The sequence below is a fragment of the Bos grunniens genome, chromosome 1 (assembly GCF_055505025.1).
Source record: "Bos grunniens cultivar Pamir isolate PY7600 chromosome 1, Bosgru_T2T1.0, whole genome shotgun sequence".
Taxonomy (NCBI): Eukaryota; Metazoa; Chordata; class Mammalia; order Artiodactyla; family Bovidae; genus Bos; species Bos grunniens.
Window position 1 is genome coordinate 45,018,668 of NC_141165.1, and position 214,251 is coordinate 45,232,918.

The window sequence follows — 214,251 nt, forward strand, 5'->3', positions numbered from 1 at the left end:
TTACTTGAGTAATATTTTACAGAAGGGGTCCAAAATCCTTATTTTTCCTAGTGAAACATGAAAATGGAATATCCAAAATACAAGTGTTGGTTTTCCTACCTCTTGAAAAATGCCTGTTTACATTTTTTAATGGTATTGAAATACATATACCAAAATTTCATAAAGCATAAGCATACAACTCAGTGAACTTTCTTCAGCTGAGCACGTCCTATAGCCTAGGACTCTGAGAAACTCAACATTACCAGTGCCTGAGAAGCCCCTCCTCCCAACTGTCAACTGGATCTTTTTATCTCTAGAAATAGAAGACTACCAGATAGACCAAAGTCAGAATACCAACGCCTCCCCACCCTGACACATGTGGACATCATCCATTGTACGCGGCACTGTGTTGAGTTGTATGGGATGATATGGTCTCTCTTAACCATGCCCAATCACTTGGTATTATCCCATCAGATAAAAGCTATCTATAATGATCTCACACATAAGTCTAACCATGCTTGAATCCTGGTCAAGAAAAGAGTTCCTAAGCTGAGACACTAAGGGTTGGGGGCTGATGTTACTCATGAATGAAAATAGGAAAAAGTTCTTGGCAACAACTTTGGTGAGGTGCCTGCTCTGTGCTGCACTGTCTACATAAATTCTAGAAGCAAAGTGGAAAGGATGCTATCCTGGGAGAGGAGTCCTTTGTTATCAGGTTCCAGTCTCAAAAATATATAGTGAAAACACATATATTTCATACTATTGCTCTTATTTCTAGTCTCTGTTCCAGCCTCCCCACCACCCCTCAGGTAAACCCTCACAGCATTTATGCCTGGAAAAACATTAAGGCCAAACGGAGCATTTGTCACTGTAATCTTATACTTCCTGCTAGCTTCAAATTGAATCTTTTAAAAGTGAATGACAGATGTTTTTGACTTGTATTTTCTTGTTTTCACCACACCTATCTTGCAAAGATACCATAGTTTTTTGATCTGATTTGTTTTCAGAAGTTAAGAAAAAAGATTGCCAAATGCTATAGAGAATTACAGGTATAATCAGATGACTTAGGCAGGAACCAAAGTGTTTTTGTGCAATGTACCAGGACTGAGACTTGACTTTTGGTTGATCAGGTGACGAGAGAAGCCACATGTGACTGGTGTCCAAGTGGCACGTGTTTATTTCATTCTAGTCTTTAACAACGCTGTCTTAATTTCAACTCCTTTGTTTGTTTGTTTAGAGGAGGGGGATTGTTTGTTTTTGCATTTCCTCTAAAACAGTGAGAAATACTACTAGCATTTTCAACCTCATGGCCAAACTGCTTCTATTTTGTTTGACAAAGCAGATCCTCTAGGTTGTACAAGCAAAGTCTAGCAGAAGAATGGGCATTGGCTTTTGCTGGAAACAAGGATGGACTCCGCTTGGGGAATGAAGAAAGATGACATCTAGCCGTTATGACTAATTTTTATACTTCTTGCCAAAACTAACAATCATTTTTTCAGGTCATATCTGATTCAACTTTGGTAAATGCACTTGCTGTCATTTCTGACCTGATCATCTCAAATTCTAATGCATCCTGAAGATCTACTCTACATCCGAGAAGATAAAAATGGATTATTGATTTTGTCACGTACCTGGATTATGGATTGAAAGTGAAGTCACTCAGTCTTGTCTGACTCTTTGAGACCCCGTGGGCTGCCAGGCTCCTCAGTCCGTGGGATCTTTCAGGCAAGAATATTGATTACCTTGGTGTTAATCCTTCAACACATATGCTCACCAAGCTCTCTGTTCCCTACAATATGTTGTCAAAGATGCAATGAATGCTAAAATGGTCACCACATCTTTATCCATGATACCGAAGGAAAAAATAAACAGCAGAAAATGTTTAGATTTGTTCAAAGAAAATATGAAAAGGACACAGTGCTGAGTATGCATTATGATTTCAATCATGTTTAAATAGAGTTGCATGGAAAAGAGTTGGAAGAATATATGCCAGAAATTAGTAGGGAATGTCTCCAGTTGATGATATTGCAGGTGGTTCTTATTTCCATTTTTTCTTGCATTTTAATATTTCTATAATGTGAAAATGGTACATTTTACCATTTGGAAGAAAGGAGGAAGTATGGGAGCAAGGATGGAAGGGAAAGAATGATGGGGCGGGGTGGGGGAAATGATTCAAAAAGAGAAATATAATTCCCCTGGATTTAAGCTATGTTGATTTATTTAAGAAGCTCGTCAGTTTGGTATCTCAGTCTACTTAGATCCAAGTGCAAAAAAATCTGGGTCAGGAGCTTCCTTCGCTCATCTTCACCTGCCTTGCCACACAAGCACACACAAAACAGGCTAATTCTCAGATTTACGAAGTGGCTTCTACACACGCTGCCTAACATAAGGCAGGAGACTTTGATGGACTTCCCCCTGACTACTTGAAGTGGTTCTGTAAGAACAGAGATGTGCTCTAGGAAGGTCTGCTTGGGTTTCTTTTTTCCCCTGAAAATGCTAAAGGACTGATCTAGCCACGCTCTTCCACTGGTCTCCCTCCATACAAAAGGCTATCATTTGCCAAACACCGACCAAAGTTAAGGATGCAGTCTAGGACTGAAACAGAAGGCAGTGAACTACACAGTAAGCGAACTTAAGTGCTTTACCAGGGGGTCAGATGCTAATGTGTAGAGACTGAGCAGGAGGAAACACCAGGATACAGCTAACTCTAGGTGAGCCACTGCTTATATTTGACTTTAGTTATAAATGTGAAATCAAACTCTAGTTTAGCCAAAACTGGAGATTGTGTTGATCCCATAATCAAATTTGGGATAGTAGGAGTACCAGGTGACTCTGTGTTAAAGAATCTGCCTGTCAATACAGGAGATGTGGGTTTGATCCCTGGGTTGGGAAGATGCCCTGGAGTAGGAAATGGCAACCCACTCCAGTATTATTACCTGGGAAATGCCATTGACGGAGGAGCCCAGTAGGCTACCGTGAATGGGGTCGCAAAAGAGTTGGACATGACTAAGCAACTAAATAACGAGTAACTGGGGCTTCTTTCCATGTGGTTTACTTTATGATTGCCAGTCAGCTTTGCCAAAGGAAACCTTGCTGGTCAACCATGACAGGCTCAAAGAGTCTCTGCTTTCTTCCCAGGGGAAGTACCGCCTCTAGCTACAATACACTTGACAAATCCTGGAGAAAACCAATTGGCCTGTTTTGGAAACATGCCTATCCATGTGAATAGGTCATGGGGAAGTGAGGAGGTTATAGAAATTATGATCACTGATTCCCTACAGAATAGGAGAGGGGCAGTTTCCCAAAAAAAGAAAAGCACTGTCCCTAGAAGAGAAAGGAAGACACAGATGTCCCAAATGCCAGTTATACTAGATATTTCTTTTAAACTGCAAAACGCCTCAGTTTGGATTATACTGTGCATATTAAATTCTGAATGTGTCAAATGAAGACATGCATTTTACCTAGATACAATATTTAAGATATACATTTTCAATAAGAGGATGGGAAGGAAGATAATATATTTTATTGTGAGTAAGGCCCATGATTTAGGTTGTTTGTATGAAGTTTCCATTTACTGTAACTTCCTTGTGAGTTAATGTTAATACTCCTATTTTATAGATGGTGAATTTGAATTTGAGAGTTTAACTAATTTTCCCAAATTCACAAAGATAGTAAATGACAAGGCCAGGGACCAAATCAAGATATGTTGAAGTCCAAAATCTATATAAATTTACTATCAGTTTTCTATGTCACTATAAAATGGATTTTAGCCTAGCTATATCAACTCACTTATAGCTAAATTCCCAAAACATATCTTTTTTTAAAAAAAAAAGCTTAAGTAATTTTATTCATTAGTTTTCCTCAGAATTCTATCTTTTGCCATGTCTTGGCAAAACAATTATCTTTTATAGGAAACAATATAGTTTCCAATTTATTACTTTATATAAGCCTTTGTTATTTTTAAAAGAATACTTAGTGCTTTAAACAATTATAGCAGTAAACACTTATTGAGCATATGCTATATTCAAGGTACTCTATTAGAAACAAAATAAAAATTTTAAAAAAGCAAGATAAAGTGATACTCTTTGGTGAGCACTGCAGTTGTCCATTACACACATTCACTTACTCATTGACCAAATGTTGACCACCTTTTATGTGTGATGCAGTATATTGCATATAAAAGAGTCCTCAAAAGATTACCCTCTAGTAGGATCATTAGAAGATAAAAATGAATGAAAACAGCTGGACTTTTAGTACAGACATTAAAATGTACACAAATACTTACACAGCTGAATATGTGATGTGCCAAGAAATACAGAGAAAACACAACTTGAGAATTCAAGGGATTTTCCTAGTATGGCAAAGACATTCTGTTAGAAGTAATACGTTGTATTTGACAGGATGGATGGGGTTTTGACAGTTGGAAAATGAGACAAAGAATATTGCTATGTGACCCTGGAGTAGGAAATGTCAACCCACTTAAGTATTCTTGCCTGGAATTCCATGGACAGAGGAGCCTAGTGGGCTACAGTCCATGGGGTCACAAAGAGTTTGACACGACTGAGCAACTCCGCACGCACACACCTCATACAAAATTAGGCAACTAAAGTACGTAAGAACCCAGTGACTCTAGGTAGCAATGCTCATTCTAGAGGGACACAGTCAAGGGGAGTATGCACTCTAACACAATTGTTCATTATTCACAGCTCTTGACATGTCTTATATCAAGAAAAGGGCTTTCCCCCCCCAAGTATCTTTAACTATTCTCAAAGTTTATTCACTATCATTTTACTTTGAAAGTTCTGTGCATTTCTTGAATTTGCCGGAATTTGTGTGATAAAGATAACATTTGTTTCCATTACTGGGAATTTAGAATACTACTCATTCCAGTTCTGTTGCTAAATCACTGCATTAAGCAAATAATTTCTCTGCATTTCTATCATCTCAGAATTAAAATCAGTAAAGATCAAGACCTTTTCTAAACCAGAAGTCAGGCAGATTGAATGTTTTGCAAATCGAACCTTTTGGAGATGGCTCAAGATATTACAGTGCAGAAGAACTAGGTCACAGTGTTGTGGAAAAATTGGAATCCAGAGTGCTCCATATAGACCCAGGGACACGCAGGGCAAGGACTAGCCAAATGCTGACACAGCAAGCATTTGGCTCCTTTAAGCTTCAGTTTATTCTTCAAAATGGTCACAATTACACATACCTCTATGGAAAGGTTACTGTACCAGTTGCCAGCAAATTGTGTTTTCAACTATATTGAAATTTAATATCTTGATTAAACCTGTAGGTCTTTAAAAACATAAGGGCTTTTGGCTTAAAGACTAGATTTTTATTTTTACCATATTGTTTGTTCTGTTGCTCTAGGTGAGTCGCTTACTTAATCCCTGTCAAATCATTTTTCTCTCTAGACTCCCTTGAAACAAGGCAAAAAATGTGCATCCTTTAAATAGCAAAAGATTTCTTCAAAAGTAAAAAAAAAAAAAAGCAAAGCAGCACACTCAAAACAAAATTGAAGTTTTGAGTGAAATGATGATCTGGGGGAAAACAGTTATGCAAGTACCTTTGCTTTGCTTGGAAAATGGCCTTGGCACAGAAATCCTAGGAAAGCTATTTAACTCCTTTGAAGCTTAGTTTGCTCAGAAGTAAAGTGTAAAAATGTAAATGTATTTTTGTCCTGTGATTCTGTAGTAGGCAGAATAATACCCCTCTCCCCACTTAAAGAGATCCACATCCTAATTTCCAGAACCTGTAAAGATGTGAGAGCATCGGGTAAAGGTGAATTAAAGTTTGCAGATGGAATTAACTTTGCTGATCAGCTCATCTTAAGGTGAGAGTAACCTGGATTACAGGTAGGTCCAGTGTAATCACCTGGGTTCTTAAAAGGGATGCTAGAGGTAGAACCCGGAGCCAGGCAATATGAGAAAATGACCAGCTGTAGATGATTGAAGATAAACAAAGAGGGTCATTGAGGTAAGGGGTGACCCTTACCCTTTTCTGCTGCTGCTGCTGCTAAGTCACTTCAGTCATGTCCGACTCTGTGCGACCCCATAGACGGCAGCCCACCAGGCTCCCCCGACCCTGGGATTCTCCAGGCAAGAACACTGGAGTGGGTTGCCATTTCCTTCTCCAATGCATGAAAGTGAAAAGTGAAAGTGAAGTCACTCAGTTGTGTCCAACTCTTAGCCACCCCATGGACTGCAGCGTACCAGGCTCCTCCAGCCATGGGATTTTCCAGGCAAGAGTACTGGAGTGGGGGTGCCATTGCCTTCTCCCTACCCTTTTCTAGAAGCTGGAAAAGGTGAGGGAGTGGATTCTTCCCTAGCACCTCCGGGAGGGACCGGACAAGCAGGGACCATTTTGGCCCAGGGAGACCACTCTCTGATTTCTGATCTACAGAACTAATGTAACAAATTTATGTTGTTTTAAGTCATAACTTTGTGTTAATTTGTTACATCAGCTACAGAAAATGCACGATATAAATATTCACTATTATCTTCTAACGGCAAAATATATACAACTATAAAAGGTTGGTCAAAGGATATTTATTATTCTTGGCTTATCTGTTACTAGATAGTGAAGTATATGGATACAACACCAGTTTGAGATAACTAGATATAAGTTGCCATTATTCTCAACTAATGTGCGTAGTCATAATTGATTCACTCATGCAAAGAATCCAACATTGACCTTTATAAAATAAACATAATCTATCTTATAGAAGTTAGGTGTTTGACACTTAACGAGCCTTGCATATCACCCACCTCTCATCTCAGCATGCAAACTAATTAACCATGAAGAGGACCTTCCTTGTAAAAGCGCTAATATGTCAGGAAAATATTTATAGCTTTATCCACTAAAGTAGCTAAAATGTAAATTGTTTAGGCAAAGCTTTGAGAAAATAGAAACCCAGGACTGAGGAAATACTAATCATAAGACAGCCTTGAAATTTTACTGCAGTTGGCACATTGTGTTTTCCTGAAAGGTTATTTATAGGTATTATTTTTACCTTAGGCAAGCTAATGAATTGCTATGTTCTCAGGAACTTCTGTACTTCAGCCTCAGAAGTGTGTCATAAAAAAGAAATATTACCCCAGTGCTCAAATATTAAAGAGATAGTTACACCGGCAAATGCTGTTGTCCTTGTTAGCAATGCCAAGCATATTCTTGATTTTTTTCAGGTACAATACCTGTAAGTTTCATATTTGCGTTGCTTAGGGCTTCTTCATTTCTATTTTTTTTTCCTGAGGCTACTTAAGTGCTGGCTGATGACAGACAGCTCTAGGAAGGTAGGCACCATCTGCTTTTTTGGCAGATGTACTCTCAGCCAGTTGCATTTAGGTACTCATTCAGTGACAGTCAAATGCAATTTAAGAACTTCTACAATACTAGTCAAAGGTTTTGTTTTGTTTTTTCAACTGTGGTAAAATGTATATAACATAAAATTTACCATCTTAACCATTTTTAAATGTCGCAGTTTTGTGGTGTTAGGGACATTCACATTGTCATCACCACCCACCTCCATAACCTTTTTATTTTACCCAACTGAAACTACAAAACCATTAAACAATAACTCTCTGTTCTTCCCTTCCCTCAGCTCCTGGCAACCTCCATCCTATTTTCTGTCTGTATGGATGTGACTTTTCTAGGTACCTCATACAAATGAAATATGTTTGTTCTAGTTTTCTGGCTGATTTCACATAGTATAATGTCCTTAAGGTTCATCCATGTTGCAGCATGCATTAGAATTTCCTTTCTAAGATTGAGTAATTCATTCTTTCAATTTCTCTCTCTCTATATATATATATGCCACATTTTATTAATACCTTTACATATCAATGAAAACCTAAGTTGATTCTGCTTTGGCTGTTGTATAATACTGCTAATGAACACAAGTGTGCAAGTATCTCTTTGAGACCTTGCTTTCAATTCTTTTGGGTTTATACCTAGTAGTGAAATTGCAGGATCTGTAATTCTGTTTAATTTTCTGATGAACTGCCATACTGTTTTCCCTAGCGGTTACACCATTTATATTTCCCCCAGCTGCACAAGGGTTCCAATTTCTCCACATCCTTGCCAACACTTGTTACTTGCTTCTGTTTTATTTTGGTTTTCACAGTTGCCATCCTTATGGGTGTGACATAGTATCTCATTGTGGTTTGCATTTGCATTTTAGAAAAATTATTACTGATGTTGAGCATCCTTTCATTTACTTAATGGTTATTTGTATATCTTCTTTGGTGAAATGTCTATTCAAATCTTTTGCGCATTTTTTAATCAGGCTGATTTCTTATTGAGTAGTAGACCCTGTATCTGATACATGGTTTGTAAATATTTTCTCCCATTCCATGAGTTGTCTTTTCACTTTGTTGACACTGTAATTTTTGATGCACAAAAGTTTTTAATTTTTATATGGCTTATTTTATATATTTTCTTTCATTGCCTGTGCTTTTTGGTGTTAAAGAAATTGTTGTCAAATTCAACGTCATTGAAGCATTTCCCAAATGTGTTTTTCTGAGAGTTTTTTTTATATATATTTTTTGTTGGGGTATAGTTGCTTTACAGTGTTGTGTTGGTTTCTGTGTACAACAAAATGAATCAGCTGTATATATATACAGCTGTATATATATAGATATCTGAATATATATAGATATCTCCTCCCTCTTGGACCTCCTCATACACACCCTCATCCCACTCCTCTAGGTCATCACGCACCAAGCTGTACTCCCTGTGCTATATAGCAGCTTCCCACTGGCTATCTATTTTACACATGGGAGAGTATATATTAATATGTCCAAATTATGTCTCTATTCCTACCCTGCAAATAGGTTTATCAGTACCATTTTTCTAGATTCCACATATATGGCTAATATATGATATTTGATTCATTTTCTCTGTTAGGATTACTTCACTCTGTATGACAGACTCTAGGTCAATCCGTGTCTCCACAAATGACCCAATTTCATTCTTGACTAATATTCCATTGTATACATATACCACCTCTTCTTTATCCATTCATCTGTTGATGGACATTTAGGTTGCTCCTGTGTGCTGTCTATTGTAAATAGTGCTGCACTGAACATTGGCGTGCATGCGTCTTTTTAAAAAAAATCATTTTCTTGGGATATAGGCCCAGAAGTGGGACCACTAGGTCAATATTAATTGAGTTCTGTAGATATCAAAAATTAATTCAAAGCCAAGCCCATTATGTGCTGGAGTCAGCACTGTCTCATGAGAGCCAATTTTTAAATTTTCACTGATTTCGCAAGCCAGTTGATGTCATCTTGGTAATTTGATATCAGCTACAATCACGATGGTGTGATCACTGACCTAGAGCCAGACATCCTGGAATGTGAAGTCAAGTGGGCCTTAGAAAGCATCACTACGAACAAAGCTAGTGGAGGTGATGGAATTCCAGTTGAGCTATTCCAAATCCTGAAAGATGATGTTGTGAAAGTGCTGCACTCAATATGCCAGCAAATTTGGAAAACTCAGCAGTGGCCACAGGACTGCAAAAGGTCAGTTTCATTCCAATCCCAAAGACAGGCAATGCCAAAGAATGCTCAAACTACTGCACAATTGCACTCATCTCACAGGCTAGTAAAGTAATGCTCAAAATTCTCCAAGCCAGGCTTCAGCAATATGTGAACCGTAAACTTCCTGGTGTTCAAGCTGGTTTTAGAAAAGGCAGAGGAACCAGAGATCAAATTGCCAACATCCACTGGATCATGGAAAAAGCAAGAGAGTTCCAGAAAAGCATCTACTTCTGCTTTATTGACTATGCCAAAGCCTTTGACTGTGTGGATCACAATCAACTGGAAAATTCTGAAAGAAATGGGAATACCAGACCACCTGATCTGCCTCTTGAGAAATTTGTATGCAGGTCAGGAAGCAACAGTTAGAACTGGACATGGAACAACAGACTGGTTCCAAATAGGAAAAGGAGTTCGTCAAGGCTGTATATTGTCACCCTGTTTATTTAACTTCTATTCAGAGTACATCATGAGAAACGCTGGGCTGGAAGAAACACAAGCTGGAATCAAGATTGCTGGGAGAAATATCAATAACCTCAGATGACACCAATCATGGCAGAAAGTGAAGAGGAACTCAAAAACCTCTTGATGAAAGTGAAAGTGGAGAGTGAAAAAGTTGGCTTAAAGCTCAACATTCAGAAAACGAAGATCATGGCATCCGGTCCCACCACTTCATGGGAAATAGATGGGGAAACAGTGTCAGATTTTATTTTTCTGGGCTCCAAAATCACTACAGATGGTGACTGCAGCCATGAAATTAAAAGACGCTTATTCCTTGGAAGGAAAGTTATGACCAACCTAGATAGCATATTCAAAAGCAGAGACATTACCTTGCCAACAAAGGTTCGTCTAGTCAAGGCTATGGTTTTTCCTGTGGTCATGTATGAATGTGAGAGTTGGACTGTGAAGAAGGCTGAGCGCCGAAGAATTGATGCTTTTGAAGTGTGGTGTTGGAGAAGACTCTTGAGAGTCCCTTGGACTGCAAGGAGATCCAACCAGTCCATTCTGAAGGAGATCAGCCCTGGAATTTCTTTGGAAGGAATGATGCTAAAGCTGAAACTCCAGTACTTTGGCCACCTCATGCAAAGAGTTGACTCATTAGAAAAGACTCTGATGCTGGGAGGGATTGGGGGCAGGAGGAGAAGGGGACAACAGAGGATGAGATGGCTGGATGGCATCACTGACTCGATGGACATGAGTTTGGGTGAACTCCGGGAGTTGGTGATGGACAGGGAGGCCTGGCGTGCTACCATTCATGGGGTCGCTAAGAGTCGGATACAACTGAGCGACTGAACTGAACTGAACACTATACATCAGGATTGGCTGGTTGTTTCATTGGTTGATTTTCCCAGGGAGCCAGGTATTCAGAATTTACTAGCACACCACTGACCATGAACAATGACAAATCACAACCTAGTAAGTAAAACCTGGGTGACCAGCTAAAGGCCAGCAGAATCTAGGGGACTTCTTATATATCTTAGATACAGTAGATTTGTATGGTTGTAACTTTTTTCACTGTATAATCATAAGGGATTTGATTTAGGTCATACGTGAATGGTCTAGAAAGTAAGGTCTAATTTTCCTTACTTTCTTCAATTTCAGTCTGAATTTGGCAATAAGGAGTTCATGATCTGAGCCACAGTCAGTTCCCGGTCTTGTTTTTGCTGACTGTATAGAGCTTCTCCATCTTTGGCTGCAAAGAATATAATCAATCTGATTTCAGTGTTGACCATCTGGTGATGTCCATGTGTAGAGTCTTTTCTTGTGTTGTTGGAAGAGGGTGTTTGCTACGACCAGTGCTTTCTCTTTGCAAAACTCTATTAGCCTTTGCCCTGCTTCATTCAGTATTCCAAGGCCAAATTTGCCTGTTACTCCAGGTGTTTCCTGACTTCCTACTTTTGCATTCCGGTCCCCTATAGTGAAAAGGACATCTTTTTTGGGTGTTAGTTCTAAAAGGTCTTGTAGGTCTTCATAGAACCGTTCAACTTCAGCTTCTTCAGCATTACTGGTTGGGGCATAGACTTGGATTACTGTGATATTGAATGGTTTGCCTTGGAAACGAACAGAGATCATTCTGTCGTTTTTGAGATTGCATCCAAGTACTGCATTTCAGACTCTTTTGTTGACCATAATGGCTACTCCATTTCTTCTGAGGGATTCCTCCCCGCAGTAGTAAATATAATGGTCATCTGAGTTAAATTCACCCGTTCTAGTCCATTTCAGTTCGCTGATTCCTAGAATGTCGACATTCACTCTTGCCATCTCCTGTTTGACCACTTCGAATTTGCCTTGATTCATGGACCTAACATTCCAGGTTCCTATGCAATATTGCTCTTTACAGCATCGGACCTTGCTTCTATCACCAGTCACATCCACAGCTGGGTATTGTTTTTGCTTTGGCTCCATCCCTTCATTCTTTCTGCAGAGACATTACTTTGCCAACAAAGGTCTGTCTAGTCAAGGCTACGGTTTTTCCACTGGTAATGTATGGATGTGAGAGTTGGAGTGTGAAGAAAGCTGAGCACTGAAGAATTGATGCTTTTGAACTGTGGTGTTGCAGAAGACTCTTGAGAGTCCCTTGGACTGCAAGGAGAACCAACCAGTCCATTCTAAAGGAGATCAGTCTTGGGTGTTCTTTGGAAGGAATGATGTTAAAGCTGAAACTCCAGTACTTTGGCCACCTCATGCAAAGAGTTGACTCATTGGAAAAGACTCTGATTCTGGGAGGGATTGGGGGCAGGAGGAAAAGGAGACAACAGAGGATGAGATGGCTAGATGGCATCACCGACATGATGGACGTGGGTTTAGGTGAACTCCGGGAGTTGATGATGGACAGGGAGGCCTGGCGTGTTGCAATTCATGGGGTCACAAAGAGTCAGATACGACTGAGTGACTGAACTGAACTGAACTTTTTTCACAGATGACTGTAATTACTTTATTGTATCATATTACAACAATTTTCCAATAGATGAAAGTAAAGAATCTTGAAGAAGAAGTACTTTTTTCTAATTCGCCCAATTGCAATGTGTAGACTAATTGTAATTTAAGCAAGTTAAGTCAGAATAACTGTGATGTTGGATTTAACCATGATACAAATGAGATTACATCTATTTGCAAAGGTTTTAGGAAGATGCATCATTGAACTAGATTTTAAAGATAGAGAGACTTGCTTCAGGACAAGTAGCAGGCCAGGAATTCCAAGAGAAGAGAACAACCTGGGACCAGGTTGGTAATTGTGACAGTTCTTCAAAGAGTCAATTGGATTGTCTCAAACTAACCAGAAGAAAATTCACTTCTCAAGATATTTTGTGGCCTAATTGTTGGGATCTAGAATTCCAAACTAAGAAGTTTAAATTTTAGAAGTCCATTTGAATTTTTAAAGCCTGATTTTTCTGCCCCAAATGGAATTATTCTAACATGAAACAAGAGACCTAGGGAACAATGTGAAAATTCACGTCTGTTTTATTCACCATTGTACCTTCAGGGCTTGGCATAGCACCCAGTTCATCACAGCACTCTTTTTTTTTTTTTCCTATTTAGGGATCATGAGCTGAGTTTATGCCATTGTCCTTAATCTTTCTACCATGAAATGCATTTGTTAAAACATTTTTAATACATCACAATTAAGCCAATCTCAAATCATTTCATAAGCCAGTTTATTAAGTGACTTTTACATTCTTCCCTCTGGTGAGATATTTTGCCAAATAAAATTAAAAGGTTAAAGTTAAGAGACAAGACTAATGATAGGCAGACATCACTAGAATAGAAAATTCTATTCTACAAAGATTAGAAGAAAGGAAATTTCTTAATAGTGTGGTTTCCATTTTGTCATTAGAGCCTTGAATCAGAAGCACCAAATGCTCAAAGAGTGGCCAAGGTAACAGAAGAAACAATGAAATTAAATGAAATGGGTGATACTTTAGTAAAGAGGATCATTAATTTCAGCCTCAGTATGCTTATTCCTTGAATGAGAATTGTGCCAGGCTGGATCCCTTCCCTCCTCTGAGAGACTAGGCAAATCAGTGACAAAGGCCAAGGGGGACAGGCAGCAAGGCTTGGAGCTTTACCAGATAAGGCCTCAAGTCCTAGATCAAATAGGTCAAGGACACTAGCTGTGAGTCCCTATTAATAAAGCAGGGAGAGAGGGTAGAGAAAGTGTCACAGTAAATGTCACTAAACAGCCTCTCCCCATCTTCACTCCCATCCATCGTGTAGGAACAAATTCCTGATTTTCTCAACTTCCTCTCAGACATTTCTGAGAGTCCAATGGGAACCACACACACATTCCATATCAAACCACCTTCAGGATTCTTGACCACTCAAGAATTCCCTCCTCTCTCACTCCACTTTTCTGCAACATCTTCTGTTAATGCCAGTTCCTTATGCAGCAGCTCTGCTCCTGTGCACACTGGGTCTACTACTACTAACCCCCACCAAAGGCACAACCACATCCCCATTGCTACAGATGCCAGACACTGAGGGCATTGTCATCTGATTGAACGGCTCTGTCTCTTGATACTGCCAAAGATCCCAGCATGGAATCTTTCCATTGCATCACTACCATGTTACTGACATCTTTGTTCCCACAGCCTATAAATACTTTTATTTTTATTGGGAAGGAGGGAAATATATATATATGTATGTATGTGTACACACACACACACACACATATATTATTTGCCCTGTTATTACAGACCTGTTTATTTAGGACTTAAAATCTGAACTCATGGCAACATTCTGAGTGACAGTCTCCCTTCTTCCAAGCCAAACTTTTGAATTTCTGCTTTCACTTTCCTGAGAATAAATTATTTCCACGAGACCCTTCATTTCACTCTAAACAAACTCCTGTTGAGTTTTCCCCACCCTAAACAGGACTGACACTCAGCTGGTAGGTGCTTGTACGGGCGTCCCATCTGTTTACCCCTGGCACCCATTCTGATTGATCAATGATAAGTCTTTTGACTAGTCTCCTGCCTTCAGAACTTCCTAAATCCAAGAGAAAATACATGAAGGCTCATAGAGTAACACGTTAAAAAAATTTTGCAGGAAAGTACATGTTCTATTCCTTCATTCCTTGAAAATTGGAAAAAATAAAAGATTGCCATATGATAATAAAGGTACTGTTAATTATTTCTGGGGATGTCAATGATTTTCATTTGCAAGGATATTCGCTGTAGAATAGTACAAAATATGACAGATTCCTTCTGATAGTCAAATGTGGCTGAAAGTCCCAACGTAGTCAGTCAGGTACACACAGCTACTGAGATTAAGACCACGTTTTCCAGCCAGGGGTGGATGTGTGACTGTTTCAGCAAATAGAGTATGAACAGAAGTGATACATTCAACTTTTGCACCATGTAGTTTAGGAAGGAGATTGCTTGCACTCCATGGTGCAGACTCAGACATACAGATGTGGTGCTGATGAGCGTGCTTCCACCTGGGTTGGAAAAGTAACAAGAATGATAGGGTCTGGGCCTGGGCAGCCTTACTGTGGGCCTATTCTGAACTAATAACAGAAAAATCAACTCCTGCTTGTTTGAATCAGTGTTTTGGGGTGAAGAAGGGGACTCTTGTCTTGTTCCTGATCTTAGAGGAAATGTTTTTAGTTTCTCACCATTGAGTATGATGTTAGCTGTGGGTTTGGCATATATGACCTTATTATGTTAAGGTAGATTCTCTCTATGTGCACTTTCTGGAGAGTTTTTTTTTTTTATCCTAAGTGGATGTTGAATTTTATCAAAAGCTTCTTCTGCATCTACTGATATGATCATGTGGTTTTTATTCTTCAATTTATTAACATGGTATATCACACTGATTGATCTGCAGATATTGAAAAATCCTTGCATCCCTGGGAGAAATACCACTTGATCATGGTATATGATTTTTTTATGTATTGTTGGATTTGGCTTGCTAAATTATTGTGTCTAATGCTCATCAGTAATACTGGTAAAAACTCTAAAAGGAGCCAGGTAACGGTCATGGGTAAGAGAAGGGTCACCAGTAAAACTGTCCCACTCTAGAGGGTTTCTTTCTTTTTTTTTTTTTTAGAGGGTTTCATGTGAAGAACTTTGTGCTCTCCAGGTTTGTGACTGTTTGTTACAATAACTTATATTAATTACCTAAACACCCCCAACTGTCTTTTAAATGTTAGTTATTAATTTGACTGTGATGGCCTGGGAATTAACATGAAGCAGTAGCTCTAGATGATATCAGACAATTTCTCTAATATATTGAATAATTATTTCATCATATCAAATGCAGACTTTCAGACTGTTGTACAGTATGTAACATAATTTATCTAAAGTTTAAGCCCACAATTTTTTTTCTCAATAGATATTATTTTCACATTGATTACACAGTACCTGAGGTTGTATCATATAATTGCTCTGGTCATTAAGATAGAGATATTTAAACCTATATGTTTTCCTTCCAGAGACGGATGACTTTATAATGACTGTTTGCATGTGATTGCACATAGACTAAACTGCTGTAATGAAGAGTCTTTGGTTCTGGTATCAAGGTGATGGTGGCCTCATAGAGTGATTTTGGAAGTGTTCCTTTCCTCTTCAATTTTTTGGAATAGTTTCAGAAAGATTGATGTTAACTCTTCTCTGAGTGTTTGATAGAATTCTCCTGTGAGGCCATCTGTCCTGGACTTTTGTTTTTAATCATAGTTTCAATTTCAGTACTTGTAATTAGTCTGCTCATATTTTCTGTTTCTTCCTGGTTCAATCTTGGGAGATTGTACCTTTCTAGGAATTTGTCCATTTCTACTAGATTGTCCATTTTATTGGCATGTAGTTATCTATAGTAGTCTCTTATGGTCCTTTGTGTTTCTGTGGAGGAGTTGCTTATAACTTCTCCTTTTTTCATTTCTAATTTTTTGATTTGGGCTCTCCCCCCCCCCCACTTTTTTTTTTTGATGAGTCTAGCTAGAGGTTTATTACTTTTGTTTATCTTTTCAAAGAACCAGCTTTTAGTTTCATTCATCTTTTCTACTGTTTTCTTAGTCTCTATTACATTTATTTCTGCTCAGATCTTTATGATTTTTTCCTTCTACTAACTTTGGGTTTTGTTTGTTCTTATTTCCCTTGTTGCTTTAAGTGTAAGGTTAGGTTGTTTGAGATTTTTCTTGTTTCCTGAGATAAGCTTGTATCATTGTAAACTTCCCCCTTAGAACTGCTTTTGCTTGATTTTGGAATATTGTGTTTTCATTTGTCTGAAGATGTTTTTTTTATTTCCTCTTTCATTTCTTCAGTGATCTATTGCTTATTTTGTTGCATGTTGTTCAGCCTCCATGTGTTTATGAGTTTTGCATTTTTTTTCCTTAAAGTTGATTTCTAATCTCATAGCACTGTGCCTAGAAAAGATGCTTGATATAACTTTAATTTTCTAAAACTTACTAAGGCTTGCTTTGTGGCCTATTATGTAATGTATTAGGCTTCTCTGATGGCTCAGCAGTAAAGAATCTGCCTGCAATGAAGGAGCTGCAGGCAGCGTGATTTCAATCCCTGGATTGGGAAGATTCCCTGGAGGAGGGCATGGCAACTCACTCCAGTATTCTTGCCCAGAGAATCCCTTGGGCAAAGGAGCCTGGCAGGCTACAGTCCATAGGTTTGCAAAGAGTCAGACACTACTGAAGCAACTTAGCACGGATACATGTATTATATCCTAGAGAATGTCCCATGTGCACTTGAAAAGAATGTATTGTACATTACAATACAAAGCACTTGTATTCTGCTGCTTTCAGACATAGATCACTAATTTTAAATTTAATGTCTGTCCTAGAAACTAAGGCATTTTAACAGCTTTCTAGACCTTGGATATTTTAACTTGTTGCTTCATTCTACTTCATACCAAACATATTGAAGTGTACTCAGATTTTACATGAAATATAAATTATATGTATCTGTACATGTGCTTCATATTTTTGAGTCAATAACTTTTTAGTTCTAAAATATTTCTTTTACCTTAATACTACAGGCATGTGGGTCCTAATGATACATAGAGCCTCCAAAGAACTATTCTTCAGATTCTTACAAAATGCATTTCAGTTTGACTTGGTGGGTCCCAGCATGAAGAGCTGCTCCAAAATGGAACATATATTAAAATACTCTATTCTTAAGAAACAATAGCCACGCAAGTCACTACATTCACTAGGAAAATCAAAGGAACTGGAATAAGTAAAGATTGGCAGAAAGGGTAACCTACCAAAGTGAAGAGACTCAGAGCTATTCAAGCAATGTGGGTCAGCAGTTTGATGGCTCTTATATGGTCTCAGAATATGACTGTGGGAAGAAGTTAGCTGTATTTTAAATGTCTAAGGTTTGAAAGGGAATTTTTGTGAAAACATTACAGGAGTCGAGGTACAAGAAAATGAGAAGTAGTCACCTTAAAAATTACAAGAGTTATCAGATTAATTGGGCTATAATCCAAAGAACTTCAGTGGGTTGAACCCTTCCTATAAAAGTTTAGGCAGTTAGCTCAATCAGTATTTTGTACAACTTCCACGAGCCCAGAGAATTATTGCTAAAGACTAGATATGCTCTTTGTCAGACACAACTTAGCGACTTCACTTTCACTTTCCACTTTCATGCATTGGAGAAGGAAATGGCAACCCACTCCAGTGTTCTTGCCTGGAGAATCCCAGGGACGGGGGAGCCTGGTGGGCTGCCGTCTATGGGGTCGCATAGAGTCAGACACGACTGAAGTGACTTAGCAGCAGCAGCAGCAGATATGCTGTTTCACCTAGAAGGGCAATACTATAAAGAGATTTTTGGAAAGAACAAGACCTTTTCAAAATGACTTTCTGCCCAGGGATCTTCAGTCCCTGAACAGAGGTCAGGAAATTGCATGGCCTATAAACCCAGATTCAGTTCAGCCAGACAAGTAACCCCTTATACTGCTCATTTACTAGGATTCCAGCTCTTCCTTGATAAAATCATCGAGTCAATGAGACAGTCTGAGCTGGTGAAGACTTTGTCAACCCAAGAAATTCTTAATAACACTGAGTCAAAATAAAACAACATTTTGATCACACAGACTTTCAAAATGTTTGTAACCACAGGTTGACCTGGTGACCAGTAAGCTTATTTGTCACTTGAGTCTGCAGAAGGAAGACAGGAAATGCTTCTTTCTTGAAACTAATAAAATTGAATATTTATGCAATAAATGTCTGCAAGATACCTACTTTAATAAGAAAGATAGAACTAACACAAACCTTTGTTGGAATGCCTGTGGCTTATGTATCATGTAGAAGAAATTAAGAATTACTTTGCATTCCTAGACTTTATCACTATGAAATAAATATTTTTAATCCAAAATTGCAAATAAAATTATGTAAAACCAGTAGTAAAAAATTAGTGAAAGATATTTTAAAACTATGGTTCATTTTGAAATCAACTAGATTTGGCAAGTATCTAACGAATTACAAATCTATTTTGTAACTTGGAATTAGGCCAAGCCATTAAGATAGACTGTTCAAAACAGGCCAGGCTAGTAAAAGTGGAACACAAAAATTAGAATGAACCCAAAATGAGCAGAGCAGCTGCCTAACACCTGACAGTTAATGAAAATCAAAGTTAAAGTGTAAGAATAGCTAATGAAATGGTTGAAATATACATAGTAATAGACCTTGTCAAGACAAGCATCTATAGAAAAAGAAGGAATACTGCAATGAGAAGGAAAGGATTCAAGTTTTCCAAGGTAATGGGTTCTATTTGAAACAATCCAAGCTCAAATCACAAAGGATCTCAGACCAACCAATAACTTAATTTTGATCAAAATAAGGAAAATATAGAAGCATGTCTCATGTAGAAGTACATAGAAATTGACAGTTATAAAATTAAAATGATCTCATTGCTGTCTCTTAACAACTCCAAAAGGAAAGAGAATAGGACTAGAACTAAGAAAATGAGGCTGTGACCTTGAGCAAGTGACTTAATCTCTGCGTGCTTAAATTTTACTTTCAAGCTGGCGCACTTAGACTAAGTGATATCTTAAGTCTGTTCCAGCTTTAGTATTGTATTTCATCAAAACACTTGTGAAGTGTTTAAACAGGGTTACATTAAGAATAAGGACATGATGGGAATCCCATGCTCTCTTCATTTCTTATCATTGAATTAGGCCCATAGTAACTAGATTCAAGGTTCTATCCTCACTTCCTTAATAAGACATTGTTTCCAGTGTTTTGAAGAAGGAAATGGCAACCCACTCAAGTATTCTTGCCTGGAGAATCTCATGGTCAGAGGAGCCTGGTAGGCTACAGTCCACGGGGTCGCAAAGAGTCAGACACGACTGAGCAACTTCACTTTCCAGTGTTTAAAAGATAACATTCATGATATCATGCAAGTAACCTATGAAGTTTTCAATGTGCTGTTTTGAAGTTTATTGTTTCTCAATTTATTTTATTTATTTTTGCCTGCCCAGAGTCTTCATTGCTGCATGTGGGCTTTCTCTTGTTTTGTTTTTTTTTGAATTAATTTTTTAATATAAATTTATTTATTTTAATTGGAGGCTAATTACTTTACAATATTGCATTGGTTTTGCCATACGTCAACATGAATCTGCCACGGGTGTACACGTGTTCCCCATCCTGAACCCCCATCCCACCTCCCTCCCCATCCCATCCCTCTGGGTCATCCCAGTGCACCAGCCCCGAGCATCCTGTATCATGCATCAAGCCTGGTCTGGTGATTCGTATCACATATGATATTATACATGTTTCAGTGCTATTCTTCCAAATCATCGCACCCTCGCTCTCTCCCACAGAGTCCAAAAGACTGTTCCATATTACTGTGTCTCTTTTGTTGTCTCGCATATAGGGTTATTGTTACCATCATTCTAAATTCCATATATACGCATTAGTATACTGTATTGGTGTTTTTCTTCCTGGCTTACTTCACTCTGTATAATAGGCTCCAGTTTCATCCACCTCATTAGAACTGATTCAAATGTATTATTTTTAATGGCTAAGTAATACTCCATTACAAATAGCTGTGAAAAGAAGAGAAGCGAAAAGCAAAGGAGAAAAGGAAAGATATAAACATCTGAATGCAGAGTTCCAAAGAATAGCAAGAAGAGATAAGAAAGCCTTCTTCAGCGATCAGTGCAAACAAATAGAGGAAAACAATAGAATGGGAAAGACTAGGGATCTCTTCAAGAAAATCAGAGATACCAAAGGAAAATTTCATGCAAAGATGAGCTCGATAAAAGACAGAAATGGTATAGACCTAACAGAAGCAGAAGACATTAAGAAAAGATGGCAAAAATACACAGAAGAACTGTACAAAAAAGATCTTCACGACCCAGATAATCACGATGGTGTGATCACTGACCTAGAGCCAGACATCCTGGAATGTGAAGTCAAGCCTTAGAAAGCATCACTATGAACAAAGCTAGGGAGGTGATGGAATTCCAGTTGAGCTATTTCAAATCCTGAAAGATGATGCTGTGAAAGTGCTGCACTCAATATGCCAGCAAATTTGGAAAACTCAGCAGTGGCCACAGGACTGCAAAAGGTCAGTTTTCATTCCAATCCCAAAGAAAGGCAATGCCAAAAAATGCTCAAACTACCACACAATTGCACTCATCTCACACGCTAGAAAAGTAATGCTCAAAATTCTCCAAGCCAGCCTTCAGCAATATGTGAACCGTAAACTTCCTGATGTTCAAGCTGGTTTTAGAAAAGGCAGAGGAACCAGAGATCAAATTGCCAACATCTGCTGGATCATAGAAAAAGCAAGAGAGTTCCAGAAAAACATCTATTTCTGCTTTATTGATTATGCCAAAGCCTTTGACTGTGTGGATCACAATCAACTGGAAAATTCTGAAAGAAATGGGAATACCAGACCACCTGATCTGCCTCTTGAGAAATTTGTATGCAGGTCAGGAAGCAACAGTTAGAACTGGACATGGAACAACAGACTGGTTCCAAATAGGAAAAGGAGCACGTCAAGGCTGTATATTGTCACCCTGTTTATTTAACTTCTATTCAGAGTACATCATGAGAAACGCTGGGCTGGAAGAAACACAAGCTGGAATCAAGATTGCCAGGAGAAATATCAATATCCTCAGATATGCAGATGACACCACCCTTATGGCAGAAAGTGAAGAGGGACTCAAAAGCCTCTTGATGAAAGTGAAAGTGGAGAGTGAAAAAGTTGGCTTAAAGCTCAACATTCAGAAAATGAAGATCATGGCATCCGGTCCCACCGCTTCATGGGAAATAGATGGGGAAACAGTGGAAACAGTGTCAGACTTTATTTTTCTGGGCTCCAAAATCACTACAGATGGTGACTGCAGCCATGAAATTAAAAGATGCTTACTCCTTGGAAGGAAAGTTTTGATCAACCTAGATAGCATATTCAAAAGCAGAGACATTACTTTGCCAACAAAGGTTCATCTAGTCAAAGCTATGGTTTTTCCTGTGGTCATGTATGGATGTGAGAGTTGGACTGTGAAGAAGGCTGAGTGCCGAAGAATTGATGCTTTTGAAGTGTGGTGTTGGAGAAGACTCTTGAGAGTCCCTTGGACTGCAAGGAGATCCAAGCAGTCCATTCTGAAGGAGATCAGCCCTGGGATTTCTTTGGAAGGAATGATGCTAAAGCTGAAACTCCAGTACTTTGGCCACCTCATGCAAAGAGTTGACTCATTGGAAAAGACTCTGATGCTAGGAGGGATTGGGGGCAGGAGGAGAAGGGGACGACAGAGGATGAGATGGCTGGATGGCATCACTGACTGGATGGACGTAAGTCTGAGTGAACTCTGGGAGTTGGTGATGGACAGGGAGGCCTGGCGTGCTGTGATTCATGGGGTCGCAAAGAGTCGGACACGACTGAGCGACTGATCTGATCTGATCTGAATACTCCATTGTGTATATGTACCACGGCTTTCTTATCCATTCATCTGCTGATGGACATCTAGGTTGCTTCCATGTCCTGGCTATTATAAACAGTGCTGCAATGAACATTGCGGTACATGTGTCTCTTTCAATTCTGGTTTCCTCCATGTGTATGCCCAGCAGTGGGATTGCTGGGTCATATGGCAGTTCTATTTCCAGTTTTTTAAGGAATCTCCACTCTGTTCTCCATACTGGTTGTACTAGTTTGCATTCCCACCAACAGTGTAAGAGGGTTCCCTTTTCTCCATACCCTCTCCAGCATTTATTTCTTGTAGACTTTTGTATAGCAGCCATTCTGACTGGCGTGAAGTGGTACCTCATTGTGGTTTTGATTTGCATTTCTCTGATAATGAGTGATGTTGAGCATCTTTTCATGTGTTTGTTAGCCATCTGTATGTCTTCTTTGGAGAAATGTCTGTTTAGTTTTTTCACCCATTTTTTTATTGGGTCGTTTATTTTTCTGGAATTGAGCTGCAGAAGTTGCTTGTATATTTTTGAGATTAATTCTTTGTTAGTTGCTTCATTTGCTATTTTCTCCCATTCTGAAGGGTGTCTTTTCACCTTGCTTATAGTTTCCTTTGTTGTGCAGAAGTTTTGAAGTTTAATTAGGTCCCATTTGTTTATTTTTGCTTTTATTTCCAATATTCTGGGAGGTGGGTCATAGAGGATCCTGCTGTGATTTATGTCAGAGAGTGTTTTGCCTATGTTCTCCTCTAGGAGTTTTATAGTTTCTGGTCTTACATTTAGATCTTTAATCCATTTTGAGTTTGTTTTTGTGTATGGTGTTAGAAAGTGTTCTAGTTTCATTCTTTTACAAGTGGTTGACCAGTTTTCCCAGCACCACTTGTTAAAGAGATTGTCTTTTCTTCATTGTATATTCTTGCCTCCTTTGTCAAAGATAAGCTGTCCATAGGTGTGTGAATTTATCTCTGGGCTTTCTATTTTGTTCCATTGATCTATATTTCTGTCTTTGTGCCAGTACCATACTGTCTTGATGACGGTGGCTTTGTAGTAGAGCCTGAAGTGAGGCAGGTTGATTCGTCCAGTTCCATTCTTCTTTCTCAAGATTGCTTTGGCTATTCGAGGTTTTTTGTATTTCCATACAAATTGTGAAATTATTTGTTCTAGCTCTGTGAAAAATACCATTGGTAGCTTGATAGGGGTTGCATTGAATCTATAGATTGCTTTGGGTAGTATACTCATTTTCACTATATTTATTCTTCTGATCCATGAACATGGTACATTTCTCCATCTATTAGTGTCCTCTTTGATTTCTTTCATCAGTGTTTTATAGTTTTCTATATATAGGTCTTTAGTTTCTTTAGGTAGATATATTCCTAAGTATTTTATTCTTTTCGTTGCAATGGTGAATGGAATTGTTTCCTTAATTTCTCTTTCTATTTTCTCATTATTAGTGTATAGGAATGCAAGGGATTGCCGTGTGTTAATTTTATATCCTGCAACTTTACTATAGTCATTGATTAGCTCTAGTAATTTTCTGGTGGAGTCTTTGGGGTTTTCTATGTAGAGGATCATGTCATCTGCAAACAGTGAGAATTTTACTTCTTCTTTTCCAATCTGGATTCCTTTTATTTCTTTTTCTGCTCTGATTGCTGTGGCCAAAACTTCCAAAACTATGTTGAATAGTAGTGATGAGAGTGGGCACCCTTGTCTTGTTCCTGACTTTAGGGGAAATGCTTTCAGTTTTTCACCATTGAGGATAATGTTTGCTGTGGGTTTGTCATATATAGCTCTTATTATGTTGAGGAATGTTCCTTCTATTCCTGCTTTCTGGAGAGTTTTTAATCATAAATGTGTGTTGAATTTTGTCAAAGGCTTTCTCTGCATCTATTGAGATAATCATATGGTTTTTATTTTTCAATTTGTTAATGTGTATTACATTGATTGATTTGCGGATATTGAAGAATCCTTGCATCCCTGGGATAAAGCCCACTTAGTCATGATGTATGATCTTTTTAATGTGTTGTTGGATTCTGATTGCTAGAATTTTGTTAAGGATTTTTGCATCTATGTTCATCAGTGATATTGGCCTGTAGTTTTCTTTTTTTGTGGGATCTTTGTCAGGTTTTGGTATTAGGGTGATGGTGGCCTCATAGAATGAGTTTGGAAGTTTACCTTCCTCTGCAGTTTTCTGGAAGAGTAGGATAGGTGTTAGCTCTTCTCTAAATTTTTGGTAGAATTCAGCTGTGAAGCCGTCTGGACCTGGGCTTTTGTTTGCTGGAAGATTTCTGATTACAGTTTCAATTTCCATGTTTGTGATGGGTCTGTTAAGATTTTCTATTTCTTCCTGGTCCAGTTTTGGAAAGTTGTACTTTTCTAAGAATTTGTCCATTTCTTCCACGTTGTCCATTTTATTGGCATATAATTGCTGATAGTAGTCTCTTAGGATCCTTTGTATTTCTGTGTTGTCTGTTGTGATCTCTCCATTTTCATTTCTAATGTTACTGATTTGATTTTTCTCCCTTTGTTTCTTGATGAGTCTGGCTAATAGTTTGTCAGTTTTGTTTATCTTCTCAAAGAACCAGCTTTTGGCTTTGTTGATTTTTGCTATGGTCTCTTTTGTGTTTTTTTGCATTTATTTCTGCCCTAATTTTTAAGATTTCTTTCCTTCAGCTAACACTGAGGTTCTTCATTTCTTCCTTTTCTAGTTGCTTTAGGTGTAGAGTTAGGTTATTTATTTGACTTATTTCTTGTTTCTTGAGGTATTCCTGTATTGCTATGAACCTTCCCCTTAGCACTGCTTTTACAGTGTCCCTCACATTTTGGGTTGTTGTGTTTTCATTTTCATTCGTTTCTATGCATATTTTGATTTTTTTTTTTTTCCTTCTGTGATTTGTTGGTTATTCAGCAGTGTGTTGTTCAGCCTCCGTATGTTGGAATTTTTAATAGTTTTTCTCCTGTAATTGAGATCTAATCTTACTGCATTGTGGTCAGAAAAGATGCTTGGAATGATTTCAATGTTTTTGAATTTACCAAGGCTAGATTTATGGCCCAGGATGTGATCTATCCTGGAGAAGGTTCCATGTGTGCTTGAGAAAAAGGTGAAATTCGATGTTTTGGGGTGAAATATCCTATAGATATCAATTAGGTAACTAGTCTATTGTACCATTTAAAGTTTGTGTTTCCTTGTTAATTTTCTGTTTAGTTGATCTATCCATAGGTATGAGTGGGGTATTAAAGTCTCCCATTATTATTGTGTTATTGTTAATTTCCCCTTTCATACTTGTTAGCATTTGTCTTACATATTGCAGTGCTCCTATGTTGGATGCATATATATTTATAATTGTTTTATCTTCTTCTTGGATTGATCCTTTGATCATTATGTAGTGTTCTTCTTTGTCTCTTTTCACAGCCTTTGTTTTAAAGTCTATTTTATCTGATATGAGTATTGCTACTCCTGCTTTCTTTTGGTCTCTATTTGCATGGAATATCTTTTTCCAGCCCTTCACTTTCAGTCTGTATGTGTCCCTTGTTTTGAGGTGGGTCTCTCATAGACAACATATATAATGGTCTTGTTTTTGTATCCATTCAGCCAGTCTTTGTCTTTTGGTTGGGGCTGTTGGGGGCCAGAGTGAGGTACTCCGCCCGTGACAAAGGTCATGAGGAAGGAGGCTCGACATACGCAAAGGCGGGATCGAGCCTCAGGAGTCCCCCTGGAACTCCTCAAGCATCTACCCCCATAACCAGAGCCTGCCTACTTTACTACTTTGTGCTCACCTACACCTCTGACTTTACGGGGGCTGTCCCCCACCACCTCTTTTGGAGAAGGAGTTAACTTAGAGCTCCAGTTTATAATAATTCCTGGGCGTGATAAGAGTGTTTTAACCTACAAACTCCTCTGAAGGTTCTCTGGCCTGCCTGACAGGCTTGTCCGGCCACATGTGATCACTCACAGCCTCCCAACCGTGAGAGGCACGAGATGCTTTAAACCCTCTAAAAACAGGTTCTTTAGAGAAGTTAGAAAACTATAAGTATAAGTATAGTGGGCTAATTAGAAATGTGTTGGTGAAGGGTTTTTCATTTGTTGAGCCAATGTTTGTTGCTAAGTCTCCACATCCCCTGCCCTTACACACATTAATGAATATATAGAATTAACCTTTGATATTAATCACGTTAGACCTTAGGCTAAGTAAATTCTTTCCTTAACTAAAACCCACTACACCCTCACCCTGTAGGAACGTAACTTTATTTGGGTGGCGTCTGTTTTGAGAATAATCAGCCCTGGAGAAATAAGTGTCCTGATTGACTGACCGCTGTCACAAGGAGAGGGTCGTAAATTGTCAGCAGGCCCCCCTGGCCAGAAGATGGTGTAACACCCCTAAGACCTCTGTATACATTTGTGTGAAGCACCTGACTTTAATAAAAGTCAGGACTGCTGTCCCCATGTGACTTTTGTATAACATCTTAGTGTATAAAAACAGACTCTGGAAAATAAAGAATTGGGATCAGTTTCTCGAAATACTGGTCTCCCCATGTCTCTCTCTCCCTCTGGCTGAGTCTCCATCTGGAGCGCGGAACCCACCATGCTTACTAATTTTGCCTGGGCTTCTAAGATCCGACCGGGGAGGCCTCAGTGTCTCCTCTCCTTCGGGAGAACGGAAGGACGCCTGCGGCCTACGTAAGTGGTGCAAGCTTCTTGTCTTGAAGTTTTATTGGTCCCCCGCGTAAACCAAGCTACTCAGCCTCTCTTCTCCACTGAATTTTCCTACTGAGCTATCCTTATTCTATTACTCTTTATATCTCTAATTAATATCTAATTGAAGCTATCGTATCCTGACCCTCGCTGACGCCGTCTCTCCTTCGAGTACCCTGGATCAGCCGGGGCTGGTCCGCGGCAGGGGCATTCAATCCATTTATATTTAAGGTAATTATTGATAAGTATGATCCCATTGCCATTTACTTTATTGTTTGGGGTTCGAGTTTATACACCATTTTTTGTTTCCTGTCTAGAGAAGATCCTTTAGCATTTGCTGGAGAGCTGGTTTGGTGGTGCTGAATTCTCTCAGCTTTTGCTTGTCTGTAAAGCTTTTGATTTCTCCTTCATATTTGAATGAGATTCTTGCTGGGTACAGTAATCTGGGCTGTAGGTTATTTTCTTTCATCACTTTAAATATGTCCTGCCATTCCTTCCTGGTCTGAAGAGTTTTATTGAAAGATCAGCTGTTATCCTTATGGGAATCCCCTTGTGTGTTATTTGTTGTTTTTCCCTTACTGCTTTTAATATTTGTTCTTTGTGTTTGATCTTTGTTAATTTGATTAATATGTGTCTAGGGGTATTTCGCCTTGGGTTTATCCTGTTTTGGACTCTCTGGGTTTCTTGGACTTCGGTGATTATTTCCTTCCCCATTTTAGGGAAGTTTTCAACTATTATCTCCCCAAGTATTTTCTCATCATTTTTCTTTTTATCTTCTTTTGGCACTCCTATGATTCGACTGTTGGGGCATTTAACATTTTCCCAGAGGTCTCTGAGATTGTCCTGATTTCTTTTAATTTGTTTTTCTTTTTTTCCTCTCTGATTCATTTATTTCTACCATTCTATCTTCTACCTCACTAATCCTATCTTCTGCCTCCATTATTATACTATTTGTTCCCTCGAGAGTGTTTTTTTATCTCATTTATTGCATTATTCGTTATATATTGACTCTTTTCTTATTTCTTCTAGGTCCTTGTTAAACCTTTCTTGCATCTTCTCAATCCTTGTCTCCAGGCTATTTTTCTGTGATTCCGTTTTGTTTTCAAGATTTTGGATCATTTTCACTATCATTATTTGGAATTCTTAATCAGGTAGATTCCCTATCTCTTCCTCTTTTGTTTGGTTTGGTGGGCATTTATCCTGTTCCTTTACCTGCTGGGTATTTCTCTGTCTCTTCCTCTGTTTATATTGCTGTGTTTGGGGTGGCCTTTCTGTATTCTGGCAGTTTGTGGAGTTCTCTTTATTGTGGAGTTTCCTCACTGTGGGTGGGGTTGTACTGGTGGCTTGTCAAGGTTTCCTGGTTAGGGAATCTTGTGTCGGTGTTTTGGTGGGTGGAGCTGGATTTCTTCTCTCTGGAGTGCAATGAAGTGTCCAGTAATAAGTTATGAGATGTCAGTGGGTTTGGAGTGACTTTGGGAAGCCTGTATATTGAAGCTCAGGGCTGTGTTCCTCTGTTGCTGGAGAATTTGCATGGTATGTCTTGCTCTGGAACTTGTTGGCCCTTAGGTGGTCCTTGGTTTCAGTGTAGGTATTGAGGCGTTTGATGAGCTCCTGTTGATTAATATTCCCTGGTGTCAGGAGTTCTCTGGTATTCTCAGGATTTGGACTTACGCCTCCTGCTTCTGGTTTTCAGTCTTATTTTTACAGTAGCCTCAAGGCTCTCCATCTATACAGCACTGTTGATAAAACATCTAGGTTAAAGGTGAAAAGTTTCTCCACAGTGAGGGACACCCAGAGAGGTTCACAGAGTTACATGGAGAAGAGAAGAGGGAGGAGGGAGATAGAGGTGGCCTGGATGAGATGAGGTGGAATCAAAAGAGAAGGGAGCAAGCTAGCCAGTAATCACTTACTTATGTGCGCTCCACAGTCTGGACCGCTCAGAGATGTTCACGGAGTTACACAGAGAAGAGAAGAGGAATGAAGGAGACAGAGGTGGCCAGGAGGATAAAGAGGGGAATCAAAAGGAGAGAGACAGATCCAGCCAGTAACCAGTTCCCTAAGTGTTCTCCCAGAGAAGGCAATGGCACCCCACTCCAGTACTCTTGCCTGGAAAATCCCATGGATGGAGGAGCCTGGTAGGCTGCAGTCCATGGGGTCGCTAAGAGTCAGACACGACTGAGCGACTTCACTTTCACTTTTCACCTTCATGCATTGGAGAAGGAAATGGCAACTCACTCCAGTGTTCTTGCCTGGAGAATCCCAGGGACGGGGGAGCCTGGTGGGCTGCCATCTGTGGGGTCGCACAGAGTCAGACACGACTGGAGTGACTTACCAGTAAGTGTTCTCCACTATCTGGAACACACAAAGAGATTCACAGAGTTAGGTAGAGAAGAGAATGGGGAAGGAGGAGATAGAGGCAACCTGGTGGAGAAAAAGGAGAGTCCAACGAGGGAGAGAGCAGTCAAGCCAGTGATCTCGCTCCCAAGTAAAAATGGGTACCGAAGATTAGGTTCTTGAAGTTACAGATTGATAACAAATACCAAAAAGCAAAGATTAAAAATCCAGAGTAGAGGTTTGGATTTTCAAAAATACAATATTAAAGAAAAAAAAGTCACAAAAATTATAATATATATATAAATGAAGTTTACTTTTTTAAAAAAGGGTCTCTTTTTTTTTGCAAAGTAATTAGTTCAGTTCAGTCACTCAGTCGTGTCCGACTCTTTGCGACCCCATGAACTGCAGCACGCCAGGCCTCCCTGTCCATCACCAACACCCGGAGTTCACTCAAATTCACATCCATCGAGTCAGTGATGCCATCCAGCCATCTCATCTTCTGTCGTCCCCTTCTCCTCCTGCCCCCAATCCCTCCCAGCATCAGAGTCTTTTCCAATGAGTCAACTCTTTGCATGAGGTGGCCAAAGTACTGGAGTTTCAGCTTTAACATCATTCCTTCCAAAGAACACCCAGGACCGACCTCCTTTAGAATGGACTGGTGAGATTGCCTTGCAGTCCAAGGGACTTTCAAGAGTCTTCTCCAAACCACAGTTCAAAGGCATCAATTCTTTGGCGCTCAGCTTTCTTCACAGTCCAACTCTCACATCCATACATGACCACTGGAAAAACCATAGCCTTGACTAGACGGACCTTTGTTGGCAAAGTAATGTCTCTGCTTTTGAATATGCTATCTAGGTTGGTCATAACTTGCCTTTTTAAGGAGTAAGTGTCTTTTCATTTCATGGCTGCAGTCACCATCTGCAGTGATTTTGGAGCCCCAAAAAATAAAGTCTGACACTGTTTCCACTGTTTCCCCATCTATTTGCCATGAAGTGATGGGACCAGACACCATGATCTTTGTTTTCTGAATGTTGAGCTTTAAGCCAACTTTTTCACTCTCCTCTTTCACTTTCCTCAAGAGGCTTTTTAGTTCCTCTTCACTTTCTGCCATAAGGGTGGTGTCATCTGCATATCTGAGGTTATGGATATTTCTCCCGGCAATCTTGATTCCAGCTTGTGCTTCTTCCAGCCCAGCGTTTCTCATAATGTACTCTGCATATGAGTTAAATAAGCAGGGTGACAATATACAGCCTTGATGTACTCCTTTTCCTATTTGGAACCTGTCTGTTGTTCCATGTCCAGTTCTGACTGTTGCTTCCTGGCTTTCAAAGTAATAGTAAGTTATAAAAATGAAAATTAAAGGACTAACAGAGGACTTAAAATTTTTTAAAAGTTCAAAAAATATAAAGAATGATAGTAAAAATAGTAAAAATATATCTAGGACTTGCTCTGGCATTGTGGGCAGTGTGGGGTTAGTTCAGTTTTGGATAGTTCCTTGATCCGGCTTATATTTCTCAAGATCTATAGGCCCCTTCCTATGTTTTGGGTACTAACCACAGGGTTTTAATCTATTGCACCTGTCACTTCCAAGGTGGTCCCCTCTATTTTAGCTTCTTCTGTTTGCAGGTCTCTTCAGTGTCTAATTTCTGCCCTGACACAATGGGGCGGTGGTGGACACTTTTTTAGGCTCACTTGTTCAGTCGTGCTATGGGGAGGGAGGGACACTGCCAACAGATAACACTGGCGTGTGCTCGCAGTGACTCGGCCACACTGGATTTGCCCCCGCTCACGGCGTGTGTGCTTTCCCTGCCTACACTGCTTAGGCTCTAGGTTGGTCTGCCGGGAACTCTATGAGGCTGGCCCTGGGTTGTGTGCACTTCCCAGGTCTAAGCCACTCAGGTTCAGGTACTCGGGTACTCCACAAAGGCGCAGACTCTGTTGGGCCTGTGTTTTGTGCCCTTTCCAGGTCCGAGCAGCTCAGGTGACCAGGTGTTTGCAAGCACGGTTGCTGCAACTTATAGACTCCCCTGTCCCTGCTGCTTGGTTTTCTGGGTGTATAACCGGCACACCTTCTCAGGCAGATGTTGACCATCCAGAATCCCAAGAAGTCTTAGTTAGCAATGAAGCCTGCTTGCAGTTTGGTAGATAATGCCTCTCTGGGGCTGCGATTGCCCCCTTCCGGCTCTGGCTGCCTGTCACCCAGGGGGATGGTCTGCAGCTGGCTAGGTCTGCTCAGTCCTTTGTTCTGTGAGTGGGTCTGACGTTGTCTCAGGCTAGGGCTTTTTGCATAGTTCTAGTCAGTCCTTTGTTCTGTGAGCAGGCCTGGCGGTGTCTTAGGTTAGGGCTTTTCGTGTGGTAGCTATCCCACAATCTGGTTTGCTAGCCCAAGTTAGTTCCCTCAGATTGCCCTTGGGGCATTCAGGCCCAGTCCTTACTCTAAGCAATGCAGCCCAAGCCTCCCTGCCCAGCGCCCACTTGGAGTGGTGGATGCAGGCGTCTGTGCTGCTTCTCTGCTGGGGGAGTTACTGTTGGGCACATAATCTGTGGGTTTTAATTATATATTTATTTTTCCTCCTGGTTATGTTGCCCTCTGTGGTTCCAAGGCTTGCCACAGACTCAGCAGTGAGAGTGTTTCCTGGTGTTTGGAAACTTCTCTCTTTTTAAAGACTCCTTTCCTGGGATGGAGTTCCATCCCTACCTCTTTTGTCTCTCTTTTTATCTTTTATATTTTTTCCTACCTCCTTATGAAGACAATGGGCTGCTTTTCTGGGTGCCTGATGTCCTCTGCCGGCGTTCAGAAGTTGTTTTATGGAACTTATTCAGCGTTCAAATGTTCTTTTGATGAATTTGTGGGGGAGAAAGTGGTCTCCCCATCCTATTCCTCCACCATCTTAGGACTGCTCTGGGATTTCTCTTATTGTGGTGCACAGGTTTCTCATTGCAGTGGTATCTCTCATTCCTGAGCATGGGTTTTAGAGCACAAGGGCTCAGTAGTTGTGGCAAAGGGGCTTAGTCACCCTGAGGCATAAGGGATTCTCCTAGACCAGGGTTAAACCTCATGTTCTCTGCATTGACAAGCAGACTCCCAACCACTGGACCACCAGGAAAGTCCCTAAAGTGTATTTTTAATAGTACAGTCATGAGAAAACTATTGAGCCTTACTTTTCCATGATAAGGAGCAGTGTCTATGGTTTTTCCTCTTCCATCAGTACTAGTTCTAAGATATAAGTGAAGTGAGTCCTTAGAGCCTTACCCTTATCACCCATAACTTTGTTGTTGTTCAGTCACTCAGTCATGTCCAACTTTTTCCAACCCCATGGACTGCAGCACACCAGGCTTCCCTATCCTTCACTATCTCTCAGAGTTTGCTTGAACTCATGTCCATTGAGTCAGTGATGCCATCCAACCATCTCATCCTTTGTCACCCCCTTCTCCTCCTATCCTCAGTCTTTCCCACGATCAGGGTCATTTCCAATGAGTCAGCTGTTTGCATCAGGTGGCCAAAGTTTTGGAGCTTCAGCTTCAGCATTAGTCCTTCCAATGAATATTCAGGGTTGATTTCCTTTAGGATTGACTGGTTTGATCTCCTTGCAGTCCGAGGGATTCTCAAGAGTTTTCTCCAGCACCAAGATCTGAAAGCATCGATTCTTCAGCACTCTGCCTTCTTTATGGTGCAGTGGTTCAGTTGGTAAAGAATCTGCCTGCAATACAGGAGACCTGGGTTCAATCCCTGGGTTGGGAAAATCCCCTGGGGAAGAAAAAGGCTAACCACTCCAATATTCTGGCCTGGAGAATTCCATGGACTGTATAATCCATGGGGGAGCAATGAGTTGGACATGACTGAGTGACTTTTCACTTTCACTTTTCACATCCATGCATGACTACTGGAAAAACCATACTTTGAGTATACTTTGAATAACTGGTGAAATAGAAGAATGTGTGCTCATCTTCTCCTGTGAGAAGTCCAAAATTACAACTCACTGCTGAAGAAGCATTGATAGGAGAATGTTGGATCCCACCAAAAAAATACACCCCACATCCAAGGGCAAAGGAGAAACCCCAGAAAGAAGGTAGGAGGGGTAAAGTCATGTTTAGATCAAATGCCATACCCACCAGAAATGCTCAGAGGACTCATACAAAACCTTGTGCATACCAGGAGACTCTACAAAGACTGAGCCAGATCTGCCTTTGAGGATTTGAGTGTCTCCTGCAGAGGTATGGGGTCAGGAGTGGCCTGCTGCAAGGGAAGGGGCTCTGGGTGCAGCAGACTGGGGTATGGTATAAGCCCTCTTGGAGGAGGTCATCTTTAACCCCACCATAGATTCACCAGAATTTACAAAGAACTGGTGAAACAGACTCTTGGAAGGCACAAACAAAACCTTGTGTGCACCAGAACCCAGGAGAAAGGAGCAATGACTCCACAAGAGACTGACCCAGACTTGCCCATGAGGGTCCAGGAGTCTCCAGTGGAGGCGTGGGTTGGTGGTGGCCTGGTGTAGCGTTCAGAGCACTGAGTGTAGCAGTGCATGCACAGGACCTTTTGAAGGAGGTCCCCATTATCTTCATTACCTCCAACATAGTTTGGCGTCAGGTTAAACAACAGGAAGGGAACACAGCCCCACCCATCAACAGAAAATTGGATAAAAGATTAACTGAGCAAGGCCGCGCCCATCAGAACAAGACCTAGCTTCCCCCTAGTCAGTCTGTCCCATCAGAAAACTTCCATAAGCCTTTTATCCCTAGTCATCAAAAGGCAGGCAGAATGAAGCCCACAATCACAGAAAACTACTCAAACTGATCACATGGACCACAGCCTTGTCTAATTCAATGAAACTATGAGCCATGCTGTGTAGAGCCACCCAAGATGGACAGGTCATTGTGGAGAGTTCTGACAAAACATGGTCCACTGGAGAAGGGAATGGCAAACCACTTCAGTATTCTTGCTTTGAGACCCCCATGAACAGTATGAAAAGGCAAAAAGAAATAGGACACTGAAAGATGAACTCCCCAGGTCAGTAGGTACCCAATATGCTACTGGAGAACAGTGGAGAAATAACTTCAGAACAAATGAAGAGATAGAGCAAAAGCAAAAACAACACCCAGTTGTGGATCTGACTGGTGATGGAAATAAAGTCCGATGTTGTAAAGAACAATGTTGCACAGGAATCTAGAATGTTAGGTCTATGAATCAAGGTAAATTAAAAGTGGTCTAATTGGAAATTGACAGGAGTGAACATGGATATTTTAGGAATCAGTCAACTAAAATGGACTGCAATGGGTGAATTTAACTCAGATGACCATTATATATACTACTGTGGTCAAGAATCCCTTAGAAGAATTGGAGTAGCCATCATAGTCAATAAAAGAGTCCTAAATGCAGTACTTGCATGCAGTCACAAAAACAACAGGATGAACTCTGTTCATTTCCAAGGCAAACCATTCAGTATCAGAGTAATCCAAGTCTACGCTCAAACCACTGGTTCGAGCTGAAAAAGCTGACGTTGAACAGTTCTATGAAGACCTACAACACCTTCTAGAACTAACAGCCAAAAAGGATGTCTGTCCTTTTCATTATAGAGGACTGGAATGCAAAAGTAGGAAGTCAAGAAATGCCTGGAGAAACAGGCAAATTTGGCCTTGGAGTACAGAAGGGAGCAGGTCAATGGCTAATAGAATTTTGCCAAGAGAATGCACTGGTCATAGAAACACCCTCTTCCAACAACACAAGAGAAGACTCCAGATGGTCAACACCAAAATCAGATTGATTATATTCTTATAGCCAAAGATGGAGAAGCTGTATACAGTAGCAAAAATAAGACTGGGAGCTGACTGGCTCAGATCATGAACTCCTAGTTGCCAAATTCAAACTTAAATTGAAGAAAGTAGGGAAAACCACTAGACCACTCAGGTATGACCTAAATTAAATCCCTTACGATTATACAGTGTAAGTGACAAATATATTCAAGGAGTTAGATCTGATAGACAGAGTGCCTGAAGATCTATGGTCAGAGGTTCATGACATTGTACAGGAGGCAGTGATTGAGACCATCCCCAAGAAAAAGAAATGCAAAAAGGCAAAATGGTTGTCTGAGGGGGCTTTACAGATAGCTGAGAAAAGAAGAGAAGCTAAATGCAAAGGAGAAAAGGAAAGATATAGCCATTTGAATGCAGAGTTCCAAGGAATAGCAAGAAGAGATAAGAAAGCCTTCCTCAGTGATCAGTGCAAAGAAATAGAGGAAAGCGATAGAATGGGAAAGACTAGAGATCAGAAAATTAGATATAGCCATTTGAATGCAGAGTTCCAAGGAATAGCAAGGAGAGATAAGAAAGCCTTCCTCAGTGATCAATGCAAAGAAATAGAGGAAAGCGATAGAATGGGAAAGACTAGAGATCAGAAAATTAGAGATACCAAGGGAACATTTCATGCAAAGATGGGCTCAATAAAGGACAGAAATGGTATGGACCTAAGAGAAGCAGAAGATATTAAGAAGAGATGGCAAGAATACACAGAAGAACTATATAAAAAAAGATCTTCCTGTCCCAGATAACCATGATGGTGTGATCACCGACCTAGAGCCAGACATCCTGGAATGCGAAGTGAAGTGGGTCTTAGGAAGCATCACTATGAACAAAGGAGTGGAGGTGGTGGAATTCCAGTTGATCTATTTCAAATCTTAAAACACGATGCTGTGAAAGTGCTTTATTCAATATACCAGTAAATTTGGAAAACTCAGCAGTGGCCACAGGACTGGAAAAGGTCAGTTTTCATTCCAATCCCAAAGAAAGGCAATGCCAAAGAATGCTCAAACTACCACACAACTGTACTCATCTCACACACTAGTAAAGTAATGCTCAAAATTCTCCAAGCCAGGCTTCAGCAATATGTGAACCGTAAACTTCCTGATGTTCAAGCTGGTTTTAGAAAAGGCAGAGGAACCAGAGATCAAATTGCCAACATCTGCTGGATCGTGGAAAAGGCAAGAAAGTTCCAGAAAAACATCTATTTCTGCTTTATTGACTATGCCAAAGCCTTTGACTGTGTGGATCACAATAAACTGGAAAATTCTGAAAGAAATGGTAATACCAGACCACCTGACCTGCCTCTTGAGAAACCTGTATGCAGGTCAGGAAGCAACAGTTAGAACCGGACATGGAACAACAGACTGGTTCCAAATAGGAAAAGGAGTACATCATGGCTGTATACTGTCACCCTTCTTATTTAACTTCTATGCAGAGTACATCATGAGAAATGCTGGGCTGGAAGAAGCACAAGCTGGTATCAAGATTGCCGGGAGAAATATCAATACCCTCAGATATGCAGATGACACCACCCTTATGGCAGAAAGTGAAGAGGAACTAAAGAGCCTCTTGATGAAAGTGAAAGAGGAGAGTGAAAAAGTTAGCTTAAAGCTCAACATTCAGAAAACAAAGATCATGGTGTCTGGTCCCATCACTTCATGGCAAATAGATGGGGAAACAGTGGAAACAGTGTCAGACTTTATTTTTTGGGGCTCCAAAATCACTGCAGATAGTGACTGCAGCCATGAAATGAAAAGACGCTTACTCCTTAAAAAGGCAAGTTATGACCAACCTAGATAGCATATTCAAAAGCAGAGACATTACTTTGCCAACAAAGGTCCATCTAGTCAAGGCTATGGTTTTTCCAGTGATCACATATGGATGTGAGATTTGGACTGTGAAGAAAGCTGAGCGCCAAAGAATTGATGCTTTTGAACTGTGGTGTTGGAGAAGACTCTTGAGAGTCCCTTGGACTGCAAGCAGATCCAACCAGTCCATTCTGAAGGAGATCAGCCCTGGTTGTTCTTTGGAAGGAATGATGCTAAAGGTGAAACTCCAGTACTTTGGCCACCTCATGTGAAGAGTTGACTCATTGGAAAAGACTCTGATGCTGGAAGGGATTGGGGGCAGGAGGAAAAGGGGATGTCAGAGGATGAGATGGCTGGATGGCATCACCGACTCGATGGACGTGAGTTTGCGTGAACTCCGAGAGTTGGTGATGGATAGGGAGGCCTGGGGTGCTGTGATTAATGGGGTCGCAAAGAGTCAGACACGACTGAACTGAACTGAGATGGGGAAGCAATGGACACAGTGAGAGACTCTATTTTTGGGGGGCTTCAAAATCACTGCAGATGGTGACTGAAACCATGAAATTAAAAGACACTTATTTCTTGGAAGAAAAGCTATGACCAACCTAAACAACATGTTAAAAAGCAGAGACATTATTTTGCTAACAAAGGTCCATTTAGTCAAAGGTATTGTTTTTCCAGTAGTCATGTATGGATGTGAGAGTTGGACTGTAAAGAAAGCTGAGTGCCGAAGAATTGATGCTTTTGAACTGTGGTGTTGAAGAAGACTCTTGAGAGTCCCTTGGACTGCAAGGAGATCCAACCAGTCAATCCTAAAGGAAATCAGTCCTGAATATTCATTGGCAGGACTGATTCTGAAGGTGAAGCTCCAGTACTTTGGTCACTGGATGCGAAGAACTGACTCACTGGAAAATACCCTGATGCTGGGAAAGATTGAAGGTAGTAGGAGACTGGGACGACAGAAGATGAGATGGTTGGATGGCATCAGCAACTTGAAGGACATGAGTTTGAGTAAGCTCTGAGCGTTGGTGATGAACAGGGAAGCCTGGCGTGCTGCAGCCCATGGATTCATAGAGTCAGACATGATTGAGTGACTGAACTGAACTGAGAATATGGCCCTTTGCCCACAAAGTGACGTCTCCGCTTTTTAGTATGCTGTCTAGATTTATCATAGCCTTTCTTCCAAAAAGCAAGCATCTTTTAATTTCAGGGCTGCAGTCACCATCTGCAGTGATTTTGGAGGCCAAGAAAATAAACTCTGTTATGTTTCCATTTTTTGTCTATCTATTTGCCATAAAGTGATGGAACCAAATATCATGTTCTTCTTTTTTTTTTTTTTTATGTTCTTCATTTTTTGAATATGAGTTTCAAGTCAGCTTTTTCACTTTCTTTTATCACCTTCATCAAGAGCCTCTTTAGTTCCTCTTCGCTTTCTGTCCCTTAGAGTGGTATCATCTACATATCTGATGTTTTTGTTGATGTTTTTCCCAGCAGTCTTGATTCCAGCTTGTGATTCATCCAGCCTGGCATTTTGCATGATGTACTCTGTATATAAGTTAAATAAGCAGGGTGACAATATACAGTCTTGTCATACTCCTTTCCCAATCTTGAACCAGTCTGTTGTTTCTTGTCCGGTTCTAACTATTGCCTCTTGAGTTGTGTACAGGTTTCTCAGAAGACAAGTAAGATGGTCTCGTATTCCCATCTCATTAAGAATTTTCCATAGTCTGTTGTGATCCACACAATCAAAAGCTTTAGCATAGTCAGTGAAGCAGAAGTAGATGTTTTTCTGGAATTCTCTTGCTTTTTCTATGAGCCAATGAATGTTGGTGATTTGATCTCTGGTTCCTCTGCCTTTTCTAAATCCAGCTTGTACATCTGGACTTTCTCAATTCACATAGTACTGAAGCCTAGCTTGAAGGATTTTGAGCATAACCTTGCTATCATGTTACTTGAGCACAACTTTAATGGCATCTTTTCCTCAGCACCCTCCCTGTGGCCTCCTTCACCCTCACAAACAGGACTGTGACTGTGCAGATACTTCTTGTCCACAGACAAATAGCCTTCCTGTGGTAGGAAAAGGTAAGCCTTGTCGAAAGCAGACACCAGCACTGATCTTAATGCCTGGCACAGAGAAGGAGCTCAGTAGATACCAGGTCAATAGCTCACAAGCATTTTAGATGTAACAAACCTGATCTCATCACATTCCCTCAAGACCCTTTTGGCTCTTCCAGTGAATAGTATCCACCCCCATATTCATCAGGAGTCTTATGTCACAGCCTAATGTGTTCATGTGACAACCACCCAAGTCAGAGGAAAACATCTTTTTTAAACAACTATTGAGACTAAATGCCTTCATGCTAATGCCTAACCCAGGAGTCGGAATGGAAGACAGAAGAATTATTCAGAATCATTGCCTTTTTACAAGATATATGCAGCCTCATCCTTCAAACACTAATTTTAAAAAGTTTCAGTAGGGTGCTATAAATTTTTCACGTATTTTAAGCCAGTAGTATGAGAAATTTCAGGCTTAAAACAAAAAGGGAAGGAGAGTGGAAAGGGATTGTGAGAGAAGGGAAGTTCTATTTTTTAGCTCTGCTAAATTACAGGTACCATTCTTGGTGCTTTACATAGTGTCTCATTTAAGCCTCAAGCTGTTAGATCTTCTGTTTACTGACAAGGAAAAAGAGGCTTGCAGAATTTGGTTTGCTTATACATGGTTACTTGACTGGGAAAATGACAGAGCTGGAACTAACATCCAGCTTTTTTTTTTTTTTTTTTTACTATTTCTTTCAATAAGACCTTTCCATTTGTGTTTGGCTCAGATGTGACATAGTAATCAAAGGAATAACAATTATTGCATTACCATGGCTTGTCAGATATTTCGTCTTTCCCCACCATCTTGTACTGTGCCCCTTCAGACCCAGCTCAACACTTGAAAGAGGTTTTTATTTCTTTTCAGCTTTGCCTTACAACAATTCTTGAAAGTAATATGCCACTGTTATGAATTGACTTGTCCCCCAACCTCCCCCAACCCTGCAAAGATGTTTAAGTCCTAACCCACAGTAGCTGTGAATATGACTTTATTTGAAATAGTCTTTGTAGATGATCAAGTTGAGTTCATTACGATGAGCCCTAATCCAACATGACTGGTGTCCTTATAAGAAGGGGAAATTTGAACACCAAGGCAGACATGGTAATGGGGAGAAGTTCATGTGAAGATAGAGCAGAGTTCAGGGTGATGTATCGACAAGACAACGGATACCAATATTTATCAGAAATCCATGAGCAGCTAGGAAAGAGGCCCAGAACAGACTTTCCTGCACAGCTCTCAGAAGGAACTATCCCTGCTGACACCTTGATTTTGGATTTCTAGCCTATAGAACCATAAGACAATAAATTTCTGTTGTTTAAGACACTCCACTCTGGTATTGTGCTATGGCAGCCCCAGAAAACTGAGAGCCACCATGCAGTGAACTCTAATACATAGGGCAATAAGAAAATAGATGCAAATTACATAACAAAAAATTATTCAGAAGACTCAAATAAAAATTCAGAAGGCAAAAGTTATCCACTATTTGATCAATGTGTATTCTACTTCAGAAAATGAGGCCATCAGATGTAACCGAGTATTTTAATTATATTAATTGCTCCCCAAAATAAAAGTTTTTAGTATGATAATTTTCATGCCTCCTAGAACTATATTCTCCAAGATTTGTGCATGTGAAATTGACAAGCATGTTTTCAATTCACATAGAAAATTGATATTGCCCCGAAACAGAAAGATATTTAACTACTGAAACCCAGTCATAGCTCTCAGCTCAGTGCAGGAAGGTTGTGATTCTGAAGATCTAGAGAATGAAGGGTGACAAGCAAGAACAGCCTTTATAGCTACCTTTCTCCAAAATATTTAGGAGTAGCTTCCAACCATTAAAATCCAACCATACTTTCCTATGCATTTTTGCTCTGCTTAAGAGTGCAATGTGAAAGGAGTCAAATAATATGAAAAATGAGATTATGTTTTAGTGGGTTCAGTTCAATTTGTTGGCCATGAGATTTTGTTTTTGTGAATCCAGTTCAATTTGTTGGCAAATATTGAAATTCATTTGTGAATTAGTTGGAAAATCACCAAACACAGAGTTAGGTAATCATGATTCCATTCTGTAGCAACTGGGGTTAGTGAACACTGAGAAAAGAAAAGAGACCATGATAACAGATTATACAGATTAACATATTCTGTATTTTTCTGTCTTACTTCTCATCGGCCACCAATCACCACATTTCTTCCGGTTCTAACTCATAAAAATGCATTATTCAACAAACTATTTACTGGGTAGCTATTTTTTTAATTAATTCAACAAATACTTGTATTTTGCTTCTTTAGTAGGCCAGGCACTATCCTGGGAAACACTGGTAAAACAGAACAGGCACAGTTTCTGCTTTCATAAAACCTATTCCTTGATCTCATTTGTAAACTTGGGTTCAGTGCAAAAGGACTACAAAGAAATATAATATTCTCACAAGAAGTTTATGGTGTATTACCATGGCCAGTCAACCCAAGATCTCTCATATAACAATACAATAGACAATGACTAACAAGTGATGGAAACAATTGCTGCTGAGTTAAGGAAAACCACTGTCACAGACACTTATTGCTAGTCTAGGAGTTCTGCCTAGAATCCCTCTCCTTCTATGAACTGACTCCATCCCCACTCCATAGCCAGGATTTCGATGAAACTGCACACATCACCTACAATCATCTATAATCTAAAATGGATTATGATAACTGGTATAATTGAGTTGAAACCCAAATAGCAGCTAAGATTTTGCTGTCACTTGAGATGTAAAGAAAATTGTCTTTAATCCCCATTTTTGTCTTGTGACTCAGAAGTATCTTCAGTCACCAAGTTCTGTTCTGCTGATTGCTTTTTCTTTCTCTCTCTGCTTGGGGAGTGTGTCTTTATTTCAACTGTTTCGAACCAAATAAACTTCTCCAAAGTAAGATAAAAAGCCTCACTTTCATAAGGGCTTTAAATGTGTGGCATACTTTACTGAAGGCTTTAGGAATATAGGTAAGAATGTACGTCATTTAAACAGAGACCCTTAAATGGAACATTGATATTCCTGACTTAATGCTTTAGACCCCTCTGCCCTGTTACTCAGCTGTTTCCTCCAACCTCCACCCACTCTGTTCAGTTCAGTTCAGTCCTTCAGTCATGTCCGACTCTTTGCGACCCCATGGACTGCAGCACACCAGGCCTCCCTGTCCATCACCAACTCCCAGAGTTTACTCAGACTCATGTCCTTCAAGTCGGTGATGTCATCCAACCATCTCATCCTCTGTCACCCCCTTCTCCTCCTGCCTTCAATCTTCCCAGCATCAGGGTCTTTTCAAAGGAGTCAGCTCTTCACACCAGGTGGCGAAAGTATTGGAGTTTCAGCTTCAGCATCAGTCCTTCCAATGTATATTCAGGACTGATTTCCTTTGATTGACTGGTTGGAAGACTCTCAAGAGTCTTCTCCAACACCCCAGTTCAAAAGCATCAATTCTTTGGCACTCAGCTTTCTTTATAGTCCAAATCTCACATCTGCACATGACTACTGGAAAAACCATAGCTTTGACTAGACGGACCTTTTTTGGTTCACCCCCTCTACTCTACTCGCTGCAAACTCCTATTCTTATGCAAAGCAGTTGGGCCACATACTATATTGCCAGATCTTTTGCTATTCAATTATGTGTTGGGGGATGATCAAGACTTTTTCCTAAACAAAGGAAAATTCTTCCCTAAAAGGTTGTGTTCCCTGTTAATGAGACTTTTTTAAAGCCCAATACAGACTAAGGCAATGGGACCCCACTCCAGTACTCTTTTGCCTGGAAAATCCCATGGATGGAGAAGCCTGGTAGGCTTCAGTCCATGGGGTCTCGAAGAGTCCGACATGACTGAGCGACTTCACTTTCACTTCTCACTTGCATGCATTGGAGAAGGAAATGGCAACCCACTCCACTGTTCTTGCCTGGAGAATCCCAGGGACCGGGGAGCCTGGTGGGCTGCCATCTATGGGGTCGCACAGAGTTGGACACGACTGAAGCGACTTAGCAGCAGCAGCAGCAACAGACTAATAACCAAGTACTTTGAGGAGACTAAATTGATACCCAAAGGGGAATTAACCATTGCTCCTATTATATCTAACATCCAGGGTAGAGCAGATGGTAAGTCAATGTTTACTTAATTAGTCACTAGGTAATTAAATATTGGATTGTCTGGTCTCTTTAGATGGCTTTGCATACTCAATCATTCAGTCGTATCTGACTCTTTGAGACTCTAGATTGTAGCCCTCCAGGCTCTTCTGTCCATGGGATTTCCCAGGCAAGAATACTGATAAGATCAGATCAGATCAGTTGCTCAGTCGTGTCCGACTCTTTGCAACCCCATGAATCGCAGCACGCCAGGCCTCTCCGTCCATCACCAACTCCCGGAGTTCACTCAGACTCACGTCCATCCAGTCAGTGATGCAATCCAGCCATCTCATCATCTGTCGTCCCCTTCTCCTCCTGCCCCCAATCCCTCCCAGCATCAGAGTCTTTTCCAATGAGTCATCTCTTCGCATGAGGTGGCCAAAGTACTGGAGTTTCACCTTTAGCATCATTCCTTACAAAGAAATCCCAGAAACTCCTTCAGAATGGACTGGTTGGATCTCCTTGCAGTCCAAGGGACTCTCAAGAGTCTTCTCCAACACCACAGTTCAAAAGCATCAATTCTTCAGCACTCAGCCTTCTTCACAGTCCAACTCTCACATTCATACATGACCACAGGAAAAACCATAGCCTTGACTAGACGAACCTTTGTTGGCAAAGTAATGTCTCTGCTTTTGAATATGCTATCTAGGTTGGTCATAACTTTCCTTCCAACGAGTAAGCATCTTTTAATTTCATGGCTGCAGTCACCATCTGTAGTGATCTTGGAGCCCAGAAAAATAAAGTCTGACACTGTTTCCACTGTTTCCCCATCTATTTCCCATGAAGTGGTGGGACCGGATGCCATGATCTTCTTTTTTCTGAATGTTGAGCTTTAAGCCAACTTTTTCACTCTCCACTTTCACTTTCATCAAGAGGCTTTGAGTTCCTCTTCACTTTCTGCCATAAGGGTGGTGTCATCTGCATATCTGAAGTTATGGATATTTTTCCCGGCAATCTTGATTCCAGCTTGTGTTTCTTCCAGTCCAGCGTTTCTCATGATGCATAGAAGTTAAATAAACAGGGTAACAATATACAGCCTTGACAAACTCCTTTTCCTATTTGGAACCAGTCTGTTGTTCCATGTCCAGTTCTAACTGTTGCTTCCTGACCTGCATACAAATTTCTCAAGAGGCAGATCAGGTGGTCTGGTATTCCCATCTTTCAGAATTTTCCACAGTTTATTGTGATCCACACAGTCAAAGGCTTTGGCATACTCAATAAAGCAGAAATAGATGTTTTTCTGGAACTCTTTTGCTTTTTCCATGATCCAGCGGATATTGGCAATTTGATCTCTGGTTCCTCTGCCTTTTCTAAAACCAGCCTGAACATCAGGAAGTTCACGGTTCACACACTGCTGAAGCCTGGCTTGGAGAATTTTGAGCATTACTTTACTAGCCTGTGAGATGAGTGCAATTGTGTGGTAGTTTGAGCATTCTTTGGCGTTGCCTTTCTTTGGGATTGGAATGAAAACTGATCTTTTCCAGTCCTGTGGCCACTGCTGAGTTTTCCAAATTTGCTGGTATATGGAGTGCAGCACTTTCACAGCATCATCTTTCAGGATTTGAAATAGCTCAACTGGAATTCCATTATCTCCACTAGCTTTGTTCGTAGTGATGCTTTCTAAGGCCCACTTGACTTCACATTCCAGGATGTCTGGCTCTAGGTCAGTGATCACACCATTGTGATTATCTGGGTCGTGAAGATCTTTTTTGTAAAGTTCTTCTGTGTATTCTTGCCATCTCTTCTTAATATCTTCTGCTTCTGTTAGGTCCATACCATTTCTGTCCTCTATCGAGCTCATCTTTGCATGAAATGTTCCTTTGGTATCTCTGATTTTCTTGAAGAGATCCCTAGTCTTTCCCATTCTATTGTTTTCCTCTATTTCTTTTCATTGATCACTGAAGAAGGCTTTCTTATCTCTTCTTGCTATTCTTTGGAACTCTGCATTCAGATGTTTATATCTTTCCTTTTCTCCTTTGCTTTTCACTTCTCTTCTTTTCACAGCTATTTGTAAGGCCTCCCCAGACAGCCATTTTGCTTTTTTGCATTTATTTTCTATGGGAATGGTCTTGATCCCTGTCTCCTGTACAATGTCATGAACCTCATTCCATAGTTCATCAGGCACTCTATCTATCAGATCTAGGCCCTTAAATCTATTTCTCACTTCCACTGTATAATCATAAGGGATTTGATTTAGGTCATACCTGAATGGTCTATTGGTTTTCCCTACTTTCTTCAATTTCAGTCTGAATTTGGCAATAAGGAGTTCATGGTCTGAGCCACAGTCAGCTCCTGGTCTTGTTTTTTGCTGACTGTATAGAGCTTCTCCATCTTTGGCTGCAAAGAATATAATCAATCTGATTTCAGTGTTGACTATCTGGTGATGTCCATGTATAGAGTCTTTTCTTGTGTTGTTGGAAGAGGGTGTTTGTTATGACCAGTGCATTTTCTTGGCAAAACTCTATTAGTCTTTGCCCTGCTTCATTCCATCTTCCAAGGCCAAATTTGCCTGTTACTCCAGGTGTCTCTTGACTTCCTACTTTTGCATTCCAGTCCCCTATAATGAAAAGGACATCTTTTTTGGGTGTTAGTTCTAAAAGGTCTTGTAGGTCTTCATAGAACCATTCAACTTCAGCTTCTTCAGCATTACTGGTTGGGGCATAAACTTGGATTACTGTGATATTGAATGGTTTGCCTTGGAAATGAACAGAGATCATTCTGTCGTTTTTGAGATTGCATCCAAGTACTGCATTTCGGACTCTTCTGTTGACCATGCTGGCCACTCCATTTCTTCTGAGGGATTCCTGCCCGCAGTAGTAGATATAATGGTCATCTGAGTTAAATTCACCCATTCCAGTCCATTTCAGTTTGCTGATTCCTAGAATGTCAACATTCACTCTTGCCATCTCTTGTTTGACCACTTCCAGTTTGCCTTGATTCATGGACCTGACATTCCAGGTTCCTATGCAATATTGCTCTTTACAGCATCAGACCTTGCTTCTATCACCAGTCACATCCACAGCTGGGTATTCGTTTTGCTTTGGCTCCATCCCTTCATTCTTTCTGGAGTTATTTCTCCACTGATCTCCAGTAGCATATTGGGCACCTACTGACCTGGGGAACTTTTAATACTGTTCATGGGGTTCTCAAGACAAGAATACTGAAGTGGCTTGCCATTCCCTTCTCCAGTGGACCACATTCTGTCAAATCTCTCCACCATGACCCGCCCGTCTTGGGTTGCCCCACGGGCATGGCTTAGTTTCATTGAGTTAGACAAGGCTGTGATCCTAGAGTGATTAGACTGACTAGTTTTCTGTGAGTACGGTTTCAGTGTGTTTGCCCTCTGATGCCCTCTTGCAACATTTACTGTCTTACTTGGGTTTCTCTTACCTTGGCCGTGGGGTATCTCGGCTGCGCGGGCGCAGGAGGGCCTAGAGGAGCTATCCCACGTTGAAGGTCAGGAAGGGCGGCGGTGAGGAGATACCCCTTGTCCAAGGTAAGGAGCAATGGCTGCACTTTGCTGGAGCAGCCGTGAAGAGATACCCCATGCCCAAGGTAAGAATACTGAAGTGGGTTGCTATTTCCTCTGCCAGGGGATCTTCCTGACCTAGGGATCAAACCCTCATTTCCTGCATTGCAGGTGGATTCTTTACCTGCTGAGCCATCAGGAAGCCCCCTTAGATGGCTCTGCTGCTGCTGCTGCTGCTAAGTCACTTCAGTCGTGTCCGACTCTGTGCAACCCCATAGACGGCAGCCCAGCAAGCTCCCCTGTCCCTGGGATTCTCTAGGCAAGAACACTGGAGTGGGTTGCCATTTCCTTCTCCAATGCATGAAAGGGAAAAGTGAAAGTGAAGTCGCTCAGTCATGTCCGACTCTTTGCAACCCCATGGACTGCAGCCAACCAGGCTCCTCCGTCCATGGGATTTTCCAGGCAAGAGTACTGGAATGGGGTGCCATTGCCTTCTCCATTAGATGGCTCTACTCTCTGATAAAAACCCTCTGACCTCAAAGGAAATCCACAATAGTTCTTATCCCTGAAAAAAGTTACAGCTCTTTTCATCCTAACTTAAGCCTTTAATATTGGTCTCTACCCAAAGCGTTTCTGTAGAAAACTCTGATTGATCTCCTTGATGTCAAGGTTTAGATCAAGACATGATCTAGCTTTTCTCTGTTCTCATGTTTTCCTTTGTCATCCCTCAGTAATTTGTCTTATCTTTTTTCCCCCTTTTTAGCTCTTATAGGGTTTTTTTTTTAATGTATATTAAGCTTAAAAATGTGCATAGTTTAAGAAGTCAAATAGTTTAAAAAAAACCTTTTTATGAGAAACAGCAGTCCTCTGGCTTCCCAACCTATTCCCCACTCTCCAGAAGGAACCATTTCCAAAATGTTTAGCTTTCTAAATAGCACACTTGTACTGTTACTTTTTGATGTTTTATTTCTAACCATTATGTCTTATTCTCCCACTGTAGGAAAAGAAGAGCAACTCTTTCACAACCAACCCACCATTGCACACCTGTACACTTTCTTTTCCTTTCCCCCTGATATTCAGTGTTTATATAAACTCTTTTTCACAGCTAAAGCTCTGATAACATTTCCTTCTTGAATAGTTTTCGTATCCATGGAATTAGTTTATTTTTTAAATTTCTTTTGTTTCCTATATTCCTATCACTAACTACACCAAAACTTTATATCAGTTGTCCAAATTTGCTTCCTATACCTTGCTATAGATATTGTTTCTATTTCATCCATTTGAAGGAATTTCTCATGGGGTTTTCTGATAGGTTGCACTCTTTTCTTGGTGTAAAACTTTTGTTCCAGAATCCCTTCTCTTTTACCATGGGGATTTCCCTTCCTGTCTCTTCTTTCATCCATATCCACTTTGGATGTACATAAAAATCATCTGAGGGAAATTTAAAAGGCCCAGGCCCCATTCAGACCAATTGCTTCAGAACTTTTGGAGATGGCCCCCCGCCCCCGCCAGTATTTCTTAAAGCATCCTGGTTGACTCCAGTGGGCAGCTGTGAACGAGAACCACTATTCTATCTGTATCTTTCTTTGTTTACTTTCTAATTTTGGTGAAGCTCTGAGAAAGAGTATTTAAAAGATAAAATTTTGAGATGTTTCTTATTGGTGATGCTTTCATTCTGCTCTCCATTTGACTTATTTGTCTAATGTAGAATTCATACTCAGAAATAATTTTTTCTCTAAATTTTTGAAGACATTGCTACGCTATCTCTCAATGTTGGTTTTGATAATTCTGAAGGTGTTCTGATTCCTACCATTTTGTATACAACCTGTATTTTTCCCTCTAGATTTCTATAGGATCTTCCCTCTGTCCCCATATTTTTAATTTTTTTAAAATAATTGCCTTGGTGTGGATCTGTCTTCATCTATTTTCTTGCATATTCCTAGAAACTTTTAATCTTGAAACTTGAGTATTATAATTCTGAGAAATTGTCTTAATTTTTTTTTTATTAAAGGCTTTATTCTTCTCTGGTTTTCCTCTGCTTTTATTCCAGAGTTCATATTTTTCAGGTGTTGGATTTTCTTGACCCATCCTCCACTATTCTTTACTCTTCTTTCCAGTTTTCTGTTTCTAAGTCTTTTTGGTCTATATAACAGGCTGAATTGCGTTCCCCCACATTCATAAGTTAAAGTCCTATCTGCCAGTACCTTAGAGTGTATTTGAAGATAAAGTCTTTACAGAAATAATCAAGTTAAAATGAGGTCATTAGGGTGGGACCTAATCCAATATGACTGGTGCCCTTATAAAAAGAGGAAGATAGAATACACACACACACACACACACACACACACAGAGAATGCCATGTGAACATGAAGGTGGCCACTAACAAGTTGAAGAGAGAGGCCTCAGAAGAAACCAAATCTGCTTATACTTTGATCTTCAACTTCTAGCCTTTAGAACTAAGAAAATAAATTTCTGTTGTTTAAGACACTGGCAACCCACCCGAGTACTCTTGCCTGGAAAATCCCATGGACGGAGGAGCCTGGTAGGCTGCAGTCCATGGGGTCACTAAGAGTCAGACACAACTGAGCCACTTTACTTTCACTTTAAGACACCCAGTCTGTGATACTTTGTTATGGCAGCCCTAACAAATTTATAGTCTGCCGTTCTCTACTTTATAATATTAATTTTATACTTTTCTTATATCTGTTATCACTTTTTTTTGTTTCTGAGTTTTTTTGTTTTTGACAGGAAAGTAGGATTTATTGGTGGACATGAGTAAGGAGGGGACAGAGCCAAGGCTCTCATGAGTGCAGGGCCCACCATTTGTGCAGGGGCCACGATTAAGGATTTATTTGACACCAGAGCCATCTGAGATGAACTGCTTTGCTCCCATCATATTTTCAAATTCATTCACATTAAACTTAGTAAATCCCCACTTCTTGGAGCTGTGGATCTTCTGGTGGCCAGAAGACTTGAACTTGGCCTTGCAGAGGTCCTTGATCACATGCTCCTTGTTCTGCAGCTTGGTACGGATGGACATGATGACTTGGCCAATGTGGACCGTGGCCACTGTACCCTAGGGCTTTCCAAAGACACATACTTGTCTGGAGCCTAGATTTGGGACAGCATGCAATCAGGCATGAATGTCCACTGGAAAGGCTTGTTCCCAAGGTCCCATAAGGAAACTGATACAGGCAATAGGCTGCATACACCACTGAGGAGGCTGCTGTTTGAGGCCATTGCATAATGGGCCCCCCCAAAGGAAAAGAGCACAGTTGGATTAGTTGGCTGCAAATATTTCTGAGGGTTTTTTTTTAATGGTCCTTTAATAATAGCATCTTGCTCACATTTCAAGGACATAATATCCTCTCTTATCTCTCTAAGAATATTAATGGTAATTTTCCTTTCTATGTTCTCACATTTATGCATAGTTTTGGTTTCCTCAAGTTGTCTATTTGTGTGTGTGTGTTTTAGCCTTTATCTTTTTTGTTAAGATTCCTCAGGTATCTAATTATCTGCTCATCTTTTAAGAAAAAGGTAAAAAAAAAAAAAAAGCAGTGAGTGATAGAAAGGTTTGTTGACTGTGGTCTTATACCTTTTGATCTTTAACCCAAGGGTTGAAAACTAATTGACTGCAGACTGAAATAAATGCAGCTGCATTTTTTTTCTCCAATTACAATTGTGCACCTTTAGCTGGGAACAAAACCTTTACATGCAAATCCCTCCTTTTTGATTTAAGCTACTTGGAAGCTTGAAATTCTTACCTAATATTTTTTCTACTAGTCACATTCTTGCTTACTGTTTAACCCAAGCTCAGATGTCTCTTTCTCTGTGATATCTTCTCTGATACCCTCAGGCTGATGTAAACTTTACCTACACTGGATTTCATCACATTTCATTTCTCCATTAAAGCCCTTGCTATGGCTCTCCTTCATGTGATAGATACTTGATGTGTAGTTGGATACTCCATGTGACTGTCCTGTGGAGGCAAGGACTCTCTTTCAGGTGTGTTAGCATTTCATATAGAAACTTTGGTAGAAACTCAGGAAAAAGTTACTTGAAAATCTTTAAGCTCAATGGGGAGGGATGGAAAGGGGGAAAGGAGAATGGGAGAGCATAATTTGATGTTCTTTCTAGATCAGATTTGATATTCATCTCTGAGTATTTGATTATTAAAACCATGAACTACAATTCACCCCAGCCCCACCCTCAAAGTAAGCAACATGCCATACCAGGCTGAAATGTGGCTTTAATATTCTTCCAGATGCTTGCACAGAGCCAATTCTGTTTCACATGATAGAACATTGCTCAAGCTGTAACAACAGAAAGAGGGAAAAAACACAAACTCCAACATATCTAAATGAAAATGAGAGTATTTCTGCCTGTGAAGAGGTAATTTATCCTCATTTGTGATCATGTGCCCTTTCAGAATTCGAATCGGATAAAGCATAAGTTTTGACATATCTTCAAAAATGCCTATGTACAATAAATCATAGTTTGTGGCAATATTTCGAAAGCAGTGTTCAGGTATCTGAGGCCTTAGCATTTTGACTGCTATTATTTCACGGTGGCCTCAGTTGTAAAGTGTCCTCAGAGTTCCTAAGGGGTATGAATTTTTGCTGTGCTTTGCATTCATTTCTACTTCAGGCTTTGGGAACACAATCTCCCCTTTCATCCTAGTCGCAACCCATCTGTAACTTAACTTGTCTTTTTCATTTCTTACTCAGCTCCTCACACTGGCCTAATTAGGCATCATTGGCTAACACTTTGTTCCTATTAATCTTTCCCTCCCAGGACAGTTTGAACATTTTAGCTTTTAAATTATTGAGAGAGCCCTGGGAGTTACCAAATACAGACTCATTCATGTGAACAGTAAAGAAAATAAGTTTGTATTCACACAAATTTATGACTCAGCAAAGACCTTGAAGCCCTGATGGGTTTTAAGAACTGTATCTCCAAGTACTCTTAAACGGGACATGGTGGTTAAGGGTAGAGTATGGTCCAGACAACCTGAGTTCCCATCAAGCCACCACTCATATTATAAAGACTGCGTGACCTCAGGAACTATTCAGCTCTCTATAAGCCCCAGTCCCCATCTGTGAAATGGGCAAAATAATTGTACCTATTTCAGAAGACATTTGTTGAGATAAAATGAAATAATGTGTTTGGCACACACTCCGTAAGTATCTGTTGCTGCGTTTTTTTTTAAATTAATGAGAACATCTCAGCTAAAATAGTGTCATACAAATAAACTACAAGAACAATTGTCCATAGTTGAGAAACTGGCTAGACCCCTATACCTGCCAAGTCCAAACTGGAATAAATTAGTTGAATGAAGTCAGACATACTCAGAGTTAAATGTTTAGACAAATTTTAATGTAACATTTGGGAACTAGAATGATAAAAGAAAGAGAAGCATATGGCTTCTAATTTTTTTAATATTATAAAGAAACCTTCAGAAAGCAACAGACTTCCAGGTTAAAACCAGTGTTTTAAGAATATTTTGCTCTTATCAGAAACCTAAATTTAAAAAAAATTTTATATAGGAGTATAGCTGATTAACATTGTTGTGATAGTTTCAGGAGGACAGCAAAGGGATTTGGTCATACATTACACGTATTCATTCTCCTCCAAATTCCCTCCCATCCAGATTGCCACCTAACATTGAGCAGAGTTCCCAGACAACTGAGTTTTATGGGCCCTACTATTCAGTTCCTTCCTCCTTCCCAACAGTGTATATTGTGGCCCATATGCAGAAACCATAACACTTTCAGGAAGGAGGGTCTATTTGGCAATGACAAAGACCATTGGCAAGCCAAACTGAACAAAAGAATAAACCATTGCCTAACAGACAATTGGACTTCCTGGTGGCTCAGTGGTAAAGAATCTGCCTGCCAATACAGGAGACATGGATGTGATCCCTGGGTTGGGAAGATCCCCTGGAGAAGGAAATGGTAACCCATTCCAGTATTCTTGCTTGGCAAATCCCATGGACAGAGGAGCCTGGCAGGCTACAGTCCATCGGGTCACAAAAGAGTTGGACACAACTTAGTGACTAAACTACAACAAATAATTAGCTTAACCACTTTTATTTGCCTTTCTGGGTCAGAAAACACAAAGCAATAGTTTTAAGGCAGGAGTTTGTTATAAAATGTATTTTTCTTTGCTTTCCATTTGTTCATTATGTTTGGTCTAAGACCGTGGTAAGTTGACATACACAATATACAATGGTTAATGTTGTTTTCCCTGAGTATTTAGATAAATCGATTGATTTAAAATTAATCTAAATTAGCCTTTCCCTAACTATCAACCACAGAACACTGTTCCTAAAATGCTAATACATATGCTAGGAGAGAAATGCACTAGCACAAAATAAGTTTGAAATAGAGGGTTTCATTACATACATTTATCAGCATGTCAAAAGCACATTAGCATAGAAAAGACTAAGTTGTTCTGTGGTGAAGAAATCTATTTTGTCCTTTAATCTATATTTTTCCAAAATTACTTGAGTTTGGAATCCAGTTTTCCCAGCTCTCTGTTAGCATCATACAGAATACAGTTTGCCAGATTCCAGTTTGGGGACACAGTAAGTACATTTTGGCAGGGTTCATCTTGCAATTAATAGAAAGGCTATCAAACTAAAAATTGTCAGTGTTTCATGTATCAATAATAATAGATACCACTTATGGAACAGTTAGTAAATCTTAGGAAATTGCTTCTTCCCCACTCCTTGAGCAGAATTTCCCCTCAATACCCCTAACTTTCTGTCTCACTCTCTGAACTCTTCTTGGAGGTGGAGAGCTATCGGTGGCTATCATAATAGCCATTGGTCAACATTTCTCAGTTAGACGAAGCTAACATGTCAAAAGTGGGAAGGAACAAAGACACTAAGCCTGTTGCCTTTCCTCTGCATCTGGACCAGGGGCAGTTAGTACCCTGGGTTCTGTCTTCTGTTCAGAGTTAGTACCCCTGCTCCCGTGAAATACAACTTCCCTCAGATAGATTCTTCCAAGGTCAAGAATGGGAAGAAGTTAGCAAGCCCATTTTGTTGGTCCAACCAAGTTGCGTCTAGCAACTTAGTCCTCATCTTTGTTAATGCTGATATCTTAGTTCTTCGTGGACTAACTTTATTATATTTTAACTAGCTCAGAACCTGGGCAGTGAAGAGAGGTGCTGTTTTGAGTCCTGCTCATAACCTCAACAGAAGGTATCATGAATTCTTCATGATATTTTACATACATGATCTCATTTAAGCTTCAACAACCTTTCAAGGTGGATACTTGTGTATCCCCATTTTACAGACTAGGAAATTGAAACAGAGAAGTTAAATAGCTTACCAAAGGTTATATAGTAAGTGACTGGATCTCAACATTTTAATGAGTGTAACAGTGCACACTATTTAATTGTACTATTGTAACTATTACTAGTGAATCTCATAAGATGGTATTTATGTTTGGATCCCTTTATTATTTATCTCTCACTCCTTTTCTATGATGGGGGAGGAAATGGGTACCCATTCCAGTAACCTTGCAGGGAAAATGCCATGGATGGAGTAGCCTGGAGGGCTACAGTCCATGGGATCACAAAGAGCTGGACATGACTGAGCAACTGGGTACACCTCTTCTATGATGCAACATGCATATTTTTATGTTTTTTTAAATGCATTTATTTTCAATTCGAAGATAATTGCTTTACGATATTGTGCAACATGCATATTGATCTATGAGAAACATATGGAAGAAACATTAAAAAAAAAAACACATAATCTTCATCAGTGAGTAAGATGCTTGGGGAAGTTGAAAGTGAGAAAGGTTTAAATCTGAAATTTCAAACTTTCAGCCAGCCCACAGACTTATTTTGTTTGACTCTCAAAATGCTAAAGAGTTGAGTTAGTTATTAGGATAAGAACATAAATTTCTGGCTTCTCTGAAACATGTGAACATCTGGGAAGCCATGAACCTGAGTTGATGCATTCTTTGGATGGAGCATGTGCGGCACAGTTCACCTTGGTCCCCACTGTGTCACTTCATTTAAATGCTTTGTCTGCATGTGCTGCTGTAAATGCTTCAGTTTGCCACCCTGGTGTGAGATAGGATGGCTCCACCCTCTCCCCATCCTCCCCTGGGAACATCACAGCCACTGCAAGAATCCTGAGGCTGACTGTCAATGTCTGTGATCAGGGCACTAAGTGGACAGTAGGTGCCTTGATGTGAAACAGTCAAGCTGGAAGCGGCAGATTTTCAGAAGGGAGACCACTTAGTGCGGATGCTTATCTCAGTCCCTCTAGAAAAAATGTGCCAGGTACACCCTAGAAAGACTTCAGAGAGTGAGGAGAGCAGCTGGAATAAGGGGCATGAGTCTACCACACATGCTCGCCAGACAGCATCTGCTTTAGGTATGGGATATCTGTGCAAATGTTATTAAAGTATCAGTTTCTTTCACCTCTAAAAACATTGTAAAATAATTTGCTGAGCCCTCTATCGTCTAATCTTCAGTACTAACCTTTCTTTCTACACCATTGTCTGTTACGTAACAGTGGCTCGATAAGTATTTTAAATGAGTAAATGAATAGACAGACTTTGTAAATTCTAAGCAGATAATTGTCCTTCCCTTAAGAAGTATGTGTTTAAATGAGTGAAGAATGCCCATCAAGGCCTCTTTCCACCTTTTTGATGTCTCTCTTCTTGAATCTCACCCTCACGCCATTACCAGGAGGACCAAGGCTTTTTCTTGTTAAGGTTAGGTATTAACTCTTCCAAAGGAATCAACATTTAACCAACTTTCTAAAGATGACGTGAGAAAGCTGTCCCTTCTAGTAGGGAGTTCAAGAGTCAGAAATCAGGTAAATATTGGGGTTGGACACCTTGTTACTCCAAAAACGGGTCTTATAGACCTGAACTTAAGATTAAATGAAATCCAGCAAACTAAATTTCAATAAATCATAGGTCATATTCAAAAATGAAAAACCATAGAATCACAGAACATTAGCTGGAACTGGAAGGAAGTGTTGCAAGAAACCATCAAACCCAAAATTCCATCATGGTAATCATGACATTAAAATGCCACCTGCACCAGATTACTATAAATTTCAATTTGCTGAATGGTTGTGCAATGTTAAGTGTTGTATATTTCTTGAAAAAGCTGGTCATCAAAGAGTGATCAACATAGAATTTTAATAGAGGAAATATTTATATTGTGCTTTAATGCATTATAGGCTTCCCTTGTGGCTCAGTGGTAAAGAATCCGCCTGCAATGCAGGAGACCTGGGTTTGATCCCTGGGTTGAGAAGATCCCCTGGAGAAGGGAGAGGCTATCCATGAGATTGCAAAGGGTTGGACACAACTGAGCAACTTTCATTTTCACTTTAGTGCATTATAAATCAGTTGGAGATAAGGGCATGTTCTGTGTGTAATGGCAGATGGACACCTTATTAAAATTGTGTTTCTCAATTAAAAGTATTCTCTTCCACTTTACAAGACTTGGCTTACTAATTATTTCATAGGACTGAAAGGTCATATGAAAATCTTTAATTGTCAAGTGATCAGAACTGCCTTACAAACTACCAAATGTACTGAAATAGTCTAAGTAATCCAAGCCAGACAGGCTTGTTAGGAGATTGCTTTTCTTTTAATATGTATTTATTTGACTGCAGTGGGTCTTAGTTGTGGCATGTGGGATCTTTAGTTACAGCATGTGGGATCTAGTTCCCTGACCCAGGATTGGACAAGGCCCCCATACATTGGGAGTGCAGAGTCTCAGCCCCCGGACCAGGGAAGTCCCAGGAGATTTCTTAAAGAATGTGTCATTTGACCATTAGAGCATTCAGTGAAGAGATTTTCTCAGGTTTGTGAAGAGCTTACTTATAACCATTTTTAAAGTTTACAATATAATAGTAACTAATATGAGCATGGGGGTTGAATACTATTCCTGTAAGGGGCACTGAAGGGAATGGCAACCCATTCCAGTATTCTTGCCTGGAGAATCCCATGGACAGAGGAGGCTGGTGGGCTACAGTGCATGGGATCACAAAGAGTCAGACATGACTGAAACAATAGCATGCATGCAGCATGAGGGGCACTACATTTTACAGAGGCACAGACAGCTAGGCAATTCCTGAAAGATAGAAAAGTCCAGGAAATTCAAAGAAATCTTTTGTTTCACCCTCTTTTTTTTTTTTTTTTTGAGAGTTTTTTTTTTAATTATTTTATTTTATTTTTAAACTTTACAATATTGTATTGGTTTTGCCAAACATCGAAATGAATCCTCCACAGGTATACATGTGTTCCCCATTCTGAACCCTCCTCCCTCCTCCCTCCCCATACCATCCCTCTGGGTTGTCCCAGTGCACCAGCCCCAAGCATCCAGTATCGTGCATCGAACCTGGACTGGAGACTCATTCCATATATGATATTATACGTGTTTCAATGCCATTCTCCCAAATCATCCCACCCTCTCCCTCTCCCACAGAGTCCAAAAGACTGTTCTATACATCAGTGTCTCTTTTGCTGTCTCGTACACAGGGTTATCATTATCATCTTTCTAAATTCCATATATATGCGTTAGTATACTGTATTGGTGTTTTTCTTTCTGGCTTTCTTCACTCTGTATAATAGGCTCCAGTTTCATCCATCTCATTAGAACTGATTCAAATGTATTCTTTTTAATGGCTGAGTAATACTCCATTGTGTATATGTACCACTGCTTTCTTATCCATTCATCTGCTGATGGACATCTAGGTTGCTTCCATGTCCTGGCTATTATAAACAGTGCTGCGATGAACATTGGGGTACATGTGTCTCTTTCAATTCTGGTTTCCTCAGTGTGTATGCCCAGCAGTGGGATTGCTGGATCATAAGGCAGTTCTATTTCCAGTTTTTTAAGGAATCTCCACACTGTTCTCCATAGTGGCTGTACTAGTTTGCATTCCCACCAACAGTGTAAGAGGGTTCCCTTTTCTCCATACCCTCTCCAGCATTTATTGCTTATAGACTTTTGGATCACAGCCATTCTGACTGGCGTGAAATGGTACCTCATAGTGGTTTTTATTTGCATTTCTCTGATAATGAGTGATGTTGAGCATCTTTTCATATGTTTGTTAGCTATCTGTATGTCTTCTTTGGAGAAATGTCTATTTAGTTCTTTGGCCCATTTTTTGATTGGGTCATTTATTTTTCTGGAATTGAGCTGTAGGAGTTGCTTGTATATTTTTGAGATTAGTTGTTTGTCAGTTGCTTCATTTGCTATTATTTTCTCCCATTCTGAAGGGTGTCTTTTCACCTTGCTTATAGTTTCCTTTGTTGTGCAGAAGTTTTTAAGTTTAATTAGGTCCCATTTGTTTATTTTTGCTTTTATTTCCAATATTCTGGGAGGTGGGTCATAGAGGATCCTGCTGTGATGTATGTCGGAGAGTGTTTTGCCTATGTTCTCCTCTAGGAGTTTTAAAGTTTCTGGTCTTACATGTAGATCTTTAATCCATTTTGAGTTTATTTTTGTGTATGGTGTTAGAAAGTGTTCTAGTTTCATTCTTTTACAAGTGGTTGACCAGTTTTCCCAGCACCACTTGTTAAAGAGATTGTCTTTTCTCCACTGTATATTCTTGCCTCCTTTGTCAAAGATAAGGTGTCCATATGTGCGTGGATTTATCTCTGGACTTTCTATTTTGTTCCATTGATCTATATTTCTGTCTTTGTGTTTCACCCTCTTCTAATGTGAGCTTTCCTGATGGCACAGTGGTAGAGAATCTACCTGCCAATGCAGGAATGCAGATTCGATACCTGAGTCAGGAAGATCCCCTAGAGAAGGGAAGGGCTACCCACTCCAGTATTCTTGCCTGGGAAATCCTATGGATAGAGGAGCCTAGTGGGCTACAGTCCAAGGGGTCACAGAGAGTCAGACACAACGCAGTGACCACCAGGTGGTCTGTCCTTCACAGTTAATTGGATGTTATTTGTTAGGTAAGCCAGCCCTCAATATCTGCTCTTCACCGTTTTTGCTCCTGCCATGAAAGCTGGCAAACTAAATACCTACTTTTCCACCCCCACCCCCTTGCATTTAGGAATGGCTGTGTGACACAGTTAAGCCAACAAGGCAAGAAAGAACTATGTCGGGGTATTTAGGCAAAGTTTTTTTTTTCCTTGTACAAACAGTGGCTGGCATTCATTGCCTCCTTTTTATCCCCCTTGAAGGGGCTTATGTTTATATCTGTTCACGTCTGGGGCTTTGGAAGCAATTTTGAGTCTTTATTGAGTCTCTGAAGCAATGTCAGAGGCCTGCTTCCTCCTGGTTATGGGACTGTGAGGCTTTTTGTTACTTGCAGCCAAAGTACACAGGTGAGGACTAGTAACATCTCTTTGTGGTTTTGAGTCTTTTTGTAATAACATTACACTGAATGAATTTCTCTCTCTCTCAGGAAAGAAAATCTTGCACCACTCATGCTTCATGTCTGGTCCACTCTCACTTTGGAAAAATATAGCTGGAGTTTCCTGTTTACTACACAATTTGCTTGGCAAGTTTTCCTCTTGTGTTTGGTGTTGGACAGTCTGTAGTTTCCTCACTTCAGTTTGAGCAAAATGTTATTTTTATTTAAAACACTAATTATCCATAGGAAATCTGCATATTCTTTCTTTTTCATAGAGGCTTTAAAATTTTATTTTATTTTTTAGATAGGTAATACAGTCATCTGTTCATAAAACAAAATTGTATACAAAGGATTACAATGAAAAGTCTATTCCATCATTAGAACCAGATTTAAAAACTAAAGACTTGGGCTTTCACTGCCATTGGCCCAAGTTGGATCCCTGATTGGGGAAATAAGGTCCCACAAGCTACGCAGCAAGGCCAAAAAAAAAAAAAAAAATTAAAAACTATTGTTAGATATCTTTCTTTCAAATAAACTGTTGGTCATATAGTGATTGCAAAACAAACAAATGAAAAACCCACCCATGCCCGAATCCAGTTTGCTCCCACATCCTCAATCATTTTATTAGTTTCTCATTTATTCCAAAGATTTTTCATTCAAATACAAGGTCATAGGGATGTGTACTTTTTTTTCCCCCCTTTCCTACAGAAAAGTGAACCTAGACACACTGCTCTGGGCCTTGCCGTCTTTGTGGAACCACATATCTTGGAGGATTTCCACTTCTGTGAATGGCATCGCATGTTTATAGTGGCAAAGTATTCCATTGTTTGAATGTACATGAGATGTTTAACTATCCTCCCTTGTTGGATGTTTGACCTGTTTCAGCACACAGTGGTGGAACCAAAAACTTCAAACATATATCATCTTGCAAGGGAAAAAATTTCTATTAAGACAAATACCCAAAGGTGGGCTTGCCAAATCAAAGGGTAAATGCAGTTGTAATTTTTTTTTTTTTTTTTTAGGATTGTCATGCATTTATCTTGTATAGAAACACTGAAAATATAGGTTCGTGGATCCTACTTCTTTGAAAATATTCACATTGGAATTTTTTAAGAACTACGGCTTCTACCCAATTAAACATCCTTCCAATTCCAAACTGCATCTACTTTTTTTTTTTTTCTTTCTTTTTTTTTTTAATATCCCATTTGATCCACTTTTTTTTTTTTTTAAAAGAAAATCCATCCTGAACCCTCCTCCCTCCTCCCTCCCCATACCATCCCTCTGGGTCATCCCAGTGCACCAGTCCCAAGCATCCAGCATCGTGCATTGAACCTGGACTGGCATCTCGTTTCATACATGACATTTCACATGTTTCAATGCCATTCTCCCAAATCTTGCCACCCTCTCCCTCTCCCACAGAGTCCATAAGCCTGTTCTATACATCAGTGTCTCTTTGATCGTTAGTGTTGAATTATTCTCCAAGGAGTTGTACCAGTTTACATTCCCACTAGCAACATACGCACGTACCTGAAGGCAAACTTAAGATTTTTATCAATCCGATAGGTGACAAATGGTATCTTAATACAGTTTTAACTTGTATTTCTTTGATTATGAGGGATTTTGAACCTCTCTTCATAAGTTTTAGGGACCATTTATATTTCTCTTTCTATAATTTTAAAAAATTAGTTATGACTTGTCATTTAAAGGAGTCCTCTCTATATTCGGGATGTTCTCATTTGTACTATGAGCTGAAGAGCTCTTTCCTTGTTTGTTGTTTTGTGTTTTCATATATTTCTGGTGAATTGTTTTTCCATGAAGAATTTTTGATTTTTACTTTAATCTTTTAGGGAGTCTGAAATTTGAATCATAGAAAAGAGCTTCCCCATTCAAATATTGTAAAGAAATTTATTATTGTGTTTTTTTTTAGTAATAGTATGATTTTGTTGTTTTACATTTAAACTTCTGGTCCATTTGAAATTTATAGCAGTGAACAGTGTGAGGTAGAGATTCAGCTTTTCCCCCTGGTGTTATTTATCCAATTGTATTAATGGTAGTTACTAAAAGTTCATGTTTCTAGTGTCCTTAAATATGAATTTTAAATGTCTGGCTAAATGTAGTAAGGTTTTGTTACTTTCAAAGCTAATATTCATAAAAGTGTCTAGAAAAGTATTCACTGAAGATGGCAGCAAAAAATGTGAATTTGTTCTTGGGAGTCTGTCTTTAGATAAACAGTAAACAGATGAACACAAATGTAGAAAGTTTTATAGGAAAAATGTTAGGTTATGTTAAGAAAGTATCACTGTGGCTTTTTATTGTTTTCCTTTGACAGATGTAAAGCAATGATTACACAGGGGACTTGGAGGAAATAGCTATTTTCATTATAAGTGAATGAATAGCCTAAAACAAAATTCGATACAAAGTAACTCAGTGAGATTTCCAGACCCCACACCCTAATCTACGGAATTAAAATATCTAGACCTGAGACCAGGGGATCTGTTCTTACAAGTTCCCAGATAGTCATAATGCAGATGGGCCTGCAAAAGTCGGTGAACTTATATCTAGGGACCTCTGATTTCTGCCAAAGTAAGGGCAGAAGCCAAGTAAGCCAAGTTTAGAACCCCAGAGCTGGAAAGAATGAGATGGCATGACTGAGCCCAGCCCATTGTCTCTATTCTAATTAAAGGATACGAAAGTGCTGGTCCCTTCAAACTCTCAGAAACCCACAAGTGCCATCAAAAGCTCAATTTCAAAGTCTCCACCCCAACAATCAAGAATTCTTGTCTTTCCACAAATGATCTGTATGGCTTTAGTTTGAATCACTTTCTTTTGGATAAACTCTACCCCCAAAAAAGAGAAAGGAACAACTATTCCTTGAGGTCTGAGAGTATGCCCAGCAGTTCACATACCTTAATGTTTTAATTTGGTCTTTCCACAAACCTCGTGAAGTAGATACTATGGTCTCATATTACAGTTAAGAAAGCCAAGGCTTGGAGAGATCATGTAACTAGTCCAAGGGCACCCAGTAAGTGCTAGAATAAGTATTTGGGACCTGATTTGTTATCTTGCCATAGAGAAGAAAATAATTGATCAGCACCTCTCCTTCAAACAATACCTGTGATCATTTGAAGATAAAGTAATAGAGAAAATTTTAGCCTTATGTATTTAATACTTGTAAATACTGTTTTAGACCGTAAAAGCCTGTTTTTAAAAAGCACCCCTCCTACCTTATCCCTCTCCATCTCTTCACCTGCTTGGAGTTTCCTCAACGTATACCTCAGTGCCTGACTGTAGTGCTCTAATCTATGGGTGTATTGCCTCCCTCTGCAGCCAAGATAGAAGTTTCTGCAGGGCATGTGCTTGGTCTGTCCTCTCCACTATATCCCCAGGGCTGGGAACACTGAAAGTGCTCAGTTGATATTTGCTGAAGGAATAACTGAAACTGAATTTTTTTTTTTAATGGTTGCACTGGGTCTTCATTGCAGTGCTTGAGGGCTTTCTCTAGTTTTGAAGAGCAGGGGTTATTCCTCATTGTGGTGTGCAGGCCTTTGATTGCGCTTCTCTTGTTGTGGAGCACACGCTCTAGGTGTGCGGGCTTCAGGAGGTGCAGCATGTGGGCTCAGTAGTTGTGGCTTGAATGCCCTAGAGCCTGCAGGCTTCAGTAGGCACAGGTTTAGTTGCTCGGTGGCATGTGGAATCTTCCAGGACCTGTGTTCCCTACATTGGCAGGTGGATTTCCATCCACTGTGTCACCAGGGAAGTCCTGGGACTGAATTCTTTACTAGTACTGACCTGCTTTCTTTACAACTGCCCAGGTTTGAGCTTTTGTTTTGTTTTCAGATCTTGGGCATATAGCTAGATGTTTGGTTTAGTAGCTGATTTATTAACCTGCTAACTGGAATCTCCTTGCTCTGCTCCACGGGAGGATGAAGATCTGCAGGAAGCAGAGTTTTGAAAATCATTTTCATATTTCAGCCTTCTTCTCTTGATGCATGACACTGATATCCCTCTGCTCTTACTTTTTTTCTGTCTATATTAGTCTCCTTTCTCTCCATTACACACAGTCTAGAACACTGTCATCCACTGCAGACTGTTCTGTCAGGGAGTATAATTTGTGTTTTATAAGGTATCTCATTAAATCATTCCCCAAATCTCAATGAAGTGCCTTATCCCAATTTTTATATAGGAACACTGAAGTTTGAAGAGATTACTATCACCTGTTCAAGCAGTTGGCACTGGGCTAGGACTCAAACCCAGAATTTATTCAACCTAAACTCCATTTAAATCCCAAGCTTTCCTCACAGCATCTATGTAGGAGAAACCTAATTGGCTATAACATCTCTATAGGTTCTTATGCTACTATTTTCCAGAGACCTGGTACTAAATGACCTCCTTTGTGGGAAAAAGTAGGGGAACGTAACATTACTTTCCTCAATCATGTTCAATATGGTTCATTCTATAACTCACTAAGGTCTGTGGGAATTATAACCTCAGATATTCTGTGGGATGTTTCAGTTAGGAAAAGCCTCCAGCTGCCCATTAACTGGGACTTAAAGTGGCTGAAAGACATATAAAAGTTACTTCATCAAGTGAGAAAAATCTGAAAGTAAGAAATCCAAATGTGGAGTCTCCACCGGGTCTTCTAATTCCCTAAAGTCTTCCCGTTTTCTGCTCTGCCATTTTTAGGGCACAAGTTTCACTCATGAAATTGTCTCAGGGTCCTGGGTGGCTTACAGGAGCTCCACTTGGTGCATTTAAATTCCAGACAGGCGGCAAGGAGAAAAGGTGAGGGGACATGTCTTGTTAAAGAACTTTTCTGAAGATTCGCTCTATCTAATTCCTCTCCTTCTGTACCAAATGTGGCCACAGAAACCTCCATGACTCCTAATCCCTGGCACTCAGTGCTCAGTTTCCCAATAACCATGCAGTATCCTTGAATATGAGGTTCTGTTACTTCTAGGATACATTGAAGAAAGTTCATTGTTGAGTTAGAACAAGATGCAAGTCTCAGCCACCATGTTACCTACCACCAATTCCTTATTCCCAGTCTTAGGCATACTACCTGTTTCACTCATCTTTTCCAGCATAACAAGTAACCCCTAAATTGAATAGCTTAAAATACCACCAGATATTTGCTCATGATTTTCAATCTGGGCAGACCTTAGTGGGAAAATCTCATCTTCCTTCCATGGGGTGTTGACTGGGAACATTCATGCAGTCAATTTCAGCTGGGAGCACTAAAGTCCAAGATGGTCTTCTCTCTTCCTTCAGGGACTCTCTGCATGGCCTCTGATCCAGTGGTCCAGTTTTGCTTCTTCCACGGTAGTTGGAACCAAAGAGGGAGGCTTCCAAGAAGGAGTAATAAGAAGCTGACAGTCCTGAAAGGAGCTGGGTCAGAAACTGACAAGATATGTGTTCCTCCATGTTCTATCCGCCAAGATAATCCATAAGGCCAGCCCAAATTCAAGGGAAGAACCTCTACCTCTTGAAGGAATGTGGCTAGTGTAATCCACCATTCTATGGCCTGCCTTGGATGTTAGACCACTCTTCTTCCTTTAAACATCAGCTTCCTTATACTGCATCCTTTCAGGAAAAACCCATGATAATCCCATAATAGACCTAAGTTCTCAAAGCAAAGATTTCTAGGCATGAAACACAAAAAATTGCTAACACAATCCACCTGCCTCCTTCTAGGCAAGGGAACTAATAACATTAGGCTTCTTATGAAAAAGAATCGTTCTTTTCTTTCTTTTTGGAAATGAAAAAATGGCAGCAAAGTGTCAAGAAATTTATTATTTCAATAACTTATTCAGTTTTGGTCACACTCATTTTTAAAAATATAATGAGCTTCTAATTCTCTGTTGTAGTTTGGTATAGATATAAGAAAACAAAGCCTAATGATATTTATAAAGATTTATTTTGACGGCTTCAACCTCAGTTTTATTCAAACGTAGTGATCATACCCCTTCAAAGGAGTAGAAAAATCAGGACAAGAGTTGGCTCTCATATCCTTCTCCTCATTGTTTAAGAAAAAATATGGGGAAGTGTTAGTATAGAAAATCAGTTCAAAGTAGCTCAAGCAAAAAGAGAACCTATTGGTTCCTAAGCCTGGGAAACTACGTGAGTCTGATTTGAAGTGTAGCTGGATAGGTGTTCAAGTATTATCATCACTGCCCTTTTTTTGCCCTGTCCTTGGCTGCAGTTCTCAGTTACTTGGCTGCTTTCCCTCCTGCTGCCAATGAACTTCCTCCATGCAATCATAAAGATAGTAGCCTGCAGCCACATGTAATTTTTGAAAGATTAGCCACTCCCTAGAAAAATAACTTCTCCTCCCAATCTGATAAGAATCCCTGGGAAGGCCTTAATTTTCCTGTTGAGGTCACATGTCCACCTTTGGCTGGATTACTTTTCCAAACGGTGGTGCATTATACAGAGAAATGACCCTGTCCACAAAGATATTCATATTCTCATGTCTTTCACCTGTGAATTCGTTACTTTACATGGCCACAGGGATGTTGCAGAAGTGGGTAATTTAAGGATCTTGTGAGAGGAGCGTAGTCAGGATTATACAGGTGGACCCAATGATGTAATCACAAGGACTCTTAGATGAGGAAAGCAGTAAGAGTCAGAGTCAGAGTGAGTGATGCTGGAAGTGGAGATCGAGTTTTGCTTTGAAAATGGCGGGAGCTGCAGGCCGTGGAATAGAAGTTGTGTATAGAAGCTGAAAAAGCCAAGGAAACAGATTCTCCTCTAGAATATCCAATGGAATCAGACCATCTTGGACTCTCACATCTAAAACTGTAAGAGTACAAGTTTAATTTTTTTTTTTAAACCACTAAGTTTCCGGTAACTTGTTATAGCAGCAGTAGAAACTATTGCAAGTGTATTTCCTGATGTGACTCCATTTGGTTAACAATTTTTGACCTGTGGTCAAGCATGAAGGTGGAAGATGCCAGGGGGTAAGGTGGGTGAGAGTACATGACTGATGGTATAATCAAGACCACATTAAATCAGGGATAATTTACCCCCAGATAAAATTCCTTTGTTACAGACCAAGTGGATAGAAAAGGAGGCTTATACAAATTAAATAGAATTAACAAGCAAACAACTCTATAAGCAATAGCTACCGTAATCTAGTACTAGCGAGAAGAATGGAGAAGGCGATGGCACCCCACTCCAGTACTCTTGCCTGGAAAATCCATGGACGGAGGAGCCTGGTAGGCTGCAGTCCATGGGGTCGCTAAAAGTCGGACACGACTGAGCAACTTCACTTTCACTTTTCACTTTCATGCATTAGAGAAGGAAATGGCAACCCACTCCAGTGTTCTTGCCTGGAGTATCCCAGGGACGGCGGAGCCTGGTGGGCTGCCGTCTATGGAGTCGCACAGAGTCGGACACGACTGAAGCGACTTAGCAGCAGCAGCGAGAAGAAAAAGTGCTGAGTCAGGCAGCAGGAGAGAACTAAGAGAGGCAAACAGCTATAGGGCTTACAGCTGGGCCTGGGTAATCAAGACTCCACAGAAGTAACAGTCATTGTTTTCCTGCTCTAATACCCTGAAAGTCAGAGAATTATAAAGAATAAAACACATGTCTGAAGATCAGTGATAACTAAACTCAAATGTGCCAATAAAAGCTGACATTATAATCTTGGTTTTCAATGGTAAAATTAGAGAGCTGGTGCTTCAGAAACTCTTCCATGTGGAATGCCCAGTATCATAGAAGAGGAAACCGAACAAGAATGCTGTAGGCCTGGGAGCCTCACCAGGGACTCTATGCAAGTAAAAATTTCCCTGAGTGTTGGTTTTATTATTTTAAATCGAGGTTATTTACTTTAATATAAAACTCATTTTTAAAGTTCTGTGAGTGATTTTCTCGTCTTAAATATTTATTGATTGATGCTCCAGGAAGGTTTACCACTTTTAATCTAGCTCCTAATACTCTCTGATTTGAATGATGTATACGGCATGGATAGTCCAACTATGAAACTAGGAACTGGTCCCTCCTAAACACTACTTCTAAGGCCATAACCGTAGCTCTGCTGTCTCCATGTCTGCCCCCTGAGACCTGAGCTAGGAGGATGGCATTGTCAGCAGTACTGAGAATTTAATTGTGATGCTGAAGAAGCTGCTGCCAAGTTCCCTTCAGAAAACACTTCACAGGTACAAAGAGAGATCTGAAGTAGTGTTTTTTTTTGTTGTTGTTTTTTTTTTATTGATGTATAGTTGATTTACAATGTTGTGTTAGTTTCAGAGGTACAGTGAAGTGATTTAGTTATACTTATATCTATATAATGGAGAAGGCAATGGCACCCCACTCCAGTACTCTTGCCTGGAAATCCCATGGACAGAGGAGCCTGGTGGGCTGCAGTCCATGGGGTCGCTAACAGTTGGACACAACTGAGCGACCTCACTTTCACACATTGGAGAAGGAAATGGCAACCCACTCCAGTGTTCTTGCCTGGAGAATCCCGGGGACGGGGGAGCCTGGTGGGCTGCCATCCATGGGGTCGCACAGAGCCGGACACGACTGAAGCGACTTAGCAGCAGCAGCAGCGTATCTATATAAAATACAGATCTTTTCAAATTCTTTTCCATTATAAGTATTAAGATATTGACTTTAGTTCCCTGAGCTATACAATAGGTCCTTGCTGTTTATCTATTTTATATATAGCAGTATGTCTGCTAATCCCAAACTCCTAATTTATCTCATACCTGCCCCTTTAACTTTTGGTAATAGTAAGTTGTTTTTGTTTTTTTTTTTAATGTGTATGAGTCTATTTCTGCTTTGTAAATAAGTTCACTTGAATGATGTTTTTTTAGATTTCACACATAAGTGATATCATATGGTATTTGTCTTTGATTTACTTCACTTAGTATACTAAACTATAGATCTATACATGTTGCTGCAAATAGCTTTATTTCATTCCTTTTTATGGCTGATGAATATTCCATTGTGTGTGTATCTATATATATATGACATTTTTTTGCTTTTGATTTATTTTTAATTGGAGGATAATTGCTTTACAATATTGTGTTGGTTTCTGCCATACAAAAACATGAATCAACCATAGGTATACATATGTCCCTTCTCTCTTGAACCTCCTTCCCCTCCCATCCCACCCCTCTAAGTTGTCACAGAACACCAGATTTGAGCTCCCTGCATCATATAGCAAATTCCCACTGGCTATATAAATGTACATATAGTAATGTATATGTTTCAATGCTAGTCTCTCAGCTACCACATTTTCTTTATAAATTTTTATTTATTTATTGGCCATGCTGGGTCTTCACTGCATGAGGGCTTTTTCTAGTTGCAGTGAGCAGGGGCTACTCTTCATTGCAGTGAGCTTCTCCTTGTGGCTTCTCTTAGGCTCTAGGCACTTAAGCTTCAGTAGTTGCGGCTCACAGGCTCTAGAGCTCTGCCTCAGTTGTTGTGGAGTGTGAGCTTAGCTGCTTTGCAGCATGTGGGATCTTACCAGACTAGGGATTGAACCTTTGTCCCCTGCATTGGCAGGTGGATTCTTAACCACTGGACTACCTGGGAAGTCCATATCATGTATTCTTTATCCATTCATCTTTCTGTTTACATTTAGGCTGCTTCCTTGTCTTAGCTATTGTAAGTAGTGTTGCTTCCAGATATGTGCCCAGGAGTGAAATTGCTAGATCATGTGGCAACTCTATTTTTAAAGAACCTCCATGCTATTCTCCATAGTGGCTGCACCAATTTACATTCCTGCCAGCAATGTAAGAAGGTTCTCTTTTCTCCAAACCCTCCCCAGCACTGGCTATTTTTTGATGATGGCCATTCTGACTGGTGTGAGGTGATACCCCATTGATTTTCATTTCTCTAACAATTAGTCACTCAGTTGTGTCCAACTCTTTGCGATTTCATGAAGTGTAGCATGCCAGGCTCCTCAGTCCATGGGAGTTCTCCAGGCAAGAATACTGGAGTGGGTTGCCATGCCCTCCTCCAGGGGATCTTCCCAACCCAGGGATTGAACTCATGTCTCCTGAATTGCAGGTGGATTCTTTACCATCTGAGCCACCAGGGAAGCCCAATAAGTAGCAATCAGTTCAGTTCAGTTCAGTTACTCAGTCGTGTCTGACTCTCTGTGACCCCATGAATCGCAGCACGCCAGGCCTCCCTGTCCATCACCAACTCCCGGAGTTCACTCAAACTCACATCCATCTAGTCAGTGATGCCATCCCACCATCTCATCCTCTGTTGTCCCCTTCTCCTCCTGCCCTTAATCCCTCCCAGCATCAGGGTCTTTTCCAATGAGTCAGCTCTTCGCATGAGGTGGCCAAAGTATTGGAGTTTCAGCTTCAGCATCAGTCCTTCCAATGAACACTCAGGACTGGTCTCCTTTAGGATGGACTGGTTGGATCTCCTTGCAGTCCAAGGGACTCTCAAGAGTCTTCTCCAACACCACAGTTCAAAAGCAATAAGTAGCAATATTGAGCATCTTTCTGCATGCCTATTGGCCATCTGTATGTATTTGAAGAAATGTCTGTTTAGAAATACTGCCCATTTTTTGATTGGTTTGTTTGTTTTTTGATATTGAGCTTTTTGAGCTGCTTTTATAACTTGGAAATTAACCCCTTGTTGGTTGCATCATTTGCAAATATTTTCTCCCATTCCAGAGGTTGTATTTTCATTTTGTTTATGGTATTCTTTGCTGGACAAAAGCTTATAAGTTTAATTAGGTCCCACTTTTTTTTTTCTTTTCCTTTTTCTTTTGCCTTGGGAGACTAACCTAAGAAAACATTGCTATCATGTATGTCAGAGAATGTTTTGCTGATGTTCTCTTCAAGGAATTTTATGGTTTCATGTCTTATATTTGAATCTTTAAGCCATTTTGAGTTTGTGTGTGTGTGTTCTAACTTCATTGACTTACCTGTGGCTGTCTAGCTTTCCCAACACCACTTGCTGAAGAGTCTCTTCTCCATTGTATATTCTTGCCTCCTCTGTTGAAGATTAACTGACCATAAATGTGTTGGGTCTATTTCTGGGCTCTCTATTCTGTTCCATTGATCCATGTGTCTGTTTTTGTATCAGTACCACACTGTTTTGCTTACTATATATTCCATTGTTGTATTGTCTGAAATCCGGGGGGCTATGCCTCTAGCTTTGTTGTTATTGTTTTTTTCCTCAAGATTGATTTGGCAATTCTGGGTCTTTGTGGCTCCATATAAATTTTAGGATTATTTCTCCTAGTTCTGTGAAAAATGTCATGGGTGATTGGATAGGGATTGCACTAAATCTATAGATTGCTTTGGGTAGTATGGCTACTTTAACTATATTAATTTGTCTTATCCAAGAACATGGGATATCCTTCCCTTTTGTTTTGAATCAGTTTCCTTTATCAATGTTTTATAGTTCTCAACATATAAGTCACCTCCTTGGTCAGGTTTATCCCTAAGTTTTTTAAAAGGAGATTGTTCTTTTTGCTTTCTCTTTCTGGTATTTCATTGTCAGCATAAAGAAATGCAACTGATTTCTCTATGTTAGTCTGTTTCCTGCTACCTTGCTGAATTTGTTGTTGATAAAAATATTATGTATACCTGTGGCAGATTCATTTTGATATATGGCAAAACCAATACAATATTGTAAAGTTAAATAAAATAAAATTTTAAAAAAATTGTGTTTTAATTGAAGGGTAATTGCTTTACAGAATTGTATTGGTTCCTGCCAATACAATTTCTTGTCAAATTTGTTTATCAGTTCTAGCAGTTTTTGTGTGGAGTCTTTACAGTTTTCTATATATGGTAACATGTCATCTGCATATAATGACAATTCTACCACTTCCCTTGTAACTCAAACACCTTTTATTTCTTTGTCTTCTGATTACTGTGTCTAGGACTTCCAATACTATGTTGAATAGAAGTGGTGAGAGTGGGCATTCTGATCTTGTTCCAGATTTTAGCAGGAATACGTTTAGCTTTTCACTGAATACTACATTGACTGTGGGCTTTTCATAAATTGATTTTATTATGCTGAGACATGTTCCCTCTATACGCACTTTGGCAAGAGTTATCATGAATGGAATGTTGAATTTTATCAAATACTTTTTCTGCCTTTATTTAGATGACTGTGTGTCTTTTGTCTTTCATTTTTTGTGGCGTTTGTCTTTCCTTTTGCTGATGTGGTGTATCACATTAATTTTGCATATGTTGAATCACTTTTTGACCCTGGGATAAATGCCATTATACACCTATGGTGTATAATTCTTTCTATGTGTTGTTGGATTTAGTTTGCTAATATTTTATTGAGAATTCTTGCATCTATATTCATCAACAATATTGGTGAATTACAGTATTACCATTGTAATTACAACGTTACAATATTGGCCTGTAATTTCCTTTTCGGTAGTGTCTTTGGTTTTGGTATCAGGATGATGGGGGCTTCATAGAGTGACTATGGGTGTGTTCCTTCCTCTTCAATCTTTTGGAAGAGTTTGAGAAGGATTGGTATAAATTCTTCTTTGTATGTTTGGTGGAATTCTCCAGTGAAGTCATCCAGTTCTGAACTTTTGTTCAGTTTTTTTTTTTTTCTTACTACAGATTCTATTTCATGTCTAGTGATTGTTCTGTTCAGATTATCTATTTCTTCTTCATTCAATTTTGGTGGACTGTACGTTTCTAGAAACCTATTTTTTTTCCTAGCTTGCCCAATTTTTTGACATATAATTGTTCATGCTATTCTCCTTTTTTTGTATTTCTGCTGTATCAGTTGTTATTTCTCTTCTTTCATTTCTTATTTTGCTGAATTTGATCCTCTCTTCTTGGTGAGCCTGGCCAGAGATTTGCATTTTTTTTTTTAATCTATTCAGCCAATCTATATCTTTTGGTTCCAGCATTTAGTGCATTTTACATTTGAGGTAATTATCAATATGTATTTCTTGTTGCTATTGTGTTAATTATTTTGGACTTTTTAAAAATCTTTTCCCCTTTTGTGTTCTCTTGTGACTTGATCACTACTGATCTTGTGACTTGACTGTCTTTCGTGTTATGTTTGAATTCCTTTTTCTTTGTGTATATATTTACTCTAGATTTTTGATTTGCATGATGCTGATCTTAGCTTCAGATACATTAAAAAAAATCTTGCATTTGTACTCTCCTCCCCTCATGATCACTGTTTTTATATTTTGCATCTGATTGCTTTGTGTATCCTTTAATTGCTTACTATGGATACAGATTTTATTACTTTTCTTTTACCCTCCGTATTAGTTTTGTATATGGATAATTTCCTACCTTTAGTCTCTTTGCCTTTACTGGTGAAATCTTTCATCTTGTAATTTTCTTGTTTCTAGTTGTGGCCTTTTTTTTTGTCTGGAGAAGTCCCTTTAACATTTGTTGTAAAACTAGTTTGGTGGTGCTGTATTCTTTTAGCTTTTGCTTATCTGTAAAACTTTTGATTTCTCCAAAAAATCCAAATGAGGGGCTTGCTGGATAGAGTATTCCCAATTACAGGTTTTTTCCTCTCATTAATTTAAATATATTATGCCACTACCTTCTGGCCTGCAGAGTTTCTGCTGAAAAATCAGCTGATGGCTTTCTAGGAGTTTCGTCGTATGTTATTTGTTGCATTTTCTTTGCTGATTTTAGTATTCTCTCTTTAACTTGAATTTTCGTAATTTTGATTATAATATGTCTTGATGTGTTCCTCTTTGGGTTCATCCTGTATGGGACTCTGTACTTCCTGGACTTCAGTGACTGTTTCTTTTCTCAGATTAGGGAAGTTTTCAGCTATTATCTCTTCCAACATTTTCTCAGGTCCTTTCTCTCTGTATTCTTTCTGGGATCCATAAAATGCAAATATTAGGGTGCTGGATATAGTCCTAGTGGTCTCTTAACAGTTCAGTCCAGTCGCTCAGTCATGTCCCACACTTTACGACCCCAAGGACCACAGCACGCTAGTCTTCCCTGTTCATCACACCCTCTGGAGCTTGCTCAAACTTATGTCCATTGAGTCGGTGATGCCACCCAACCATCTCATCCTCTGTCGTCCCCTTCTTCTCCTGTCCTCAATATTTCCCAGCATCTGGGTCTTTTCCAGTGAGTCACTTCTTCACATCAGGTGGCCAAAGTATTGAACCTTCAGCTTCAGCATCAGTTCTACCAATGAATATTCAGGACTGATTGCCTTTAGGATTGACTGGTTTGATCTGCTTGCAGTACAAGGGACTCTCAAGAGTCTTCTCCAACACCACAGTTCAAAAGCATCAATTCTTCAGCACTCTGCTTTCTTTATGGTCCAACTCTCACATCCATATATGACTACTGGAAAAACAATAGCTTTGACTATACCTACCTTTGCCGGCAAAGTAATGTCTCTGCTTTTTAATATGCTGTCTAGGTTGGTCATAGCTTTTCTTCCAAGGAGCAAGCGTTTTTTTAATATCATGGCTGCAGTCACCATCTGCAATAATTTTGAAGCTCAAGAAAATAGTCTGTCACTGTTTCCATTTTTTTCCCCATTTATTTGCCATGAAGTGATGGGACCACATGCCATGATCTTAGTTTTTTGAATGCTGAGTTTTAAACCAGCCTTTTCACTCTCCTTTTTCACTTTCATCAAGAGGCTCTTTAGTTTCTCTTCTCTTTCTGCCATAAAGGTGGTGTCATCTGGATATCTGAGGTTATTGATATTTCTCCCAGCAATCTTGATTTCAGCTTGTGCTTCATCCAGTCCAGCATTTTGCATGATATACTCTGCATATAAGTTCAATAAGCAGGATGACAATATACAGCCTTGACATACTCCTTTTCCAATTTGTAACTGGTTCATTGTTCCATGTCTTTCTAACTGTTGCTTCTTGACCTGCATACATATTTTTCAGGAAGCAGGTAAGGTGGTCTTGTATTCCCATCTCTTGAAGAATTTTCCACAGTTTGTTGTGATCCACACAAATGCTTTAGCATAGTCAATGAAGCAGAAGTAGATGTTTTTCTGGAACTCTCTTGCTTTTTCTATGATCCAACAGATGTTGGCAATTTGATCTCTGGTTCCTCTGCCTTTTCTAAATCCACCTTTACGACAGCTATAAGAAGTCTGTTATAGTGTCCCCATTTCTTTTCATTCCATTTTTTTCTGGTCAGTGGCAATGATTTCTGTTTCTCTGCCTTCCAGCTTACTGATCTTCCAGCTCTTCTGTATCATCTAGTCTACTCTTGATTCCTCCTAGTATTTTTATTTCAGTTGTTATATTCTTCATCTCTGTCTGGTTCTTTTTATTTCCTGACTCTGTTAAAAACTTCTAACTTCTTGCTCTGTGCATCCATTCTCCTCTTAAATTCTTCAATCATATTTATAATCATTACTGTGAACTCTTTCTCAGGAAGATTACCTGTCTCCTCTTCACTTAGTTTTTCTTTGGGGATTTTATCTCGTTCCTTCATCTGGAACATATTCCTCTGCTGCCTCATTTTGTTTAAGTTGCTATGTGCATTTTTACATTTGTGATAGGTTAATTGTGTTTCTCCACCTTGGAGATGCGGCCTTCTAGAGAAACATTCTATGTGTCGCAGCAGTGTACTTCTGCTCATCACCCAGGCTATACGCTATAGGGCTTCCCCCTAAGAGGGTTGCATGGTGGGCAGTCTGGTAGGCTGTTAGTCTGGTAAGTTGCCAGGTCCTACCTTGAGTGGCTGAGGCTGGCTGCTATTTATTAGGACCTGGTCAGTGGCTAGTACTGGCTCACTGGTGGGCAGAGTCAGGATCCTGAAAACACTAGGTCTGTTGCCCACCCATTGGCAGGTGAAACCAACTCCTGGGGTTAGTGCTAGACTACTGGCAGGCAGAGCTGGTTTTCTGGAATCTGGCTACAGGGCTCAGGGATTCCAGAGCTCATTTCAGATCATTTGCTGGCAGGAGCTGGTTTCTGACACAGTTGGGTATGGAGTCCAGGGTGGCCCAAAGGTTGCATTGACCTGATAGTAGGCAGTGCCAGGGCCCAGCTGGTCCCAGGGTAGGATCTGGCTTGCTGTTGGCAGACTCCTTCTATAGGCTGCAAGATCATAGTTTTCTTGCTTCTGATGCCTGCCACCTGTTGGGTGAGCCTGGTCTAGAGACTTGTTTAGGTTTCCTGGCACAAAGTGCTGGTGCCTGCCCACTGGTGGCTGGATCTGGGTCTTGGTCCTCTCATGGCCAGGGCCATACCTAGGGGCATGTCAAGGAGTGGCTGTGGGCTCAGGTCATTTTTAGGCAGCCTGTCTGCTGATAGGCGGGGTTGTGTCCCTGCCCAGTTGTTTGACCTGCAGTGTCCCAGTACTGATGCCTATAGGTTGTTGGGTGGGGCCAGGTCTTGGCACTAATGAGCCAAGCAGGCAGCCTCCAGCAGTGTGTTCATGGTGTTGAACATTCCCAAATATATCTGCCACTTGTGTCTATGTCCCTAGCTGAGCTGCAGTTAGCCACCTCCCCATTTTTCCAGGAGTCTCTCCAAAACCAGCAGTTAGGTCTGGCCCAGGCTTTTGTTAAAATACTACTTTTGCCCTGGGTCCCACTGTGCATGAGTATTTTGTATGTTCCCTTTAAGACTGAAGTCTCCATTTCACCAGTCCTGTGGTGGTCTTGCACTTAAGCCCCACTAGCCTTCAAAGGCAAATGCTCTGTAGGTTCATCTTCCAGGTGCCAGACCTCCAGACTTGGGGATCCTGATGTGGGCTCAGAACTCTCACTCTTGTGGGAGAACCTCTGCAATATGGGTCACTCACCCAGTTGGTATAGGATTTGATTATATTCTTGAGTCCACCTCTCCTACCTGTCTTGTTGTGGTTCCTTCTTTTGTCTTTAGTGGCAGAAGATCTTTTCTTTTAGGTTCCAGTCTTTTTCATCATTGGTTGTTCTGAAGATAGTAGTGATTTTGTTGAACTTGAGGTGAGCTCGGAGTTTTTCTACTCTGCCATCTTGGACATTTTCCCCTAAGTTGTAGTAGTTTTAAAAAATGTCTGCAAATTCTTTGACAGTACTCCTTTTAAGAGGTGGATACAGTGTCCTCTTCCTTTAAAACAGGGCAGGGCTTTGTGACTAAGAGAATGCAGCCGAAGTGAAACTATGGGATTTCTGAGGCTAAGTTAGAAAAGGCAATACAGCTTCTACCTTCCTGCTTGGAATTTTGACCTTAACACATTATTGACTAGGGGATTTTTGCAGAAACCAATTCCTGTGGCCAGCAAATTGTTATGTAAGTGAATATTGAAATGTCTCCAGTCAATAATGTTTGGGTAACAAAAGACAGATTAATACGTCGCTGGTCAATAATGTATTAATGCTCAGTTGCCATTGTGTGAGGAAGCCCAGGCCAAATGGAGAGGTGGAAGGTAGGCATTCTAGCTAGCAGCCTCTGCTAAGATTCCTGCCATAGTCTCATCAATTGTCAGACAGGTAAGTGAGGAAGGCTTTGAGCTGACTCCTGTCATGGTCATTGTTAAGGAAGGCTTTGAGATAACTCTAGATTCACTTACTGTCTGACTGCAACAGCAGGGAGACCTTAAACAAGAACAGCCTCAGACCACTCAGTTCAAAGAACAAAGAGAAGTAAATAATAAGGTATTGTTGTTGTTTTACATCACTAAATTTATGCAACAATAGATATTCAAATCAAGGGTAGAGTCTGTAGGACTGAATCCCTTGAAATGGAAAAGGATAGAATATGTAACTCAGCGTAATTTTTATATGTCCAGGGCCCCAGACTCAACTACTTCACCTCTAATTTCATTATTTGTGTTGGATTATAAAGTTGTCTATTTACTACTTCATCTCCCTTTTCTTAAAGATAGTGGGTACTTCATAAATATATGGGGAAAAGAGAGTGAGGGGATGCAGGAGGCTGAAAACTGAACCCAAATGATGAAAGCAACAATTCAAGACCCCTCTGAAATCTCTTGTGGGTTGAATTTGGTGAAGAGCTCCAAGCAGTACAATGCTGCCTTGCTGGTGATGCCACCAATTCCAGAACCTACCAACTGAGTGACCATGGCACTTTATATGCTAGTGTATGTTTCTCACACTGGAGGACATAAAACAACAGAATCAACAAGGTGTATCTTCCAGAAGTACCAATTGTACTCCACACATTCATTTCACAGATACGTATTGAAGAGCTGTTTTATGCTAGGCACAAAGGTAAGCAACCCAAAACAAAATTTGAAAGTGAACACAAATATATTATGGAGAAGAAATGTAAAATTAGCACATTTTTTGCCATTATCATAAAAAAGCATTTATTAAATGTCAAGCATAGATTTTTAAAGAAAAAAAGAACCTTCAAAGAACATTCACCCTTGCAGTGGCACCATCCTTTATCCCCAGAATCTCAGAAGTAGGAATTCAGAGTTTTAGAAACTCCCATGTAAGGCATCAGTGAAAATGTCTATATTGTAATGTTTCCTGTACCACAGGTCAAAAATTGGTAGCTCATAACCCAATTGATAGACATATCTTATTTGAATTACAGAGTGATTAAATTAGTGGCTGATATTTAAAAATCAGTGTGTCATTTACTAAGTTGGATTTCTGGCTTTTCTTGAAAAAAGTGGAACTGTCAACCGTGGGCCCACCTCCTCATGTGTCCTCAATTGGTTATTGCCAAGCTTCAGCTTCTTCCTCTTGTTTAGTTGAGACCGGGTCCCGGTACTCGCCATGGTCCTCACCACTTCCTGTCCATACCACACACCAGGTTCGTGGCCTGCTTCTTTTGTTCATGGTACCTGCCTGGGTCTGGGAAGTGTTTGAATGTACATCTCCAGTTCTCGGTTGAATTGTTTGGGTCATTTTTCAATATTTAATGTTGACCTTTCCAAGTTTCTAAAATTTTCAGGATACTAATCTTTTTTTTTTATGATTGTGTACTCAGGTTATCTTTTTCTTTTAGTTTTATTGAGATAAAATTGACATACAGCACTTTATAAATTTAATGTTTACAGAATTCACTTATATCATGAAATGATTACCACAGTAAGTGTAGTGAACATCCATCATTTCATAAAATGCAAAATAAAAGGAGGAAAAAACTTTCAGGATACTAGTCTTAACAGTCTGATCCAGAAATTGAACTTTATCTGCCAAGTTCCAAATCACAATTATAGAGCTGGAATGGACCCACTTTTCTGATCATGGTCATAGGATTCTGAAGGCTGCCACATAACTGCTGAGATCATAGAGTCCCAAGATAACCTGCCTTACTTTCAAGGAAAAAAACCAAACTCAAAACATTCATCTTCCCCAAACACAGAGTCCCAGGCAAATCAGGCAAAGAGGAAATAAGAGGTTAAACTAGGTTATTGTGGATTATACCCTCTTCTTAAGGGACACAGACTCCTTCCTTCAGTGTTGGGTAAAAAGGAGATGGGCTCCCCAAATGTCTTTGCATTCTGTCAAAGACAGATTGGGGTGGCCTCCTCTCTGGGATATGGATAGCTAGGTAACTGAGTCCAATTTCCTGAAGTTGAGTGTGTGTAAGTGACTGTATCCACCTTGGGGGCAGTGAATGTTCACCATGAGTCATGGTTTTGTTTTCTGTGCTCAGCAGCCTGAGGGCTGGCAGGGACTGAGGTCTGGGATTTTGCAACAGCTGTTTGTGTCACCTGGGAAGGCAATTGAATATGCACTGGGATTTTCTTTTTTTTTCCACTGGGATCATTTTATCATCTTATGAGCACAGACTTTGCCTGCCAAAAGGCCATGATTCTCAGCTAGAAAAAATAACATCCCTATTTGGAACCTGTGTGGTGTCTTAAATGTCGGTATCTAAATTCTTTTCTTATGCCACACAGTTGTAAATTGCTCACAGGCTCTCTAATTCCAATTTAAGATGATTAACTCCTAAAAACAATGGCTATAACATCTTTTCAGAAGCTATCATAAGGCAGAGAGATTCATCAGTGATGTCTCATTCTACTTCTTTAACTTATCTTAAAATGACTTTCTTATGGTTTCAGGAAATAGCCACCCTGTTCTCCATTCATGAATGTAATATACAAAGTTCTCTACTAGACAACTGTTCAGGCTGCATGATATCATCTTGTAGCCCTGGTCTTTCTATATCTCATTTTTAGCCCATCATCTGTGAAAGTCACCCTAATCCCTTGTTCTTGCATTCACCTCACCCTGAACCCTTTCAAGCCCATCCATGGAGAGAGGCATGGTGTTCTTTGGGCTGCAGCCAAAGGAGAAATGGTGATTTATGTGATGACCACAGGCACTGCCTGTCCCCTGCAAACAGCACACAGCAATGGCAGAGGGATGCCACCGGGGAATGCTGGCTCCTCTCTTGCTGGGTGAACCTCTATTAACGTGTTTGGGATAATTAAACCAGCTAGTTTGGTCAGCAGATGTAACATAAAAACTTATCAAGCATACTTCAATAACAAAGATCCATCTAGTCAAAGCTATGGTTTTTCCAGTAGTCATGTATGGATGTGAGAGTTGGACTATAAAGAAAGCTGAGCGCCGAAGAATTGATGCTTTTGAACTGTGGTGTTGGAGAAGACTCTTGAGAGTCCTTTTGGCTGCAAGGAGATCAAACCAATCAATCCTAAAGGAAATCAGTCCTAAATATTCATGGGGAGGACTGATGTTGAAGCTGAAACTCCAATACTTTGGCCACCTGATGGGAAGAACTAACTCATTGAAGAAGACCCTGATGCTGGAAAAGATAGAAAGCAGGAGGAGAAAGGGACAACAGAGGATGGAATGATTATCTGGCATCACCAACTAGATGGACATGAATTTGAGTAAGCTCCTGGAGTTGGTGATGTACAGGGAAGCCTGGCATACTGCAGTCCATGGGGTCACAAAGATTCGGACACAACTGAGCAACTGAATTGATTTGAAGCATATTTCGTGAGCAAGCCAAAGATCTGAGCCATAATTAAGTCTTGGAAGACAGTTAAAAGCCTAAAAAGTCATAACAAGTCTATGAATACCACTAATTGGGAACTTTTAAAGCTCTCTTACCTAAATACCTGCAAAATAAGATGCTTATTTTGAAGGCTGCCTGGTGTAACAAAGGGAAGTCTCAAGGCAAAAAGCATTTACATGTAATATTAGAAGAGAGTGGAAATTTTTGTTTGGGTCAGTATTTAATTATCTGCCTGCTATTTCCAGATCCAATTATAGTATTGACAGAAGACAATTCTAGATAAAATGTGTTGCCATAAATTTGCATGATTGTCACTTTGACATGCAATGATTTAATAGTAATTCTTAGTCTCATCAAATCTGGATTTCTTATTACAAAGAACTGACTCCTGCAGTAAATAATTCTTCTACTGTAACATATTTTCCCTTTGATTCTGTGGAGTTATTAAGGCTTTTGGTCTTCAGTGCTGTAAGATGCAAATAATAAGAGAGAGAGAGACAGCATACTTTTTGTTATCAGTGGGTATCTTGGAGGGGAAAAAAAATGAAGTTTTAGAAAGGATTGATTATCAGCAGAGGATATAAAGGGGATTCAGGAGAGACCTCAGAGAGAGAGAGCAGGAATAAAGAATGCTCCTGTGTGCCTGCATCTTCAAATTTAGAGGAAGTGCTAGGAGGCAATTCTAGAAAGGAACTGGAAAACCTTTCCTCCACCTCTTTCCCCACGCAACTACTTCATGATTTTGCCACAAGTTAGCCCTGCCTCTAAGGTCTCTAGTGACTTGTCTACCTTCCATCTTATTATATTTATAAATGCAGATGAAGACCTAAGATAACTGTTCTTGGCACAAACCAAAGAAGAGAAATTGAGAAGAGTAAACAAGGAAGCCAACTCTAAGTGGCTCAATGTTATATAGGGGCAAAGAATAATGGATTGGTTCCCAAAAACTGCCACACCACTCAAATGAGGCCACAAGCTGCCTGTTTCCAGGACATTCTTGGGGGTCAATTACTCCCGGGAAGGAACTCTGTTGCATGCAATCCCTTGAAAAGCCAAGCATGCCTCCCTGATGAAACAATAGGCCAGCACGCCAGCAGATTAAGATATTGTTCTGGGACAATGGGGACATATGTAGGCTATTCTGAGAAGGCTAAAATGTCCTGATTGCCCCACAGATTGGCCCAGACAATTTTATCAGCCTTGAGGGCATTGCAGAAGAAAAATTTTTATTAACATAATATTCCTTTTTCTTTAACACAAGTGGTAATTCTTTTCTAATTATCATGAGTTGATCCAACAAAGAGCAGAAGAAGAAATATTTGCTTTTGATTATATGCACTGTTGTTTTCTTGGGAAAAAAGATGAGTGGGAGTGAATATTGAAAAGAAGGAACCAGAAGGCATAAATAAGACCATATTCTTGGCTCCCACTTAGAAGGAAGCAGAATATTTGGAGCAATAGCACAGACACCTGCTGAACAGCCATGCTCCTTAGTCTACCACAAATTGGCTCTTTCCAGATTATAAGTATATATGTTTTTCCAAAAGAGGAGCATCAATACTATTGCTTATTCATACTATTTTTTTTTTGTTAAGTTTCACCAGACATACAATATTATGAGGAATCTTTTTCAAGTCTTGTCTGTTTTTCCTTCTTAGAAAAAGTTGAGGTGGTTAGTGTGAGATTCTTGTGAAACTTATTTTTGAGGCAATTTCTATAAATAAACTAAAACATTGTTTTGTGGATAATTTCTCTCTCAACTAAGACAGTTTACATCAGTTGACATTGGCAGGAAAATATCCATCTATTTCATCTTGATTGATTATTTCCATCAACTGAAAAAAAAAAAAAAAAAAAAACCTTCAAAGATAATTATGTCCCAGGAGATAGTTAAGCAAAAGGGTAAAATATACAAAAGGAATACCATCTTGTGAGCTGCACTGCTAGAATGACAATAAAACCTCACCCTAGAAAGTAATGCTATGGTGTCTAAGCAGGTGCCCTCATGTTGTAATATGAGCCACTGAGTTGTTGGCCCACATTGAGAGGACCACATCCTTTCCCTACATGGATCCAGACACTGTCTTGTCCTTGGGTCCCAAAGGGAATGACCTTGTTAACTCTGTGACCTAGAACCAGATACCCTGGAAAAGCAAATGATTTGGAGAGACTTACCAAGGATTCTAATCTATTTTGGGCAATGCCACTGGGTGTGATGTTGAGTGGTTTAGGAAGCCAAAGAAAATTGACTGCATAATGACAAAGGAAAAGCCCAAGGGATTTCAGGTGTTTGAATTCAGAAGAGAGCTTCTTGGTTTTAACAAACTTACTGCAAATCTTGGAAATATCAGCTAGGGAATACCAGCTAAAATGTATGAATTGTTTTGAGTCAAGTGGAAGAAGACGTAAACTCAGTAAGCATTTATTATTTTAAAATGCTGATTCACAGTTAAAGGAAGGGTTTAAATAAATTCAGCATATAATATACTTCCACAAAACAGAGACTTAGTTTGAGCTGCAAAAGCCTGAAATGTCATGTAGTTCATTCTTTTAATTTTACTAAGGAAGAAAATATGGTCAAGAGAGGCTAAGTGATTCAGATAAGATTACACAGCCAATTCATGACTCTCAACAGGATGCCAGACCTGAGGAGCCCAACTTTATCGAGACTATTAAAAAAATGTTGTTAGAGATATATACATATGTATATATATATATAATCGTTAGAGATTCAAAATGTGCATTATCATATAAAAAGTCCAAGTAATTATATGGTAAAGAAATCTGTTCAGCTTTACTAAACTCAACTTTTCTAAACTCACTTGACCACAAAGCCGTTTTGGACATGCAACAATTATTAAGATCCTATGGAACTAAATAATGAAAATTCTGTGTGAAAACTTCATTTGCATCCATAGTTCTATCGGTTTGCTGGCTCATTTTTTTCACCTACTTAATTCAAGCTAGAAATCTGGGCAACACATAAGAATAGATTCCTAAATAAAACCCCACACAATTTTTCACTCAGTCAGGTCATTAAAGTAACATTGAAATTCCAAGGTTACGCCTATGCAGATCTGCTGCATGGCTAGAACCAATGGTGGCTTCTGTATTTTTTTTAAACACTTGCCAGCTAACGCAGCATTGGTTCATTTTTTCAAAGGCAGATAGCCATAGCATCACACATGTACCAACTGATTTGAAGAGAATGGTCTTCAAAACTTATAGGTATTTTGTGTTATAAAGCAAAGTAGTTCAAACAACAGAGCCATGTCTGCAGACCTCTGATGTATTGTTGAGAGTATATTTAGTTTGAGCTATATCCTTATCTCTGAACTAAACAAAAAGGAGCTTAATGCCTTATACTAGAGATTTATAAAAGCTTCATTCTATTTTAAAACCTACTCATCAATTCCTGTGGCCTTGTCATTTCATCTCTGTGAAGTGAGAATATAAGGCTGTCAGATGGTATAGAAATTCTTATATTCTTAAGTGGTTGTGTGACTTTCTGGCTCAAGGAAAATAGACGTTGAGTGGTAACATTCACTGCTGCCAAATGCTGCAGAACTCTGTTAGGTACAGTAACACTGCTCATTTCATCCTTCATGGCAGAATGATTTCTAGTAGAATCATGCATAACCAGCCAGTGTTAATGTCAACTGAGTTCCCTTGAGATGAGCATACTTCACACACACATACACACAAACACACACACCAAACTCACAAATGCCTGGAAAGTACTGACATCCCCTTGGGCTTAATGCACCCAGCACTAATACTTGACTTAGGAGTTTTAGGATTGTTTGTTTAATTTTATTTTTAAACTTTAAAATATTGTATTGGTTTTGCCAAATATCAAAATGAATCTGCCACAGGTATACATGTGTTCCCCATCCTGAACCATCCTCCCTCCTCCCTCCCCATACCATCCCTCCGGGTCGTCCCAGTGCACCAGCCCCAAGCATCCAGTATCGTGCATTGAACCTGGACTGGAGACTCGTTCTATATATGATATTATATGTATTTCAATGCCATTCTTTTAGGAGTTTTAAATGCCAATCTAGTCAATATTCTTCCCAGGTGTCACCTGTAAGCAGGCTCTATTCATGTCGATTCCCTGTAGACTGCTCCTCTTGAAATAAATGCTAAATTAAATTGAAAAGTACCAAAATGCTCATATGATTATCATAGTCTAATACTGCTAAACTGAAACTTATGCAATTCAATTTAAGAGGAAATTACATTTATACCTCCAATCAATGAACCAATGTTATGACACATTTGGTACCTAGCACTTCTTTTGACTTTGCCCATCCCTACCCTTGAATGGATATTTTTAGACCGAGGTGGAAAGGAAGGTTTGTTGTAATCTTGCCCTTAATACTGCTTTGAGTATGTTTCTATACACATAATTGGCTCTATGAGAATTGGAGGGTAATAAAATTGTTAAGGAGGACTAAAACCTCTATAGTTGCATAGGAAATATAAGTTTCAAAACATTTCTAGAACTTGAAGTAATTTGAAGAGAGGTTTATTTGAAGAGTGTTTTTTCCTCTATTTGTCTCATAGAATAGTTAAAATCAACTCTGATTTCTTTGTAGGTCTGGTAAGTTGAGTAACTTAGCTGCCCTATATTTTAGTTCTTCCAAGACTGCTTGCAAGCCAAAAAGTAAAAAAAAAAAAAACAAAAACAGCAAGATGATACATGACACTAAGACCAGGTCAAGTCAGGCTCTTCTGTACTAACTCATGCTTTTTGATACTAATGGATTACAATAAATCACAGTAGAACCAGAGTTTAGCTATCTGAGTAAACCATGAATACAAGCTTTGTGATATTTTCATTCCTGTTTCTTCTAGAAGTAGTTAATAAAAGTACCAATTTCTATTGAGACCAAGAAGATACTTCATTTGATGTTGCCATTTTAAGATGGTATCCTTACATTTTTAATAGCCAATACCCAGTATTCTTCCTTCAGTTCAGTTCAGTCACTCAGTCGTGTCTTTGCGACCCCATGAATTACAGCACGCCAGACCTCCCTGTCCATCACCAAATATTCTTCCTACTGGTATCCATTTTAAAATTGTGTGTCTATCATAAAAAAATCTTTCCAAGAAGGCAGTATTCCTTTTTCAGTTCAGTTGCTTGGTCATGTCCGACTCTTTGCGACCCCATGGACTGCAGCACACCAGGCTTCCCTGTTCATCACCAACTCCCTGAGTGTACTCAAACTCATGTCCATCAAGTCGGTGATGCCAGCCAACCATCCCATCCTCTGTCATCTCCTTCTCCTCCTGCCTTCAATATTTCCCAGCATCAGGGTTTTTTTCCAGTGAGTCAGTTCTTTGCATCAGGTGGTCAAAGTATTGGAGTTTCAGCTTCAGCATCAGTCCTTCCAATGAATATTCAGAACTGATTTCCTTTAGGATTGACTGATTTGATCTCCCTGCACTCCAAGAGACTCTCGAGAGTCTTCTCCAATACCACAGTTCAAAAGCATCATTTCTTTGGCACTCAGCTTTCTTTACAGTCCAACTCTCACATCCATACATGACTACTGGAAAAACGATAGCTTTGACTAGACAGACCTTTGTTGGCAAGTAATGTCTCAGCTTTTTAATATGCTGTCTAGTTTGGACATAGCTTGTCTTCCAAGGAGCAAGTGTCTTTTAATTTCATGGCTGCAGTCACCATTTGCAGTGATTTTGGAGCCCAAGAAAATAGAGTCTCTTACTGTTTCCATTGTTTCCCCATCTTATTTGCCATGAAGTGATGGGACCAGACACCATGATTTTAGTTTCTGAATATTGAGTTTTAAGCCAACTTTTTCACTCTCACCTTTCACTTTCATCAGGAGACTCATTAGTTCTTCTTTGTTTTCTGCCATAGGGTGGTGTCATCTGCATATCTGAGGTTATTGATATTTCTCTCGGCAGTCTTGATCCCAGCTTGTGCTTCATCCAGCCCGGCATGTCACATTATGTACTCTGCATATAAGTTAAATAAGCAGGATGATAATATACAGCCTTGACATACTCCTTTCCCAATTTGGAACTGGTCTTTTGTTCCATGTCCAGTTCTAACTGTTGCTTCTTGATCCACATATAGATTTATCAGGAGGCAGGTAACTGATATTCCCATCTCTTGAAGAATTTTCCAGTTTGTTGTGGTCCACATAGTCAAAAGCTTTGGTGTAGTCAGTAAGGCAGAAGTAGATGTTTTTCTGGAACTCTCTTGCTTTATCAATGATCCAGAGGATGTTGGCAATTTGATCTCTGGTTCCTTTGCCTTTTCTAAATCCAGCTTGAACATCTGGAAGTTCACAATTCATGTACTGTTGAAGCCTGGCTTGGAGGATTTTGAGCATTACTTTGTTAGCGTGTGCTGCTGCTGCTGCTAAGTTGCTTCAGTCATGTCTGATGCTGTGCGACCCCATAGACGGCAGCCCATCAGGCTGTACTGTCCCTGGGATTCTCCAGGCAAGAACACTGGAGCAGGTTGCCATTTCCTTCTCCAATGCATGAAAGTGAAAGGTGAAAGTGAAGTACTCTTGCCTGGAAAATCCCGTGTTAGCGTGTGAGATGAGTGCAATTATGCAGTAGGTTGAACGTTCTTTGGCATTGCCTTTCTTTGGGATTGGAATGAAAACTGACCTTTTCCAGTCCTGTGGCCACTGCTGAGTTTTCCAAATTTGCGGGTATAGTGAGTTCAGTACTTTCACAGTATCATCTTTTAGGATTTGAAATAGATCAATTGGAATTCCATCACCTCCACTAGCTTTGGTCTTAGTGATGCTTCCTAAGGCCCATGTGACTTCACATTCCAGGATGTATGGCTCTAGATGAGTGATCACACCATCGTGATTATCTGGGTCATGAAGATCTTTTGTATAGTTATTCTGTGTATTCTTGCCACCTCTTCTTAATATCTTTTGCTTCTGTTATGTCCATACAACTTCTTTTCTTTATTGAGCCCATCTTTACCTGAAATGTTCCCTTGGTATCTCTAATTTCTTGAAGAGATCTCTAGTCTTTCCCATTCTATTGTTTTCTTTTATTATTTTCTTTATTATTAGTTGCACTGATCACTGAGGAAGGCTTTCTTATCTCTCCTTGCTATTCCTTGGAACTCTGCATTCAAATGGGTATATCTTTCCTTTTCTCCTTTGCATTTAGCTTCTTTTATTTTCTCAGCTATCTGTAGGGCCTCCTCAGACAACCATTTTGCCTTGTTGCATTTTTTCTCCCTTGGGGATGGTCTTGATCACCGTCTCCTGTACAGTGTCAGGAACCTCTGTCCATAGTTCTTCAGGCACTCTATCAGATCTGATCTAATGCTTTAAATCTATTTGTCACTTCCACTGTATAAGTGTAAGGGATTTAATTTATGATAAATAAATGCATTTATTGATGGCTGAGTAGAAGAACATGCACTGATCTTCTCCTGCAAGAACTCCAAGATTAAAGCTTGATGCTGAACAAGCATCAGCAAGAGAATGTTGGACCCCACCAAATAAATATACCCCATATCAAAAGGCAAAGGAGAAGCCCCAGCAAGATAGTAGGAGTGGTGAAATCACATTTAGAATCAAACCCATACCCACCTGAGACACTCAGAGGGTTCAAACAAAACCTTCTGCACACCTGGGAAACTCTCCAGAGACTGAGCCAGACCAGCCTTTGAGGGTTTGAGTGTTGCCTGTGGAGGTACAGGTCAGAAGTGGCCTGCTGCAGGAGAAGGGGCTCTGAGTGCAAGAGACCTGGGTATGGCATAAGCCCTCGTGGAGGAGGTCACCATTAACCCTACTATAGAGCTGCCAGAACTTACATAGGACTGTAAAACACACTCTTGGAAGGCACAAATAAAACCTTGTGCACACCAGGACCCAGGAGAAAGGAGCAGTGACCACATAAGAGACTGACCCAGACTTGCCCATGAGTGTCCATGAGTCTCCTGCAGAAATGTGGGTTGGCGGTGGCTTGCTGCAGGGTCAGGTCCACTCAGTGCAACAGTTCATGCATGGGACCTTTTGAAAGAGGCCGCCATTATCTTCATTACCTCCATCATAGTTTCGTCTCAGGTCAAATAACAGGGAACACAGCCCCACCAATCAACATAAAGTTGGATTAAAGATTTACTGAGCATGCCCCCCGACCCCCAATTTCCCCTTCAGTCAGTTTCTCCCATCAGGAAGCTTCCATAAGCCTCTTATCCTTATCCATCAGAGGGCAAACAGAATGAAAATCACAGTCACAGAAAACTAACCGATCTGATCACGTGGACCACAGCCTTATCTAGCTCAATGAAACTATGAGCCATGCCCTGTAGGGCCACCCAAGATAGATGGGTCATGGTGGAGAATTTTGACAAAATGTGGTCCACTGGAGAAGGGAATGGCAAACCACTTCAGTATTCTTGCCTTGAGAACCCCATGAACAATATGAAAAGGCAAAAAAAAAAAAAGGACATTGAAAGATGAACTCCTCAGGTTGGTAGGTGCCCAATATGCTACTGGAGAGATTAGTGGAGCAATAACTCCAGAAAGAATGAAGAGATGGAGCCAAAGCAAAAACAACACCCAGTGGTGGATGTGACTGGTGTTCAAAGTAAAGTCTGATGCTGTAAAGAAAAATATTACATAGGAACCTGGAATGTTATGTCCATGAATCAATATAAATTGGAAGTGGTCAAATAGGAGATGGCAAGAGTGAACATGGACATTTTAGGAATCAGTGAACTAAAATGGACCAGAATGGGTGAATTTAACTCAGATGACCATTATATCTACTACTGTGAGCAAGAATCCCTTAGAAGAAATGGAGTAGCCTTCATAATCAACACACGAGTCTGAAATGCAGTATTTGGATACAATCTCAAAAATGACGGAATGAACTCTGTTCATTTCCAAGGCAAACCTTTCAGTATCACAGTAATCCAAGTCTATGTCCCAAAAAGTGATGCTGAAAAAGCTGAAGTTGAACAGTTCTATAAAGACCTACAAGACCTTCTACAACTAACACCCAAGAAAGATGTCCTTTTCATTATAGGGGACTAGAATGCAAAAGTAGGAAGTCAAGAAATACGTGGAGTAACAGGCCAATTTGTCCTTGGAGTACAGAAAGCAGGTCAAAGGCTAACAAAGTTTAGCCAAGAAAACGCACTGGTCATAGCAAACACCCTCTTCCAACAACATGAGAGAAGACTCTACACATGGACATCACCAGATGGTCAACACCGAAATCAGATTGATTATATTCTTTGCAGCCAAAGATGGAGAAGCTCTATACAGTCAGCAAAAACAAGACAGGGAGCTGAGTGTGGCTCAGATCATGAATTCCTTATTGCCAAATTCAGACTTATATTGATCACTTAGGAAGACTATTATCTCTTCTAATATTTTCTCAGGACTTTTCTCTCTCTCTCCTCCTTTTGGGACTCCTTAAATGCAAATATTAAGGTGCTTGATGTTGTCCCAGAGATCTCTTAAATTGTTCTTATTTCTTTTCACTCAATTTTTTTTTCTGCTCAATGGCAGTGATTTACACTACTGTTTTCTAACTGACCCATTTTTTCTTCTATATCATTTAATGTATTCTAGATCCCTTCTAGTGTATTTTTTCATTTATGTATTTTTCTTCTCTGGTGCTTCTTATATTTTCTTACTGTTTGTTAAGAAACTAATTTCTCTCAATGCATCTATCCTCCTTCTAAATTCTTTGATCATCTTTACAATCATTACTCTGAATTCTTTCTCAGCTAGGTTGCCTATCTCCAGGTCACTTAGTTCTTCGTGTGTGTGTGTATGTGTGTGTGTTTTAATATTTATTTATTTGGTTGCACTGGCTCTTAGTTGCAGGCTGCAGAATCTTTGATCTTCATTTCAGCATGCAGACTCCTTAGTTGCAGCGTGTAAACTCTTAGTTGTGGCGTCTGGGATCTAGTCCCCTGATCAGGGATTGAACCCAGGCCCCCTGCATTGGGAGTACAGTCTTAACCACTGAACCACCAGGGAAGTCCCTTCTTCTGGGGTTTTATCTTGTTCCTTCATCTGGAACATATTCCTCTGCTGCCTCATTTTGTTTAAGTTGCTATGTGCATTTTTATGTATTTTGTAGGTTAGTTATATTTCTTGATTTTAGAGAAGTAGCCTTCTGTAGGAAATGTCCTTTGCATCCAAGCAGTGTTCTACCTTCTCATCACCCAAGCTATATGCTCTAGGTTTTTCCCCCTAAAAGGGCTGCGTGTGTCCTCCTGTTATCATAGACTGACTAGATAAGCTGTCTGGTAGGCTTGGTTGGCTCCTAATTTGGCTGGTTGTCAGGCCCTGCCTTGTGTAGATGCTGCTGACTGCTCTTTAGCAGGACTTGGTCATGAGATGGATATTTGTAGAGCCAGTACTCTTGCCTGGAAAATCCCATGGATGGAGGAGCCTGGTAGGTTGCAGTCCATGGGGTTGCTAGGAGTCGGACACGACTGAGTGACTTCACTTTCATGCACTGGAGAAGGAAATGGCAACCCACTCCAGTGTTCTTGCCTGGAGAATCCCAGGGATGCGGGAGCCTGGTGGGCTGCCGTCTATGGGGTCGCAGAGAGTCGGACACGACTGAAGCAACTTAGCAGCAGCAGCAGCAGCAGCAGGGTTCCCTGGAGTTAGTACTGGCTCACTGATGGGTGGAATCAAGGTCCACCAACTGTCAGGTAAACAGGTAAAGACAGATCCTGGGGTGAGTGCCTGACTGTTTGCAGGCAGAGCTTGTTTCTAGTCTGATTGCAGGGCTCAAGGATCCCAGGGCTTGTTTTAGATCATTGATGGAGAGGGGTCAGTCCTTGATACAGTTGAGTTTGTGGTTAATATGTCCCAAAGTTTGCACTGTCTTGCTAATGGGAAGGGCCAGGGCCCAGCTTGTCCCAGGGTATGGTCTGACTTATTGTTGGCAGTCTCATTCTGTGGGCTGCAGGATCATAGTTTTCTTGCTTCTGATGTCAACGCGCTGGTAGGTAAGGCTCGTCTAGAGGCCTGTGCAGGCCTTCTGGCTAGAAGGGCTGGCGCCTGCCTACCGATGGGAAGAGCCAAGTCTCGACCCCTCTGGTGGGCAGGACCATGTCTAGGCAGCTTTGGGCTCAAGAAGTCTTTAGGGAGACTGTCTGCTGATGGGTGGAATTGTATCCCCACTCAGTTGTTTGGTCTGAGGAATGGGTGTGTCCAATCTTGGCTCTAATAACCCAACACAGCAGCTGCCAGGAATGTTCATGGAACTGAATGTTCACTAACATATCTACCACCAGTGTCTATGTTCCCAGTGTGAGCCTCAGCCACTCCAGTGTCTCCAGCAGACTCTCTAGGACCAGCAGGTAGGTTTGGCCCAGGCTTTTATCAAATTACTGCTCTTGCCCAGAGTCCTGGTGTACATGAGGTTTTATGTGCACCCTTTAAAGATGAAGTCTCTATTCCTCCCAGCCCTGAGGGCTCCTGCAATTAAGCCTATTGACCTTTAATGTGAAATGCTCTGGGTGCTCATCCTCCCTGTGCCATACCCCTGGGCTGGGCAGCCTGGTGTGGAGTCAGAACTGCCACTCCTGTGGGACAACCTCTGCTGTAATTATTCTCCAGTTTGTGGGTTGCCCACCTGGAGGTTATAAGGTTTGATTATGTCCCATCTCTGCCCCTCGTACCCATCTTGCTGTGGTTCCTTCTCCCAATCTTTTTCACAGATGGTTTTCTGCACATAGTTGTAATTTTTGGTATGCTTGTGAGAGGAAGTGAGCTCAGGTTCTTAATACTCTGCCTTCTTGGTTGCTGCTCCCCTATGCCCAACCTTTCCAGTTTTTACTCTTAAAGTCTTTCTTCATTCCTGTCTTTGTGGAGGTCTCTCCTCCAGTGCTTTGCCTGAGTAAACTTTTCACTAGTTTCTGGTTTTCCTAAGTGGACTTTTCTTTCTTTTGTGCTTCATCTAGTTTCACTTGCTCTTTGGGTCCGACAGTTAGAAGCTTTGTACCCAGCTCTTCAGAGTAGAGTTCTTTGTTCAAAAATCTGTATTTCTTTAAGTTTGTATCTATATGAGATGAATGTTCACTCAACTTATTGTGTTAATTATTTCATGATGTAAGTCAAATCATTACACTGTACACCTAAAACATGTGTCATATGTCAATTATTTCTCAGTAAATTTGGAAGAAAAAAGAGACCCTTTCTCTAAATGATATTTAAAACTACAGTATAGTTTCCAGAAGTCCAACAAAACAAACTCATTTTAGCTTAAAGAATATTTTTCAGATTTTGAGCTGAAGGAGATGAGGGGAATATATGCTAACAAGAAAGTCAATATTGTCTCTTGAGAAAGGTGGGGGAGGAACCCAGAAATGTAATTTTCTTTTCTAAACATTCACTAGATGAAAGAAAATTAGTAACACTTGGTTTACTTATATTAACTTTTTATCCAAAAACCCAAGAGTCCTGTATAGTGGTGATCTTAGATCAAAGAAGTATATCTTACATTAGTTTCTCTGCCTCCCCATACTGTGATTTCTTTTCAAGTTGCAGCTGTCTTGTATTTGCTCTTGCATATATTTCTTAATGCTAAGTGAAATCAGATGTGGAAATAAGATCACGTCATTGCAAAAAAGATCTCAAAGTTGCACAAGTCTTTAAAATTTATAGACCCTACTTTGGTTTCCCAAAGTCTAACACAAAGCAAAGAAATTTACTGTACTATACATTTTTATTTCATTTACTCTGATATATATGTGTGTGTGTGTGTGTATTATATATTAATATAAGTAATTCCAACAGCAATCAGAATTAAAATCACTATTTACAAATTCTTCAGAGTAGAGTTTAAATAGATTTTTTTGTTATATTGACTTCAGTGTAAACCAAAGGTTGTACAAAGATGTGTTCTAAAGGCAATATTCTTTTAAATATATATTTTAGTGAACTTGAGCAGGAAGGAGCAAAGCCTCCATTTGTTAACAAAGTTGTTAGTATTTTCTACTTTCTTACATTGGTTTTCCATCTCTCTTACCTCTGCTATCTTGCTGTCCCCAAAGGCATACGAGTCGGGGACCCATGAATTATTGATGTGTGTATTATAATAACATAGAATTCACCATGACTAAATTAGTGCCAGATTCAGAAAGAGAGCAAAAACATTTGTGTAATCTTTAATTAAAAAGAAATTTGTGGATTTCAAAGAAATAGCCTGTGTTAATATTTTTGATGTATGTCCAAGCTGAGGTGATATTTTTAGGAATATTGGAGAGATGGCTTGGAGACGGTGGTTCTCAGACTTGAGCAACTGTACATTAGATTCACCTGGAAATCTTGTCAAAACACTGATTGCTGGGCCTACCCTCAAAGTTTCTGATTCAGTAGCCCTGGAGTCCAACCAAGTATTTTCCTTTCTAACAGGTTTCCAAATGATGATGATACTACTTGTTAAGGGACCAAATTTTGAAAACTACTAGAATAAGAAATACCCAGAGACTTGGTATAGTTTTATCGTTTTTGTTTTTTTGGGTTCTTTTGTAGAATTGTATCTGAATTTTTTTTTAACTGGAAGATAATTGCTTTACAATTCTGTAAACCAATACAACAACATGAGTCAGTCATATTTATATTTATATGTATCCCCTCCCCTTTGAGCCTCCCTCCACCTTATTCCACCACTCTAGGTTGTCACAGAGTGCCAGCTTGGGCTCCCTGTGTTATACAGTAGCTCCCCGCTAGTTACCTATCTTACACATGATAGTATATATACATGTCAATGCTACTCTCTCAATTTATCCTACCCTCTCCTTCCCCTACTGTGTCCATGAGCTTGTTCTCTACATCTGCATCTCTATTCCTATCCTTCAAATATCCTCATCAGTACCATTTTTCTAGATTCCATGTATATGCATTAATATGATATTTGTTTTTCTCTTTCTGACATACTTCACTCTATGACAGGCTCTAGGTTCATCCACCTCAGTTGAACTGATTCAAATCCATTCCTTTTTATATCTGAGTAATATTCCATTGTATATATGTTCCACAACTTCTTTATCATTCAACTGTCAATGGACATCTAGGTGGCTTCCATGTCCTAACTATTGTAAATAGTGCTGCAGTGAACATTAGGGTACATGATTCTTTCTGAATTGTGGTTTTCTCAGGGTATATGCCCCCCAGTGGGATTGCTGGGTCATATGGTAGTTTTACTCTTCGTTTGTTAAGGAATGTGTGTGTGTGTGTGTGTGTGTGTATGCATGCTCAGTCATGTCCAACTCTTTGTGACTCTATAGACTGTAGCCCACCAGGCTCCTCTGTCCATGGAATTTTCCAGGCAAGAGTACTGGAGCCAGTTTTTGTTTCCTTTTCCAGGGGATCTTCCCCACCCAGAGATCAAACCCACATCTCTTGCATCTCCTGCATTGACAGATGGATTCTTTCCATACTCTTCTCCATAGTGGCTTTATCAGTTTACATACCCACTAACAGTGCCGTAGGGTTCTCTATAACCCACATCCTCTCCAGGATTTATTGTTTGCAGTTTTTTATTGATAGCCATTCTGATTGGTATGAGGTGATATCTCACTGTATTTTTGAGTTGCATTTCTCTAATAATGAGCAGTGTTGAGCATCTTTTTATGTGTTTATTGACCATCTGTAAATCTTCTTTGGAGAAATATGTTTAGGTCTTCTGCCCATTTTTTGATTGGATTGTTTTTCTGATATTGAGCTGTATGAGCTGCTTACATATTTTGGAGATTAATCCTTTGTCAGTTGCTTCACTTGCAATTATTTTCTCCCATTCTGATGGTTGTCTTTTAATCTTGTTTATTGTTTCCTTTGCTGTACAAAACCTTTTAGGTTTAATTAAATCCCACTTTTTTATGTTTCTTTTATTTCCATTACTTTAGGAGGTAAATCAGGCTTCCCTGATAGTTCAGTTGGTAAAGAATCCACCTGCAATACAGGAGACCTGGGTTCAATCCCTGGGTCGGGAAGATCCTCTGGAGAAGGGAAAAGCTACCCACTCCAGTATTCTGGCCTGGAGAATTCCAAGGGGGTCACAAAGAGTCAGACACGACTGAGCGACTTTAATTTTAGGAGGTAGGCCAAAGAAGATCTTGCTGTGATTTATGTCAGAGTGTACTGCCTATGTTTTCCTCTGAGAGCTTTATAGTTTTTAGCCTTACATTTAAGTTTCTAATCCATTTTGAGTTTAGTTTTGTATATGGCATTCATAAATGTTCTAATTTCATTCTTTTACATGTAGCTGTCCAGTTTTCCCAGCACCACTCATTGAAGAGACTATCTTTTCTCCATTGTGTATTATTGTCTCCTTTGTCAAAGATAAGGTGTCCATAGATACATGAGTTTATCTCTGGGCTTTCTATCTTGTTTCATTGGTCTGTATTTCTGTTTTTGTGCCACTATAATACTGTCTTGATGACTGTAGCTTTGAAGTCAGGAAGGTTGATTCCTCCAGCTCTGTTTATCTTTCTCAAGATTGCTTTGGCTCTTCAGGGTCTTTTGTGTTTCCATACAAATTGTGAAATGTTTTGTTGTGTTCTGTGAAAAATACCATTGGTAGTTTGATAGGGATTGCATTGAATCTGTACATTGCTTTGGATAGTTTAGTCATTTTTACAATATTGATTCTCCCAATCCAAGAACATGGAACCTCTCTCCATATGTTGTCTTTGATTTCTTTCATCAGTGTCTTATAGTTCCTTGCATACAGATCTTTTGTCTCTTTAGGTAGGTTTATTCCTAGGTATTTTAATCTTTTTGTTGCAATGGTAAATGGGATTGTTTCCTTAATTTCTCTGATTTTTTTAATTGTTAGTGTGTAAGAATGCAAGGGATTTCTGTGTATTAATTTTATATCCTGTGATTGTATAATATTCATTGATTAGTTCTAGTAATTTTTGATGGCATCTTTAGGATCTTCTATGTACAGTATTGTGTCATCTGCTAACAGTGAGAGTCTTACTTTTTCTTTTCCAATCTGGATTCCCTTTATTTTTTTTTTCTTCTCTGATTTCATGGCTCAGACTTCTAAAACTATATTGAATAGCAGTGGCAAGAGTGAGCACCCTTGTTTTGCTCCTGATCTTAGAGGAATTCTTTCAGTTTTTCACCACTGAGAATAATGTTTCATCTCGGTTTGTCATATATAGTCTTTATTATGTTGAGGTAGGTTCCTTCTATGCCTATTTCCTGGAGAGTTTTTATCATGAATGAATGTTGAATTTTGTCGGAAGCTTTCTCTGTATCTATTGAGATGATCATATGCTTATCTTTCAGTTTGTTAATATGATGTATCACATTGATTTGTGTATATTGAAGAATCCTTGCAGCCCTTGGATAAACCCCATTTGATGATGATGTATGATCCTTTTAATGTTTGTTAGATTCTGTTTGCTAGAATTTTGTTGAGGATTTTTGTATTTACGTTCATCAGTGATATTGGCCTGTAATTTTCTTTATTTGTGACATCTTTGTCTGGTTTTGGTATCAGGGTGATGGTGGCCTCATAAAATGAGTTTGGGAGTTTTTCTTCGTCTGCAATTTTCTGGAAGACTTTGAGCAGGATAGGTGTTAACTCTTTTCTAAACATTTGGTAGAATTCACCCATGAAGGCTTCTGGCTCTGGGCTTTGGTTTGTTGGAAAATATTTGATCGGTTTTGATTTCAGTGCTTGTAATTGGTTTGTTCATATTTTCTATTTCTTCCTGGTTCAGTCTTGGAAAGTTATACTTTTATAAAAATTTTTCCATTTTTTTCTAGGTTGTCCACTTTATTAGCATATAGTTAGTTGCTCATAGTAGCCTCTTATGATCCTTTGTATTTCTGCATTGTCTGTTGTAACTTCTTTTTCATTTCTAATTATTGATATAGTTTTAAAAGGAAGGAAACTTCTTTGTCAGATTTCTCTTTCAGGACACACACACAGCCACACAGACTTAATTTTCTTTACTAAATGATGCAAATTCCACTAGATAGAGCCTAGTGGGGATAACAAGGATAGTAGTGAGTTACTGTAAAGCAGTAAATAAGATTTAGAGGGGATGTATAGTTCAGGGATGGGTTAAAAAGGTGGTTTGAGGGGTCAGTTTTATAATACAGAGTACACTGACTTGCAGGCTTCCTGGGTGGCTCAGAGGTAAAGAATTGGCCTGTCAATTCAGGAGACACAGGAGATGTGTATTTAATCCCTGGGTTGAGAAGATCCCCTGGAGAAGAAAATGGAAACCCACTCCAATAGTCTTACTGAGAGAATCCCATGGATAGAGGAGCCTGGCAGGCTGTAGTCCATGAGGTTGCAAAGAGATAGACAAGACTGAACATACATGCACACTGACTTGACATAAACCAATCTCTACCTAGACAACAACAAACAATAAAACTTTGGATACTTATTTGCAAAGATGATTCATACTACCCAGATCTCTGGTCTGGTTATAAAACACATCTTTATCAGCTTGCTTGGGAAAAAAAATATGTTTCACTCTTCTATCATACTATGGACCAGACATGAAAAAAGAAACAATAAGTTGAGTGGTTTTGTCAGATATCAGTCCAATTAATTACAATATGATTGACAATTACTGAGCCTTTGGGTTCTCATCATTCTTCAAGTTCTTCTACAAGCGATCACTAGTTCATATACCATCTGTCCTAAGGGCATGCATGCATGCTATTTTGCTTCAGTTGTGTCCAACTCTTTGTGACCCTATGGACTGTAGCCTGCCAGACTCCTCTGTGCATGGGATGGATTCTCCAGGCAAGCATACTGGAGTGGGTTGCCATGCCCTTCTCCAGGGGATCTTCCTGACCCAGGGACCAAACCTGTATCTCTTACACCACTAGCATGGGCTCGCGTGTTCTTTACCACTAGTGCCACCTGGGAAGCCCCTAGGGCAGAGGAATTCTAACCATTTTTTCCAAAGCTGGGTATTGAGTCAGGTTACTCTTTCCTAGACTAAGATGATTAATCTGAAGGCACTAATGTTTTCACTCCCTGGGCTATGACCTTTCCCTAAAAGATAAAATTCCAGCGATAACTGTTAAGCAAAATTATCTCAGGCAGTGAGTTTCAAATGCTTCTCAGTAGCTAAATTTCTTACTTAGACATCAATGAAAACTCAGATATGGTTTGAAAATGTAACATGGAGCTTTGCCCTCCACTTGACCTTGGATTTGCTTTTCTCCAGGTGATGCATCACAAAACTTTGCTGTCTGCTTTGACTCTATTCTGTTCCTATGACCTGACATGTTTATACACCATGCCCCTTTTCTTCTCAAAAGTTTTCTTGTCACTAACTGTGGCCATAAAATTACAAAGATTGATGAGTTGTTGCTGTTGCTGCTGTTATTGTTGTAAAACCTCTTTGGATTTCTGGATTACAGTCACCACTAAAATGTCCACTGCTTTATTTTTTCACTTTTCTCTTAAGTGAATTTTATATATAGTTTTTATAAAGTCTTCTAAAGGATTATTTTTGCATCATATATAAGTCCCAAGACTGTGAAGCAAAGTCCCTAAACTTCAAAGTTTTTAAATCATCACTTTCTGGAGACATTTACCAGGCAGCCTCCAGGGAGACTTTCAGAGCTCCCACATCACTGTCACTTGAAGCTGTTTTCAGTGGATACACAGTGAAGAATGGAAGGAAAGTGAATACCTCTGTCATAGAAAAAGAAGAAAAAGAAAAGGGGGAGGGAAAGGGGAGGAAAGAAAGTACACTATTGAGCATCTCACACCAAGCAAAGCTATTCAGAGTGTTTTAAATACATGAAGATATGGTCTGCATGTGTGCTAAGTCTCTTCAGTCACATCAGACTCTTTGCAACTCCACGGAATCCCACCAGCCTCCTCTGTTCATGGGATTCTCCAGGCAAGAATACTGGAGTGGGTTGCTATGCCCTCCTCCACTGGATCTTCCTGACCCAGGAATTAAACCCACATCTCTTACGTCTCCTACATTGGCATGTGGGTTCTTTACCACTCACGCCAGCTGGGAAACCCAAACATACAGTCTAATGGGATACAAAAGTAAAAGCAATAGATATGTGCAGCAGCATAAATAAGGTCTAAGTTATTTGCTGTAAGAGTATAATGCTGACTACAGCTCTACTAGGCTTAAATACACAGACTTCAAGATGAAATTGACTATAGCAGAAATAATATACAACATAACCAGTCATCTCCAGGCTCAAAAGGAGATTTCCTGGGTTCAAGTTCTAATACCCAAGGAGATTTCTTGGGTTCAAGTTCAACTTCTTGGTACAAGTTCTGATACAGTCTAACTGCATGACTAGAGCTCGTTACTTAACCTCTCTGAATCTCTCTTCATCTTTAAATGGACATAATAATCACCCTAATTGAGAAGGCTGTCCTAAGGAGTAAGTGAGCTAACATGTGCAAAATGCTTAGAACAGTACCTGGCATGTGATTCAGAGCCCTTGGTCAAGAATTTAAGTTATGCTGAGCTGGTAACCAGCTATGAGACTTTGGACAAGTCCACCTTCATAAGTCTCATAACACACACCTAGATACACCTATCTTTCATGAGAATCAAACAAAATAATGTATAAGACAGTATTTTTACAATTATAATATACAAGCTATTTTATAGTTGCATCAAAAGGATTTTGGATTGATACCCACTGAATTGCTAATAGTGGTTGGCTACCTCTGAGGAAGGGAGTAGAATTGGAGACAGGTGAAGGGAATCTAAGCTTTTAACTTTCTTCTGTATTGCTTGAAATGTTTGAGGAAAGAGGTCACTTTTTACATATGTATCTTTTAGTGATAGTCTTCTTCATATGTTATTGTTAGTGAGAACTAGGTAAGCATTGAAAACCCTTGACATATAGGTATTTTAGTTTTACTTCTAAGCATGAGTATCTCCATACAGTGATTTACAATGTGAAAACCCTCAACTTACTCTCTGTATCTGCAGATATGGAGAAGGGTTTAAAGTTCTATGTCCCTTTGCTTCTTGAAGGAGACTCATGTTGAGACAAAATTGAAAAGCTGGAAGAAAGTAGTTGTATAAAATATAGGTTCTGGGAAAGGGGGTGAGGTATGTTAGGGCCAACAGTTGTTCTTTTCTGGAACAGAATGTACAAAATGGGCTTAGAGCAGGCAGCCCAGATATAGCTGATCGAGAACCTTTAAGTTCTGTGATACAAGATGCCCTTATACCAAGGGACTTAGAAATCTAAGAACTTGACCACATTGCATAGAATGAGACCGAAATAATAGAAAACAGAAAGGAAGTTAGAGAAAGGAGATAAGGGTGATCTTGCTACAGAATTTAACTGTGGAGTTCAAGAAGCATGAAAATAATGTTGCCCAGAAGAAACAAATGTAGGTTGATGATTTCCTTCTTCTGAAATTTGGTGCATCTCACAGTATAGTTGGAAAAAAACTGTAATTTGGTGATCATATAGCATAGTTGAAAAGCAATTTTGAATCAAAGGACATAGGTTCAAGTTCTGGTTATATCAATATTAACTATATAATCATGAACAAGTCTCAATATCTCTGCACTCCTGTTTCCACAGCATGGAGATGATGACATCTACTTCAGGGAGTTGCTGGGTGCAATAAATAAGAATGTGTGTCAGAAGTAATAAGGAAAATTGTGATATTAATAATAACTAAAATAATCCTTTATACTAATTGGACATTTAGTAAGTGCTAGAGGCTCTGGTGGCTCAGTCCTGAAAGAATCCACCTGCAATGTGAGAGACCTGGGTTCGATCCCTGGTTGGGAAGACACCCTGAAAGAAGGCATGGCAACCCACTCCAGTGTTCTTGCCTGAGAATCCCCATGGACAGAGGAGCCTGGTGGGCTGCAATCCATGGGATCATAAAGAGTTGGCCACGACTGAGTTGGACATGACATGACTAATGACTAGATGCTCTGCTAACAGTTTCATATACTTGTATCTCATGAGGCTGTTGGATTAAAGGTAATGTTTAGGCATTCATTCATTTATTCATTCCATTCCTTTGACATATATCTACTGGACATTTTCTAGTTATACCCAATGAATCCTACATTGTCACATATCCTATATTTAAAAAGTTTAGTACCTAGTGAAAGGTTGCTGCTACAAGTAGTGTGCCAGGATTAGTGACTTCCAGAGGATTTTGATCTGGGGCCAGAGACCAGGCTTGACCACTTGCAACATTTTGTGTAACAGAATTTTATTAAAGTATAAGGAAGATAGAGAAAGCCTCTGACATCAGAAGGGGGCAGAAAGAATTTTGCTATTTTTTAGCAAGGTGTTTTATGTCTGTTCATGAGCTGCTAAACAGATAAGAGAGACACCTCAAGGCTGAGGGAGTTTCACCAGGCTCCTCTCCACAATATGCATTTTTGAGATAGAAAGCCATGAGGTATGTCATCTCCAGCCATAAAACAATTGACAAGAATACTGGTTTGTTGAGTCATTATCATCCCAAGGCTTGAGAAAAGAAAAAAAGTTAGTTTTAGGTGGAACCACTTTGGAGAAAGGTGGTTTCCAAAACAAATACATAGTTTCATTAACACAGCTTAAGAAAAATATTTCCATAGGAAAAACGAATTGGTTAGTTCAAGGCAGAGCCAGGTGTTGTCAACACAGAATTAAAAGAAGTCTGTCTTCATTTTGTATAAAGAAGGGAAGAAAAACATCTGCCACTTGCAGTTTATTTCCTCCTGCAGCTTGGGGACCTCTGGCCTTCCTACCTGTTACCCTCTCACTAGTAAGGGTTCCATTCCCACTATTTGATTAAGGATGCAAAAGGAAAAAGTTCTCACTTAGAAAGAACAAAGAAGCTTAGGGGTGGGTGGATGGGTTTGTGTGTGTGTGTATTTGAAGGTGTGGGCGGTCAGAGAAAACTCTTACCAAGATGGTAATGTCTAAAAATACTGAATTTTAAGTAATGTGTGTGTGTGTATTTGAAGGTGTGGGTGGTCAGAAAAAACTCTTACCAAGATGGTAATGTCTAAAAATACTGAATTTTAAATAATGTGTTTCAAACTGTGGGTCAAGCCACTGATTTTGAAATCATTTTGGTGAGTTGAAAATAGTATTTTTTTAAATTGGAGGATAATTGCTTTACAGTGCTGTGTTGGTTTCTGCCATACAACATGAATCAGCCAGAAGTATGCATGTGTTCCCTCCGTCTTTACCTCCCTTCCACAGCACGTCCTCATCCCACCACTCTAGGTTGTCACAGAGCACTAGGTTGAGTTCCTATTTATACAGCAGCTTCCCACTAGCTATCTGCTTACATGTGGTAATATATGTGGCATAGGCAGCACTGTTTGAGAACTCCACAAACAGCAACTTACCCATAGACCACAACTATGAGAGCTGGGATGGGAGAGATGGGGAGAAGTGGGAAGCCATCCATAGTGCCTGGGAAAAACAGGAGAAGTGGTGACTAGAGGGAGCAGACATTTATGTACCCTCCTGGGTTCCTCATCAGGAGAGAGGCAACAACCAGGGAAGTTTGAACTCCCAGTACTAAAGGTGATCCCATTACTTTACATAGGCTACTGAAACCAGAAGTGAAGTGTTGGTTACATATTACCTGAGTATAGGAAAAGTGAGTGGATATTAAATAAAAAGACAAGAGCAGAAAGGGGAAAAAGAAATTAGATGAATCTGGTTGCTTGCTTAAAAAGGTGCTTACAGTCTGACTCCAGAGCAATCTGTCCATTGATTGTCAACAGGTTCAAAATCAAGTTTCTACCTTTAGAAAGATAAATGAGGAATACTCTCAATGTCTACAATATGCTGATGAGCTTAGCATGTTTGTTAGACTAAAGAACTGTATTTTCTAAATCAAAATGCACCCTATCCTGAGTATACCTTCACAAGGTGTAGCTGAGAGAAAATGTGGCTTTGAGCACATAAATATGCAAACCACTGAGAAGCCTATTTCCATTTACTTTTCACTTCTGGACCAATTGTACAGGATGAGTAACTTACAAAAACTCAAATGATTTCTCCATGACGCTGTTTCATTCAACATCAAGATTCCAATCAATGTCCTATTTCTTTTAATATTCATAGGCATAGACCCCTAAAATTTAGAACTTTGACAGATATATATTTGTGTTGTTTGGAATTTTGAATTTATAAGAGCATATATGCCCGGCCCAAGAAAATGACTGAAAATAAACTTAAATCTAGAATAATAACCAAAGTGTTAAACTCTGGACTATTTCTGACCTTCTGAAAAAATCCACAACTCTGGGCCCACTCCAGATTCACAATGATTTATAAGAAATTGCATACCCATCTCACTCATCACAAACCAAGAAATCACTTTCAAATAAGAGTGGAATGAAAGTAAAATATTCATCCCTCTCAATCTCTGGGAAATGACCAACTCAAAATAGTATTCTTCAGCTTTTGGTGTTCTTTCTTTTCCTATAAAGGAATATTAAGCTAGTGCATATTTTAAGCGGAATTCCTCTGTTTGTCAAAAAAGAAAAGAAAGGAAAAATAAGAGATCATGTCTGAGAAATAATAGTAGCAAAAATAAAGGATAGCAAATAAAACACTAAAAGTAGGAGATAAATGAATTTTCTCTTTTCATTTTCTGAGGAAATTAATTACAAGATTTACAGGTGGATATTAGAGCAATCTCTGCATATCTGCAAGGGATTGATTCCAGGACCCCTGCAGATACCTAAGTTCACAGATGTTCAAGTCCCCTGTACAAAATGGCATCGTATTTGCATATAACTTATGCACACCCTCCTGTGTACTCTACTTTTTATGTATCTAATTTTATTTAATTTTTATTTTATATTGGGGTATAGACGATTTAAAATGTATTAGTTTTAGGTGTATAGCACAGAGGTTCAGTTATATGTATATCCATTGATTTTCAGATTCTTTTCCCATATAGGTTATTGCAGAATATTGAGTAAAGTTCCCTGTGCTATACAGTAGATCCTTGTTGGTTATCTATTTTATAGTAGTGTATATATTAATCCAAAACTCTTAATTTATTCACCCCCATACCTTCCCCTTTGGTAACCATAAGTTTGTTTTTGAAGTTTGTGAGTCTATTTCTGCTTTGTAAATAAGTTCATTTACCCTCTTTTTAAATTCCAATATATGCTATGCTAAGTCACTTCAGTCGTGTCTGACTGTGCGACCCCATAGATGGCAGCCCAACAGGCTCCCCCGTCCCAGGGATTCTCCAGGCAAGAATACTGGAGTGGGTTGCCATTTCCTTCTCCAATGCATGAAAGTGAAAAGTGAAAGTGAAGTCCCTGAGTCGTGTCCGACTCCTAGAGACCCCATGGACTGCAGCCTACCAGGCTCCTCCATCCGTGGGATTTTCCAGGCAAGAGTACTGGAGTGGGTTGCCATTGCCTTCTCCGAATATAAGCTATATCATATGTCTTTCTCTGTCTGATTTCACTTAGTATGATCATTTCTAGATCCACACATGTTGGTGCAAATGTCATTATTTCCTCCTCCTTTATGGCTGAGTAGTATTCCACTGTATATATGTACACACCTTCTTTATACATTCATCTGTCTTTGGACATTTCATTTGCTTCCGTGTCTTGGCTATTGTAAATAGTGCTACAGTGAGCACTGGGGTACAGGTATCTTTTAGAATTATGGTTTTCTCCAGATAACTGCCCAGGAATGGTATTGCTAAATCATATGGCAATTCTATTTTTGGTTCTTTAAGGAACCTCTACTGTTTTTCATAGTGGGGTTACCAATTTATATTCCCACCAATGGTGTAGGAGGGTTCCCTTTTCTCCACACTCTCTCCAGCAGTTATTGTTTGTAAATGTTTTGATAATGGTCATTCTGACCAGTGTGAAGTGATAGTAATATCTCATTGTGGTTTTGATTTGCATTTCTCTATTATTAGTGATGTTGAGCATCTTTTCATGTGCCTCTTGGCCATCTGTATGTCTTCTTTGGAGAAATGTCTATTTAGATCTTCTGCCTATTTTTTTAAACTTTTTATTTTGTACTGGGGAGAAGACTCTTGAGAGTCCCTTGGACTGCAAGGAGATCCAACCAGTCCATCCTAAAGGAAATCAGTTCTGAATGTTCATTGGAAGGACTGATGCTGAAGCTGAAACCCCAATACTTTGGCCACCTGATGCAAAGAACAGACTCATTGGAAAAGCCCCCAGTGCTGGGAAAGATTGAAGGTGAGAGGAGAAGGGGACAAGAGAGGGTAAGATGGTTGGGTGGCATCACCGATGTGATGGATATTAGTTTGAGTAGGCTCTAGGAGTTGGTGATGGACAGGGAACCCTGGTGTGCTGCAGTCCATGGGGTTGCAAAGAGTCAAACAAGACTGAGGAACTGAACTGAACTGACTGACAGCCAATAAACAATGTTGTGATAGTTTCAGGTGAACAACGAAGGGACTCAGCCATACATATACACGCATCCATTCTCCCCGCAAACTCCCCTCCCATCCAGGCTGCCACATAACACCGAGCAGAGTTCCATGTGGTATACAGTAGGTCCTTGTTGGTCATTCATTTTAAGTATAGCTGTGTGTACATGTCCATCCCAAACTCCCTAACGGTTCCTTCTCCCCATCCTTCCTCCAGCAACCATAAGCTCATTCTTAAAGTTTGTGAGTCTGTTTCTGTTTTGTAAATAAATTCATTTGTATCATTTCTTTTTAGATTCCACATATAAGGGATGTCATATGATATTTTCCATTCTCTGACTTACGTCACTCAGTGTGATACTCTCTAAGTCCATCCATGCTTCTGTCCATTTTTAATTGGGTTTTATTTTTTATATTGAGCTATCTAAGCTATTTGTATATTTTGGAGATTAATGCTTTGTCAACCTCTTCATTTGTAAATATTTTCTCCCATTTTTCATTTGGTCCATTGTTTCCTTTGCTGTGCAAAAGCTTTTAAGTTTAATTAGATCCCATTTGTTTTTGTTCTTATTTTCATTACTCCTGGAGGTAGATACAAAAAGATATCACTGTGATTTAGGTCAGAGTGTTCTGTCTATATTATCCTCTCAGAGTCTTATAGTATCCAGTCTTACATTTAAATGTTTAATCCACTTTAAATAATTTCTAGACTACTTATAATACCTAACACAAAATAAATCCAATGCAAATAGTTGTAAATACAATGTAAATCTATGTAAGTTGTTACTGGCATGTAGCAAATTCAATTTGAGGAACTTTCTGGAATTGTTTTTTCAAATGCTTTGTTTTGCAGTTGGTTGTATCCACAATGCAGAACTTGTGGGCACAGAAGGCCGACTGCTACAGGTCTTGTGCACAGGGACCTCGCCTGTAGCCTTCTGTTCTCTAGGGAATCGCCTCAGCTCTACCAGGTTTGGTTGCTCAGGATGAGTTTCCTTAGATATTTCAGAACTCATTGGAATTTCTTTCTTTTCCTAGACATAGTGAGTAATAAAAAGCTTTAAGATGTTCTTATGTTTTATGTCCTAATACAGGGTATAGAGAAATTAACATTTTTAGCTCTGACATCAATACATACCTTGAGAGGGAGGGGCACAGAGTGAGGGCTGTGATGATATAAGGTGGGAAGTTATGCAACCAAAATGATACACAGTTAACTCAGAGTCTTCTTCTTAAATAACTACATCTGCACTTATGTAAGCTGAAGATTTTGTAAACTTAAAGCATTTAAGATTCTATGCCTTGTGAAATCTGTATGCTGCCACCTACCTAATCCTACTGTTCACAGATCATTAATCACTTCTTTGAGAATTCCAATCCAGCTTACACTACTCCAAAGACATCTAGAAAGTTCAAAGTTAGAACATTAACATTGTGCATTCAAGAATATTGTAAGGGAAAAAGAATTACCCATTTATTAGTTGCATGACACATTTATTAGTTGTGTATTTTGATACTTTGTGCTATGACTTGGAGAAATGAGAAATGTATTCATTCATAAAGGGCTCAAATTTAACAAAAAATTCACATGTATGAAAATATGAGTGAACAAATAATATGTCATTAATACTTCATGTAATTAAAAAGTATGATGTAATATAAGCTCATACAAAGTGCTGATTTTCTGTTGTAGCAATAAACAGGAACATGATTGAGGTTTACCAATATAAGCTGTCATTGATCAGGGTCTTACGTACCAGAGAAGTAATGCCTACATAGACTCACACATATATATGATAGGTATGTTTCTAAACTTCTGTGATGACAAAAATCACCTGGGGAATTTATTTCTTAATAGGCCTTCTCTTGACCTACTGAAATGAACTCTCCAGAGCAGAAGTTTGAGAATCTGTCTTTTAATAAATGATTCAATTGTTTAAGTTCAGGCAGGCTTAGCAAACATTGCAGTCTTCACAACAATTCCATGAAAACATTCTTCTTCTTTTATAGTTGAGAAAACTAAGGTTAGAAAGATTAATTAACTCCTCAAAGGACTCCTAAACTAGAATACAACAATCTGACTTTCAAAACTTTTGTTCTTTTCACTGCACTAAAATTTCTTTGTTCTCTGAGCAAATGATCCGGTTGGATATGAAAACATAGCATTAAAATAATTATAGAAAAATTCATTTCTACTACTGCTTGAAAACAACATTACAATCTGTTTTAAAGTGTTAAAGAATATTGAGCTCTTAAAGTAAGAAAGTCTTTGTTCAAGGTGGAAAGTTAAGATGTGTGGGAATGCTGAAGCTTTTGTGTTTCAGGGAAAAGTTGGACACACATTTGAACAAGAAACGAGATATCCTGTAGCTTCAAAAAACTAAGGAAAAGGCCCAGCATGTAGGGAGGAAAAATACTCCAGACTAAAGAAAAGAAAGTTGTTCTGACAAAGTACATAGGTTACCTCAGTCTTGTTTTCTAACTTTCTAATCTAATGTCAGAACTCTGTGGTATACAGGTATAAAAATGCCAGAAACCTGACAGGTCATGCAGGAATGGTATCAGCAGAAAGAAGTAGAGAAAAACGCAGTCTCTAGGAAGAAAGCTAAAATATGAGACGACGTCTTTAACCCAGGTGAAAGCAGAGCCCAGTTGTAAAGAAGCCTAAAGCCTTCAGAAGGTTGGTGACAGCCTGCAGGCTGCTTCACCTAGCAAGTCTTTTAATGGATTTCAGGAAATCCATTGAAATGGCATCTACAGTTTTGTTTGAATGTATGTGTTCTGAGAAAGCTATGGCTTTCATGGGTTTCTCATTAAAGTCTATCATACAGAAAGAGGTCAAGGGAATAGAACAGCCATATTTTTAATTAATTCAAACAATGTGAAGAAGGGGGCAAATGGTAGATGGTTTTGAAACCCCTACAAACCTCTGTCAGGGAAGTCTAGAGGATTCAGGTCAGCAGTGTCCTGGTGAATGTTTAAAAACTGGCTGTCCAGTGGGGGAAAGCCCTGATTTATAGTACTTGTTGATTTCTGTGGCCAATTTAAAGCTGCCAATGAGACGGAGACTAACTTAGAAAATTCCTGAAAATTTAACAGTCGGCTTTCACAAGACTACAGGAGCCAGATCCAGTGGTCCTCTAATTCAGGATGAGTTCAATCTTCTCAAGTCATGAGAAAACTAAAATTAGGTCAAGTGGTTCATGAGCATAGTTGAGCCTAATTTTATATACATTTTCGGTTAGCATTTTTAAAATACTGCTTTAAACAGATTTTTTTAAAAGCTTTTTTGAAATGTTTAATCAAGTCTATAAGATAAAAATTACTGAACAAAGCCAAAGCTTTCCCTAATTTTTTTGGTAAGAGATTTTCCTTTTCTACAGAAAAATTAGTTGACTAGAAGCAGAGAAGGCAATGGCACCCCACTCCAGTGCTCTTGCCTGGAGGACCCCATGGACGGAGGAGCCTGGTAGGCTGCAGTCCATGGGGTCCCGAAGAGTCGGACACGACTGAGCGACTTCACTTTCGCTTTTCACTTCCATGCATTGGAGAAGGAGATGGCAACCCACTCCGGTGTTCTTGCCTGGAGAATCCCAGGGACGGGGGAGCCTGGTGGGCTGCCGTCTATGGGGTCGCACAGAGTCGGACACGACTGAAGCGACTTAGCAGTAGCAGCAGCAGAAAAGGATGCTGTAGTTAATGAGGAAGAAACGGGCACTGATCCCATTCGTGAGGGCTCCACATTCATGCTCTAATCACCTCCCAAACTTCACCCTCACTGCCAAATATCATCAACTTTAGGGGTTAGGTTTTCAACTTAAGAATCGTGAGGGGACACGAACAGTCAAACCATAGCACTTCTACAGCAGTGGTTTTCAAACTATGGGTTTTGGACCAGGACCATCAGCATTACCTGAAAACTTGTTAGAAATGAAGTTATGAAGTTCTCATCCATTTGTGGCTCCTCTGTTCCGGTATTTTTAATACATGCAGGTATGTGTGCATGTTGGTATAGCCCCTCCTTTCTTACACAAAAGAGAACATAGATTGTTCTGTACCTGTTTGGGGTTTTTGTTTTTTCCAGAGATGACATCATATCACTGTATAGAGACCCCCTTCATTCATTCCTTTTCCTACTGGAGTGGGTTGCCATTCTCCTCTCTAAGGGATCTTGCTGGCCCAGGGATTGAACCCAGGACTCCCACATTGCAGGCAGATTCTTTACAATCTGAGCCACCAGAGCAGAGAAGCCCTTTACAGATGCTTAAGTGCCACAGTATGTGGATCGACTACAGTTTATTCAGTTGGTCTTCTATTAATAAATATTTGGCTTTTTCCAGGGTTTTGCTCTGATAGATTATGCTATAATGAATAGACTTGTGCATATATGGTTTTGTATTTTTACCAGTGTATCTGAGGAAACATCAGTATTCCTAGAAGAGGAATAGCTGGGTCAAAAGTTAAATGCATATGGTAATTCTGGTACTGTGATTGCTAAATACTCCCAAAAGTATTATATCATTTTGGATTTCTAAAAACAGTATAGAAGAGTACTTATTTCCCCACAGCCTTACCAGTATATACTGTCAAATATCTTCATATTCCCCATCTGACAGGTGAATAATGCCTCTTCCGTTCAGAGTTAATTACAGTTCTCTTATTATGTAATAAGAGTTTTAAGGGACAAGTTTACATTTACATTTTGTTTTCTATGAACTATGTCTTTATTTCTGGCTCACTTTTTTATGTTTAATTTACCAAATGTTTTCCTATTGGTTATGCATTTTAAGTCATAGTTAGGAACATTTTTCTTACTCTCAAGTGATAAAGAAATTCATCTATATTTTCCTATAGTTATTTGTACCCAGAATTTTTAAATATGTTTCTGATGAGATTCTTAGGTTCAAAGCAACAGTTTACAAATGCAAGTTTATAAACTGATGTCAACCATTGCAGTCATTTACATGAGAAACATTTAATAATCTGTCATTTCATGCTTTTCTTAATTCTTCTAAATGATGTCAGTCTGAAGTCTTCTGGCCTGCATGATAAAATGTTCTATTAGTAAAACAAGTAACATTATTCCTGGAGTAATGTATACTCTTAATGAATAAACATTCAATTATTGAAAACTTTACCTTTCTAAGAGAAGACAACATAAACCATTACGATGCATCCCACAATCCAGCCAATTAAGAGAAGAATAGGGACCACATAGCGAGATAATGTAGCCTCTGCTGAAAAACAAGAGAAATCAGATTAGAATGGTCATGTTGGTATTAAATCTTCTGAATCAAGAGGATAAGAGGAAATTTGATATAATATCAAGGGAAAAAAAATACACTCTCTAATGATACCCATACATGATTATTATTTTCTTTTCTACAAAGGGTGCTTGTGACTCAGCTGGGTATTTGAAAGAGAAGGGTGTGTGTGAAAGCCACCTGGTGGCTCAGCTGGTAAAGAATCTGCCTGCAACGCAGGAGAGTCGGGTTCAACCCCTGGGTTGGGAAGATCCCCTAGGGAAGGGAAAGGCCACCCACTCCAGTGTTCTGGCCTGGAGAATCCCATGGACAGAGGACTGTGTTCAAACCATATGCCTTCCTTTTACAGTTAGGTGACCTTGGGCAATCCTGAGCTTGAACTTCCCGGTTTGTAAAATACAGAGAGTGAAACTCATGATATCCACCTCCAGGAATTGTTCTAAGAATCAAATGACATTGAGTAAGTGCCAAGACTTTGTAAACTCTAACCACCATGTGTGTGTTTGCTGTATACAGAACACATTCCTGCATTTGTTCAACAACACAGAGACCAGCTGTTTACATAGAAACACTGGAAAGTGAGGTAATTACTACTAAATAATCATAAAGTAGGGAAGGTGTTGAAAACTGTTCTTAGATTTGATAGCTGACTTTATCATAGGAAAAGAAAGCATTACACTTTACGTAATCATGTAATCATTCCTGAACAGAGCAAAGAGATTCTATTTTGTCAACTGGTTCAGTATAGCAACCAACACTGATCCAACACACACATAGAAGACAAAAGTATAACTCCTCTTTATTATATTTTTATATTTATATGTATATTATATATTTATAAGTTTCCTACTTATACCCTTACCTGTAAAAAGGCAACTTATAAAAGTATTTTTTCACTGCATCTCAATCTTATTTCAGACACCACACAAAATAGTTCAAAACACAGAAAGACATCATTATAGAATAATGCCCTGTGTTAAAGGCTCAGATATATTCTTAACTGAAAGCACAATTAGATTTTATGCAATTAGCTAACAAAGAAAATGCATATTCTTAGCAACTGCATTCCTATTACAATTTCTATCACTCTAAAAATAAAGTTTTTTTAATGCTGTTAAAATCATCAAGAAATGAGACACTTCTAAAATTTGGAGACATAATAGCAAATCTCCTGAAATTAATATGAATTTTAATAGCTTGCTGCCGCTGCTGCTAAGTTGCTTCAGTCATGTCCGACTCTGTGCGACCCCATAGACGGCAGTCCACCAGGCTCCCCCGTCCCTGGGATTCTCCAGGCAAGAACACTGGAGTGGGTTTCCAAAATTGTTGGAGTGTCTCAACTCTCACAAGTTCAACAGCTTTACTTAACTTCTCCATCACACTGTGACCTTGAACAAAGCATTAACCACAACAATGTGAAAATTTTTTTCTCTTTACCTGCCATGTGGCATTGCCTTAAGGATAAAGGGAACATTATGATATGCTCTTTACTCTCATTTGGATAAAAGCCTTTTTATGAATTAAGGTACCATTACACTGGAGGTCACAATCATTTTTTTGAACTGTTTCTATATTGATTTAGTATTTTTCCTGATTTCCAGGAACTTAGAATTAATACCAATATTTTAACTGAGCATTTGTATTTTATACAAGCATATTTTAATACAATTCTAAAATGTACATAATACTACTACTTTTAGCACTTTATAGTATCTCATTATTTATTATTCTGTGAAAAAAAAAAAACATTGTGCTTTTAAATACTCAAAGCATACCTGCATTTGTCTTCTGTTAACACTAGTACTTTAAGTTTTATTATAATCTGTAGCATTGGTTCGAAATAGGAATATATAGGAACATAATATTTGCATATATCACTTACATCAATAGTACAAATAAGCACAAAATCTCTTTTTAAACATGAAGAATAATTTCAAAATACTTCTCTCTGATCCTGAGCATGCCCAAGCAGGTAGACTTATACATATTAAGAACACTGTGCTCTGGGATAAGACTATCCAGGTTTAAAAGCTGGTGCCCCCACGCTCTTGCATATGATTACAAGCAAGTTACTAAATTTTGTTATGCCTCAGTTTCCTTATCTGTAAAATGGAAATGGTGATATCTCATGAGATTGTTGTCAGCATTAAAAGCATTAATTTCCATAGACATTTAAAGCTTTCTTGGACGCAGTATATATATTTAGCCCATCTTATCAATTATTTTTCTTAGATATAAAAAACATTTAAAAACCAGAAGAAAAGAAATTCAGATGTGAAGCATCTTAGAAATGACTAAGCCTATTTTATTTATTTTTGACAGTCAAAAAACACAGAAAGGTAGAAGGATTTCCCCAAATTCACATGGCCATTGAGTAGCACATCCAACACAAAATTAAAATATCCTTAATTCTAGCCCAGTGCACCACCGTACTTCAAATTCAAATCCAGTACAACGCTGGAGAGTAACCTGCTTCTAACTCAATTTTCAAAACAAGCATGAGCAAATTAAACTCTTTTGTTTCTTTGAACCTTTCAAAGTTACTCACTTAATGTATAGATGCGGTCCATAAATTGCATATCTAATGCATTTTTGCAGTCACACTAACATAATGTGATTAATGCTCCTTTAGAAGAGATACCTTGCTCTTCAGAATAACAGGGAAACAGAAAATAAACCTGGGAGCCTGGAATGTTTTTTGCTAAGAGAGTTGGGTGCCTTAAATCTTACCTTTTTCAGCCATTCTTCCTGTTGTTGGGTGGGCTGGTCAGGGCCACTCTTACCTCTTTGTTATTGTTATCCAGTGTCTCTTTGAACTTTAAATAGATACGTGAAGAGTGTGGCAGCTGCCTGACTCCTGGCTGCCAACTGTCTGGGTGATGTAAGGCACTGAAAAGCAGAACTCCTCTGTCTTTTTCTTTATCCTATTATGAAGGAAACAAGGGACTATAGGATCTAAAGTTAAGCTGAATAATTCTAACTCAGAGATATGCAGATTTTTTTACTCACTCAATGCCTCAGACAACATGAAGGAACTCTTCAGGGAAGTGGGTGTACAGAGGAAAGATGACATTTCAATTAGACAAGTCCTATTAAAGAAGAAGGGTGGTATGATGGAGAGAAAGGACTTTGAAGTTGGAGAGACCTAGATTCAAATTCCAATTGCTATTTCTGTAATAAATGAAAGTAGCTTAATTGAGCATCAGCTTCTTTAGTTTTAAAATGAAGATACTAATACCTACCCAAGGAAGTGTCAAAAAGATGAAAAAGCTATATGAAATTTAGACAATTCTTTATTACATTACAGAATGCAAAAGATAAAATAAATGGTGCCCCTTCTATGAACCAATCTAAAAACAGAAAATTGTAAATATAAATGTCCTAGAAATGAAAACAATAAAAAATTGTGGTATTGCCTAGACTTTTCAGAGAGCAGTTATAATCTTGTTTTTATTAGCAATGTATAAAAATGGGACATTCCATTTTTCAAGTCCAACCTCGTTTATGTAACATGACCTAGACTATGCCCTAGATTCTCATTGGAGTAACTTTTAGGTCTGGATGGAAAAGTTTTGCAAAATGACCTTTAACTGACTTTGAAAAAATCCAGCACAAGACTGAGTGTCCTCCTCTAAAGACAGACTTACCTGATCTGATCCACCTTCAGAGTTCCAAGAGTAATGTTTCTTGCAAACGACCACATCTTATCACTCATCAAAATCCACCAATGGTTCTCCATCTCCTAGAGAATAAAAAGCAGGTTTCTTGTTAAGATCCCTAAAAAATCTCACCCCTCTAATTTCCCATTTGCAATGATGCTTCAGCCACACTGAACTTGCTATTGTATGAATCCAGGATGCTACCACCCACACAGGCAAGGATAACCTATGAATTTCTACCTACAGATTAGAGTGTGCAGCCAAAAAATCTGATAAGGTTTAATATCACTTAAGCCAAGCTGTCATCTCTCTCCAATTTAATATTGAAAGAATGACTGGCTTTACCAGATAAGAAGAGAGGTTATGTAACAAAATGCCTGGTAAAGTCAGGAGGTGTTTTCCCAATATTAAATAGCTATATATTGAACAAAACTTAATTGAGGGCAAGATAGATAGAAAAAGAAGAAAAGCATAATGTTCAATCTCATTAAAAGCTGAACACTTTAAACAAATAGGCTCAAATGAACACTTATAAAAAAAAAAAGATATTCAAAAGAAACAGTAAAGTACCGTCCAAAGAACAAACAAAGATACATATGTATTAGGGTATAATCTGCCTGAAATGGATAAAAATAGAATGTATGAAAGTGTATACATTAAAAATAGTTATTTCCATGTCACATGTCTTAAACTCTTTTCTAATGTGGTATATTAACATTATTACACAAATTTTGATTCTGAGGGTGGATTACTTTACAACTCATTATTTTCTTTAGTTTTCTATGAGTGAGGGAGTGATAGTCACTCAGTTGTGTCTGACTCATCATAACCCCATAGTCTGTAAGCTGCTGGTCTCCTTTGTCCATGGAATTTTCCAAGCAAGAATACTGGAGTGGGTTGCCATTTCCCAGGGGATCTTCCTGACTCAGGGATTGAACAGGGTCTCCTACATTGCAGGCAGATTCTTTACCATCTGAGCCACCAGGGAAGCCTACTATTAAGAAACATTTCTAAGTATAAAGACAGGTCAACTTATAAAGTATCAGCAGATACATGGTTGACTTCATCTTATAATCTATAGACTACATATTAGACCCAGGGGTTGAATCCAGGTCTCCCGTGTTGCAGGTGGATTCTTTACCATCTGACCCACCAGGGAAGCTAGTTCTCTATAGAGAGAGGGAAAAAAAGAAAAACTAATTCAATGAACATGAACTGCCCAGATCTCAGAGAAAGTTTCAATCTAAAATCTCATTTCCTTGTTATCAGTTTTTTAAAAAGTTTTATAATATTTATTCAGGAAAAAATGTCTTATTCATTATTAGACTAGTTTTGCTTTAAACTCATAAACCCAAGGGCCTGTATTTGACCATTTTCTCATCATCTTCTTAGGGCATATCACTTAGGTATATAGGTACATTTTCTATTTTTAATTTGCAAGTTTCTTGAATATTTAGATCTCAGTTCCTTTATTATTAAGGTGACATTGTTGGAGAAGGAAATGGCAACCCACTCCAGTACCCTTGCCTGGAAAATCTGATGGACGGAGAAGTCTGGTAGGCTATGGCCCTGCAAAGAGTCGGACACGACTGAGCGACTTCACTTCCTTTATTATCAAGGTGACATTAGTTTCTTCTAGGGTATTTAAGCTAAAAAATTTTCAAATACTTGTCTCCTTATTCAAAAGAAGTCAGAATTCTTCATTTTTCAAACTTTTTTTATATCCAGAATTATAGATATAATATAAATATTAGATATTATATGTCAATATTACAGATCTGAATATGGACAAATTCCTATAAACACACAAACTCCCAAAAGTGACTCAAAAAGAATAGCATATTTGAATAGACTTATAAAAAGTAAAGAAGTTGAAGTCATAATAAAATATCCCACAAACCAAAGTCCTAGAATAGATGGCTTCACTGGTGAATACTACCAAACTTGCAGAGTTAATACTAACTCTTAAAAACTCTTTGCAAGCATAGAAAAGGAAAGAAGACTTCCCAACTCACCCCATGCTGCCAGTGTCACCCTAAAACCAAAACCAAAGATCTTATAAGAACACTACAGACCCAATCTTGCTAATGAAAGTAGATGCAAAACTTCTCAGCAATAAACCAACAAGCCATATCCAGTAGCATAAAAATTATACACCATGATCAAGTAGGATTTATTTCAGGAGTATATAGTCAATACAACTTTCAAATACAAGTTAATATTATGTACTACATTAATAGAATAACAAAAACCACATGATCATCTCAGATGCAGAAAAAACATTTGATAAAAATCAAATACTACTTCAAGATAAAAACACTCAATAAATGAATTAGGAATAAATTCTCAACTTCATGAAGGGAATCTATCAATATAAAAATCCCATTGCTGGGAGTGGGATGAACTGGGAGAAAGCGATTGATGTATATACAGTACTATGTATAAAATAGATAACTAATGAGAACTTACTGTATAGCACAGGGAACTCTACTCAATGCTATGTGCTGACCTAAATGGAAAGGAAATCCAAAAAAGAGCTATATGTATACATATAGTTGATTCATTTTGTTGTATAGCAGAAACTAACACAACATTTCAAAGTAATTATACTTCAATAAAAACATAAAGTATATCTTAAATGCTCAAAATTCTCCAAGCCAGGCTTCAGCAATATGTGAACTGTGAAATTCCAGATGTTCAAGCTGGTTTTAGATAAGGCAGAGGAACCAGAGATCAAATTGCCAACATCCACTGGGTCATGGAAAAAGCAAGAGAGTTCCAGAAAAACATCTATTTCTGCTTTATTGGCTATGCCAAAGCCTTTGACTGTGTGGATCACAATAAACTGTGGAAAATTCTGAAAGAGATGGGAATACCAGACCACCTGACCTGCCTCTTGAGAAACCTATATGCAGGTCATATAGGTCATATAGAAGCAAGAGTTAGAATTGGACATGGAACAACAGACTGGTTCCAAATAGGAAAAGGAGTATGTCAAGGCTGTATATTGTCACCCTGCTTATTTAACTTCTATGCAGAGTACATCATGAGAAACGCTGGGCTGGAAGAAGCACAAGCTGGAATCAAGATTGGCGGGACCAATATCAATAACCTCAGATATGCAGATGACACCACCCTTATGGCAGAAAGTGAAGAGGAACTAAAAAGCCTCTTGATGAAGGTGAAAGTGGAGAGTGAAAAAGTTGGCTTAAAGCTCAACATTCAGAAAATGAAGATCATGGCATCTGGTCCCATCACTTCATGGGAAATAGATGGGGAAACAGTGGAAACAGTGTCAGACTTTATTTTTTGGGGCTCCAAAATCACTGCAGATGGTGACTGCAGCCATGAAATTAAAAGACACTTACTCCTTGGAAGGAAAGTTATGACCAACCTCGACAGCATATTCAAAAGCAGAGACATTACTTTGCCAACAAAGGTCCATCTAGTCAAGGCTATGGTTTTTCCAGTAGTCATGTATGGATGTGAGAGTTGGACTATGAAGAAAGCGGAGCGCTGAAGAATTGATGCTTTTGAACTGTGGTGTTGGAGAAGACTCTTGAGAGTCCCTTGGACTGCAAGGAGATCAGCCCTGGGATTTCTTTGGAAGGAATGATGCTAAAGCTGAAACTCCAGTACTTTGGCCACCTTATGCGAAGAGTTGACTCATTGGAAAAGACTCTGATGCTGGGAGGGATTGGGGGCAGGAGGAGAAGGGGACGACAGAGGATGAGATGGCTGGATGGCATCACTGACTCTATGGATGTGAGTCTGAGTGAACTCCGGGAGTTGGTGATGGACAGGGAGGCCTGGCGTGCTGCAATTCATGGGGTCACAAAGAATCAGACACGACTGAGCTACTGAACTGAACTGAATTGTGAAAGACTAGATGCTCCCCCCTACCCAACATCATACATTTAACCAAAGATATACAAGGTCTGTAACTGAAGACAGACAAAACATTGCCGAGGAAAATCAAAGAATATCTAAATAAGTGGATCAAGAGGGAAGAAAGAAAAAAAGTGAAGTCGCTCAGTTGTTTCCAACTCTGCAACCCCATGGACTGTAGCCTACTAGGCTCCTCCATCCATGGAATTTTCCAGGCAAGAGTACTGGAATGGGTTGCCACTTAAGGGACATATGTATACCCATGGCTGATCTGTGTTGATGTATGACAAAACCAACACAGTGTTGCAATTATCTTTTTCAATTTAAAAGGAGAAAAAATAAGTGGAAGGACATTCCATTATGTTTTTTAATCTATCCTATAGATTAAAACACTTGATAATGTTAAGGATGGCAATACTACCAGAAGCAATCTACAGATTCGATGTCTTTCTGGGCTTCTCTGGTGGCTCAGTCAATAAAGAATCTGCCTGCAATGTGAGAGGACCTGGGTTGGGAAGATCCCCTGGAGGAGGGCATGGCAACCCACTCCAGTATTATTACCTAGAGAATCCCCATGGACAGAGGAGCCTGGCAGGGCTGCAGTCCATGGGGTCACAAAGAGTCAGACACGACCAGCTGACTAAGCACATATAATGTATTTCTATCAAAATATCAATGACTTGTTGCTTTTTTGGTTGTTTTTTGTTTTGCAGAAATGGAAAACCTCACCTCAAAATTCATTCAGAATTGCAAGGGACCTTGAGTAATCAAAACAATCTTGAAGAGGAAAACAATGTTGGAGAACTCACATTTAACTGATCTCAAAACTTACTAGAAAGTTACAATCATCAAGAATGTGTGGTACAGGTATAAGGACAGACATGTAGGTCAATGGAATAGAATTAAGAGTTCACCCAAATACTTACAGTTAGTTGATTTTCAGCAGGCTGCCAAGACAAAATATTAGGGAAAGAATAGTCTTTTCAACACAGGGTGCTGGGACAACTAGTTTTAAATATGCAAAAGTATGATGCTAGACTCCCTACCTCATAACATATTCAAAAATTAACTCAAAATGCACCAAAGACCGAAACGTTAGATCTAAAACTATAAAATCAGAAGAAAACAGGGATGAAACAGGCAACTATTTCTTGGATATAACACCTAAGTAGAAGCAATCAAAGGAAAAATAGATAAGTTGACCTTCATCCATATTTAAAACTTTTGTACATCAAAGAACACCATCAAGAAAGTAATAAAGCCATCTTTGGAATGGAAAAAATATTGCAAATCATACATCTGATAATGCTTTAGTGTCTATAATACATTTTTTAAAAACCTCTTAAATAATTAAGAAAAAACAATTTTTAAATGAGCAAAGAATTTAAATAGACATTTATCCAAAGAAGATATACAAGTGGCCAATAAACACATGAAAATATACCTAAAACACTAGTCATTAGGGAAATACAAATCAAGGCCATAATGAGCTACCACTTCACCTCCACCGAGATGAGTATAATAAAAAAAGACAATAACAAGTACTGGCAAAAATGTGGAGAATCCAGAACATGGAGATGCTGGTGGGAATGTAAAATGGTACAGTCACCTTGAAAAACAATTTTGCATTTCCTCATGTGAGGTACGGAATTAACCTTAAGACCCAGCTATTTCATCCTTACATGTATACCAAAGAGAATTAAAAACAGGTGTTAGACAAATACTGTACACAAATGTTTATAACCGCATTATCAAATAGTCAAAAAGTAGAAATAAACTGATAAATAAGCCAAATATGTTATAGCCATACAATGTGATGCTGTGCAGCAGTAAAAAGGAGTGAAGTTCTGCTATATGCCGAAACCCATCTGAACCTTGAAAATATTATCTTAAATGAAAGAAGCCATATTCTATGATTTCATTTTATGAAATATCCAGAACAGGCAAATCTATGGGGACAGAAAGTGGATCAGTGGTTACTTGGCAATGAGGGAGATGAAAATGGGGAGTGATTGCTAAGAGCTATGATGTTTCTTTGAGGAGTGATGACAATATTCTGGAATTAGGTAGTGGTGATTGTTGTACAGCCTTATGGATATTCTAAAATCACCAAATTGCATGCTTTCAAAAGAGTGAATTTTATAGTATGTGAATCCTATCTTAATTTCTTTAAGTTCAAATTGGTTCTTGAAACAAGAAAGATTTAGAGAAAAACCCCCAGACCTGCAAGGTGGAAATGGGAAAGGGAGATAGAACAGGATTGGCAGAAATGCCAGGCAAAATGATAACAAAGTTGAATTTTTGCTTTTTAAAATTTATTTATTTTTTAATTGAAGGATAGTTGCTTTACAGAATTTTGTTGTTTTTCTGTCAAACCTCAACATGAATCACCCATAGGTATACATAAATCCCCTTCCTTTTGAACCTCCCTCCCATCTCCCTCCCTATCTCATCCCTCTGGGTTGATACAGAGCCCCTGTTTGAGTTTCCCGAGATGTACAGCAAATTCCTGTTGGCTATCTATTTTATATATGGTAATGTAAGTTTCCATGTTACTCTTTCCATACATCTCACTCTCTTCTCCCCTCTCCTCATGTCCATAAATCTACTCTCTCTGTCTGTTTCTCCACTGCTGCTCTGTAAATAAATTCTTTAGTACCATTTTTCTAGATTCCATATATATGTGTGTTCAGTTCAGTTCATTTCAGTTGCTCAGTCATGTCCAACTCTTTGTGACCCCATGAACTGCAGCATGCCAGGCCTCCCTGTCCATCACCAACTCCTGGAGTCCACACAAACCCATGTCTGTTGAGTTGGTGATGCCATCCAACCATCTCATCCTCTATCGTCCCCTTCTCCTTTGCCCTCAATCTTTCCCAGCATCAGGGTCTTTTCAAATGAGTCAGCTCTTCGCATCAGGTGGCCAAAGGATTGGAGTTTCAGCTTCAACATCAGTCCTTCCAATGAACACCCAGGGCTGACCTCCTTTAGGATGGACTGGTTGGATCTCCTTGCAGTCCAAGGGACTCTCAAGAGTCTTCTCCAACACCATAGTTCAAAAGCATTAATTCTTCAGCTCTCAGCTTTCTTTATAGTCCAACTCTCACATCCATACATGACCACTGGAAAAACCATAGCCTTGACTAGACGGACCTTTGTTGGCAAAGTAATGTCTCTGCTTTTGAATATGCTATCTAGGTTGGTCATAACTTTCCTTCCAAGGAGTAAGTGTCTTTTAATTTCGTGGCTGCAATCTCCATCTGCAGCGATTTTGGAGCCAAAAAAATAAAGTCAGCCGCTGTTTTCACTGTTTCCCCATTTATTTGCCATGAAGTGATGGGACCAGATGCCATGATCTTAGTTTTCTGAATGTTGAGCTTTAAGCCAGCTTTTTCACTCTCCTCTTTCACTTTCATCAAGAGGCTCTTGATGTGTTAGAATACAATATTCATCTTTCGCCTTCTGACTTACTTCAGTCTGTATGACAGGCTCTAGGTTCATCCACTTCATTAGAACTGACTCAAATGCATTCCTTTTTATGGCTGAGTAACATTCCATTGTGTATGTGTACCATAACTTCTTTATCCATTCATCTTTCGATGGACATCTAGGTTGCTTCCATGTTCTAGCTAATGTAAATAGTGCTGCAATGAACAATGGGATACATGTGTCTTTTTCAATTTTTATTTCCTCAGGGTATATGACTAGGAGTGGGATTGCTGGGTCCCCCAGGTGGTTTTATTCCTAGTTTTTTAAGGAATCTCCATAGCATCTTCTGTAGTGGCTGTATCAATTTACATTCCCACCAACAGTGCAAGATTGTTCTCTTTCTCCACACCCTCTCCAGTGCTTATTCATTGTAGACTTTTTGATGATGATCATTCTGACCAGTGTGAGGTGATATCATTGCAGTTTTGATTGGCATTTCTCTAATAATGAGTGATGTTGAGCCTCTTTTCATGTGTTTGTTAGCCATCTGTATGTATGTCTGTTTAGGTCTTTTCCCCACCTTTTGATTGGGTTGTTTGTTTTTTTGGTATTGAGTTGTATGGGCCGCTTGTATATTTTGGAAATTAATCCTTTGTCAGTTATTTCATTTGCAATTATTTTCTCCCATTCTGAGGGTTGTCTTTTCACCATGCTTATAGTTTCCTTTGCTGTGCAAAAGTTTTTAAGTTTAATCATGTCCCATGTGTTTACTTTTGGTTCTATTTCCATTACTCTAGGAGGTGAGTCATAAAGGATCTTACTTTGATTTATGTTATTGAGTGTTCTGCCTATGTTTTCCTCTAAGAGATGTATAATTTCTGGTCTCACATTTAGGTCTTTAATCTATTTTAAGTTTATCTTTGTGTACGGTATTACGAAGTGTTCTAATTTCATTCTTTTACATGTAATTGTCCAGTTTTCCCACAGAATGATTTATTGAAGAGGCTGTCTTTGCCCCATTGTATATTCTTACCTCCTTTGTCAAAAAAAAAGGTACCCATAGGTGCATGGGTTTATTTCTTGGCTTTCTATCTTGTTCCATTGGTCTGTATTTCTGTTTTTGTGCCAGTACTATACTGTCTTCATGACTGTAGTGTTGTAGTATAATCTGAAGTCAGGAAGGTTGATTCCTCCAGCTCTATTCTTCTTTCTCAAGACTGTTTTGGCTATTTATGGTCTTCTGTGTTTCCATATGAATTGTGAAAATTTTTGTTCTAGTTCTGTGGAAAATGCCATTGGTAATTTGATAGGGATTGCATTGAATCTGTAGATTGCATTTGACAGTATAGTCATTTTCATAATATTGATTCTTCCTACCCAGGAACATGGAATATCTCTCCATCTGTTTATGTCATCTTTGATTTCTTTCATCAGTGTCTTATAATTTTCTGTGTAAGTTCTTTTGTCTCCTTCAGTTCAGTTCAGTCACTCAGTCATGTCCGACTCTTTGCAACCCCATGAACTGCAGCACACCAGCCTCCCTGTCCATCACCAACTCCTGGAATTAAGTTTATTCCAAGATATTTAATTTTTTTGTTGCAATGGTGAATGGGATTAATTCTTAATTTCTTTTTCTGATTTTTCACTGTTAGTATTTAGAAATGCAAGTAATTTCTGTGTATTGATTTTGTATCCTGAAACTTTGCTAAATTCTCTGATTAGCTCCAGTAATTTTCTGATACTATCTTTAGGGTATTCTATGTACAGTATCATGTCATCTGCAGACAGAGAAAGCTTTACTTTTTCTTTTCCAATCTGGATTCTTTTTATTTCTTTTTCTTTTCTGATTGCTGTAGCTAGGACTTTCAAAACTGTGTTGAACAATAGTGGTGAAAGTGGACACCCTTGTCTTGTTCCTGATCTTAGAGGGAATGCTTTCAGTTTTTTCCCACTGAGAATAATGCTTGCTGTAGGCTTATCACATATGGCCTTTAATATGTTGAGGTAGGTTCCTTCTATGCCCATTCTTTTTGAAGACTTTTAATCATAAATTTGATATAGGTCATACCTGAATGGTCTAGTGGTTTTCCCTACTTTCTTCAATTTAAGTCTGAATTTGGCAATAAGGAGTTCATGATCTGAGACACAGTCAGCTCCCAGTCTTGTTTTTGCTGATTGTATAGAGCTCCTCCATCTTTGGCTGCAAAGAATATAATCAATCTGATTTTGATGTTGACCATCTGGTGATGTCCATGTGTAGAGTCTTCTCTTGTGTTGTTGGAAGAGGGTGTTTGCTATGACCAGTGTGTTTTCTTGGCTAAACTTTGTTAGCCTTTGACCTGCTTCATTCTGTACTCCAAGCCCAAATTTGCCTGTTACTCCAGGTATTTCTTGACTTCCTACTTTCGCATTCCAGTCCCCTATAATGAAAAGGACATTTTTGAGGGGTGTTAGTTCTAGAAGGTCTTGTAGGTCTTCATAGAACTGTTCAAGTTCAGCTTCTTCAGCATTACTGGTTGGGGCATAGACTTGGATTACTGTGATACTGAATGGTTTGCCTTGGAAATGAACAGAGATCATTCTGTCATTTTGAGATTGCATCCAAGTAATGCATTTTGGAATCTTTTGTTGACTATGATGGCTACTCCATTTCTTCTAAGGGATTCTTGCTCACAGTAGTAGATATAATGGTCATCTGAGTTAAATTCACCCATTCCAGTTCATTTCAGTTCTCTGATTCCTAAAATGTCGATGTTCACTCTTGCCATCTCCTGTTTGACCATTTCCAATTTGCCTTGATTCATGGACCTAACATTCCAGATTCCTATGCAATATTTTTCTTTACAGCATCGGACTTTACTTTGAACACCAGTCACATCCACAAATGGGTGTTGTTTTTGCTTTGGCTGCATCTCTCCATTCTTTCTGGAGTTATTTCTCCACTGATGTCCAGTAGCATACTGGGCACCTACTGATCTAGGGAGTTTATCTTTCAGTGTCCTATCTTTTTGCCTTTTCATACTATTCATGGGGTTTTCAAGGCAAGAATACTGAAGTGGTTTGCCATACCCTTCTCCAGTGGACCATGTTTTGACAGAACTCTCCACCATGACCCGTCCGTCTTGGGTGGCCCTACACAGCATGACTCATAGTTTCATTGAGTTAGACAAGACTATGGTTCATGTAATCAGATTGGCTAGTTTTCTGTGACTGTGGTTTTCAGCCTGTCTGCCTTCTGATGGAGAAGGATAAGAGGCTTATGGAAGCTACCCGACGGGAGAGACTGACTGAGGAGGAAACTGGGTCACAGAAGAAATATACAAAAAAGATCTTCACAACCCAGATAATCACGATGGTGTGATCACTCACCTAGAGCCAGAAATCCTGGAATGTGAAGTCAAGTGGGTCTTAGAAAGCATCACTACAAACAAAGCTAGTGGAGGTAATGGAATTCCACTTGAGCTATTTCGAGTCCTAAAAGATGATGCTGTGAAAGTACTGCACTCAGTATGCCAGCAAATTTGGAAAACTCAACAGTGGCCACAGGACTAGAAAAGCTCAGTTTTCGTTCCATTCCCAAAGAAAGGCAATGCCAAAAAAGGCTCAAACTACTGCACAATTGCACTCTTCTCACATGCTGGCAAAGTAATGCTCAAAATTCTTCAAGCCAGGCTTCAACAGTATGTGAACCATGAACTTCCAGATGTTCAAGCTGGATTTAGAAAAGGCAGAGGAGCCAGAGATCAAATTGCCAACATCTGTTGGGTCATTGAAAAAGCAAGAGAGTTCCAGAGAGACATCTACTTTTGCTTTATTGACTATGCCAAAGCCTTTGACTGTGTGGATCACAATAAACTGTGGAAAATTCTGAAAGAGATGGAAATACCAGACCACCTGACCTGCCTCCTGAGAAATCTGTATGCAGATCAAGAGACACCAGTTAGAACTGGACGTGGAACAACAGACTGGTTCCAAATAAGAAAAGGAGTACGTCAAGGCTGTATATTGTCACCCTGCTTATTTAACTTATATGCAGAATACATCATGTGAAATGCTGGGCTGGATGAAACACAAGCTGGAATCAAGATTGGTGGGAGAAATATCAATAACCTCAGATATAAAGATGATACCACCCTTACGGCAGAAAGCAAAGAACTAAAGAGCCCCTTGATGAAAGTGAAAGAGGAGAGTGGAAAAGTGGGCTTAAAACTCAACATTCAGAAAACTAAGATCATGGCATCTGGTCCCATCACTTCGTGGGAAATAGATGGGAAAACAGTGGAAACAGCGGCAGACTATTTTGAGGGGCTCCAAAATCACTGAAGATGGTGATTGCAGCCATGAATTTAAAAGATTCTTGCTCCTTGGAAGGAAAGTTATGACCAACCTAGACAGCATATTAAAAAACAGAGACATTACTTTGCCAACAAAGGTCCATCTAGTCAAGGCTATGGTTTTTCCACTGGTTATGTATGGATGTGAGAGTTGGACTGTGAAGAAGGCTGAGCGCCGAAGAATTGATGCTTTTTAACTGTGGTGTTGGAGAAGACTCTTGAGAGTCCCTTGGACTGCAAGGAGATCCAACCAGTCCATCCTAAAGGAAATCAGTCCTGAATATTCATTGGAAGGGCTGAAGCTGAAACTCCAATACTTTGGCCATCTGATGCAAGGAACTGATTCACTGGAAAACACCCTGATGTTGGGAGAGATTGAAGGTGGGAGGAAAAGGGGACGACAGAGAATGAGATGGTTGGATGGCATCACTGACCAATGGTTTTGAGGTAATGATTTTGATGGTTACTCAATGATTTGAGTAAACTCAGGGAGTTGGTGATGGACATGGAGGCCTGGTCTGCTGCAGTCCATGGGGTTGCAAAGAGTCAGACATGACTGAGCAACTGAACTGAATCATAAATGGGTGGTGAATTTTGTCAAAGACTTTTTGTCCATCTATTGAGATTATCATATGATCTTTATCTTTCAATTTGTTACTATGGTGTGTCTCATTGGTTGATTTGCATATATTGAAGAATCGTCAAATCCCTGAAATAAACCCAACTTGATCATGGTGTATGGGCTTTTTGATGTGTTGCTGAATTCTTTTGCTATAATTTTGTTGAAGTTTTTTGCATCTATATTCATCAGTGATATTGGCCTGTAGTTTTCCTTTTTTGTGTTGACTTTGTCTGGTTTTGGTATCAGGGTGACAGTGGCCTCATAGAATGAGTTTGGAAGTGTTCCCTCCTCTGCAATTTTTGGAAAGAGTTTTAGGATAGGCATTAGTTCTTCTCTAAATGTTTGATAGAATTCTCCTGTGAAACCATCTGGTCCTGGGCTTTTGATTTTTGTACGATTTTTGATCACAGTTTCAATTCAGTGCTTGTAATTGGGTTGTTCATAATTTATATTTCTTCCTGGTTCAGTCTTGGAAGATTGAACTTCTCTAAGAATCTGTCCATTTCTTCCAGATTATCCATTTTATTGCCATATAGTTGTTCATAATACTCTTTGATAATCCTTTGTATTTCTGCATTGTCTGTTGCAACCTCTCCTTTTTCATTTCTAATTTTGTTGATTTGATTCTATTTTTCTTGATGAGTCTGGCTAAAGGTTTGTCAATTTTATCTTCTCAAAGAGCCAGCTTTTTAATCTTTACTACTGTTTATTTCATTTCTTTTTCATTTATTTCTGTTCTGATCTTTAGGATTTATTTCCTTTTACTAATTTAGGGTTTTTTTGTCCTTTTTTTCCAGTTGTTTTAGGTTTAAAGTTAGGTTGTCTATTTGATGTTTCTCTTGTTTCTTGAGGTAGGATTGCATTGCTATAAACTTCCCTCTTAGAACTGCTTTTGCTGCATCCTACAGGGTTTGAGTTGTCATGTTTTCATTGTCATTTGTTTCTAGAAATTTTTTTATTTCTCTTTTGATTTCTTCAGTAACCTGTTAGTTATTTAGAAATGTAATGTTTAATCTCCACGTGTTTGTGTTTTTTAGTTTTTTTTTTTTTTTTTCTTGTAATTGATATCTACCTCATAGCATTGTGGTCAGAGAAGATGCTTGATACAATTTTAATTTTCTTAAATTTACTGAGGTTTGATTTGTGACCCAAGATGTGGTCTATCTTGGAGAATGTTCCATGTGCACTTGAGAAAAAGGTATATTCTTCTGCATTTGGATGGAGTGTCCTGAAGATATCAACGAGATCCATCTCATCTAATGTATCATTTAAGACTTCTCTTTTCTTATTAATTTTCTGTTTTGAGGATCTGTCCATTGGTGTGACTGAGGTGTTAACATCTCCTACTATTATTGTGTTACTGTCAATTTCTCCTTTTTTGTCTGTTAGTGTTTATCTTATATGTTGAGGTGCTCCTATGTTGGGTGCATAAATATTTATAATTGTTATGTCTTCCTCTTGAATTGATCCCTTGATCATTGCGTAGTGTCTTGTAATCTTCTTTAAGGCCCATTTTGTCTGATATGAGGATTGCTACTCCAGCTTTCTTTTGCTTTCCATTTGCATGGAATATATTTTTCCATTCTCTCACTTTCAGTTTATATGTGTCTTTAGGTCTGAAATGGGTTTATTGTAGACAGCATATATATGGGTCTTGTTTTTGTATCCATTCAGCCAGTCTGTGTCTTTTGGTTGGAGTATTTAATCTGGTTAACTGAAAGTAATTATTGATATATATGTTCCTATTGCCATCTTCTTAATTGTTTGGTGTTGATTTTGTAGATCTTTTTCTTCTCTTGTATTTACTGACTATATAAGTCCCTTTAACGTTTGTTGTAAAGCTGGTTTGATGGTACTGAATTTTCTTAACTTTTGCTTGTCTGAAATGCTTTTGATTTCTCTATCAATTTTGAATGAGATCCTTGCCAGGTACAATAATCTTGGTTGTAGATTTTTCCCTTTCAGTATTTTAAATATGTCCTGTCATTCCCTTCTGGCTTGCAGAGTTTCTGCTGAAAGAAACAACTCTGCTGTTAAATGTATGGGGTTTCCCTTGTATGTTACTTGTTGCTTTTCCCTTTCTGCTTTTAATCTTCTTTGTGTTTAGTCTTTATTAGTTTGATTAGCATGTGTCTTGGCATGTTTCTCCTTGGGTTTATCCTGCATGGGACTCTTTGCACCTCCTGGACTTGATTGACTATTTCCTTTTCCATGTTGGGGAAATTTTCAACCATAATCTCTTCAAAACTTTTCTCATACTGTTTCTTTTTCTCTTCTTCTTCTGGGACCTCAATAACTCGAATGTTGGTGCATTTGATATTGTCTCAAGGCAATGGCACCCCACTCCAGTACTCTTGCCTGGAAAATCCCATGGACGGAGGAGCCTGGTAGGCTGCAGTCCAAGGGGTCGCTAAGAGTCGGACACGACTGAGCAGCTTCACTTTCACTTTTCACTTTCCTGCATTGGAGAAGGAAATGGCAACCCACTCCAGTGTTCTTGCCTGGAGAATCCCAGGGACAGGGGAGCCTGGTGGGCTGCCATCTATGTGGTCACACAGAGCTGGACACGACTGAAGTGACTTAGCAGCAGCAGAAGTCTCTGAGGCTATCCTCAGTTCTTTTAATTCTTTTTACTTTATTCTGCTCTTCAGAAGTTATTTCCACCATTTTATCTTCCAGCTCACTGATTCATTCTTCTGCTTCAGGTATTCTGCTATTGATTCCTTCTAGAGTATTTTTAATTTCAGTAATTGTGTTGTTTGTCTCTGTATGCTTATTCTTTATTCTAGATCTTTGTTGATTAATCTTGCATTTTCTCCGTTCTGTTTTCAAGGTTTTTGATCATCTTTCCCATCATTATTCTCGATTCTTTTTCAGGTAGTGTGCCTGTTTCCTCTTCATTTGTTTGGACTCTGTGTTTCTAGTTTGTTCCTTCATTTGTGTAGTATTTCTCTGCCTTTTCATTATTTTTTTTAACTTACTGTGTTTGAGGTCTCCTTTTCCCAGGCTTCAAGGTTGAATTATTTCTTCCTTTTGGTTTGTGCCCTCCTAAAGTTGGTTCAGTGGTTTCTGTAAATTTCATATAGGGTGAGATTTGTGCTGAGTTTTGTTTTTCCTCTGATGGGCAAGGCTGCATGTGTGGTAATCCTGTCTGCTGATGATTTGGTTTGTATTTTTGTTTGTTTGTTGTTTAGATGAGGCATCCTGCACAGGGTGTTAGTGGTGATATGTGATGCCGGGTCTTGTGTTTCAAGTGGTTTCCTTTGTGTGAGTTCTCACTATCTGATACTCCCAAGGGTTAGGTCTCTGGTAGTCTAGGGTCTTGGAGTCAGTGCTCCCACTCCAAAGGCTCAAGGCTTGATCTCTGGTCAGGAACAAAGATTCCACAAGTGGTTTGTTATGGCATTAAGTGAGATTAAAACAAATACCCAGAAACGAGAAAGTAAAGATGAACCCCAGACAAATAGCAGTTACAAAATCAGGCAAGTAATAATGAAAATAATGGAATATACACACATATATATACAACCATAAGCAAAATCAAAACAGTCCAACTAAAGTACAGTAGATTGACCTGGCAAACAAAGGAAATCAAAAATTATGTCTACCAGTTAAGAACAAAAACTAACTAAAGCACAAACTGGAAAACAAAACTACAGCAAGGTGCCAATTGGGGACTAAAACAATGAAAACAAAACTAACGAATATGTTGAGAGGAAAGGAAAGAAAGAAAGAATAGATATGCAAAGTTAGATAGAGGTAGATAAAGAAGTTTATATACATTAAAGGTTAACTGCAAGGGGAAAAGAACAGTAGGTAAAGCAAACAAAGGAATAAATGTAGAAAAAATGATAGCTTTTAAAAAATTAAAGAGAAAAGAAAAAAAAAGGAAGAAGAAAGAAAAGAAAAGGAAAACCCCACAGAACTGCAAATGCCCAGTGTAGAGGCAGAGGTTTGTAACAACAATAAAAAATGTGACTGAGGGGGAAAAAAGCTCAAAAGCTTAATTAGATTTCATAGTGCCAATAAAATCAACAATTACACCAGAGGTTGGGAAAAGGGAAAAAAAGTAAAAAAAAAAAAAAAAATCCAAAAGACTCTACAGAAGTAGTCAAAACATAAAAATAATGAATGTTTTTCTTGAGTCACTGCTGTCAGAGTCCTTTCCCTCTCGGAGTCACAGTCCACCTCACCTCCCTAGGATGCCCTCCAACACTGTGCTGGTCTCTGGACCTGCTGTGGGGGCAGCTCAGGTTCTCATCTGGTCCTACTCCTGTGTGCTCTAGCCTCCAATGTCAACCACTATCAAAACTAATGTGTTTTCTTTTGTGGGAGCTCTCAATGATCTTTTATATACTCCATAGACATAGAGTGGATTTAATCTGCAGCTTGCACAGCTGGTGCGAAGGTTTGGGTGTTCTTCCCTAGCCACACTGCCCCTGGGTTTCAATTGTGGTTTTATTTCCACCTCTGCATGTGGGTCATCCACTGGGGTTTGCTCCTGAGGCTGCCCTGGCAGACTTGGGTTTGTCCCTGTGAGGGCCAGGTGTGGAGGTGGTGCAGCTGCTTGGGTTGCAGGGGTTCTGGCAGCACCAGGTACTCAGGAGGGTTGGCAGCTAGGGCAGCAGGAAACATAGTGCTCTAGAAGGGTATGGCAACCAGTATTGGCCAATACGCTCCAATTTCTTGCCTAGAGAACCCCCCTGATAGAGAAGCCTGGCAGACCACAGTCTACAGGGTCAGAAAGAGTTGAACATGACCAAAGCGATCCTGCATATATAGATGCAAGACATTTTTTGCCTGTGGCAGCTCTGCCCCAGTGAGGGCTAAGCCTGAAGGTAGCACAGCTGCTTGGCTTGCGGGGACCCTGGCAGTGCCAAGTGTGCAGGGACATAGACTGCCTCCACCACAGGAGTTATGGCCCTATCAGTCTTTTTTCAAGCCTCTTGTAGCTGGCAATCAGAAGGCCTCTTTGGCCAGTATTTCTCCATAGCTCTGGCTGTTCAGGCACTTAGACGGCTCCCTTGTCTGGGGTCCTTCTCTGTTCCACATCAGACACATAGAGGAGCCCCCCTGGGTGGGGTCCTACTCTGTAGACTGGCATGTTGGGCACTTAAAGGGGGACCCTGGGTGGGGTCCTACTCTGTAGTTCAGTGTGTCAGGCATTTGATAGGCCAGCCTCTCTATTGTTCAGCTGCTGATGCTGGCCTATGCGGGGAGAGAGGCTATGGTGATGGCTCCACCCCGTACATGTGACTCAGCAGTATCACCTTGCTTCCATGGCTGCTTGGCTTTCCTCCACAGGCATTTCCCCACCATGATCTCCTCCCTCACATCCCCTTGATTGTATCTCCACAGTCAACAGCAGCCCTAGCCCTGGGATTGCTCCACAATCCCTAAACTACAGCTCCTAGCCACTGCACCTTCTAGGGACCTGCATCCCTGTCTGGGGTATGTATGGCTGCGGCAAGGACTGTCTGATTCTCATTCCATTTAGGCTCCCACAGATCAGCTGTTTCACTCTCGGCCTTAAATGTTTCTCCTTTGACTCAGATAATTGCCCCGATGTGGGGATCAGACTCCTGCTTCAGTTCCCCCACCCACCAAAGGTAGGTCCAGTTCTACTGACACTCCTGTTTTCCCCCCTAATTCCTTCATCCTACTGAGTTTTGCGTGGTCTTATATTTTCTTTTCCGCTGGTCAGGTACTCCTATCTACTCTCAGCTGGTGTTCTGCATGCACTTCTGTGTGTGAAGGTGTATTCCTGATGTATCCATGGAGAAGGATGTACTCCATGTCCACCTCCACCTCCACCATCTTGTTCTTTCGAAATTTTTGTTTTTAAAAAAAGATGTTTGTGGAGTACCTACTGTGGGCCAGACCCTATTCTAGGCACTTGCAAAACTTCAATGAAGAAGATCCCTGCCCTCCCAGAGTTATGATTTAGAAAGGTAATAATAAATGCTATGGAAAAAGAAAAAGTAGGGCTGACTAAGGTTAATAATTAAGTTGATCTTAGGGCTGGCTTTTCCTGGCAGGACTGAAGAAAAACAAGGGCTTGATGTGGCTCCAGCAAGATGAACAAGGAAGTGAGCTATAAGGGAAGAGGTGAGAGGTGAATAGGGAGGGCTTTATCAGCCATTGTTAGGATGTCAGATTTTTTCTCTCTGAGTGAAACACAGAACCAAAGGAAAGTTTTAAAGAGAGAACTAACATAATCTGACTTAACATTTTTAAAGTATCATTCTGGTTGTTGTGATTGAGAGCAAAGATAGAAGCAGAGATACTTATATTGTAAAAATCCAAACAAGGGTCAGGAGATGATGGAGACCCAGACCAGGGTGGTACTTGATTAATTCTCAAGAAGGGGAACTGTCAATGAGACCAAAGTAAGGTGGTCATTGTGGTGGGTCTGACTAACTTTCCTCTATTATTAGCTGACTGAGTTGCTATGTGGAAAGGTTTATATATTTAAACTCCAATTAAAGAGTTTAGCAAACTGCAGCAGAATGTATTAAGATTTATCCAATCTGAGATAACCAAAATGTGAAATGTATCAAGACTAACAAGAGTCAACAAAGGATTACAGACTACCTGATCTCCTTCTCTGGGATCCCTTCTTCATGTTACCAAAAGGGAAGGGTAGTTCAGAGCTATGATGATGGAGAAGCAGGAACTTGGGTCAATTCAAGTGCAGGGGTCCCCAACCTCTGGGCCATGAACCAGTACCTCCTGTTGGATCAGCAGTGGCATTAGATTAGGAAAAAGTGCACAATAAATATAATGTGCTTGAATTATCCTGAAACCATCCCTCCCACCCCAGACCGTGGAAAAAAATGTCTTCCACCAAACTAGTCCCTGGTGTCAAAAAGGTTGGCAACTGCTGAAGTAGAAGGCTCGTATCTGTTGACCCGCAGGCCCCAGCAGAAAAGGGGTTGCAGGAGTCTATTTTTTGGCTTCTACTCATTCTTCCATGCAAATTTTCATTTGGCTTCAGCCTGCATCTCTCCATTGAAACAATTTATTTTGAAGACCACTAAGATCATGCGACTTCCGTGTTGCTAAAGTCAATGGAAATTTTTTAGTCCTGATCTCCCTTACCTGATGACCTCTTGGTATCACTTGACACCACCAATTACTTTATCCTCCTTGAAATCCTCTCTTCTCTTGGCTTCTTGGCATCAGACTCTTCTGACTTTTCCCATTTTTGACAGTTCATTCTTAGCCTTGTAGGTTTATCCTCATCTACCTACACAATAAATAATGGCTTCTTGATTAAAATATCAGAATTGAGCTCTCATGATATGGGAAATGAATTGGAGAGAGCTGGTAAGTGAGGTTTGTCATGTGTATTTACAGAGCCTGAGACTTCCTCCCAGGGCGAGCTTACCAGGCATGCAACCTGTATAGTCACTTAGGACTCCAAGCTGAGAAGGACTTCATATTTGTTTTAATACTCTCTGCTCTCAGTGCCTTGTAATTCTTAATAATTTTATCTTTGAACTTAAGTTTTGTCAGCAGTGATGGAATGGTGGAGCACCCACACAAGCAGAGGTGGTAAGGGAGGCAGCGCATCTGAGCTGTAGTGGTCCTCCAGCAGTCAGTGGCTGTGCAAGCTCAGGCTCCCGGCACTGCAGACTGCGTCCACAGAGCAGTCAGTCCTGAGTGCACATCAGGGCCTGGAACGGTCCAGAGATACAGAGTGTAAGGATGGGGAAGGTAAGGACCAGGACCTGGGCACAAAATGCCAGTAGGGATGGCAGCAGGCATGCCTGGATGAATTGCTGGTGGATAAGTGGACAGTTTCAGCAGTAAACTGTGAAATCTGTTTTCAAAACTGCTACAACCTTGCAAGACAAACTATTCACAGGTTTTGAAATAGAAATTAAATGTAAAGATTGCCATGTTCGATGGAAAATAACAATATTTTCACAGGAAACTTTGGATGAATCAAATATTAAGAAGAGGACAAAAATTTTTCTTATAAATGAAGATAAGACAATAGGATGCAGAACAGAAATTTTGAAATACATACAAATTGTAAAGCTACTTTTGATCTCTTGCACAACTTCCATAAATTACCAAAAATGTCAGAAGAAATACTGAAATGCCATTGTATAAATATACGTTTAAAATTAAATTCAGACTTACACAGAATTGATTTGTATGGAGAGTTAAATCTTTATTCTTTCTCTAGAAAATCAGCTCCAGATGTGCTAAAATTTATGTTTTGATGGGTTTTTATATAAATTTATTGGAAATGTGTCCTAATACTGTCACCACCTATCAAATACTCTTCATATTCTCCAGTAACAGTTACATTGGCAGAAAGATATTTTTAAAAATTATCAAAAATTATTTGCAATCTTGCATTTGTCAAGAGTGACTAACATTGCTGTCAATTTTATAGTAAATGAAATTGCTTAAAATATAAATTCTGATGATCTAATGTATAATTTGCAGAAAAGCGAGCCAAAATAATCTTATGGTCAATAAAGATATGAAATTATTAAAGTGTTATTATATATTATATTACATAAAATTATGGCACCTGAAATATTTTTTGCAGTTTGTAAGTTTATGCTAATGCTCATGTGTCACAACTATACCTCTACACTTAATGTCATCAAATATTTCTAAAGGAAAACATTTCATAGCACATTTAATGCCACTCTTTAATTTTTTGAACAGCATTTCTGAATTTTCATCTTGCACTGGGCCCTCCAGATCTTGTCGTCAGCCCTGATTCTTCCCCTAAGGAAAAGAGACAATGGGGTAGCAAGAAGGCAGGGCCTTCCACGTCTGTTTCTTTCTTGTTTCCTGTAACCATGGTGTTCTCCGTGCTTACAAAGCTTAGATAACTCCCATCTGCTGCGATCACACATATAGGAAGAAACAAGCTAATGTACAGAAAAGTGAAGTGACTTTTCTGTTTTTCCTAACTTAGGGTCAGCCTCCTGACTCCCAACCTCTAACCTTCAGACTTACACAGAATTGATTTGTATGGAGAGTGCTATTTTCCTGGCATTCATGACTCATCCTGGTGACATGACGTGTTCAGTGATTACATGAGAGCCCCTTTTCTGAGAACCCAGTTTGGAAACCCCCTATTATTAGCCTACTTCAAATGTAAAACAAGAAAGAAGGTTGGCAGGAGAATGCCCAAATATCAGCATCTATTTATCTATTTCTTATTCCAAGAGACATTCCCTAAACTTCAAGTCACTACCTTGCAAAGCAGTTTATAGAATATGCTCCCTGCCTAAACCTTTCTGTTTCTCAAATGTTTTACTATAGATACAGAAGTAAAAATTTAGGTGCCATTTAAGTGCCATTTTTTAAATTGGAGTATGGTTATTACTTAAAATAATAGCTTCAGGTATATTACAGTGGTTCAATATTTTTATAGATTATACTCCATAAATAGTTATTATAACACATTGGCTATATTCCCTGGGCCATACATTGCTTCCTTGTAATCAAGGGGTTACTATCCAAAATAGATAATGAACGCATACAACTCAATATCAAACAAAAAAAGACTGATTTAAAAATGGGCTGAAGTATCAGGCATTTTTCCAAAAAAGACATATAGAGGACCAACAGGCACGTGAAAAGATGCTCAACGTCATTCTCACGGCCATGTTCATGTTCCTGAGGTCTGTGGTCTCAGCAGTCTCCACTAAGGTAGAAACAAAAGGTGCTATTACTTCAGATTGATGTTTATTGATTGATTCAGATGGTTTTGCCATCCAGAGAACCCTTGTGCTTCAGAGATGCCTTGGCTATGAGAGAGAATTATCTGCACAGACCTGATAGATTCCAACATTCTTTATGAATAAAAAACAAGTTAACATTACTGAATCATTACAAAGAGTTGACTACCAAGGCTGGTTCATACAGTGACAGGGGTTCAAATCTTTGCTCCTCTAACTAATATTGCAGGACCTGGGGGCAGGCTACTGTCAGAAAAATTCTCAAACTCGGAAAGAAAGCAAAGAAGTGGAGGCAGATTCTTTCAGTATCACGGGGGACAAAGGATCACCCAAGGAGTGTCAAGACCTGTACTTAGTTCATCTCATTTTTACTATTGATTAAAGTTTCCATACATAGAAAATTTACTTGTGAACTTGTAGTTTTTTTTGTCCAGTAGAGATACAAATAATTTCCATGTAGTAAAATAGATAACACCCCAAATCAAGGGCCAGCTGAACATTAAATAGTTCTATATCTAACTCTAGGGGCTTCCCTGGTGGCTCAGATGGTAAAGAATCTGCCTGCAATGCAAGAGACCTGCGTTCAATCCCTGGGTCAGGAAGATCCCCTGGAGAAGGAAATGGCAACTCACTCCAGCATTTTGCCTGGAGAATTCCATGGACAGAGGAGCCTGGTGGGCTACAGTCCGTGGGGTCACAAAGAGTCAAACATGGCTGGGCGATTAATAGATCTCACATGTTTAACTCTGCAATCTCACCCTAACAATTCTTTAAGTTACCAACAAATACACTAGCTTCTTACAAGCTCTTTGAATTCATCACATCTTTTCCCCTCCTTAACTAATAAATTCAATAAAATATTTTATACCTTGCCCTTTGTATATTAGTGCTTCCCTGGTGGCTCAGATGATAAGGAATCTGCCTCCACTGTGGGAGACCCAGGTTTGACCCCTGGGTCGTGAAGATCCCCTGAAGAAGGGCATGCAGTCCACTCTAATATTCTTATCTGGACAATCCCGTGGACAGAGGAGCCTGGCAGGCTACAGTCCATGGGGTCGCAAAGAGTCAGACATAACTGAACAACTAACCCTTTCCCTTTCCTTTCCTTTTTATATTTGCCCATGAGTTCTGATTTTATCTTTTTGAGAATTACACTTTAGCACGATTAACTCTCTTGGCCTCAGTTTTCTTATCTGTAAAATGAAGATAAGACCTACAAGAATTGAGTGGTAGGTCAAGCCAGACACTTAGCACGGCACCTGTTGACAAGGAAATGCACATGAGGCCTGGAGCTTGGGAGCTTGAAATCTGAGTTTCTAACGAGGGTATTAAGGCAGCTGGAATCAGGGCTGTGGTCCAGGCCCTCACTGGTTGACTTCTGCTCCTTTCCTGAAACACATATTACAAACTTGCCTGAAATGACTCTTCTGCTTCCATAATCACATTCCTTAAAATCTTATTTGCTGACTCTCTGCTAATTATATACCTCACACCTCATGGAAATAATGCCCACTGGGAACTCTGTGTAAGAGCTGGGTGACCTTCATCACTGAAAGCTTTCCAATGCTGTTTCCAATAGGGCTCAGGCAGGCAAAAGGTTTAAAAAGCCCACAGTGTTGTCAATGAAGTACATTTAAACCAGAAGACAAGAAAGGATTTTCTCAGAAACTTTGCACTAGCATTTCCATATTTCAAATGCAAAGTTTTCAAGAGACAAAAGCGTGACATGAGATATAATATTTTCAATGAAGAAATACTGAGAAGATATATCAGTTGAAATCATATGCTGTACAATGTTTTAACACTTTTCCCTCCCTGAGAGCTCTCAAAACTATACTACATGCTGTGCTTAGTCACTCAGTCATATCTGACTCTATGAGACCCCATAAACTGCGGCCCGCCAGGATCCTCTGTCCATGGGATTCTCCAGGCAAGAATACTGGAGTGGGTTGCTACGCCCTTCTCCAGGGGATCTTCCCAACCCAGGGATCAAACCCATGTCTCCCGCATTGCAGGTGGATTCTTTACCATCTGAGCCACCAGGGAAGCCCTGGAAGCTCAAAACTATAAGGTCCTCATATATTCAAATTTCAGAAAATATATTTCCCTTATTCCACCAAAATGTATACACCCTTTCCCACTTCCACACTGCAACTAAAAGAGCCCCATTTTACCCATCAGAGTCTAAGCACGTCTTTAAGGTTGAGGATACCTGGCTGTTTCCACCTGGCAGCAAAGTGACAACTGCCAGGAGCTGGGCTGAGTTCCCTGGAACCCCACTGTTTCCAAACTCTACACAGAACAGCAGAACAATGCTCCTTCCAAAACACCCACTCCATGCAGTCTTTGAGAAATATAAATATAGGGTTGAGTAGCATAAAACCTCATAAGACAAATAGTTAAATAATAGCACTTTATGAACTACCCAAAACTCCTGAATAAACTGATATAACTTCTTTTAAGGTAAAAAAGAGCAACTTAACAAAAAACTGAAAGGAGTGAATAGTCATCATGCTTGAACAGCAGAACCGTTCTGGGCCTGAACAACATACACTCTGATACAGTGACGCATTTTTCTCCTAGACCTTTAAATACGTGTAGCCCCTGGGGATCAGATCGCCCCTTGCTAACCCACATGGCTGCTGCCTGGAAAGCCTCTGCCCAGCAGAGAACTCTCACAGGTAGTGGAGCCAACTTTCTGGGCAGCCTTACAGGTCAGGACACCAGGACACCCTAGAGAGCCTGGGAAATTCACCCCAGGAGCAACTCTGCTCCCCACAACCAACCCTTCCCACTGGCATTCTGGTTCTTGAAACTATTACGGAGACAGAAGTCTTTCATTCTGTAATGAAAGTTGTGCTCTAAACATCCTACAGTTTCTTTAGTTTATTCTAAATTTCTCTGTATACTATACATGATGAAAATTTTAAGCTCATGTCAATGTTGAGATAATTTTACTAATTACAAAATTTTCATTTTTGCAATCTGCTAGTCAATCATCAATCCATCTTATTTTCTGATTTGTTTCCAAATAAATTGCAGATATCAATCAGTGTACTTTGCTCCAAATGCTTTAACAACACGGTACTACTGTATAGCACAGGGAACTATATTCAGTATCTTGTAATAAACTATAATGGGGAAGAATCTGAAAAATTACATATATATATGTGTGTGTGTGTGTTTCTGAATCACTTTGCTGTACATCAGAAACTAACACACCATTATAAATCTACACTTCAATAAAAATATTAAACATAAACCAAATATTTTAGTAAGCATGCCTTTGGACTAAAGTCTAATACATTTTCATGGATTTTTTTCTTTCAAAATAAACTTTACATACAATGTGCAAGAAATGTACAGGTCTTAACCATACATTCATTGAGTTTTGACAACTACATACACCTTTGTAACCCAAACTTCCGTCAAGATCTAAAACTGAATCTATTGACTTGCTAGCTTTTACTAATGATCTGCTTCTTCATGCCCTAATAACAATCTGGTTTAAATACCCCAGCTTTACAACCAACAAGGAATTAATCTCCAAAATATACAAACAGCCTATGTGGCTCAATATCAGAAAAACAAACAACCTTATCAGAAACTGGGTAGAATATCTAAATAGACCTTTCTCCAAAAAAGACATACAGATGGATAAAAAACATATGAAAGGATGCTCAACATCACTAATTGTTAGAGAAATGCAAAGCAAAACTACCATGAAGTATCACCTCACACCATTCAGAATGTCCATCATTAAAAATTCTACAGTCTACAAGCAATAAGTGCTGGAAAAGGTATGGAGAATACATTGCTGGTGGGGATGTAACTTGGTATAGTTACTATGGAGAACAATATGGAGGTTCCTTAAAAAAGTAAAAATAGAACTCCCGTATCATACAACCCTGCAAGCCCACTCCTGGACGTCAACCTGGAGAAAACCGTAACATGAAAAGATACATGCACCCCAATGTTCAGTACACCACTATTTATAGTAGCCAGGCACGAAAGCAACCTAAATGTCCATTGACAGAGGAATTGAGAGAGAAGATGAGGTACATATATTCAGTGGAAAATTACTCATCCATTAAAAACAACGAGACAATGCCATTTGCAGCAACATGAGCGGACCTAGAGATTCATGCTAAGTAAGCCAGAGAGACAAGTATATGATATCACTTATATGTGGAATCCAAAATATGGCACAAGTGAACATATTTACAAACCAGAAACAAGCTCATAAACTTCAAAAACAAACATCATTACCAAAGGGGAACAGTGAGGAAGGAGGAGTACATTAGGAGTTTGGGATTAACATATACATACTACTATACATAAAATAGATAATCAACAAGGACCTACTGAATAGCACAGAGAACTCTATTCAATATTCTGAAAACAACCTATATGGGAAAACAATCTGAAAAAGGATGAATATATGTGTATGTGTAACTGAACCACTTTGCTGTACATCTAAAACTAAAACATTGTAAATCTATACCCCAATATAAAATAAAAATTAAAAACATAAAAATTCTAGCTTTAAATGTTTTAAAATCTGCATCTCTTATTCCTCTTCATTACTCTTATTTTCAGAATTATTTTGATTATTATGGCATGTTTAATTTTCCTCTTAAATTTTCAAATCCCTTAGTTCAAAAACAGGAAAGGAAAGAAAAGGAAAAACTTGTTATTATTTTTAATTGACTTACATTAAGTAGAGTGATTAATTTGGAGATACAAGAAACATTGTAATTTTCAGTCTTCCCTTTGAAGAATCAGTTCAGCTCAGTCATTCAGTCGTGTCTGATTCTTTACGACCCCATGGACTGCAGCACACCAGGCTTCCTTGTCCATCACCATCTCCTGGAGCTTGCTCAAACTCGTGTCCATCAAGTCGGTGATGCCATCCAACCAACTCATCCTCTGTCATCCTCTACTCCATCTGCCTTCAATCTTTCCCAACATAAGGGTCTTTTCCAATGAGTCAGTTCTTCACATTCTGTGGTCAAAGTATTGGAGCTTCAGCTTTAGCATCAGTCCTTCCCATGAATATTCAGGACTGATTTCCTTTAGGGTTGATGTGTTTTATTTCCTTGCTGTCCAAGGGACTCTCAAGAGCCTTCTCCAACACCACAGTTTAAAAGCATCAATTCTTCAGCACTCAGCACTCTTTATCATCTAACTCTCACATCCATACATGACTATTGGAAAAACCATACAGACCTTTGTCAGTAATGTCTCTGCTTTTTAATATTCCTTCCAAGAATAGCAGGTACTTTTCCATTTATTCAAGCCTTCGTTTGTGTATTAGAATTTTCTTCATAAAATTCTTACACATTTCTTAAGATTATTCCTTTTTAAAATACTTATTCATTGTTATTATTAATATATTTTTCCCACCATACTTTTAACATGAATTTTGTATACAAACAACTTACCAATTTTCTTTATGGTCAATAGGAATTTTTTAATTGATTCTCTTAGGTTTTAATATATAAATTGTTGCTTATAAACATTAATTTACCTCTTTCTTTTAAATTTCTGTCTCCTTTTTTTCTTACCTTTATAATTGCATCTAAATGCTAGTGATCTCATAAGGAATCACTAGTGCTTTAAACAAATTTCATCAATCTCTTGTATTGTAAATGAACTCTGAATAAATGGCCTTCTTCTGAGCATGGTTTTAGCAATTTACCTATTTCTAAAAATTATTCCATTTCACTGCAGTTTTGAGTTGAACAAGAATCAGTTATTTCCATTTCCTCTGTATCGTCATTTATCCATTCTTTTTTGGGGGGTGGGGGGAGAAGAAAATTTTTAATAATGAAAATACGAACTATCATTTATTGAAACTTTATCTCATTTCAAGATACTCTGATAAATCCATTATAAGGATTAATTTCCTTGTTCTCACCATGACTCTATGAAGCCATTATTATGAACATCCCCGTTTTTGCAAGTGGGGAAAATTGAGACTATGAAGATTTAAAAAATAGTCTGTACAACTTAACATTTACCCATCCTTATTTCTTATTTTGTGCTTTTCTCCTTTTAACTAGCTTTTCAAAGAACCAGTTCTTGAATTAATTTTTCAGGCTTATGGTTTTTCTGTTTTGCATTTCATTAATTTTTGCTTTTAACTTGTGAATTCTTTCATTCAATTTTTCTTTAGGTTTATTGTCTTGTCTTTGACTAATTTTTTAAATTGATGCTTAATTCATTTAGTCTCCTTCATCTATAAAAACACCGAAGGTTGTGCTTTTCCTCTAAGCATGGTTTTAGCTGTATCCCATGGGTCCTGACATTTAATGTTTTAATTAATGATATTTTCTAGATATTCTGACATTTTATTTTGGTTTTGTTTTTTTTTTTGACCAAGAATTGAGAGAATTTTTAAATTTCCAGGTGGCATTTTGCTTTTAAAATGAATCTGTGACATTTTTGTAGGACAAAGACTTTAATGTCAGGTACTATGTACTTATGCATCTATTTAAGTTTTGTCTCCCATAAGGATTTTTTTTCTACAAAATACTCCTACTTAATGTATGCATATGTATATGTGCATACATAAATATAGGCTTCCCTGGTGGCTCAGATGGTAAAGAATCTCCCTGCAATGTGGGATACCTGGGTTCGATCCCTGGGTTGGGAAGATCCCCTGGAGAATAGAATGGTCACTCAGTAATTTTGCCTGGAGAATTCCGTGGACAGAGGAGCCTGGTGGGCTACAGTTCATGGGATTGCAAAGAGTTGGACATGACTGAGTGACTAACATTTTCACTTTCATACTTTATTTTAACTAATAGATGTTAAATACTATGTGCTAGCATTTTATCTGTGACCTAAATTCAATGATTAGTTTTTTTCCTTAACTGTCCTCCTATATTTGGAGGAGGAAATGACTAGCCACTCCAGTATTCTTGCCTGGAGAATCCCATGGACAGAGCAGCCTTGTGGGCTACAGTCCATGGGATTGCAGAGTCAAACACAACTGAACGACTAACACACACACATATCCTCCTTTATTATAGAAGATTAAGTCTCAGAGGGATGAAGCAACTTGTCAGACACCACACAGTGAGCCTCTGAATCAAAACAGTAGAACGTGGATGCCTGCCACGTATGTCTGATTTCAAAGATGACACAATTCTACCTCCTAGACTATATCACTGGAACCACGTGAGAAAGCAAAGTACAAACTGCAGACCATCTATAGAAAATATATACCGAACACACCACCACCACATGTGATCCTTTAGCATGTTAGGAATGCCTGTTGAGGAACGTAGATGTGTTATTTCACACTTCTGGAAAGCTTAAGGCTTTAGTAGATTTCAGATGTGGAGAGTGCTCCAGGAGAATCATTCTGCTTTCGGAGTTCTTTCAGATTTTAAGGCATTCCTTTCAATGTTTTACTCTCACCATCAGGAAATTCCTCTTCATACCAACCTAATTACTTCATGCTGAGGCTTAGCCCTCTCTTTGGGATTCTTGAGAGATAGAGAACAGCTGGTCCCTATTCTCTGCAATAATACCCTTCATAAACTTGAAGCCTTCCCTAGGAATTGTCTCTGAGATAAAAACTCCTAATCTCTAAATCTGATCTTTTTCTTTCAAAAATGTTTTCTAAAAGTGTGGTTATTTTTATGCCAGGAGAGAAAGATGCTGTTTATGAGGTCTACATAAAGTTGTTACGTTCACCTTTAAGGGGCTATTGCATAGAGAAGGTGGCTGTAATATGACTACTTTATGATATTTATGAGTCTAGTCTGTTCATGCCTCTTGAGGCCTTTTAACCTAGGTCAGAAGATTCCAGACACTAGCCATCCATCTCTCACACTCAAGGTGCTGAGGAAAATCAAAACTGCACATGTCTAAGAAAAGCATAAGAACAGCAAATGAATTTGAGACTTTTGCAGTGCTTTGTGGAGTGCATTTATTCTTATTTTTAAAAGTCGGAAAAATTTGAGTAGAAAAATAAAATGAACACCAAAGTTCTATAATAACAGTAGAAACACACTTTTTAAGTAAAGGAAAAAAAGATAGTCCATCAAAGTTGCTTCCTGTTTTGAAACAATAGAATGATTTCTGAGACATTGGCATCTCTAGAAATAGTCTGTTAATGATGGAAATCTAGTCACATGTTACCGACAAGAAAAAGATGAAGAGATTTATTGGGACTGAGTCACTATACAAAGAAGAAATTATAATTACAAATGTGATTTTTTTAAAGATAAAATCATCAGTTCTTATAGTATACTGCTCGAAAGAATAAATTAATTCTATAAGGTATCACAAATAAATATTAATAAGAGATAACAATTATCAAGAACTTTACTAGGTGCCAGACACTGTTGTGGGCACATGACAGGCATTAACATTTAATTCTCACAGTTCAGTTCAGTTCAGTCACTCAGTTGTGTCTGACTCTTTGTGACCCCATGAATCGCAGCACACCAGGCTTCCCTGTCCATCACCAACTCTTGGAGTTTACCCAAACTCACGTCCATTGAATCTAGATGCCATCCAACCATCTCATCCTCTGTCGTCCCCTTCTCCTCCTGCCTTCAATCTTCTTTCTCAGCATCAGGGTCTTTTCAAATGAGTCAGCTCTTTGCATCAAGTGGCCAAAATATTGGAGTTTCAGCTTCAACATCAGTCTTTCCAATGAACACGCAGGACTGATTTCCTTTAGGATCATAATTCTCACAATACTCTATCAAATAGAGTTTCTTGATCGAATTTTTACACATAAGAAAACTGAAGCAAAGAATTTAAATTATTATATGGTGGAAGTCACACAGTGGTACATGGCAGATTTTTAATCCCAACACTGGTGGTCTGACCAAAGGGTCTTTAATCACACTGTCTACTAATATCAGAAGACTTAACCAAAGACTGATCTATTGAATCCACTAATTCAACAAAACCATTTCCAAGCATTCAGAGAAATGAATTTCAAATGCAATATTTTCTGTGCTCTGATCACAGGTTTGATTGAGGAAGACCATACTTGTAGTTGGGTTCTAAAAGAGGACCTCCATCAGATCTGTGCTGCTGGTTCAGATGGAGATATTCTTTTAACCCTCTCCACTAGAATGCACTTGGATAACACACTTCAACCCCAGTATTTCTACTTTGAATTTAGTCACTCCAGTGTCCCTCTCTTTTTACACAATTCTTCTAAGTATTACTTGAGCCTGCATCTGTTTCCATCACTAAATGACAAATGCCTAAAAGAGCAAGGACTCTGCCCTCTTTATCCTTGTTTTATCAGACATTCAACTATCTGTAATGTTTCTCCACAAAAGCAGGAGCCAGTGGAGGGTGTTCCCAGGCGGGTGTTCCCAGGCAAGTGTTCAACTTCAGTGAGAGCAAAGTGCCTTAAACATCAGGGGGGTCTGTGTATAAGATCAGGTGCTCAGTACTGAGACCTGAGGATGCCTCTGCTGAGCCACACAAATAGTCCAAACACTACACTGCCTAGTCTAGAGATTGAGATGGGAAAGAGGAAATAAACTCAGCAAGGGAGAAACTAGGCATAGGAAAAATGAATTAAGACTAAGGAAGGTAAAAGTAAAATGTACTTTTGTATATCAGCAGACAAGCATCTATCTCATTCAGTCTCCACAGTGAACAGTTCAATGAAAATCAAGGACAGGTCATGGAAGAAAGACAAGATGGTGAAGTAGAAGGACCTGAGCTCACCTCTTGTCATAAAAACATCAAAATCACAACGAACTGCCAAATAATCACTGACAAAAAAGACTCAACCCTACCAAAAAAAGATATTCTATATCCAAAGCAAAAGGCCACAAGAGATGATAGCAAGGGCACTTTCTCAATATAATCAAATCCCATACTGGGTGAGCAACACCCCAAATGGAAAATAATCATAGCCAAGAGGTTTTCCCATGGGAGTGAGACTTCTGAGCCCCACATCAGGCTACCCAGCCTGGGGGTCTGGCATTAGAGGGAGGAGCCCCCAGAGCACTTAGAGTGAAGGCCAACAGGGCTTGTGTGCAGGAACTCTACAGAGCTGGCAAAGTATACCTGTGATGGATTCATTTTGATATTTGGCAAAACGAATACAATTATGTAAAGTTTAAAAATAAAATTTAAAAAAAAAAAAAAACAGAAACTCTGCCTCTGAGGGTGTAGACAAGGTTTCACATGCTTTGGGACCCAGAGAAAACCACAAGAATCGGGGCCAGACCTATCTGTGGGTCTTGGAGGGACTCCTGGGGAGGCAGTGGATGGCTGTGGCATACTGTGGGGCAAGAACATTGGTGGCGGAGGTCCAAGGGACTATTCATTGACATGAGCCATCCTGGAGGGCTCCATTTAGCCAGTGAGACCTGGCCCCACCCAACAGCCTCTAGACTCCAGAGCTGGATGCCTCAGGCCAAACATCCAGTAGAGCGGGGACACAGCCCTACCCATCAGCAGTTGTTCAGTCCAACTCTAAGTTGTGTCCAACTCTTTGCAACCCCATGGACTGCAGTCAGACTTCCTTGTCCTTCACTCTCCCTGAGTTTGCTCAAATTCATGTCCACTGAGTCAGTAATGCTATCTAACCATCTCACCCTCCATCATTCCCTTCTCCTTTTGTCTTCAGTCTTTCCCAGCATCAGGGTCTTTTTCAATGAGTCAGTTTTTCACATCAGGTGGCCAAAGTATTGGAGCTTCAGCATCAGTCCCTCTGATGAATATTCAGGATTGATTTCCTTTACAATCGACTGATTTTATCTCCTTGAAGTCCAAGGGACTGTCAAGAGTCTTCTCCAGCACCAGAATTCAAAAGCATCAATTCTTCAGTGCTCAGCCTACTTTATGGTCCAACTCTCACATGCATACATGACTACTGGAAAACCATAGTTTTGACTAGGTGGACCTTTGTCAGCAAAGTAATGTCTCTGCTTTTTAACATGCTGTCTAGGTTTGTCATAAACGTTCTTCCAAGGAGCATATCAGATCAGATCAGATCAGTCGCTCAGTCGTGTCCAACTCTTTGTGACCCCATGACTCACAGCACGCCAGGCCTCCCTGTCCATCACCAACTCCCGGAGTTCACCCAGACTCACGTCCATTGAGTCAGTGATGCCATCCAGCCATCTCATCCTCTGTCGTCCCCTTCTCCTCTTGCCCCCAATCACTCCCAGCATCAGAGTCTTTTCCAATGAGTCAACTCTTCGCATGAGGTGGCCAAAGTATTGGAGTTTCAGCTTTAGCATCATTCCTTCCAAAGAAATCCCAGGGCTGATCTCCTTTAGAATGGACTGGTTGGATCTCCTTGCAGTCCAAGGGACTCTCAAGAGTCTTCTCTAACACCACACTTCAAAAGCATCAATTCTTCGGCACTCAGCCTTCTTCACAGTCCAACTCTCACATCCATACATGACCACAGGAAAAACCATAGCCTTGACTAGATGAACCTTTGTTGGCAAAGTAATGTCTCTGCTTTTGAATATGCTATCTAGGTTGGTCATAACTTTCCTTCCAAGGAGTAAGCGTCTTTTAATTTCATGGCTGCAATCACCACCTGCAGTGATTTTGGAGCCCAGAAAAATAAAGTCTGACACTGTTTCCACTGTTTCCCCATCTATTTCCCATGAAGTGATGGGACCAGATGCCATCATCTTCGTGTTCTGAATGTTGAGCTTTAAGCCAACTTTTTCACTCTCCACTTTCACTTTCATCAAGAGGCTTTTGAGTTCCTCTTCACTTTCTGCCATACGGGTGGTGTCATCTGCATATCTGAGGTTATTGAGATTTCTCCCAGCAATCTTAATTCCAGCTTGTGTTTCTTCCAGCCCAGTGTTTCTCATGATGTACTCTGCATAGAAGTTAAATAAACAGGGTGACAATATACAGCCTTGACGTACTCCTTTTCCTATTTGGAACCAGTCTGTTGTTCCATGTCCAGTTCTAACTATTGCTTCCTGACCTGCATACAAATTTCTCAAGAGGCAGATCAGGTGGTCTGGTATTCCCATCTCTTGAAAAATTTTCCACAGTTTATTGTGATCCACACAATCAAAGGCTTTGGCATAATCAATAAAGCAGAAATAGATGTTTTTCTGGAACTCTCTTGCTTTTTCGATGATCCAGCGGATGTTGGCAATTTGATCTCTGGTTCCTCTGCCTTTTCTAAAACCAGCTTGAACATCAGGAAGTTCATGGTTCACATATTGCTGAAGCCTGGCTTGGGGAAATTTAAGCATTACTTTACTAGCGTGTGAGATGAATGCAATTGTGCAGTAGTTTGAGCATTCCAAGGAGCAAGCGTCTTTTAATTTCAGGGCTGCAGTCACCATCTTCAAAGATTTGGAGCCTAAGAAAATAAAGTCTGTCACTATTTTCATTGTTTCCCCATCTATTTGCCATGAAGTGATGAGACCAGATGCCATGATCTTAGTATTTTGAATGTTGAGTTTTAAGCCAGCTTTTTCACTCCCCTCTTTCACTCTCATCAAGAGGTTCTTCCATCAGCAGATAGGTTACCTATATTCATCCTGAGCCAACAGCCACCTATAAGCACACTCCTTGACATGGCCCTACCCACCAGAAGAACAAGAACCAGGTCCACCCATCAGTTGGCAAGCACCAGTTTCTCCCACTACGAAGCCTGCACAGGCCTTTTAGACTAGCCTCACTCACCAGGGCACAGACACCAGAAGCAAGAGGAACTACAACCTTGCAGCCTGAGGAACAGAGACCACAACACAGAAAATTTTCTCACAGAATGAGACAGCAGAGATATATGTCCCAAACAAAAGAACAATATATAACTCCAGAAGAATAAGTGAAGTAGAGGTAGGTAATCTAGCTGAAAAAGAATTTAGAGTAGTAATAGTAATGATGATCCAGATCTCAGAAAAAAAACAGAGGCAAAGACTGAGAGAATACAAGAAGCTTTAATAAAGAGCTAGAATCTTTAAAGAACAGAGATGAACAATATAATAACTGAAGTGAAAAATACATTATAAGGAATCAAGAGTAGAATAAATGAGGCAGAAGAATGAATAAGTGAGCTGGAGGACAGATTGGTAGAAATTACTGCTGCACAACAGGAGAATGAAAGAAGAATGAAAAGAAATTAGGACAGTGTAAGGGACATCTGGTACAATATAAAACATACCAACATTCACATTATAGGGTCCCAGAAGGTGATGAGACAAAGGGTCTGAGAAAATATTTGAAGAGATAATAGCTGAAAACTTCCCTAACATGGGGAATGAAACACTCAAGTCCAAGGAGCACAGAGAGTCTCATACAGTATAAACCCAAGGAGGAACACACTGAGATATTAATCAAGTTAAGAAATTAAAAACAAAGAGAAATATTAAAAGCAACAAGGGGAAAGAAACAAATAACAAAATAACCTACAAGGGAATTCATATAAGGTTATTAGCTGATTTTTCAACAGAATCTCTGCAGACCAGAAGGAAGAGGCATGATATATTTAAAGTGATTGAAAGAACTTACAACCAAGAGTACTCTACCAAGCAAAGCTCTCATTTATATTCAGTGGAGAAATCAAAAGCTTTACAGACAAGCAAATATTAAGAGAATTTAGCACCACCAAATGAGCTTTACAACAAATGCTAAAGGAACTTCACTAGGTGGAAAAGAAAAGGCTACAACTAGAAACAAGAAAATTATTAGTGGGAAAGCTCACAATTACATCAATTGTACATGCATGTCAGACAAAATAGACTTTAAAATAAAGACTGTAATAAGAGACAAAGAAAGACACTACCTAATGATCAAGGAATCAATCCAACGAATAGGACAATTGTAAATATATATGCACCCAAGATACGAGCACCTCAATATATAAGGCAAATGCTTACAGCCATAAAAAGAGAAATCGACAGTAACAAAATAATAGTGGAGGACATTACCACTCCACTTACATCAATGGGCAGATCATCCAGACAGAAAGTCAATAAGGAAACAAAGGTCTTAAATGACATATTAGACTAGATGGAATTAATATTCATTCCATCCAAAAGCAGCAGAATATACATTCTTCTCAAGTGTACTTGGAACATTCTCCAGGACAGATTACATGTTGGGCCACAAAGCAAGCCTTGGTAAATTTAAGAAGATTAAAATTATATCAGGTATCTTCTCTAACCATAACACTATGAGATTAGGAATCAATTACATGAAGAAAAAAAACCTGTAAAACACACAAACGTGGAGGTTATATAATATGCTACAAACACCAATAGATCACTTAAGATATGAGAGAGGAAATAAAAAAATACCTAAAGACAAATGAAAATGAAAACATGCTGCTCAAAAACCTATGAAATGCAGCAAACACAGTTCTAAGAAGGAAGTTTATAGTGATACACACTTACCTCAGGAAATAGGAAAAATCTCAAATAAACAACCTAACCTTACACTGACAGATATTAAAGAAAGAAGAACAAAACCCAGAGTTAGTAGAAGGAAAAAAACCATAAAGATCAGAGCAAAATAAACGAACTAGAGACCAAAAAAAAAAAGGAAGAAAAGAAAGAAAAGGTTAATGAAACTAAAAACTGGGTCTTTAAAAAGATAAAATTTAGAAAATTTTAGCTAAACTCAACAAGAAAAAAAGGGAGAGGGCCCAAATCTATAAAAAGGAGAAGTTACAAGGGAAGTTGCCATAGAAGTTACCATAGAAATACAAAGAATCATAAGAATCATTCTTTATGATTTAAAGAATCTCAAGCAACTATATACCAATAAAATGGACAACCTAAAAGAAATTGGAAAATTTTGAAAAAGGTACAATCTTTCAAGAATGAACCAGGAATAGAAAATATAACAGACCAATCACAAGTCTGAAATTGAAACTGATTTTAAAAACTTCAGCAAACAAAAGTCGAGGACAAGATGGCTTCACAGGAGAATTCTATCAAACATTTAGAGAAGAATTAACACCTATCCTTCTGAAAGTATTCCAAAATACTTCAGAGGAAGGAACACTTCCAAATTCATTCTATGAGGCTGCCATCTCCCTGATACCAAAACCAGACACAAAAAATAGAATATTAGAGGCCAATATCACTGATGAAAATAGATGCAAAAATCTTCAACAAAACACTAGCAAACCAAATCCAGTTCAGTTCAATTGCTCAGTTGTGTCCAACTCTTTGCAACCCCATGGACTGCATCATGACAGGCTTCCCTGTCTATCACCAACTCCTGGAGTTTACTCAAACTCATGTCCATTGAGTCAGTAACGCTATCCAACCATCTCATCCTCTGTCATCCCCATCTCCCACCTTCAATCATTCCCAGCATCAGGGTCTTTTCAAATGAGTCAGTTCTTCACATCAGGTGGCCAAAGTATTGGAGTTTGAGCTTCAGCATCAGTCAAGTATACATTAAAAGAGTCATAAACCATGATGACGTGGGATTTACCCTAAGGATACAGGATTTTTCAATATCTGCAAATCAATCAGTGTGATACACATTAACAAACTGAAGAATAAAAACCATATTGAATAGATGCAAAAAAAAAAACTTTTGATACAATTCAACATACATCCATTTATGGTTAAAAAAAAAAAAACAAAAAAACAAAAAAAAACCTCTTCAAAAAGTGGGCATAGAGAGAAACTACTTTAACACAATAAAGTCCATGTATGACAAACACACAGCTAACATCATACTCAATGGTGAAAAGCTGAAAGCACTTCCTCTAAGATCAGGAACAAAACAAGCATGTCCATTCTTGACACTTTTATTCAGCATAGTTTTGGAAACCCTGGCCACAGCAATCAGAAAAGAAAAAGAAGAGAAATACAAATTGGAAATTGGCATCTATTTGCAGATGTCACGATACCATATATAGAAAATCCTAAAGATGCTGACCGAAAACTTCTAGAGCTCGTTAAGGAATATGGTAAGGTTTCAGGATACAAAATTAATACATAGAAAACTCTTGCATTTCTATACACTAACAACAAAACATCAGACAGAAATTAAAGAAACAATCCCATTTACTATTGTATCAAAAAGAAGAAAATACCTAGGAATTAACATAGCTCAGGGGGCAAAAGACTTGTACTCTGAAAACTATAAGATGACAATGAAAATCAAAGAAGGCAAACAGAATTCCATGGTCTTGGAGGGAAGAATCAATATTGCCAAAATGACTATACTACCTAAGACAATCTATAGATTCAATGCAATCCTTATTAAATTGCCAATGACATTTTTCACAGAACTAGAATTAAATAATTTTAATTTGTATGGAAACACAGAAGACCTCAAATAGCCAAAGCAATCCCAAGAAAGAAAAATGGAGCTGGAGTCTCTAAGCTCAGACTATACTACAAAGCTACAGTAATCAAAACAGTAACAGTACTGGCACAAAAACATTAATCTAGATCAATGGATTAGGATAAAAATCCTGGAAATAAATGCATGCACCTATGCTCAATTAACCTATGAAAAATGGGACAAGAATATACAATGGAGAAAAGACAATCTCTTCAATAAGCAATGCTGGGAAAACCGGACAGCTACATGTAAAAGAATGAAACTAGAAAATTCTCTAATACCATACACAAAAATAAACCCAAAATGGATTAAGGACCTAAATAAACATAAAATTGGATACTATAAAGCTCTTAGAGGACAACATAGGCAGAACATTATTTGCCATATTTGGATCCACCTCCTAGAGTAATGAAAATAAGCAAATGGGACTTAAGCTTAAAAAGTTTTTACAAAGCAAAGGAAACCATAAACAAAGTGATAAAACAACCTATAACCTTGTATATCCAATAACCTTGTATAACCTATAACATTGTATATCCAACTATACTCCAATAAAAATTTTTTTAAAAAGACAACTCACAGAATGGGAGAAAATATTTGCTAATGAAGCAATAGACAAGGGATGAATCTCCAAAATATACAAACTGCTTATGCAGCTAAACATCAAAATAACTTAATCAAAATTAGCAGAATATCTAAATAGATATTTCTCCAAAGAAGATATACAGATGGCCAAAAAGCACATAAAAATATGCTGTATATGAAAATTGCTAATCTTTAGAGAAATGCAAATCAAAACTACAGTGAGGTATCACTTCACACTCATAATGCCCATCATCAAAAAGTCTATGAACAATAAATTCTGGAGAGGGTGTGGAGAAAAAAGAACTCTTTTGCACTGTTGGTGAGAATGTAAATTGATACAACCACTATGGAGAACAGGGCTTTCCAGGTGATGCAGTGGTAAAGAATATGCCTGCCAATGCAGGAGACACAAGAAATGTGGGTTCAATGCCTGGCTCAGGAAGATCCCCCAGAGTATGAAATGGCAACCAATTCCAGTATTCTTGCCTGGAAAATTCCATGGACAGAGGAGCCTGGTGGGCTATAGACCATGATGTCTCAAAGAGTCAGACACAACTGAGCATCTTTACACACACCCACATACACACTATGGAGAACAATATGGAGGAGCAACTTTATACACACACACTATGAAGAACAATAGTTCTAAAAATAGAATGACCCAGCAGTCCCACTCCTGTGCATTTATCTGAAGAAAACTGTAATTCAAAAAGATACATGCACCCCAGTGTTCTTTGCAGCGCTATTTACAAAAGCCAAGACATGGAAGTAACCTGAATGTCCACTGACAGAGGAATAGATAGAGAAGATGAAATATATATATACAATGGAATATTACTCAACCAATAAAAAGAATGAAATAATGCCATCTGCAGCAAATAGATGGACCTAGAGATTATTATACTGAGTGAAGTAAATCAGACAAAGAAAGACAAATATTGTATGCTACTACTCATACATGGAATCTTTAAAAATGATACAAATGAACTTATTTAAAAAACAGAAACAGACTCACAGATTTCAAAAAACAAACTTATTGTTACCAAAATGGAAAGACAGAGAAGGAGTAAATTAGGAGTTGAGATCAGCATATACACAGTACGATATATAAAACAGATGATCAACAAGGACCTACTATACAGCACAGGAAACTCTACTCAATAATTTTTAATAATTTATATGGGAATAGAATGAAAAAACTGGACATCTGTATATATAGAACTGAATCACTGCTGTACACCTGAAACTAACAACACTGTAAATCAACTGTAATCTAATATAAAAGAAGAATGAAACTAAAAAAAATTAAAATGAATGTCACCAATTTGAGTCTGGCTTTGTGGCCATCTTTGTTATATAGGGATATTTATTTGATTAATTTGATATTTATTTTCATTTCATAAAAATGAATGGAAAATGGAAGATTGAAATGTACCTTATAAAAACGAAAAGCACAGGTCTTACAAAATTGTGACACAGATGAAAGTCCTTCTCTATGCTTTCAGTGATAATGCTTGAACTTCAAGCTACAGTTCAATGGATTTATGGTGATCAAATGTGGGTTCAGTGGTGAAGGAAAAACGCAGTTTGAAAACATGGAAAAATTACTGCAACAACAGCCTCGTAATGTGCTGCTGCTGCTGCTAAGTCGCTTCAGTCGTGTCCGACTCTGTGTGACCCCAGAGACGGCAGCCCACCAGGCTCCCCCATCCCTGGGATTCCCCAGGAAAGAACACTGGAGTGGGTTGCCATTTCCTTCTCCAATGCATGAAAGTGAAAAGTGAAAGGGAAGTTGAAGTCGTGTCCGACTCTTTGTGACCCCATGGACCGCAGCCTACCAGGCTTCTCTGCCCATGGGATTTTCCAGGCAAGAGTACTGGAGTGGGGTGCCATTGCCTTCTCCGTGTAATGTGCTACTGAACGCAATGGTAGGTTAAAAAGATTTATCTCCCTTTTATTTGTCTTCTATAACAAAACTCTTTATAACATAAATATATTGCTCATCTTTCAGACTCTGAATTCAAATTTTTCAGAAACTCATTATATAAAAAAGTAGAGAACTCGTTTATAAACCTGACTATATTAGAAACCTGACTATATTAGACCAGTAGTTCTCAAATAGGGGTGATTTTACCCTTAAGGGGATGTTTGGAATACTGGAGACATTTCTGATTGTCACTGATGGAGGAGGACAGGTGCTGTGAGCATCTAATGAATAGAAACCAGAGATGCTATAATGCATAGCCCCCACAGCAAAGATTTACATAGTCCAATAAGTTAATAGTGCAAAGTAGAGAAAACTTGGCATAGGGCAAGAAATGAGCTGTTAAAAAATTTAAAAATAAAACTGCCTACAAAAACAAAACAAAAAATCCCTCTGTCCGTGCAACTTGCCACAGCAAAGGTTTATAATTCAGTGTGGATCACTGGTGGGGGTCTCTGCTTACAGGCATTATCTCTGTAACTATAGTCACTTACCCCTAAGGCTTAGAAATCTTCTACATCTTTTGGGAGGCAAAGACAGAAAAAGACCCTTTACAGAAATACACAGGAGACCTTTTGGGTTCTCCCTAAAGAGAGCACAACTTAGCGAATAAACCAACCACCCAACCAGAGGTAAATGTAGGTCAGTCTCCCTACATTCCATCTGCTAAAACTCCATCTCATGTATGTACTAATGCCAAAGGAGCCCAGGAAATGTAACCTAGCTATGTGTTCAAAAAGTGGAATTAAGTTTGATGAGTACCTACCCATCTCTGCCATTATGTCTGGTTTTCTTTGTGACTAACAAGATATTTTGCTCATAGGTACTTTTATTAACAATAAATTAATAACAGTTTATACAAAGAAACTTGTATCAATACAAAGCAATATTTCCTTTTAAAAATTATAGCTAGAAGAATCTGAAACTAACATTTAATTCAAGGGCATCTACAAATTTTATTTTTAACAATGCATGTCACACTATATAGCAAGATTTGATTGTTGACTTACCAGATTCTTAAGCACTGTTTCTAAAACAAAAGTGTATATATTACTCAATATTTATTTCATATATTAGACTTTTCATACTCTTATATTAGCTAACATCATATGTTTCTTTCCTAATTCATTTTTTAAGATTTCCTTTTTGTGAATTTTTTAATTGCTTGAATTTTAAATAAAACGCACGCAACATTTAGGCAAATAACATTATTCTTTTAAGATTAATGTAAAATCAAGATTGGTTTTTTCTATCTACCATTCTAACAAGAAAGAGAGACAAAATAGTGACAATGATCGACAGCATAATATTTTAATTCGACCTTTTGACATTTTTAAAGAGATATTTTTAAAGCAGTTACTTCCATAGGCTTCCTTTAAAAAAGGAAAAGAAAAGGCTTACTTTAAAATTATGAGTCTCACACCATATCCCAAATGTCAGCAATCTGGAATTTTCCAAGCTCAATTCCCAGTTGAATGTTTATTTCTATTGGGGAAAAAAAATAAATTTGAGCACCATCAGCAGATAAATTAAATTACTAGGCAATCATCTTTTCAACTGCCAATACTGACACTGTTCTGAAATTAACTATTGGATTTAATTTGCTGTAAATAACATATTGTTCAGAAATAACCAGTTTCAACAACTTCCATATGATATTTTTCTCTTCATTCCTTTCTGAATGCCAAAGTTCCTCTCACTAATGGATTGCTTATGATATGCTAAGGAGTCCATCACCAGGGTAAAGGTAGAGATAGAATGTAGTCATGATGAAATTGCTGTATTCCATCACAGAGGTGATAAAAATGCAGGGTGCCTCACAGATATTTCTGACACGTTTGCTTACAGGGATGGATGTATTTATGATTTGGAAATCTCTGGCTATAAAAATGCATTCCAGTTTATTCTATGCTATCAAGTAGCCTTTTGTTAAAGTAGTTTTATGAGTAAGTAACTACTGGGAAATCTGCCTTTAGAACATTAGTAATGCAATAAATTCCATTCAGTCCATCTAGGCTATTTTGGGGAGAACTATGTCTAAATGAGCCAACTGCATTTCACCAAAGCTATTGTATTCTATTCAGAGGCTTATATGTGATCTTCGTGGTCCTTGTCTTTTTGAGATTAGTAAAAGCAGGAATAGTCATGATGGAAGTTTCTTTTCTTTAGAGAATTTCAATCAGAAAATAACTAAAAATCAATGAACAAGAATGGGTTCAACCAAGTTAAACCATGTAGTAACTAACTGAAATGATCTTTTTTAGCAACTGAATCATACTGTAACTACTGAAAATAGCATGTGAAATCCATGAAGATATTTTTCTATCTTGAACCCCTTGAATTGAAGTTTATAACTGATTGTTTCAAATTTGTATGAGCACTATGAAATAATAGTTCTTTGGCTGTATCATATGTGTTTGTTTCCAAATTAGACTGAAATATATTGATATAAATGATTGCATATTCACAAAAGGCAGTTCAGTTTTGGAGTCAGATGTCCTGGGTTTCAGTGATGGCTCTGCCATTTATTAGCTATGTGGCCTTGGACAACTTACAGAGCTATCCTTATATTTCTATTTTGTGAGGATCAATTAAGCATTTGTTCCTATTACTATTATTTTCCTTCTATATGTTCTGGCTCACAGAGGCCTGCAGAATAATGGTATCTCAGGTGGCACTCAGTTATATTTATTGAATAAATCAGCCACAGTAGATTTTATATGGTTATAGAGGCATGTAGTAGCCTAGTACCAGAGAAGGCAATGGCACCCCACTCCAGTACTTTTGCCTAGAAAATCCCATGGACAGAGGAGCTGGGTAGGCTGCAGTCCATGGGGTCGCTAAGAGTCAGACATGACTGAGAGACTTCACTTTCACTTTTCAGTTTCATGCATTGGAGAAGTGTTCTTGCCTGGAGAATCCCAGGGACAGGGGAGCCTGGTGGGCTGCCGTCTATGGGGTCGCACAGTCAGACACAACTGAAGCGACTTAACAGCAGCAGCAGCAGTAGCCTAGTACAGGTGAGAAGAGGAGGGGAGGCAGGGATTGTGAGTCTGAAAGAACTGAAAATCCACTTTATCAGAAATATATCCTTTGCTGAGTAATTAAGTCTTTGTTTTTCTCCTCTGTAAAATGGTGCCAAGAAAATAATCTGAAAAGATCATTGGAACTGGAAACAGTATATGATGAGCATTGGCAAAATACCTGGCACTAAGTAAATGATAGCTATTACTAGTACCATGATCTGTTTCTATTCTCAGAACACCTTTGACACCAAACATGTGATAGTTTTTCCCACACCAACAAATTCTCCAACACTGTGTGTTACAATTCAGGTCTGACACTCACTACCTAGAGTTAGTATAGACCCCACAGGCTGAGAGCTTGGTCCCACAGGACTAATTCCGCTTCAGACACTAATCGAAAGCCTTGACTTCCTGTCCTCCTGATTAACTGGAGGGTTAAATAAATTGAGGGTTCCCAGGACCTTCAGGTTTGCTCATTTTTTCAGATTCCAGGAAAGCTGTTTACTTACTATGACTGGTTTATCATAAGTCTTATAATCGAGGAGCAGCCAAGTGGAAAAGGTGCAAAGGCGTAGCACAGCAGGCAGAATGGAGTTTCCAGTCCCTCCCTTGGGTGCCCAATCCTCTCAGCACAGGATGTTTTCACTAGCCTGGAAGTTCTTTGAACTCCATTGTTCAGGATTTTTGTAAAGTTTTCATTAGTTCATTACACAGGCATGACCGGTTAAAGCATTGGTCATTAATGATCAACTCAATGTTCAGCCCCTCTCCCCTCCCTGGTGACCTGGGGGTGGAGCTGAAAGTTCCCACCCTCTAATCACATGGTTGGTTTCTCTAGCAACAAGGAACCATCCTCCAAGAATCACTTCAGTATCATAAACTCAGGTATAGTTGAAAGAGTCTAGTTATGAATAAAAAAGGTATTCCCCTCTCCACAGTCACTCAGGAAATTCTAAGAGCTTTAGGAGCTCTATGCCAGGAATTGGATAAAAACCACATACATGTTTCTTACTGTCACAGTGTCACTATAAAGCATGCACGATGGTGCTAAGAAAATGATAACAGTGATGTACAGACACAATTTCACCACATTTTATAAACGTTTACACTGTGCATGGCACTTTGGTGGTGATGTGGATGGAGAGAGAGAAAGGACAGGCCTTCTGTTTCCAAAACAGAAACAACACCCAGTTGTGGATGTATCTGGTAGTGAAAGTAAAGTCTGATGCTGTAAAGAACAATGATGCATAGGAATCTGGAATGTTAGGTCCGTGAATCAAGGCAAATTGGAAGTGGTCAAACAGGAAATGGCAAGAGTGAACATCGACATTTTAGGAAGCAGTGAACTCAAATGGACTGGAATGGGTGAATTTAATACAAATGACCATTATATCCACTACTGTGGGCAAGAATCCCTTAGAAGAAATGGAGTAACCATCATAGTTAATAGAAGAATCTGAAATACAGTACTTGGGTGCAATCTCAAAAGCGACAGAATGGTCTCTTTTCACTTCCAAGGCAAACCATTCAATATCACAGTAATACAAGTCTATGCCCCAACCAGTAATGCCGAAGAAGCTGAAGCTGAACAGTTCTGTGAAGACCTACAAGACCTTCTAAAACTAACACCAAAAATACATGTCCTTTTCATCATAGGGGACTGGAATGCAAAGCAGAAAGTCAAGAGATACCTGGAGTAATGGGCAAGTTTGGCCTTGAAGTACAAAATGAAGCAGAGCAAAGGCTAACAGAGTTTTGCCAAGAGAACACACTGATCATAGCAAACACCCCCTTCCAACAACACAAGAGACAACTCTACACATGGACATCGCCAGATGGTCAATACCAAAATCAGATTGATTATATTCTTTGTAGCCAAAGATGGAGAAGCTCTATACAATCAGCAAAAACAAGGAGCTGACTGTGGCTCAGATCATGAACACCTTATTGCAAAATTCAGACTTAAACTGAAGTAGAGAAAACCACTAGGCCATTTAGGTAAGACTGAAATCAAGTCCCTTACAATTATACAGTGCAAGTGACAAATAGATTCAAGGGATTAGATCTGATAGAGTGCCTGAAGGACTATGGATGGAGGTTTTAACACTGTACAAGAGGTGGTGATCAAAACCATCCCCAAGAAAAAAGAAATGCAAAAAGGCAAAATGATTGTCTGAGGAGGCCTTACAAATAGCTGAGAAAAGAAGTTAAAGACAAAGGAGAACAGGAAAGATATACCTATCTGAATGCAGAGTTCCAAAGAATTGCAAGGAGAGATAAGAAAGCCTTCCTCAGTGATCAGTGCAAAGAAAGAGAGGAAAACAATAGAATGAGAAAGACTCGAGATCTCAAGAAAATCAGAGATACCAAGGGAACATTTCTTTCAAAGATGGGAACATTTCTTGCAAAGATGGGCACAATAACGAACAAGAACAGTATCAACCTAACAGAAACAGAAGATATGAAGAAGAGGTGACAAGAATACATAGAACTATACAAAAGAGATCATTATGACCCAGATAACCGTGATGGTGTGATCACTCACTTAGAGCCAGATATCTTGGAGTGCAAAGTCAAGTGGACCTAGAGAAGCATCCACAAACAAAGCTAGTGGAGATGATAGAATTCCAGCTATGCTATGTGCTTAGTCACTCAGTCATGTGACTATTCTTTGAAACCCCATGGACTGTAGCCCGCTAAGCTCCTCTCTCTGTGGAGATTCTCCAGGCAAGAATACTAGAGTTGGTTGCCATGCCCTCCTCCAGGATATCTTTTCAATCCAGGGATCGAACCCAGGTCTCCCACATTGCAGACAATTCTTTACCATCTAAGCCACCAGGGAAGCCCAAGAATACTTGAGTGGGTAGCCTATCCCTTCTTCAAGGGATCCTCCTGACCCAAGAATTGAACCGGGGTATCATGCATTACAGGCAGATTCTTTACCTACCAGGGAGCTACCAGGGAAACCCAGAATTCCAGCTGAGCTATTTCAAATCCTAAAAAAATGATGCTGTTAAAGTGCTGTATTTACTATGCCAGCAAATTTGGAAAACTCAGCAGTGGCCACAGGACTGGAAAAGGTCAGTTTTCATTCCAATCCCAAAGAAAGGCAATGCCAAAGAATGTTCAAACTACCACACAATTGCACTCATCTCATGCGCTATCAAAGTAATGCTCAAAATTCTCCAAGCCAGGCTTCTACAGTACGTGAACCATGAAATTCCAGATGTTCCAACTGGATTTAGAAAAAGGCAGAGGAACCAAAGATTAGATTGCCAACATCCGTTGTATCATAGAAAAAGCAAGGGAGTTCCAGAAAAACATCTACTTCTGCTTCATACTACACTAAAGGCTTTGAACTGTGTGGATCACAACAAACCGTGGAAAATTCTTAGAGATGGGAATACCAGACCACCTTACCTGCCTCCTGTGAAACCTATATGCAGGTCAAGAAACAACAGTTAGAACCAGACATGGAACAACAAATTCATTCAAATTGGGAAAGGAGTAAGCCAAGCCTATATATTGTCACCCTGCTTATTTAACTTATATACAGAGTACATGAGAAATGCCAGGCTGAATGAAGCACAAGCTGGAATCAAGATTGCTGGGAGAAATATCAATAACCTCAGACATGCAGATGACACCATCCTTATGGTAGAAAGTGAAGAGGAACTAAAGAGATTCTTGATGAAGGTGAAAGAAGAGAGTAAAAATGCTGGCTTAAAGCTCAACATTCAAAAGACAAAGATCATTAACATCCAGTCCCATCACTTCATAGCAAATGGAAGGGGAAACAATGGAAACAGTGACAGATTTTATTTTCTTGGGCTCCAAAATCACTGCAGATGGTGACTACAGCCATGAAATTAAAAGATGCTTGCTCCTTGGAAGGAAAACTATGACAAACCTAGACAGTGTACTAAAAAGCAGAGACCTCAGTGGCATTCAAAAAAATGTAAATCTGGAACCCAGAAGATGGGTCTAGGTAATGTGGTGTAAATAAAATAGAAATGCACTTTTTTAGTACCAACTGCTGAGAACCCACCTACACTCCCCCAATACAGGAGATGGTATCAAACAGTCAGCTCCCAGGGGTGGCTTCTCCAGCCTAACAGAGCCCTGCTTTCACATGGACAGCTGAGGCCAGAGGGCATCACCCTTCCATGAGGAGCAAGGGTGGTGTCCAAAAGCCCAGTGCACTCACACTGTCATAAATATGTCATCTCCTTGCATCCTCTGAATTGTTTGTTTGTCAGTTAGGTAATGAAAAACAACTATGTTGCTAAAGATAGGTGTTTTCAAAAAAGAAAAGGAAGAGGACTTCCCTGGTGGACCAGTGGTTAAGAATCCACCTGCCAATGCAGGGGACACAGGTTCGATCCCTGGTCTGGGAAGATTCCACATGCCACAGGGCAACTAAGTCCCTGCGCTGCCTGAATACCCTAGAGCCTTTGCTCTGCAACAAGAGAAACCTGAGCACCGCAACTAGAGAGTAGCTCCCCCACCTCTGCCACTAGAGAAAAGCCCTGTGCAGCAACAAAGACCCAGCACAGCCCAAGATAAACAAAATACATTTTAAAAAAATAAAGAAAAGGAAGAAAAGAAAGTCGTGCTGCTTAATAAATAATTCTCATTGATCCTCAAATATGGGATCTATTAGGTTGGAGAAGCCAGCCCTGGCAGCTGACTTTTGTTGTCTGGCCCATCTTACCAGAAAAGAAATTGAAAGAGGTACAAATTATTTGCATTATTTTAGTGACTTTCAAAGCATTGGAGGAAAAAAAAAATTAAAGCTTCCAAATTCAGTTTACAAAGCTAGAAAAGCTTGAAAAAAATATAATCAAAAACAAAACTATAGGTCAGCATTGCTGAAACTGATCCAGAAATGCCTCTTATACATATGAATGAATGGTGTACACACAATAAAGATTTTATGATCAAACAACTTAGAAAAGTGCTGCATATGTCATCGCTTTCTTGAAGACTCATAAAACATTTTCATATAAAAGACTCTAAGAAGTTCTACAGTAAAGACACCAATGTAACCAAGAATTTCCCAAATTTATTTAAATGATTGCAAGCACTCACTCTTTCTTTTGGGAGCCCCAAACCTTTCCTAAAGCAAAAACCTTACCTAGACATGACCAAGTCAATTTAGAAACATCAGATTTCATCAAGAGAATAGACACAGACCACAACTCCTACTTCAAATGTTAATAATGACTTGATAACACTTTGTAAGCCTGACAGGTACTACACAATTCTCCATTTATACATTATATTAGTGCTTAGATCTTTCAAAGGACATTTTAGTCCCTTAAATGTCAGCATTAGTGCAATTTGTTTCTATGTTTGTTTTGTCTTCATTGGCTTTGAGAGACAGAAGTAAAATTTGGGAGATCCAGAATTAGCCCCAGAGAAAAGGTTTGACCAATCAGAAATCATTTTTGAAATGTCTACTCAGAATCTTCTTTACCCTGACACTCAAGTAGAAAGACAAGGATGGAAGAGAATGAGCTTCCAGACAGATTGTGTAACTTTTTTTTTTTTTAACAAGACTATTCTCTAAACTCTATAAATAGCATGTGTCTCACTGGCTCTGTTTCACCATGTCCATAGCCATGATGCCTCTCTGCTGCTAGTTCCATGTTGGCAGAGGGCAGGCACTAGCTGGAAATAGCCTTCACAGTAGATGCTAATGATTCAGTGTGTCCTTGCCCCAGCTTGAACAACTCCATGATCCTCTCAATATCAATCCACTCAGACAGCTGGCATCTGATAAAGGAGAGCATCCAGTATGCACACTGCATCGGGCTATGAACACGCTGGGCTTGGAATAAGCCAGATTTTAAAATGTCAAGTATTACATTCCACGTACAAAAATTTGGAGAGCTTCAGCCTAAAATAAATTTTCAAATGTACCTTGATTTCAGTACTGAAGAGTCATAATTTTGTTTCATAAAAGATATTACAAAATTATGAATTCTGCTATTTACCAGAGAAATAAAACTTCTATATGTCATGTTTATTAATGTACATCAATCAGTATGACTCAGGGAACTCAAACTAGGGCTCTGTAACAATCTGGAAGGGTGGGATGGGGAGGGAGGTGGGACGGAGATTCAGGAAGGAAGGGATATAGATAAACCTATGGCTGATTCATATTGATGTTTGATAGAAACCAACACAATACTATAAAGCAATTATCCTTCAATTAAAAATAACTAAATTAAATTTTTTAAAAGAAGGAAAGAGATTAATCTCCAAAATAAACAAACAGCTCATAAAGCTCAATTTTAAAAAAACTACATCAATCAAAATTTCTAGGCATCACTTGTATATAAAATCTACTTTGTTTTGTTTGCTAATTTCTAAAACTAGCAAGAGATACTACTACTAAAAACCCAACATTTGTCTAAGAGGCACAAATCAAGAATCTCAGTTGATTATCTCTTTTGGCTTTATTAAAAGGTGGAAAAAAGTTTCTAGATCAATTCTGACTCCCCCCAAATAAATTCCTAAATATTTCCAAAAATTGTCTTTTCACACAAAACACAAGGTATAGGCATATGGACTGGTATAATTAGCATGAGTTAGGCTATCTCTTTAAAATTTTCATTGTTTTTCATGGTTGTGATTTGAGTCAAAACCATGAAAAAACCATTAGTCTAAGAAAAAAAAACAGTTATGTGTGTGGCTCAGCTATATTTTTTTTCTTATGACACTAATATCAAGCATTTTAATTTTTTCTTCTAATGAAGATGAAAAAGACTAGTGGATAAATCATATAGCAACACTACAAAAAGAAGCAGGGATTATCACATTGAGCAGTATCTTGCAATTTTTGAAGACTGCTTCAATATTCCCTCAAGAGAGGAAATGAGGTTTTAAGGATGCTTGCAATAAGCAAAAGGAGTAATTTTTATTCCAGAATCATAAAATCACATTTTTTCCCCAAAAAGCTACTAGCCAATGCAGGAGGCTCGGGTTCGATCCCTGGGTCAGGAATATCCCCTGGAGAAGGGAATGGCAACCCACTCCGGTATTCTTGCCTGGGAAATCCCATGGTCAGAGGAGCCTGGTGGACTACAGTCCATGGGGTCACAAAAGAGTTGGACATAACCTAGCGACTAAACAACAACTAGACACTGGACTGAAAACCACAAACACTGAATTTAATGTGTTAAAATTCCAGACAGTGAATATTAACATTTCCAGAAGAGTTCACTTTATTAAGATTCAGTGTGGACATGGAAAATTCATGCCATGAAATGGTAAAAGGTCCGCGTCTTTGATCAGTTCCAGGAAAACAGATGCTGAGGCTAGAATTAGCATGCAGAAGGCTTATTGGGGGGCAGGACACCAGGAGGTAGAAAGGAATGTGACTGGGTAGAGGGGAAAGTTGAATTGTGATGCAGCTGTGATCAAAGCCCCAGTCTGCTCCAGTGAATCCCATAGGAAACTGAGAGCTGGGATGATCCTTCAGAGCTGTGCAAACTTGAGGCGAGGGAGCCAAGCCGTCGTATCTTCACGTTGACTGGTTTTTGGACACAGAACCCAGGGAGGAGATGGCACCGGGGACAAGCTCACACCCTCTGGCCAAGAGTGATACCTAGGGAAGGACTCAGCTGTGAACTAGCAGCATGCTCGGGCAGCTGGTGAAACAAGGGGTTCCCAGGCTTTGCAGGGAGCATCCACTACTGGTCTCGAGAGTGGGGACTGTTACTAATCTGTGATATTGAGCTGCAAGAATTCCTGACATTAGTGAAATGCAATGAGAAACTCATTTCATGCTTGTCTACTCAGGTAAAATCCAAAGAAGAGAACTCAGCAGAACCAAAATAAATAAATGCTAGAGTGTAAGTTTGGGAGGACCAGCAATAGATGTAATTCTGAGACAATTGATATCTGCTGAAGTCTGCTGTTAAGTGTTTATTTAGATTTTCTCCCTCACACATATGCACATACCAAACACAGCATGATTCTTTAGTTAAGAAAATTTAGTCTAGCCATAACTCCTGGTCAGAGAAATGTGACACAACTTTATTGAACAGATATCCACAGGCTATTATTTAACTCGGGCCAAAATGAAAATCACACACTTGTAGGTAATACGAATGCACAGGGACCTTGGTTTAGCAATAGCATTTTAGTTTCCCCAGTGACAGGGTTTTGGCCGCTGAGAAAGTCCTGTTTCCAAACACCTAACCCAAATAAAAAGTAAAATGTAACTCTCTATTTCCTAGTTCTCAGTCTTCACTGCATCTCAAATCTAAAATGGCTCACACCAATCTCCCCACAAAATTCACTCAGATTTTTTTCAAATTAACAAGCTATAAAACAGACAAGATAGTTACATGATGCTCTCAGTTGCATTCACTAAAATCAACCTGAAAAACATGAAACCATTAATTTTTTTTAAGTCACAGGAACAAAATACTAGAAATCCAATCAATTTTCAGTAGCACAATTTTGGAGTGGAGATGTTGATGAAATATATATTGTGCATTTTTTTCTCAACCAGAAACCTACTCTTTTTTCAAGACTAAGACACCTAGTTTCAGAATCATACGTATATGATCAGTTCAGTAGCTCAGTCGTGTCCAACTCTTTGCGACCCCATGAATCGCAGCACGCCAGGCCTCCCTGTCCATCACCAACTCCCGGAGTTCACTGAGACTCATGTCCATTGAGTCAGTGATGCCATCCAGCCATCTCATCCTCTGTGGTCTCCTTCTCCTCCTGCCCCAATCCCTCCCAGCATCAGAGTCTTTTCCAATGAGTCAACTCCTCACATGAAGTGGCCAAAGTACTGGAGTTTCAGCTTTAGCATCATTCCTTCCAAAGAACACCCAGGGCTGATCTCCTTCAGAATGGACTGGTTGGATCTCCTTGCAGTCCAAGGGACTCTCAAGAGTCTTCTCCAACACCACATATATATAAACACACACACACACATATATATATGTTGGTACATAAAATACATCGAACTATTACACGTGAAGCATACAGATTCAGAGTAAGAAAGGATCTTAGATCATCTAGTAAAATCTAGCCATTTTACAGATAAGGAAAGTGAGGCCATAAATGAGAAACCACTCATCAAAGAACACAGCTAATCAGAGCCACTGCCACCTAAGAATCCAACTCTCAAAGCAGTGTTCTTTCTGCAACAATAGCTCTATTAACATTTCAGGAAGTTTCAATGTGTTCTTGTTTTCTATGTCACTGCAATTAACATTTAATCCAGCAGGAGACTGTGGCTCCTAATGTGGTGGCTAATGTTTAAGCTACTTCAGTATTTTGTGAACAATACAGGAAACTGTAGCTAGATTTTGTATCTCAGATAAACATGGTTATGTGTTTTGTATGGCTCTTAAAGCTAGGTAATGTGGTTACTAAGTCACAAAATTTTAAATGCATCTAATGTTAGTTCTTTACCTAGGCTCCAGGCCCATGGAAGAGAATTGAGTCCATGAGACCCATATGTATTGATGGAATCAGCAGCTCTAATAACCGCCAGCGATGTTCTGTCTGGCAAGAGGCTTCCAGCTTGAGAGGATGCATGGCTTAAAGCCAGCACCAGTCTTACAGCATGAAAAATTAAAACCAGAATATAGCTTCAAAATCTGTAAGGCATTTTGAATGTCTGGCTAAGTCTGCTTTGTAATTTTCATTCTAGCTTTCCCACTTTATTCAGAATGGGATTTTGTGTTAAGACTTTTAAAGAAAATACAGATGAAAAAAATCCATAACCATATATCTTCCCAACCTCTAAAAGTTCTTTTACTACTTTTTGCTTTTGCTATTATGGGTCTTACAAGGAAACATATATATATATATATATATATATATATATATATATATTCTCATATTTCCCATAATTTCATCCTCATTTCCAGACACGATACACTTTTGCTGAGCAAATTTTATATATTATGTATGGCATTTTGGCTTCTTCCATGCTTATGGAGCCCAGGTTAAAAGTTCAACTGCAACAAGAGTCAATGACCTTGACTCTGACCTGTGTCCTTACAGTATTCCAGAACCTAACTACCCTCCAGTGAAAGATGTTAGGAAAACCCCATAAAGGAGGGAATGGCCTCCTGGCTCTACTGGAAATTATCTTCAATGGCGCATTGTCCAATGGCACAATGTCCACAGGCCAGTAGCACTATTTCCATATACACAAAGCAGAGGCACTGATATTTAAAAAAAAAAAAAAAATGAACTACAGGCCTTTCCCTGGACCCTGGGGACAGACACATTAGTGAGAAAGTTAGATACGATCCCTGGATTCTAAATTCTGCTTTTTCGAGGAAGCTTATTGGAAAATTTTGACTAACTCCGATTCCTCTCTTCTTTGAGCTCCTATAGCACTTAAGAGTCTGTAACCAGGTGTTAGAGTATGTTCCACTGGTATCTCTTGTTGTATTTTCATTCATTCTGCAACACAAGAGGGTCTCGTTACCCCAACTAGATTACAAACTCCTTGAAATCAAGAACCATCACTCTTTATTCTCTGTCCCACATAGCAGTTAACATGAGTTATTACTCTATTAAGGGCTTCCCTGGTGGCTCAGATGGTAAAGAATCTCCTTGTAATGCAGGAGACCCAGGTTCAATACCTGGGTCAGAAAGATACCTTAGAGAAGGAAATGGCAACGCACTCCAGTATTCTTGCCTGGAGAATTCCCCGGACAGAGGAATTCCTGGCTGGCTACAGTGCATGGGGTCACAAAGAGCTGGACACGACTGAGTGACTGATATGTCACACACCTCATCAATCTACTGATACCAACTGATCGTTCCTTTTTTATTGCTCTTAAGCAGCTTAAAAAAATTACAGTTGAGAGGGAAGATGGTGATTTCAGATAAAATTTTGACTGAGAATTTATTTCCTTGAAAATTCTCTCTCAAAACATTGACAATAACCTTTAATCCACACAAAATGCAAAGCCTAAACATAAACCAGTAAGTAATATATTCATACATGAATGTTAATACACAGTCTCTATATAATATCAAGTGAAAATCAAACTATTATCACTATATGTATAGAAAAATAAGGACAGATAATACATTAGACTATAGGAAATTGTGGGGTTTTTTTTTTTTTTTCCTCAGTAACGTTCAGCTGGGCTTCCCTGGTGGCTCAATGGTAAAGAATCTGCCCAGCAACGCAGACACATTTTGATCCCTGATCCAGGAAGATCTGACATGCTGCAGAGCAACTAAGCCCATGCTGCACAACTACTAAGCCTGTGCTCCCAGGCTCCCAGGCCACAACTACCGAAGCCCTAGGGCCCGTGCTCTGCAACAAAGGAAGGCACCACAATGAGAACCCCACGCATTGCAACTCAGAGAGTAGCTCCCTGCAACCAGGGAAAGGCCTGTGCAGCAATGAAGACCCAGCACAGCCAAAAATAAATGAATTTTTTAAAAAATTAAAAAGAATATTCAGCTCCCAGAAAGTCCATCTGGCTAAACCTGTTATTAATTGTGTTTAGTTCTAGATGTGAACATTATAGGTAAATGTTCTTTGTATTTTGAGGTATTTCTGTTACCTTTTCTATTTTTCTACCTTGAGCATTTACGTTTAAATTAGAAAAACAATTGAAAACATTCTGTGTGGCTCTGCCACAGGGAATCTGGCTTCTAGTGTCTCAAAGTCTGGGTAGGATTTCCTGCATTAGATTCAGCTCAATGTGTCTTGAGAAGGCAGCTCTTTAGTATCTAACTCCCTCTAGTGAGCAAACTGCAAAGTCTCAGCTCACTCTTGAAACTGCACTTGGAAACAGAGGACCCACACATGAGATGCCAGCCTTCTTTCTAGCAGTTTTTAATTGCAGAATATTCCAAGCGCATTCCTAAATGAGTTGTTTTTATTTTCCTAGGCCAACATGTCCAATATCTCCTTTGTTAACGGGTCCAGTCCTTAGCTTCAATTCAATGGTATCACAATGTTAAAGACACCAGGGTTAGCTGGATGGTCCCCTGTCAGGGGACATTTAACTTTAAGGGATCCAATATGTTTTCTTTCTTTGTGTGCTGTTTCTCAAGGATTCTCTGTTCCTTATCAGTTCCTGGAAAACAGGAACGAGCAGAGCTGCACGCAGTTGTCAGGACTGAGATCATGGGAAAGGACACCTGCTTGGATTCCTTTGTGACTCCCTTCAATGACCTTGTACTTAAAGGACTATCCATTTTGTTGCAACTGGTGAAATTTAATTCTAATGACTAAGTAATCATTTTATTGAAGATATAGAAGCATGTGTTTCTGCAAATAAAGTACCCTTGTTTCACTCGAGACTTGGGTCCCCTGCATCCTTCTTTTTGAAAGGTTGTTGTTGAATCACGCAAAGACACCGGGATTCTTGGCCCCCAGAGGAGAAGAATTCAATCCGGGGCCAGAGACAAGGCTTGATCACGCAGAGCTTTTGTGTAATAAAGTTTTATTAAAGTATACAGGAGATAGAGGAAGCGTCTGACATCAGCATCAGAAGGGGGCAGAAGAATACCCCCCTGCTAGTCTTCAGCTGGATGTTATATAGTTACTAGCAGTCTGTTAATGAAAGAAAGGAATGTCTTAAAATTCAGAATGGCACCAGGCCCCTCACCCATAAGATGCATTTTGGGATAATCTTGGCACCAAAAGGTTTATCCTGGGCCATAAAATGATTAACTTGAATCTTGAAGAAGGGCAGACCACCATACAAATAGTTTCATTTACATAGATTAGGGGAACAATATCCATACTGGTTTGTCAAGTAGGTTCTGGGCCAAGAGGCGGAACCAACTTGGAGACAGAGTTTGGGGTAAAGGCATAGTACATTAGCATAGCTTAAGACGGACATTTCCATAAGAAAAAGGCATTGGTTATCTCTAGGCTCGAGAATAGCTAACTTCACGCGAAACCAGGTGTCATTATGGCAACACAGTATTTTAAGAGAAACCTCCCTTTAAATTTGTATAGAGAAGGAAAAAGTATTGCTAGTGTGTTTCCTCCTGCCGCTTAAGAGAGATAAAAATGTCTGACACTTGCAGGCTATTTCCTCCTTTTGGAGACCCCTGGCCTTCCTGCCTGTTACCCTCTCATTTTCATCGACCCCAGTCCCCAGGTCCTGGTCTACAAAGACTGTGACAGTCCCCCACCTTTCTCACTTCAGCGCAGCCTACCTCTGTTACCTAGTACACGTGCTACAGGGAGAATGTCCGCAGAACTGACATGAAGAACCAGATGTGTGACCTAGTACAGATGGGCTGAAGGGTTAAATGCCACACAATGAAGCTGGGGGCTGATACAGAACATGACTTTTAATGTTCAGTTCAGTTCAGTTCAGTCACTCAGTCATGTCCGACTCTTTGCGATCCCATGAATCACAGCATGCCAGGCCTCCCTGTCCATCACCAACTCCTGGAGTTCACCTAAACCCACGTCCTTTGAGTCTGTGATGCCATCCAGCCATCTCATCCTCTGTCGTTCCCTTTTCCTCCTGCCCCCAATCCCTCCCAGCATCAGAGTCTTTTCCAATGAGTCACTCTTTGCATGAGGTGGCCAAAGTACTGGAGTTTCAGCTTTAGCATCATTCATTTCAAAGAACACCCAGGACTGATCTCCTTTAGAATGGACTGGCTTTTATTCAGCAATTTTATCAACATCAGTCATTTACAGAATTTCAGTTTATCCTTTGGTTGAACTACTGTGGTTTTAGCTTATTGTGAACATTCTAATTTGATGCTTTAAATGAATAAATGAACATCTAATGTATGTACTCATTTGTAATTATATCTTACTCACTTACTAGATTTATCATCCATTGCTTCCCTGAGGTCGACTCACTCCTGATGGAGATACTGTTGGCACATCTTTGCCCCAGGAAAGTCCCAGCAGCAAGTCCACACAGTCTTTTATTTCCCTTTAGCCTGGGAGGAGGGCTCTTCAGGGCATATGAACCTCAGGCTGAAAACCATTCCACATCTACTACATCTGTTGGTTCAACAAACACTACTATGATCCCTTTAGAAGTTAAGTTATTATGATGTATAGAATGTAAAGATGAACTAACCTTCTGTTGAAAATGGAAAAATTCCCCCAGGCCAACTGCTCATCTAGAAAAGACACTCACATCTGTATGTAAGTAACTGTAAAGTGAGGCAGATGTCACAAGAGGCTCCTGGGAAAGTTGCAAATGAAGGGGGTTGTGAGGAGGTGGTGGTGCCATTGTCACAGATGACTTCAGGCAGAAGGTGGCCAGGGTCTTAAACAGCAACTCAGCTCAAAATCTTTCCTCTGCTCATTCTTACTCCATTCTCCTCTGCACCAGCCTCTCCTCTTCCAACAGATACCTTGTGTGTGTGAATGTGTGTGTGTGCGCCTATCACCCTTCAGAACTAAGTCATAGCTAGGGGTTGATCAGAAGTCAAGAGGGAGGTAGACATAGGGGAAAAAACAAACAAACAAAAAAAGCACAAAGGACAGGACATTGAAGAGAAAGACAAAATGCTCCAGAGAGACAGGCAAAGGGCTCAAGGCAGGGGCAGCAAATACCTGCTGCAGGTTCCCCTTTCAAGGTGTAACTTGGGGCGGGCCCAGGAGCAAGGGTATCATGCAGGTAAAACACATCTACACCAAGACACGTCCGTGCTTAGGGCTCCAAGTAAGCATGGACCTTCTATTGGCCACGTGACAGCTATAGTGCAGAGAAGAAGAGTTTCTTTCGTGATGACCAGCCCAGGGAGGAAGCAACACTCCCAGCAAATTCGAAGCTTTGAGCTCAGGCTCACTTGGTTTGAATCATCACATTTCATGTATGTTGAGAAAGCAGGAAAAGACTCATCCTTCTTAAAATAGGGAATAGAATGAACTTTTGTTCTTTCAACATTCCTAATAGTCTCCTGTTGTAAGCATGAGATTGGGTGGAACAGACCTGGGGCCACAGTCCTTCAAGGACACAGCCCCACCTTTGTTGTTTAGTCGCTAAGTCATGTCCAACTCTTTGTGACCCCATGGACTGTAGCCCACAAGGCTTCTGTGTCCTTGAAATTCTCCAGGCAAGAATACTGGAGTGGGTTGCCATTTCCTCCTCCAGGGGCTCTTCCCAACCCAGAGACTGAAACTGTGTCTTCTGTTTGGCAGGCAGATTCTTTACCACTGAGCCACCAGGGAATCCCCACATTACAACTTGACATCATCAACAACAGAAACCCAAAAGGACCCAAACCATGCTGAGAACAAGCCAGCAGGCCTCTTCTGTTCTCTTACTGACACCACTCCCTCCTGCATGGTCCCCTGCCTGTAACCTGTCCATGCCCACCTCGCCCTCCAAGCTTTCAAACTCTGCCCTCCAGAAAGACTGGGACTATCCAAGGGTAATTTAATCTAAATTCCTCCCTTCCTTACTGTAGAGTGGAAATAATAAAGATTATAGAAATGAGAGGATCTCATGAGATGATATTTATAAATGATTTTATGTATGTAAATGATTATAGGTGAGGCCATCTGCACATGTTTAATTTTCTCTAGCATACAACAGTTCTTTAGCCCCCTTGCTGCTGTGACTTTGGATTTGCTGTGTCTCCCCTGATTGGTGTGGCTCCCCTGATAGCTCAGTTGGTAAAGAATCCATCTGCAATGCAGGAGACACTGGTTCAATTCCTGGGTGGGGAAGATCCACTGGAAAAGGGATAGGCTACCCGCTCTAGTATTCTTGGGCTTCCCTTGTGGCTTAGCTGGTAAAGAATCCACCCGCAATGCAGAAGACCTGGATTTGATCCCTGGGTTGGGAAGATCCCCTGGAGAAGGGAAAGGCTACCCATTCCAGTATTCTGATCTGGAGAATTCCATGGACTGTATAGTCCATGGGGTCACAAAGAGTTGGACACAGCTGGGCAACTTTCACTTTCACTTTTCAGATGGTTCCAAATACTTTGTCATAAAGATGGGATGTAATAGTCTTTGAGCATATCTGGTCTCCTTGGATCTCCACCATCACATATGGCCTTTTATAGGTGTGCAAGTGTACACAAGGCCTCTCATAGGTGTGCAAGTGCAAACACACACACATGCTCTCAGTCCTGCAACACTGAGCCTGCTTCCCTCCAAACTCTGCTCTCCATCAGAAACTGCAGAAGGGAGTGTTTCTCTTTGCGTTTAAGGATCAGAATCATTCACTAAAGAAGCTTTCATTTTACATGCATAAGTGAAGGCCAGAAAGGCCACACAGCTAAGCTTGAACCAGTTCAGAGAGGTCCAGACCCAGCTGGAATCCAGGCCTCCTCTTCCCCTGCCACCCCACACCCACACTGCCTCATGCTGGCTTCTGGGTTTTAGTCTGGGGTCTAATTACCTGGAGGAGGGTATGGCAACCCACTCCAATATTCTTGCCTGGAGAACCCAATGGACAGAGAAGCCTGGTGGGCTACAGTCCATAGGATTGCAAAGAGTCAGACATGACTGAGACAACGCAGCATACACACACGCTAAGGTGAACCCAAATGCCAGCATCATTGGCCATATAAGCTATTTTAAGGGAGAAGCTTTGTGTAAATTATGCTTGTTTGGGTTTAATGCAACACTGATTCCAACAGACGGCAATGAAGAACTTTATTCCCACAAATGGATGAGGAACGCAGTTTACGCTCTTCAGTGATTTACAAATTTTTTTAAACAACTCAATTTTTAATATATTAATAGACTCATTCAACCATCACCAACATAAAGTTTTAGAATATTTCCATCATACCCAAGATTTCTCTATGTCCATCTAAGGTGAATCCCTGTGCCCACCCCCAGCCCTAGGCAACCACTGATCTTCCATGTCTCTACAGATTTGCTTATTTCTGGAAATTCACACAAATTGAATCATACAATATGAATCTTTTGTGTCTGGTTTCTGTAATGTAAACAAAACATGTTTGAGGATCATCTCTGTTGTAGCATGGTTCAGTATTTTGTTCCTGCTCATTACTGAGCAGCATTCTACTATATGGGTGAGTCATATTGTGCTGATGGACACTTGGATTACTACAGGTTTTGTTCTGATCTAACCAATGTTTAGATCTAAGAAGAAAACTGTTTTCTTCTGAATGACATTTATTTTTCCCTCTTTGTCTGAATAAAAAGAAATCTGAAATCTAACTTTATTCATTCATTCATCTGACCCCAAATATATTACACTATGGCTCCTAACCAGGTACAGCGGAGGCTCTGTGGAAGGATACTGAAATAAACATGTGTGATGTACCATCAGATCAAAACAAATAGGTCTGGTCCATCCACACTGGGACATTCACAGACAGTCCAACAACCGGAAGTTAAAGAGAATAAATTTTAAGAAGACCTGCTTATTTCTGGGCTTCAAAATCACTGTGGATGGTGACTGCAGCTGTGAAATTAAAAGACACCTGCTCCTTGGGAAAAAAGCTATGACAAACCTAGACAGCATATTAAAAACTGAGACATCACTTTGCTGACAAAGGTCCAACTAGCCAAAGCTATGGTTTTTCCAGTAGTCATGTATGGATGTGAGAGTTGGACCATAAAGAAAGCTGAGCACTGAAAAATTGATGCTTTTGAATTGTGCTGGAGAAGACTTTTGAGAGTCCCTTGGACAGCAAAGAGATCAAACCAGTCAATCCTAAAGGAAATCAGTCCTGAATACCCATTGGAAGGACTGATGCTGAAGCTGAAGCTCTAATAGTTTGGCCATCTGATGCGAAGAGCCGACTCATTGTAAAAGATCCTTTTGCTGGGAAAGATTGAGGGCAGGAGAAGGGGGCAACAGAGGATAAGATGGTTGAATGGCATCATTGACTCAAAGGACATGAATTTGAGCAAATATGAGAGATAATGAAGGACATGGAAGCCTGGCATGCTGCAGTCCATGGGGCCACACAGAATTGGACATGACTTAGTGACTGAACGATACCTTACTTCTGACTCTAAATGTGAAGACTTAATAAAATCATGAAGGTGGTTGAAGCAGAACAGTGGTTCCCAGATCTGGCTGATGTTTTTTCAAGACCTTCTTCCAGATATTCTGATTTACAAAGCAGATAGGCATGAAAAGTTATGTGTTTTTAAGCCCCCCAGGTGAATCTGATAAACCTGATGTCAGGAATGGGTTTGTCTTGTCACTAGACAACCTTTGATGTCCCTTGCAAGATAAAGCACCCTCATCACCGTGGGAGACAGCCAAGGGCAACAGAACCAGCTCCTGTTGGGCCCTTTATCAGCTGAAGCCAGAGCTGGGAGCCCTGTGAGTTTTGAAAGCAGTCTATTTGGAAATAGAGGTGGGCCTTCTATTCTGCTTATGGGCCTCAAAACATGTTTTCTATACACATATGTATCCAAACACTGGTAATATGTATATATATATCAACCAAAGGCAATTATCAACATGAAGATTAGAAAATGCTATTATGCCATTTCCAAAAAAGAGCCATTATTTCAGTCTTTTAGAAAACACCATATGTGGTGAATACACTCTTGAGGAAACATATCAACATTTATAGTTATAGAACAGAAAGCAACGGGATGCATAATATTGCTAATCTGCTTTACTAGAAAGTAATTAGAACACGGAGCATTGGCTTATATTCCCTTTTCAGGGAATCATTTTAACTGAGAGCCAAATAGCTCTGTGACTTAGATAAAAAGTTATTAAAACTGTCAAGGCCCATACACACTTAAGGATAAAAGTAAACTGTAGCTGATGCCTTCTTTCCATTGGACATGTGCTTGTGAATTCAAAATTATTAAGTTCCAAATGAGTCATTTGGTTAGTTTTGATGGAAATGTCTGAGATGCTTTTTGGATGCTATTTCTGAAATAGAAATGATGATGTATTTCTACTGATTATTGGCAGATTTGTGTTTACGTATGAACCCCTAAAGAATTCTCTCCAGGAATATGCCATCTTAGTAGACATCTTAGGATAAAGGTCTTCAGCACCAATGTTCTCCTTTGGGTTCCTGCATCATCACTGTCAAAGCCATTCTTTGGACATTTTCTGTATATTCCTGATTTATTACAATGTAGGTGTTTTTGTTTTTTGTTAAGCACTTCCTGGTAGACAATTGTTTTCAAGCTATGTCCTCTCTCCAGGTTAGAAAGAAGGGACTGTTAGACTGTCCATGTCGACATTGGTGCGCCATTACCTAAAGTGTCACCCTGGCTCTCCTCCTTGGGGGGACAGGGTTTTGGTGTGATCAGAGGAGTCCACTGGGTCTGTAAACCCACCAAGTGAGTGTTTACCTTGTTCATGAATTTATGGTTGGGATCAGCATGCTTAGTCAGTGGCTGTAATGCCCACATTGGATCCTCAGTCTGTGAAATAAGGGATGGTGGGGAAGGTCAAATTGAAACTTCTGGAACAGTCAACCCCCCAATTTAAAAAACTATCATATCTCAGGGGGTGGGGGAATGGTAGGAATCAGTGCCACCTTTAAGGATCTAAAGGACGAAGGGGTGGTGGTCCCATTAGATCTCATTTGATTCTCTAGCTTGACCCGTGGGGGTAGGGAAACAGATGGGTTCTAAAGAGAACCCTCCTACAATGTTGATAGAAATGTAAATTTGTGCAGCTACTATGGAAAACGGTATGGGGGTTCCTTAAAATGCTAAAAATAGAGTTGCCATATGATCCATCGATCCCACTCCTGGACATATATCCAGGAAACAAACAAACTATTCAAAAAGATACCTGCACCTCAATGCTCACAGCAGCACTATTTCCAGCCAAGACATGGAAACAACCTAATGTCCATCAACAGGTGAATGGACAGAGAAGGTGTGGGGTATGCATTTATACAGTGGAATAACACTCAGCCATAAAAAGAATGAAGTAATGCTATTTGCAGTAACTTGGATGGATTTAAAAATCATCATACTAACTAAAGTCAGAAAGATAAATATGATGTAATATCACTTACATGTGTAATCTAAAAATATGATACAAATGAACCTATTTACAAGGTAGCAACAGACTCACAGACATAGAAAACAAATTTATGGTTACCACCAGGGGCGGTAAAGGATACATTAGGAGCTTGGGATGAACAGATACACACTACCATATATAAAGTAGATCAATAACAAGGACCTACTGTATGGCAGGGGGAACTACATTCAACATCTTGTAATAACCTATAGTGTAAAAGAATCTGAAAATAAATATGTATAACTGACTCACTCTGCTGTATATCTGAAACTAATACTACACTGTAAATCAACTATTCTTCAATAAAAAGTTGGTTTGAAAAAAAAGAAACAGCAGAGGGGTTTTAGAGTAGACCTTTAAAGATCCAACCAGGTAACTGCCCCAGTTGCAGTCACTAAATGGTATTTTTCTAGAGCAGATGAAAACAGCCTCAGGTAATCACTTGGTATGTGACTACTCATTTGGCATATGTGGTAATTTTTTTTCTATTCTAATCATAAACAAGCATGAGAAACAATTTGCATTCACATGAATGCGTCGCACTGTACATTTACAATTTGCCCAAGAGCTATATATATCTGGACTATCTAGATCTCCCACAAAGAATCACATTCATTCACTACACACATAACAGCTAGGCTGGATAAATGAGAAAGCAACCCACTCCAGTCCTCTTGCCTGGAAAATCCCATGGGCGGAGAAGCCTGGTAGGCTGCAGTCCATGGGGTCGGGAAGAGTCGAACACAACTGAGCAACTTCCCTTTCCCTTTTCCCTTTCATGCACTGGAGAAGGCCATGGCAACCCAATCCAGTGTTCTTGCCTGGAGAATCTCAGGGACGGGGGAGCCTGGTGGGCTGCCGTCTATGGGGTCACACAGAGTCAGACACGACTGAAGCAACTTAGCAGTAGCAGCATACTCAAGGCCTTGGTAAGACCCATGCGCCCCAGAAGGTGGTAGACAAGCCTTACAAAGATTCAAGGGGCTACATCAGGAAACATTTTGGTGTCCAGTGGTGTTAGGCATGCCAATAAATCCTCTCCAAAGTAAAAGAATGATTGCAACTTACCTTCTACCCTGAAATAGGAAGTGCAGTGCATTCAGGCTCTGATGGCAGCATATTCCATACTTGGGAACACTGCTCCAGTCTCTGTACCAGGTGACATGACGTACTGCCAGCCTTGAGTGGGGCTACAGGAAGGATAGAGTTCCTCCACAGGTCCAAACTGGTGGTACACCCCTGCCTCCTGAGTCTTACGAACCAGCAGAACCTACAGTGGTAAAGACATCATGGTAGGAGGAGATGCTGTGTGGAGTGTACAGAAGCCTCAGTGGAGGATCACAACACAAGTCCATGCAGCAAGGCCATGCCATGGCAGGGAAGTGAGAGAGTCATTTCCTAGGCAGGTTGATAGGGAGTCTAGGGGTCCCCAAGGAGAGAGGAGTCTGGAATTCTCAAGGAGGAAGAAAAGACAAACTTTTTTTCTTTCTCCACATTCCTTTGGATTATATAACAATAATGTATCCTGCCTAAGGACAGTCTCTGAATCAAACCTTCTGGCTAATTCTGTTATCTTAAAATGTAAATTATGGGAGGTCTTTACAACCTCCAGACATTCTTTGGAGTATATAACTTCATTGTTAACACTAGCAAGCGGGTACTCTTTCTGCCCCCTTCTGATGCCTATGTCAGAAGCTTTCTCTATCTCCTTTATACTTTAATAAAACTTTATTACACAAAAGCTCTGAGCGATCAAGCCTCGTCTCTGGCCCCGGATTGAATTCTTCTCCTCCGGGGACCAAGAATCCCAGTGTATTCGCGTGATTCAACAACAACCTTTCATCTTGGGGGCTCATCCGGGATCCTTCAGGACAAGGTAAGGATGCTTGGAGCTTTAGTTCTTTGTTCTCTTAGTGAACACGTTTTCTGCTGTGCTTTACTAACTCTGCTGTGTGCTTGTGTGAATGAATGGCATGCCCTGCGTGAAGCAAGTAAGGAGCCCTGTTCTGCGGTTCCACGGTGATCTCATAGGGCTTATGGCAGAAACCTGTCGGGGCATTATACCAACCTGCCAATGCCAAGAGGCACCCAATGTCTCCTTCAGGAACTGACCAGAAATGGGCAAAGCGTGTGGACCGAACTCTCCTTTCTCGGTCAAACTTTTCGGTCTCTTTGACCATTTCATAACTCCTTGGGAATTAGAAGTACTAACCTAATCTATCGGATCATAGACTTTCAAGGGACTTGTGATCTATACTGTTATTGTGTACTGTGGCTTAGGTCCCAAACTTGGATTGGTAGCCAATAAAGCACCTAGCTTCGCTAGGAATTGAAAGTTCAGAAGCTAGATGGAGCTCTAGCTCCCAGAACATCTCTGAGGTTAAAAGGTTACTCAGATTGGGATTGCAATGGGTTTTTTTCTTTGGTAACGCTGGCTCTTAGTAGATCAGAAGAGGCTGTTATCCTGGTGTGGTGATGCTTGGAAAGAACATCTCAGTTTTATGTTCGCGTCGGTCTTATTGTGGTCAGGAAATACTCAGGGTCGTGCACAGGCACTCAGGTGACGAATGTTTCCCACAGTGGTCTTAGCTTGGGAGGCATTCTGGAAGGTTACTCTAATTCACCCCAGGTGACATCAGAGGCAAGCAAGGTTAAGGGTGAAGAGCTGGACGTCAAGTAGGGATGCTATCAAGTCTACTCCTGGTACATCCCCACCCCATCTCGGTGGCAGAACCGGGAGGGACGAGTACGGTAAGGGACACACTAAGTCTGACCAGGAAGGAAAAGCTTTTGGTGTAACGTCTGTCTACACCCCCATCTAGAGCAGGGAGGGACGCTTCCAGTAGAAAAATGGCCTTGGTCACTTTTTTTCTCTCTTACAGATGGGAGCTAACAATTTCAGCCTCACTCCTTTGAACTGTATCCTGAAAAACTGGGATAGATTTGATCCCTAGGGCTTAAAGAAGACACACCTGGTCTTCCTATGTGATACTGCATGGCCACGGTATCCATTGAAGGATGCCGAACGGTGGCCAGTTGGAGGGTCTCTTAAGTATAATACTGTTCTACAATTAGACCGGTTCTGTAAGGAACAAGGGAAATGGGTAGAAGTAGCATATGTGTTGCCCTTTTTCTCTCTGCGAAATATGCCAGACTTATGTCCTAAAGGTTTAGATTTGGGCGTGAAACCTTCAGCTCCCTCCTGTCCTCTTACTTTGCCCCCGTACTGGGGACTCCAAACTGGGATTCAAACTGCCCACATGGAGGTCCAAACAACTCCTGTCTCAGTACGACCTCAGACTACTCTGATTTCGGTAGAAACTCAGACCATCGAAGTAAGAGATGAGATGGAGGAGAGGAGACAAAGAGAAGAGGAAAAACAGGTTTCTCCAATCTATCCCTGGGATCATATGTGCAGAGCAGCCAAAGAGACTGAGGAACAGCCACACAAGCTGTTGCCTCTTTATGAAACACCCACCAGGAGAAATAATCAGTCTGTGAGAGTTAATAAGCCTTTCTCTTATCAAGAAATACAAAGAATCAAGGAGGATCTGGGAGACTATTTAGAGGACCCAGAAAAATATATTAGAGCTTTTAAAGGTGTTACTCTGCTTTATGACCTCACTTGGAAGGATGTGATATATATCTTGGGACAAACGCTGACTCCCGAGTCAAAGACTCGAGTTTTGGGGAAAGCAGTTGCTTATGGAGATGAATGGCTTGGTAATGAATCAGTAGGGAAGAGGGAGAACGAGATAGCGGCCCTCCCCACTGGGAATCAGGCGGTCCCAACTATAGAACCAGACTGGGACTACAACACAGCTAAAGGAAGATGGGATCAGAGTCATTTTGTTAGATGTATTCTTGAAGGACTTAGGCAGGCGCGTTCTAAGCCTTTAAACTATGGCAAATTGGCAGACATAGAACAGGAGGAGAAGGAAGCTCCTGGTAAATTCCTAGATAGACTGAGAGAAGGCCTTCGCAGATTCACTGAGATTGATCCCGAAAGTGAAGAGGGAAAAGTGATCTTAAAGGATAGATTTCTCACTCAGTCGGCTCCAGATATCCACCGTAAGCTATTAAAACAGGCATATGGACCACATCAGTCTTTAGATACTCTGTTACAACTGGCTCTGACAGTCTATTATGGTAGGGAATATGAGGAAAAGAAAGAAAGGCAAAAAAAGACAAAGGAAAAGGCGGAAGCCTTCGCCATGGCTATGAAAAACGTTCTTAAACAGCCTGAGAAAAATGCCCAGAGGGGCCCAGGTGAAAAGGGATGGGCTTGCTATTACTGTGGAAAGGAGGGGCAACTCAAGCGGTATTGCCCTAAGGCATCTAAGCCGCCCCCGGCTCCATGTCCGGTCTGAAAAGGACCACACTGGAAGAGAGACTGCCCCCAGAGGTGTAGGTCTCTGGGGTCGGATTCTCAAGACAATCAGGACTGAAGGTGCCCGGGGGTCCCTACACAAGCTCTGTCCTAATTACACCTGAGGAACCCCGGGTATTAATAATTGTGTGGGGCCAATCCGTCGATTTCCTTTTAGATACTGGGGCAACTTATTCTGTGCTTACTGAAGCCCCTGGCCCACTTTCTTCCCGATCTGCTTGCATAATGGGACTGTCTGGACGAGCCAAAAGGTATTATTTCACTTATTCTTTATCTTGCAACTGGGATTCTGTGCTGTTTTCACACGAGTTTCTGAGTTCACCCCTTTTGGGAAGGGATATACTGAGCAAGGTCCATGCCTCTGTTTTCATGAATATGGAGCCCTTCCTTTCTCTCCCTTTAGTTGAACAAAATGTAAATCCTGGAGTATGGGCTGATGGAAAATCTGTGGGTCGAGCACAAAATGCTATTCCTGTAGTTGTTAAGCTCAAAGACCCACATGTATATCCACATAAGAAGCAGTATCCACTGAAACCTGAAGTTAAGGAAGGGCTAAAACCCATCATCGAAAATTTAAAGGAGCAGGGACTATTAATTCCCTGTAACAGTCCTTGCAACACTCCTATTTTGGGTATAAAGAAATCGAATGGTAAATGGAGACTAGTTCAAGATTTACGAATAATAAATGAGGCTGTAGTTCCTTTACACCCCCGTGGTGCCTAATCCTTATAGTCTATTGTCTGAAATTCCTGAACGGGCCAAATATTTCTCAGTAATTGATTTAAAGGATGTCTTCTATTTAGTGCCTTTGGCAGAAGAAAGTCAATTTCTATTTGACTTTGAAGACCCTACACAGCCAGCTTCTCAGTTAACCTGGACAGTTTTGCCCCAGGGATTTTGTGACAGTCCTCACTTATTCGGACAAAGTTTGTCACGGGATCTACAAAACTTTAATAGCTCTGAAGCAGTGGTGTTACAATATGTAGATGATATTTTGCTCTGTGCTGAGACAGAGGAAGTTTGTTCGCAAGCCTCAGAAGATTTCTTAAACTTTCTGGCAGACTGTGGTTACAAGGCATCAAGAGAAAAGGCTCAGCTTTGTCAACAATCGGTTAGATATCTGGGCCTAATCATATCAGAAGGGACTAGGGCCATAGGCCCTGGGAGAATTAAACCTATACTAAATCACCCCCTACCTATATGACTTTAAGACAATTGAGAGGATTTTGGGGAATCACAGGTTACTGTCGCATTTGGATTCCGGGTTACAGGGAACTTGCCCAGCCTTTATATAAACTTATAGCTGAAACTCAGCAGGCCCAAACCGACAAACTGGTTTGGTCTCCAGAAACTCAAAAGGCTTTTAAGGTTCTTCAGACTGCTCTCCTGCAAGCTCCAGCTCTGAGCTTGCCCACAGGGTCAGAATTTAATTTGTTTGTCACTGAAAGAAAAGGTGTGGCATTGGGAGTTTTGACACAACCCCGAGGGCCTCATCAGCAACCTATTGCTTATCTAAGCAGAGAATTAGATGTAGTTTCACGTGGGTGGCCCCACTGCCTAAGAGTAATTGGGGCAGTGGCTTTATTAGCACCTGAAGCTTTAAAAATAATTAATGGATGAAACCTTACTGTACTGACTTCTCATGATGTGAATGGAATCTCTAAGGTTAATATTTGGATGACAGACAGTAGGCTTCTTAAGTATCAGTCATTGTTGTTAGAAGGACCAGTAACTAAGCTTAAAGTTTGTGGAAATTTAAATCCTGCCATTTTCCTTCCTGAGAAGGAAGATGAAACACCTGATCACGATTGTTCTCAATTCCTAACTTTAAACTATGCAGCTCGGGAGGATCTAAAGGATAAACTCCTGGGTCTGTGGAGCACTCCCCTCTTCATCAGTGGAAGGCTTCCCATGGTGGACATCCCCACTTCAAGGAAAAGACTTTCTCCATGTCTGTGAATACCCTCGACAACAATCACATGCAATCCCTCTTCTTCATCTGATGACATTTACCAACCCTAAAATGGACTGGTGCAACACTTTGTACTTTAACTATGGACATAATGTGACTTTTAATTTTGATTCTGATTGTTTTGTTCTTGCTGTTTGCTCCCTGCATCTGTAACTGTATAACTGGATTTGTTTCTAACTGCATGAAAGCTTTTAAGTTACAAATGGTTGCTCAAACTCCTGCTACTGCTGTAGCTTCCTCCAGCTACTATTTGGGGCCCCTGGATCAGATATCCTCAATATGAGGATTAGGAGAATATGTTGCCTCACCAATTTAGGGACAACGCCCCTTGTCAGCTCGGAAACAGTTATGGAACGAGAACGACGCCCCTTTTCCCTAGGCAACATAATTCTCCTAAAAGAAAAGGGGGGAATGAGAGAGTCATTTCCTAGGCAGGTTGATAGGGAGTCTAGGGGTCCCCAAGGAGAGAGGGGTCTGGAATTCTCAAGGAGGAAGAAAGGACAATCTTTTTTTCTTTCTCCACATTCCTTAGGATTATTTAACAATAATGTATCCTGCCTAAGGACAGTCTCTGAATCAAACCTTCTGGCTAATTCTGTTATCTTAAAATGTAAATTATGGGAGGTCTTTACAACCTCCAGACATTCTTTGGAGTATATAACTTCATTGTTAACACTAGAAAGCGGGTGCTCTTTCTGCCCCCTTCTGATGCCTATGTCAGACGCTTTATCTATCTCCTTTATACTTTAATAAAACTTTATTACACAAAAGCTCTGAACGATCAAGCCTCGTCTCTGGCCCCGGATTGAATTCTTCTCCTCCGGGGGCCAAGAATCCTGGTGTATTCTTGTGATTCAACAACAACCTTTCAGAAGATCTAGACACCTTTTTAAAGACAGCTCCTCATTGACTCCTGAGCTCTGGGAGAGACAGAGTGCCTGGCCACAGGCAGCCATGCAGACCAACTGCTCAGCACGAGCTTGGGCTAGTCAGACCCACTGAGTAGGCCCAGCAGCTATTCACCACAAAATGGAAAGAGTCAAAAGCCAGCCAGAGAAGAGGACATAAGCAAGCTGTGTGGGCAAGCAGCTCAGACCCCTCATCAACCACTTTGCCGTTCACTCAGCTCAAGCCCATGGCCATTTGGGAAGTCAAGTCTGATCAGCTGACCACCATGCTTTAAGCATGGGTTGGCTCAGGGGGTGATACAAACTAGAAATGGATGGCAGCTGTGTCAGCCTCTCTTGAAAGTAGAGTTTCAGGGCCTCTGACTGCTTACAATAGGACCAGAAAATGGTCCAGCCCATGAAAGTTAAACACCAGCAGCATCTGATCCATGCTGAAAGGATTTATTTTTCAATGATGGATACCCAGGAGATGATCATTGTCACAGGGGTTCATTATCCAGCAGATGCAACTTTCTTATATTAACTGACAACCTGAAGGCCAGGCAGCTGGGCTACCCTCAAGCTAATTGTAAATGATATAATTCAGTGGCCCAGATCTCCTCAGTTTCTAATATCATCTTCTTTACCTACAGAGGGGATAAGGTTTTGATACTGGGTCACCTCATATCACAATACAAAACAGGTTTTGCCAGAAGCCTATAGCAGTCTAGGGTACAGGCAGGTCCTCAGCAATTTGCAGGAACAAATGCAAAGCTTCTGCCCATTTTAACTACATCAAGTGGCAAAACCTGGCTGCCACTTAAAATAACATACTTAAAGGGAAGACTGGTTCTTTGAAAAGAGGTAAACAAATGACTATCCCTTGGAAAACTTGTTCAAAAAAGGCATTACATTTTACATACAGGAAGACAAATACACAGTCATTTTAATTACACTACACCCAGGAATCTGGTCCAGCACCTACTTTTATAGGCAACTTAACTAGCTTTCTCTGATTATCACCTTTGCTGCTACAGTTTTGGAATGACCACTTCCCAAGCACAATCACATTCACATGTAACATGCTGCCCTGTGACTGCTCCTTGCTACACGACAGTGCTTTTTGCCAAGTCTGGCACATGGTGCCTCCTCTGGCTGCGTCGTCTTATCTAAACCTGGCAGGGATTGTACAGAACATTTCTGTTACCTGTCCAGGAGTCAGTGCCCACTGTGGGCCATTCTGCTTCCTTAATCCTGTCTTCTCTCAGCATATGGAAAGAATAGAAGAGCTTTTCCCAACCAACCCTGAGCAAAATTGTCAGCTAGTTTGAGAGAAACATAGAGCTGAAAGGAAACCTGGAATTCATCTAGACTAATCCTCACATTTTGCAAATTGAAAGTTCATTTCCTAAACAGTGGATGAGATGTCTACAAGTCCACGCAGCTTGACAGCAGTGTGTGCGATATGACAGTGCTCCCCGCCAGAGAGAAGGCATCAGCTGAAGTGCCTTAGAAACCCGCCCCCAGTGACTGCCTCCCACACAACCCCAGACCTTTTCTCTGGTGACCGACCCTCTGCTCCACCTTTGGCATCTCTCTAGTTAGTTCCAGCTGTTCCTCTTGTGTATGGTGTCAGCTGGGGTTCAGTCAAGAGGATAGTTAGGCCAGGTATTTAAAACAGAGGGGATTTCCACTACTGGGCAGGAGCAGAAGACAGACGTGTGTACACAGAGTGGGAAGGGGAGTGAGTGAGTGAAAGCCACTCAGTCATGTCAGACTCTTTACAACCCCATGGACTATAGCCCACCACGCTCCTCTGCCCATGGAATTCTCCAGGCAAGAATACTGGAGTGGGTAGCTGTTCCCTTCTCCAGGGGATCTTCCCAACCCAGGGATCAAATCTGAGTCTCCTGTATTGCAGGTAGATTCTTTACCATCTGAGCCACCAGGGAAGCCCCCAGGGGAAGATAAAGGTGGGATGAACTGAGAGAGTAGCACAGACATATATATATACTGCTGCTGCTAAGTTACTTCAGCCGTGTCCGACTCTGTGCGACCCCATAGATGGCAGCCCACCAGGCTCCGCCATCCCTGGGATTCTCCAGGCAAGAACACTGGAGTGGGTTGCCATTTCCTTCTCCAGTGCATGAAAGTGAAAAGTGAAAGTGAAGTTGCTCAGTCATGTCCGACTCTAGCGACCCCATGGAGTGCAGCCTACCAGGCTTCTCCATCCATGGGATTTTCCAGGCAAGAGTACTGGAGTGGGTTGCCATTGCCTTCTCCAATATATATACCACCATGTGTAAAATAGATAGCTCCTGGGAAGCTGCTGTATAACACAGGAAGCTCAGCTCAATGCTCTGTGATGATCTAGAGGAGTGGGATGGGGAGGGTGGAGGTGCAAGAGAGAGGGGATATATGTATACTCAAGACTGACTCACTTTGTTGTATAGCAGAAATGAACAATATTGTAAAGCAATTATCCTCCAATTTAAAATTTTAAAAAATAAAACAGAGGGAATTTAATTCAAGGACTTGGTTATATGGTTATTGGAACACTGAAAGAGCAAAAAGTAGCAGGCAGAAATGACCCAGAGATTACTCATTTCAGGAAGCAGCCACCATCACAGGTGAGAGGACCACAGAAAAGAAGTGGTGTCACTGGAGGCTGTGCAGTCACAGGAATGCTCCCCAGGATGTAGATGTGCCAACAGCCAAGGCTAGAACCCTCAGCTGGAGCCTTGTGACTGATACCCGAAACCATGAGGGAATTGCCACATGGTCATTGATGGACAAATCATTCCAATAGAACTTACTCTACTGCTAAAGAAAAATGGCTTATGAAAATAAACTCATTTACAACAGCTGAAAGCCTTGTTATGCTAATGAAAAATCATTTTTATGTAATCATTAAAACCAGTCCCTTAAGGATATATACTAGGCAAAACTTTGTAGCCTGGTTCTAATTACTGCATACAGTTAAAAGTAATCAAAAGCCATTTCTTCAAAAATATTCTGTAATTAAGATGGCTCATCAGTCAGATTTGACTTTTTCCCTATCCCAACTTGTCCAAATTAGTAAAGTTCTTACCAAGAGCAATGAATCAAGCCCATTATAATTACACTGACTGTGTTCAGCCTCATCCATCATAGGTCTGTAATCGTTTGACCTATAATTGCTTTAATCATTGCCTCAGGCTTTAGTAACAAGAATTGCTGCTATTTATTATGAGTTGATTATGTACCAGGTAAGTTATAAAAATTTTATTTGATTATTGCACCTTATCTGGGAAGTATTATTCCCATTTTAGAGATGAAGAAGCAGTTCTGAAAATATCCATCACTCACTTTCATAGAGATCTTTTTTAGGAGTTACTTTATGATTTCTAGTATTTATCTCTGTTCTCTATGCTATTACAGAGATTAGTGGAATTATCTAAAAAATAACCAAAAAAAAAAAAAAAAAAACGCATAGCAATAAAACTATCCAAAATAAAGCACATGGTGCATTTTTATTATAGTTGTGATAGCATCTGCATGCTCAGTTGCTTCAGTCATATCCAATTCTCTGCAACCCCATGGATTGCATCTTGCCAGGTTCATCTGTCCATGGGATTTCCCAGGCAAGAATACTGGAGTGGGTTGACATTTCCTCCTCCGGGGGATCTTCCCCATCCAGAGACTGAACCCATGTCTCCTGCATTGGCAGGCTAGTTCTTTACCACTGGGGCCACCACCTGTGTCTGCTAATTCCGTTACCACAACACTTTCTACTCTGTGTCTACTCATGAATTTTTCTTCTGGTTATAGGTCTTATTTTCCTACTGCTTTGAATGTCTGGTATTTGGGGCTGAATTTTGTTCCCAATAAGATAAGTTGAAGTCCTAACCTCTGGTGAGCTTCCCAGGTGGCACTAGTGGTAAAGAACCCACTTGCCAAAGCAGGAGACATAAGAGACATGGGTTGGATCTTCCCTGGGTTGGGAAAATCCCTTGGAGGAGGGCATGGCAATCCACTCCAATATTCTTGCCTGAAGAGTTCACATGGACAGAGGAGCCTGGCAGCCTGTGGTCTATAGGGTCACTAAGAGTCAGACAGGACTGAAGAGGCTTAGCACATTACACCTTGTACTTTAGAGTGTGATCTTATTTAGAAATAGGCTGGTTGTGGGTGTAATTATTTAAGATAAGGTCATACTGGACATGGGTGGACCCTTAATCCAATATGACTGGTGTCCTTAAAAGAGGACAGGGCAGAAACACACAAGGAGAGCATCACATGACAGAGGCAGAAGCTGGGATTCTACACTTAAAAGCCAAGGAGTGCCAGGGGTTGACAACCACCACCAGAAGCTCAGAAGCGGCAAGAAGAGGGCTCTACCCAGAGTCCTAGAGGGAGGACAGTCCTGCAGAGCCCTTGGTTTCATCCTTCTAGCCTCTAAGACTGTGACAGAATCCATTTCTGTTGCTGTAAGCCACCTAGTTTGTGTTCCTTAGTTACAGCATCCCTGGGAAACCAGCACACTTGCCAAGTTGGATTGCATGCTGGATATTGTGATTTTTGAATGTTTGGGTACTGGATTTAAGAAGTATTGGACTCGGTTCCAGCATGCAATTAAATTATTTTAGGAACAGTCTCATCTTGGTGAAATTTGTTTTTTTAAACTTCATTTTTTTTATTATTATTACTATTTTTTTTTTTTTTTTGGCCATGCCATGTGGCTTGCAGGATCTTAGTTTCCAAACCAGAGATCAAACCTGGCAGTGGATATGCAAAATCTTAACCATTGGACTGCCAAGGAATTCCCAAAACTTGTTTTCAAAGTTTTAGTCTAGTGCTAACACCCTTCTTTGCCCTCTACTCAATGCCCAGGTCTTACAAGGCTTCCCCACTCTGGCTGATGGGACCGTGAACTATTTCTAGCCCAGCATGAGCTCTGGGAAATATTTGACTTGTTGCTGTCAATGGGCTTTCCCCAGCCTCGGGGAGTTTTTTCTCAGACTTCTGCAGGTCAAGACTCAGCCAACCACTGGAGAGGACCCATCTGCCCATCTCAGGAATTCTCCGGGTCACACTCTCTTCTCTGGTCTTCTCTTCCACAAATTCTAGGCACTTTCTCTCTCAAAATTCCGATTTCTATCTTCTCTACTCAGCCAGATCTCTGGGCTCTGCAAACTGGAAACTGCCTTTCGGTGGTACATTGAGCCAATTGTGGAGTTCATTTTATTGATTTGATTGTTTTTTTCTCAAATATCACAGTCCTGCACTGCCCTTGGCTAATTCATGGGAGTCTTTGTTTCACATATTTTATCTGATTTTCTGGGTTTTGTTTTGTTTTGTTTTTTATGTTGAAGATAGCATCCAGTCCCTATTACAACATCATGGCTGGAAGGAAAGTATGCTATTTGTTTTTTTAAGTAAACAAGATATGGTGTTTTCAAGTTCCTTCTTCCCTACCCTTCTTAGTAACTGGAATGCACATCCCATGTCACTACTCCATACAGATGTGAAACGTATCACGTATCATTTTGGCACCAGTAGGTTTGCTGTGAAGTCTCCACAAAAGAGAAAACTAAAGAGTGAATCAGAGCCTGGCAGATCAGACCCAAGGAACCCCAATCTCAGTAAACATCTTAGGTTACTGATGACTGTAAGAGGCAAATGTAACAGAAACCTCATTTTGCTTTCTGAATGATTTCATGAGCCAAGCAGATGGCAGGCTTCCTCGCTAGTCAACAAGTGCAAACCCTGTGATTGCATCTTTGAGACAACCTTACCTTGGCACCATGTGGGACCAGGCAAAATGGGAAGCTGGGGAGACAGAAAACACTCAGACGACAAGTGAAAGCAGATGTCTTGCGTGGTGTATGGCGTGACCATCAGAAACTAGGAAATTAACATAAGCGTAAATTGGGCAAAAAGCAACCCTCTAGACTAAACACATGCTAAATTATAGAGAGTTTATAAATACGCCAAACTCTATGTTTTTATAGCAATTCATAAATTATAAGATATTCACACTTTTTTTTTCAAACCTACTCTATGCAGTCTTCTGTTTCACACCTGATGAAAATTCCATTTTCCAGACGTTCAGCCCAAATGCCCAGGTCAGTACTGGCCCTTTTCCTCTCATGCACCTCCCATCCAATTCAATCCAGCAAATCTAATAAGTTCTAACTATAAAACAGATCAAGATGTAACCATGCTTTAATACCCACTGTCTGAGTAACTCTCCACTCTCTCTGGATTCTTCCAAGAGCCTCCTAACTAGTGAACCTGCTTCCAACCCAGCATTCCAAGCCTTTTCAATCCAACCATCAAAATGGCCCTAATATAAATCAGATTATATCACTCCCCTGCTCAAAACCCAGTGATGGCTCCCTATTTGTCTCAGAGGAAAAGATAAAAATCCCTACAATAGTCTCTAAGATCCCATAGGAGCCAGCTATCCTGCCTGTTCTCCCTACCCTCATCTACCTTGACCTCTTTCCATAATTTCGTCATCTAGCATGCTATCTAATTGGGTTATGCCCCAATGCAGCCTAGCTTAGCAAACCAGCAGCCCTGGCTGATAAAATGATACATATGCCCTCAGCTACTGTATCTGGTAAGGACAGGTTTCCATACTGTTACTACTTACCTTGGGATTCCCAGGTTGTACTAGTGGTAAAGAATCCACCTACCAATGAAGGAGATGCAAGAGACTCAGGTCCAGGTTGGGAAGATCCCTGGAGTAGGAAATGACAACCTGCTCCAGGATTCTTGCCTGGAGAATCCTATGGACAGCCTGGTTGGTTACAGTCTATGGGGCTGCAGACAGTCGAGCACAGTCAAGCAGCTGCGCGCACACACTACCTACCTTAGCCAACAAGGTCAAACACAACTCCCCTTTTTGGTTGATAGCAATAATCTGTAGAGCAATTTGAGGTAGATGGGGGTGAATTGATGCCCCACACTTGCTATTTAAGTTATAACAAAAGCAAGACTAACGTGCATGTAGGTATGGATTGAGCAGTCATTAGCAAGCAGCACAAAACAGCTCTGATAAACTGTGTAAATTCAGAGAGGTTCTAGCTCCCTGGATCCCTTTAAAGTTACCCAGCAAGTTCTCTCAAGGCAGACACAACAACATTTCAAAGGCAATATTCTGTTAGTTGTTTTTGACGTCACCATGCAACCAGAACCCTAGGAAACCAATGGACAGAGGATCATGTGGGGAATGAGCCTGGGTTGCCTTCCCTATAGACAGAGACCATAGGCCTTCCCTGGTTTTTATACTTGGTCATGTCAGAGGTATAACCAGTTCTCTTATCTTAACCACCTCAAAGTTCACAAAGAAGAGCCCATTTCTAACATACACAGGTTCCCATTTTTATCAATAGCATAGTTCTGACGTTCAGTTTTAACGGTCTATCTAATTATCAAGAATAATTAGATTTTTTTTAAAAAGCTACAAGGGTACTTGGTTTTCTCAAGATACCAATAACACTTAAAGTAGCCACATTTAATATGAGACTGCTGTAGTCTAGAAGCTGATGACCCCTGATATGTGGATTCTCCATGGGGCAAATCTCTGGCCCTAGATTTAAAACTTGTGTTAACTAGCATATACTCATTTCACATGATCTGCAGAGAATATACTAAAGTAGATTACAGATCTTGTAGCACATGGCAATGGATTAACAGGCATCTCCACTGACAAACAGTTCAGAATCTACTATTTTCACCATAGCAAGCACCACAACACAGTAGGTTTTATTCTCCTTTTTTTTCCCCCACAGCCACAACTGTTGATCAATTTCTGGCATCATATAGCATGCCTGTAGGAGAAACTGAAAATCCAATCAAAGAATTGGAAAACAGGTATGTCACATCAAAATGTCATTAAGTGTGCGTAACTGTCCCCTTCTCACCAAAAACATGTATGTGGAAAGAAGTGATGTCAGAAAAATGACCTTTCTCTGAAATCAGAAAATTTGTAAGCTAGAACATATAGTGTAAATGCAATGAGTCCTATATGTCAATCATTTTTATTCTTTTTAAATGCTTTTTAAAAATCCTTTATGACTTGAATGATTCTGTTGTTAATGTAGGATAATTGACTTTTCTGTCTGAAAAGGCAATAATGTGTTTCTAGTAAAAGTGCTAGATTAAAAATATTCTTTTCATTATATGCCAATATTTTTCATTTTTATGTTTGCTAACATGTCTGAGCAAATAGAAACATCAGATAATTTAGATGTGAATTTCAATGTAAAAATTATTCATTGAATATGAGTCAAAAATATTTCCTACAGAAAGCTCTGCCAAACACTATCAGTCTAAAAATGATTGCTCTATCAAACCATGCATCACAGAGAGCTGTGAAGGAAAATCTTTCTTGTTTTTTTTTTATTGAGTTTAGCCAAATAGCACTTCCAATGTTTATGTCCTTTAGATTATAAATTCTCTAAAATTAACTATTTATAAAGAAATCTTGAATTGTTATAGGAAGCCAGCTCCCTGTTTTTTCCAAATTTTCAGTTATTGAGAACAGAAAACTCATGTTGATTCTGGTAGCACCAAAGTCAGGTTAAGAGGAGGCATGATTTGGGCTAGGCCTTAGAGAATTGCTGGCATTGGGCTTATGGCTCATGCCTTTTCAGGTTTGCCATGCAGACCAGAAGGAGCACATGTCAGGGTGAGAGTGAGACCAGTGGTGGAGGAGGAGAGTGAGGAGAGAGGGAATGAATAAGGAAAATCAGCTTGGCAAGGCGCATGATCAAAGAAGCAAACTAAGCACTGGCTTAGGCATCACTACAAACAAAGCTAGTGGAGGTGATGGAATTCCAGTTGAGCTATTTCAAACCCTGAAAGATGATGCTGTGAAAATGCTGCACTCAATATGCCAGCAAATTTGGAAAACTCAGCAGTGGCCACAGGACTGGAAAAGGTCAGTTTTTGTTGCAATCCCAAAGAAAGGCAATGCCAAAGAATGCTCAAACTACTGCACAATTGCACTCAACTCACATGCTAGTAAAGTAATGCTCAAAATTCTCCAAGCCAGGCTTCAGCAATATGTGAACCATGAACTTCCAGATGTTCAAGCTGGTTTTAGAAAAGGCAGAGGAACCAGAGACCAAATTGCCAACATTTGCTGGATCATCAAAAAAGCAAGAGAATTCCAGAAAAGCATCTATTTCTGCTTTATTGGCTATGCCAAAGCCTTTGACTGTGTGGATCACAATAAACGGTGGAAAATTCTTCAAGAGATGGGAATACCAGACCACCTGACCTGCCTCTTGAGAAATTTGTATGCAGGTCAGGAAGCAACAGTTATAACTGGACATGGAACAACAGACTGGTTCCAAATAGGAAAAGGAGTACGTCAAGGCTATATATTATCACTCTGCTTATTTAACTTATATGCAGAGTACATCATGAGAAACACTGGACTGGAAGAAGCACAAGCTGGAATCAAGATTGCCGGGAGAAATATCAATAACCTCAGATATGCAGATGACACCACCCTTATGGCAGAAAGTGAAAAGGGACTAAAAAGCCTCTTGATGAAGGTGAAAGAGGAGAGTGAAAAGTTGGCTTAAAGCTCAATATTCAGAAAACGAAGATCATGGCATCTGGTTCCATCACTTCATGGCAAATAGATGGGGAAACAGTGGAAACAGTGTCAGACTTTATTTTTGGGGGCTCCAAAATCACTGCAGATGGTGATTGCAGCCATGAAATTAAAAGACGTTTACTCCTTGGAAGAAAAGTTATGACCAACCTAGATAGCATATTGAAAAGCAGAGATATTACTTTGCCAACAAAGGTCCATCTAGTCAAGGCTATGGTTTTTCCTGTGGTCATGTATGGATGTGAGAGTTGGACTGTGAAGACAGCTGAGTGCCAAAGAATTGATGCTTTTGAACTGTGGTGTTGGAGAAGACTCTTGAGAGTCCCTTGGACTGCAAGGAGATCCAACCAGTCCATTCTGAAGGAGATCAGCCCTGGGATTTCTTTGGAAGGAATGATGCTAAAGCTGAAACTCCAGTACTTTGGCCACCTCATTCGAAGAGCTGACTCATTGGAAAAGACTCATGCTGGGAGGGATTGGGGGCAGGAGGAGAAGGGGACAACTGAGTGACTGAACTGAACTGACTGAGGATATAAGAACAGCAGAGGCCCCAAGATACATGAAATTATGTCAGATAAGAGATGGGTGGAGGGGCTGGTACCATTATCTCCTTAGTCCTGGGGCCTCTAAATGTCTTATTTGGGCTCCAAATGGTGCTCTGGAGGAGAAAACCTGGAGTATTCAGTTGTGTCCAACTCTTCCCGACCCCATGGACTGTAGCCCATCAGGCTCCTCTGTACATACAATTCTCCAAGCAAGAATACTGAAGTGGATTGCTATTCCCTTCTCCAAAAAACTGGAGAAGTAGCAGGAAAAAATACACTGGCAGGGCAAGGGAAGGGAATTCCCAGCTGGCTCAATGGTAAAGAATTCAACTGACAATGCAGGAGATGCAAGAGACTCGAGTTCCATCTCTGGGTTGGGAAGATCCCCTGGAGAAGGGAATAACAACCCACTCCAGTATTCTTGCCTGAAGAATCCCATAGACAGAGGAGCCTGGGGGGCCACAGTCCATAGGGTCGCAAAAGAGCTGGACACAACTGAGCACACATGCATATGTACAGGGCAGGAGAAAGAAGTCAGCATTTTGTAAGATGAGCCAAGCAGCGATATATGAGGCAGAGGAGAGCACAGAAGTAGCACACAGCTGTGAGGTGTGAGGTGAGAGGTACTGCCAGGAAGACTAGCCCAGGGGAATTTTGAGAAATAGTTCATGGATCAACCAAAAGAGACAGTGTTGAAGGTAGTATAATCCACTTTCATTCAAATTTTGTACGGCAAATTTATCCTATTTCTGCAGATTAAATGTAACTAGTCTGTTAGTTCAGTTCAGTTCAGTCACTCAGTCGTGTCTGACTCTTTGTGACCCCAGGAATCACAGCACGCCAGGCCTCCCTGTCCATCACCAACTCCCGGAGTTCACTCAGACTCACGTCCATTGGGTCGGTGATGCCATCCAACCATCTCATCCTCTGTTGTCCCCTTCTCCTCCTGCCCCCAATTCCTCCCAACATCAGAGTCTTTTCCAATGAGTCAACTCTTCGCATGAGGTGGCCAAAGTATTGGAGTTTCAGCCTCAGCATCAGTCCTTCCAAAGAACACTCAGGACTGATCTCCTTTAGGATGGATTGGTTGGATCTCCATGCAGTCCAAGGGACTCTCAGTCTTCTCCAACACCACAGTTCAAAAGCATCAATTCTTTGGCGCTCAGCTTTCTTCACAGTCCAACTCTAACATCCATACATGACCACAGGAAAAACCATAGCCTTGACTAGATGGACCTCTGTTGGCAAAGTAAGGTCTCTGCTTTTTAATATGCTGTCTAGGTTGGTCATAACTTTCCTTCCAAGGAGTAAGCGTCTTTTAATTTCATGGCTGCAATCACCATCTGCAGTGATTTTGGAGCCCCCAAAAATAAAGTCTGACACTGTTTCCACTGTTTCCCTATCTATTTCCCATGAAGTGATGGGACCAGATGCCATGATCTTCTTTTTCTGAGTACTCTTTATCAAATATTCTCTAGAATTCCACAGACTGTAGAGTCCATGGGGTGGAAAAGAGTCAGACACGACTGAGCAACTTTAACTTCATTTCACTTCACTCCTTGTAATAACATCAAATCTTATAAAGCATACATATATGTGTATATATACATGCATGCACGTATATCTGTACACATATATACATTGAGAGAAAGAATTGATTCAGGTCCTAAGATTATTAATGTCAGTGTGCCTTTTTAAAACAGGTTTGAGATGATAGTTCATACAGCATATGACTCACCCATTTAAAATGAGTGTTTTTTAGTATATTTACAGATATGTTCAACCATCACAACAGTCAATTTTAGAACATTTTTCTCACCTCTAAAAAAAACCCTTTTGCTATCACCCCCTACCTCTCCAGTGCACTCCCAGCTCTAGGCAACCACTAATCTACTCTCCGTTCTGGATTACTACTCTCCATTATATGAATGGAGTCATATAATGCGTGGTGTCTTAAAAACTGGCTTTGTTCATTTATGATGGTTTCAACATTCATACAAGTCACAGCATGTGTCACTGCTTCATTCCTTCTTATGGCTAAATAATATTTCATTGTATACAGGTATGTTCCACATTGTTTTTTATCCATTCATCAACTGATGGACATCAGGACTTTTTCCATCTTTTGGCTATTAAGAATAATATTGCAATAAACATTTGTGTGCAAGTTTTTCTGTAGACATGTTTTCATTTATTCTGGATTTATACGTAGAAGTAGAAGTTCTCGGTCACATGGTAGCTCTATGTTCAGTAATTTAAGGGACATTTCTACCCTTTTATATCCCACTGTGAATGAGCGTTCTGATTTCTCTACATCCTCATCAACACTGGTTATTATTTGATTTTTTATTCTAGCCTTACGAGTGGGGATAGTGGTGGTGTAGTGGTATCTCTTGGTGGTGTTCATTTGCATATCCCTAAGGACTAAGAGAGAAGGTGATGGCACCCCACTCCAGTACTCTTGCCTGGAGAGTCCCATGGACGGAGGAGCCTGCTAGGCTGCAGTCCATGGATTTGCGAAGAGTCGGACACAACTGAGCGACTTCACTTTCACTTTCATGCATTGGAGAAGGAGGTGGCAACCCACTCCAGTGTTCTTGCCTGGAGAATCCCAGGGACAGAGGAGCCTGGTGGGCTGCTGTCCATGGGGTCACACAGAGTCAGACATGACTGAAGTGAGTTAGCAAGGACTAACAATATCAAGCATCTCTTCAAATGCTTATTGGCCATTTATCCATCTTCCTTGAAGAAATGTCTATTCAGGTCCTTTGCCCAGTTTTAATTAGGTTATTTGTTTTTTATTATTAAATTTTAAGAGCTCTTTATTTTAGACACTAGATTCTTATTAGATGTGTGATTTGCAAATATTTTCTCTCATCCTGAGAGAAAGCCTTTTCACTTTCTTGATGGTGTCCTTTGAAGCAAATTTGTTTTTAATTTTGATGAAGAACCGTTTATCTATTTTTTGTTTGGTTCTTCTGTTTTTAGGATCTTATCTATGAAGTCTTTGCCAAATTCAAGGCTATGAAAGGTTACTCCTATGTTTTCTCCTAAGAGTTTTGTAGTCTTAGCCCTTACATTTAGGTCTTTGGCTCATTTTGAGTTAATAGTGTGTATGGTGTGATGTAAGGGTTCAACTTCATTATTCTACATGTGGCTCTCCAGTTGTCACAGAACCATTTATTGAAAAGACTTTTATGCCCACATTGGATGGTTTTGGTGACTTTCTCAAAACTCAGTTAACCACAGACGTGCAGGTTTATTTCTAGAATTCTCAGTTCTATTCCAGGGATCTAACCTTGTTCCAGTACTACCCTGTCATGATTACCATTGTTTTGTAGTAAGTTTGAAATTGGGAAATGTGAGTCCTCCAACTCTATTCTTCTTTTTCAATATTGTTTTGGCTAATCCAGGTCCCTTATGATCCCATACGAACTTCAGAATCACCTTACCAATTTCGACAATGAAGTCAACTTCTTGCTTAAAAAAAAGTAAGTAGCTAATAAAATACATTTCATGCAAACCTTGAAAGATAATTTAAAGTTAGGCATACCCACCAAACAGAACAGATTACCTTATATTTCTGGCAAGAGCACACAAGAAAATGGAAAGTGTTTTTTAATTTTCTCAGCCAAGCAGATTCAGCACTATCATAAAATTCAATCATGTCTTCCTGGAGAGGGAATTAACTTTTAAACAATCAAGGAAACGTGTTCAGATCCTGGGGTTCAAGGTCAATGGGAATCATTTCTACTACTTTAATGAGTAGATATCCATCCCCTCTCCAATGTCCCAACTCCAAACTTCCCTCAAAAGTCTAGTAAAGATAGAGCAGATGTGTCTTTTAAAAATGCTCATTTCCCATGCTGATGGGCAGAGAACCTCTGAAGCACATTGGTTTGTTTTTTTTTTTAATTGAAGGAACTTAACATTTCTAGGAGAAAACACTGAGCTTTGAGGAAGCTGATAGTGCTGGCCTCTAACTGGGCTGATTTATGTTAATTTTGTATGAATATATATGATTCTTGGGTAAAATGTTAACTTGTCCTAAAAGGAAGAGCTCTAAACACTAAAATAATTTCCCCCAACTCATTTTGTTCAGAAATTTCTAGAAATACTAAATTCTGAAATATCTTAAAAGCACACCTTGGAATTTTTTAAATCAATGAAACATTCAAATGTGATCTCTTGCCACCCTTTTTGAATGATATACTTCCCCAAAAGATGTAACTAATCAATATATTCATAAACCAGTAAGAATAAAAGTTTGTCACCCACTCAATCAAAGCCACAAACATAAATGGTTCTGTTCATGTTTCTATTCCTTTCCTCTAAATTCTTATTCTAATAATGTATTTAGGAAGTGGACTTTATTATTGGAACTTTACAATCACTTTTATTTTTTTTCTTCCAGGAAGATAAAACTGCATGATCTTTCCTTTTCATAGGAATTTTTTTCTGCCAATAAGTGTAAAACTCATTTGACTTTTTCCCATAGGAACAAGACTTTAGTGGGATATAGGCTTCTTCGGAGACTGGGAATTTATAACCAAATAGTGTGGCCGTGAATTACTCTGAGCCTTTTAAATTAACAGCTTTATCTGACAAGACCAATGGATAGAAGTTTAAGTCTGCAAAAAAAAGTTAGACAGACTTGGGCTGAGTTTTGGAGATGTTATTCTTTACTTATGTTATTTGGGGTCAAGTTAGTCTGGCTCAATTTCTTCATCTTTACAAATAGAAAAAAAAATGTCCATCGAATAGCTTTGTTCCAATTATATAAGAAAAGAAAAAGAGAACTGTGTAGACTTTAACCCCCAATAAGACTACAAAATATGCCCACAATATTCATATATTTTTAATGCAAGCTGCCTCATATACTTTGAATTATACAGATAATGCAAAAAAAGTTCAGTTCTGCCTAAAGTCTGACTTAAAATTAACATTTTAATTTTACTTGTCTTTTAAAACCCAGATACAGTTTGGGGAAATTATTTGAATAATCCCATGTCACTGCTACTGCTGCTAAGTCGCTTCAGTCGTGTCTGACTCTGTGCGACCCCATAGACAGCAGCCCACCAGGCTCCCCGGTCCCTGGGATTCTCCAGGCAAGAACACTGGAGTGGGTTGCCATTTCCTTCTCCAATGCATGAAAGTGAAAAGTGAAAGTGAAGTCGCTCAGTTGTGTCCGACTCTTCGCAACCCCATGGACTGCAGCCTACCAGGCTCCTCCATCCATGGGATTTTCCAGGCAAGAGTACTGGAGTGGGGTGCCATTGTCTTCTCCATCCCATGTCACTACAAAAGATATTTAGGGAAGATTATACTGCAGAATTTTTTTCTCTTCAGGGGCTAGTTCAATTCAGTTTAGTCACTCATCGTGTCTGACTCTTTGCGACCCCATGAACCGCAGCATGCCAGGCCTCCCTGAGGAGGCCCAGAGTCCCCGCAAACCCATGTCCATCAAGTCGGTGATGCCATCCAACTATCTCATCCTCTGTCGTCCCCTTCTCCTCCTGCCCTCAATCTTTCCCAGCATCAGGGTCTTTTCAAATGAGTCAGCTCTTCACATCAGGTGGCCAAAGTATTGGAGTTTCAGCTTCAACATCAGTCCTTTCAATGAATACCTAAGACCGATCCTAAAGGGGATGGACTGGTTGGATCTCCTTGCAGTCCAAGGGACTCTCAAGAGTCTTCTCTAACACCACATTTCAAAAGCATCAATTCTTCTGCGTTCAGCTTTCTTTATAGTCCAACTCTCACATTCATACATGACCACTGGAAAAACCATAGCCTTGACAAGATGGACCTTTGTTGGCAAAGTAATGTCTTTGCTTTTTAATATGCTATCTAGGTTGGTCATAACTTTCCTTCCAAGGAGTAAGCGTCTTTTAATTTCATGGCTGCAATCACCATCTGCAGTGATTTTGGAGCCCCAAAAAATAAAGTCAGCCACTGTTTCCACTGTTTCCCCATCTATTTGCCATGAAGTGATTAGACCGGATGCCATGATCTTAGTTTTCTGAATGTTGAGCCTTAAGCCAACTTTTTCACTCTCCTCTTTCACTTTCATCAAGAGGCTTTTTAGTTCTTCTTCACTTTCTGCCATGAGGGTGATGTGAGATCACTCAAATCATGTGTGTGCATGAGTTTAGTCACTCAGTCATGTCCTACTCTTTGTGACCCCATGGACTGTAGTCCACCAGGGACTCCGTCCATGGGACTTCCCATGCAAGAATACTGGAGTAGGTTGCCATTTCCTTCTCCAAGGGATCTTCCCAAAGCAGGGATCGAACCTGTGTCTCCTGCATCTCCTTCATTGGCAGGCGGATTCTTTACCACTGAGCCACCTGGGAAGCCAATATCTTTAAGCCATTTCCAAAAATGACATGCATTCTCACTTGCTGCCACTGGATGGCACACTGCCACATAACTAAACCAAGGAAATCGTGGAAGGGAGGAAATGAATCTGGGTTAAAATAAGCCTTGTCAAATCAACATATCCGCGACTTTGAAATGAAGAAAGATGGAGAGTACCTGGAAACCTATTATCTTTTTGACAGTTAGGAAATAATATGGGAAATTAACCATTTAGCCATTGTATTATTTTCCTCCAGTTCAGTTCAGTTCAGTCGCTCAGTCGTGTCCAACTCTTTGCGACCCCATGAATCACAGCACGCCAGGCCTCCCTATCCATCACAAACTCCCGGAGTTCACTCAGACTCACGTCCATCAAGTCAGTGATGCCATCCAGCCATCTCATCCTCTGTCGTCCCCTTCTCCTCCTGCCCCCAATTCCTCCCAACATCAGAGTCTTTTCCAATGAGTCAGCTCTTCACATGAGGTGGCCAAAGTATTGGAGTTTCAGCTTCAGCATCATTCCCTCCAAAGAAATCCCAGGGCTGATCTCCTTCAGAATGGACTGGTTGGATCTCCTTGCAGTCCAAGGGACTCTCAAGAGTCTTCTCCAACACCACAGTTCAAAAGCATCAATTCTTCGGCGCTCAGCCTTCACAGTCCAACTCTCACATCCATACATGACCACAGGAAAAACCATAGCCTTGACTAGACAAACCTTTGTTGGCAAAGTAAGTCTCTGCTTTTGGATATGCTATCTAGGTTGGTCATAACTTTCCTTCCAAGGAATAAGCGTCTTTTAATTTCATGGCTGCAGTCACCATCTGCAGTGATTTTGGAGCCCCAAAAAGATAAAGTCTGACACTGTTTCCACTGTTTCCCCATCTATTTCCCATGAAGTGATGGGACCAGATGCCATGATCTTCGTTTTCTGAACGTTGAGCTTTAAGCCAACCTTTTCACTCTCCACTTTCACTTTCATCAAGAGGCTTTTGAGTTCCTCTTCACTTTCTGCCATAAGGGTGGTGTCATCTGCATATCTGAGGTTATTGATATTTCTCCCAGCAATCTTGATTCCAGCTTGTGCTTCTTCCAGTCCAGTGTTTCTCATGATGTACTCCTAGTGAACCACAAATCAATTGGCTTAGAACAACAAAAATGTATTACTTCACAGTTGTGGAGGCTAGATGTCAGCAGCTAAGCTGTTGGCACAGTTGATTCCTTCTTGAGACTCTGAGGAAGAATCTGCTCCAAGCTTCTCCTAGCTTCGGGTGGTCGTCAGCAACCCCTGGCTTTCCTTGGCCTGGAGATGCACCCCTCCCATCTCTGCTCGGTCTTCACGTGCCTCCTCTGTGTGTCTCTCTGTCGTCATGTGGCCTCCTACAAGGACACCAGTCACTGGATTTAGGGCCCACCCTAATTCAACATGACCTCATCTTAACTAACTACATCTGCAAAGATCTTGTTCGCAAGTAAGGTCACAGTCTGAGGGTTCAGGTGGACATGGATTGTGGGGGACACTCTTCATCCCCGTACACACTGCAACACCCAATGGGCAGCCAGGTTTGGAGGTGAGCTGTGAGATGCATGAATAAGCCATGTAACCTGCTAAGCACCACATCACCACATCTTCATCTGATAAAAAGGAATATTAACAATATGTGTCTCATGGTATTGTTGTAAGGATTAAATGAGACCATACACACAATGCACTTAGTGCCTGGCACAAAATATGCAAGAAATATCAGCTGCTACTGTTGTTATTGCCATTTGAAAATGGAGCCTCTCACCTTACGTTTCCTCCAGACCCTACATAAACGGTTCTCTGGTTTGAATTTGACAAAATGATGAAGAGGGCAAAATGCACCTCCTGAAAGACCCAGCCCTGCTTCTGTACTGTTTCCTCTCTGGGAAAGTGTCCACCTGTGTCTTGATTTTTTTTTTTTTTTCTGTGTTTACTATCTCATCTACTTTCCAAAAAGGATTTGTGATGACAATGTTCTTGTGTTCTCTTCCTGCTCCCTCACGTTCTGAATGTTCCCAGGAATGGTCCAGACCTACAAGAGCTGAGGACTCCACAGCATCTGAGTGAAGAGCTATCAGGGAGTGACAAGACGGAGCAACTCTTCAACCTCACTCAGAACCAGCTTGGGACAGATGGGCAGAGTTGCATCTGACTGCACAGAAAGGGAGGGCTGGGATGGGGCTGGGCAGGACCAGAGAGGTTGTGACCAAATAATCACACTCGAGGCCCAAAGTCTGCAGTGGATCTGGTGGGCAAAGTGATGCTCCGGGGAGAAGCCCCCCCAAGGCACTCAGGAGGAAAGGCATGTAGGGAAGGCCCGAGTACCTGCCAGCCAGAAGGAGAAAAGTTTTCAGGCAGAAGGTGGCACCAAAGAAGGAGAGGGTAAGGAGCAGGCACCCAGTCTCAGTGGACTCTGAGCACCCCCACTGAGTCCCCAGGGCCCCGCAAGTCTCATGCTCTGAAAGCAAAGCTTCACACGCACTGGAAGCCTGCTCTGGCTTTTGCATTCTCTTTCTCAGAGAAGGCTCTCCAATCTCACCAGCCAGAAGCAGGGGTCACTGTGCCAGTAAGATCAGGTGGGGGCCCTTGGCTGGGTTGACTACAAACTTCTCAGCAACCTCACAGGGTAGAGAGACAGCTAGCTAGCTCTCTGGCTTCTACTTACAAAGGAACTCCATTCTCATGGCCTGATAACCTCCGAAGGCTCCATCTCCAAATACCATCATATTGCAATTGTAGTTTCATCCTATGAATTTTGGATTGAACCCAAACATTTAGTCCACTGTGGACTTCTAGCCTCCAGAACCATAAGGAAATAAATATGTATTGTTTAAGCCACCCAGTCTGAGGTAATTTGTTGTGGCAGCCCAAGCCATTAAGATGGGTCTCTATGGAAGGACCAGGCCCTGCCCTAGTTTAAGAAGCACTCTGGTCTTCCTGTAGAAGCTACACAGTATGGTGCCTGCAGAAGCAGGCCCTAGCAAACACACACACACACACACACACACACACACGTACACACAAGATAAAAGCTTGAATCTATAACTGTGGAATACTGAGCATCTGCCAAACAAAGCAAAGGAAGATACCTGAAAGTGATGGCTCCGTGGTAAAGAATCCGCCTACAAATGCAGGAGATGTGGGTTCAATCCCTAGGTCAGGAAGATCCCCTGGAGTAGGAAATGGCAACCCACTCTAGTATTCTTGCCTGGAGAATCCCATGGACAGAGGAGCCTGCCAGGCTACAGAGAGTCATAAAGAGTCGGACACAACTTGGTGACTAAACAACAAGTCTTTGTAAGCTGTCCATAAGGCAAGAACTCTTTCCAAAGAGGTTATTTAGGGACCCCACAAAGCAGGGCATTAAAGCAGTGTCTGGTGTAATGTGGGGACTCAGAAACATCACAGTGGTCAGTCACACTGTCCCTAAATGATTAGCTTCCAAGCATCTGTCTAGGTCCTTACTTCCTACTCACCTGCTTGCTGGCTGACCTTTACTCAGCTGCTTCTGCTTCAAGATCAACAGCTTTATCTCCATAACCATGAGGCTTCCTGATTCCATTTATGCTTTACTTTAGAGATTTGGGAAATTAGAGCCACCATGAAGCCAGATGTCTATCTTTTTAATTTTTCAGAAAAAGTCCTTTAACAAAATTATTGCTTATACCCCATGAAGAAGTAATTTTCTAAATTACTTCCTCCCATCAGCATTTTTTTTTTACTATTTCCTCTGTCACCCAAAAAGCATGTATTAATATGTCTGCAAAAGGTGAATGAAGTCAGATATAAAAACATTTTAGACTCTTTGGTCATGAAATAAAGGAGGTGTTGTCTGGTCCAACAGGTTCCCCAACATTGGACTATAGGAAGTGATCCTGTGGTTAAACCCCATGTGCTCAGAAGATCAGAAGACTGGAAACATCCTCCCCACTCTGTCTGAGTAGTCATGGTGCTTTGGGGTGTTTTTTTTCTTTTAATAATTTTGCTTATTGATTGATTGATTTTTGGCTGTGCAGGGTCTTTGTTGCTATGCAGGCTTTTCTCTAGTTGCAGAGAGCGGGGGCTCCTCTCTAGTTGTGGTACATGGGCTTCCATTGCAGTGGCTTCTCTTGCTGAGGAGCACAGACTCGAGGGTGCACAGGTTTCGTAGTTGGGGCGCGTGGGCTCAGTAGTTGTGGCTTCAGGGCTCTAGAGCACAGGCTCAATAGCTGTGCCCCACGTGCTTCCTTGCTCTACGGCACGTGGGATCTTCCTGGATACGGAACTTGTGTTCAGTATAGGGATTAAACCTGTGTCTCCTGCATTGGCAGGAGGACTCTCTACCACTGAGCCACTAGGGAAGCCCGGTGCTTTGATTTTTAACCACTACTAAAAGTAAATTTGTTTTCTGTTGAAATCCTCTGGGTTGATTATTTCTATAATCCTGCATCATTGCAGGAATTTTGCCTCATTGCTAAAGGGTTAGTTTGACAATTGGCTTGCGTGTTCCAGGTAGACACTGGTGCCAAAATAATTAACCTACCATTACATGAACTTTAAAGAATGTCATTCGGGGCCTTGTAATGAGGGGGTCTGTTACTCTCAAGCACAGTTTGGGGTACACTTAGCATGCAGTTAAACTACAAAACTGGGGGCCTGGGGATCAGAATGACTTGTGCTGGCTTTAGGCTATACAATAGGGATCCATGAACCCAGTGGGATACAAAGCCCCCTGTATCGGAAGCCTTGGAATCTGGCCTTCCCTGGCCACTCACTGATCCAGCCAGATGACCTAGCTACAGAGTTTTTGGATAATTAATAAGTAAATAATAATTAAAATTAAAATAATCAAACAAATGTTGTTACCTATTTTTCAACTTATGCTGAAAATCTTATTTTTGGCAATTTTTATTCAGTATTAAAAACACACAAAAATAACTTCTTAAAGAAAATTTAGCTCTTTATGCAGTAATACAAAGAGTTGACTCATTGGAAAAGACTCTGATGCTGGGAGGGATTGGGGGCAGGAGGAGAAGGGGACGACAGAGGATGAGATGGCTGGATGGCATCACTGACTCGATGGACATGAGTTTGAGTAAACTCCAGGAGATGGTGATGGACAGGGAGACCTGGCGTGCTGCGATTCATGGGGTCGCAAAGAGTCGCACACGACTGAGCGACTGAACTGAACTGAACTGAACTGATGCAGTAATAGAAGGCCTAGAGAAAAATCAGACATGTTTGCTAATTAAAACTAAAACCTGTTCCTCTGAACTACATGCTGGTCTATGTGGCATTTGGGACTGCAGTTCTTGCCTTGGACCACCAGGGGTCACGATTGCACTCTTTGGCCGAGAACAGAGCAAGCTGTCAAGAGGGATTGTTTTCCAGTCGTTTGAGCAAAGGCCCAAATCCAAGAACAAAGACACTACAGGCCCCTTCTTAGCTCACAGAGCTGCCGACACCTGCACCTGGAGCAGGACCTGCAGGCTTCCTGAAGGGTCCCAAAACCAACCTGAGCTCCAAGAGCACCCCCACCCTGACTCAGGTTAGAAAAGAAGAGGGAGGGAGTCTGTCAGTGTCCATGGAGAGAAACAAAGCCTTCCTGTGGGGAAACAGGCTGTGCTGACTCTCCCCAGGGTCCACTGTGGGGGAGAACCCCCAAGAGACTCCCTTGTTAAGATGGGGTGTCTGCAAGAAAGAGGAGGGCAGTCCATACCATCACCCATGTCTGCTTAGCCCCTGACATGCTGATCCATCCCCAGCAGAAGGCAAGAGATGAGGTCCAGGCTGGGGAGAGGTGGCAGGAGAGCAGCCCACACCCCTCTGATGGCCATGGCCAGGGTGCCAGGGTTCCCCGAGGATGGGGTGGTCACCTCAGATGGTAGCTGGCTCACACTGCCTCGTCAATCCTCAGCCTAATGTGCACCAGCTGGGTGGGGGGAGGGTACAGGGCAGGGAGGCATTGCACAGAACCCAGCACAGGGGCCAGGGCTGGGCAGTCTTCGGAGGGTCTGAGGGGCGAGGTGGGGGTGCGTAGCAGGAGCTGGCTCTCCAAGGCTGGGTGGGGAGCTCCAGAGTAGACAGACCTGCAGCAGCCATGCTCACCAGGGCAACACTGAACCCCAGCCCCATGAAGACTGCACCAGAAAGGACAGCCTGGATGAGCCAGAGAAGAGTCTGCCCGGGGGCCTCGCCCTCCCTCTGTCCCAGGGACTGGAGGGCTTGGCTGGGGAGTGAGGGGGTGGGTGGGAGATGTGAGGCTTACAAAGGACAGGCCATGCTTCTCCCTACACACACACACACACACACACACACACACAGCCATGAAAATCAACAGGGATGACCTATGGGGGGGGTTGGGGAAGAGAACTTCAAAGGAGCTTGAACTTGAAATTTAAAAATGAGTGAAACTTAGTCAAATATGAAAATAAGATTGTGATAAAATTGAAGTGACTAGAAACTAATGGTCACCCTTGGGGCTGTGCAGTTATTAGCCTTTCACTGAGCTTGTTGGAGGGTTTCTGCTCTCTTTCCCAAAAACTGGGATTTGCAGTGAACCAGATCACCCAACACAGCTGGGGAAAACCACACACACACACACACACACACACACACAAATCAAGAGTTCAGTAAACTAGTATAACAAACCTTAAAAATAATAAGAAAACTCATAACTCTTTTTGATAGTGGTTATGGTGGTTTAGTTGCTAAGTCGTGTCTGACTCTTGCAACCCCATGGACTGTAGTCCTCCAGCCTCCTGTGTCCATGGGATTCTCCAGGCAAGAATACTGAAGTGGGTTGCCATTTCCTCCTCCAGGGGATCTGCTTGACCCGGAGATCAAACCCCAGTCTACTGCACTGCAAGGGGAGTCTTTACCGACTGAACCACCAGGGGAGCCCATCCTTTTCGACAAATGGATATGAATTCAACTTTATGGCTGAAGATATACCCTAATAACAGACTATTTAGGCAGTCAGAATGGGTGTGGAGAAAAGATGACATGATGCCAACCCCCGTAGGGAAGGTCAGATGGAGGATCATTGCCAACCTGAGTCCCTACCTACAAAGTGTGGGACTTGGATTAGGCAGTCTCTAGTGTCTCCTGCCACTCTCTGATTTTATAATCTGATATATACATCTTCATTAGAGCATAGTCTCTATTTCTAACATCCTTTGGAAAAGGGCATATCAAACTGCACACACCAAAACTTTCAACTCTGTAAAGAAGGCGAAGTGGACTACTGGGTGGGGAGGTTCCAAGGGTCTAAAGAGGAGGGCAGCCAGCTTTCTATTCCAGACAGATGGCACGCTCTGGCCTGTAACTTGCCAATGGTGGGAGCTCCCATGTTGCTCCGCAGGCAATTGCTAGGGACTTGGAAAAACACAATGACTTGCCAGTGCTGCCTGGCTCGTTAATGAACATGGATGGCAGACTGGTTCTCATTAGTATCTGTCCGGAGTTGAAAGTCCATCAGATTCACTCACGTTACACAGATTAGTGAGGACAGCGTCTCCCCAGAGAGGCTCCCTCTGCCTCAATCTCATTCAGTCACGATGAGATCAGGAGCAGCCACGTCCATGGCCACTGCCCTGCTCTGGGTCATATCACTTCTTACGGTCGTCTCCATTTCAGTTCTGGTCTCCCTATGCCTGCCATGTCTCTCTCTTCCCCACTCTCCCTAACTCCATCCGAACTTAATACTATTCTCTGTAGCACTATATAGTGGATAAAATGCTTTTACCTGAGAGCATGTTGCCTAGATTCCACCTGAGTGCTATCTTAGGGGTCAACTCAATTTTACCAACAAGGGTACTGAGGAGAGAAGGGGGACCTTCCCAAGGTGGCAGTTAAAGTGTTAGTCACCCAGTCATGTCCAGCTCTTTGCAACCCCATGGACTGTACCCTGCCAGGCTCCTCTGTCCATGGGATTCTTCAGGCAAGAATACTGGAGTGGGTTGCTATTCTCTTCTCCAGGGGATCTTCCCGACCCAGGGATCAGACCTGGGTCTCCCGAATTATAGGCAGATTCTTTACCATCTGAGCCATGAGGGAAGCCCCCAAGGTGGCCAGGCTAATGTTAAAAACAAGACAAGTTCATTTTCTTATTGAACCAAACGTGGGTCTGCTAACACCCTGTAAAGCCAATCTACTGCCAGTGGGTTGTGGTGAAGAAAAGCAATGTTTATTACAAGGCACCCCATGGAGAGCCGAGCAAGGAGAACAGGCAGGGCAGCTAGTGGGCCAAAGACCTGAACTCCTCAATGGCTTTCAGGGAAATATTTTGAAGGGCAAGGTGAGGAGAGGGCTGCAGGGTGCCTGATCAGCTCCTGAATATTCTTCTGCTTGGTTCGTGATAAGGTAATTGGGAATCAATATTATCAGCCTTGTGGTTCCAACTATCTGGGGTCTAAGTGCTTTTGGTCAGCATGCCGGTAACTTCTTCCACCCTGGTGGAGGATTTAGTCTCTGCAAAACAACTCAAGGCTGTGGCACAGAGTATTATCTATAGCCACTGTGTGCATGTGTGCTCAGTCACTCGGGTGTGTCTGATTCTTTGTGACCCTGTGGACTGGAGCCTACCAGGCTCCTCTGTCCATGGGATTATGCATGCAAGAATATTGGATTGGGTTGCTATTTCCTCCTCCAGGGGATCTTCCCAACCCAGGGATCGAACCCTGTAGCACTTGAAGAGGAACTAAAAGCCTGTGACTCTGTTTCATGACTAAACTATTATTACTTTGTCTTGCTTGACTGTTTTCCTTTGTTTCAGCCTTTTCTCGCTTCTCTGATAAATTTGTTTTTTGGGGAAAGGTCTAGAAGACTAAAGCTTTTCTACAAACAACAAGCAGCTGAGGGACACAGGGGGTCTGTCCCCAGGGAGGCCCCACAGTGTCCTGCTCTATTTAGTTTATGTTAAGCCCTGCATCACCAAACCAAGGGTAATTACAGCTTTGTTCAGTTTCAAATGTCCCAGAAATGGAAGCCGAAACCAGTCAATCAGGAATCACCTGATCAGCACTAGTTAGGCAATCTGCCTGATAGATCTTGCCACCCCCTAAAGGAAAGTAAACTTGCACTAACCAACCAGCTTTTTTTTGTGAGTCCCTTGTTCTTTCTCTTTTGCCTACAGAAATTTAAACATTACACAGCTTTTCTGAGCTCCTTTATATCTGCTAGATGGGATGCTGCCCGATTCAAATTGATTTTTGTTGGAATGCACTCTTAAAATGTTTAATAATGCTCAGTTTATTTTTTAACACTGGTATATGATAGAGTTGACTGTGTGTTCTCATTCTCTGTTTCCTATCTCTGTTCTCATTCTCTAAGATTGTGATTAAAAAAAAAAAAAAAGAAACTATGCTTCATTGCAGAAAACAGTGTTTGTGCACTTAAAATGCAAATCACGTTAGTCATGGGTGCTTGATCTCACCAGTCACCTACCGATAATTTGCCCTCTGATGAGAAGCTCACTGATTTATTCTAATTTACTTACAGCCACCAGAAAGATCGGTGTTTTGGGTATTTTCCTATTGTGCTCTTCCCACCGACCCAAACAGTACCTGACACTTAAGAGGCTCAAGAAATAATAACTGTATCAGTGATCAAGTCAACCAGTTTTTTTAAAAAGTCAGTATCTACCCTTTTAGAGCTATAAACATAGCCAGGGGCATGCTTCCTTGTGAAAAGTTATTTTTAAGTAAAATAGAATGATTCTAAAAGATTAAACTTGATGAGAACTGTGATTTTTGTTAAGATGCTATTTATCCTTTCTCTATTCTTCCCTCTTCCCCATGCCAATGCTAACACTGCCCAAGAAAACCCTCTCCCAGTACCAGTCTGGAGGTGAAGTGAGAATCTAAGAGTTGGTATATGCTGTGTAATGTGTATGTGTATACATCTGCATGCACACACACGCATGAGTTACAGAGGGAGAGATAGACAAGCAAGAATGGGAAGGGGAGGGGAAAACTCTAGGAAGCAGCCTGCCACTTCTTTGCCACTTAAAGGAGCTGATATAAAAGCATATACATTCAGGAAAGCAATATTCCTACCACGAATGAAACAGATTCCAGTATGACAAGTAAGGATCTCAGCAAGCAGAACTACTGGAAGCCATTGGTGGACTTTCTGAATCGTGCATTTTACAAAAAGCTCTCATGTGAAACCACTTCTTCCTGCATATTTCTCTGCATATCACCCAAGCAATTATTCTAACGTCGTCACATAAATTGACTTGGAGGGCAAAATTTCTAAGAGCATTGCATTGCTGATTCTTCATGAAGCCTAAACAAAAGCCTCTTGGCCTGAGAGATGTTTGCAAAAATCATTTCCATAGCAGAGGGTTCACTGAACTGAAAATGAATGAATCAGACTGAATTTTAAAATCACTTGATAAAAGTAAATGGATAACCGAGTCAAGTATAACCATGACTCTTCTATCCTAGTCATTCATTTGTTGGGTAAGACTCTATTTGGGACCAAGTTATTTACCTTTCATCCTTTTCCCCACCTATCCCACCTCCTTGATTGAAAGACAGTGATATGCAAGTGAGGAGAACTGTCCTCCTGCACCCTCTTTTGAAGGGCGTGCTGGCCTGTCACTCCACGGACCACTGCTCTAGGAATTAAATGCCACCACCCAATCACTGAGTTAAATTCACCCATTCCAGTCCATTTTAGTTCGCTGATTCCTAGAATGTCAATGTTCACTCTTGCCATTGCCTGTTTGACTACTTGCAATTTGCCTTGATTCATGGACCTAACATTCCAGGTTCCTATGCAATATTGCTCTTTACAGCATCGGACCTTGCTTTTATCACCAGTTACATCCACAGCTGGGTATTGTTTTTGCTTTGGCTCCATCCCTTCATTCTTTCTGGAGTTATTTCTCCACAGATCTCCAGTAGCATATTGGGCACCTACTGACCTGGGGAGTTCTTCTTTCAGTACCCTATCATTTTGCCTTTTCATACTGTTCATGGGGTTCTCAAGGCAAGGATACTGAAGTGGTTTGCCATTTCCTTATCCAATGGACCACATTGTGTCAGAATTCTGGCAGGAATCCCTTAGAAGAAATGGAGTAGCCATCACAGTCAACAAAAGAGTCTGAAATGCAGTACTTGGATGCAATCTCAAAATGACAGAATGATCTCTGTTCGTTTCCAAGGCAAACCATTGAATATCACAGTAATCCAAGCCTATGCCCCAACCAGTAATGCTGAAGAAGCTGAAGTTGAATGCTTCTATGAAGACCTACAAGACCTTTTAGAACTAATACCCAAAAAAGATGTCTTTTTCATTATAGGGGACTGGAATGAAAAAGTAGGAAGTCAAGAAACACCTGAGGTAACAGGCAAATTTGGCCTTGGAATATGGAATGAAGCAGGGCAAAGGCCAATAGAGTCTTGCCAAGAGAACGCACTGGTCATAGCAAACACCCTCTTCCAACAACACAAGAGAAGACTCTACACATGGACACCACCAGATGGTCAACACTGAAATCAGATTGATTATATTCTTTGCAGCCAAAGATGGAAAAGCTCTATAGAGTCAGCAAAAACAAGACTGGGTGCTGACTGTGGCTCAGATCATGAACCATTGCCTTATTGCCATGAACCATGAACCTTATTGCCAAGTTCAGACTGAAATTGAAGAAAGTAGGGAAAACCACTAGACCATTCAGGTATGACCTAAATCAAATCCCTTATGATTATACAGTGGAAGTGAGAAATAGATTTAAGGGACCAGATCTGATAGACAGAGTGCCTGATGAACTATGGACTGAGGTTCATGACACTGTACAGGAGGCAGGGATCAAGACCATCCCCATGGAAAAGAAATGCAAAAAAGCAAAATGGCTGTCTGGGGAGGCCTTACAAATAGCTATGAAAAGAAGAGAAGTGAAAAGCAAAGGAGAAAAGGAAAGATATAAGCATCTGAATGCAGAGTTCCAGAGAATAGCAAGGAAAGATAAGAAAGCCTTCCTCATCGATCAATGCAAAGAAATAGAGGAAAACAACAGAATGGGAAAGACTAGAGATCTCTTCAAGAAAATTAGAGATACCAAGGGAACATTTCATGCAAAGATGGGCTCGATAAAGGACAGAAATGGTATGGACTTAACAGAAGCAGAAGATATTAAGAAGAGGTGGCAAGAATACACAGAAGAACTGTACAGAAAGATCTTCATGACCCAGATAATCACGATGGTGTGATCACTCGCTTAGAGCCAGACATCCTGGAATGTGAAGTCAAGTGGGCCTTAGAAAGCATCACTACGAACAAAGCTAGTGGAGGTGATGGAATTCCAGTTGAGCTATTTCAAATCCTGAAAGATGATGCTGTAAAAGTGCTGCACTCAATATGCCAGCAAATTTGGAAAACTCAGCAGTGGCCA

At 40.0% G+C, this 214,251-nt stretch overlaps 2 protein-coding genes, 1 long non-coding RNA gene and 1 other non-coding gene across 10 annotated transcripts; 2 read left to right on the forward strand and 2 right to left on the reverse strand.

Annotated features, from left to right (window-relative positions):
- Positions 1-49,879: 49,879 nt before the first annotated feature.
- Positions 49,880-50,015, reverse strand: LOC147379359 (small nucleolar RNA SNORA70). The gene has a single exon (XR_015135333.1). It is a non-coding gene; the product is annotated as a small nucleolar RNA SNORA70 (small nucleolar RNA).
- A 15,489-nt stretch (positions 50,016-65,504) lies between these two features.
- LOC147379360 (uncharacterized) lies at positions 65,505-204,711 on the forward strand. 7 transcript variants are annotated; one of them, XR_015133101.1, is made up of 4 exons: positions 65,505-65,876; positions 193,108-193,189; positions 198,901-198,978; positions 203,889-204,711. It is a non-coding gene; the product is annotated as an uncharacterized LOC147379360 (long non-coding RNA). The 7 variants fall into 7 exon arrangements; XR_015133090.1 differs by lacking the exon at positions 65,505-65,876 and adding an exon at positions 179,152-179,953; XR_015133108.1 differs by lacking the exon at positions 65,505-65,876 and adding an exon at positions 191,377-191,433.
- STRIT1 (small transmembrane regulator of ion transport 1) lies at positions 110,287-158,733 on the reverse strand. The gene is made up of 6 exons (XM_086317706.1): positions 158,641-158,733; positions 156,507-156,590; positions 114,243-114,337; positions 113,326-113,519; positions 110,470-110,568; positions 110,287-110,372 (listed from the first exon to the last, which is right to left on the reverse strand). The coding sequence occupies exons 4-5, from the start codon at positions 113,336-113,338 to the stop codon at positions 110,474-110,476; spliced, it is 108 nt and encodes a 35-aa protein (XP_086173832.1). The 5' UTR covers positions 113,339-113,519; positions 114,243-114,337; positions 156,507-156,590; positions 158,641-158,733; the 3' UTR covers positions 110,287-110,372; positions 110,470-110,473.
- LOC147379362 (uncharacterized) lies at positions 181,106-185,209 on the forward strand. Its single transcript, XM_086317661.1, has 2 exons — positions 181,106-182,718; positions 184,308-185,209. The coding sequence occupies exon 1, from the start codon at positions 181,224-181,226 to the stop codon at positions 182,445-182,447; it is 1,224 nt and encodes a 407-aa protein (XP_086173787.1). The 5' UTR covers positions 181,106-181,223; the 3' UTR covers positions 182,448-182,718; positions 184,308-185,209.
- Positions 204,712-214,251: the final 9,540 nt, after the last annotated feature.

Excerpts from the sequence above, each read along its gene's own strand:
- LOC147379362 (XM_086317661.1), top strand. The coding sequence starts at position 181,224 with ATGCCAGACTTATGTCCTAAAGGTTTAGATTTGGGCGTGAAACCTTCA.